General features: G+C 39.4%; 3 protein-coding genes across 4 annotated transcripts in view; 2 read left to right on the top strand and 1 right to left on the bottom strand.

Moving 5' to 3' along the window:
- Positions 1 to 25,221: 25,221 nt before the first annotated feature.
- On the top strand, positions 25,222 to 218,837 carry LOC114656292 (ninjurin-2). Its single transcript, XM_028807834.2, has 4 exons — positions 25,222 to 25,381; positions 209,872 to 210,106; positions 210,928 to 211,090; positions 218,441 to 218,837. Exons 1-3 carry the CDS (start codon positions 25,310 to 25,312, stop codon positions 211,077 to 211,079), a joined length of 459 nt encoding a protein of 152 aa, XP_028663667.1. The 5' UTR covers positions 25,222 to 25,309; the 3' UTR covers positions 211,080 to 211,090; positions 218,441 to 218,837.
- Positions 218,838 to 230,024: 11,187 nt separating this feature from the next.
- atp6v1e1b (ATPase H+ transporting V1 subunit E1b) lies at positions 230,025 to 276,368 on the bottom strand. Its single transcript, XM_028807818.2, has 9 exons — positions 276,110 to 276,368; positions 270,354 to 270,419; positions 267,831 to 267,940; positions 258,993 to 259,059; positions 255,304 to 255,393; positions 252,718 to 252,786; positions 248,516 to 248,610; positions 239,018 to 239,105; positions 230,025 to 230,772 (listed from the first exon to the last, which is right to left on the bottom strand). Exons 1-9 carry the CDS (start codon positions 276,140 to 276,142, stop codon positions 230,710 to 230,712), a joined length of 681 nt encoding a protein of 226 aa, XP_028663651.1. The 5' UTR covers positions 276,143 to 276,368; the 3' UTR covers positions 230,025 to 230,709.
- Positions 276,369 to 285,148: 8,780 nt separating this feature from the next.
- The window catches only part of bcl2l13 (BCL2 like 13), an 87,153-nt gene continuing 83,943 nt past the window's right edge, over positions 285,149 to 288,358 (top strand). Inside the window, exon 1 of one of the 2 annotated variants that reach the window (XM_028807855.2) lies at positions 285,149 to 285,256. The gene's annotated coding sequence lies outside the window, so the exon portion shown is untranslated. Of the gene's footprint in view, positions 285,257 to 287,313; positions 287,483 to 288,358 lie in introns of those variants that run through there. The other variant, XM_028807846.2, reaches the window with a different exon arrangement.

Below are 288,358 nucleotides of genomic sequence, written 5' to 3' on the forward strand. Positions count from 1 at the left end.
TTCTGACATTTTGTGTGCTGATGTCATGGTTGCCTCCAACCTATATCATCACATGGCCCTTATTAAAGATGGTAGTGTGCACAGTCTAGTACCCAAACTTTTGTTCTGTGACAACAAATAAGTTAGTACCAGTTAGGAAAAGGATATCAGTGTAAGGAATTTTATTTTTTTAACTTCAAACCTTGACACCCTCTTTTTCAGATTTCTTTCATGCTTCTGACCTCTAGTCTGTCTACTGTCTATTCTACTGTTTTCCCCTACTGTATATAAAGTCATTAATCTGGTTTTGTTTTGCTGTAGCCAAATAACATGATAACAGCAGGCTGGGTAGGAAAGCCCTCAACTTACAAAGGCAACCAAAACCAAACAGATATGTAAGCAAATGGTATTCTGCCCACTCCAAGCTTAAACGACTCGGCACATCCACATAAGAATGAAAAGGGTGAGCTTTCTTGAAAGATTTTACTGACCATACCTCATTGTAAACTGAAATATATACAAAGGAAACATACAGGTGTTTGCAAGTGTACAACCAAAGACAATAAACAAGAAATAATGATTTACAAAGCAGTACATAGCAGACAGTAAACATCAAGGTTGTAGCCAGGAATAGATTTGAGTGTGGGTCAGAGTAAAAATGGCTGTTCTAGTTTTAAATAAGATATATATATGGGCACTTTTCCAAAAAATACATCTATTCTTACTGTGGTACATTCATATAACTGAATTATTAGTACCATGCAAAAGTTGAGCAAAAATTATCAAGGCAATCAAATGTTGCTCCTTTGCAGAACACTGCATCTTTCAATATGCTATATTCGACCCATTCGAACTGTTCATACCATTTTGCAGAGAAACATTGAGCCCATTATTGTTGTTTTTGGAAATGATTGCAAATTAAGTTGAGTGACTGGTTTGTGTGACTGACAAATCATTTAGTGGTTCTGTCACAGCATATCTTATGGGGCTGCTAAAGCCAAAGTCTCCTCAGATTAAGATATGATTGAAATGTCTGCTCCAGTCGTTTTCTCAGCTGCACACTGTTGCATACTGTGTGTCTCATTTGTGCTCAGGCATTCCTCTTCATCTAAATGAGGCTTTTTGGAAAAACCTTGATATTTCTGTTTGCTTTGCCATGTCAGAAATAATCCCTCAAAATAAGAAACTATCTCTTGGTGTACTCAATTAAGTACTGTTACTATCAGTAACAGTAGCTATCAGTAACTATTAGTACTGAAAGTATCTCTTGGTGTTTGTTGAAAATGCTCAATTAAGGTTCTGTTAACATATCTAATGACTACTACCAATCACATTACACATACACCGTAACACCTCCCCATTTATTTATTTATTTGTTTATTTATTGAAAATTCAGTAAACCAATCGGATTTGACATACCACTTTGAAACCAAAGAAAGGATAAAATGACAAATTCCTAATCAATTACAAAATGTAACAGAAAATTTCATATACAATGAACAGAATTGGCTGGGCCTCCAGCCCTACGGCACTAATATACATTGAACAATAAAGCTTTAAGATATAAAACCCTTAGAAGGTGAGTGATTTTCATGGATGGATCATGACAAGAGATGCACATAGACAGAGATTCAGATCTCTGTGCTGCGCACCACAAATAACCAGAGCCAGGGGTTTATATACCTTAAACTTACGTTTTGGACGTGACTGAAACAAGAGATAAAGCGGGTGCCTATGTGAGACACAGGGGGTACATTGCATTTAAATGGTCATTATGGGACCTACGTGCTTTATGTGAGCTTCGTGGACATTTATGACACCACTGTGATTGTGGGACGTGACTAACAGGTATGTTAATAAATGTCAAAGCAAAGTGAGGGTACAGTTCATCAAATAACAGTAGCAGCTAATAACATGTGGGTCAGAACAAATGAGATTGCTCAAGAAACTAGTGTTTTTAGAACAATCAGTCTTTTTTTTAATGAAAACAGTACAGAGTACAGATTCTAGACAATCCATAATCCTGTACACATTCATGTGCAGCACACACAACTAACAGCACAAAAGAAAACTAAAAAAGCACAAAATGTTGGCCTACATGTTCCACCTCATAGAGTTTTCATGATGCGGTTCTACAGGATGGCCCTGTGTATCATAAGTGGTTAAGCAATACTTGATGTTCTTGTTGAAACACAAGTCCTTTGTAAAAAAGACAATATAAATTATCAAGTGTGAGCATATGAGAAATTTTGCCTCTGGAAAATGAAGATGTCCTTGGCTTCTCCTTTTACCTAAGATAACACATTGGCAGGACTGCAGATTTTACCAGCTGTCAGGCTAAATAAGTATTGCATGTGTTCAGTTTTAAGACCATGTCAGACGGGGCCTGTCTGACGTGTGCTGCTTGGTTTTAATGTGCTCTGGGTCTCTTTCTGTAAAATGACCTATCAGGCATTTTAAATGTCTCAGATATTTTAAAATAAGCAGCATGGTGTGACTTAAGTAAGTGAAAAAAAGGATTGTTATTACATTTTTAGCATGCTTCAGTAAAAGAATATCCAGTGTTAGAATCAATTTGAAGCTGAGAAAGAATTCCTCTGGCGAAGCTTTTTAATTAGGTGGCCAAGCACTAACAAGCACTCTTCTAGATAAAGTCAAAGTCCCTTTTGAATCTCCTCCAAAAGTATCCAGTCTAATCCATAAGCTTCTAAACTCAGTACTGCACTACAAAGATGGGTTTCATTCAAATCAATTTCTTATTCAGGGATCACTTTTTACTGTAATTAATGTATTTCCTTTATCAGTATGTGTTTCTGTTCTTATTGGGCAGAACATATAGTCGTATCAGATTGTGATCACAATTGTTGAATACAGGGACTTCCTATGCACTGTCCCTATCCTCTTTAATGTATTACAGTAGTCAGAGGTTGCCGGGCCATTTTAGCAATGATTGGAGAGCAGGGGTGCAGGAACACCTGGAGCCACCATAAGGAGCTCTTGGCATATGGTTCCAGGGTTTCTACATGACATCCAGGACCCCAGAGGTAATTCCGCAGAGAGACATCTGGAAGCAGTTCACGACTTGGGCCTAAAAGTTCACTATAGCAACAGGATTTTCAAACTTCAATTTGGGAGCTTTTGACAAAATGGAGGGGGGCACACTGGAACGTAGGATGACTGTGAGCATTTAGTACTGTTCCTGAACTGAGAAATTACTAGTGCTCACTGTCTTACCGTGATCTGTAATTCTGATTTCTTTCTGTCAACTGTATTTGGTTTACATACATATTGTTGTGATTTTTAGGCCCACAAAGTCAAAAAAGGCTTGAAAGTCCAAACTAGTTCTAAAACTTAATATGCTCAGGAGAATGGAGCTGCTGCGTGAGCTGTTCGCGGGCACCTGCCCTCTCTGGCATCTGACTTACTTAAATTGAGCATCCAAGCGGCTCTCAGGTGAATAAAAGAGGAGAATATACAAAATATACAAGTTCAAGCAAGCACTTTCAAAGTAAAATTAAAACAGTAATCCATTTCTCCATTTTGAGAGAGATGAGTTTCCAAATTTGCCAGTACTTTTTAATGTGAGAATTTGAAATTTCCAAACTTTATACAACACATTCTGTTACAGATTTCTTTAATGAAAACTGAAATGTCTCAACAAATTTACACAAAGAATAAGTGTTCCACATTTCAGCAAAATTAGCCCATGGGGGACCAAGTTGCTCCATGCAAACAGTTAGACAGATAGATATGGCTTTTGCAATAGAACATTACAACATTAGAACAATCTAGATGACAACAGTCCGTTCAGCCCAACAAAGCTCACCGGTCCTATCCACTTAATTCTTCCAAAATAACATGAAGTTGAGTTTTGAAAGTCCCCAAAGTATAGCCAGACTACTTATGGTTTTCTGTGCAAATAAAAATTTCCTAATGTTTGTGCGAAATTTACCCTTAACAAGTTTCCAACTGTGTCCCCGTGTTCTTGTTGAACTCATTTTAAAGTAACAGTTGTGATTCACTGTACTACTTCCCTTCATAATTTTAAACACTTCAAACATGTCACCTCTTAATCTTCTTTTGCTTAAACTGAAAGGGCTCAGCTCTTTTAATCTTTCTTCATAATTCATCCTCTGTAACCCTAGAAAGAGCCTTGTCGCTCTTCTCTGGATCTTTTCTAGTACTGCTATGTCCTTTTTGTAGTCTGGAGACTAAAACTGCACAAATGTACTCTAGATGAGGCCTCTCCAGTGTGTTATAAAGCTTCAGCATAACCTCTTTAGACTTGTATCCTACACATTGTGCTATATAACCTAACATTCTGTTAGCCTTCTTAATGGCTTCTGAACACTGGCAGGAAGATAATGTTGTAGAGTCCACTATGATTACTAAATTCTTCTCATAAGATGCACTTCCAATTTTCAGACCTAACACTGTGTATTCAAATCTCACATTTTTACTTTCTACTTATAATACTTTACATTTACTTACATTAAATTCCAACTTCCAAAAATCTGCCCAAGCCTGTATGCTGTCCAAATTCCTCTGTAATGATTCAACAGATTCTAGATTATCTGCCAATCCACCTACCTTGGTATCATCTACACACTTAACCAACTTGTTATTTATACTGCTAAAAAAAAAAATTAAAAGAACACTTTGAAAACACATCAGATCTCAATGGGAAAAAGAAAATCCTGCTGGATATCTATACTGATATGGACTGGGTAATGTGTTAGAAATGAAAGGATGCCACATCATTTGATGGAAATGAAAATTATCAACCTACAGAAGGCTGAACTCAAAGACATCCCAAAAATCAAAGTGAAAAAATGATGCAGCAGGCTAGTCCATTTTGCCGACATTTCATTGCAGCAACTCAAAATCGTACTCAGTAGTTTGTATGGCCCCCACACGCTTGTATATATGCCTGACAGCGTCGGGGCATGCTCCTAATGAGATGACAGGTGGTGTCCTGGGGGATCTCCTCCTAGATCTGGACCAGGATATCACTGAGCTCCTGGACAGTCTGAGGTACAACCTGGCGGCATCGGATGGACTGAAACATAATGTCCCAGAGGTGTTCTATTAGATTTAGGTCAGGCGAGCGTGGGGGCCAGTCAGTGGTATCAATTCCATCATCCTCCAGGAAGTGCCTGCATACTCTTGCCACATGAGGCCGGGCATTGTCGTGCACCAGGAGGAACCCAGGACCTACTGCACCAGCATAGGGTCTAACAATGGGTCCAAGGATTTCATCCCGATACCTAATGGCAGTCAAGGTGCCGTTGTGTAGCCTGTAAAGAGGTCTGTGCGTCCCTCCATGAATATGCCTCCCCAGACCATCACTGAACCACCACCAACCCAGTCATGCTGAACGATATTACAGGCAGCATAATGTTCTCCACGGCTTCTCCAGACCCTTTCATGTCTGTCGCATCTGCTCAGGGTGAACCTGCTGTCATTTGGAAAAACACAGGGCACCAGTGGTGGACCTGCCAATTCTGGTATTCTATGGCAAATGCCAATCGAGCTCCATGGTGCCGGGCAGTGAGCACAGGGCCCACTTGAGTACGTTGGGCCCTTAGGCCACCCTCATGAAGTCTGTTACTGATTGTTTGTTTAGAGACATTCACACCAGTGGCCTGCTGGAGGTCATCTTATAGGGCTCTGGCAGTGCTCATCCTGTTCCTCCTTGCCCAAAGGACCAGTTACCAGTCCTGCTGATGGGTTAAGGACCTTCTATGGCCGTGTCTAGCTCTCCTAGAGTAACTGCCTGTCTCCTGGAATCTCCTCCATGCCTTGAGACTGTGCTGGGAGACACAGCAAACCTTCTGGCAATGGCAAGTATTGATGTGCCATCATGGAGAAGTTGGACTACCTTTACAACCTCTGTAGGCTCCAGGTATCGCCTCATGCTACCAGTAGTGACACTGACTGTGGCCAAATACAAAACTAGTGAAAAAACTGTCAGAAAAGATGAGGAGGGAAAAATGTCAGCGGCCTCCACCTGTTAAACCATTCCTGTTTTGGGGGTCGTCTCATTGTTGCCCCTCTAGTGCACCTGTTGTTAATTTCATTAACACCAAAGCAGCTGAAACTGATTAATAGCCCCCTCTGCTACTTAACTGACCAGATCAATATCCCAGAAGTTTAGACTGACTTGATGCTATACTCTGATTAAAAAGTGTTCATTTAATTTTTTGAACAGTTCCTATTCAATCATTTTTATATATTATATATATATATATATATATATATATATATATATATATATATATATATATATATATATATATATATGTATATATATAAAATAGCAGCATGCCAAGCCCTACAGTAGCCCTAGCACTACTGTATATGCAAATTAATCAAAAATGCTAAATTCTATAAAGTTTGTTTTTTCCATATTGAACCACATTTAAGTTTAGCTCATCCACTCTTAACATTAGTAAATACATTAATAAATAGATTAATAGATGTACAGTGTACTTATATTTTGAAATACAGTGGATTTCTATTAGAATATGAGTAAATGTCATATTATGATCCCAATTGACACTGTCTAATGTCAAAGAAAAATTATAGAAAGAAAACAGACAATACAGATGACCCTGGAACTTATCCCAGAGCAGCGCATATTGAACACATGTTAAAGCTGTGACAACAGTGAAAGGTAAAAAGGTCATTTTCATAAATGTTGTGGTTTTCATCATTAGACTACAATTATATGACTGAAAAAAGTTGTAAGAGTTTAAAATCAGTCTGAAATTGCTAAGAACATTCAGAAGACTTAAATAAATTTCTTTAATAACAATATCCATTTTATAAGATGCTGGAACTAATCTGGCCATTTCACTATACATTAAATGTAAAGGCTGTGGCATCTAATCAGGGGTTGGTTATTGCCTCAAACATGATGCTGCCAGAATACATCTGACTTCATCTATTCTAAATTTGGTTTGAAGGGCTCGGAAACGGAATGCAGGTATGGCATAAAGGCTGTGTCATGGAGTTGTTTGAACTCCACCCCTGGGCCCAACTTTTTTTTCCTCTTTTGTTTGTTTTATCCTTTTGACTGTATTATGTAATTTTCACTTGCTAATAATTTTCTTCCCTTCCAATTAAGATTAGTGCTAAAGTGTCTTCATTTCTCACACATTTTAGATGCTACTGCAAATTTAGTACAATCAACTGAGGGCAAACAAATGAGAAGTTTTGCCTTGTCCCCCTGCCTTTTCGGTGTAGATCTTTGATTTTGCTATTGTGGTATGGTTTTGGTTAATTAATTTTTTTCAGTTTTTAAATTTAGAGTTTAGGATTTGAATAGTGCTCTTTATCTTCTAATCCAACTTTGTTCTGCATTTTTCTGTTTTTGGCTTTTGCTTTTCTTTCCTTGTTTTTGCAGTTTTAGTTATATTTCAGAGTTAGTCCGGGAATGCCTAGGAATTCCCAAGAAAGAGCTAGGGACTGCATATGAAATAGTCAAAAAAACAAGCCAAAATTCTAAACCAGAGATCCATCCTGTCTTTCAGCGAAACCCAAAAAGAAATTAGAAAATTATTGTCCACATTCAAAGCCCAAGACCAGTACTCTAAAAGTCAAATGAAGAAACACACTCGCTTACTCTCAGGTTTTATCTGAAATCTTAGTTGGCCAAGAAGTGCATTGAGCCAACTTTTATACCATCACACTAGTGAGACACAGGTCATGACCTCTAAGACTATGCCCCTTGACACCCTTGAAAAAGCAAAATACAATTAGAGAAAATGCAAAAATAATTTAACAACCTTGAAATGAAATCAAAACAAAAAAAAATGTTGGATTTGAATTGATTGGGTATCAAAACTGTATACTGTATTTGATATACAAAGTTTACATGCTGTATAAACTCAAGTAGACACAGGAAAAATGAAATACAATATGAATGATAACAGGAGTTACAATTAGATTCTTAGGACTGATGTTGATACTTCTATGTAATGCATGAGTTAAGCTTGTAACAATTTGGAAAATCTTACAGACTCAATAAGGGAATCAGTATCTCTATTTACATGGCTATGCATAAAAGATTGTGAAATGTGTATAAGAATGGGGAATATGGTTATACAACCAAATGTACTACTGCAAAGTAAAAAGAAGGGAAGGATGCTTAGCCAAGGAAAGAACTGCATCCAATTTTCTCATTTATAAATTTTCTAAACTGAGATTTATGCAGGCAATTTTGATGTCATCTTTTATGAGAATTGTGCAGACTCCTACCTCTGAAGTGGACTATGTAGAGACACTTGACTGTGACTTGCTGTACAACACAGAATTTAAACATTAAGTGTGCCTAAAGACTCAACATTACATAAGGAAACCCGTTTTGCTTGTCTGTTGATTTAACTGCCCAGCTCTTTCCTACCAGCTTTTGCCAAATGTCATAACATCTATCCATCCATCCATTTTCCAACCCGCTGAATCCGAACACAGGGTCACGGGGGTCTGCTGGAGTCAATCCCAGCCAACAGAGGGCACAAGGCAGGAACCAGTTCCGGGCAGGGCGCCAACCCACCGTCATAACATAATAAAGCAAAATGTCTTACTTCAATGCAGGATCATGAGTGCCCATTCCAGAAGCACACACTTGCTCACACACTCACTCTCATGAAGTGCCAGTTTAAAACTGTCCATTGCCATTATTAGCATGCAAACTGGAGTACCTGAGAGGCAACCCATGTGGCCTCCACACAGACATTGGTTAGTGTTGGACTTAATCCCTTCAGGTTGGATCCATGAGGCATCACAAGAACATATTATACAGTGTACACAATTGTTAGGTAAATTGTATTCTTCAGGATTCATTTCATTGTTGAGCAAATATAAGCTCCCAGATGAGCTGAATAATTTTCTATGCCCACTTCAAGCCCCTTAAACATCAACCAACAGAGTATGTTTTTGGCCACAGAGGGTATATTGAACACAACATACTCTGTGTCTTTGGCAGAGGTGCGTGCAGCTTTGAGAAGAACAAACCCATGCACTGCAAAAAATGAAATCTTAACAAGCCAGACAATCTTGAAAAGAAATAATAGATCTTGTTTTTTTATTTTAAGAATAACTGACTTGAGTAGATTTGTATGTGTAAGATATATAATCTCATTTTTAGAAAATTTAACAAATTAACAAGTTAAACTTTCTCACTATATTGGCAGATAATTTTGCTTGATTCTAATACCTTTTTCTTGTTTTTTATTTATTTTTTCTCATTTTTTCACACTGATTTTTTGCAGTGTGGGAGGCAGCTGGCCCTGACAACATCCCCAGCTGTGAATGTAGGGTATATTCATTGGAGCTGGCTGATGTGTTCACGGACACTTTTAAACTGTCCCTTGCCAGGCTATGGTACCCATCTGTTTCAAGTGCCCCTCCCAAAGAGAAGTACTGTGACCTGTTGGAATGACTATCGTCCCATTGCACTTACCCCAATTGTGATGAAGTGTTTAGAAAGGTTAGTTATGACCCACATAAAAAAAACCCTTACAATTCGCATATCAACAGAATCGGTCTGCTGATGATGCTGTCAATGCTGCCATCCACACAGCCCCTCACACACTTGGAGGGTAAGGACACATACAGTATGCGAGAATGCTATTTAATGATTACAGCTCAGCATTCAACACAGTTATTCCACAGAGACTTTGTGAAAAGCTCCTCACCCTTGGACTGACACCCTCCATCTGTAACTGGGTGTTGAACTTCCTGTTAGACAGACCACAGACAGTCAGAGTTGGAAACTGGACCTCAGATATCAGAACTGTGAGTGCAGGGACCCCTCCGGGTTGTGTGTTGAGTCCCTTGTTGTATACTCTCTTTACTTATGACTGTGTGGCTTTCCAGACTAATACCAGCATCATAAAGTTTGCAGATGACACCACAATTACTGGACTAATCACTGGAGTTAAGGAGACCACATACAGAAGAGAGGTGGCAGGACTGGTGGCCTGGTGTCATGAAAATAATCTCTCTTTAAATGCAGGTAAGACCAAAGAGATGATTATTAATCCTAGGAGGAGGAGGAAGGAACAGCATACCCCAATATACATCAGTGAGACAGAGGTGGAGAGGGTGAAAACCTTTAAATTCCTTGGAACTTATGCCAGTGAAGGTCTCACCTGGTCCCACAACACTCACCAGTTTCTAAAGAAATCACAGCAGAGACTGTACTTTTTGAGAAGACTGAGGAAATTTGGCATGTCAACCAAAATCCTCAGCAACGTTTACAGATGTACAGTGGAGAGTGTTATTACTAGTTTAATCACAGTGTGGTATGGAAGCTGCTCCACACAGGACAGGAAGGATCTCCAGCGTGTGATAAAAACTGCACAGTTCGTCTCTAGAACAGTCTTCCCATCTCTCCAGGACACTTATACTATCAGTGTCATCAGGAGGCCCCACAACATTATTAAGGACAATAACCACAACATAGTATCTTCACACTTCTGCCATCAAGGAGAAGCTACAGGAGTGTGAAATCAAGGACAACAAGACTCACAAATAGCTTCTACCTACAGGCCATTAGACTTATAAATAATACACCACTGCTTCCTCCACTTTCATTCAGTTTCATTGATTGTTACCCTGTCTGTAGCACGAGGCAGAGAGTACTTTACTTCTTGTATATATTTTTTTCTGATTATTTTCAGATTTTTGCCTAATTATTACTTTTAGGATAACTTCTATCTAATTTATTGTTTGGTGTAAGGGAGACTGGCAAAGAAAAATATTTTATGGCATGGTTTGAACCACTGTGTTTTTTACAGTGCATATAACAATAAACTCTGTGAATCTTGAATCTCTAATAATGCTCTCAGTCATCCATCCATCCATCCATTTTCCAACCCGTTGAATCCGAACACAGAGTCACGGGGGTCTGCTGGAGCCAATCCCAGCCAACAGAGGGCGCAAGGCAGGGAACCAATCCCGGGCAGGGCGCCAACCCACCGCAGGACACACACACACACCCACACACCAAGCACACACTAGGGCCAATTTAGAATCACCAAACCACCTAACCTGCATGTCTTTGGACTGTGGAAGTAAACCGGAGCGCCCGGAGGAAACCCACACAGACATGGGGAGAACATACAAACTCCATGCAGGGAGGACCCAGGAAGCGAACCCGAGTCTCCTAACTGCGAGGCAGCAGTGCTACCACTGCGCCACCATGCCGCCCAGGAGAAAATATAAATGTGCGCAATTATTACGCAAGTAAATTACAAATAATTTTTTCCCACTTACTTGTTTATTCACAAGTTTTACAGTAAGTGTAATAAATAAGTAACATAAAATGACATATAACAATTAATAGGTAACATGTTTAGCCTTTCAAAAATATTTGAAAGTGACCAATATAGCCACTATTCTTTTAAATGCTTGCCATAAGCCTCCCATCCATAGAGACTGCTGGTTTCAGGATGAACTTTCACTAAAGCAGCAACTACAGCCTCCCCAATGCTGTTTAAAGAGGTGTATTGTCTTCCCTCATTGAAGGGCCCACAAGTTGAGGATTTAAGCTAGGTGAGGAAGGAGACCAGGTCATCATTAGGCCATTTGTAAAGCCTTTGTTGTATAGCCATGACATCCAAGGAGTGCTTGGATGTATGCGATTGTCCTGAATAAAGATCATGGCCTTCTTGAATGTTGCTAATTTCTTCCTGTACCACTACTTGAAGGGAGTTTCTTCCAGAAACTGGCAGTAGGTTTGAGAGCTGATTTTCAGTCGATCTAATGATAGCAATGACTTGAAGTGGTCCCCTGTGTCAATTAATGATCCAGCCACAGGCCCACCTGTCTGGTCCATAAAGAGACATTCTCATTTCATTGATCCATGAAAAATCAGTGTTTAGGTATTTCTTGGCTGAAATCTGATGCCTTACCAGGTGAATCTTATTCAGTGGTGGTCGTGTTTCAGTTTTCTTTGTCTTAGCCATATCTCTGAGCACTTGACACCTTGTACATCTGGAGACTGGAGACGAATGGGCTTTTAGGAGCTTCATGATTAATTCTTCTTTAGTCTTTTGCAGGTAATTTGTGACTTTTCTTCTTCTTGCCTCTTTTTGTGATCTAGTTAACTGTTAGCAAAAAAAATGTTTGATCCGGTGGTCACGCCTCAATAGCAATTTCCAGAGTGTTGCATCTTTCTGAAAGGCATTTTGAAATTTTGGACTTTTCAGTGTCAATTAAAACTCTTTTTTGGCATTTTTTTACCTGAGTTAATGAAGCTGCCAAATAATTAGGCATAAACCTTATTATAAGGCATTAATCACTTTAAGCCACACCCTCCTTCATTAAACAATTACATATCACCTGAAAATAAGTACATCCAACAAGCATTCCAGTTGATATAGTTTAGAGTTGGAAAATATGCAGAGAAATAATGATAACGTCAGAATACTGACTTACCTAATAATTTTGCATGCAATGTGCATCTCCTTTAAGACACTATAAAAGAAACATGTTTTAATTGTTAGATGGTATGCTACGTCATGGTCTCTGCTGCAGGAGTTCAGGTGATATATAGAGCTAAGTAAGTTAGCCTGAAGAAATCTGACATAACTAAATAAAACAAACTTAAGCTTTTGTCCCCAAGAGAGTTTTTAATACTGAGATGAATTTCCCAAGCTGCATTTTAGTCTTTGATCAAAATGCTTTTCAAAAAGTCTGATGTCAGTGATTTCTCATCACTACAGAGAATGAGTAAGCATCAGAAAGAGCTCACAGACATTCTAAAGACTACTGCAAAATCACACAAAACAGGACTTGTCTGCATTTGGATAATGTGTTTAACAACAGCTTATTTTTATGTATCACATTTCCCAGACATCTCTCACAACTGTACCACACAGACCACCAAAATGAAAACCAATCAACCAGTATACTGTAGTATCACATTATTACCCAAAATGGGCCATCACTTCCTATTCAGCTTTCACAGTTAACACCACATGGAACTAGCAGCTGTTTGTGATCATGGGGACCTCAGGCAAAAGAGGGATGACTAGAGCAGCTGGTAGACATATTAACCGATGAGTTGTTATTTATGACAGCTGGAGGATTAGGAAACTTGGGCAAAGCCAAAAAAAAGTCAGCCGCCAGACGGTAAAATATAAATTCAAAGGAGCAGGTGAAGACATGGTCAAAATATAGCCTAACAGGTCATAATCCAAGGGGGCAAACATGGGCAAAATGTCTGACTGAATGGTTAAAAATTACAGACAAAGGACAGTAATGAAGGAATCCAAAGAGGACAAATGATATATACATGTGTCTGTTCAAATATTCCATCAGTTCAGCTAACTGTTAGGTAAATGCAGGTAGCAACCACTGCTAGTGAGAGAACTGCCTTAGGAATAAACAAGTACATGAAAGGCCTGGTGAAGAATGAGTTAAAACATGAGCAATGGCAGACATAAAGACAATCAAACACAAAACTAATAGATTAAAAAAAATATATATAGCTCATTCTGAACATAGTAAGGAAATAAACATGCACATACAGGAGGATGGAATTATTATGTTCAAAAATTCTAGCAGGAATTGTATACTTTAGTGCCTATCTGGCTATTTTTTTCATTTGTAGCTACCTCAATGCTCCCAATGTGTGGTTGCTGCTATTACCACAAAAAATATTATTCTGCAAGGGACACCCAAAAGTTCCCAGAACTGTTTTAAAAACTTTTATTATACAAATTTCAGAAATTCCCTTTTCATCAACTTCAACATACTTGCCTTGAGATGTGATAAACTTGTCCCAGCACTTCTCCCACTCCTGTTAACATTGCCTGTTTTGCTACTGTGCCTAAAGCCTTCCTTTATTTATTTCTTCATTCTCAATTTTAATTTAAGAAAGAAAAAAAGGGTAGCAGGACCAACATCGAGCAAATACAAGGGGTGTGAAGCAAAAAACTCTTTGACTGACAATGTGTGCATTTGCGCTGTCAGAGTGCAATATGCAGTTTTGCATGTGTCACTGCTCCAGACGTTTTTTTTTTCCTGATACTTTCCCATAACCAGTAAACACTTTAGTGTAATGTTAGTGATTAACATTTGATTCATGGGGAGCAAACTCTTTACAAGCAAGTCTGTTAATTTCAAAAAAATATGATCATAATTATCTCTTAAAAATCCATCCAGTGGCTCGGAAAAATTAAAATCACTGAAGTCACCTGTGCAACTGTACAATAAATGCCAGAAATTCACACTCAATCTCATCTCAGCATGCTGCCACTCAGCGAACTGATAAACCACCCGATACCTAGCTGCATATTCGATAACTACACCCAACTGCAATGCTATTGGCTGACTCTAGGTATTTTAGGGTCCCCCCTCATGTGTAAGCTGATTTGTGTCCATCAGGCAGCTACAATAAAGGGAGCAGTTTTGCTGACATTCACAGAAAAGAACTTTCAGTTTAGCACTCTGACTGAATTATCAAGAAATTTAAGCATTTGAAGATGTCATATATGAATAACGATTCATGAAAGAAAGTGAGAGTGCGTCAAGACTGAGAAACTTACTGTATATACTTGTGTATAAGTTGGGTCTTGAAACCCGAAAAATCGATCATAAAATCAGATCTTGGATTATACGACACTTAGATTTTTTTTTCCATCTTCTTGCCTCCTCCAATCCCGAACCAATTTCTCAGACACATCAAATTTTGTTGTAGCAGTGCAGTTACCAATTTCTTTCGACACTTCAACGGCTTTTAATTTAAAACCAGCTTCATATTTTCTCCTGATCGAACGCACCATCGTAGATAAGGGATGCTCTTACGATAAAGGTGTATGAGGGTGTGAGATACAAAAAACACAAAACAGTGCAAACATTGCTTCAGAATTGTTTGGGTATTACCGTGTGGTCACGTAGGCACAATATATAGAAAAAAAGGCAGTGTGCTCCTTGGTTACTCTCTCAGGTAGGGGTTAGCATATCATAATCTCTTGGATCAATAGTGTTAGTTTTCCACATTTGACTTATACGACTGACATATAAAATACTGGAAGTTGTACGGTAAAATCAAGCCCCGACTTATCTGTGGGAGAACTTAAACGCAAGTATATACGGTAATTATTTAAACTAACAAAGGCAAGATTTGAAAGAAAAGCTACAACAAACCAAAGGAGGAGAACACATGTAACCTGTGAAGAAGTACACACTGAACATGAATGTGAAACAACAGCATGTAAATTGTGATGTACAAATAATGATTAGGTCTTGATCCTCAAGACTGATTTGTTGCCTTCTGCTACTGATTTTCCTTTTAGATTGCAATATGACAGTTTTCTGTGAAATCTGTATTTTTATGACTATTAATAAATGTCAAGGGCAAATATTAGATAAGGTTAGCATTTTTCACTTGCTCTAGTGTTTGGACATGGACAATTCTATGTGGCTTTCTCTCAAGTCAGAAGGGCATCTGACATGAAAATTAAAATTATAGATACTCCTGTGCAAGAAAAAACTGTTATTATGAATAAAGCACCCAAGATGGGGTAAAAAAAGAGAATACAAAACACTAATAAACACAAAAAAATGAAAACCTTTCTGCCAGTATTAGTCTACCTATATAGGTCATGAATTGCTATTTACATGATGTGGTTTCTTATTATTTTCTCCACTTCCAAAGCACCAGAAACCCTTCTATTCAAATCGAATCAATTCGGTTCCCTCTTTCTCTTGCTTGCTTTTTATAATGAACTATTCTGCTGCCAGTGAGCCTTTGCCTAAAATCTCCTTTATATTCACACAGTTCTGTCTCAGGTGAACCTGTGGTGGTTTTTGAGGTAGTTCAGATTCATATTGTGTTGTTTTTAATGACATCTCTTATTTTGAAATGTCTTTGGCTACAACTACATATTGTTTAAAAAGGTTCTGTGTGTGACGTCAGTTCCATGAGTCTACTTCACATATAGTTGTGTGTCTTTTAGTTATCCTGGCAGATTTGTTCTGTGAGTGATAGAATAAGCCTGGAGCTCTTTTTGCATTCTCTGTTGTTCAACTGCATTATTTAATTAAGACTCTACAATTGTATCATCCATCCATCCATTCATCCTTCAAACCCATTTATGCAGAGAATTGTCACTGGATCCTATTCCAGCAATCATCAGGTGCAAGACAGGAACAACATACTGTATGGACAGGTTTTCAACTCATCACAGGGTGAAAACACAAACACACATACATGTGCACACACACGCACACACATGCCCACACACTAGGTCCAGTTTAGCAATGCTAATTCCCCTAACATGCATGTCTTTGGACTGTGGGAAGAAACAAGAACATCTGGAAGAAACCCATGTGGACATGGGGAGAACATGCACAATCCACCTGTGAGGTTATAATCTGGAGACCATCTGCACTGTTCAACTCCACCAGCTATCACTAACAGTAAACCTCAATAACAATGTGAAGGACTTAAGATCTAACTTTTTTAATTCATCATGATATAAATGAACTTATTTTAACATTTTATTTACAGAACATGCCAGCCAGTTTCCATACTAGATCTTGGCAATAATATTGTAACTTATTTTGGAAATTATTGAGGTAAACATATACAGGTGAAAACTCACAAATTGTTAATCAGGCTTTATGTGCTACAGGCACAAAATGCTGTTTGGGTTTATGATTCCATCAGAGGACATAGTTTTTTGACAAGGGTGTTAGCTAATTATTTGAAAGTTGTCCCACTTTCCTAAACATGTTTCATTTGGTGTGTAGCATCCATTAATGGCCTTGTAGAACAAATAGTTTAAATGTATTACTGGAACCAGAGTAACTTTGTAGTAACTAAGTTTGAAATAGGGTGACTTGAATGTTTCAGAACCAATACAGGGCTGGGGTTTATTGGTGCTCATTTGGATACTGGGATGGAGTGTCGCTTGGTTGTTTGGATTATAAAGATCCATACATGCAAATCCATTTTTTCATAAGTTATTATTCTCTGTTACAGTGCTAGTTTTAAAATGTGCACCCACATTTTCACCCACATTAACAGTGTTGGTACATACAACTTCACAGGACTAGACCCATGTCCTACACGGCCTTTCAAATCATGTAGTAGCAACTCATACTCAGTATTCACATATCAAAGCAACAGCTGCATCAAGAAAGGGAACAGCAAACCACTAACCTGTAAGGTAACTGACAGTGTCAATTTATATTATCTATAAATCTAAAGAATATAAAAAGTGTTTTTAATTAAATGGAGATGCTGGATCCTCGTTGTCAGTTTAGTGTCAGGATCATTCACCTGAAGCTGCCTTTCACAGATGCCAGTAAAATAAAATACATGACCAGAGGACATGTCAACATTGAGCTTTAAAGGTACTGGACATCTGATTGGTCAGATCTGGTGCCTGTTTTGAATCGAACTGCTGTGATTGGTGCAGTGATGCACAGCTAGCAACAATCAGAGTACAACATACAATGTTTGCAAAATAAACTAGTAATTAGTCACACCAAAAAATGGAACAAATAAAGATTTTTTTTAAGAATAAGTCAGGACACTTAAATTGGGGCAGATACACAAGAACGTAGTGGCAATATAGAATGTCACTCTATCTGTAACCTCTTTGTCTCAAAATCAGTTCAGCACCAGGTTACTTCCTGAGCACCAGCACTTCTCTTGGAGCTTAGATAATGAGAGCTGCTAGTGGAGTTACTTAATGTGAAAGTGATGACAAAATTCAGGGAACATTGAATCAAGAAAATATTTTGTTGTAAAGCAGCCCAGTTTATTTTAGGCAAGATAAAAATAAGAACCCAAGAGCTAGGTGAAATATGAAGTGAAAAGACAAGCATGGGAAGACCAGTGATAACGAAAAGTCAGGTTGACTTGGAAGAGAACTTGGTGAACTTGCCCAGGTGAGTAAACAGACTTTATTGAAGTATTGGGTTTCATTAATAAAACTGAGTAACAGTGATAGATGACAGGCATGGCCCACAGAGAACTGGCACAGCATCTCGCCTACTATAAATTTCAGAGAAGCTTAACCATTTACAACTTTATATATTGGAAGGAGGAATTCTTTTTTTGAATGTAATTAAAAGAAGATTTTGAGCTATTGAGGGGTAACTGAGTGAAATAAGGCAATCAGTAGTACGTTGTATAACTTTATATCAGATATTACAAAGCACATTATAACTATATGATTTCTTCATCTAAAAATCCTGGCAAAAATATTCAAGAGAAGCAGCTATATAATATATAATATTTTTATGGGAGAATTGGTTATAGTGCTACCTCCAAGGCTTATGAAGATACAACTTTAATGGATACAATTGCCTGAATTAAGTTTAGGTAAAAAAAAGCATTTTCCATGAAAATTCTGCAACTATGTGAAAGAAATTAAATAATTATTTATGAAAAATATTAATAAAAGGGGACATGTTTGCAGTGAAACAGTATGTCAAAATCTTCTTACTTATTACAAGGTAAAGCACAGATGAGATGCAAACTGAATGGTGCAGCTGCATCTCATGTTTGCCGCTCAAGTCACACTTATGAAACAAATTCCATTTTTAACTGTGGCAAAGTTTGCCCTGCATATGTGAAAAGTGTTGTTTATACTGAATGTGCTTCCAAGTCTGGGCCCACTCTCTGAAATGCATAACACACTGGTGCTGATAAATATCCTGAAAAAACATTTTGGCTGCCAAGGAACAGAGTTTGTACATCACTGCTGCTGCAATTACTGTTTTGCTGCATTATACAGCACTACAGTATACTTCCTTCTTATTTAGAACACCTCAGGAATACCTAGAGCCCAAAAATGATCTGGGCTTATTGTCTTGTATGTGTCACTTGTTTGCCATCAATGAAATTCTTACTTTGAAGTTAATTTATTTAAATAATTGTTAGCTTTATCAAAAGTAATGAAGGAATAACGTTTATTTCATGTTTAGTTCCTAACTTGGGTAATTTCAGGGTATTAATTATGGGATGTTAAATTTAGTAGTTCTAGTAAGATTCACAAAAACAGATGTTTTGTCATAGAAATTTATCTGGACTTTGGGTGGGTGGGATCGAATCCCATCTTCATTGTCAAGTGAATTGCTATGGATTCACACCACAAAGCATCTCAGTTTGACGACTTGCACTCCTGGTGGCCAGCTGTGAAACCACAATGTCCAGCTCAAAAGTGATCTCCTTGTAGCATGAGCTAAACCGGTTTCCTCCCACAGTCCAAAGACATGCAGGTTAGGTGGATTGGCGATTCTAAATTGGCCCTAGTGTGTGCTTGGTGTGTGGGTGTGTTTGTGTGTGTCCTGTGGTGGGTTGGCACCCTGCCCAGGATTGGTTCCCTGCCTTGTGCCCTGTGTTGGCTGGGATTGGCTCCAGCAGACCCCCGTGACCCTGTGTTCGGATTCAGCGGGTTGGAAAATGGATGGATGGATGGAGTGGAATGTAGTGGTGATGCTGCACAGAAAAGGTGGGGGCCAAGAGAGAAGCGAGAAAGAGAAACAGCGAGAGAGAGAGAGAAAGAGAGAGAGTGAAAGAGAGGGAGAAAGAGAGAGAGAGAGCAGAGAGAGAGAGAGAGAGAGAGAGAGAGAGAGAGACATCGGCTGATGTAACCAGGAAGCGCCTCGCTTGCAGTAATCAGAGACCGTGTGACTAATAGAGCTGCTCCTTTAACTCATGCTGCAAGGAGATTGATTCTGATTTAGGTGTCATGGGTTGCTGCCGGCCACTGGCAGTTACCATAGTGCAAATCTTCAAAATGAAATGCTTCGTAGTTTGAGTCCACAGCAATTCAACAGGATTTTAATTTTAGATATACAGTTAGGATCAAAGCATTTAATAACGATCATCAAACGGAAACACTTATGTGAGCTTCCTTCACTGGGTGTGGGACCAGTAAAAACCATCCGTAAAGGTTCATTGTGTTTTGTTAAGGAGTATCTGAAACTATAATAATAATAATAATAATAATAATAATACATTTTATTTATATAATGCCTTTCCCATGCTCAAGGCACTTACAGAATATAATAAAGAACGGCAGAATATACAGTATATAGCATTGTACAAACCAGATAAATAAATAAAGAAGATTAAGACAGTAAATTCTGAAAAAACAGACAACATAATTGATGGTCTAGCACACACATACAGGTTACTATGCTGGAAGGAGGTAGGAACTCACCAAATTCCATAGTTTAGTGATGCAGTGGGATATACCATAAGTATTTCCTGTACAATGTAGTGATGCTGATAATTCATTCATGGCCTGAAACCACTGAACTCTTGCTTGGAAAGCTTCAATTAAAATCAGGGTAAAAATACTTCACAATAGATATGATCCACCAGAAATGTTTTCTTATTTTAGGTATTTACCTTTCCCAATAAGTAAATCAATGAACCTAAACCATGAAAGGAATTTGTGCATCATGCCATGACAGAACTACAAGAATGGTGGGAAACAAGCATTTGGCCTTGTCCATATTTACTAGTGTGTAGTGTACAAGCTGAAGGTTGACTCATCTGTGTTTTTTGCTACTGCTCAGCAGACATCTGCTTGTGTGCTTTGTACCTGCAGGACATCTTTAGCTGTTAATGGGTGGTGCATGCACTACCTTAGTATGTGTGACCTTCTGAATGGGCTGTTCTGCAGGAAACTTCATGCTTCCTTTTGTAGACCAACATTCTATAGATGCTTATCTGTTTTGTGTTTCATCATGAATCAATACACCAACATTGCAGTCAAGCAATTCAGGACATACTCAACACTTGCTGCTTTGGAAAGACAAACAGTAGAATTACAGATCACAGCCATCTTGGACTGTTGTTTGTTACACTCCTAACTTCTGGCAAATGGTGCAGGACCACAGGCATTCGCATCAGTATATTCAAGGGCAGTTTCCTTCCACAGGTCATAAGGTCAGACATAAGAACAAATTTTACAGAAATAAAAAATATGCTTAAGTATTATTTATAATTTAACATGTAGTATTTTTCTAAATTGTTATACTGATTATATTTTTGGTATAATTGTGTTTTACTTATTGTAGTGAGACTTTAAGATTAATAAAATTCAATAATAAAAAGTAACTATAGGACATTTAATGTAAAAGGCTATTGAACTAGTCTAATAAATCAAAATATAATTATATAAAGTAGACAGAAGTAAGTAAAGTACTTTAAATGTACCAAGAGCCTAATTAAAATAGATTTCTTTACACATTGTGTTGCACATCATTAGTGCAGATGATGCTCAAGTGTGTGCTACCATTAACATGTAATGGTGTCGCACAAGTACTTGATGTTGGCTGCATGACCTTCATAAAACATTTTTCTGTGTCTCTTCATCTTCAGGAATATTGCTTCTACTAAAGCTGACAGCATCCTGATTTCATAAATCAATGACAAAACATCTGGAGTCCAGCAATAATGCCCAGATAACATTTATATGCTTGATATAAACATGTCAATGTAAAAATATTACTTTGAAAAATGTAAAATAATTAACAAAAAGGAAAAAAATCCAAAAGGAAAATTGGAAGTTCAAACTGAACACAGCGGTGCAGCTGTGGTGACACTCGGAGAGGCACTCTCAAAAGGAGCACAAAGGAGAATAGACGTTAGTGTCCAGTGCACACTCCCGTCATAATCACATGAACTTCAGTTCTTCCTCATATTGTGTAATGTGAGGGCCTGCCTCCATGGATTGGCTCAGGACCAGTTTGTTTTTCAATGAAGCTATAGCAGCATGGAACACATTCAAATTATTTCTTTGAATTCTATTTGAATTCTGTTAATTTACTCGATTTTGCTTTATCACCAAAAACATAAACTTCTTTTACTATTACTAGGTTGCAGATTACTTTGCATATCCCAGCAGCACCGGATGTGAAGCAGAAATCCACTCTGGATGGAGTGTTAGGCTATCACTAGACACAATCCACCACTCTCCTTGGGCCAATTCAGAGGTGCAAATCAGCCTAATGTGTATATTTTATGGTGTGTGCCATGCTTGAAGTGGAAAGTACTCCCCTTGATGGCTGATATTTGAAAATCCTATCAAATTTTGAATTTTAGCTCTGACTAAAACACTACTAAATGCTGCCAATGTTCACAATAGATATTCTTCCGATGGAGATACAAATTTCTCGAGAAATAATATTTAGCTTCGGTATATAAGTAAGAGGCCTGCAATGAAGACCACAATGAATGTCACAAGAATGAGTCAAAGACATGATGAAGGTTTGGGGCAGCCACCCGTATATTGTTCCAAGGCTGCAAAATTGGGTTAAATTGAACAGAGATGTTCACAGATCTGAGTACAAAACAGAACTGAATGATTGTGTTAAGATTGCGTCTTTATATGCCGAGCAAAGGAAGTGTCGTCATCAATGGTGACTGGAACCGGAAGTGACATCATCAGTGGCACCAGGACTGGAAGTGACATCATCAGTGGCAAAGGGACCGGAAGTGACATCCTCAGTGGTGCCAAAACCTGCAGGATTTCCCATGGATAGTCTGCAACAGATTGAGAGAGACAGTCAGCGCACCCTGCCGCCCCCTGGTCTGGTGTGGAATTACAATCATTTAAACCCTTTAGCTGTCTCCCAAGCACACATGTGTGACAAGGTCCTTGGGTGCCACCAGGGGGTGCTGTAGAGATAGGGACTCTCTGCTTCAGGAGGCTTCCCTCTGACCCGAAGTGCTTCCGTATGGATATGTACCAGCAAGCCGTCCAGCCTCATGCGGTGAGTCAGAGTCGGGAGACAGAAGCCAAAGTTCACTTGGAGGAGGAAGAGTAGGATTGTTTAATGAAAGGCTGTGGATTGGATGAAAAAACGTACATTTTGAGCTCACATTTATTGGGTATTTGATTTTTGACTCTTCTTTTGGGATGTGTAAGTTCAATTTAGATTCTCTAGTTTATGAATGTTTGCCCTGTAATGATTTTTGTTTTTCAGATTAGTTCTTATTTGTTTTGGACTGCTTCTTGAAGGCTATATTTTGCAAACCCTTTTTAAATATTTTTATTTCACCCTTGCTTTGTTTTTGAACATCATTTTTGAATAAATTTCATTGTTCTAGGGATCATTGTTTCTGTTCTTTTGCGCTAGGGGTTTGTACAGTTCCCCAATCCCTTTTGAAATGTAAGCACAGGGTGCTTTTGGGTGTGCGGGTTGCAATGGGTTGTCTACTTTGATTTTGTATAGCCTAGCTAGGATTTTCAGGCTTAAAGATCTAGTTTTTCATGGTAAGGAATCTTTGCAGTTTTGTGAGCCTTGCACTATTTATAACAGTCTGATGAGATCAAGAGGATCATGCCATCAAAAAAAAAAACAAGTTCTAGACTTGTTTAGAACTCTTAGCTTCTCAGACTGTATATCCTGAGCTGCATCTTGATTCACTGCTTACAGAAAATCACAAACTGTAGAACAGAAAAGACAGACCCTTAACCAAGTTCAACACCCATGTTGGATGGTCTCATCCTAAAACCAAGTATGTGAATATAAGTCCGGCTCCACAAACATAGGGACCAAATGGCACAGAGTAGCAACTCTAACTAACTCATGCACAGATTTCCACATAGGTATTTGATAATAGGCTTTATCAAATCATTTGCAGGACTGGTAAATTTCCAAGACACATTGACATTTGGGCAAGAGTAAATTGTTGATCCACTGATTCATGGCCGGCACTGGATCCACACAGTGGTCACCATCAATGTCTACCAGTTTTAATGCGTTGTCCCCCTTTTCAATGTAATACTGAAGAAACTCAGTTGTCAAAATACCCATACAATATCGAGAGCTTTCAAAAGTTCTGGGTGGTACTTATCCACCATTTTGGCCTTGCCACTATGGTGGTCTCTTACCGACAGAGCAAAATTAGCCACAGTGCTGGACCCAACCCCATCCAAACCGCCTGGCACTGCCTGTTCCAATGAGCTCCTTCCGCCTCTGAATGATATTCCCAATTGTTGTCAATTTTTACCCACTATTGCCAAGAGCAGTCTGAGTGACACCCCAACCCTTCCTGATTTGCAGAATGGTGTACCAGATCATCTTTAAGACCATCTGAAAGTGATTGTATATGTCTTCTTCAAACTCCACTCACACACACACGCACACACACACACACATGGGCATACATTTAAGCCACTGTATACTACAGCTGCCACCCCTTTGTCCTATTGGTATTCCCAAAGGAAATGTTTAATTCCTTTTGCTAAGATTACACAAAAAAATCTCTTTCTTCAGCTTTTCTTGACAGATTCCATTTCTTCTAATGGTTCACAAATGGATCCTAAGATTGCTGAAATGAAAGGCACCAACAACCTTCTGGTCACAGCTCCTTTAAACAGCCCATACTATTGAGGTCGTGAACAAGGTCTGTTCAGACTCCATATTACGCACCTCTCCCAGGATGTTGGAGAAGAGCTTCTGGAAAGTTGACCTCATTCTGAACGAAAGCATCTGCTAGCCATTCCCAGCACATCCACAGCACCTGTTTATGCCTTCCAGGTCTTTGCCATTTCATTGACCTCACAGCCAAATGGACCATTTGACCCCTCTCTTTAGCTAAGTATCCAAATCCTGCAGTCTCAAACCATATTGTTAATTCTCTTATGTGTTATTTATACATATTATATTTATGTGTGATATCTTCTAGCATCTGCAAACTTAAACCGAATTAAGCAGCTTAGAAAATGTATGAATGGATGAAATACTTATGTTTGAGACACATTTTGTATTGCTGCTTCCCATAGCTCCACGAGACTGGGCTCAAATTCAGGTTAATCACTGACTCTGGGGAGTCTACAGCTGTCTGGGGGGTTGACATGTCAGGTTTTTGACTCTAAGGTGTGTGTGTGTGTGTGTGTGATCATGGGTAATCTCAGGAGTGGGCAAGTACCATGTCTGAGGCTCATGGGATAGGCTCTGGCTTTTTGTAGATGGGTGAATATATACAATATATTTATATTATCATTTATACTATGACATTCATTTATAGTTGCCTGTAACCTTCAAATTACAGGGTTTAGTTTCAATTGTAATATAATTTACTGCTCTGTGTTCATTTCCCTGCAATGCATACTTAGTTTTCCTACACTCTACTATTGTAAATGACTGGCCTGTTTTCTGTTGAAAATACACACTTTAGCTTTTGTGTTTGGTCACACCACTCTGCCCCCACAGCTGAGGGGGCATCTCAGTAAAATAATGAATGCTGTGCTTGTTTGTCTGCTAGTCTGCTCCATGACCTCAGTTGTTGTTTTTTTTAACCTCTTTCTACACTTCATTTTCTAACCTTTTCTTTATGGTGTTCAGTTTTTGTAAAAAAAAGGAAAGTAAAGCAATGAGTTCTACAAGAGGACGCATGGAAATTCAGGTCAGTAACAAAAAGCTGCCTTCAAATTATACAATTTCATGTTTTTTATTTGCTTTTTACCATTCATGAGAAATTTTCCAGGGAGGTGAAAAACTCCACTGTAACTTATATAGGCTTTGCCTGTCAAAAATCAATTACCACTGTGCTGTGAAGGAAAAGTATTTCAAAAAAGAGACGAGCATTGAAAGTACAACCTAAATGGTTGCCCTGCATCTTTATACACAATCCATAAGTACAGCTAAAGTGAAAAAAATAAACAGTCATTTGTCTTTACTTCAGATCAAGAATTAGAAGAACACACACACTAGCCACTGTCAATTACTAAATTTGGGGAATATTTTGATATTTATTAAAAGTTATTATTAGGCCAGCTGCTGGCTCCTTCTCTTAAAACTGCACAAATTACGAGTAATTTTGATACTTAACAATTTTGTGTACATCAAAGATTAGTAAGAAAAAACATAACTTTAATGTGCATTACATTCATAATTAGCAAACTAATAAATTGTCCCCATTATAAACTTCTACCTTTCAAGACTTGCATTTTTATGTAATATTAAAGTCAATATAAAATGGGGTCAGATTATAAGAGCACACTAGTACTGAGTGACATATTTTTAAATGCTTTATACTGTAATTTATATATTTATATCAAGATTATTTATACGTAAAGTACTATTTGTACTTAGTGTAAAATGTTTTGCATTGTTTACATGATATATGAGTTTATGGATATTTACTTCATACATGACAATCTACAGTATGTCTGTGCCTTTTGCACTTTTTGTCTGTTCTTGCTGGTTGTTTCCTGATGACAGTTTTTCAGAAAGATACTTTTAAAATGAGAGTCATTGTGAATAAGCTAACCCAGTATGAGAATCTGAGAGTTTTCTGCCAAATGATGCATGCATCTTACTGTCTCCTGATTACAAATCAGCATTTGCTTAAACTATACTACTCATTTGAGACTTTGTATAATGCCCTAAATTGTCAATGAAATACCAGAAATGTTAACAATTGTCTTCTTTCTCTATGGTTCTTTCCCTACCTTCTGTGGGTGGACTGACCAAATAACTTGTTATTTTGCACCCACTAATATTCATTCTTTGTTGGACAAAATTTTAATTAAATGGTAGAAAATATTTACAGAGGATTTGCAGATAAATTTTACATATATATATATATATATATATATATATATATATATATATATATATATATATATATATATATATATATACAGTATATGCATATATATATATATATATATATATATATACATATATATATATACTGTATATATATATATATATATATATATATATATATATATATATATATATATATATATATATATATATATGGTGACGGATGCCATGGAAGGACTGGCACCCTGCAGAGTTGTATTGGGGACTTTACTTGGCTGGGACACTTTAAGACGTAGAAAGGCAGGGGGAGACAATTAGCATCGTCTCCCCCAAACTGCTTGGTGGCAGCCATCCTGGGTTGCGGTATCACCATAGATTCCCACAGGGCACATTGTAAATTGGAGTTCATCAGCTCAGCCATGTTAAGGTTTGTGTGTGCCTCCAGGGGGCACAGAAAGGATCAGTGAGCCCTACTTTGTAAGGCTCCAGCCTCACCCGAAAGTGCTGCTGGGCCACAATTTGGGGACATCAAAAGTACACTCAGGTTTTATATAAAAGGAGCTGCCTGACTCAATTCCGGCGCCCAGAGTTGGGAGAAGGTGGACAAAGCTTATGGAACTGCAAAGGAGGCAAGGAAAAGAGAAGACAGAGTGTCTGTGTGTGGAAATAGTATTTGTGGCTGTGGTGTGGGAAATGCTTATATTAGGAAGTGTTTCCCACAATAAATAACTCTTTGTTCAGTACAACTTGTGTCTGAGCCTATTTGCTGGGAAGTGATTCCACTCCTTTGGGCCTGTGAGCAAGGCCCTTAACTTGCAATTGCTCTGTCCGAGTTATGACGTTAACCCACATCCAGCCCTGCAAGCAAGTCCTCCAACTTACAAGGGAAAATTCAGGGGTTGATGGCAGGAGTGACACTCCAGCCACTATAAAAAACCTCACACTGTTCTATATCATTCTAACTAGTGTGGTGCTGAGGTGTCAACCATTGCACAGCTTAATTCGGGTTCTAATTTTGGATCCTGAGTTGGTTTGTCGTGGGGTAGGAGCGGCAACACGCTGTATCAGTACATGCTCCCAAACTCACTCTCAAGGGTTTTCTGTCTGCAACACAAAAACTGGTCTTTAAAGCTCGATCTTGGTCTCAGTCAAGAGCTTATGCTGTGATTTGTGCAATATCATTCCTGAATTGGTCAGGTGGGCCAACTCACCCACGGAATTCAATTTTGGATCCTTCTCACAACAAGCTGCAGCGTGACGGCACTCCATTGCTGCCAGGAAACCAAACGCTGTTCAGTCATGATTAACACTTGTGCAGGCATGTGGTGTTGCTGACAGGACACAACATATATTGATCTGTGTTTCATGAGAGCCCTTCTTCAAGGACTTTAAGTCTGAATGTTTCTAGTAAACATATAATTAAATGATACATAATGTTAAATGCACAAGGTTGTGCCTTCAAAGTTAAATTTTCTCTTAATGTTACGAACTTAAAAACGACTGGCTAGACTAAAGTAGAAAGGCACTGCATATTTGCTTAGTATATTTTATGTGCTCAAATGCTTTTTGATTGGTCTAACTTTGTTTTTCCTTTTAAAGCAAGTTCTGAAATAGTAGAACATATGGTTTCTAAATCAAATTTAATCATCTTCAAAGATCATATATTTAAAGAACATTTCCGTGAACAGTGGGATTGTTTATTTTTCATAAAATCAGAAAACATTGTCAAAATACTTTGAATCTTCGAAGGAGAAGTGGTACAAAATAGTACATGAATCTCATTGTAAGATATTTCTAAAATTATGATATATTAGCGGGTGGCATGGTGGTGCAGTGGTAGCGCTGCTGCCTTGCAGTTAGGAGACCCGGGTTCACTTCCCGGGTCCTCCCTGTGTGGAGTTTGCATGTTCTCCCAGTGTCTGCATGGGTTTCCTCCCACAGTCCAAAGACATTCAGGTTAGGTGCATTGGTGATCCTAAATTGTCCCTAGTGTGTGTGTGTGTGTGCCCTGTGGTGGGCTGGCGCCCTGCCCGGGGTTTGTTTCCTGCCTTGCACCCTGTGTTGGCTGGGATTGGCTCCAGCAGACTCTTTGACCCTGTAGTTAGGATATAGCGGGATGGATGATATATTAGCATTGCGAGAGTATTGATTTTGAGTATTTAAAAAACAAAAACAGAAAGGGGGACAAGACTGAGAATATTGTGCACAATCTTTTGATAGTCACAATTCAGAGTATCTGTTGACAGTCATTAGAACACTCTAGACGAGAACAGGCCATTCAGCCCAACAAAGCCCGCCAGTCCTATCCACTTACTTCTTCCAAACAAACATCAAGTCGAGTTTTAAAAGTCCCCAGCGTCTTACTGTCTACCACACTACTTGGTAGCTTATTCCAAGTGTCTATCGTTCTTTGTGTAAAGAAAAACTTCCTAATGTTTGTGTGAAATTTACCCTTAACAAGTTTCTAACTGTGTCCCCGTGTTCTTGATGAACTAATTTTAAAATAACAGTCTCGATCCACTGTAATAATTCCCTTCATAATTTTAAACACTTCAATCATGTCACCTCTTAATCTTCTTTTGCTTAAACTGTATAGACTCAGCTCTTTTACTCTTTCCTCATAATTCAACCACTGTAGAACTGGAATCAGCCTAGTCGCTCTTCTCTGGACCTTTTCTAGCGCTGCTAAAGGCTGAGCATAACCTCCTTGGACTTTTACTTCACACATCGTGCTATATATCCTAACATTCTGTTAGCCTTCTTAATGGCTTCTGAACACTGTCAGGAAGTCGATAGCTTAGAGTCCACTATGACTCCTAAAATCCTTCTCATAAGGTGTACTCTCGATTTTCTGACCGCCCATTGTGTATTCAAACCTAACATTTTTACTTCCTATGTGTAATACTTTACATTTACTAACATTAAATTTCATCTTCCACAAATCTGCCCAAGCCTGTATGCTATCCAAGTCCTTCTGTAATGATATAACGGATTCCCAATTATCTGCTAATCCACCTATCTTGGTATCATCTGCAAACTTAACCAGCTTGTTACTTATATTCCTATCTAAATCATTTATATGTATTAAAAATAGCAGCGGCCCTAGCACTGACCCCTGTGGAACACCACTCTTAACATCGGCCAGTTTTGAAGAGGTTCCTCGCACCATCACCCTCTGCTTCCTGTGTCTGAGCCAATTCTGCACCCATCTAAAAACATCACCCTGAACTCCCACTTCTTTTAATTTCATGCCCAACCTCTCGTGTGGCACCTTATCAAATGCTTTCTGAAAGTCAAGATAATGCTACACTTTGATCGTATTCTTTTGTTGCCTCCTCATAGAATTCCAGCATGTTAGTATAACATGACCTCCCTCTTCTGAACCCATGCTGACTGTTCAGAATAACTCCTGTCCTTGCCAGGTGTTGCTCAATCTTATCCTTAATAATTCCTTCCATTAATTTTCCTGTAATGCATGTTAAGCTTACTGGCCTATAGTTGCTTGTACCTGCCCTGTCACCTTTTTTTATATAATGGGATGATATTCGCCATTTTCCATCCTTCGGAATCTCTCCAGTGCACAGTGAGTTCCTAAAAATTTGTGTCAAGCGTCATGACCAACATTCTTATAAAAACAAAAATTAAATGTACAAAGCCTCTCAGTGTTTTGCCAAGAATTTTTAAAAGCAACAGGAAGATTAAAAAAAAAAAAAACACATTACAGACTTTCTCAGGCCTTACTGATAGCCTCATAAATGGAGCTCAGTTTCAAAGGTCTTATAGCTTTATGTAAAGTTTTGCTTCAACTGCCTATTCTCACCTTGAGCTCATGCCTAAACATAAACTCCTAAGGAGCAAAGGAAACCAAATATTACAGACCTGAAACAAATAAACAAAAAGGAGTATAGAAAATGTGCCCAAGTATCAAGAAGTAAAATTCAAAAGCACAATGAAAATGTGTATCAAAATTTAAAAAAAATGACTGTTAACAGAGATTACCCTTTTTAATGTAACATAAGTCTCTTATACAAATGTTCAAGGGTGTTTCTTTGGTTTTTATAGGCCTCTTTCAACACTGTTCCCCAGTTAACAAGATAAGGTCCCATAATCAAAGGCCCTGTCACACATGCACATCACAGGGTTACTTCCAGGCTTGTCCGAGGTAAGTTATACCACCCTCGGACAAGAGAGGGTGTTGTCGCTAGTGGTATCATCTCTTTCTTTACCCACAGCTCTGATGAGACACCCAATGAAGACAACTGACTCCGGCCCTTCTGGGCAGAGGACTATAAACTGAAGGCACTCCCTGAAAGTGGTATCTCATTTGGTCATAGATTGAGGGCAAGATGGGAGCTCTACCCCAGACGTGACCGCCTAAGAGATCCCCTGAAGTGTAGTGCTTTTGTTTGCTATTTCTGTTGTTGCTGGCACCATTATTAAATGGGGCAACCCGGTTGCCATCCCAACCTTTATTTTTGAACTCATGTTGTACCTTGTGCCAACCACAGCCCCATCCATACTACTATGTTTTTGTTTAAAAACATACTTTAGTCTCCTATTGTGCCTTTTGTCCACATTACCCTGGCATTTTCAACTCCCAATAAACCAATACTTATGAAAACGCTCTCCAGAGTTGTATCGTTTTGAAAATTCAGCCTCAGCCTTGTAACGTGGACATTCAAAAATGCATTTTGTCTAAAAGCCAGACTCTAATCGCACTATGATTTGATTGTGCTTATTATGTGACCATGCCCAAATTGGATGCTGCCCTTTACAACATCTTATTCCCTGATTTGTCACCTTCACTGAACAAAACCATATTCCAACATAGCGGACACAGAAGAGTTGTTTTCCATTGCTCTTGTTGTGTTGCTTAGGCATCAAAATTACGTTTTGTACAGTTTGAATACTGCATACATGAAAAAAAGGCAAAAATTTTACCAGTTGCTTCGGTTATTGTGAAATATCTCTTTGCCAGTGGCATGATCACTTCTGATATGTGCATGTCCAGTGTAGGTGAACGTCTATGTTATATGCATCTTTGGTTGTTTTAGTCTGGAATGAAATATTTTCATTAACAATGTAAAAATGATAGTATGGATGGAGATCATTTTGGCTTAAAATTACGTTTTTAAATGAAAACATAGTATGGATGTAGTCAAAGATCAAACTTGCACCTTCATCCAGCTTTAGGCAGAATTCCATCTTTTTTTCCTGCCAGGAAGTGAACTGACATTCCTGGTTCCAGTCTCCTTTAAAAGCTTTACACTAGTGACATGACCTCTGGTTCTTTTATTTGACCTCACTAGGTCATGTAGGCTCCAATGAATTTCGGGGGTCTTCTGGGGCATTTTCTTCATTAAACACATCTGGTCTATTCCTGAAATGAGATAAGAGTACTCTCTTAGGCATCTTGGGGTCCTCCAACTTTCCCCTTATGGCTTTACTCATGCTGTCAGCTCCAGCCTAACAGGGAAGTGAGGTGAATTGTGCCAATATTTAGATATTAGCTGTTTACAAGCATATACTGTAGGCATATGTACTTATATTGTTTCCTATAGGGTCTTCAAGACATTACATTGTGAAGATATCATTCCATTCTAAAGATCTCATTCAAATGATTTGTGGACTGAAGCACATTAGCATTTCTCAGCACTTCACTTTTTACTCTTCCATTTCTTTCCAAATATTTTAATAAAACAGAAAAGTCATGAAACCTGAGTAAAATGGTTAAAGGGTGAGCTGCTGGCTCCTTTGTCATTTGCATCTCATTGTCAATTGGCAGCTGGTTACGAAAACATGAAGCAATTCAAACATTGAATGTGGCTGTTAGAGACAAAATGAAGCAATTATGACACTCAACAAACGCCAACTGCGGTGGGCTGGCACCCTGCCAGGGGATTTGTTCCTGCCTTGTGCCCTGTGTTGGCTGGGATTGGCTCCAGCAGACCCCCGTGACCCTGTGTTTGAATATAGCGGGTTGGAAAATGACTGAATGACTGACAAAAGCCACTAAATACACACTAAATACATCAATAGTTGTATCCATGATTAATTTATCCAGAATTGTAATCAATAAGCTTTTTTCAGAATGTTTTTTTTGATGCGATGTATGTCTTATTTTGTTTAGAACTTCATCCAACCATGTATGCAGTGCTATGGCCCCAAATTGCAAGTGACTAAAACTAAAAAGCACAGTAATGAGGCCGAGGTGGGGGGACAGCATTAAAAAAACAGCACATGCAAAATACACACAGGAACAAGAAGCAACAATTGTGAACTAAACAGTGAACAGCTCAAGAAACATAATGCTTCTGAGTATGCAGCTCTCAACCAATCATTACTGAGCTGATTCCCTGGGCTACCCATTTCAACGAGTCACATGGTTTCATTTATGCAGAGCTAAAAGAGTTATTTTTTTATCCTTTTAAACAACATAAAGTACCTTCTTTGACTGAAATTTACACATGTCTAATGATTTTGCATGATTTTTCTCTTGAGACTTTGGTTTCCTCTTTTCATATTTAGCAACTCTAAATTGGTTCAAAGCACATGGGCATGTAGGGTATGGTGCTTTATTCAGTGCTGTTGCCTGCTCTGTTAATTTCCTCCTTACTGCTAGAAAATATAAGTGTGAATACAGATATATTCTTCCTGTTTTATTAACAATTTTTTGACTATTCAGTGATAGGTTTGTGACTGTATTAATGGGTAAAAAGAGCTCTAATTTTCAAGTGGTGTTTCTTCTTTTATTAACTACAATAACAACATTGGACAGGAACCTCATCTGGGCTGGAGACTCCTTAGTGGTGTGTTGTGTTGTGCTGTGCTGTGGTGAAAGTAATTTGCTGTGGAAACACCAGACCATGTGCTTAGATTTTCATATCATGTTTGATAGAGAAATGTTAAAATATACTAACATCTCTTTATTATAATAAAAAAATCCTGGGATGAGACGAGACTTTTTAGCCTGAAACAAGACGTGACTTTTTCAGAGATACTTTCATGTCCCACGAGATGAGACATTGTGCCAAGAGATTTAACCACGCCCAAGACAAAGAAATAAAAGACAAAGAGTAGAAGACAAAGTAGAACGTCGTAAAGAGGTTCAAAAACATTGGCATGATACATGTGCATAGCAGGTTAGAGATAATGAATATACTCAAATTCGAAAGTCTGAAAAAAATGAGAGTAAAGATCACATTAGCAGAAACAAACAGAAATTATTACTCAATGAAATAATGGAACAGTGAAAAGCGATCGGATATATTGTTCAGATTTAAACTTTAAGTCAGAGACTTGTAGATCGTCTAATTTGTGTTGCCATCATGGAAAAGTAGTGTCTCTACACAATGAGGAGGCATATCCGCAAGAATTAAAAGATTTGTTGTTTGGTGAAAGTGAAATCCACATACACGAGCAGCAGAGATGTGAAGTGGCTAACGTGTAGTGCAGGCCGGGGGGTTGGTGAGCAAAGCGAGTAGGGGGGCAAAACCCCCTAGTATATTAAAAAAAGCTTTTAAACGTGTACCCGTACAGTTAAACTAATTTTTGGCCAACCATTATTTTTCTTTATTTTACTTTTTACTTAACTTTTCAGCACAGAATGATTTGCTGAAGCACTTATTATGCCTCCTTAACATTATTAATGTTAAGATACAAAATAATCAATATTTAAATAAACTCAAAAATTTTCCATTAAATGTTTTGAAGCTATGACATGTTTTGGAGTCAAAGAAATGACACAACGCTATCAATTCCAGCAATTACCTGGGTTTGTTTTTGGGAACTGCTCTTAAAATGTGTAGCTTAAAAATAAAATGGAACAGGCCCTTTCTTCAAAGTCTTCCCTAAAATGTAGTAACTTGGCCAGTCTCCACAATTCCATAACAAAAATGTCCTATTTGGTATATTCAAATCAATTGCTAATTGAAGTAGGGACTCTATTTATTACTAGCTCGGGTCTTTGCCACAGGAATGTGGGGCCTTACGGAGCCCTAGAACAAATATTTATTGACAATGGGGACTGCATCTTAAAATGCTAGGACTCTCCAAGGCTGAGTGTGGAACCCCATCATGCTACAGTTGGGCTTCTATCTGGAGTTCCTTATTTCCAGAAATGCAGCTTTGGCAGAAATGGCAGGGCTTAAAGAAACAAGGCAAGGACCAAGAAGTTAATTTTAAAAATCCTAGTCTAAACACTTCAAAAGCCAAAGATCACGTCAAACCAAAATACAAGAATAAAACTGATAATCGAAACTGGTAGGTTAATAAGCAAGAAAAGTTTCAAGTACACTAAAGAAGTAGAATTGCCAACAAAATGGATTTCAAAAATCTTTTATCCTGAATTTAGGATGATGTTAACATCATACTGCCATCTGCCAATAGTCTCCAGAGTGAGATGACACACGTAATTGACCTGGCAATCACGTCTCTTCAATGTGACAATAAAACAGCTGCTGCCATTGGAAAAAATACAAAAAAGGCAGCCTCTGTGATCAAAAACAATAATATGTTGGAAATGTCATAAATGGCGATAAAGCATTTTCACAATAATAAAATGAAAATCAGATTTATAAAAATATACAGACGATTATCCTACAGACTTCACAACACTCAATTTAGGTGAGCAAGCACCAGTAGAAGGAACTCTTCACCCTAACTCAAGGACTTTTATATGGTGTCCTGAACTCCACAAGTGACTCATGGATGGGGCTTCACTGAAAGTAATTCTGAGACCCATTCTGCCAGTATTGAGTCTGGAGTTGACAACAGTGTCAGATGAAGGCTCCAATAGTACGAAAGGGTGGGATAGAAAGTATTGTGTAAGGTGAGACGAGAGCATGTTTGGTTATCAGAGTCAGCAATAAAAGCTCTGATCCTATGTGATACTTTGGACCTACAGGGGATTCAGGAGCTATTCAGACCCCTTCACTTTTTTCACATTTTGCTATGTTGCAGCCTTGTGCAAAAAAATAATTTAAATTATTATTACCATAGTGCTGCTGCCTCGCAGTAAGGAGACCTGGGTTCGCTTCCCAGGTCCTCCCTGTGTGGAGTTTGCATGTTCTCCCTGTGTCTGTGTGGGTTTCCTCCCACAGTCCAAAGACATGAAGGTTAGGTGGATTGGCGATTCTAAATTGGCCCTAGTGTGTGCTTGGTGTGTGTGTGTGTCTTGCGGTGGGTTGGCGCCCTTCCATAATTGGTTCCTGCCTTGTGCACTGTGTTGGCTGGGATTGGCTCCAGCAGACCCCCGTGACCCTGTATTCAGATTCAGCAGGTTAGAAAATGGATGGATAGATTATTACATGCAACACTCAATACCTCAGAATGGCAAAGTAAAAGCAGATGTTTTGAATTTTTTGCTAATTACTAAAAATAAAAAAACTGAAATTGACATTGACGCAAGTATATTGCTATGACACATGAAATCTGGCTCAGGTGCATCCTATTGATGATCACTGAGATAAATTCTACATCTTGCTTGAGGTCTACCTATTTTTAATGCAATTGATTGCACAGGATTAGAAAACGTTCCACAGATGACAATGTGTATCAGCACACAAGGTCAAACAAATTGCCTGCAGAGCTTAGAGACCGAATTGTATGGAGGCAGAGATCTGAAGAAGGCTACAAAAAGTTGAAGGTTCCCAAGAAAAGAGCCTGGCACCCGGCCAAACTGAGCAATCATGGGAGAAAGGTCTTGGTAAGAGAGGTGACAAAGCCCCTGATGGTCACTCTGGATGAGCTCCGGAGAACCTGTGTGTAGATGAGAGAAATTTACAGAAGAGAACTATCACTGCAAAACTCCACCGGTCAGGGCTTTAAGACAGTTAAAAACACATGGAAAGCTGCAAAAAGGCTTATAAAGGACTCTCAGACTGTGAGAAACAAGATATTCTCTGGTTTGATTAAATTAAGATTAGTGTTATGATTAGCGTCAAGGCATTAATAAAGTGGATCCATCAGAATTCTTTCAATTTAACAGTGAATCACGAACTCAGGTACACAGTGCAAATTATGGACTAAAGCCAGAAAGCATTTCTTTAAGCGAAGAGTTGTAGGAATTTGGAACTAACTACCAAGACATGTTGTTGAATCAGAAACATTGACAACCTTTAAGAAGAATCTGGATGCAATATTAGGATACCTCAATTATTAGCTAAACAAACAGACTTGATGGACTGAATGGTCTTATGTTCTTATGTCTGGAGGGAACCAGGCACAGCTCATCACTTGTGCAATATCATTCCAGCAGTGAAACATTGTGGATTGTGGAAATCTGACAGCATCATGTTGTGGGGTTGTTTTTCAGTGGCAGGGACGGAGAGACTAGTCAGGGTTGAGGAAAAGCTGAATAGACCGTGGTACAGAGATATTCATAATGAAAACTTGCTTTACATTTCTTTGGGCCTTAGACTAGGCCTTCACCATAAGCAAAAAACAAAAACAACACAGAAGTGGCTTAGGGACAGCTCTGAGAATGTCCTTGAGTTGCCAAGCCAGAGCCCTGTTTCGTGAACCCAAATTAAACATCTCTTGGAGAGACCTGAAAATAGCTGTCCACCAATGGTCTCCACCAACCTAGAAGAGCCTGAGGGAATCTGCTGAGAAGAATGACAGAAAATCCCCAAATCCAGTTGTGTGAAGCTTATTGCATCATACCAAAGAAGACTCAAGGCTGTAATCGCTGCCAAAGATACTTCAACCAAGTACTGAGTAAAGGGTCTTAAAACTCGTGTCACTCTGATATTTCAGTTTTTTATTCTTAATAAATTTTCAAAAATTTCTGAAATCTTGATTTCGCATTGTCTTTCTGGGGTACTTAGTGTTGCTTGACATGGGAAAAAATTTATATAAATGATTTAATGGCAACATAACAAAATTTGAAAAAAAGTGTAGGGGGTCTGAATACTTTTTGAATGCACTGTATATTTGGATAGTGTCACAAAATTGTCAAAAAGCCACAGAAAGGTTTGGGGCAGCCACCGTATATATTTCCCGGCTGCAAATGGAGTAAATAATAGCAATTTGAAGTGTATAGTTCAGAGTCCTGAACAGAACTGACTTGCTGGCACCAAAATGGAGGTTTTAAGGCAGAGCAGAGGAAGTGAAGTCATCTCTGGGGCCAGAACCGGAAATGATGTCATTATGCCCAGGACCGGAATTAAAGTAATTTCTGGGGCCGGAAACGGAATTGGCGTAATTGAGGCCAGACAGAATTTCCTGTAACTGGTCTGCAGAGGAGTGAGAGAAAGAGTTATGGTACTCTGCCAACCCCTGGTCTGGCATGGAATTACTCTCATTCAGGCCCTTTAGCTGCCTCCCATGCACACATGTGTGACAATAGGTGCACCCTAAGGCTGTGGCTCTCATATGGTCTGTACAACTTCAAGTCCTTCTAATCATTTTTGCTGAAGACTCCTATTGCTTTACTCTTTATCATTAGTATGTAACTTCCTTTGCAGAATATGATCCAAAATGGCCTACAAATGGTGCTGTTCAGGTCTAGAGGACAAAAAGTAAGGGGGAAGTTCAAAAAGTTTGACGCCTCACATTACTAGACATCAAACAGTGTATCATGTGTGGGAGTTTTCTTATCCTGCTAAAGCATTCCAAAGTAATTCTTATGAACACAAAAAAAACTCAAACTTTATCCAAATGTAAAATATAAAAATGCTTGCCACATTCTAATAAATTATCAAACTTAGTTTTGTAATTTCTACCTTGAGCCCAGAATGTACAAACCAGGTATTAACAGCTTGCTTAATGGAGTCCAACAAAAAAAAGAGTTATTTAGAACAAAAGCCTGCAGTCATGGCGTGCCCAGGACTGAGTTTTAGAATTACTGCTCAAGGGATGTAAGTTGTTTGATATTTAACATTTTTCCTGCTGTATTTTTGTCACCTCTTATGTGTTTAACCTTCCTGTAATGAAATTCCCCATTGTTTTTGATTTCTGTTCTGAGCAGCCCAACTTACTCTTCTATGATCCTCTTTTTGTTTGGACAGGCTCAGATTGCTGCACACATCTGTAAGTATAACACACAAAATGTAATCTGGTATACACACCAATAAGCATAAAATCTGTGCATTCAGACATTCGTGTTCATGAGGCTCTTACATTCTTTCCTAATTCTGGTAATGCAAGGTAAAGCACAGCAAAGAATGATAATCTGAGCTAAGGCCATTTGACAAGAGAACAGAGAAAAAAAAACAAAAAAACAAAACTTCACTTGTGACAGATCCAGGATAAAATTAACAGTGAGGGGCCCCCATTTCTTGGGAAAGGACAAAGTCACAGTCTGCTGACCTAGTTGTCCAGCTGATCAAAGCCTATGTGACCTATTTCTTCAGTATTAAACAACAAGAAAAATGTGTTTGTCTGGAAGAAAGCAAGAAGCCTGCCATTTATAATCTGTCCAAGTTGTGACATTTTTGCTGCACACATAAGATGTGGAGAAAGAAAAAACTGGACAGTAAGCAGTGCACAGATTGCTGATGGAGGAGTACTGTTTTATTATTAATATTTTTTGATTAAGGCCACCTTGGAAATGTGCTGAGTGTCATTTCAAATGTACAAGATGTAAAAGACCCACTTAAATATGAACTGAGGTGGTGGTCACTTAAAATCAATTGTTGTTAATACATTCAGTTTTTGAATTGCCAAGAGAAAAGAGAGAGAAGAGAGCAGCTGTCTAAAAAGAAAAAAAAATAAAATCTATACAGCCACATTTAAAAGTCAAATGATTTTTTTTTATGTTGGAAGGCTGAATACATGCAATAATTTTAGGTGATCGAGTCATTTCTACTCCAGGAGAAGTTATAGCTCTGAGTAGGCGGTAATCACACACTCTGCTAAACCACGGTAAAGTGAGCTGTAAAAGCTGCTTTCAAATTTTGATTCCTTGTCGCTTTTTCTGGGCTCAGGAAACTAAAGACAGTATATCATTTTGCAGTTCAAAGGTCTGAAATTTAAAATCCAGACACAGTGTGGGAAGCGCATGATGCTGGTGCTTTCGTAAGGCTTGTCCATCTTTCTATGCAAAAATTCAGCAGGAGGTGGAGGCCAAAGTCTCTGCTTTTCTTGCTTTCTCCTTTCTTTGTTCCAAGATTTGACATGTCCACTTATTAGGTAGAAGTGGCTGAGCCAGAGGGGGGCTTTCCAGCTCACATGACAGGCAGGGTGAACTTGCCCAGACCCCGGCTTGCTAACAGTCTCATTGCGATGTATTTAAATGTTTTGGACAACTGAATTGGGCAGAATGTCTGAGTGGCCGCAGACATCTTCACAGTTTAAGGATTTGTTTCAGACCTATAATGGGCCATTATCATAATTGTTGAGAGTCCATTAGAAAAAATGGCTTGGGATTGTAGGCTGCCAATAAAACACTCATCAACTGCCCATAGCCATTAATTATAAATGTAACCCAAAAATACAGCGCCTTTAAATAGCAAATGCATCCTTAAAGAATGTAACAATTTAGTACAATAAGGTCGTTATCAAGCCCATTTTATCAAGTTCAGTGTTATGGGTCCAGAGCCTATTCTTGCAGAATAGGTGCACGGCAGGAACCAAATCTGGATGAGGTGCCTGTCCAAAACAAAATTTAGCACAAATGCTTATTCACATTATTTTTTTTTTATTTACACTTTTAGAACAAACGGATTAAGTATCTTGCACAGGGTCACCCATTGAATCAGAGGTGAAGAATGAACTGGCAGCATTGTAGTTTCTGGTCCACTGTCTGAGCCAAGGTCCCTGCTCTCATTTCTTGTTCTCTCTTTAGCCATATGAGACGGCATGCCAGTGCTGCCACTCATGCATGCCATATATGTACAGAATGTTCTGGCAGGCTTCACACTCAGAGCTGCAAAGCCCTCAATTCAGATAAGTTAAGACAAAGTACAGACGCAAGCAGGTGGAAGCCAAGTCATTGAAAGCAAATTCTGTAAGGCAGAAATAAGTGGATAATTACTGATGGAAAAAGGAAAGGCAGAATTCTCTGGCATGTGAAAACTTCAGTTCTAGCATGTGCACGTTTATTAAAAAGGTTTCAATTTGTTTTAGCCATCTGACCGACAATGCAGCTGGTCCAATAAGGCATTGCAGGTTGCCAGACTCATGAAAGCTGATTAGTTGCACTTTTACCCAACAGGTTCTAGTTTGAACAATTCTTTAATCAGGTCACCTTTAAAAAGACCTTGGCTCTAAACTTAGGTCTCAGCAAGACAAAGGCCACACTGTACCTTCCTTAAAGCCTTGCATATCACCAGAAGCAGAGGAAAATGGTATGGTGGAAAAAAGAAATGTCATGCGGAAACACAGTAAGTAAGGATTCAGCAGACTGGCAGCACAGATGAGCGTTCAATTTCTGGTCACCCTCAAGTGAACACATCAGAGTCTGACCAACACATCAGCCTTGTTATCTAAGAGATCATTTCAATTCTACCACCCATACTGCTCATGAAACTGCCACTGTACACAATGCACTCGTCAGGGAAAGGACAGTGAGTGACAGGGTCCATGCCACTGCTGCAGTCGTAATCTTAACTCCACACAGCACCATACCATCTGTTGATGTAAACCTCTGTCTGCCAATGGCCAGTAAATTCATCAGGACTTTTTGCAGGAAAAGAATGAAATCATACAACTGCACATTTAGAGACTCTGTGTCCCAGAGTGTGAGGTGTCCAGCAGACATGACTGCAATAGGTGGTCACACAAGATAACGCAGACACAAGATGACTGCTATTAAAGTTATAGTTGTTTTCTATTGTTTTTGTTGTTGTATTCTTTTGTTTCCTTATTATTTTCATTTTGTTATTTGAGCAGTGATGGTTGATACTTTAGTCCAACAATAAGTGTTGTCTTTCTTTTCTAAATCAGTATACTCATATTTGTACATTAATGGCTGTAAATATTTTATAAGTGGTACAGATGATGAGCAAAGCTGATAAAAAGGAATTGTGTGCTTGTGACCTCCTTGTCAGCATACATGTTTAAATGTAATGGTTTGGCTACTTTTAATAGCACTGCCAGTATGCAAACATTGACGAGCATCTTTTACTTTGAAAGCAATAATTGAGTTTTACTACAGTACAGTGGAACCTCGGTTCACGACCATAATTCGCTCCAAAACTCTGATTGTAAACCGATTTGGTCGTGAACCGAAGCAATTTCCCCCATAGGATTGCATGTAAATACAATTAATCCGTTCCAGACCATACGAACTGTATGTAAATATATATATTTTTTAAGTTTTTAAGCACAAATATAGTTAATTAAACCATAGAATGCACAGCGTAATAGTAAACTAAATGTAAAAACATTGAATAACACTGAGAAAACCTTGAACAACAGAGAAAACTAACACTGCAATAGTTCACGCTATAGCGCTACCAACCGCTGGCTAATAACACTTTTTTTTTAATGAGTTTTAAGCACAGGGAAAAAATGAACATTTGAAAAAATCCGTAATTTAATAAACCACCAAGAAAAGTAACATTGCAACAATGCACGCTACGAACCAATTGCTGTAAACAGAAGTGTAAACAAAATCAAGCCCAGTACATTGTTTAACTGCCTTCCTACCTTATGAGTCCAGCACCCTCTCTCTCTCTCTCTCGCTGCCTGTGTGTGTGCGTCTGTCTCTCTTGCTGCCTGTGTGTGTGTCGTGCTCTCTCGCTTTCTCTCTCTTGCTTGCTGCACAGGAAATGCACAGGGAGAGACTGAACACGTACAAACCGAAAGGGAAACTGGCTTGTTTGTATACCGAGTGTGTGGTCGTGAACCGAGGCAAAAGTTTTGCGAAATTGTTTGGTCATAAATAGATTTGTACGTGTAGTGAGACGTTCGTGAACCCTGTATAAGGGAAGCAAAAATATTTAAAACTATCTTAGGTTGACTAAGTTTCACCGGAAACTTAACTAGGAAAGTGTGCAAGTAAAATTCAAGACCAATACTAAGAGTGCCAGAGAGCAGGATGAATCGTGTCTCTCTTATGAAAACGCCTTTAACAGACACTGGGACTTGAACCCAGCATATGCAGGCTTAAAAAGAAGAACATCTAAATAATAAAAAAGACTTTATGACCAATACCTTCTGATCCCCACCTTATTAATTCACTGCCCCCCCTTACAACCTCCCCCTCCATCCACACCATTCACCCGCTATATGCCTAACTGTTTTCCTTTGATGATGACCCCATTCTCCCTTTGTGAATCTCTAGCTACAAATAAGACATCTGTGTCACAGACCTGTATATGAGCCCAGAATTAGGGCGAAACACGTGTTGCGTACTCTTTGCATTATTTGACAGTAAACTATTTCAACCATATATATATATATATATATATACACACACACACATTTACAGTGATCCCTCGCTATATCGCGCTTCGCCTTTCGCGGCTTCACTCTATCGCGGATTTTATATGTAAGCATATTTAAATATATATCGCGGATTTTTTGCTGGTTCGCGGATTTCTGAGGACAATGGGTCTTTTAATTTCTGGTACATGCTTCCTCAGTTGGTTTGCCCAGTTGATTTCATACAAGGGACGCTATTGGCAGATGGCTGAGAAGCTACCCAACTTACTTTTCTCTCTCTCTCTCTTACGCTGACTTTCTCTGATCCTGACGTAGGGAGTGTGAGCAGGGGGGCTGTTCGCACACCTAGACGATATGGACGCTCGTCTAAAAATGCTGAAAGATTATCTTCACGTTGCTATCTTCTGTGCAGCTGCTTTGTGAAGCGACATGCTGCACAGTGCTTCGCATACTTAAAAGCTCGAAGGGCACGTATTGATTTTTGACTGTTTGTTTTTCTCTGTCTCTCTCTCTCTCTCTCTCTCTCTCTCCCTGCTCCTGACGGAGGGGGTGTGAGCTGCCACCTTCAACAGCTTTGTACCGGCGGTGCTTCGCATACTTAAAAGCCAAACAGCCCTATTGATTTGTTTGCTTTCCTCTGTCTTTCTGAAAGTCTGTGCTCCTGACGCGCACTCCTTTGAAGAGGAAGATATGTTTACATTCTTTTAATTGTGAGACAGAACTGTCATCTCTGTCTTGTCATGGAGCACAGTTTAAACTTTTGAAAAAGAGACAAATGTTTGTTTGCAGTGTTTGAATAACGTTCCTGTCTCTCTACAACCTCCTGTGTTTCTGCGCAAATCTGTGACCCAAGCATGACAATATAAAAATAACCATATAAACATATGGTTTCTACTTCGCGGATTTTCTTATTTCGCAGGTGGCTCTGGAACGCAACCCCCGCGATGGAGGAGGGATTACTGTATATAAATATAAATTAGGCTGAAGTTGTCCTTATGCAGAATTGTCCTGACTCACCAGGCATAGATGACTGGATTTTTAATTTTTTTTTTTGACATAGTGTGCAAAGACAATGTCAGACAGAAGATCAACTTACAACCAAGTACATAAAGTTCTCACTTGTTCCTGTTCAATGGCCCTGCTGCCTCCTTTTGAATCTTCTACAGTTATGATTAGCAAGAAAGTTGGATTGGTACATTGCATGGTGGTACATTTAGATCTGTTCTTCAGATCTCGAATTTTGGGAAGCAGCCAGGCTGTTATTGATAAATACCTATATAACAGACAGACATGTCTGAGCCATTTAAAAATCATTCTGCTCTAATACGAGGAACAGCACTTGTCTTCCACCTGTGGCTCACAGCTAGTCCATGCACGACCCTTTGAGAACTCATGATAAAAGCTTTCAACCTGGTTTGCTTGTGTAATCTGATCCATTTGTAAACCATCATCAGTGATATTATGCATCACTCGCCTTATGCAGACACATCATAGTTGGGTGATTGGTGTCACTTATTTTTTTATGTTTTTGCTACCCTTGACAAAATCAGCAGCGGCAGTAGGGCTACTGTGAAGAAGAAATTGTAAGCCCTGCGATACATTTGAGATATTTTATTAATATGCATTTTGTATTTCAAGTCATTGTACCCTCCATGTTTCAGTATTTGGTAGATTGGCCTGTTTAATATGTTGTGAGTGTTGTGCCACTGGCAGTGTTACTGTTCTTCGTTCTTTCAGCACATTTCTCAACAGCAAGCTGTACAAAGAAGCAGTTCATTTTGTGTAATATGGCATTACAAAGGCAGAAGAGGGACAAGCAGTAAAGAAAAGAAAAGATGGATTTGGTGTGTCAAAGCCAAGTCTGAGTATGATGAAGACAGTAATACATGTTATATTATTACTAGAATTAAAGATAATTTTGAGAGCATTTTTTGCCCCTGCCTTTGTCTTTTAAGGGACAAAATTATTCAATTTGTGGACTTTATTCCCTTTGTCCCCAACTAATTCTGATGCTGATACTTCAACGCCCCAGTAGAGTTCCTCAAACCGTTCAGCATGTGTGGTGTGGCATTTTGAGTTTGGCTGAACTCATAAAATGTATAACTTCACTACCGAGCACTGAAATTGTGAAATTCTGTTTAGATTAGTTGTGAACATGGAGTCAGTAGGCATCAGGAGTCTGCATAGTAGATGTATTGTCACATGTGCATAGTAGTTATAGAGAATATTATAGCGAGAAAACTCTGACAATAATCTGGCACACGACAAGTGGAGGCTCTCCATGGACTTGACAGACAAAGCACAACCCCCACTGGAGGTTATTCATTCAGAAGACATTGACTGTCTCAGATTTTACTTTTGATGTTCCTGTTTCGTTGTTGTTTTTTGTTCGCCAGTGTGTGTTTCGACGACAGTATGTCTCCTGCTCCCTGTATTTTGTTGTTAAATAAAAAGCATAACATCACGTGTCTTGCTTTTAATCCTTGCAGTCTTTCTTTCTGCCTGCTGACACTAGTCCTCTGTGCCCACCAAGGGCTCAAATGGAGGGAGATGGCGGCCATATTAATTGGTGACATGCAGTTGAACTAAGCATGATGCAGCAGTACATGTTCAAAAATCTCATCAATGCATGTTATTATTTGACAGCTAATGAAAATAGTCTGTTTAGTATTACAGTAAAAATTAAAGAGGCTTATAGACTGTGAATACCTTCATGCTGACCTAATAATGGAAATATTAAAAGAACACTAAAATACATTAATTGTAGTTACAGGTGCAGTTTTTGCATTAGAGCTGTATGGTGACAGGCTGGTTGATGCCATTGTCTGATTTTTCTCTGAAATTTGGCCTGGTTTCCCTTCCCAGTTGCTGTCTGTGGAAAATCTACATGTTCTTCTCATGTCTGTGTGGATTTTCTCTGGATAGTCCCAAATATCTCAAGGATATGTAAGATAACATGACATAATATTCTCAAACTTGTTTCCAATTCAGGCTCATAGAGCCTTGAAGCCTATGCCAGCTGCATGGAGGACAAGGCAGGAGAGAGCCCTGGGCAGGGGGTCAGTCAATCACATGGCCGTCTCACACACATACCGCATATCTACACTAAATCAGACTGGACACAGTGGCCAGCTAACCTAACATGGGATGTGAGAGAAAAATACTTTCAGACATGAAAATTTACAAAGTCCACAGAGAACACAACCAGACATGGCTTCCACATGGCTGCAGTGCTAACCTTTGCACCACCCTGATGATACAGTATTTACAGTTAGGTCCATAAATATTTGGACAGAGACAACTTTTTTCTAATTTTGGTTCTGTACATTACCACAATGAATTTTAAATGAAACAACTCAGATGCAGTTGAAGTGCAGACTTTCAGCTTTAATTCAGTGGGGTGAACAAAATGATTGCATAAAAATGTGAGGCAACTAAAGCATTTTTTTAACACAATCCCTTCATTTCAGGGGCTCAAAAGTAATTGGACAATTGACTCAAAGGCTATTTCATGGGCAGGTGTGGGCAAGTCCGTCGTTATGTCATTATCAATTAAGCAGATAAAAGGCCTGGAGTTGATTTGAGGTGTGGTGCTTGCATGAGGAAGATTTTGCTGTGAACAGACAACATGCGGTCAAAGGAGCTCTCCATGCAGGTGACAGAAGCCATCCTTAAGCTGCGAAAACAGAAAAAACCCATCCGAGAAATTGCTACAATGTTACGAGTGGCAAAATCTACAGTTTGGTACATCCTGAGAAAGAAAGCAAGCACTGGTGAACTCAGCAACGCAAAAAGACCTGGACGTCCACAGAAGACAACAGTGGTGGATGATCACAGAATCATTTCCATGGTGAAAAGAAACCCCTTCACAACAGCCAACCAAGTGAACAACACTCTCCAGGGGGTAGGCGTATCGATATCCACATCTACCATAAAGAGAAGACTGCATGAAAGTAAATACAGAGGGTGCACTGCATGGTGCAAGCCACTCATAAGCCTCAAGAATAGAAAGGCTAGATTGGACTTTGCTAAAGAACATCTAAAAAAGCCAGCACAGTTCTGGAAAAACATTCTTTGGACAGATGAAACCAAGATCAACCTCTACCAGAATGATGGCAAGAAACAAGTATGGACAAGGCGTGGAACAGCTCATTATCCAAAGCATACCACATCATCTGTAAAACACGGTGGAGGCAGTGTGATGGTTTGGGCGTGCATGGCTGCCAGTGGCACTGGGACACTAGTGTTTATTGATGATGTGACACAGGACAGAAGCAGCCGATTGAATTCTGAGGCGTTCAGAGACATACTGTCTTCTCAAGTCCAGTTAAATGCAGTCAAATTGATTGGGCGGCGTTTCGAGATACAGATGGACAATGACCCAAAACATACAGCCAAAGCAACCCAGGAGTTTATTAAAGCAAAGAAGTGGAAAATTCTTGAATGGCCAAGTCAGTCACCTGATCTTAACCCAATTGAGCATGCATTTCACTTGTTGAAGACTAAACTTCAGACAGAAATTTTTTTTTTAATTAATTATAATTAATTAATTTTTTTGCATTTATATAGCGCTTTTCTCACTATTCAAAGCACTTAGCAATTACAGGTTAAGGGCCTAACAGAGCAGAGTCCCTTTTTGGCATTTACGGGATTCGAACCGGCAACCTTCTGATTGCCAGTGTAGATCCCTAGCCTCAGAGCCACCACTCCGCAAACAAACAGCAACTGAAAGCCGCTGCAGTAAAGGCCTGGCAGAGCATTAAAAAGGAGGAAACCCAGCATCTGGTCCATGAGTTCAAGACTTCAGGCTGTCATTGCCAGCAAAGGGTTTTCAACCAAGTATTAGAAATGAACATTTTATTTCCAGTTATTTAATTTGTCCAATTACTTTTGAGCCCCTGAAATGAAGGGATTGTGTTAAAAAATGATTTAGTTGCCTCACATTTTTATGCAATCGTTTTCTTCACTCCACTGAATTAAAGCTGAAAGTCTGCACTTCAACTGCATCTGAGTTGTTTCATTTAAAATTCATTGTGGTAATGTACAGGACCAAAATTAGAAAAAAAGTTGTCTCTGTCCAAATATTTATGGACTTAACTGTATGTGGTTAAACGTATGATTATTGATTCAGTGCATGAGTGTGCTCTGTCATGGACCGACACCTCGTGCACAGTTGTTTCCTGCCTTGATTCTAATGCTGCCAGAACAGGCACTGACCTCTCATGAGCCATAATTGAATGAACAAATTTGAAAATAGATGTGTGCGCCTCTTCTATTAACAAATGCTGGGAGGTGTAGGACGCCAGGATTTATACTTTCTTATCCTGCCAGTATGTTCACTTTGTTTCACCACAGAAAAGAAAAACAGAAGATGTCAGCTTAGAATCAACTCCCACAAACACTATGCACAGTAGCTTGTCAGATTTTGCTCTCATCTTGGCAGGAGACGTAATAAGTGATTCCTGGCATACAAATAACTTTTTTTTTTGACATAACTTTTTCTTCTTTTGCCTAAAACTAAAGGTCTTCTTAAAGCTCAGAAGGAACTTCATTTTACCTTTCCATGCATCTTTGGATTATTTGTGTGTCTGCTAATATGCCTTTGTACTACAAGAAAAAGCAAGTGTATTCTTTCTTGATCAGACAGTCAGGTGACCCTTTAAAACTCGGGAGTATTGTTTTCCCAGAGCCTCTTATCTAAGCCTGTGCCATTCCGAGGTGTTTTTGTTCAAAAGCTGATTGCAATACAACAGGGCAACCGTGGCTGATTTGAAGATGGAAGCTCTTCATAGGTGGAATCTGATCCCACCCAGTCTACTAACTTCTTTCTTGCTCTGTTTTTATCAGTGAACTGTTTGAGTTGAGCAAGCTTTCTACTTAATAATTGGGCATGCAGCTTATGGCACAAATTCAATATAATAAAAAAATGAAAAAGGTGGACTGAGATTTCCTAAAAAGGACTTCTTCCTTAAAATGAAAAGTACACGTTTTTATACCCACAGGCGTAACTAAACACTTTCCATAATCCCAATTAAAATATATTCACCAGCAATAAACCCATGAAATAAAGAATGAGCCATGTGTAAATTACAGAAGAAATCTTTCTTAACTCTATGAATCAACATCAAGCAATAACACTGATGGCTTCATCCTTCAGCCAAATGTAACTCGTCTGTGGTCAGTTTAGATGGCTCCCAAGTCGATCTGTCCGTATACAGGCTGAGGCTAACAGTTCTACACCTTTTGTTGGCATGGAGAGATTGTCTTAAAGCATAGCAGTAAAGAGCAAGTGGTAGAAGATGCAATAAATAGAGTGTTGTTTTTAAAGTGGTTCACTTTGTATTATTTGTACATGACTTTCTCTGTAAAAAAATGTTTAAAAATAATGTCTTGTGATGACTAGTACCCCATATGAAGGGAGTTCTTATATGGATAACTTATATGGATAAGTTCAGTCATGGAAGGCTAAACAGTCTACCACTCTTATTTTCCTGTAGCAGGCCTGATTTATACTTATGTGGGAGAATAGAATAATCCAGACGAAGCACAAGGCCACCATGGGTGATGATGGTGCACGAACACCTCCTTGAGAAAATGTTAACAAATGTGTGGTCAATTCTAAACTTCCAATACTACTAAAACAATCTTCCCACCCCACTGATCTGAGATCTTTGATGCAGATAATAAGTTGATAAGGTAAAACAAACCACCTCTTTCTCTTCATGTGTTAACTCCTTCTTACTTTCACTACCCTCATTAATAGACAGATAGTGTGAAGGTTAGGTGGCATTGTTACCCCTTTATTTCCAACAGACAGACACTCTGGACACCAGGTAAAAGCACCAAGAAGATATTTTAATTATTTTCTTCTTTAAACAGTGCCTCCCAACGCCACAGCCATAATAAACAGGCAAGTAATAATCACCAAGCACAATAATAATCAAAGTATTCTCTCTCTCTATATATATACGAGGGGGGACCCAAAAATAACCGGAATTTTGTTGGTGTTAGGTTGGTACTTGTAGTACGTGGTTGGGCCGCTAGGGCGATCTAGTTACACTCCTCACAAGTCAGTCTGCCAAGTGCCATCAGTCTGGAAGGTTGTGCTTGTGTTCAGTGAATTTTTTTTGTAAAAGTAGTTTTGTGCAAGCGTCGTTTTTTTACGATGGACGATTATCATGAGCAACGCGCAGCAGTGAAATTTTGTTTTCTTCTTGAAAAAAGTGTTGCAGAAACTATTGTTATTGAAACAGTATGACAACCCTGAATCACCCACCCTACTCACCGGATTTAGCTCCGTGTGATTTCTTTTTGTTCCCTCGGATGAAAAAAGACTTGAAAGGAAGGCGTTTTGTTGACGTCGAAGAGGTAAAACAAGAAACGACCAGAGCATTAATGGGCATTACTTCAGACGAATTTAAAAAATGTTTCGAACAATGGAACAAACGGTTAGATAAGTGTATTTCCGCCAATGGAGAGTACTTTGAAGGAGACTAATTGTAGTTTGTACAGGAAATTAAATTAAACACGTTTTAAAAATATTTCCGGTTATTTTTGGGTCCTGTATATATACTGTATATATCTCCTCCACACCTCCTAGCAACCTTTGTCCACCTCCACCTGACTATGGCTCGCCTGCTGGGTGTTCCGCAGTCCTTTATATAGTTCTTGACCCATAAGCACTTCTGCTCTTCCATCCATTGTGACCTGCCAGCACTTCTGGGTCAGGCGGAGAATTCAGTTCTATAGATAGATAGATAGATAGATAGATAGATAGATAGATAGATAGATAGATAGATAGATAGATAGATAGATAGATAGATAGATAGATAGATAGATAGATAGATAGATAGATAGATAGATAGACTCTGGATTTAGTTTGGCTTTTTTCACACTGATGAAAACAGATCTCTGCAAAGTGATGTAAATTAGAAATGTAAGCACAGAATAATTGATCTCATAATTGTTCAAATTAGTATTTACTAAATGCACTTTTGGCAGCCATGATAGTCTTGAATTTGTGCACACAGGTCTCTCTCAATCAGCTTTGCACATCTGGACACTGCAATTTTTCCCCTTTCTTCTTTGCAAAACTGCTCAAGCTTTGTCTGATTGCATGAAGATCAAGATTAAGCAGCCTTTCTCAAGTCCAGCCTCAAATTCTGAATTGAATTGAGATTTGGAGTGTTACTCAGCCACTCCAGGACATTCACATTGTTGTTTATAAGCCATTCCTGTGTAGCTTTGACTTTGTTCTTGGTGTAAATGTCTTTCTGAAAAACAAAATTTCTCCAAAGTTACAAGTTTCTTGCAGACTGCATCAGGTTTTTCTCGAGGATTTCCATGCATTTTTCTGCAGTCATTTTACCCTCACAAGCCTTCCAGGGCGTGCTGCAGAGAAGCATCCACACAGCATGATGCTGTCAATTCCATGCATCACAGATGGGATGATGTGTTTTTGATGATTTGGCATTTAGTACATTAGCCAAAAAGCACCAATTTAGTCTCACCAAACCACAGAACCTTTTTCCAGTAGAACAGAGTCTCCCACATTAGCTGAGATATCATGTGCATTTTTTCTGTAATGGCTTTCTCTTTGCTATTCTCCCATAAATTGACTGGTAAAGAACCCAGGCAACAGTTGTGTTTTGTACAGTCTCTCTAATCTCAGTAACTGTTGCTTGTCACCTCTTCAGCGTTATCACAGGTCTCTTGTTGGCCACGGTTGCAGTCTTCTTCTTTCACGTTTTCTCAGTTTTTGTGGATGGCAGTCATCAGGCAGATTTACAGCTCTGTTTTTCTTTCTTTATTTCTTAACACTAGAATTACCAAAGCCTGCGAAAAAACTCGTAAATCCATCCCACCTTAAATCCCTTCGCACCTCTCCTTCAGCGTCTTTTGTCTTTTAAATGTGTCGATAAGCAGCAAGCAGCCTACTCTCACATCCCCTCACCGCCACACAAAGTTTTCTCAGCTAAAGTCTGTTTACCTGCGTGTCAGTTGCTTAGAGTTGTATAGACTAGAGTAAATACTATATCATTATTTGGAACACATGCATTTCATGTGTGTTCTGTGTCTACAACAATCTATGTAAACACATCGTTTAAACAGAAACGTATTTCTTGTTTTAGTAATAATTGTCAAAATGTAGACATGAAGCGTATAATGTGTGAAAGGTACAAGTAAAACAAAACAAGTGCACTTTTATTCAAGAATATAACTGCAGAAAAAGAACCCGCGTTAGGGTGCAACATTGACACGTCTTTAACCTGACTGCTTTGGTGGCGTAACGGTAAGAACCGTGCAACGTGCATTCTTTCTCCGATACAGAATCCTCGTCATCATCTGAGTTCACCTCTGTTATAGCATGTCTTTATATGAAAACAGCAGTGTCAGATCGGGAGGAGCATGAACGTGACTGGGAGAATAAAATTGAATAAAAAAAAAAACATTAACCTTTACAAGTATCATAAATTTACACTGGCTGTTACAGACTCAAATCAAATGTATGTTTTTATTCTAAAATAGTAAGAATAAGAGCAGTTCACTTCTCAAAATGGAATCGTCTGGAGTCAAACTCGTGACACTTTAATTACCAGTTGGCAGTTCTTACCATTACACCACCAAAGCAGTTGTAGTGAGGATGTGTCAATTTCGCACCATGACACGGATTCTTTATCTGCAGTTATATTCTTGAATAAAAGTGCACTTGTTCAATAGTATATTTGTACCATTTGTGAAAGTATTTATTTGATATTTTGACTTCAGGCTTTACACATTAAACATGTCATGTCTACATTTTGTCAATTATTACTAAAACATTAAATATGTTTCTGTTTTAATGATGTGTTTACATAGATTGTTGTAGACACTGAACACACATGAAATGCATGTGTTCCAAATAATGATATTGTATTGATAAAAGGTGTCATTTTGCTTGACTTCTCACTCTATGCAACTCTAAGCAAGTGACACGCAGGTAAACAGACTTCAGCTGAGAAAGCTTTGTGCGGCGGTGGGGGGATGTGATAGCAGGCTGCTTGCTGCTTATCGACACATTTAAAAGACAAAAGACACTGATGGTGAAGTGCGAAGAGATTTGAGGTAGGACGGATTTACGAGTTTTTTCGGAGGCTTTGGTAATTCTAGATAGATAATGTATAATATTGTATAATGTTAAATGTTAACGTTTACCCCCCCGGGTGGAATTGAAGAGTCGCATAGTTTGAGGGAGGAACGATCTCCTCAATCTGTCAGTGGCGCAGGACAGTGACAGCAGTCTGTCGCTGAAGCTGCTCCTCTGTCTAGAGATGACACTGTTTAGTGGATGCAGTGGATTTTCCATAATTGATAGGAGCCTGCTGAGCGCCCGTCGCTCTGCCACAGATGTTAAACTGTCCAGCTCCATGCCAACAATAGAGCCTGCCTTCCTCACCAGTTTGTCCAGGCGTGAGGCGTCTTTCTTCTTAATGCTGCCTCCCCAGCACACCACCGCGTAGAAGAGGGCGCTCGCCACAACTGTCTGATAGAACATCTGCAGCATCTTATTGCAGATGTTGAAGGACGCCAGCCTTCTAAGGAAGTATAGTCGGCTCTGTCCTTTCTTGCACAGAGCATCAGTATTGGCGGTCCAGTCTAATTTATCATCCAGCTGCACTCCCAGATATTTATAGGTCTGCACCATCTGCACACAGTCACCTTTGATGATCACGGGGTCCATGAGGAGTCTGGGCCTCCTAAAATCCACCACCAGCTCCTTGGTTTTGCTGGTGTTCAGTTGTAGGTGGTTTGAGTCGCACCATTTAACAAAGTCATTGATTAGGTCCCTATACTCCTCCTCCAGCCCATTCCTGATGCAGCCCACGATAGCAGTGTCATCAGCGAACTTTTGCACGTGGCAGGACTCCGAGTTGTATTGGAAGTCCGATGTATATAGGCTGAACAGGACCGGAGAAAGTACAGTCCCCTGTGGCGCTCCTGTGTTGCTGACCACAATGTTAGACATGCAGTTCCCAAGATGCACATACTGAGGTCTGTCTTTAAGATAGTCCACGATCCATGCCACTAGGTATGAATCTACTCCCATCTCTGTCAGCTCGTCCCTAAGGAGCAGAGGTTGGATTGTGTTGAAGGCGCTAGAGAAGTCTAGAAACATAATTCTTACAGCACCACTGCCTCTGTCTAAGTGGGAGAAGGATCGGTGTAGCATATAGATGATGGCATCCTCTGCTCCTACCTTCTCCTGATATGCAAACTGCAGAGAGTCAAGGGCGTGTTGAACCTGTGGCCTAAGGTGGTGAAGCAGCAGCCTCTCCATGGTCTTCATCACATGTGATGTCAGAGCAACAAGCCGGAAGTCATTCAGCTCACTAGGACGTGATACCTTTGGGACTGGGGTGATGCAAGATGTTTTCCAAAGCCTTGGGACTCTCCCCTGTTCCAGGCTCAGGTTGAAGATGCACTGTAGAGGACCCCCCAGCTCCGATGCACAGACCTTCAGCAGTCGTGGCGATACTCCATCTGGATCCACTGCTTTGCTGGCATGAAGTCTCCTCAGCTCTCTGCTCACCTGCTCTGTTGTAATTATGGGTGGGGATGTCTCTCCTATGCTGGTATCAGCAGAAGGATGTGTGGAGGGTGCAGTACTCCGAGGTGAGAGTGAGAGTGGGTTAGGGTGGTCAAACCTGTTGAAGAAGTTGTTCATTTGGTTTGCTCTCTTCACGTCTCTCTCGATGGTGGCACCCTGCTTCGAGCTGCAGCCAGTGATGATCTTCATCCTATCCCACACGTCCTTCATGCTGTTATTCTGCAACTTCTGCTCCAGCTTTCTCCTGTACTGCTCCTTCGCCACCCTGAGCTGGACTCTGAGTTCCTTCTGCACGCGCTTGAGCTCATGCTGATCACCGCTTTTAAAAGCCCTTTTCTTCTGGTTCAAAATGCCCTTGATGTCACTTGTAATCCATGGCTTGTTGTTAGCATAGCAGCGTACAGTTCTTACTGGAACTACAATGTCCATACAGAAGTTGATGTAGTCAGTATTACAGAACAACCTCCTCAATGTTCTCACTATGTGATCCCTGCAGGATATCCCAGTCTGTAGTTCCAAAGCATTCTCTAAGAGAGTGCTAATGATTAATTTTACTGGACTCCAAGGACTATTCAGTGTCTTATGTTCTTATCTTATCTCCATCTCCTGCATTGAGCTTTTCAATCACCTTTTCACAAAGTTGCTTGGAATGTTCTTTTGTTTTCATTGTTGAGGTTAGGCCACCATACTGACTCACCACAAGTTAGGCCTTTCAGATCACAAGCAGTGAGAAGTCAAGCAAAATGACACCTTTTATTGTCTAACTAGAAAGATTACAATATGGCAACTCAGGCCCCTTCTTCAGTCAAATCAATATGAATCAATACAAATACCACCTGTTTTAATCTGGAAATTGCTCTGTGGTGTCACAAACTCAAGATCTTCTCTCATCTCATTGACCAATAAAGGAAGACTCTCCCCTGCTCTGCTGATGGGACACCTTTCTAAGCTACAGCAGTGTACTTTCTTCAAGCTAGATCTCACCCAGCCCTTGTCACAAATTCTTAGAAATACCTGGTCTACTACAGCACTTAATACATTTCAGGGTCATGAAGAGCCTGGACATATGTGAGTAGCACTGGATGCAAGGTGAGGACTAACATTATCCAGTCCCTGGGTGGTGACTTCCTTTGATTTCTTTTACTCCTTCACTTTTCCATCACATGGCTCTGTAGCATTGGAGTTGCTTAGCAACTTAACAAAGATAATTAGAGTCACAGGAAGACAGCATGGGAAAAGGAGAGTGTGTAGAGCTAAGTAATATACCTGACACATGTCCATTTAAAATGTGATAATACTAAAGAAGGACCGACTGCCTGTGTCTTGCATACATTTCCGACTCCAAACACCCATTTGGCGATAAAGAAAAGGAAGAAGCAGTTGGGCTGGAGGCCTATAATAATAATAATACATTTTATTTATATAGCGCCTTTCCCATGCTCAAGGCACTTACAGAATATAATAAAGAACGGCAGCGTATACAGTATATAGCATTGTACAAACCAGATAAATAAATAAAGAAGATTAGGACAGTGAATTCTGAAAAAGAAGAAACAGACAACATAATTGATGGTCTAGCACACACACACAGGTTACATTAGCATCTTGACAGAGAAGTAAACTGAGAGAAGGGTAATAAAGTCAAATAGAGCTAAAAGCCTTCCTGAGTTTTGAGTTGTTTTTTAAAAGAATTCATGGAGTCAGCTGACCTGATTAATTTTGGTAGGTCATTCCAGAGTCTGGGCGCTATACAGCTGAAGGCCCTGTCACTCATGGAGTGTAGATTAGTGAGGGGCACAACAAGATTGCCAGAATCAGAGGACCTTAGTGGGCGGGCAGGCACATAGTGATGGAGAAGGTCACTGATGTAGTTTGGAGTGAGGTTATTTAAGGCTTTGTAAGTTATTAGTAGGATTTTATATTCGATTCTGTAAGACACAGGGAGCCAGTGGAGACGGAGCAGGATGGGTGTGATGTGCTTGCTGCTGCTGGTTCAAGTAAGGACTCTTGCAGCTGAGTTTTGAATAAGCTGGAGCTTTGATATAAGATTAGAAGGGGCACCTGCCAGTAGGGAATTACAATAATCGATGCGGGATGTGATAAAAGCATGGACAAGTTTCTCAGTGTTAGAAAAGGAGAGGAAGGAGCGAACACGGGATATGTTACGGAGGTGAAAGTAAGAAAGTTTCTTAATGTGATTTATGTGGGCGGAATAAGAGAGGGAGGAATCAAAAATGACACCAAGATTTTTTACAGTAGAGGCAGGTCTGATGAGATCACTGCCAAGATAGACTGGGAAGGAGCTCATTTTATTAAGTTGCATTTTAGTCCCAATTTGCAGGAGTTCAGTTTTATTGCAATTTAATTTTAAAGAGTTCTGCTCCATCCAGGTTTTAATTTCGCTAAGGCAGGTTGTGAGCTGAGAAAGCTCTGATGAAGTTCCACTTTTAACATTGAAATAGAGATGAGTATCATCTGCATAAAAATGATGACCCACTCCATAGCTACGGATAATATGGCCAAGGGGAAGCATGTAAATACAGAAAAGCAGAGGACCGAGGACAGAGCCTTGAGGGACTCCTTGTGTGACTGGCGCTGAGCTGGATCTGCTCTTGCCAAGACTAACAAACTCTTGCCTATCAGTCAGATAGGACTTGAACCACTGGAGGGCAGTGCCAGAGATACCCAGCATGTTCTCCATTCTGGACAGTAGGATGTCATGTCTGACAGTGTCAAATGCTGCACTGAGGTCTAACAGAATTAATATGCTGGTTTGTCCAGAGTCTGCTGCCATAAGCAAATCATTGGTTACCCATAGCAGAGCAGTTTCACAGCTGTGCCGTGCCCTGAAACCAGACTGAAAGGGTTCCATACAATTATTAGAGGTTAGGTAATTGGTGAGTTGGGAAGCTACAACACGCTCAAGAACTTTTGACAGGAAAGGTAAGTGGGAAATAGGCCGGAAATTGTTAAGATTGTCAGCATCAAGACCAGACTTTTTTAACATTGGGGTTACAGAAGCAATTTTAAAAGTGAGCGGCACAGAGCCAGTGTCAAGGGATGAGTTTATTATTGTTGTAACAGTCGGGATTATGGCATGAAGGCAGGATTTAAGTAGTGTGGTGGGGATGGGGTCCAGTATACAAGTAGTCGGCCTCATCTTACAAAGCAGGTCATTAACAGACGCAGATGTGACTGGTGAGAACTTAGAGAAGGAGCTGGATGGAGTGGGAAAACAGAGAGAGATATAAACAGATGATGTATTTATGTTAGTTGAATTATTTAGATCATTAATTTTGTTACAGAAAAAGTGGAGGAATTCCTCACAGACTTCAGTAGAAGAGGTAGTTGGGCCAGATGCGGGTTCGAGTAGTTTATTAACTACAGAGAACAAAACCCTTGCGTTATCATGGCCACTTTCTATTATTCTGCCGTAATGGGTGTTCTTGGCAGAAGTTAGTGCTTCTCTGTAAGCTCTTTGGTGGTCAGAGAAAGCCTGGATGTGCACGGTGAGGCCAGTCTTACGTGACATTCTCTCAAGGCGTCGGCCAGCTGCTTTCATAGATCGCAATTCTGAGTTATACCAAGGAGCTGAACGCTTAAAGGAAACCTCCTTATGGTTTAAAGGAGCTGTTTTATCTAATGCTGAAAGAAGGGCTGAGTTATAGTGGTCAACAAGACAATCTAGTGTTGGTGGAATAGGTGAAGACAGTAAAAGATCAGAAATGGATCCAGAAAGGACAGAGGGACAGATATTTTTAAGGTTTCTGTAAGAAATTTGTCGTTTACAGGTAAGAGGAGGGAAAGGCAGTGAAACAGTGAAAAATACTGCTTTATGGTCAGAGAGTCCCAAATCAGTGCTGTAAATGTTGGCAACAGATAGTCCAGAGGTGCAGATCAGATCCAATATATGACCGCCAGAGTGGGTTGGAAAATCAACATATTGTGTCAAGTCAAAGCAGTCCAGTAAGGATAGGAATTCATTCCTCAGTTTAGATGTGGGGATGTCAATATGGATGTTGAAATCACCAAGAAGGATAATTCTCTGAGAGTAAGAGCTTAGGTGGGTCAAAAGTTCAATCAGATCGGATAAGAAGGATGCATTGTATTTTGGGGGACGATAAAGAACAATGAGTGAGACAGGACCTGATTTCGTTATTAGTTTAAGAGCCAGGCACTCAAAAGACAATGGACAGTCAATCGGGATTCGTTTAATATTTAAGTCAGCTCTGACACAACTGCTTATAAGGCTATAATTAAAAGCTCACGTCCAGACATGTTAGGTATACAGTGAATGTTGAGATCTCTTGAATAAATGATTAAAGAAAATAATTAGGCACTGTTCCATATAGCATTTTGAAATCTCAATAGTTCTTTGTCCCTGATGCTGCAGTTTTAAATTCCCTGATGACTCATCTATGCACACCATATTAACCTAATAATTTCAACCCACTTATTCTAGCACAGGGTAGGGTTGGGGGGGTGGGGGGGGGTTATTAGTTGGTCGTAGCCAGTCCTACCAGTAACAATGACTCTGTGCCAATTAGGAATTACTCACTAATCATTTAACTGTAAGTGCAATATAAGCAGTATATCACACCTATAATTGTTTATACTATTTTATTGAATATATATGACACTCTCTAATGTCTTGGCTATATATTCGACATTCTAATATCACACTTCCTCATCGTGCATTTCTATCCACTAGCATCACTTACACAGTACTGTATTGAATGTTCAAAATTAAATATATATTTACATAATTGTATGGTTATACAAGCAACATACACTAAAAATACTATAATGTATATACAATAAACACTAACATATCAACTTCTTAATTTCATTCACTGTATTCATACTATATATGTCTAATATTGTGAATACACAAGATAGATAGATAGATAGATAGATAGATAGATAGATAGATAGATAGATAGATAGATAGATAGATAGATAGATAGATAGATAGATTATGCTTGATTTATCCATATGGGGAAATTCAAATTTTATAGAAGCTCAATAAACAACAATATCTTCCCTTCAATAAACAGAAATAAGAGATGTTACTGTCAATACAGGCTTGGAGGTGGCAGTAAGATGAGGTCAGATCTGCTCAGGTTGTGCCTCAGGAAAAACATTAATATTTGAATTGAGCTGTGTGCACTATGTATTGTGAATGGAACCCTGGGGACAACACCAGGGAGGAAGATGTCCAGGCATATTTAGAGCCATCACAGGGCTCTGAACTATCTAATGGAGGTAGTAGGGAAACTCCTGCACTGTGAGATCTCACACTGTGACAATGTGAGATCTCATTACAGTGTGCACAGGCTCTTTTTTGATAGAGGGGAGGACAACCTATCTAGTGCTCACCAGTCCTCTTTCTAAGGTGGTTATGACACTGACATACAAGAACACGTGGGGCCACTAGGAGGAGCTCTGTGGTACAACCCAAGGGCTTCTCAATAGCATCCAAGAAACTGGATGCACTTGTGAATGGCACCCGGCCACAGCTTGAGAGTTCAAACCACTCAGTTCACTGTTGAGTTTGGAGTTTGGAAAGGACTCTTAGAGTGAAAAGAGTGATCATCCCCTGTGTGGGGTAATCAATAATGACTGCGTGCCCTACTTGACTGTGACCTGTGGCCACAATGACTGTGTGACTCTTTCTCACCTATGGACTCATTAGCTCTTTGTCATTTTTCAATTTAGTTGTACTTTATGTCCTCCCTGTTCTGTTAATCTTCTCTTACAACACAACTTCTCTGTGTTCTTATTTGGGTTCAGTTTCAACTTGTGAGTTTTCTCCCACTATCCTCAAAGTTAATTTCATAAGTACTACTACTAAAGTAAATACATTACATCCTTATTCACAGCATTTTATATTTGTCTATCTGTTAATCTATTGACTTTTCACTGTCCTCTTTTGGGTGGTGGGCAGATAAAGTCTTTCCCAGCAGCACTGGGTAGAAAGTATGAACCCACCCTGGAAAGGATTTTGATTTTGATATAATTTATTAATCCCCTAAGGCAAATGGTCTTTTCACATGATCTTTGGTGATCAGAGCACAGGGTCATCTATTGTACAGGGCTCCTGGAGAACTTTGTAGGTTAAGGGCCTAGCTCAAAGGCCCAACAGAGATGGTTCCCTTCTGGAAATAATGGTTTAGGTTTATTGCCACATTACTCGTCGAAGACAGGTAATAGAGTAAAATATTGAAATATTGAATATCTCTTCCCCTATGTGCACCTTCAGCACCTATCCTCGGTATCCCTGTGTGTCTCAGCCTATCCAGATCGGCGTGTCTTTTCCTCAGTGCTTTCCCTTAAAGCCTGCTCCTCAGATACTGTCATTTTGAAGCACCTTGCTTACCTCTTCTCTGATGCGATATTTTGAAGGTTGACTTTCAGCGTGCATCCCATGCTTTTAACTCCTCCTCGTGTGTCTCTCACTCACACTTTCTCTTCTGTTAGCATCACCAAAGCCAAAGTGGGCAATCAGATTGCTGTGACACACACACAGACCTTTGTGTTTTATTATAAAGTAGATTGTAAGTATTTTACTTCCTAATCACAATTCTGCATTTATTATGAATTGAATGCTTTGTGATGAGGCACGGCAGTTAGTATTGTTTCTTCCAGGTTATTGTGGTTTCTCCATCTTCTTGCCGTGCTTGTGTTGTTTCTCTCTCGCCGACATGCTCATACATTGCCTCTGTTATGTGCTTGTTTATAGACCCGATAATAGGTTTGTGACCACTGTGAGGCTTTGCCCTGCACCCCTTGCTGGTGGTCTAGGTGCTCTAGTATTTCACATTTTACTTCATCCTTCCCTTTTTTCATATCTGTGCTGTCACCCAGGCAACAAGCTGCTTTAAGGGATGAGGAAATAGCAAAAGAATTTGTAAAGCAAAGTAAAGCTTCAGTGACAAGGTTATCTTTAAAAAATGTTAGTGAGTCACATACTTATGCTAGCTTTCAGCACTTCCACCAACGCATGTTTTCATAAGGAATGTATGAGTTTAAACTAAATTATCAGATTGCTTATCTTCAGGGAAAATTCAAGTGAAGCATTCTTCCTCAGCTTGATGGGCCAAGTGATAAGTGTCAGATTTATCCCTCTGATGCAAGTCTCTGTCTTGGGTAATGTCGCTGCATTCCTAGCACAACTGTAATTAAAAAAAAAAAAAAACAAGCAGCAACTCAACTGGATTGTGGGGCCCAACATAACCAATATCTCAAATTAAAATAAAAAAAGAAACAAAGAGAGCAGGCCATTTTACTCACATAACTGCACTTTAGCAAGTGCTCAGTGATTTGAAGGTCACTGTCACTAAATAGTCTGCTGCAGCTGACTTACAGTAAATGTGACATGGAAGAAGATAAAGCAGACCCAAGCACATGGGGGTCAACAGAAAGGCCAGCAAATTCACAGAAGACCCCTTTATTTGGAGGTCTGATCCAAGCGTGGAAGCTCTAAGGCACTCACACCATCTATTTATAGTCTGCTAATGAAAAGGGTGATGGGAACTCTGCTCCAGAAGACATGTTAAGAAATACCGTAGCTGCTTTCAGACATACTGTCCCACATTTAGAGGCAACCTGAAATGTCTAATTACATCACAAAACACTTTGTATGTACATTACAGGGACAGAAGATGGATGGATGAATGGAAGTGTGTCGACCTCCTTTTATCTGAAAAGTCTAATATCAAAGGAAATGTTGCAAGAGAAATTAGCAATGCCATTTCCCCCAAGGGCTCACTTATATAGAGACACACAAAGTGCACATTTAGTTATAAAGTGCCAAAACGTCACTAATTTAACATGTCCAGTCAAGGCTGTGAGTTCAAAAGGTTGGGTTCTTTTTCTTTCCCTGTCTTTTTCTAGCTGTTGATTATGCAGCATAGTTAGAGAATTTCCTTAACTTTGGGGGGGGGGGCAAAGATAACAGGCAAGCTCCACCAAGCAGCTAAAGACTGATAACATTAATCAATAGCATTTCAACTGTCTGCAAGACACAAAAGCCTAGACTGATAACAGCCATGAAGCAAATTGTTTAACCTGGCCAGTCAGGCTGTGACAAACATTGGTTATTAAAGGAATCTATTAGTAGCAAATCTGTATTAGTAGGTTGTTGTACCGTGTAAGCCATTATGACTGCAATGAGAAGTCAAGAAAAATGACACATTTTATTGGCTAACTGAACCGATTATAATATGCAAGCTTTCAAGTCAACTGAGGCCCCTTCTTCAGGCAGGTTAGAAGAGGCCCAGTTGCCTCAAAAGCCTGCATATTTTAGTACTAAGTCAAAAGCAGGAATGCACAGCAAGTCCACTTGCTTTTGATTTACTTCTAAAGGACACACCATGACCTGAGCGACTGAAAACATTCACAGACATTGCTTTCAATAACAAGCATGTTGGCACAATAGTAAGAGTCAGTTCGTTGGAGTTATAGGTTCCAGAGTATGTTCTCCTTGTGCCCATGTGGTTTTTCTGTGGGTAATTTGGCTTTCCTAATTCTTTTTTGGCAGATTATACTCTGAGGTGCACTCCTTCCAGGTGTCCTTGTATTGGAAACAAAACGGTTTTGAAATTAAATGGGGTAAAGGTTTCAATAAATGATCAAAGAGCCTGAGAATGGTGACATGTTGCATGTGGATTGGCATATGCAAGGAAGAATTTCACTGTACTCTGTACACAAGACAGTACTGACCCTATTAACCTATAAAGACTTGATCCACCCGTTGTATCCAAATGTGCTTCTCAAGTGAGTTGGCACCAGCACATCACAGGATACACTTAAATTGGACACAGAGAGAATATGGATGGGATTTGAAACCAAAACTCTGGAGATTTATGGTTTGAACTGCTAATCTCTTCTATGTTACTCTTGTTAATTTGTTTGTTTTTTTATAAAAAAAAAGGAGTGATTGTTAATAATAATATCAAATTCAATTCCTTAGTACATTCTTGTCACCGGGCGGCACGGTGGCCCAGTGTGTAGCGTTGCTGCCTCGCAGTTAGGATCACTTCCCAGGTCCTCTCTGCATGGAGTTTGCATGTTCTCCCCATTTCTGCGTGGGTTTCCTCCCACAGTCCAAAGACATGCAGGTTTAGGTAATCCTAAATTGTGCTGTGTGTGTCTGTCCTGTGGTGGGTTGGCACCCTGCCTGGGGTTTGTTTCTTGCCTTGCGCCCTGTGTTGGCTGGGATTGGCTCCAGCAGACCCCCGTGACCCTGTGTTAGGATATAGCGGGTTGGATAATGGTTGGATGGATGGATTCTTGTCACCCACACAGGAGAGATAAGATAATTAATAAAACTGTTAACTCAAAATCTTATACAAAGACATAATATATTTAAAAATTAGAACATTAGAGCAATCTAGACAAGAACAGACCAGTCATCCCAATGAGGCTCAGCAGTCCTATCCACTTAATTCTTCTAAAGAAACATCAAGTCTAGTTTTGAAAGTCCCTAAGGTCTTACTATCTACCACGTTACTCGGTAGCCTATTCCAAGTGTCTATGCTTCTCTGTAAGAAGAAAAACTTCTTAATGTTTGTGTGAAATTTACCCTTAACAAGAATATGTTTGCATACAATGTATCATATAAGAATACTTTATTTTAAGACAGCAGTCCCTACTTTGTGACATTACTAGGACCCCGTGCCACCTGTCTGAAGTAGTTGTCATTCTACTTAGTCCCTAAAACCTTTCTAAAGAATCAAGCACCTAATGTGAAAATGTATATGTGTGTGTGTGCACGGTGGTAGACTGTGGTGGACTGGCACCCTGCATTGGTTCCAGATGACATAGTTTGCAACTTCCAATGCCTCTGAAAATGGATTAAGCATATAAACTAAATTTATGAAATGATTAATGGAAATAACACCTCGAGAGTAAGAACAGGTATTTCTTCCAAAATAGGTTCAGCAAAACATCTATGATCAACACCATAGACATACAAAACAGAACTAAGAATAAAGAGCACTGTATGATGTGGGCAAGCTGACATTGCAGATTACTCCAAGGCTTCATTGCAATGCCCTCCGAATTCCAGCCTATATATATCCACCAGTGAAGATCCTGGGATTTGAAGAAGTGTGGCTATTGGTGTGTTACAGCCAGCACACAAGGGGAAAACAAGAAAAATGTATTTGAGCAATGGTGGTACTTAACCATTTTCAGGATAGAAGAGAAAAGAATGAAGCAGAACAGAGATTAATGGAAAGTGTGTTTGTCTAATTTAAATAGGACATTTAAATCCTTTACCAAGCACTTGCACAGAGCCATACCTATTTTTAAACTTCATCATTTATCTTAAGCATACTATTTTGTTTATGGCAAATCTATTGTCAGAAGAGACGAATAATAATTCAAGCTTTTTATAGCACCTTTTAAAGCAGTTTACACTTTTTTTATAAGGGTTTACAGTGACACAAACTGTATCTGTAAGTCAGAGGTGCACCTGAACCGGCGCTCTCATACAGAACTTTACTCTCCAACTGATCCTCCCTGATTCAACAAGGCAAATGACACAGGCACACAAAAAATTGCCAGAAACAGCATCATTTCATATAAAACAAGTGAATCAGTAGCTCTTTGTCTATTAGGTGACAGAGATTTGAAAACAGAAATTATGGTTTTGGAAAAAGAGAGAGTCAAGCAGTTAACTAAACTTTAAATTAAAGGGATGAACCAGAAAGCCTAATCATGAATGTTTAGTTGTAGACCTGTAATAATTAAGCAAAAGACCTTTCTATTTAATTCTTCTTCTGAAGAGAGCCCTTCATTTACTTCTTTAGACTCAGGATAGAGAGAATCTGAACTGTCACCTCAGATCTTGTCATTATTGTCACATGGACAGAGAACAATGAAATTGCTTACTTGCACATTCTAATTAACATGCAACATGACACTACTCTCCAGCGACCATGATTACTGAGTACAACGACCTTACCTTCAAACTTTTGTCATCCATCCATCCATTTTCCAACCCGCTGAATCCGAACACAGGGTCACGGGGGTCTGCTGGAGCCAATCCCAGCCAACACAGGGCACATGGCAGGAACCAATCCTGGGCAGGGTGCCAACCCACCGCAGGACAACTTTTGTCATTTTTACCTTAAATAGCTATGTGTTGGGGGGGTGTCAGGCTCCTTCAAAGTTTATTTTTTATCTGCAGCCAAATGTGCAGGTCGATCTTCGAGTTCCACATCAATATAAGAGAAGGAGGCGCGTGCCCAATGCATGACATAATAATTAGTCATGTGGCACAGCGAGAGTGGAAACAAACCTTGAAGGAGCCCCTCCCAACAGAGGAAAATCTATGAATTAATAATAATAACAACAGATTTATTACTACTATTTACAAGACGTTTCTATCTTTTTGATAGGATAAAAAATGCAAAGGATCAGCACAGATAGCACATCGCGACTTCAAAAAAACAAAACAAGCCAGCAGTTTCAATCAAGACACGCCAGTTTGAATTTTCTGTCTTTAAAAAACATATAGATTTTTTCTGACTTTTGACTACGATTTTTGCATTTCCACTTTCTTTTGATGAAATCCTATATATGACTGCAACTCTCTGACTGCATTCTTTCTTCTTTGATCTCCCAGTGGATTGGCACTGCTGCTGCGCACCTCAGGTCACCTTTTTGGCCCCAATACTGAAACATATACAGTATAAATAACAGGTTATCCTTGATGTGAAGTGGTATTATAATGTATTAGAATAAACAGTTGTGATTTTAAAATGTTAATTATGTCAATTGCAAGTATCCAATGTCTTTGGTAGAGACCGCTGCAAAGAGTTGGCCTACCTACTGTTTTAGTTGTAGCTGACGTCTTTGAATTGCCAGCCATGAACAGGGTTTGTGAGCAACCGTGAAGATGATTTTAAATGGGCCCATCATTACCAAATACTAGACAGTAAAACTGATCTGACTGAGGTATGTTAAAAGCCATTAAGCAAATTCAAGTTGTTACCAGAACCAAGATGTAAAACCATAACTCAGGTCGATAAATGGAATGCTATGAGCAATTAACCAAAAAGTTTGTTTAAGGTTTTTCATGAGATAACTCATCTCATAGATGATCAGCATTATATACCAGCGTGCAGTCCCATTAATGTTGACTGTTACAACTCTGGAGGACGTGGCACTGGCCATACAAAGCATTATGGGGAGCTGGTATTAAAAAAAAATTCTCCTAAACAAGCCGAATTATTTTCTTATACAATACACTACTGTAGCTGTCCGTTTGTCTGTCCTGGATTTTAAATCACCTGTAGCTCGCAAACCGTTTGACCGATTGACCTGAAACTTGGTACACATATACTACGTGATGTCTACTATCCACTTTCGCGGTGATGATTGACCTCCAAGGTTATTGCTCTTTTTATTTTTATTTTATTTTATTGTAGAATCAACTCTCGGCAGCGGTCAGTAGGACAGCCATGCAGTGTATGCGAACAGGCGCCGTTCTAATCCTTACCTCTTCATATCTTAAATCATTCTTATGACAGAGTGAAGATTTAAGTGCCAGCTTAAGTGAAAAATTAAAGAAAATGTACTAAGTAATTGCAACACAAACACTAACTTCATCAGTTTTAACGTGATAAGATGCTGACGAAAGAAGTAAAGGAGCGTGCCACTATGGTGGAGAAAAGAAGAGCTGCTCAGGAAGCAGCAAGCGCATCAACCTCTGAGGAAATGAATGGTAAACGTACAGAGAAAGAAAGAGGATGAAAACTAGGAATGCTCAAGGCAAGGTATTCACTGCACGATATGGTCAGTAAATAATTCGACGAACAAGAGTGAACATGAACGTAGCAAATTCACTCTGAATAACATTTTGGCAAAATTCGTTAATCAGCACTAGTTAGGACTACTATGAATTTATTGCTCAGAATCAAATAAACATAAACAGGCTCTTTGCCTAAATGTTAATTCCTGAAATGAAACATCACCACAGCCAACATTCAATCCAAAGAGAACACCAAGCTAATGAATCTGAAATATGAGAAATTTATGAAGTATTTCATAACTGGAGATGAAAGTTGGATGCATCCTTATGACCTAGAGTTCAAACAAACAAAGCAACAGAAGCATGCATATTCTCCAACTCGAAAGAAATATAAGGTTCAAGCCATTGTGATTGCCGGGCAAGATGACATGCTCAGTTTCTTATGATGTAGAGGGTATATTCTATATTAATTAAATGCCTCAAAAGTGCCACACTACTGGTCATTATAGCACTGGTTTGCTTTAGCATTTGCAGCAGTAAATCAGGGAAAAGTGGTTGATGAAGAAAGCTATTGACAAGCCCCCTTCTTGGCAGTAACCCTGTTCACACTGCATGGGCTGCCAGCTGCGGATCAGAAGAGATGCTGCACCCCACTTTATTAATCCTGGTCCCATGTGGCTACCATCTGCAGGGCCACTGCCATATAATGTACAATACTAAGTGATGAAGATAGCAAGTCATCTACAAAAGCATGATAAAATGTTTTATTCAAGTGGCATTAAAAAGCCTTATGAATCTTATAAGAAGTGTGTTAGTGTTAATGGGACCATGTTAAAAAAACATGTATGGCTTTACAGCTATTTCTCTTAATGTGTCAGACTCAAAACTATTGGATCACTCATTTTAGGTGGATCGATAGAATTTTGTAAAGAATCATAAACAGTTTCATATTTCCCATTTATAATAGTAATTGCATTATGTTAGCTAATAATATATTGTATGAATGTTATTCAGGGGTAGTGAGTTAAGCCACAATCTCTGCCTCTTCTTTTTTTCCTTTTTTCATTCTGTCATGCTATGACAAGCATGAGATCGGCAGAAAGGCCTGCCTTCTGTTTGCGTGGACAAAACATCTGTTTTTCTTCATTCCTTTTAGCTGCATTGTATGTACTGCACTTCCTGCTGAGCACTCATTGCTTGTCATAACCCTGATGCCCACAAATCCCTACAGCTAAAGACAAAACCCTGACACCCAATCTGACTGAGTCATTGAGGATGTCAAACTACATGTCTGCTGGTCACAGGAACGCACTTCGACTGCCCCCTGACTCATTATAGATTATGTCAATGAAGTCTACTAATGAAAAGTTCTGCAAAAGTCATGCAGTGTGGAAGGGGCATAAGTGTAATGACTGCATAGAGAGAAAGTCATAAAAGATTTTAGGTTAAGGCTCAGGAGGTGAACTCTGAGAAGCAAGGGATGAAGCCAATGAGTAAGAAAGTTAGTATTTTAAACAGAGTCCAAAACATGAAACAGGAATTAGGAGCAAAGAGGACGTAACAAGAGTGTTGGGAGTCGATTCATATTTATTAGCCAATACAAAGTCAGGAAACAAAAATGAGTCCAAAGCTAGAGTTTAAACTAATATAAAGAGCCTGTCACCAAGTTCTTAGTAATCTTAATACTCAGGCAATTTAGAAATGGGTGATGACGACTTTTACCCCATTATGATGATTATGTCAGGTGACATGCACCTCCAATCATTAAACCAAGCGACTGCACAACAAAGCTGGCAGCATTTATAAAAAGAGAATATAGAGAAAATGAATTCAAAAAGAAAAGTTAATAAAAATGCATAACAAAGAAAAAAAAATATGAAATTGCCGAATTCCTTCACATCAGAAACCCCAAAACAACAGCCCAATATTTTTTTGAAGGTCATGAAAGGACTACCAAAAATGAAGGCTATATCTATAAGGCTGTACATATTGAAACTACTATATTTGCAGTTGTTAATAGGCCCCATTATTTTAGTTAACCCGATCTTGTTTGGCAAATTCCTGTCTAAGTGATATTACCTGTTACATTTTTGGAACCTTGCAATTATAACTCGCTTGTATTTTAATCTAAGTACTTCACTTCTGGTGATCAGTTTTGGTGCCCTTGTTCTGTAACAGTCATTCCCAAACAGTCCTCCAGACTAATGTTTATGATGAGCTCCTTGTAAGTTGCTTTGGATAAAAGCATCTGCTGAACAAATAAGTGTAAATATACTGTTTACTGCTTATCATAATTTTATTTTTATTAACACAATAATAAATTAAAATGACATGGTCATTCAATCAGAATTCTAATTATTGAATAGCAGAAGTGAATTCTCCCAAATTCTGGCCACATCCTAGATTTCCTTAAAAAAATTACGTCCGGTATGCACTTCTAAAACAGAATATCAAAACAAGCAGAGAATTCGGCTTCATAAACTAAGGAATGTGAAGATCAAAAACAGACTCTTAATGTTTCTAAATTTTTCTATATACTCTCTCAGAACATTCTCAAAGTTAGGATTAAATTCCACACTTCTTTTCACTGGCATTAAAGTTTCTTGTTGCTCTAGGCATTTTACTTTGTTTTCTGTCTTTACACAGAACCTCTCATTTCAAATTACTAAGCTTCTCTTGACTTGCTTCTCCTCACACTAGTTGTCTCTCTTTGTTCTGCCTTAATCTTTGCATTTGCTGCCCTTCTGTCTTTTCCACAAGCCCCCTAAATTGTCACAAATTGACTGAGTCTAATAAGGAGTATAGAGGACCTTCTGCTCCCCGCCTGTTCATGTTAGAAATTGCACCTGTCACAGCTGATGGTGGCGAGCATGTGTGTGTGTACAGGTCATGAAATATGTGGCATAGAAATGACAGGCAAAAAGTTCAGTTCATTTTTTTTCTTATAAAGCACAATTCCACTTATCAGCAAATACAGTATAAACAAATGGTTCAATAAGATGTTTTAATCAGCTAAAAAAAGGCAGTTGTGCTTCTCCTTTGAGAACATTGAAATGAGATAAAAAAAGTGATGTAAAAATTTTGAAACAGCAGACACATCTAAAGAAGTGTGTGCTTTTGTCGAAACAAACAGAAACAACAATAGGTGTTAAGTCAGAAAGAAGCACTGTCCAGTCTTCTTTTGTGCTACAGACCAGTTACCCTCAGAACATTTCTCCATCATATCAATGTGTTTCCAGTGTAACCAGTAGTGGCATTGCAGCACCCCAAACTCCAACCACAACCACCACAACACAAGTCCCAGTTTAAATGCAAAGTTTATTTGCAAAAAGGTTTCAAAAGTGGCATAAACACAAATAGTCTTTTCCTTTCTTTTCCCTCTCCCTCTACTCCTCCAGGCAAGCCTTGTCCCTCTTTCCTCTTCCGGCCGAATCCAACTCCCCTGGATGAGGTCAAGCAGCTTCTTTTATGTGTGACCCAGGAGTACTCCCGGCGACATGTCACTGATTGGCTGTAGCACTCCTGGGTCACACAGAAGACCCACGAAAAAGGGAGTTCTTCTCCCTGCAGCGACCTCTGGTGGCACCCAAGACCCCAACAGGGTTGTCCCTCAGAACTATGAATCCCAAGGATCCCTGAGGGTATCCATACTGGGCCATGCCAGAGGAGTTCCGGGGAAGGAAATTCTTTTGATGGACAACCTCTCCAGTCCATTAATCTTCCACCTCGACTTGACTAAAAATCAAGCACCATGCCTCCATATGTAGTGTCCATCCATTAAATCTACCCATCCGGTACCAGGAATCGTCCTTCATTCCAGTCAGTGTGCCGGTCTTACTCACACCAGCCATATGCCATTTTCCTTTAAACAGGCAAAAATCACAGAAAACGTTTCTTCTGTTTTCCTAACAGCTGATTTAAACTTAAATGTTGAACTATTTCCTTTACTTTTGCAATGAAGTGACTCCCCCCAATTTAAGCCAGCCTTCACAAAAACTGTAAGAAGACCCTTTTAGCAAACATAGTTTAATAGCTTCCTGTCTTCTTGTATTCAATATTTTTGTTAATGGCAAAAATGGGGGTCTCAACATCACACTATTTTTTTCTCATGTCTGTATTCAATGCCAAATATCTCAAGTTATTAAAACTACAAACAAAGATGTGAAAGGCCAGAGTGTTATTTTGAATGAAAAGTACCTAAAATATGCAAAAATGAAATGCATGTCTAAAAACAGGTGCAATTAAAGTGAAGAGGAGTGAAAATGAAAGTAAAAAAATTGGTAGTGGTCTCCCCTAGACTTTTTTCATATACTCAGATATGGGGATGGATATTTGAGGAGTAAACCACAAGACAATGATTATATTTTTATATTATGTACATTAAAGAACCTGCGGTGGGTTGGCACCCTGCCCGGGATTGGTTCCTGCCTTGTGCCCTGTGTTGGCTGGGATTGGCTCCAGCAGACCCCCGTGACCCTGTGTTCGGATTCAGCGGGTTGGAAAATGGATGGATGGATGAACAATTATTATAAAAGTAAATAGCCCAAAAGTTAATAGAAATCTACGTTTTGTACCTAATACTTGTATGCAAAATTTGGTTGACCTAAGTGAAAGTGTTCTCAAGTTATCATATTTACATACACACACAGACATGATTCCAAAAATGGTATTTTCGGACTCAGGGAGGTCTAAAACTTTAAGATTCATCAAAATCTCAACATCAAATTTTTGGACGATTACAATTCTTTCCCTTGTGATAATAATACAACATAGACATCATAAAGATTTGGGGCAGCCACCCATATATTGTTTTCCCAGCTGCAAAAGTTTAAGTTTTTAAGCACAATGTGCATAGAACAGAGTCTACAACTGAACTGACTACAACAGACAAAGATGGAGGCTTTAAAGGCCCGTAGAGGAAATGATGTCATCAAAAGGGCCGGCACCAGAAATGACGTCAGTAAAGGGAGTGGCTTCAGAAGTGATGTCAGCAAATAGGCTGGCTTTGGAAGTGACGTCAGCAAAGGGGCCGGCTTCGGAAGTGATGTCAGCAAAGGGGCCGGCTTCGGAAGTGACGTCAGCAAAGGAGCCAGCTCCGGAAGTGATGTCTTCTGAGGTGCTGGAACCTTGCAAGATGGTCTGTAAATAACTGAGAAAGATAGTCAGTGCACTCTGCCGCCCCCTGGTTGGATGTTTTATTACCATTACTCAGACCCTTTGGCTGCCTCCTACTTGCACGTGTGTGACACCCTATAATTCTTATACGAGAAAGTAAAAAGGAAAACATGTGCTGTGTTGAGAAATAATAGAAAGGGTTCTAAAACAACACCACATGCTGAACAAGAAAATAGTCCATCCATCCATCTTTTCTACCATTGTCAAGACTATTTAATCTAGTTCATGGCTCTGAGGCTGAGTCCACTGCAAGGCACATTGTGAATTCTCCTAACCTGCACATTTTTGGGACATGACAGTTAAACAAAAGAATTAGGACAAATACAGTTCTATCTATCTATCTATCTATCTATCTATCTATCTATCTATCTATCTATCTATCTATCTATCTATCTATCTATCTATCTATCTATCTATCTACAGTGCATCCAGAAAGTATTCACAGCGCATTACTTTTTCCACATTTTGTTGTGTTACAGCCTTATTCCAAAATGGATTAAATTCATTTTTTTCCTCAGAATTCTACACACAACACCCCATAATGACAACGTGAAAAAAGTTTACTTGAGGTTTTTGCAAATTAATTAAAAATAAAAAAATTGAGAAAGCACATGTACATAAGTATTCACAGCCTTTGCCGTGAAGCTTGAAACTGAGCTCAGGTGCATCCTGTTTCCCCTGATCATCCTTGAGATGTTTCTGCAGCTTAATTGGAGTCCACCTGTGGTAAATTCAGTTGACTTGACATGATTTGGAAAGGCACACACCTGTCTATATAAGGTCCCACAGTTGACAGTTCATGTCAGAGCACAAACCAAGCATGAAGTCAAAGGAATTGTCTGTAGACCTCTGAGACAGGATTGTCTCGAGGCACATATCTGGGGAAGGTTACAGAAAAATTTCTGCTGCTTTGAAGGTCCCATTGAGCACAGTGACCTCCATCATCCGTAAGTGGAAGAAGTTTGAAACCACCAGGACCCTTCCTAGAGTTGGCCGGCCATCTAAACTGAGCAATCGGGGGAGAAGGGCCTTAGTCAGGGAGGTGACAAATGGTCACTCTGTCAGAGCTCCAGAGGCCCTCTGTGGAGAGAGGAGAACCTTCCAGAAGGACAACCATCTCTGCATCAATCCACCAATCAGGCCTGTATGGTAGAGTGGCCAGACGGAAGCCACTACTTAGTAAAAAGCACATGGCAGCCCACCTGGAGTTTGCCAAAAGGCACCTGAAGGACTCTCAGACCATGAGAAAGAAAATTCTCTGGTCTAATGAGACAAAGATCGAACTCTTTGGTGTGAATGCCAGGCGTCACATTTGGAGGAAACCTGGCACCATCCCTACAGTAAAGCATGGTGGTGGCAGCACCATGCTGTGGGGATGTTTTTCAGTGGCAGGAACTGGGAGACTAGTCAGGATAAAGGGAAAGATGACTGCAGCAATGTACAGAGACATCCTGGATGAAAACCTGTTCCAAAGCGCTCTTGACGTCAGACTGGGGCGACGGTTCATCTTTCAGCAGGACAACGACCCTAAGCACACAGCCAAGATATCAAAGGAGTGGCTTCAGGACAACTCTGTGAATGTCCTTGAATGGCCCAGCCAGAGCCCAGACTTGAATCCGATTGAACATCTCTGGAGAGATCTTAAAATGGCTATGCACCGACGCTTCCCATCCAACCTGATGGAGCTTAAGAGGTGCTGCAAAGAGGAATGGGCGAAACTGGTCAAGGATAGGTGTGCCAAGCTTGTGGCATCATATTCAACAAGACTTGAGGCTGTAATTGCTGCCAAAGGTGCATCGACAAAGTATTGAGCAAAGGCTGTGAATACTTATGTACATGTGATTTCTCAGTTTTTTTTATTTTTAATAAATTTGCAAAAACCTCAAGTAAACTTTTTTCACGTTGTCATTATGGGGTGTTGTGTGCAGAATTCTGAGGAAAGAAATGAATTTAATCCATTTTGGAATAAGGCTGTAACATAACAAAAGGTGGAAAAAGTGATGTGCTGTGAATACTTTCTGCATGCACTCTATCTATCTATCTATCTATCTATCTATCTATCTATCTATCTATCTATCTATCTATCTATCTATCTATCTATCTATCTATCTATCTATCTATCTATCTATCAAAACAAAACACATTGCAGACATGGAGAGAGAAACTCCACACAGGCCAGGATTCATCTACAGTGCTCTCCATGAAGCGGCAGCACTAAGCACTTTCAAGGGCCATTGACATTGATATCAACCGAGCTGAAAGACCAGGGGACAGCATGTAGTCCTTTAAAAGCAGACCGAACATTAAAGTGATTTTAGATTCTGACAAGCATGTCGAGGAGAAGACATTACTACAGGTAAGAATGAAAGGAAATGTTTTATTTGAGTCAGCATAATGTCAACAATCAGGAAAAGTGCAGGCACAAGTAACAAAGAGCACTACACAGCTGTCAAATCCAAAAGGGAGGCTAAATGGTCAAAACACCAGACAAAGGGCACAAAGAAAAGACAGCCCTAGATCTCTACTAAATGGCTTTTGTCAGGATAGATGAGACACAATGTGTTACGATCTATGGAGTATAAAGAGGATGACCAAAACCATAACATTCTTCACTAAAGCACAAACCACCAATAAATTCTTAAATGTACAGTATTAGGTGTCAGTTCAATAAACTATGATTACCAGAATTTGTAAACAATATTTAAGAAAGAAAAGCAAAATAAATTAAAGGACCTTAAGAAACCAGGGATAACCTCAAACAAAACTTTAAATGAACAATGCCCAAATAGAATCCTAAAAGTGAAATGTTAAAGGCTAAAGGACTGGTTAAAACCAGAAATGTCCTTTTTCTAAATCATTACAGCCTTAAAGGCCATGTCACACTAGATGACTTTTCCAGCGATTTTCATTTCAAACCTTCAATTTCATAATCTTTGCAGTTGGAGTATGTTAGGATTGTGCGCCCGTGAAGTCAGCGACTCTTTCCAACTAGTCCACAACTCACTCTGATGAAATCAAACAGATGTGATTCTGTCTTTAGTCATAGGGGTGGGCTGTGTCTGTATGAGAACTGACAACCAATGAATGCTCACCTGGAAGTACAATGTGTGGCAGCAGGAGGCGCCATGCCACTTTAAGAACACAATTCACACGCATCTGTCATGTGGAAAGGAGTAAGGCGATGATATCAAAATGTGGGACTGCTGATTATTAAGTGTTGTGTTGAATAAAGTGTTTTAGTTTTCCTGCTTTGCAAAAACCTTGCTTACTGTGCTGTTTTCATTTGTGAAGCTCTACAGTCATGACACTGACGATTCCAGAGTTATCCTAGAGAGTATACCTATGCAGTTGTGTTAAATTTGGCAGAGTTTTGAAAACAACAAGGTGTACTGTAGTTAGCTCAAGCAGTGGCACAATTCTCATTGTAGGACATAAAATATGACTACGTCATCGCAGCACTCAGTGGCTCTACAGCATCCAGAGTGGCAAGTCTGATTAGAAATCCCCCCGATACCATCAAGTATGTGGTTTAACAGCATACCTTTTAGTGACGTACGGCGTCATGGAGTCAGAGCAGGTATAGCTACTGATATCATTGCTCAGCCTTGGAGATGCAAAAACTACTGCACTGATGAGCCATATGTTATCTTTTCCAGGCAGCCACAAACCCTGCTTTATATTCAGAGGACTTTTTCTGCAACAGACGCCAAAAAAATTGCGTAGTGCCCTGCACAACGTGCCAGGTACTAGCTACAATGAATTGGCAAAAACTGCCGATAGCCTGTACTCTGCTTCACAAATCTGCCTGTCTCCTGAAACCTACATCAATCTTTTCAGCAAGCCCACTGTTCTCCTTGTCCTTCCCCCACTGGCCTTTAACCTGACAACTGGGTTAAGTTTTTACCACATCAGATTTAGTAAGAAAGGGAAGAAATGCCACCCACCACATAAATACAGCCCGTATGGGACAGTGAACACTATCTCACCTAACCCTGCAGGCCAACTGCTCTTCATTACAGATGCCCAGTCTGGCCGCCATGTTTTGGGTGATACTGGCTCACAGATGAGCATACAGATGTGGGTTAGGAAAGAGAGTGACACATGCTGGAGACCTGGTAATGGCAAAGATCAGGTTGTTTGAATCCCGGAGCATGGATTCCATCCTAATCGATTTGGATTTCCTTTTTATCTACCTGGTTGATATTTAGATTTCCAGCTCTTCCAGGATTGAAAATCTTGCTCATCTCTGAGCTTTGTTCAAATGTCTCAGCCTGCATGGGCTGATCTTAAGTCCAGATAATTTCAAAGTATCTGGCACATGGTATTCCAGAGAAGGATGCAATTACCTTGCCTTCCAAAGTTGCTGCTCTCACTGACTTTTCACAACCTTGTACTATTCGTGCCCTCCAGGCATTCTTGGGAATGGTCAATTTGCACCCCCACTTCACTCCTCGAGCAGAAATTCTTATGCAATCTTTATATGAGGCACTGCAGGACCAAACTCCAAAACAACCTTTCATGTGGTCCCAAAAGCTAGATGAGACATTCCTGGATACCAAACGTGACAAAGCAGAAGCAACCATACTCACAAACTTGCTATCCAATGCTCTACATGCCCTTACAGTTGACCCTTCTGATTATGAAGTGGGAGCAGTATTCAAACAATGGGCTGATGGCACTTGGCAACCGCTGGTGTTTTTCAGGATACAGTTCCAACCTAACGAGCACAAGAACAGCACCTTTAACTGTCAACCACTCAGTTTATGAATGGCCAGTTCCATTTCTTGCTTGAAGGTCAGCTATTTACTGAATTTGTTCACCACAATCCCCTGGTTCTCGTCAAGTCCAATGTAACAGATCCTTAGTCCACCCAGCAGCAGTGACACCTAGCCTACACATCACTGTTCATAATGGATATCCTACATGTTGGGTAAGAACAATATGGTAGTATGACTGCCTTTCCCAGCCTGCATTTGCCGCTGTTCACTTTGGAATTCATTGAATTTATGACCAGTTCCAGCTCCAGTACACAGATTACTATAGCAGTGGGTCAAACAATGCACAGTCAAAGAAATTATTTGATCACACTGATAAAAAGCTCATTACCTAGTTGTGTGACACATTGCCCCAAGGGCAAGGTGAGGCTGTTTCCCAGAAAATGCCTGATGGGAGTGACAGACCACAAACCTTTGTTGTTATTTAAAAAGATGAAAGGAGTACCACAGATGGCACCTCCAAGAACTCAGAGATATATGAGTAAGAAATCATGAAAAGGAAAGTACAGTGATAAAAGAGATGCCCTTAGCCATCCCCCATTGCCAGAGAAAAAGCAACACACCTACAGATTTGCCAGATGAGTCCTGATCAGATGATAAGTGGCACACAATCATAAAGAATGGGTGTGCATCAGGCTAACTCAGGTCTGATTATTTTTTCTACATGTTTTAACCAACAGGCTTGACCTGACCTCTGAGTTTAAAGGCTGCCTAGGAAGAAAATGTCACTTTACATGTGGCACCAGCACTGCAGTGCTTTAGCAAAAAGTACACTGTAATTTGTCAAAAAAAAATGGAGAATATACTCCAAATAATCTGGATAGAATTCTGTTTAGCTCCAGAATGTCTCTGAAGTCCACAACAATGGTACCATAAGCTGGAATGTAAACTCAGAGATACATTTTCTTTGACATTTAGAGATATAACGTCAAAACAAACTGAACTGAAGTCGGACCTTGTTGAAACAGAGGCTGGAACAGACAATCAGTCCTGTGAGGCCATTTGAATTAAAACAAGCTTGTCAGAAGCTGTGAATGTGGTATGGGAAATAAAAGATAAATGCTGAAGATAACACTAGACAAGAAAGGTCAAAAACAGCAACAGCTAACAAAGAGCCAGTGCTAAGCTCTCAGACAAAATTGTGATGAACACCACACAAAGGTGGGCATCCCAGGCAAGATGGGGCAAGGTTCCTTACCTGGATAGGAGGCCAGCCAATTGGAGGCACAAGAAGGAAGGCTAGGATCATTCTGCATCAGCCAGGAAACAGGGAGGAGATGCCAGTGTGGAAGTGGGTACACTGGCATTCCAGCTGGTTTGGACCAAGGATCAATATCCAGCCAGGAGGCCAGTGTGATAGAAGGACAGGGGGGGACAACCTGTCAGGGATACATGCTCCTCTGACATGTCAGGTGGCAGCACCCCTAGATAGGGCTACCACTACAAGCACCCACAGGCATGTTGGGAACTGTAGTCCAATGGTTCTGTGGGTGCCGCCATGGGTTGCTGCAGGGATCTGTGATCCATACTTTTTGTGGCTTCCACATGACCCAGAGGCACCCTGGCACTGGAAGTACTCCTGGGTCTCTGATAAAAGGAGCCACTCTCTCGCATCCAGGCAAGTTGGAGTTGGGTAGAATACGGACAAAGGTTACTTGGGAGAAGAGGGGGAAAAGAAATAAAAATGAGAAGATGGTTTTGTATGGTGCTTGCACAAACCATACAAAACCATATAAAGGTAAATATATGAAAAAAACAACTTTTACTTCAAACTTGGACTTGTGTCTGGGGTTAATAAAAGCAAATGGATGCACCTAAACGAGAGTTTTCAGTGCCACGGCAAAGAGTCTGAATACTTACCTGCAAATGAATGACAGCTTTTTGAAAACATGGTTTTACTTTGTCATTATACAGTGTAGAGTGTAGGTGTACAGGGTTATAGAATGCAGACTGATGGCAAAAATGGTAAATGTATCCATTTAAAGTTAAGTCCAAAACAAAATAAAGTGGCAGAAATTCAAGTGGTCTGAACATTTTGCAAATCCCCTGTGTGTTCAAAAAGGCACTTGTGTCAAATATTGTGTTCCAGTATCTAAAATGTGCTGTAATGCCCCCAGTGGTCACAAAATCTCAGCTGCAAAGTTACAGCACAGTAATCCCTCCTCGATCGCGGGGGTTGTGTTCCAGAACCCCCCGCGAAAGGTGAAAATCTGTGAAGTAGAAACCATATGTTTATATGGTTATTTTTATATTGTCATGCTTGGGTCACAGATTTGCACAGAAACACAGGAGGTTTTAGAGAGACAGGAACTTTATTCAAACACTGCAAACAAACATTTGTCTCTTTTTTAAAAGTTTAAACTGTGCTCCATAACAAGACAGAGATGACAGTTCCGTCTCACAGTTAAAAGAATGCAAACATATCTTCCTCTTCAAAGGAGTGCGCATCAGGAGCAGAGAATGGCAGAGAGAGAGAGAAAAAAGCAAACAAAAATCAATAGGGCTGTTTGGCTTTTAAGTATGCGAAGCACCGCCGTATAAAGCAGCTGCAAGGAAGAGAGCAATGTGAAGGTAGTCTTTCAGCATTTTTTAGAGGAGTGTCCGTATCCTCTAGGCCAGTGTGCGAACAGCCCCTCTGCTCACACCCCCTCTGTCAGGAGCAGAGAATGTCAGAGAGAGTGAGAGAGACAGAGAAAAACAAACAATCAAAAATCAATACGTGCCGCTCAAGCTTTGAAGTATGCGAAGCACCGTGCAGGAAGCATGTCGCTTGACAAAGACGGGAGGGAGCAATGTGAAGATAATCTTTCAGCATTTTTAGACGAGCGTCCGTATCGTCTAGGGGTGCGAACAGCCCCCCTGCTCACACCCCCTCCATCAGGAGCAGAGAATGTCAGAGCAAGAGAGAGAGAAAAGTAAACAATCAAAAATCAATACGTGCTGTTTGATCTTTTAAGAATGTGAAGCACCGTGCAGGAAGCATATCGCTTGACAAAGCAGCCACGTGTAAGCCCAGGAAGGATGGCAGCAATATGAAGGTAATCTTTCAGCGTTTTTTGAGGAGCAGCCGTATCCTCTAGGGGTGCGAACAGCCCCTGTGCTCACAATATATTTGAGGAGTTTTATTTAATACGTAATACGCGCTCTGGTTGGGTAGCTTCTCAGCCATCTGCCAATAGCGTCCCTTGTATGAAATCAACTGGGCAAACCAACTGAGGAAGTATGTACCAGAAATTAAAAGACCCATTGTCAGCAGAAATCCGAGAACCAGCAAAAAAATCCACGATATATATTTAGATATGCTTACAAATAAAATCCGCGATAGAGTGAAGCCACGAAAGTCGAAGCGCGATATAGCGAGGGATTACTGTAATACAAAAATGTCATTTTAATAGGTGAAAAATCAAAAGTAAAAATAGGGTAGCATGTTTCAAATTTAACTTCTTTGGAGGAAGCGAATAAAGTTAAGATTACTACCAGACAGAGTAAAGTTATAAACTTAGAAGCATATATTGCATAGGTTTAAGTGTATCATAGTGCAGTATAGGCAACTAGTCAATACTTTAAGCTACAAAGATGCTGCTTCATTCCCCACTTACAAGTCACTATGTTTATATTGTAAAAAATAAATGGGCAATTGACCTCTGGTTCGCTCTCTTTGTGATGTGCATTGTAAATGAAAAATCCAGCAAGTGACGGAACATTATAGTATTGTGACAGGGTGCCAAACTAGCAGAGAGCCTGGTGATTGTCAGGACTTGGAGTGAGTCTGGTTTGTATTTTATTTGGCAGATCCCATTACCCTGCATTGGCCAACTGAATTTGGTAATAGGGGTAAAATATGTATTACTCTCAGGCTCCATTAAATTGAATGGGAAGCATCTATAAACTACCATCTTCAGGTCTGTCCACTGTCCAAAGTCTGAGCTTTTGCTGGGCTGTCCAAGGGCAGTCAGAGATTTGTCCTGAAGCCTCTCCAGCTTTGTCTTGGCTGTATACTTTGGGTCAATGTTATAGTGACTGGTAATTCGTCAACCCAGTCTGAGGACACAATAACTCTGGAATAGGTTTTCTTCAAGGACATCTTTGTTTTTGGCTGCATTCATTCTTCCCTTAAGTCTGACCAGTATCTGTTTCCCTGCCGCTGAGAAACATGATAAGGATGGTATTAGCCAGCTGATGAGCAGTTTCTTGTCTTCGCCAGGCATAGTGCTTGGAGTTCTGCCCAAAGAGTTCAATTTTTGTCTCATCATACCAGAGAAGCTTTTTCCTCTGGCTCAAATGCCTTTTAGTCAAGAATGGCTTCTGCCTAGCCATTGTACCATAAACAACTGATTGATGGAGTGCAGCTGAGATGATTGCTCTTCTGATGGATTCTTCCATCTCAGCAAAGAACCTTCAAAGCTCTGTTAAAGTGACCACTTGGTTCGTGATCACCTCCTTGACCAAGGCCCCTCTTGCCGGTTGGTTACTCTGTTTGGTAGATGGCCAACTCTAGGAAGAGTCCTGGTGGTCCCAAACCTCTTCCATTTTACTATAGTTGTGGCCACCATTCTCCTGGAAATTTGTTAGAAATGGATTCATCTCCTTGCCCTTCTCTGTGTCTCATCACTATTTCATTGCAGAGAGTTCCTTGAAGTTCATAGCTTGTGTCCTGACATGCACTGTGAATTGTGGGACCTTGTATGTATAGTACATAGGGGTGTGTCTTTCTGAAGCATGCCCAGCCATATTTGGATTTCAATCAAGTTCAGGACACATCTCAAGGATAATTAAAGCGAATGGATGCACCTAATCGAGAATTTGCAGTGCCACAGGAAAGAGTCTGAATACTTAACTGTAAATGAATGAGAGATTTCCATTTTTAATTTTAATTAATATGCAAAGCTTTTTGAAAACATGGTTTCACTTTGTTATTATGGAGGTTGTAGAGTGTAGGCGTACAGGCTTATAGAATGCAGACTGATGGCAAAAATGGCAAATGTATCCATTTAAAATTAAGTCCACAACAAAATAAAGTGACCGAAATATCTTTTATTGGCAGACGAGAACTGCACAGAATTTATATCCAAACAAATCAGCTTCTTCCTAGAGACAAACACGTCTACAGAGGTTTCTGCAGGAACACTCTGGGAAACTCTAAAGGCCTTCCTCAGGAGGCCAGATTATTTCATATCTTTCCCATAGAAATAAATTAGAAACCAAGAAAGTGTCAGAGCTAAGAAATGAAATTACTAGAATAGATGAAGAACAAGCCAGGCGTCCAAGAGAAGCTCTTCACAGGAAAAGGCAGGCCCTGCATACAGAACTTAACATCTTAACAACTAAAGAAACTGAACAACTTATTTATAAGTCTAGACAGCATTACTATGAACACGGAGAAAAAGCTAATAAGCTTTTAGCTCAACAAATTCATAAACAAGAAGTTCACAATGCAATACCAGTAATCACCAACAAGAATGGAGAAGAAATCATCGACCATAATAAAATAATGCACACATTTAGAGATTACTATAAGTCTTTATATTCCACTGAGCCCAAAGAAGACAACACGCAATCTAATGCATTTCTGGATAATTCACAAATACCACAAATAGATGCTTTAAGTGCTGAGGAACTAGATACACCTCTAACGCTAACAGAATTACTAGACGCTATAAAGTCACTACAAAGCGGGAAATCATCAGGCCCTGATGGTTACCCCCGTAGAGTTTTATAAGAAATTCTCCACTCAGCTAGCTCCACTCTTATTGGTAACATTTACAGAAGCTAAAGCCCACCAAATACTACCTCAAACATGTCGACAAGCATTAATCACCGTCTTTCCTAAACAAATAAGGACTTGTTACAATGTGCATCATATAGACCAATTTCACTCCTGAATAATGATGTTAAGATACTCTCAAAAATCCTAGCTAGAAGGATGGAGAAAGTGCTGCCCTCGGTAATATCACAAGATCAAACTGGATTTATTCAAGGCCGACATCTATCTTCAAATCTCCGACGCTTGTTTAATGTTATATATTCACCAGCAAAATCAAACACCCCAGAGATATTACTATCATTAGACGCAGAAAAGGCATTTGACATGATCGAATGGAATTACCTTTTCACTGCATTGGAGAAATTTGGGTTTGGCCCGAATATTTGTGCTTGGATTAAACTACTGTATACCAGTCCAGAAGCTTCAGTTTGTATTAATAAAATTTGCTCAGACTACTTTAAACTAGAACGTGGTACCAGACAAGGATGTCCCTTGTCGCCACTGTTGTTTGCAATCGCTATTGAACCACTGGCGGTTCACTGCCGAAATTCTCATCAGATAAAGGGGATTGTCAGAGAAGGACTGGAACAGAAAATTTCTCTATATGCAGATGATATGGTCTTATATATATCGGATCCAGAAAACACTGTCCCTGCTGTTTTAACAGCACTAACAGAATTTCAAAAGATATCTGGTCTTAGAATTAATCTGAATAAAAGTATACTCTTTCCAGTGAACTCACAAGCATATAATATTAAATTAGACACCCTACCTTTTACCATAGCAGATCAGTTTAAATACCTAGGGGTAAATATCACAAGTAAACATAAAGCTCTTTATCAACAAAATTTTGGCGTCTGTATGGAAAAAATTAAGCAAGACTTGCATAGATGGTCAACCCCTTCATCTCACTCTAGCCGGAAGAATTAACATTGTTAAGATGAATATCCTTCCTAAACTTCTCTTTTTATTTCAAAACATTTCAATATATATCAATAAATCGTTTTTTTAAAACAGTTAGATTCAATAATAACCTCATTCATTTGGAACTCAAAACACCCACGTATCCGAAGAGCGACCCTACAAAGACCTCAGGCAGAAGGTGGCATGGCTTTACCTAATTTTCAATTTTATTACTGGGCAGCAAACATACAAGCCATAAAAACCTGGACACAAATAAATGCACATACACAGGCTTGGTCTGCAATAGAAGTAAAATCCTGTAGTACTTCTTTATATTCCCTGCTCTGCTCTCCAATAAATGAAAGTTATCGCAAATATACTAATAACCCAATTGTGCTTTACTCACTCAGAATATGGAACCAAATTAGGAAGCATTTTAAGATGGAAAATCTTTTATCAGTGGCACCTCTGCAAGGGAACCACCTCTTTCAACCTTCGCAAGTATATCCAGTTTTTAATACCTGGAAAAGTTTTGGGATTAAAATGCTCAGAGATCTTTATATAGACAACATATTTACATCTTTTGAACAATTACGTTCAAAATTTAACCTCCCAGCTACACATTTCTTTTACTATCTTCAAATTAGAAATTTTGTTAAACAGAAATTGCCCGATTTCCCCCACCTTGCACCCTCCACAATGCTGGAAAAAATACTGCTCAATTCCGAGGAAACAAACACTATTTCCGCAATATATATAATCTTATTAGAGTCCCTACCTTTCAAAGATCCAAGAGGACATTGGGAAGAAGATCTCTTAATCAATATATCAGAAAAGGAGTGGAAGGTAGCAAAGCAGAGAATTCACTCGAGTTCTATATGCGCAAAGCATAGAATTATTCAACTAAAAATTATATATCGAGCTCATCTGTCTCGCTTAAAACTGTCCAAAATGTTTCCAGGCCAGGATCCAACCTGCGAGCGCTGCAACCAAGCTCCTGCCTCACTGGGTCACATGTTCTGGGCCTGCACCAAACTAACATCATTTTGGACAAAAATTTTTAAGTGCCTCTCAGACAGCCTTAGTATCACAATCCCTCCTAACCCACTAACAGCTGTGTTTGGTGTCCTTCCAGATGGACTTGAATTGGAGAAGGACAAACAAACGGTTATTGCATTCACTACACTCTTGGCACGCAGACTCATTTTGTTAAATTGGAAGAATCCTAATTCTCCTCTTATAAGTCAGTGGGAAACTGATGTTTTATATTATTTGAAATTGGAAAAAATCAAATTTTCAGTTAGAGGATCTGTACAAAATTTTTTCAAAACTTGGCAGGATTTAATCAATATTATTTTAGAATAAGAGAATTAACTATTATTGCATTTAACTCCCTTCTCCATCTCTTATTTATATAGATATTTACTTCTCCCCTTCTTTTGTCTAATGTTGCCTTATTAAAAAGTTTAAAGAAATTTTCCTTTAGCTAAGCTCTCCTTCTCAGGGGTGGGGTTTGATTTGTTTTCAAATTTGTTGGGTTATAAATTGATCTGTTTGTATGGAATGATTACAATGAAAATTAATAAAATAAAAATATTAAAAAAAAAAACAAAATAAAGTGACCGAAATTCAAGTGGTCTGAACACTTTGCAAATCCCCTGTGTGTTCAAAAAGGCACTTGTGTCAAATATTGTGTTCCAGTATCTAAAATAATCCAGCACAGCAACAAAGCACAACTGCCAAAATAAATCTGCCCTGTGCTCTTCTGCAAAAGTGGCACAGATCTTTAAAATGGCAGGGTCACGGTCATGTTCGTTTTTTCTCTAAAAGCTTAATGCATTGGTGATGTCTTGTCAGGAAGAAAAAGTGTCAAACAGGGGGCCTTTGTTGCTGCTTCCGTTCACATTTGATCTCAAGAGTTACTGTAGCAGGGAAAATAACATGTGAGGATTATTTTGATACCGGTGAAAAGTCAAGCAAAATGACACCTTTTATTGGCAAACTTAAAAGATTACAATATGCAAGCTTTCGAGGCAACTCAGGCCCCTTCTTCAGGCAAGATCTTACAGACTTAGCTCTACAATACAATTGAGAAGGCAGGTCTGGATAATAGCTGGGTGGACAGATGGATGCAGTCCATGTTAGAGCAGGAGCGAGGGTGTCTTGTGATGGTCTGACGTCTCATTTTGGGTTCATTCTTACCTTGAATCTTTGTCTATAATGAGCAAAGTGGGTTCATAAAGTGAACAAATAATCTATTATTAGAATTATTTTAACTCCTCTTCGTACTTTGTGACCGGGACAGCCATGCCAGAATAACCACAGAATATACTTTTGAAAAGTTACAAAACAAGAAACCTAAGAACAAACACAGAATAAAATGTCTGCCTGCCAAAGTGGCCAGATTGCTGAGAGAAAAATAAGCCCGAAGCTCCCTCAGAAACTCCAGCACTCAGAAAAGTGCCTTTCCGGACTTTAACAATATTGTGTTTCCATTAGCCTGTTGAGGCATTCGTTGTGTAATTTTGGGCTATATACTAATAAATTGTTGTTGTTGAATATTTAGCAATGATACAGCTTCTATCCTGTTTAAATGAATATTCTAGTTTAAATACATTTGAATTAGTCTGAGCTAATTGTGTATTATTAATCTCCCTGGTGATTCAGTAATTGCCACTCACCGTGGGGGCAGATTGGCTGTCTCCACAATGCCTTTTTTACCTCTCGTACTCTTTCCATTGACTCTTGTCTTCCTTCTTTTGGTCTCAAAATCTGTTTCCTCCTATAAAGTGTGACATAGTTACATCCCAGATGATATGAATGATATTTCAAACCCAATCTCCAGCCACACTGAAATTTCCAGCCAACCATGCAGTAAGTGCAGTACCTCTAGATGCCAAAAGGCTGGATCATAGCATAACATTTAGTGGAATATGTTCAAACCACCATACTTCTCTTCTGTGGCAATGTGAGAAGAGGCAAGGTCTATTGAAACTCCTGGAGATTCATCTAACAATACATTTTTGAATCTACTTAATTGAAGTAAGGGCGCCATCAAGTGCAAGGCAGGAACAAACCCTGGGCAGGGTGTAAGACAGCAGTAGGACATACTCGATTCCCCACATACAGATTCTCATGCTCTGCCCTCCCAAAAAGATTCTCATCTGCATCTAAGTACTTAGTAAGTGCATGAGGGGATAATGGGAGATTGACAGAACTGATCAATGTCAGCACCACTCAGGGGTCCTCACTTACTGTGCCTATTCTTGGGCTTCCTAGCTTAATGGCTTTCATAATAGCATTGCAATACACCACCACCCCGCCCCCCCAACAACCCTAACTCAGGTTCATTATATCATGGTACTGGATACCAGATTTTTTTATGTTTGATTTTGATGTACTTTGTTAATCTCTAATGGAAAATTGTTTTTTGCATGACCTTTGGGGATTAGGATGCAAAGTCAGTCATTGTATAGCACAATATTTAGTTTAAGGGGTTTACTCAAGGGCCCAATAGAGTAGGATCCTTCTGGCAATAATGGGATTTGAAAGATAGCTGCTTCCCTGATATGAAACGCACATCACTTCATTCTTGAGTTTGAGACCCGTTATATGTTCCCCTAAAATAGAAGGCCAGTCACCTATTTACAACCTCAGATAAGTAGTAGAGGTTGAACCTTAGATGATCTTCGACGCATACTGATCATGTAGCTAATTGAGAATTGTCATTGGAGGCCTTTTCTTTAAGCCAGTCTTGGGAAGAAGGGTCACCAGGGGGTTCTGAGCATTGTAGATGTATTGGAGGGTTTTGGAAGGAAATTCTGTAGGGACACAAAGATAAAAGAAGGCATCCAGTTGGACTGGGGGAATGCCAGGAGGAGGGCTCCAGGCAGGTGTATGAGTCCTGCTAGCAGCTGAAGAGGGCAGGCAGTCTGAAAGCTTCCATTAGTCCCAGACTCTTTAAGTAGCACATTTCAGAATGTTATATATATAAAACAAGTTATTGCTAAAGGGTAATTGGCAAAACAAGACTCAAGATCATATACTAATGTTTGGAATCGAGACATGCTTGTCTGTGTGACATAACTTGTTCGGACAAATGGCAGAACCGCTGGCTAGCTGAACCAGTCAGTCAAGCAGAGCTCAATCAGTATCCAATAATGTGACAAACTGCTTTCTCTCTGGTGTCTTTAATATCTTCTGGGATTCACATGATGAGAAGGTTTTCTCTTTGTTAACCCTCTTGGGCTGTGTTATTACCCTTATGTATCATAAGGCTTCCATTTTGGGATGCGTGGTGATGCAGGACAATGCATTAAGATATGGTCTGATAATACCATTGCTGACCTTTTTATATTAAGAAGATCTTTAGTAGGCAATACAGTGGATTGTCAGCAAAATGGACATCAAGTATATGACAGGGGAGAAGTTAATTAAAAGGTTGTAGTCAGAAAATGTGGAAAAGAAAATAAGAATTAAAAGAAACCAAAATGAGAGATGTTGAGCGGATGTCATAGTCAAAAAAGTCAAAGAAAGACAACCAAACATTAATATCTTGCTATTAATGTTCTTCATTTTCCACTAGCACTAAAGTAGAAGGTTTTGTAAGAAAGAAAGCCAATACAAAGACATGAGAAGCAGCATCCCAGGGGCCACCAGAGGGTGCTGAACATTTTGCAGAGGGAGTCCTGGAAAGCAATTCCACCAAGCACCACCATCTTACATAGGCAGACCATAAAGACACAATACATCACATATGGTGATGGATATAGCGACTATAAAGAACATGGACACAGCCATGCAAAGATTGTCCCAAAATGGTAGTGATAATCCAAAAAAATACACAAAAATTTAATTGACAGACAAGGCACGTAAATGAGTACCAGAGGTTCCAGAAACAGATTACAACATTCTGGGCTGTGACAAACTCTCCAGGATTTTGTTTTCCGGCTTACAATTCTGCTGCCTTCTTATAATGAGGAGGGACCAGTCCCTGAGGCATCCAGAATTCTCAACCCCTTCTTCAAGAGTTTCTCCCATATAGGCAGGAGAGTTAGTGCAAGGAGCAGAAGTGAGCTGTGCCTCTTCTGTGTCTCCTACATATTCCTTATATATTTATATATATAGTATACATGAAGAGTGCATGGGTGACTCACAGATCTACAGTGCCATCCTATGATTCATATCTTACACCCACTCACATTTTCTCTGTGTAGTTTGTGGATTCTCCCAGTGTTTTTGTGGGTTTTCCTCTGGGAACCCCAGTTTTCCTCCCACATTAAAGAGTGTGTATTAGGTTAGTTAGTGATTTATTGCTGCATGTCTAGAGTACAGTAAAGTTCTTACTAGCATGTCAGACCAACATGCAGTATGCCATAATCCCTAAGTTAATATGAGTGTATGTGTAGGCATGTGCTGATTTCGAATCTAAACCCAGGGTGATTCTTGCCTTTGAACCATCATTGCCAAGATAAGCTCCAGCCCCTGGGACACTGAATTAGATTTCAGAGTTTTGTTTCCTTGTAATTTTACATATGAACAATTTTAATGAAACCTGATTCTGTGAGTTGCCCTGGGTTAAGGCGTCTGTCAAATACATCCCAACACTAACTCTCTGGGGTGTAGCCAGGAGCCTCACGCGTGAAAGACACTTTTTCATTTGTGTGTATGTCTGCAGAAGGGAAAAATAAACACTGTTTTCATAAAATGGTTGCATCTCCATTCTTCTTTGAAATCTTTTTTAGCTGTATTATTACCGTGTCAAAAACAAAACTTGTTAAATGTAATTAACATTAGGATAAATTGCATAGGTCTAAAAAAAACAGAACATAATCTCTTATTAATAACTTCACTTTTGGTGACTAATTGGTAGTTTGAAAACCTGGGATGGCATGTGAATAATCAGCTGAGCTTCCTGTCTATAACACATTCACCAGGCCCTCCCTCCCAAACTCAAGTTTTGTAGATATACTGAACCTTGGCACTAAAGACCTCCATGAACTCTTCACACGAGATTTGCTGGGGACTATTCACACTCATGTTGTTTTGCTGCTGGGTTTGCAATTTCATCCTTATGTGATTTGGAAGCATGAGACTTCAAAGGGATTCTTTACATTCTGCAGATGATATAGTGTACACGTGAAAGCAGATTTCTGTATTTTTCTTCTTTTGCTAAAATCCGTCCAAAAGAGCAAAAAAAAAATGGACTTTGCTGCAGGCTTAGAGAAGAAGTATTATACAATGAGTCACATTACAGGATTACTGTTATCATTAAGTTTTTTGTGACGCTCTAAGAAATTGTTAAAAGCTGGAAACCTCCTACAGCATATGAAAACCTGAACCAGCAGGACCATTTGATGAGCTCTCAACCTTAAAGCACATTTATAAGGAGCCTTCCACCTTCTACTGGAAATATGGAGCTCTTCAATTTAGAAGATTAGTTTTGTACACAGGGTTCAAATATATAGCAGCAAAATATATTTATAAAAGAATACCTAGTGTAATAAGTAACAAAAAGTCTGATAAACAAGCTGCAAAATGAGTTAGGGTCAACTTTGGTGTAAGTTAAAACTTTAATGTTAGATCATGCATTCGCTTTTAAAAAGAGTGCGGTGTTACTAAAAATGGATGGTGGCATGGAAATGGACACGAGGCAAAGTTGGGAGCATGCGCTGATACAGCATTTTGTCGCATCCACCACACGACGAACCACCCAGATTGGGACCCAAGTGCAGCTGTGCAACGTGTGATACCTCACTACCACACTGAAACAGTGTGAGTTTTTTTACGGTGGCAAGCATAATTTGAAAACAAAATGAGGAGGGACAAGAAATGAATAACAGCAGACAAAGAAACAGTAACCCTAGTGCATGTCCTGATCCAGCTTTTGTTATGAATTTTTTTCAGCTTTTTGTTGGTCTTAAAATATACTGAAGTGTGTGCCACTTTAAAGGTTTTAGGGGGTCAAAGCTTATTGTTTATTTATTGTTTTCTTGTGTTTTTAATGAAGTTAAAAGTGAATTATGCACTCCCATGGAATATTCTGAGCCATATTTTGCCTATTGTTACTAAGCTGTTTCTAGATAAGATCAAGTTGAAGTGTGTGTTGCATGACATCACTGAGTCAAAGGTATAAAGGTAAGTATTGTCCAAGTTTATAGATTCTATAAAAAAGAGATCTCAGTTAAGTCTCATGATTTGACTCTGGTTGCTTAAAATTCTGGTTATTGACCCTCTCTCTCCATTTCTTACAATATTTCTTATCTCACATCCTGGGCTTTATTCATTCACTCCTTTATCTCTCAGTTATGACCTTGATTAGTTGAGCCCCAACTATGATCTGTTTCCTGATTCCAGTTTATTGTAACTGCTGCCATCCAGTGCAGTTCAGTACAATACAGAAGTAATGCAGTGACATCAACACACCATGGCTTAAAAGAGAGATGATCACTGAGCTGTTATTTAGCTAAACTTCTGAAGACCTTGTAATAGACGACCAGGAGCCCTGCCCCGCCGGGATGCTGGGAGAAAGGAGGAACCGGGAGAGTGGCGCCTCTTTTCCCTGGGTACCTGGCCGATCCTTGATCCCTGGAGGATAGCACTTCTGGGACACCAGGAAGTGCTGACAAACCAGGGATGGTTTATGCCTGGAGTGCTTCTGGGTGCAAGGGCAGCACTTCCACCCACTGAGGAGTGCTTTCCGGAAGTCATCAGGCATCTGGAGCATAACAGGGAGTGTATAAAAGGGGCCGCCATCCTCCATTCAATGGCTGCAGTCAGGAGGAAGAGGACAGAGCTCCATGGAGAGGAGTGGAGGTGGTGAAGGACCTTGTAAAGGACTTTGTAAAGGACAGAGAAGGGTGATTAGTTCAGGGGCACTGTGTGCTGTGGACTTTCACTATAAATAAACGTGTGCTTTTCTAGACATGGAGGTGTCTGTCTGTCTGTGTCCGGGGCTGGCTTCCACAACCTATATATAATTACTACACTGAGCTTGAGTACAGGCCACTACGCAAAGTGCAGGTGCTGCCAATGACCAAAACGTACTTAAAGTTGTAGTGGCCCATTCGATCTACGCATCTATATTCTATTATATTCTATAATCAGTAGGTGGCAGTGTATGGTCAATGGGGTATACCTAATGATTTAACAGCAGGGGCAGTGAATTGTTCACATGATTGTTTAGCGAAAGTGCCTACTCTCAATGAGACTCTGCTGAGGAATGCCTCTTATTACAGGCTTTAATCGGAAAAAAAAGGAGAGGGTGGAGTGTCCATGTTGTCCATGTTTTTTACATATTGCTTAATTTTGTCCAGTGCTATTTTCAATTCCCTTCCATCGATTTGTTATCATCAGAGCATCTTTGTGGTCTCGGAAAGAGGAATCATACAGGTGTCTGTATTGCCTTAGTTCTTGAAAATCACCATTTTGGATACATGGTGCCATTGTGCATCCTGGCTTCTGCCCCCGAAGGGCTGGTCTCCCATCCAGGTAAGGAACCTTGCATTATCCCAGCAAGGATGCCCACCCATGCACTCCGTCCTTTACAATGTTTATATTAAATGTATTCCAGTAATTGGAATTTTGTACAGTTAATTTTGATGAGGCTTCTACATATAAACTGAATAGTAAATGTGAATTCATTTTATGTTCCTTTGTACGTTTAACAAATTAACCTGCAGTCACACAGACCTGAACCTTAACAAAAAGTATTATTCCAATTTCTAGTAATTGTTTGTGGTTCATTCGCACCTAGATACAAACTTTTTCTGGCTCAATGACTGCACTGATGTTTTAGAATTTGAACCAAATCGTTACCTACAAACAGGTCTCATGACTCGCATTCACTCGATTCACAAACTGACTCATTACCCATAAATGAGTTCCATGCTTTTCTCATTCACTGATTCTTTCAAATTTAAACTGAATGTGCATCATGGTACGCTCTCACTTCATTCTCTCAAAGATGAGAAGATGCAGAGGTGGGTCTGTTTTGTTGGGGTTGTTGGAGTGGGCCACCCTCTTATTACACATATATACAGTGGTGGCTCGGAAGCTAAGGATCTGTGCTGGAAGGTTGACTGTTCAAATCTCATTACCGTCAGAAGGCATCCTAGTCCTTGAGCCCTTAAGCAATGCCCTTAACCTGAAAATTGCTCCAGGAGCTCTGTACAATAGCTGACCCTGCACTCTGATCTCCAAAGGTCATGCAAAAAGACAATTCCCCCTTGGGGATTAATAAAAGTATATCAAATCAAATAAAAAATGACAACAATATGTTGTTACAATTCTTACAAAGGGACCTTCAAATCTCCCCCACATACCATAATGAATCAAATTAATCCAATGACTCAAACAAATGGATAGACAGAAAAAATTGAATCAGTAAAGTGAATCATAATGGTCATCACTAAGGAAGTAAGTATGGCAGAGTTAAAAAGCGTACATTAGAAGAGTGGTGAATTGATGTCATTACAGTGCAGAGATGAGGAGCAGTCTGTGCTCAAGGGACTGCTGCAAATTTTTAGCTGGAAATTGTGGTATTGTAAGATTAAATGTGGAAGGTGAAATAATCAGAAACTCTTAATCAAAATTAATTGTATGACATTAATTGTATGACTTGTACATTACTGTTTCATCTTTTAAAGAACTGACAGTATCATAGTGCAGTGGTTGCTGCTGCCTTACTACTGTAGGTTCCCATGTTCAGATCTCAATCCCATCGCCATCTTGTTTTGCACATACAGTATAAGAGTTCTCTGGGTACTTCCCGTAAGTTTCCTTCCTCAGCACAAAAACATTAAAATTGCCCCAGTATGAACAATGTTTTCCCATCCTACAGAACAGTAACATGCAAAATAAAACACATGTGGAAACTCATTTGATTCTAACTGACTGGTTCATGTCAGTTAAATAACAGTTTTTGGAATAATGAGGATTAAAAATAATGAATGACACCAGTTAATCAGCTAATCAAACCAAGTGAGGAGCTATTATAAAGTCTGCAGTATACCGTTACGCAGGGCTGTCTTACCAGCATCATAGGCTCCCGGGCAAAATAGTGTGCTGGTACCCCATAGACATCAGAAACTTCATGGGCCCCTTTGCTCCTGGGGACCCCGTCCATTGCCTGTTATCCCCATACATTAAGACAGCTCTGCTGATGATGCACTGTATTTTCAATGAATGGATCAAATTAATCAGTATAAACAAAATGTAACTGCAAACCTGATTTTCTTTCATTTTCACTGAGGTAATAGTCAAATGCATCACAGTCCTCTCTATGTCTGGATGTTGCTTGTTTTACTGTTTTATTTACACTACCTTTGATTTTATGGGGAAATTAGAAGAGTGAATAAAATCCATTGATGAGTTGTTACTGCTGCTGATCTTTGGGGTTTTGGCCCAGATGGCCTTTGTGTAAATTATTTTATTGCTCAATTTTCATGCAGTCAATTGCAAGCTTTCGTTTAAAATATTTAAACAATAAGTTAAGGAGGGTCAGAAAGTAGCAATGTGTAGCTTTAATATTTCTTCATAGTTCTGCTCCTTAGGTAGTCCCTCATCATGTCAGGTTCTCTGGTGTTGTGTGGATTTTCTTTTTCTGTCACGTTCTCCAGTACTGGAGATTAAAGAAGACACCATGAAGTACACACATCCAAATCTAAACAAACACCTTTTTTACAGGTGCTTATGTTTGATTTCTTGGTTATGAATTCTCTGATCAGTACTTTGAATTTTGTTATATTGTTTTGGCTTAGACACATTAGTTGACAGATGAGATTAGACAGGAGTCCCCATGGACTATGATGTTTGCTGATGACATTGTGATCTGAGCGATAGTAGGGAGCAGGTTGAGGAGACCCTGGAGATATGGAGATATGCTCTAGAGATGAGAGGAATGAAGGTCAGTAGGAACAAGACAGAATACATGTGTATAAATGAGAGGGAGGTCAGTGGAATGGTGAGGATGCAGGGAGTAGAGTTGGCAAAGGTGGATGAGTTTAAATACTTGGGATCAACAATACAGAGTAATGGGGATTTTGTAAGAGAGGTGAAAAAGAGAGTGCAGGCAGGGTGGAAATGGTGGAGAAGAGTGTCAGGAGTGATTTGTGACAGACGGATATCAGCAAGAGTGAAAGGGAAGGTCTACAGGACGGTAGAAAGACCAGCTATTTTATATGTGTTGGAGACGGTGACACTGACCAGAAAGCAGGAGACAGAGCTGGAGGTAGCAGAGTTAAAGATGCTAAGATTTGCATTGGGTATGATGAGGATGGACAGGATTAAAAATGAGTACATTAGAGGGTCAGCTCAAGTTGGACGGTTTGAAGAGAAAGTCAGAGAGGCGAGATTGAGTTGGTTTGGAAATGTGCAGAGGAGAGCTGCTGGATATATTGGGAAAAGGATGTTAAGGATAGAGCTGCCAGGGAAGAGGAAAAGAGGAAGGCCTAAGAGAAGGTTTATGGATGTGGTGAGAGAGGACATGTATATATATATATATATGGTGTGAGAGAGCAAGATGCAGAGGACAGGAAGATACGGAACAAGATGATCCGCTGTGGCAACCCGTAATGGGAGCAGCCGAAAGAAGTTGAAGAAGAAGAAGTTTTGGCTTAGACATACATTTAATTGTCTTTTTGGTGTCAACCCTCCTTTGTTTTTTTGACGGTTTCACCTTCTAGTGCCCTTTTTGTCTGTGGCAGATTGTCTGCCATGTGTGATTTATTGGAAGAAAATCTTCAGGGGTATCAGGATGAGAAAAAGAATAATAGACAGGGTATTGAAGCAGAGGATGTTATTGCAGGATACTAAAGGACAAGCTGGTGGAATGCCCTTCTATAAGGGACAGATAGAGGTCAACATGAGCAATCCACACCAGCAGGAGGCACTATAGATATCCTACCTGGTCAGAGGGTATTTTGTCATGGAAGGGTCCATTGGTGACCCTATCCTTGCCTTAGGACTTTCTATGTAGACCTGATTATCTGCACCGCTTTGATCCCTGTTGGAATCAGGATGAACTAGGGTTGTCTGCATCTGTGGTTAAAATACTTCCACCCTTCTGTTATCACTAGACACCAGGTGGCTTATTAGAAAGAGAAGTGAGTTCAAAAGTTTATTCACTCAAAATAGAATATTTTTTAAAAAATTATGGTTCTTAAAGTGCCAAAAGCAGAAGCAACACAAATGGATGTGACAGTTCATAACTTTACAACTTGGATAGATAGCATCTTTTCTTGTTAGAAGTCTGGATACCCAAAGTTCTCCGGTATCAAGTGGCTCTTTCAGTGTTGCATTGTGCTTCTGAGATGACAGGTCTTTGATTCGGCATGGCCTTTGGATGGACTCAATACAAGGAGAGAAAGAGAGATGACCTGCTGCTGTACGTACTCTATATTTTTTTGCTGAACTTGTTTTTCCTTACTCTACACCTTGAACCAATGGGATGTTGTAGTTTGCAGGCCAACTCTGTACCAATTTTTTGGCCTCAGGCCCTGGCCAGGCACAATCTCTTGAACTTTTCACCAAATGACATTCCACCCGCGGCTGTGGGCTTGGGACAAATGTTTCTTTTTGACTTGCAACTTTCAATGTGTGGTTAATGTTGTCAATTTAGATAACTCCAAATAACTGGTTCTGATCTGGGGGGTATTTTTCGTACATGGATTACTCGTTTAGCCGGATGTAATTGTTGACGATTTGGCATGATCCTGGATCTGTTGGTTTTTCGAAACTCTTGCTGGAAGTGTTGTCATAGCAACACATCCAACTCCTCAAACCTGCTCGGAGCAGGTTTGTTCTATGTAAACAAGGATTAGCTCACACACTTAATCAGTGTCCATGCGTGGAATTCATTCAGTCATGGCTTCGCCGTTCATGAATGAGCGACCAATTGATATCGGTGCGCAAATTATAAGAAGAGAATTTCATATAGAGAGGGTTTTGCGCGATCGGCAAGATCCTTTATTGCTCCTGGAGGAAATTCTTTTCAAAAGATAACACTTTAGCCAAGGGGGAATATTGTACCTCAAAAATTTATTAGGACCTTATATTCAAAGTCAAACTCGGTGAAGTCGGGCTCTCACAACCACACAGACAGTAGGCATTGCTTTGAGGTTTGTTGCAAGCGGCACTTTTTTTATATACTGTAGGCGATGCGGAAAATCTATCTAAAAGTGCAGTTTGCCAGGCAATTCGTAAAGTCTGTTTGGCTCTGAAAGATTTTTTTCGGGTTTTCATTGTGTTTCCTGGACACCTGCGTGTGCAGACAATAAAAGGGGCGTTTCATGCCATTGCAGGTAGGTAATACACAGGTAAAAACACCCACAGTTCCATAAAGAATCTCACAATCAGCCTAACATTTTCATTACCCAGGATTTCCAAACGTGATTGGGGCACATGGGACTGATCAGAGTGGAGTTTGATCAAACATTATTTGGAAAATGTACCTCACCTCCTGATGAATAATCAGACACAGTGTCTTCATCAAATATTTGACCTTTTAAATAATAATTAATCTGACACATAGGAAATGAAACACTGCTTTCAGTAAGTACAATGCACACACATTTCATTTGTCGGCCACTTTTTGCCAGCCATCTCTTCTGGTTTGGGCTGCTTTGCAGTGTTACCCCTTGTGCATATTAAATCTTGAAATTCTTTATTTCTTCAAATGAAAGGTCCTGCTCTGCTTCTGTAAAAAAAAAGATGCGCCCGTTCTTTCGTCATTTTGTTACAGCCTATCAAAGACTTGCTGATCATGTTTTCTAGACTCAATATATAAGGGCTTTTCAATCAGCGTGGGCACGCGCATTCATCTCAGATGATTAGATCCAGCTCGACTAATCTAATACACCTCTGCGTTTGAAAAACCAACTTATCCCGGATGAGTTTCACCGGCATTAACTCATCTAAGATGAGGCATCTGATCTCGGATGATTTAAGCGATTTATGGAAAATACCCCTCTGTTCTGCGTTGAGCAGAGCAGTCAAGCAAGTTGTTTCTATATGTTTTTATCGTCCTCTGTGATAACAGGATAAATGTCTCTGTGTCCTTCCTGTTGCTATGTCTCTGTCATTTCAAAAGATGGCACGTCACAAACATTTTTATTAATAAAATGCTTTGCATTTATCATTTTAGTAGATGACACATGATAAACATTAAAATTGAATTAACGAATCCCATAGCAAATGGCATATAGCAGACATTTGTATTGCATGGTTCACTAAGGTCTACGTTGATTACTTTGATTTCAAGCAGTCTTAGATGGGTACCACAGCTGGTATTGACTAAAAAGTTACTGTGATACGTTTTCTTTTACGCCTTAATGTTATTCTTTAGTAAATACTTAATAAAGATACCAGCAAAATAACCTGTTATAATATGAAAGCAGATACACCAAACAACTGTTCAAACTTTTCCCCATCTCAGGAGGAAATGCTGTCACCCAGAGAGCTGACTGCTTTGGAGACCAGATTTGTTTAAGGCCTAATGAGGATTCAGGACTGAATGGAGCTCTCACTTGTAGTCTCTGTGCCTGTCACCCAGGAACCAAAGACAACACCTTTAATTGAATCCAGTGTCAGCATGAAAGTTGGCACAAAGGCTCACTGGTGGGAGGAAGAAGCCAGTGTCATATGTGAGAATGAAAGAAATGGGAGGCAAGAGGGGAGCACTTTGGTGTGATTCTCAGTGGATGTATAGGAAGGCACAGAAAGGTTTTTCCCTGTTATAGCCTATGGGTGTGTTTTGGTTGCTAAAATAATCACATCAGCCTCCTTTGCCTCCCAGGAGGATGCTTTCCATTTATTATATATACACTCCATCTATAAAACAAACTGAGAGGTCAAAATATGAATCATAACTTTATGAATCATAAAGTTAGCAATGCTAAGTTCAAGATAATTTAGGAACTACAAGTGGAAATGGAAAAATTCCCAAAATAGTACCAAAGTTAATCTGACAGCTGTGGAGACTTTGAAGTTACTAATGAGCTTCAAGGCTAATGACAAGCCTGTAGCCAAAGTTCTAGCACTATGGTGGCATTAAATGACAAAGCATCAGCCCTTCAAAATAAGCAACTGAACCGCCTAAGCTAGTACATCGAAATAATTAGAGGCACTTATTTCATTCTTTGCTTTGCCAATGTTTCCATTTAGATATTTTCCAAACATTTCTAAATTAGACTGGATACTATTTGTTGTGTGACCTGAAGAACTATGTAACGGTTCCTAACAAGATTCATAATGCTTCAGTGCTATGATTTTGAAGTTATGAACTGGGTTCCACTGTTTTATTAGAATTAGTAGAAAAGCCACAGTTTGGCTTCATGGTACATTACTTTTTGTACACTGCGAGATGAGCGCATTTTTCCACCTGGAAAATTTTGTCGTTTAAATACTAATGTCTTTTAAAAGAGAAAAGATTAAATTTAATCAGTATACTGGATTAATCTATTTAAAAAATCAGCCATGTTTTAATCTTTGTAGGAGGTCAATGAGAAGCTAAGTTTAAAAAAGTCATTTGAAAAGCAGCCCTTCTGACAGAACTTGTGATTAGATTAACTTTCTTTATCCAAATACTTACAGGACTTAAATTCTCTTATACACTGAAAATAAGTTAGATCAAGTTTCCTGGTGGCACAACAGCAGGCATGAAAGGGTTTCTGGTATTTATATCTCTAATTTATCAGAAAGAAAAAATTAGAGTCCATTACTGTTATTTATGTGCTCCTCACTCTTTAAAAAGACTTTATATGTTAAAATCCTGGTCATCTCATCACACAATATAGTTATAATAAAGCAATAGAAACAGTACAAGTGCACTGAAATTAGTTTACTCCAAGCTTAGTGGAAAAAGTATTTTTAGAGCCAGGACCACGTATGCAGTATTGTCAAGTGGAGGAGTAATAGTACGAGACTTGTGAGTTTATATTTTCTGGTAAATAATTAATTGATAGGATGGCATTGTGGCACCATGGTTGGCACTCCAGTCTCCCACTGACCCAAGTTCTGGTCATTCACTGTGGACTGTTTGCATGTTCTCCCAATGTCTGAATTGTTTTTGTTTTTGGTTTTTTTTTTGATGTGGGGGATACTAAATTTTCACCTTATGTCCTAAATACATACAGGTTAGGTTAAATGGCAACTTTAATTTTTTTTCTACTGAGGAAGAATTCTCCTTGTTAGACTCTGTGGATACAAAAGAGGTCACATGACCCTAGTTGCCACCCTCCCATCCATCTCTCTATCTATCTATCTATCTATCTATCTATCTATCTATCTATCTATCTATCTATCTATCTATCTATCTATCTATCTATCTATCTATCTATCTATCTATTATTGGCTTCATGTTGATCAAAGGCAAATTAGTGATGCTTAAAATCTCAGGTATGCAACTTACTTACAGTATTTCTTTTTTCATCCATCAAACTAAATCAGAGTTTTTAATCAAAAATGCATTGAGATTAACAAGCTAGTTTTAGATTCTGTTCAGATTCTAAACTCTATTCTATCCTTCTGCTTCTAATTTTAATTACTTTCTAGAAGGAGACCTTACATAGATACTGAGATATCTCCCTGACAGGACCCTGTCAATGATTAAACTTAAGAAGGCCTTGGACACAGCCGATAGGGAGAGGTCCACTGGCTGTAGTGGACTCCCTTCTAATCTGAAATCAGTTATCTCCACTGCTCTTCCAGAAGTTAAACATTAATATCTCTCTATTATAATAAAAAAATCTTGGTTCCAGACGTGATTTTCTCGGAGACAAGGCAGTGAGACAAAAGGACAGCTGCTGTACAGGCTTTTAACTGTTCAATGCGCTGCGTGACATGCAGATCATGCAGCACGGCACAAGCAGCAGCAGCAGCAAGCCAGCTGATTGAGCATAGAGGAGGTAAAAAAAACTGTATTTGTTTCCCATTGTATCACCGTTTAAGAGGGTGTTTTGGAGGAGCAACTGCATCTCCTTAGTGTGCATTCAGCCCCCCTCTTCACAACGCAAGTGGCAGAGACGTGAAGTGGCTGGCGCGTAGTGCGCCCGGGGAGGGGGAAGGGGGTGGGCGAGCGAACCGAGCGAAACCTCTAGTTTCTCTTATGAACATGAGTCTTACAATTAATTTAGCTATGGCCACATCCCTTCTAAAACAAGGTTAAGGCTACTGTTGGATATCCATGACGAACTTTGATGCCATGGCCTGCATGGTGGTACAGTGGTAGTACTGCTGCCTCGCAATAAGGAGACCAGGGTTTGTGAACCCATTTTCTCCTGGTATGGACATTCTCCCGGTGTTTGTGTGGGTTTCCTTCGGGTGTTCTTGTTTCCTCCCACTGTCCAAAGACATGAAGTTTAGGTGAATTGGCGACATTATGTTTGCCCTATTGTGTGTTTCGTATGTATGTGTGTTCACCCTACGATGGACTGTTGCCCTGTCCAGGGTTTGTTCCTGCCTCCTGCCCTATGCTAGCTGAGATAGGGTTCAATCTTCCTCGACAAGCAGCGTAGTATGGATTAAGCAGGTTAGAAAACGAAATGACTCTGATGCTATGTTGTTGGCGAAGCTCCTTGTTTGATACTTACAATCATTCTGCCATTTTGTTTTGATACAGGATGAGACCATTTTTTCCCATTGGTAGGATGCTGCTTCCGATTGGCAGTGGCATGGTCTTTAAGGTCGCATTTTCTGACGTTATTGACAAGCCAACCTTCCCCAATCCAAGACAGCAGATAACAACTCTTTGCTACAAAATTATTTCTGAAAGTTTTTTCTTAATCTTTTTGATCTGAATTTTAACCTTGATTTTTGTTTAATATTTAGCTTTGGCAAAAATTATTTTGATGAACCGGTCTTTTGACCCTAGCTTTGTACATTTTTTCTTCAGGTCTTTTTCCTTTAATTTTGTTTAATTTTCATCTCTAGCATAACACATTTAGCCTCAAAATAAAACACCCTAATTAGACCCATTTTATTCAAATCTGCCACTCTACAGACAACATCTGCTACCTTGATGCAGCCCCAACTTTGCCCCACCCTGCTCCCTTTCTCTCAGGAATTTGATCACATACATTTTTTTAGGTATTCCAAAGTTTAGTATTAAGCTTACAATATAGTTCCATCATTCCTCCTTTGTAATTTTTACCCTGAACCTCTTTATTGCCATATGTAAACTGAAACTGATCACCACTATTAATATGCATTTGTCCACCATGAAATTTGCTTTTTATCATGAAATAACTTTTAGATCTCCCCTACATCTTTAAATCTGTCCATTTCTTATGAAGCGATGCCTGGCTACAAAATCTGTGGGTCCAGATCTATCTGTCCTTCACGCCTTAAACCAACTTTGTCAGCAGTCTGTGCTTCTTTCATTAACTTTAGCATACTTTAGCATAGATATTTCTAGACCTTAGTGCAGACACTGCTGTACCCAAACTACCTTCTAAAGGATGTAAAGGAATCTTTCTCTCTTTTCTTGTTTCTCTCTTCATTTTCTTTTCATTTTTGAATGTCTATTATAAAAGTATATTGATATCCATTTTAATTCTTTCAGAACCATATTTCATATTTCCAGATCTCCACTCCCAATAAATAATAATATAAACTCAAATCCATTTTCCCTTTTTTCTGTGTAATGAAAGCAGACTCTGTATTAAGTACTCAGGCTTCGTCTGTGACAGGTCAGACCTAGGGGTCTACTAATCAGATTTTGAATGACAAAATTGCATGTGCACCCTCCATTCAATATGGAGTTAGATTGACTCTTACTTTGACCCAACATCTTGGTAACCCATGAAGAGAAATTAGGTACCCATCACTTTCTCTGTGTACTTTCTTTTACCTCCCAGAAGTTAAAGTCACATCTACCCAACATTTGTATTTTTGCTTCTTATGCATCAGGGTGAGCAGCAGCTGGATTCCTGTCTAAGCTGGATTTAATCTTTTATTACAAGACTTTGCAGGTATTGTTGGCTTGTTGGCTGAATCTTCTTTTTGTTCTGAGGTTTTTAGGGTATCAACACACTTCAGGAAATTCACGACAAGTCAGGGCTCATAGTTCAGAATATTCTTCTCACTGTAGACATAATTCTACACCACCTCCTTTTCTCTTCTGTCTCCTCTTAAGGTTAACCTTTAAGACATATGGATCCTCTTCTTTGTCACCCTTATTTTGATATTTCCTTCTGCCATACCCATATAAAGCATGTATCACTGCTCTGTATTCTACATTGTGCAAAGCAGACTACAGGCTTAACCATTACATTTGCAAAAGACACTCCCATCTTTTATTTTAGAATAAAACATAGTCTTGAATCATCATTAAAAATGAAATTCAAAATGGACATCCTTTTATTACACACACATTACATTTACATACAATAGCTAGAAAGTTACACCAATCAGCACACAGATAAATGGTATATTCTAGAAACACCCCTCTGCCACTAAATATCATCTAACATCCCAAAATAGTGCTGGGTAAATATCTGGATTATATAATGAGACTTCTATTTATTTAACTGCAATAGTACAAATTAAGTCAGGATGCCCTACTTTAACAGGTGAGCAATTTCAAGCACATTTTCTCTTACAAACACATTAAAAAAATTATTTTAGTCCAAAAATGCAAATCACTGATATCTTCTTGCATTTGTGTGATTGTTACTCTATTGAAGTGGCTACTTATCCCAGTTGCCAACTTCGTTATTTAAATGCCCTTTGTAATTTCCTCCATGTTTCAGAACTATTCTCTGTCTACTATCTTTGTCTTCTGTCTCTGACTTTCTTTCCTCAGTCCCCTCTATTAATATGTCACCCTCAGTCCATACCTGCTTCCTCCTAGACATCTCTACACTTCCTTTCACTTCCATCCAGTGAAGGATTCTACTTGATTGTCACTTCTCCTACATCTCAATGGCTTCTCAATGGAAATCCCCTGACCCTGCTCTCTTTTTATAATCCAGTCCTTGTTGAAATTTCTTTATTAAAGAATGACTGGTGGTAAATAGAGTAGGGATCTCTTATGGTTTTATTATGTGCCCCAGGTGTTGAGCTTCTGTCTTCCCTTTAAGCTCTTCTTGCACTATTTGTTTTTTAACTTGAGCTCTTCTAACAGGGTTGAGTGGAGGGCACATGGATGGAGAGAACTTGCTTGTGTTAGGGCTTTGTCTTTATGTTTATATTTTCCAATCTTTTTTCTGTATTTTTGTGATTCATAAAAAGGTAAAAAAGCTACAGTATATTCACTGTCTAGTCACTACTTTGGATTTTGATCTTATATGTGTTCTTGCTACTGACTTATAATCATCTTCTACTGTCTTTTCATAAGCACTTCCCTATTAGATTCAAGTCACTTTATTTATGTGCAGCCCTCTTCACTAAATGCAGACTAAAGTTCACAGCTAAAGTTCCCTTTGTGGGTTTTTTGCTATCAATTTACTAATTACATAAAGCTCACATATAATATAGAGCATAGTACATGATACAGATATAGAGCATAGTAATAAAAAAACATTAAAACAAAGCAATTTCAGACTACAGGAAACAAAAGGATCCTAACAATATAAGTTCATGATTAAGCGGGTAGTGCCTTTCTGTGTGGGTGGCTTTCGTTTTCCATGAGTATTTTGTGTTCTGTTGCCTGTTGTTATGAAGTTCAGGGGAACATGAAATGAAAAAATGAGGCCTTAATTTTAAAAGCAGGCCTGTATTCCTAGAGAGGCCTAAAAAAGGCAAGGTATGCAAACCCAGAAAAACACTAAAGTATAAAAAGTACTAAACCCAAACAACAAAATAGTTCTTGTTATAGCAATAATAACATTTAATTAAAATTTATACAGGAAAAGTAATTAAAAAATGAGCAATACCAAAAAGGTTATGTTAAAGAAACAACTCAATGAAGAACAAAATCCAATAACAAAACAGTTGAACCTCTAACAAGCATAGATTACAAAAACCAAGCAAATCTAAAGTAAGAATTTATGTAATCCAAACCCAATAGAGAGAGAGAGAGAGAGGTGAACAACACAAGGTGGGACACTAATGTCTCTTGTGTCAGCAAGATGGCAAGAGATTGAGAAAAAATTAAATTAAATTAAATAAATTGAGGAAAGAAGGGGTTTCTATGTGCAACTCAGATCATGAAATGCACCCGCAGCCAAACTCTTTTAATTACTATCAGGTCATGACCTGTGTGGACACGCCTCTAATATTGTGGGCAGTTGTCCTAATGAAGGGACTCAAACATAGCAGTCACCGCTATGAAAGCAAAAAGGCAATCAAAAAGGCACAAAAAATTAAAAACTAATAAAGTTTGCAGAAAAATAAACATCTGAATTGAATTCTGAACCTCAACAAAAAAAAAACACAAAAGAATTGCTTGATCATTAAAAATGCTTGAGAAAAATGCATACAAAAATACTTAAGTCTTTCAGATCATAACAATACCTCAGCAACAGTGCTGAGGTCTCAGGCCTAACGTAGGCTGAAGACAGCACCTGAAGGCCTTTACCTCAACATACAAAAGACTGAGAAGTTAATTGACAGACTTGACAAAAGAAGACAAAACAAATGTTCTTTCTCAACAAGAGACAGTGAAAAAGATTTTAATTAAACAAACATGAGATGAAACATGGTCGAAAAATTACGAGCAGGAAGCCAAAAAAGTCATACCGATCTTTCACCAAGCCAGAAACATAAGATAAAAATCAGAAACTGTCGAAAGAGAAGAAAGTCAGAATACTGAGATAAAAAAGACATAGAATAATGTATATAAATTATTTTTATCTAAACACAAATGAATGAGAATTGCTGGAACTTATAGGTTGCGCTGACATGTGTTGTACTCTTCCACAGAACTCTGGGAGTGTTACCTGGGACAGGTAATGGCTGACGATACTACCACACAAAAGCAGTGCCTGTAAGCAATATAAAATGGCGTAACAGGTAGATGATAAAATGACTGCATTTTAAAGGAAATCAGATAGAGAAAATGAATATTGAAATAGGATTCTCTGGGTACAAAAACCCCAGTTTAGCCAGTTTTTTCACAAAAAAATACAAAGGGAAAGACACAAAAATTAATAAAATATAGTGATAATAACAGTAAAATGAATAACCAAAAACAGTTATACTACAATACAATATAAAAGTAAAGAAAGCAGAAGCATATTCAATAACCACAAATGCAAAATAGCTATGAGCATATCATGTGTTTTTATTTGTGTTCATTTTTTTTCATTTTGCTTCGGCACTTTGATGAGTCTCTGTGATTGTATTTGGGATGGAAGTTTATCCCAGTTTCTAATGATTTCTTCTCTCTTACAGTTTTGTTGCTGTTTCTGTTCTGCCAAGATTAAAATTGGAGAGGAGTGAGTAAGGATAGTCTGGAACAAAACAGGGGTCAAAACCCAAAAGAAAAAGTCAAAATACCAAAACTCCACATGCAAACTAGAGATGGTAGTCAAAAAAGGTCATGACTCCCTAGAATAGTTTTGAGCTGGTGAAACTCCTTGAATATACAGTATGTCTCACACAAATCCAAAATCTGAGCATACCACCACATTAAGTAGCATTGGCATAATCATGCTACACATCATGCTAGCAGTAGTCATATGACAGCAACAGGATGCCATTACTAGCTATATGGCTATTGGAAAAATATATAAAAATGTTGTGTAACCACAAGTGGGTGCCACTTAGCCCCAAACCACAGACACAATAATGCCCAAACACACTTCTTTTTCAAGTAAAAGATATGTATTTGCCTCCAAAACCTTCCTTACAAAAATACCAGCCCTAATGTACCTCCCATAAAGTGTTACCCACTGTCTCCCAACTCTTACTCAATCAAGTGAGGCTGCAGACATCCTTTTGACGCCATCCTAGGGGACTGCTTCCGATGTCATGTCCAGGTCATCCGGAGCACTTCCAGGTCATGTGGAAACCAGAGGTAACACTCTCTAGCATTACCCAAGGCTGCATTTCCATATTCCAACTCTCACACCACCCTTTAGCTGTCCTAATGTCCCTGAGGAACACCACCACATGTTGTGTTGGGAAATGAACTATTCACGGTATGCCCGTTTGCCTAGTCCTTCAAATAATGTCTCATGCCCAGGCAAGAATTCACCCTTCATCCTGTCCAGGGTGCCTGTTCTTCCTTCATGGTACCTAAAAGTGACACCTGTGATAAAAATACAGTACAAAATACAAAATGAAGGCATAGCACCAAAATAATGATAAAAAATAAAAACATATTCATGGTTAAAATGGAATCTAAGCAGTTCAAATGATGACATGTTCATATTTGGCTTGGAGTTTTAACCTCCTACATTCTTCTAAACATCCCCCTTGTCTGGGCCCCTTACTGTATTTATGTTATGGCTACTTCTGGCTACTGACATCTCCTAAGTTTTACCACCATGACGTATCATGTTATTATATTAGGAATCACAAACTCTATTTCCATTTTGCAGTTTTACCATCTGCTCCATTCAATACCTCAACAGCTAGACATCAGAAATTAAGAGAAAACCATAATGTTTGATAATTTTATTTTTATTTTTTATTTGAAGCACACCTTTATGACGTCACTCATAGTTGCCTGTGGTTGCTTCAACCCTGGTTGTTAGTTGCATGGGCACTTTATGCAGACTGCATGTGACATCATATTTGCCATTGTATTTAAGGTTGAACTGTGTGGAATTTAGTATATGCGCTTTTTGAAATTAAAGGAAAGACTCGTCTGTAATAAGAATACTGCCTTTTGCCCATCATGGTGAGTTTTACATTGTATGCTGTTTTTTTTCCTTGCCGGTGTTTAGTCCTTTGGTGTTACCCTTGCTTCATTTATACCTGTGTCAGCCATATGCCTCCTGCTACTGACCACCAAACCAAAGCAGTGCTTTAATCACTTCTTTGCTTGCTGTTGATCAAAATGGCCCTGATACTGTACTTCTCACAATGTTTCATTCTCAAATTGAACTCAATATAAGAGTAGAAGAGGAAAAGAAACCGGGATTAAGAAATCACAGTTCTGCTAGTGATGAACTGGCATTGGGGTCTGTTATAATCACCATGGTTTGCAAATAAGCAAAGTACCAGTTTTCAGTATGGTAAATAAGGCTCTTATGCAATTGAAATGCTTCTGATCTATCTATATCAAAAGGGCACATCTTTATTAATAAACGCCTAGGAAAAAAGACTCCCTGCTCTCAGCTACAGACAATAGAACAACTTACATTACATGGCAGGAAGAATGGGACGGGACATTCCTGTCATGAGCTTAAAGCCTACAGCAGAGGAGAAACTAAATATATTCTCCTGGTCTGGAAGCCTTGGACTGACATTAACCTGCATGTCGTCATTGGTTCTCTAAACCAAAGGCTTGTCAATAATCCACTTCCTGCATTCTGATTTTTATTTAGAGGAGATTAGCCAAGATAAAACCTTTGTGTGGTTTGAGTAATAATAATAATAATAATAATAATAATAATAATAATAATAATAATAATAATAATAATACACTTTGTCTACTGTCCCCTCTGTGGGGTTTGTACTGTTAAATATTTCTTTGGACTCAGATTGAAGTCTTTAATATTATGAAGATAAATCGTTCAGTGGATTCCAGACGTTACTTTAAAATGAATTCTACAACAAGACCACTGGGACACAGATGGAAAATGGTCTTCAAACAAACTTTAGAAAGGTTTTGCATATATAAAGAATAATAGACATCAGGAACTGTGGTGGGGAGTTGGACTTTAGGGACCTTCAGATCTCATCTTGATTTTATTTTGGGCAATCTAGGCGAGTAGGACTGACAGGCTTTGTTGGGCTGAACGGACTGTTCTCATCACAACTGTTCTAATATTGTAATATTTGTGGTGTGTGAGTTTGACTTTTCTACATTTTTGGTTTCAAATGAATTTATTAATTTTTTAAGTTGTTTTACTTGGCAAGTCAGACTAGCACAAGTACATGCTGTAACAATCATTCTATCAAACTATTTTCTGAGCCTACCCCTGCAGTTGTAGGCACAAGACTAAAAGCAGGCATTGGCAGCCGTCCATCACAGAGGGCACGGTTATACACACCTACACTCATCACCTCAGGACAAACTAACAAACACAACGTGTTGTACTTTAGAAGTTCTCAAAGCAACATAGCAAGAATACGTAAAGTCTGCACCAAAACCATCCAGTGATGTCAACTGAGCCACTGCACCACCTCTGCAAAGGACAGTCAGTATTTAATTTACTTTACCCTGCAGCTGATAATGAATGCCATAAAAATAGATTATTGTATTACAGTACAAATAACTTCAGCATATCGATCAGCCAGGGTGTTCAGACAGATGTTCTAAATTGGATTAGATTAGACTAGGGGGCTCCGCCCCCTGCTCACTTCGCTCGCCAACCCCTGGTGTTGGGAATGACAAAGAGCGTGATGTATGAATGAGATATAGAATAGTGTGAAGGTGTAGATGATGCAAATAGAAAGCAAACAATAAAGTGTGTGGCATAGTGTAAAGGTTTATTGGAAAATTTCTTTGTACACGCCGTTTAAGTGTAAAAGGTAATTCTAGGTCAGAACTTGTAAGGTCAATGAAGATGGTCATTGTCGTGATCAGAGTCAAGCTTGTCAGAGCTTAGAAAGAGTTGTGTCTCTCCAGGAAGTAATGCAATGACTTGGGAATTTATGTTTTCCATATTAATATTTTTTGGACATAATATAGTGCGTTGTGTTAAAAGGGGCATTTGGTCTAATGAGATTGCTTCTCTGTAACTAAGTCGTCGCAGATAAAGGCTTGAGGAATTGTAATAATATCTGGGTGAAGTCTGTCTGTATTGGTGAGTGTACCATCTCCCAGTTGTAATAACCAATTGTTATGATCTGGATCTGGACATCGCATGTTTTGTACTAACTGTATCTGTTGAAAGCAATGCCAATTGTCTGCGTATTTTAAGGTGCACTGAAAAATAGCTGCGCGCATGGCATGTGGAACAACAGCTAAGCACTGTCTAAAATCTCCTCCTAATAAAAGTACCTTTCCTCCAAAGGGAATATTATTATTCATCAACGTTTGTAGAAGTTTATGAATGGTGTTGAGTAAGTGACTGGATGACATTGTACATTCATCAATAATTAACAGTTTTGCAAGACGGATGTCACGTGTAGTGCTACTGTTTATGTTCATAGTGGATAGCGATTTGTAGGATCTAATGCAGTTCATAAAGTTTTTACTTTCAGGTACATCGTTAGTTAGAAGGTTCTGTGGATATTCAGAATATGAATGTAAAGGAGGCAGTCTAATTTGACCCATTTGAGAACAACGTGTAAATTCATTACTTGTATTGCTAGTTGTTTATTCAGGGAAGTTAAGTGAATGACAATGATTGCAAATAACATTCATTAATCCCAATGAATTTTCCCGAATAGTGGACTCATTATTGAACGCGTTGTCAGCTAACGCAAGCGTTTAGCAGGTGTCTGTCGTTGATGTCCGTGACGTGTATGTTTTGCTTGTGCCATTTGAGAGGCACGTCGTTGTATGTCCAGTATTTGGGACGTGTTGTTTTAGAGGTGTAATCGATTTGACTGTGCTGTGTGAGAAGCCCGTTGTAGTTTACGGCGTGCATTGTTTGTATTGAGCCTTGCCCGTTTTTGTATGTCGGTCAGTTGAGCTTTCTCTTTTTGGAGCCTTGCCTGCTTGTTTTCCGGCATTTGAGATGCGCGGTGTACACGTCTGCGTTTATTTATTTTGTCCCCTCGCTGCCGTTTCTGTATGTCTGAGACGGGAGGTGTTTCATTTTGAAGCCGTGCCTGTTTTGATGCAGCACTGTGAGACGCGCCCTGCATGCGTCTACGTTCAGTGTGTCTGTCCATTTGGGTTCGTTTCTGTAACTGTGTTAGTTGAGCTTTGCGTTTTTGGAGCCGAGACATTTTTTCTTCTAGAAATATGGATAAGTAATAAGGAGGATCGCACTCACTGTTAATATGGAGCCTTTTCTGCGGTTGAACGGTTAATAGTGCCTCATTGTAATGAGATCCACCTATGCTGCATAGTGTGAATTGTGTTTGGTCCCGTTATCCGAGCGGTATCGTTTTGTACCTGTGATCATGAATTCATGACTTGTTTGTTCTTGAGCGTGAGAAATATGGATAAGTAATAAGGAGGATCGCACTCACTGTTAATATGGAGCCTTTTCTGCGGTTGAACGGTTAATAGTGCCTTATTGTAATGAGATCTACCTATGCTGCATAGTGTGAACGTGTTGAGATGACGTATGTTTAATACGGACGGTTCATTTAGAAATGGGGCTTTGTGTGTCATTTGTTATTTATGTTACTGTGGTCGTGGGTCTGAATCGTCGTTTTAGTGTACGTTTCGTGTGCTATGTCCGTAGTCTGTCCCGTTTCGTGTCCAATGGGCTTTGTGTGGTGCTTGCGCCTTCTTTTTTTTTGTGTGCTAGGGGCTTGTTGAATCCTCCTCTTTGTGTGTGTCCCGTTTCGTGTGCAATGGGTTTCGTGCTCCTTTTTTCTGTGGTCTGACTCCTTTTTTCTGTCATTTTACGTTGCATTCCATCCGGTTCCCGTTGCTTGCATGGGGGGGGATTTGTGGGGCACCTGCGCAGTACGTCTTTTGCGGCCACGGCCCATTGCCGGATGTCCCTGCGTCCATCCGGTTTAGCATTCTCGGTTAGTAATGTGGATATTTTTGTTTGTACTCAAGGGGAAATTAAAGCTTTATAAGCTCAAGAAAAGAGAAAAAATATGTATATATTACAGTATAATAAACAAACAACAATTAAAACATCCACCCTCAAACACACAAAAAAAAAATCTTCTGGCTTGGAAGATGAAGAGCTGCTGCTGTCAGTAACAGGCTTGTAGGTGGCAGTAAGGTGGTCAGACCTGTCCAGATGTACCACAGATTTACATTTAAAGGCATTAACATTTGAATGCAGCATGCCCTGCTTGCTGTGTCCGCAAAAGGAACATGCCATTAGATCCAAATTTTCTTTGTTTAAGGCTGCAGCATTCAGAATGACTCACCTTTAGAATTTTAACAATGGAGTGAATCATTTCTGCTGCCATGTTTAAAAATAAGCATCAAGAAGATGGTGCAACACCTTCATAGTCTGTAATGTGGACAAATTCAGACTGCATTTCAAAGTCTGAATCACAAACTTGAGCTTTAATTGTAATTGTAATGTCTCTCCAGACCCCTCTTGCTTTTTCCACTCTGTTTTATCATATCAGATGTAACCTGTCCAGCATCTGAAATAGAAGGTTTAAGCCTTAGGCAGTTCTCCACAACACCCAGAATGCCATAATACTTTAACTCCCACAACTTGCCTTGACATGTGACAGTTCTTTCAAATTAAAGGTATTCAAGGCTGGCCAGTTTTAAATCATTTCCACCTTACATTTATCTTTGCTTCAGATATTTTCACTTGTCATCCTCAAATGAGTTGTTCTTCCTGTACAGTGTCAGATAGCTCTTTGGTGGCAGTGATGTAGTGCTGAGAACAAGGTGAGAACAGGAACATTTAATGCATGAAATATACAACATATATTAAATATATCCTACATTATGTTCCTCAGATGTTGTGGATGTTAGGAAGCCTGCATATCCTCTGGGCTCAGTATGTGACATTTTTCAAGATCACCGCTCATCTGAAAGGCAATTGAGATGAGCCAAAGCTCAGGTCAGCAATGAAAATAGCATATCTTAAATCTAAAAATTCTTTAAGCAAAAAATATCTATCTATCTATCTATCTATCTATCTATCTATCTATCTATCTATCTATCTATCTATCTATCTATCTATCTATCTATCTATCTATCTATCTATCTATCTATCTATCTATCTAAGGGCATGGAGGAGATTCCAGGAGACAGGCAGTTACTCTAGGAGAGCTGGACAAGGCCATGGAAGGTCCTTAACCCATCAACAGGACCGGTATCTGCTCCTTTGGGCAAGGAAGAACAGAATGTGCACGGCCAGAGCCCTACAAAATGACCTCCAGCAGGCCACTGGTGAGAATGTCTCTGACCAAACAATCAGAAACAGACTTCATGATGGTGGCCTAAGGGCCCAACGTCATCACTGTTGAGCTTGATTGCCATTTTCCATAGAATACCAGAATTGGCAGGTCCACCACTGGTGCCCTGAGCTCTTCACAGATGAGAGCAGGTTCACCCTGAGCACATGTGACAGACGTGAAAGGATCTGGAGAAGCCGTGGAGAATGTTATGTTGCCTGTAACATCGTTCAGCATGACCGGTTTGGTGGTGGGTCAGTGATGGTTTGGGGAGACATATCCATGGAAGGACGCACAGAACTCTACAGGCTAGACAATGGCACCTTGACTGATATTAGGTATTGAGATGAAATCCTTGGACCCATTGTCAGACCTTATGCTGGTGCAGTGGGTCCTGGTTCCTCCTGGTGCACGACAATGCCCAGCCTCATGTGATGAGAGTATGCAGGCAGTTTCTGGAGGATGAAGGAAATGATACCATTGACTGGCCCCCACACTCACCTGACCTAAATCCAATAGAAAACCTCTGGGACATTGTGTTTCGATCCATCCGATGCCACCAGGTTGCACCTCAGACTGTCCAGGAGCTCAGTGATGACCTGGTCCAGACCTGGGAGGAGATCCCCCAGGACACCATCCGTTGTCTCAGGAACATGCCCTGACGTTGTCAGGCATGCATGCACGATTTGGAGTTGCTGCAATGAAATTTTGTCAAAATGGACTAGCCTGCCGCATCATTTTTTCACTTTGATTTTTAGGGTGTCTTTGAATTCAGCCCTCTGTAGGTTGATAATTTTCACTTCCATCAAACAATGTGGCATCTTTTCATTCCTAAAACATTACCCAGTCCATATCAGTATAGATATCCATGATGATTTTTTTCCCATTGAGATCTGATGTGTATATATAAAAAGAAGAGAAGAGAAAGAAAACAAAAGAAGAGAAGAGAAAAGAAAAGAGAGAGCTTCTGTAAAATGGCTGCCACTGTATATCACATTCAGAACATGCAATTACATAATTAAATATATCAATTATTTAGTTATATTCATTACAACTTTGCCAGTGTTATTGGTTTAGAGGTAGAAGCCATTCTTTACATAATGTTCTGAGTGCATATCAATGTGTCAATTGTTATACTCAGATAAAGGACAAGTGATTCATGTTTTGGCAAAGTGCCAGATTGTCTGATTGGCTGATCATGGTGTAGTTTATCTTCAGGAATCTCAACGGTGAGTTCTGCAAAGGGAAAAAATAGCTTTCATATTGTTAAAATCTGGAAAGAGGGCAACATAAAGCAGCTTTAAACAGATTTGTTTTATGTTAATGGGAGCTTAAACAAAGAGACAGGGGGATACAGAGACAGAGGGGGAACTAAACTGCAGAGAAGCATAAAAGCAGAATAAAGAAGACACTCTTTTCTCATGTTCTTATGTTTTTATCTAAGGAGAATTTATTTATGATTTTTAAAATGTAATTTATTTGCACTGCACTTAATGAAGTTTGTGGTTTGGACAGAGAGATACCATCTATGTCCCTTTACTCACCACTGCTATATCTCAGTCATGACTATCTAATGCCCTGACAGCAAAGGCTACAGGCACCAGAGGGATCATATCATCTATGCTGGTTTCTCATTACAAAATCTTAAAACATGGTGCATTGGTTGGACGGTGATAAGGCATTCTTTACATACATTGTTGAGGATACAGAAAACAGGAGACATTGGTAAATGTTGAGAGATAAACATTATAGTTTCATTAAAGTTTGTAATAATACTAGGCTGTTCAGTTTATTTCATAGTATTAAATTTAATCTGTATGTTTATTGATTATAAGGCTGCATGGTGCTTTCACCATCACCAAAACTAACTGCTTGGCTGGTGGCTTAAACAGAGCTTACCTTTTTCACTCATGTGCTACATATTCAAGCTTTTTAGAGAAATATGAGATGAAAAAATAGCCTGCTAACAAGTCTGAATTACTAAGTGTTTTCTGAAATTTCAGGCCTCAAGCAGCCATTTTGCCAAGACAGTCTTGCAGATAAATGTTACCATATGTAATCAAAAGTCCCTCTTGACATTCTAAAATTGTCAATCTGTTCTTTTGCATCAAATCCCACCACATCTTGTCCTCACTAGTCCTGGCTCCTCTCCTTTGTTCCACAGATTTCTACATATGCATCTGGCAGTGATGATTCCACTCAAAGAATCTTTGTGCACCTGCTATTGTGAGCTGACAAATTTGCAATACAATCTGCTCTGTAAACAACGTGAAGTCAGAATGTCAGCAGTGAGCTTGTAGCTGGGATTCATCATTGTCTATTAGGTCGGATAAATTAAGTTTTATTCATTTTGTAAATTTAAAATAGATATTGGCACACAGTCATATCCAATTTTAATAATTTGCTAAATGAATTTGGACACTCAAAAAACTTAGATATGAACAATAAGTCAGAACTGGGTCACTTTTAACTGCAGTTTGAATGTAGCACTAGAGGCCTGTAGTGAAATACTGTGTAGCAGATATGGGCCTGTCAATTCATTTTCTACTATCTCAGCATTTCTCCAACATTGCTCAGGGATATGGTGGCATTTTCCCCTACTCCCCACTCAGAAATGGTACCTGTGTCTACCTAGCTGGGAGCTTTGGCTAATATTTGGTGAAAGCAGAGTTTCCCATTGTATGTTTGCAAAACTGTCCATAAAACAGATTTTTCATGCGATTTTTTGCGATTGCAAAACTCACTAAAATTAGGTTGTTGTTTTTTTTGGTGGAAACCAAGAACTATTACTCCTTGATGGGTATTCCACTATATCTTTCCTCAGTCACCTTCCAATGCTTCATCTTACTTCCTCAGCTCTTACCATGGAGTGCCACACCTCATCTGCCTCATTCACTACCTACCTGCACATTCACACTACTGGTTCCACCTCGCAGTGTTCATTTCAGGTCAGAGGTAACACCACCTCTGCTCACTTTCCCAAACTCTATTAACAGACCCAAGACACGATCCTTACAGAGGCCTTCCACTGATCACATACCCAGGCCAGTGGATTTTAACATTTTTGCAGATTGAGTGTTCTTAGGCTGCACCCCTTCTTCCTCACCCCGTTTCAGGGTAAATTATGCCATGCTTTTCCATATGGAGGATAAAGGTTACAGAAAAGATGAAAATATACTGTATGTGCCAGCAGCACAAATTTCCCTCATGGCAAAGCACACATTGTTTTACAATTTTTTTTTTTTTTTGCAAAGCAAAACTCTAAATTTCACTGTGAATTACATTTTGTGTGAACCATTTCACTCATCACTACTCAAATGCTTGAGGGGTATGTGCTGTGTGAAAAATAGCAATATCCATCCATCTTCCAACCCGCTGAATCCAAACACAGGGTCACGGGGGTCTGCTGGAGCCAATCCCAGCCAACACAGGGCACAAGGCAGGGAACCAATCCGGGGTAGGGCGCCAACCCACCGCAGGACACACACACACACACACCAAGCCCAATTTAGAATCGCCAATCCACCTAACCTGCATGTCTTAGGACTGTGGGAGGAAACCGAAGTACCCGGAGGAAACCCACGCAGACATGGGGAGAACCCGGGTCTCCTAACTGCGAGGCAGCAGCGCTACCACTGCGCCACCGTGCCGCCAAAATAGCAATATTCATTCTTGTAACTGTTCAGATAGGACTTCCTTTAAAATTCTTTATGGTTGCTTTGGGTTCTTTTTATGTTTTTTTTTTTTTTTGGAGAACCTAAATTTCACATTTACTTTGAGATTCAAAGTGTTTTTCACAACAATGAACATAACCCTGAAGGACACAATGCCATTATTTTCCTATGTACACGGCCATCTTGAGACATCGCTTGCTTATCATTGTCAGGGTATTGCAATGAAACGATGGCTAGGAATGTGTTGTATAACATCAGTAATGCAACAGTATAAAGATCAGTATTGTGAATTTCCTGCTGGTCCGTGATTATAGAAAAAACAAAATGTATTTATTATATTGGTGTGTGCTTTTGTTTGTTATTCTCAACTTTCCATTAAAGAATCGTTTTTAGGACTGTGATGTCGATTGGTGGTTGGGCTTTGATGAAAGACGGGATAGACTTTGGGTATGCAACTCATTTTTGTGATAGCTTCTCATCTTTTGGTCCCATTCATGTAATATTTTGTCTCTTTCTTCTGAGGCCTAACGCTAACTTCCCGACTTGCATAATTTAATGTAGGGTTAGATGAGTGCAATGTGGCAATCAGCCCTGAACTCAAGAAAAATGTAATGCAGTGCTATCAGTGCTTATCAGTGTTTTACCATTCAGATAACTGTCATTTGCCCAACCATTCACTACATCGGAATATTTGAGGGTCATGGTGGACAGTGTAGATAGATAGATAGATAGATAGATAGATAGATAGATAGATAGATAGATAGATAGATAGATAGATAGATAGATAGATAGATAGATAGATAGATAGATAGATAGATAGATAGATAGATAGATAGATAGATAGATAGATAGATACTTTATTAATCCCAAGGGGAAATTCACATACTCCAGCAGCACCTTACTGATACAAAAAACAATATTAAATTAAAGATTGATAATAATGCAGGTAAAAAAACAGACGATAACTTTGTATAATGTTAATGTTTACCCCCCCCCGGGTGGAACTGAAGAGTCGCATAGTTGTCAAACTGTCCAGCTCCATGCCAAGAATAGAGCCTGCCTTCCTCACCAGTTTAGGCGTAAGGCGTCTTTCTTCTTAATGCTGCCTCCCCAGCATACCACTGCATAGAAGAGGGCGCTCGCCACAACCATCTGATAGAACATCTGCAGCATCTTATTGCAGATGTTGAAGGACGCCAGCCTTCTAAGGAAGTATAACTGGCTCTGTCCTTTCTTACACAGAGCATCAGTATTGGCAGTCCAGTCTAATTTATCATCCAGCTGCACTCCCAGGTATTTATAGGTCTGCACCATCTGCACACAGTCACCTCTGATGATCACGGGGTCCATGAGGGGTCTGGGCCTCCTAAAATCCATCACCAGCTCCTTGGTTTTGCTGGTGTTCAGGTGTAGGTGGTTTGAGTCGCACCATTTAACAAAGTCATTGATTAGGTCCCTATACTCCTCCTCCTGCCCACTCCTGATGCAGCCCACGATAGCAGTGCTGAATGCTTTTAACACAAAGTAGAAATTCACCAAATAAAGGGACACTAGTGTATTACAGAAAAAACAAAAAAAATTAGAGTCACCATTCATCCTGCATGTGTTTGAGTCATGGGAGGAAAACATATTACCCTACAAAAACCCAGTCAAGCACATATGTGCAAACTTAAAGCAGTGTGACAAGAATTGAAACTGAATCGGTGATTCTAGAGCTGGGTGTAGTGTTATTATAGTTAAAATCTCACAATGTTCTTTTGGAAACTGGTCTGAAGTCATGGAAGCAATCCTGTGAGATAGAAGACATACAGTATGTGTGGAAAATGGCTCCAAGCAGTGCGGACATAGATTTTATGATGGGTGAAAGAATTTTCTTGAAGTAATGTCAAAGATGTTTTGTGTCACTGTTAGTCCAAAGGTCACCATAATGTGCCTTTTTTAATGCAAGCACAATTCAATGCACTCTAGTGTTAGTCATGATTGTAACAGTAATGTAAATCAAATCATTCTTCAACTCCTCCAATTCTTATCTCCTTAGAAACAGGGTCAACAAATATTGAAAGAAATATTGTAACTTATATATATATATACGAACAATGCCCAAGTATTCACCCCCTTGGAAGTTTTCACATTTTATTTTGACACTGATCAACAGAAGGAAACTCTTTAATGTCAAAGTGAAAACAGATATCTGCACAGTGATCTGAAACAATTACAAATATTGAAACAAAATAATCTCATACGTATTCACCCCCTTCAGGTCTGTATTTAATAGATGCAACTTTGGCAGCCATGACAGCTTTGAGTATGTGTGCACAGATCTCGCTCTTTCTGTCAACTTTGGATATCTGGACACTACAATTTTCCTCCATTCTTCATTGCAAAATTGCTCAAACTCTGTCAGGTTCCATGGAGATTGTGAGTGAACAGACTTTTTCAAGTCCTGCCACAAATTCTGAATTAGATGGAGATCTGCACTCTGACTTGGCCACTCCAGGACATTAACATTGTTGTTTTTAAGCCAATCCTGTGTAATTTCGGCTTTATGCTTGAGGTTGTCATCTTGCTGGAAAACAAACTTTCTCCCAGAGTGCAGGTTTCTTGCAGACTGCATCAAGTTTTCCTTGAGGATTTCCCCATATTATGCTGCATTTATTTTATTCTCTACCCTCACAAACTATCCACAGCTTACAGCAGAGTGGCATTCCCACAACTTGATAACGCCACCACCATGTTTCATGGTAGTGATGGTGTGTTTTTATAATGTGCAGTTATAGGCTTATACCAAACAATTAATTCAGCATGATGGTCAAAAGGCTCAATTTTAGTCTGATCAAACCACAGAACCCTCTTCTAGCCTCCTGGCAAACTCTTGCCGCGATGCCACGTGCATTTTTTTTTGGTTCTAGTGATTTTCTCTTTGACATTCTCCCCTTAAGCTGTGACTGGGAAAGCAACTGGGCAGCAGTTTTTGTAAGCACTGTCTCTCTAATGTTATCCACTTTAGCTTGTAACTGCTTCAGAGTTCTCTGAGGTCTCTTGGTGGCCTCCCTCACTAGTCATCTTCTTGCATGACAACTCAGTTTTTGTGGTATAAGGGATGGCCAGCAGTTTATTCCTGCCAGGACGCCCCAGTAATGGAAGGATGGGGGAAAGCAGCTTATCAAGGACACTGCCTCCCCCAAGACGATAAATGGCAGCTTCCCTGGACTGCAGCGGCGCCCCTGATGCACGCAGGGCACTATGGGACTTGGAGTTCGGCAGCACAGCCCTGCTGGGTTCCATGGGTGCCGCCAAGAGACGCTGTGGGAGGTTGGTAGGAAAATAAATTCTCGCCTAGCCCGGAAGTACTAATGGACTATGACAACGGAAGCCCCGAAGTACTTCCGGGCTGATTGAAAACCTGAATTCTCCAGCTGACCCAGAAGTGCTGGCAAGTCACATGGGAGGAAGAACAGAAGCACTTCCGGGTCCAGGACTATATAAAGGACTGATGGGAACCCAGCAAGTGAGCCGGAGCTGGGAGGGAGTGTAACAGAGCTAGCTGGGAGGAGAGGAGGAAAATTATTGTATTGATTTGGTGTTTATTGTGTGCTTGGTGGATGTGTTGCTTTGGAGGCACTGTTTCAAGAAGAAAAAGAATAAAAAGAATACTTGGTGCTTTAACCCTGTGTCAGCGTCTGTCTGTTGGGTCTAATGGGGCAATAGCGACCCTTGGTGTTCACAGTGGACAGTCAGCTCTAAGCAGATTTACGGCTGTGCCATACTCTCTATTTCTTAGTGATTGATTTAGCTGGACTCCAAGGGATATTCATTCTCTTGCTTATTTTCTTGTTTCCAACCCTTGACTTGTACTTTTCAGTCACTTTTTCACAGAGTTGCTTGGAGTGTTCTTTTGTCTTTATTGTGTAGGTTAGCCCACCCTGCTGACTCAGCACAAGTTGGTTCTTCTAGATCAGGAGCATTTAGGCTCCAATCAATTGCAACAATCTGACTACAGACAGGTGGTCTCCACTGAACTAATTCTGTGATTTCTAAACCAAATGGCTGCACCAGTGAGGATTTAGGGGTGTCCTATTAAAAGGGGTGATTACTTATGTGATCAGTTATTTTATGTTTTACATTTGTAATTAATTTAGATCACAATGTCAATGTCAATGTCAATTTATTTATATAGCACATTTAAAACAACATAGTAATGCTATGGCCAAAGTGCTTTACAATAATAGAATAAAAGAAAAACAAAATAATTAACATAAAAGATAAATAGAAATAAAATATATGAACATAAAATAAAATACATAATAAATAGAAGTAATGTTATATACATAAAATATAGAAGTAATGTTATATAATCACAAAGAGGAAACCATCAGTATTACTGAAGGTAACGGAAGGCAAGTGGATAGAAATGAGTCTTTAGTCTTGTTTTAAACAGTTCAATTGTAGACGACTCCTTTATGTGATGAGGTTAGGAGTTCCATAGGCGAGGAGCAGTAGCTGCAAAAGCCTTGTCCCCTTTGGTTATACACTTGGTACGAGGGACAACCAGAGACAGCTGAACAGAAGATCTAAGCACTCTGGATGGCTGGTGTTAAACACACAGTTCAGATAAATAGGCAGGAGCAAGCCCATGTAAAGATTTAAAAACTAGCAGCAAGATTTTAAACTTTGCAGAGTTCTGTTTTCACTTTGATATTATAGAGCTTTTTTTCTGCTGATTGGTGCCAAAAAAAGGCAAATTTAATTTATTGGGATTCAGTGTCATATACATATATATATATATATAATTGAGAATTGGCTGCTGATTGCAAGAAAAAGGTTGATACAAAGGTCTTTACAGACAAGAGTCCACAACAGAACTGAACAGGTTAGGAAATATGGCGGATATATAGTTGAGAACCAGGAAGAGGAGGGATTTTGGGACTGGAGCCAGAAATGAGGTAATCAGGCTGCAGCGTCTTTGGGATGTGGAAATTCCGTCATTAGGACGTGGGCTCTTCTGTTGATCTGAAAGTGACATCTTCTGGGGCAGAACCAGAAGTGACATTGTCCTTAGATCCAGGTAGACTTTCATGCATTTGGTCTGCAGGGAGATAAGAGAAAGATTAGTGCACTCTGCCATCCACTAATCTGCCCAGGAATTACCTTCTTCTGAGCCCTTTAGCTGCCTCCCATGCGCATGTGTGTGACCACATATACAGTATATCCATATATTGTAAGAGATCAGACAGACCACAATAATGAGCTGGGGCACCATCCTGGTGACCCTGTATAACTGGAATGCAGCAAAAACAAGAAAATGAGCAATAATTGCAAAAATGCCTTTTCAAACACAAGTTCCAAAGTGAACTGTCTTCAAAATGGCTGAACTTCCAGTCATATGTCCTTCCAGCAGGAAGAGGTGGGTCAAGTCAGACAGACACTGGAAGCATTGCCAGATAGGTTACAACTGTCAGTCATCTGGACTGCAGAGAGAGGAAGAGAAAAGGCACTAGAACAACGACACCAACCCATGGAGCAGCAGGTAATTACAATCACCAGAGCCCTTAAGCTATCTCCTATGTGCATGCACATGACATTGTACATTTACATTGTCACACACGTGTGCATGGGAGGCAGCTAAAGGGCTTGAGTAAGGGCAGTGCCGAGTTTTTCTTTTTCTTTTTCTCCCTTTCCTGCAGACCAGTCACGGGAGATTCCACCTGGTCCTCTTGTCGTCACTTCCGGGACTGAGCCTATGGAAGAAGACCTTGCCGGCTCTGGCCCCTGTGATGTCACATCCGGGCTCGAACCTATGGCTGAAGACCTTCATGAGCCCGACCCCTTTGATCTCACTTCCTGTCTTCCCCTTTAAAAGCCTCCGCCTTTATCCTATTTCCTCAGCTCTGTTTTGGACGCAGTTTTGTGCACATCAGTGCTATGTAACTTACTCACGACTTTGCAGCCAGGATACCAATTATACGGGTGGCTGCCCGAAACCTTGCTATTGCTCTTTGTGGCTTTTGTGACAAAATATATACTTATACATATGAGGGAGGATCAAAAAAGTAAAGGCAACTTACCCATTAATACTGGCAATTGTGAGCCAACGACGATAACAGTTATATCACTTCTCCATATAGTCTCCCTACAGGTTGATACACTCCTTGTATGTTCCACTAATTTCTCCATTCCTTGGGAGAAGAAGCTTTTCAGATGCTCCTGATTCCAGGTCTGCACCACTTCCTTCACCTCATCATCAGAGTTAATCCTGCAACCATGTAGACTCTCTTTATTAAGTGGACAGAACATGTGATTGTCTCATGGTGCTAGATCAAGGCCGTAAAGGAGATGTGGAAGACATTCCCTCTTTTGAACAGAGTTATCATCCTCCATTTCAACAGGTTTCACTCCCTATGCCTAAAGAAATCTCCCTATGGTGTGTTGTTCAACAAAGGTGCAATCCCTGAGCCAAACATCCATATTCATTTGACCTGGTCTTCAACCAGATGGCAGAGCACTGTGTTGTGTGTGTCTGAATTACTCACAAGCCATCATGAATGTGTTGTATTGCATCAGCTTCTACATGTTGTGGTTACCGCAAAATTTTCAAATCGCCTTTACTTTTTGATTTACCCTCATATACATGTGTGTGTTTGTAGCGTGCCATTCATACTTTTTTATTGTATTATGTACACGAGACAAAAAATTTCAGCTTGAACATGAACAAGATAAGTTAAATGATCTCCATAACTGTAAAAGTAAAAAAATGCAAACAATGAAAACAAAAAGTCTCTTAACTTAACTAGAAATGAATGAAAGAAGAAAGCAGCTCTCCGTATGGGGCTTTATAAACTTATATGCATCCAGCTCATAATAATTCAGTATTTCTCTGACAGTAAAATTTATAAGAAAAGCACCACAACATTGAAACTTCAACAGAGATTTTAAGTCTCTATTGGGTACTTCTTTCAAAAATGCTTTGTTTAAAAATTTTAACTACAGTCAGTCACAGACCCTCCACTGCCAACAACTAAGAATAGCACACCAGTCGATTAGACCACTTGAGTTGCCGTCATCTATTAAAGCTGTTTCAGCCCAGTCTATTTAGGCTCAATTTTTAATTGCTGTATTGTAAAATGCTATTAAAATATGATTTTTTTGTACTTTGCTAATACATGTAATTGCATTCTATAATCACTGCTTTATTTGGATATGCATTACTGCTATACAAAATTTTTAATATAAGAAAGTAATATCTGTCTCTTTGATGAAAAAAGTAAACACAAATTAAAAATGCCTTCTTCTTCTTCTTCTTTTTCTTCTTCTTCTTCATCTTCTTCTTCTTCTTCTTCTTCTTCTTTCGGCTGCTCCCATTAGTGGTTGCCACAGCGGATCATCTTCTTCCATATCTTTCTGTCCTCTGCACTTTGTTCTGTTACACCCATCACCTTCATGTCCTCTCTCACCACATCCATAAACCTTCTTTTAGGCCTTCCTCTTTTTCTCTTGCCTGGCAGCTCTATCCTTAGCATCCTTCTCCCAATATACTCAGCATCTCTCCTCTGCGCATGTCCAAACCAACGCAATCTCACCTCTCTGACTTTGTCTCCCAATTTGAGCTGACCCTCTAATGTACTCATTTCTAATCCTATCTATCCTCGTCACACCCAGTGCAAATCTTAGCATCTTTAACTCTGCTACCTCCAGCTCTGTCTCCTGCTTTCTGGTCAGTGCCACTGTCTCCAACCCATATAACATAGCTGGTCTCACTACCATCCTGTGTACCTTCCCTTTCACTCTTGCTAATATCCGTCTGTCACAAATCACTCCTGACACTCTTCTCCACCCATTCCACCCTGCCTGCACTCTCTTTTACACCTTTCTTCCACAATCCCCATTACTCTGTACCATTGATCCCAAGTATTTAAACTCATCCACCTTCACCAACTCTACTCCCTGCATCCTTACCATTCCACTGACTTCCCTCTCATTTACACACATGTATTCTGTCTTGTTCCTACTGACCTTCATTCCTCTCCTCTCTAGAGCATATCTCCACATCTCCAGAGTCTTCTCAACCTGCTCCCTACTATCGCTACAGATCACAATGTCATCAGAAAAACAACACAGTCCACAGGGACTCCTGTCTAATCTCGTCTGTCAACCTGTCCATCACCATTGCAAATAAGAAAGGGCTCAGAGCTGATCCCTGATGTAATCCCACCTCTACGTTGAATGCATCCGTCACTCCTACCGCAGACCTCACCACAGTCACACTTCCCTCGTACATATCCTGTACAACTCTTACATACTTCTCTTTCTCATACAATACCACAACTCCTCTCGAGGCACCCTGTAATATGCTTTCTCGAGGTCTACAAAGACGCAATGCAACTCCTTCTGACCTTCTCTATACTTCTCCATCAACACCCTCAGAGCAAACATTGCATCTGTGGTGCTCTTTCTTGGCATGAAACCATACTGCTGCTCACTAATCATTACCCCACTTCTTAACCTAGCTTCCACTACTCTTTCTCATAACTTCATACTGTGGATCATCAATTTTATTCACCTGTAGTCACTGCAGTCCTGCACATCCCCCTTATTCTTAAATATCAGCACCAGTACACTTCTTCCCCACTCCTCAGGCATCCTCTCACTTTCTAAGAATCCATTAACACTAGAATTACCAGAGTCTACGAAAAAACCTGTAGATCCGGCTCACCTTAAAACCGTTCTCACCTCTCCGTCAGCGTCTTTTGTCTTGTAAATGTGCCGATTAAGACGAGCAGCAAGCTATTCCATCCCCCACCGTCGCAAAACGTTCACTATGTTTTCCCAGCTCATGCCTTGTTTGATTATCTGGGAGTGACTGAACTGCTGGAGTTTTACAGTGGAAATAATAGATCGTTATTTGGAACACACGCATTTCATGTGTGTTCCGTTTCTACAGTAATCTGTGTAAACACATTGTTAAAACAGAAACTTTTTCATATTTTAGCAATAAATGTTACAAAATGTAGGCATAAACTATAGAATGTATGAAGCCTGATGCCCAAACATCATATAAACACTTTCACAAAAGGTTCAAGGATGACACAACACTTTCCGTGGCGTAATGCTAAGATTTGCAGACTCAGAGTACAGCAGCCCTATCGTGCCTTAGATACCCGAGTTCGATTGTCCAGTGGGGAGGAAGTGTTTTTTTTTTCTTTGTAACCTCAAACGAACATAAAATTTATCAATTGGTATGCACTGAAAATCGTTAAGTTTAAAATGTCAGTCGCGGTTATTTCTGTTGATTAATTCTTGCTTTTTTACTTAGAGTCAGAACAGGAGCTTATTCAGCTTATTCAGCTTCTGATCTGACTCTAACAGCGGCAGTATAAATTCACATCTGATCTGACGCTGTTCGTTTTCAAATAATATTGCATTAGTTCGACGATGTTTTCTTATTGGTACTATTCGCGTCATAAAATGATTTCTTCAAAACGTCACATATATTTGTCTCTTTCTTTTTTTAAAATGTGCGTTGATCATTGCCAGCATGTTGTAGCACACAGCAACTGGCCACCTACATGTTCTTGCATGCACTGAATAAGCGCACTGAATAAGACAGTGCTATATGCAGATTCAAATGTTAACAGTTAACAGTTCACACACACACAAGGGTCGTCTTTCATCCATTTACAACGCGTGTACCTGTTACAATGTACACACTTCTGTCTATGCTGTGGTTTCTATTACACACCTGAAAGTAAGAGACAATATATGTGAAAATATCAGCGCACTAATGCAATATTATTTGAAAACAAACAGCGTCAGATCAGGTGTGAATTTATGCTGGAACTGGAAATTCTCTGATGTGGAATCTGTTCTGTATGGTTGTGGCCATGGGTGTGAGTGGTGGACATAACTGGGAATTACTGTGAATGTGAGTATTGTTTTGAGATAATGAATAGAGCTGCAAATTACAGGGAATTCTCAGATGTGAAATTCTCTGATGTGGCGAGATAAAACCTGACACACAAACATAGGTGAATCAGTTGTGCTTGATTATTATTTTGAGCAAACAGACACCGCAATGGCCACAGCTCTGTCACGAAATTGGAGGTTGTCCCCTTCGCAGGCTTTGGCTCTGCTGCAAGAAATGGATGATTGCGACTCAGACGGTGGCAAGGAACTTATTTTTGATATCGAGGAAGACCACAAGACAGGCACAGATGAGAGCCCAGATGAGGATTCTATATCAGAGAAAGAGAACAGAAGCCTCCCCACAAGAAACGTCCAGTCAAACATAAGAACAGCGTAGCTGCACCAGGGATAAAGGCAAAAGATGGCACCATTTGGATAAAAAAAATAAATGTGTAATGCCACGAAAAGTGCACGCAGACACTTCAGTTCGCAAGCATTGGTACGAGAATGCAGTCACAAGTACACTGCAGAGCTATAGCGCGTCTTTATGTGAAAGCAGCAGTGTCAGATGGGGAGTGTCTGATGATTGCATATAGCGCTGAAGTTACTGCTCTTTACTATGCTTTCCTCTGCATGTCCTGGAGTACAAAAGAAACAGCATACAGCAACATGTGGGGACTGGTAAGATCGGGGAAAAACATGGTCACTGATTACAAACCGCAAGATGTTATGCGAATGAATATGAATAATATGAATAATATTGCATCCATGCCACAAACTTTTCCAAAATGTACTATACAGGTCATAAAACGAATAATTCCAAATATCATACATACCTATGTCTCTGTTTTTTTTTTGACATCATGGCCCATAAGGTGCATACTAATTCAGCGTGAGTAGCAACACTCAATGAAACTGAATAAAAAGAAAATCAAGTGACGGTGAGATACGAAGAAGACAGATTCGCCAACGTTTGTGTGTCAAATCCCTGGGTGGGGGGGGCGATAGTATGTATCGTGATACACTGCAGAGCTATAGCGCGTCTTTATGTGAAAACAGCAGTTTCAAATGGGGAGGATGGGGGGGAAAGATCCTGAACGTGACTGAGAGAATGAAAAGTGAATAAAAAAAAAAACAAAGCTAACCTTTACAAGTATCATAAATTACACTGGCTGTTACAGACTGAAATCAAATGTATGTTTTTATTCTAAAATAGTAAGAATAAGAGCAGCTCACTTCTCAAAAGGGAGTCGTGCAGGATCGAACTCGTGACCTTACGATTTCCAGTCAGCAACTGTTGCGCTACGGCGGCTGTCATAGTGGAGGTGTGTCAATGTCGCACACTAAGGCGGCTTTTTTTTTCTGCGGTTATATTTTTGAATAAAAGCACACTTGTTCTGTTATATTTGTACCTTTTGTGAAAGTGTTTCTTTTATATTTGGACTTCAGACTTCATACATTATATAGTTTATGCCTACATTTTGTCATTTACTACTAGAATATGAAAAACGTTTCTGTTTTAAAAATGTGTTTACACAGATTACTGTAGAAACGGAACACACATGAAATGCGTGTGTTCCAAATAACGATCTATTATTTCCACTCTAAAACTCCACTTCACTCCCAGATAATCAATCAAGGCATGAGCTGGGAGAAGTTCATGCACGTTCTAAGTCAGTGGGGGGATGGAATAACCAGCTGCTTACAGCTTATCTTTATCTGCATATTTAGAAGACAAAAGACGCTGGCGGAGAGGTGCGAACGGATTTAAGAAGTGATTTAAGGTGGGACGGATCTACAAGTTTTTTCATAGGCTCTGGTAATTCTAGTGTTAAACAATCTGGTTAAAAACTCCATTGCCATCTCTCCTAAACACCTCCATGCTTCCACAGGTATGTCATCTGGATCAATGGCTTTTCCATTCTTCATCCTCTTCTTAAATGTCCTTACTTCCTCCTTGCTAATCCGTTGCACTTCCTGATTCACTATCTCCACATCATCCAACCTCTTCTCTCTCACGTTCTCTTCATTCATCAGCCTCTCAAAGTACTCTTTCCATCTGCTCAACACACTCTCCTCGCTTGTGAGTACGTTTCCATCTTTATCCTTTATTACCCTAACCTGCTGCACATCTTTCCCAGCTCAGTCCCTCTGTCTAGCCAATCGGTACAGGTCCTTTTCTCCCTCCTTAGTGTCCAACCTCTCATACAACTCATCATAAGCCTTTTCTTTAGCCTTCGCCACCTTTCTCTTCACCTTCTGCCTTATCTCCTTGTACTCTTGTCTACTTTCTGCATCTCTCTGACTATCCTACTTCTTCTTTGCCATCCTCTTCCTCTGTATACTCTCCTGTATTTCATCATTCTACCACCAGGTTTCCTTTTCCTCCTTCCTCTTTCCAGATGTCACGCCAAGCACCCTTCTTGCTGTCACCCTTACTACATCTGCTGTAGTTTCCCAGCTGTCTGGTAACTCTTCACTGCCACCCAGTGCCTGACTCACCCCACCCCTAAACTCAACCTTGCAGTCTTCCTTTTTCAGCTTCCACCATTTGATCCTTGGCTCTGCCCTCACTCTCTTCCTCTTCTTGATCTCCAACGTCGTCCTACAGACCACCATCCTATGTTGCTTAACTACACTTTCCCCTGCCACCACTTTGCAGTCTTCAATCTCCTTCAGATAAACTCTTCTGCATAGGACGTAATCTACCTGTGTGCATCTTCCTCCACTCTTGTACGTAACCCTATGTTCCTCCCTCTTCTTAAAATACGTATTCCACACAGCCATGTCCATCCTTTTGGCAAAATCCACTATCCTCTGATCTTCTTCATTCCTCTCCTTGACACCATACCTACCCATCACCTCCTCGTCTCCTCTGTTCCCTTCACCAACATGTCCATTGATATCTGCTCCAATCAGCACTTTCTGTTCCTTGGGTACACTGTTCATCACTTCATCTATCTCACTCCAAAAATGTTCTTTCTTATCCATTGCACACCCAGGGCATATGTACTAACAACATTCATCATCACACCTCCAATTTCCAGCTTCATAACCATTACTCTGTCTGACACTCTTTTCTCCTCCAGAACACTCTTGACATACTGTTCCTTCAGAATAACCTCTACTCCATTTCTCCTCCTATCCACACCGTGATAGAACAATTTGAATCCACCTCCGATCCACCTGGTCTTACTCCCCTTCCATTTAGTCTCTTGCATGTACAATATATCAACCTTCCTTCTCTCCATCATATCGGCTAACTCTCTCCCCTTACCAGTCATACTGCCAACATTCAAACTTCCTACCCTCAGTTCCACTCTCTTTACTTTCTTCCTCTCCTCCTGCCTCCGAACACGTCTCCCCCCTCTTCTTCTCCTTCTTCTTCTTCTTCTTTGGCCAACAGTAGCCCAATTTCCACCAGCACCCTGTTGACTAACAGCACTGGTGGCGGTCGTTGTTAACCTGGGGCTCGACCGATCCGGTATGGAAATTTGTATTGTTTGGCAAAATTTTGCACCGGATGCCCTTCCTGATGTAACCCTCCCCATTTATCTGGGCTTGGGATCGGCACAAAGAAACACACTGGTTTGTGCATCCCCTGTGGCTGGGTTACAAATTCCATCCATCCATTATCTAATCCACTATATCCTAACTACAGGGTTAAGGGGGTCTGCTGGAGCCAATCCCAGCCAACACAGGGCACAAGGCAGGAACACACACCAAGCACACAATAGGGACAATTTAGAATCGCCAATGCACCTAACCTGCATGTCTTTGGACTGTGGGAGGAAACCAGAGCACCCAGAGGAAACCCACGCAGACACAGGGAGAACATGCAAACTCAACGCACGGAGGACCCAGGAAGCAAACCCGGGTCTCCTAACTGCGAGGCAGCAGCGCTACCACTGCAGCACCGTGCCACCCCGGGTTACAAATTAAATTAAAAATTACAAATTAAAAATGCCTAAACTTTCAAAACAGTTCACTCATTACTCCTCAGTCGCTCCTGAATGGTATGCCTTGTTTACATTTTTTTACGTGTTAAGCATTGTTTTGCATGCTATGAAACGTAATATCTAAAGTTAAAAATGACTAGTTAGATCTGAGAATCTCTCACATTCAGTGTTATTTGCTTTTGTCTAATTTCATTAAATAAATATCCCAAAATCCTAAACTCTGCCGTAAACACTACAGGAAAAAGTTACCGTATGGAGGACACGGATACTATGCTGGCAGCCGGCTCTGACGGAATTGCACCATCTGGTTTTGGTATTTGGCAGCATAATATTGATGCTGACAGATTTACAAGGTGAAGAATCTAGGGGAGTGTGGGTGTCACAGTTTAGAGACTGCATGACTTCATCACTGAAGCGCCTCTCTGATGTCAAGAAGAATGCAGACATTTCCTCTTTTGTTATTGCACTGTGATCTCTCCCCTTAAGAGATCCAAGATAGGCCACGTTGTTTTAACAAGACTGACAGTCAAAAGAAAGTGAACAAAGACCGGTGTTCTCCCAACGACCTGTTGGCAATCGAGACTGGAAGCTGAAGCCATGACTGGAACTGGAACTTCCCTTCTTCTAACTCAGGCCACCAGCACAAAGGCTTTGATCTGAAAGCTGTATAAGAAAAGGGGCAGTCAGGAGAAAAGTATGGTGGAAAGTTTTTAGTCAGCGATAAAGTTAAAACAGAATGGACCCCGTGGCCAGGATGAGAACATGATGATGCAACATTAGAGATTACTAATCACAACAAACAAAGAGGTCCATCATGCTTTCGGTAATACACTGGCAGCATCCCTAAGCACACACAAAGGCAGCACAAGACCCACTGATATCACTTAATTTGTTTATCTGTTCCATTGACTGTGCGACTTCCAGTGCACCAGGCTGCCCTGCCTCCCAGAATTATTAATTATCATTTGGCATTCCATTCAGTTGTGGTTATTGTTTTGCCTCCAGTGATGTCATGAAAGTTTGCAACACTAAAAAAGGAGGTTAAGAAGATAATCTGCAGTAAGGGGGTGTCAAAAACAGTCAAAGTAGGGCATCAATAGGTTGGCACAAGTCATGTCTAGTGCCCAGGGTAAAGAGAGAGGTACAATGTAAACAGGAAAGGTCTGCTGTAAAAGCAGGAGGGTGTAAGCTCTGTGTGTGATTAGGCAACATTCAGGGACACAGAGAGAAACATTCTGTAGAGAAGCAAGCAATGTTTCCCCCAAAATGGTAGACTGAATGCAACCAGGAAACGTTTGGAACAGTGCTGTCCTTGGATAGGGTAGGTAGCTAGAGAACAGGTCTTTAGGACCAATGATTGGCTCGTGGGTGTAGGGGTACCATGATCTGCTGGAGGTGTTGGTAGAGCAAATATATGAACTACACTAACTGTAGAAGTCACTCAGTCAGTCAGTCATTTTCCAACCCGCTACATCCTAACACAGGGTCATGGAGGTCTGCCGGAGCCAATCCCAGCCAACACAGGGCACAAAGCAGAAACAAATCCTTGGGCAGGGCACCAACCCACCACAGGGCGCGCACACACACACACACACCAAGCACACACTAGGGACAATTTAGGATCACCAATGCACCTAACCTTTAGACTGTGGGAGGAAACCGGAGTACCCAGAGGAAACCCACGCAGACACGGTAGTAAACTCAGGTCTCCTTACTGCAAGGCAGCGGCGCTACCACTGCGCCACCGTGCCACCAACTGTAGAAATGAATCCGAATATGCTAATCCTGACAAAGATTTAATATTTCCTAGTTTGGGGACATTTTTATAATACAAAATTGAGAATCTGCCTTTTTGCTGAGAAACTGTCTGCTTTCAGGTTTAGGTGAGGTGTTTGGCCATAACATGTGATCTTGTCAATGCAGTAGTCCAGCTAATTTGAATTACTAGTCAGATGTCATCATTAAACAAATATTAACTGTAGGTGTTAATTTTGTCTAATATCTTTTTTGTTTGAACATTATTTTTAAGCAAGTAGTACAGTATGGTTAGAAAACCTATGTTCACTATACAGGATAGCCATTAGCTGCTTACTTTACTAAAAAAAAGCAAAAAGTTAAGGTAAAATGTTTTAGAATCGTCATTAAGTTATATTTGTGTAAAGCTTTTGGTTTAAAGATAGCAAATGCAATTCAGTCATTAATGCAATCATTTATCTTTGCATGACGATTTATTGTTATTTTTTCTGTAATATGTTTGTAACTTTATGATATCTGTTGTAAAGAGGACACACAACAAAGTGAAAGAGTTGGGGCACCACCTTGGTGGCCCTGTATAATTTGAAGTAATGTACAATAACGCAGTGCACAATAATTTGCAGAGACGTCTTTCCAGATGTGAGTTTAGAACAGAACTGAGAACAAGATGGCCAGTTCCTGGTTATATAGTCACTCAGGAGAAAGGGGAGTATCCAGGAGTGTGGACAATGGAAGTGGCGTCAGCAATGGCTTAGATCAGCGGTTCTTAAACTGTGGGGCGCGCCTGAAGTAACAAAATAGGGGGCGCGAATGTTGCCATATGTGGTGTAACTTTGCTATTTGTAGGAAAATTTTAAACTTGTAGTGGTGTATCGGCAGCAAAAAATATAGGAATAAATTTTATTAGGGTTTCAAAAAAACGTTAGGGGGGCGCGATTAAAACTGTTATAAAAACTCGGGTCGCAAATACTTAAACGCTGGCTTAGCTGTCAGTTTGTCATTCTGTAGATGGAGGAAGAGGGAAGACATTAGACCCCAGCACCAGCCCCTGATTTGCTGAGTAATTACATATAACCAGAGGCCTTACGCTGCCTCCCATGTACACGTGTGTGACACTATATTGAGTTATACAGTATTTATGTATTTCGTCCCATTTCATCAGCTGTGTGACAGTTTTCACTTCCCATGAATGTTCTTGCTGTTTTCTCACATTAGAGGGATTTAAATTTCAGCTATGTGGAACACATTCCCGTAATTTGTTTATTAATTCAGCGTAATTTTCAAGTACCTAAAAATAATTTCCACCTTAGCACACAACCGTTTTTGTTTTTTTTACAGGTGCCGTTATTTCAGGCAATGTTTGTATAAGAATTCTATGTATGCTACTATCATGTGACAACTGAGAGCTGTGTTATGTAACATTTCTGGATACAAACAACAAAAAGACATTTGTGGTGCAGTGGTAGTCATGTGCGTATTTACAGTAAGCTTAGATTAAGCTTCCCTTGTATGTTATTTCCATTTTGGGCTCAGTTGGTGTATATTAGTTGGTATAATATTGACTTTGGTAATGACCCCTCCTTGAAATTCTGACTTAGATTGTTGTCTCCTCCATCTCCTAGTTCTGTTATTCTGTTTCTCCTGCTCCTTTTCCATCCAGGCAGAAAAATGAATAAATGCTGTCTACAAAACAGCTAGTTAGATTTCACACACTTATTTGCATGGGTGTTTACCAATGTATAAACATCAAGGCCAGCACCCCAGGAGGAGGTGTAAAGCTACCACAATAGCCACCACTTTAAAAAAATTGTATCGATGTACTATAGTTATATTAAAAAAAAGACGATAAAATGATCAAACAATATACCGATAAATGCTTAGAAAGAAAGGGGTTATATTGATAATTATATAAACGAATAAAGAAACAATCATATCAGGCAGCAGTTCAAAGTATTTAGATTTCAGACCACAACTCCAACTCCTTGTATTTGTCTCCAGGAACAGGAAATCCAAACCAGAGAGGTTCAGTTGGTGTCTAAGAGATGCTCGTCCTTGAGCTAATGGAACTTGTAGGAATGGCAGCCACTACAGCCAAACAGCCAGAAGATGCCTTTGAAGACTTAGTTGTAGAACTTGTAGTGAAGGCAACCACTGTAGTGAAACAACACGATTTAGGATCTTCTTCAAGGCAAGAAGTGTGGTTCTACAAATTAGTAAACAATTAGAAAAATTGGAAAAAGGAAAATAAACAATAAATAAAAGCAATTTACATACTATATCTATAAAAACTGGATCAATATTTTAACATAAATATCTCACAATGTATCATATCTTTTTTTTGTACAGAATATGTGAATAGATTAAACGCCTACAAATAAGGAAATAGCTTTAGGCCAATAGTCTGTCACAGTAGAAGAGGGTGATTTAAAGTAATGGTAGGATATCAGAGCAGTAGGACACCAACACAGAGAAGATGTGCAGACTATACACAGACAGTGGTGGAGCCCAGATCAAACTCAATATACCACTCTGCCAACTGAAATAAATAGGAACACAAAAATACAAATTCCCTTCCTTGGCATCTTCAGAAGGATATTAGAATTAACAATAACTACTCATAATTGATCCATGAATACTGTTTTTTTAATAATTAACAACAATATTAACTGTTAGACTTCTTTATTAACTGGGACCTGAAGGCTTTCCCAGAGGCATCAAGTGCAAAGCCAGAGATGAGCCACCAGTTCAGCACAGGCTGCAATAGTAGACTCAATTCTGGTAATTTTGTTCTGAAGTTATATGTTTATTGAGCCTGGTTTATTTGCATTGATAAATTCTACTCTGTTACTCGTCTTCTTTGCTTGTATCTATAACAGTGTATGGTTTATTGCATTGGATGAGCAAACCAGTTACACTGAGGGATGTGATGACTTCTAAGGGACAGTCCTTTCATTCAGCAGGCTATCTTAACTCATTTGCATACCTTACACATTTCATTAGTCTAGCACAGGGGTCGCCAACACTGTGGCTGCAGGTTTTCATTCTAACCCTTTTTTTAATGAGTGCCCTGTTTGTCTTGCTAATTAACTTCTTGTGAATTCATTTTAATTGCTTTTTTAAGAAGTATCCCCCTGAATTTCCTTCCTTAAATGGCACCCAAACAGAAATGAAATGTAAAGTGAGGAAGCCAACAAAAAAACACCTAAGTCAGGGCCTCAAACTCCAACCAATGTCACTCCAAGCAATTGCTTAATGAGGTGCCGATTCTTGTAGTTTATCAAACCCGTTCTTTAATTCCATGGCTTGTTGCTGCTTTCATTGTGCATTAGCAGACATTTCCGAAATGTTTGATTTTCTCTTTTCTAAGAGCAGATCAGCATTCCTGAGACCTTTATATTTCTTTATTTTCAGATATTGTATGATGGACATCAGTTGTTTTGGCTCATTTTGTATCGCATTGTTGTTTGGAAGCTAATTAAAGAAAAATAAATAATTAAGAGATCTGAGTCTTCAAAACCAAGTCAATTAAAATTAGTTCAAAAGAAGTTAATTAGCAGTGAAAACTGCTCACTGATTAGGAAAAGGGTTAGAATGAAAACCTGTAGCCACAGTAGTCATCCAGGACCGGAGCTGGCAACCCCTGGTTCTAGCGGAAGATCAATGTGCTTTTTAGAATTGAAGAGAAAGAGATTGTCTTGACTCCACCAGTTCTCCTCAGAGTGTCCGTTATCGAAGAGTATACCTCACCCTGAGACACACCAAATTAAGTCATCCAATTACACTTCACAACTTCCTGATGAGCTTGCCTTCCACTTCACTTTCACTTCTGTGTTCATAAATGGTAGCATTCCCACAAGGAGCTGTGTGCTAGAGCTCAAATACATCATTTTCAAGCACCATTGATGTTGCGGAAACAATGCATGTTGTTTTTACTGATATTACAATAATGTGCAATAGACTTAAAATTCCTAAGTTCATCCCTTTTAACAATCTATCTTAGCGTCATGGGGAAGTAGAACCAATCTTAGCACCGTTAATGAACACTTTTGATGAGAACAAGCCATTCAGCCCAATCATGCTTGCCAATCTAATTCACCTAATTTCCCCAAAAAAACACTGAGTTGAGTTTTGGAGATTCCCAAAGTAGTACAATCAACAAACAGTGGTTGTTCTGTGTGTCTTTGGCGTTCTATGTGAAGAAAAACTTTCTAACATTTGTGTGAAATTCACTTTTTAACTAATTTAATCTTACCTTTAGCTTCCATATGCTGTATGTTCTTGTGTTACTGTTGAATAGCTTATTTTAAAGTAATAGCCGAGATGCATAGTTCTAAGTGCCATTGTAATTCTGACCACTTCAATCATGTCACTTGTTAATCTGTGTATTTAAACTCCTTCAGTCTCTTCTCCTAGCTCATACCTGTCACATTCTGGGATCATTCTAGTTGCTCTTCCTGGATTTTCTCCAGTGCAGCCATTTCTTCTTTTTTAATATGTAGACCAAAACTACACACAGTACTCCAAGTGAGGCCTCCCTAGTGTGTTCAATAGCTTAAGCATAACCTCCCTTGACTTGTCTCGATGCATGCTCAATAATCCAGGTAAGGAATTCCTAGAAATTTGATTCTGTTCATCTGGACAAAGTTTTTAAGTGGGAGAAATATTTCGAGACTTATCCAAGTCTCTTCCTCAGTCTCAATTGACTGCAGGTTTCCCCAACCTTATAAACAGTACCTTTGCTTAATCACAGAGACTAGCACCATTGACAAAGGGCCAGTTGATCAGTGATATGCAAATTGTCCACTGATTAGTAGACGTGTGAACCATTCATAGAGGGTTGAGGAATGGCTGCAATCACAGCATTGTAAGATGGCGACAGACTTTCTTCACTTCTAGATGAGAAAACACTTCAACAGGTGCTTGAGTTCACCGAGAAGGCTCGTCTAGCACAGCATGAAAAGTCTAAAACCAGGCAAAAGAGGAAGTTTGATCTACTTGCTGTGCGCCACAAACACCAGCACACTATGGGGAGTGTCCTCCACAACCAGCAGAGAGAAGGATGCCAGACAGAAACTAAAGATGTGGACAAATGGGTGAAGAACTTGTCTGACAAACAACTCACCCAAGCAGAGAAAAACGTCCTTTCTAAAGGGTTAAATTTTGCGGTCACACCGAAACAAATCCCGCTAGTGGAACTGATTACAGCCACAGAATCTGCTATCAGAAACAACAACATTGCTGATTTGGAAGCAGAACAACTGCGGATAAAAGTTTCGGCATGTCTCAGCAATGCAAAACCCCCTGCATCCAATATCAGCATTGAGGAGAGGAAGGCCCTCACGGCACTCAGCAAGGACAACAATATCATCATCCTTCCAGCGGACAAGGGGAGATGCACAGTTGTGCTAAACCAGACAGACTACCATGAGAAAATTTTGTCTCTGCTCAGTGACAAAAATACTTATGAGCCCTTAAAGCGAGATCCAGGTAGTGGTTACAAGAAAAAGGTGATAGATTGTCTTAAGCAGTTAGTTCAGGACAATGCTATTGACCGGACCACATACCACAGATTATACCCAGGGGAATCTACACCAAGTCTGTATGGTTTGCCAAAAATACACAAACAGGGTGCTCCTTTAAGACCCATTGTCTGCATGATCAATTCAGTCACGTATAACATCTCCAAGTTCCTGGCCGCTGTTCTTAACCCGGTGGTAGGCAGCTCAAAACACCACATTCAGAACACATTGGATTTCGTGGAGAAAGTGAGAGAGGTCATTATGGAGGCAGAAGAAACCTTGGTCTCATTTGATGTTACATCTCTATTCACTTGTGTCCCAGTGACTGAAGCAGTGGAGGTAGTACGTAAGAGATTACAGAATGACCCCACTCTCAGTAAAAGAACCTCTCTCAACGCAGACCAACTGTGCCTGCTTTTGGAACTGTGTCTTCAATCAACATATTTCATATACAAAAGCCAGTACTACAGGCAGAAGCACGGGTGTGCCATGGGTTCCCCTGTTTCACCTATAGTAGCCAATCTATATATGGAAGAAGTGGAAAAGAGGGCTCTATCATCCTATCCTGGAACACCACCGAGCCATTGGTTCAGATATGTGGATGACACCTGGGTGAAAATCAGATCTCAGGAGGTACCACAGTTCACAGACCACATCAACGGGGTGGACAAACACATCAAGTTCACCAGAGAGGATATGAAAAATAACAAGCTAGCCTTCTTAGACTGTGAAATTTCCATCGTCAACGGGGGACATTTGAAAGTGGATGTGTACCGTAAACCCACACATACGGACCAGTATCTAAGGTTTGACTCTCACCATCCACTAGAGCACAAACTAGGTGTCATTAGGACTCTACAACACATAGCTAATACCATTCCCACAGACTCAGAGGCCAGGGAAGCAGAAGAACACCACGTCAAAAAGGCCCTGAGTAAATGTGGATATCCCAGCTGGTCCTTTGTCAAAGCAGGGAGGACACCTAAAGAACACTCCAAGCGATTCATGAGAGAGGAAGGACATCCACTGCCTAAGCGAAAACCCTTAGTGATCCCGTATGTGTCAGGAGTATCGGAACAGCTGAGGCGCATTTTCTCGAAACACCGGGTCTCAGTGGCTTTCAAACCCCAAAACATGCTACGCCAAAGATTGGTCCATCCCAAGGATCGGGTCCCACGGCACAAACAGAGTAACACAGTTTACGCAGTTAAGTGCCAGGAGGAGTGCCGTGAATTGTACATCAGGGAAAACAAGCAGCCACTGGCTAAGCGCATGTCACAAAACAGAAGAGCTTCCTCGTCAGGCCAGGACTCCGCAGTCTATTTACATCTACAGGATAGTGGTCACTCCTTTAAAGATGAAGAGGTGCACATCCTGGACAGGGAGGAGCGCTGGTTTGAGAGAGGAATCAAGGAGGCCATTTACGTGAAAAAGGAACGACCATCTCTGAACAGAGGAGGGGGGCCTAAGGGTACATCTGTCGCCATCTTACAATGCTGTGATTGCAGCCATTCCTCAACCCTCTATGAATGGTTCACACGTCTACTAATCAGTGGACAATTTGCATATCACTGATCAACTGGCCCTTTGTCAATGGTGCTAGTCTCTGTGATTAAGCAAAGGTACTGTTTATAAGGTTGGGGAAACCTGCAGTCAATTGAGACTGAGGAAGAGACTTGGATAAGTCTCGAAATATTTCTCCCACTTAAAAACTTTGTCCAGATGAACAGAATCAAATTTCTAGGACTCCCTTGACTTGCACTCCCCATATCGTGATAAATAACCTAACATCCTATTAGCCTTCTTAATAGCTTCTGTACAACAGTCTAAATAGATAGTCCTTCTCATAGGCTGTAATTTAAAGTTTTAAACTTCCTATTATGCACTGAAATCTAATATTTTTTCTCCCTCTGTGTAATGCTTTACATTTTTTTACACATAAGTTCATTTGTCACAATTTTACCAAGTCTTAATTCTGTCAAAGTTCATCTGTAATCATTCAGCCTAGTGCCCACTTGCTTTGGAAAATATCTACTAACTTGCCCAGCTGTTAATGATATTCTTATCTGGATTGTTTATGTATATTAAAAACACAGCTGCCCTGGCACTGATCCCTGAGAGACAACACTTATAGATAAGAGATAATACTTTATTTGTCCCCAAGGGGTAATTCAAATTTTACAGATGTCTAAAAAATACATATTATAATAAAAACAAATAACAACCCCTCCCCAAACACACAAATGCAAGATGAGGCTGTTGGATGACATTAGACAAATCTCCAGGAAGATGGTCAATTCCTGCAGTCTGTTGTGCACAACAGAGTAATTGGGCATACTGGTTCGATGAATTAGAAAACGCCCCTGCTAAGAGTATGCTGTTTATCACTGCAGGTGGCTGGTTTGCATTTCCCTTGACACTAAAGACAGTTGCTTCTCTAATTTAATTATCTTGTTTTTCTGAAGAAAATAATTCAAGCAATTTCATTACTGGACCATTAATGCTTGACCCAAACTGACATGGAGGTACACTAACATCACTTCCCCACACTTTGATGAAATCCTGCTGCTAGTCCAATTCATTTTCTCTACTGTTCGTCACACTGCCAGTCGGGGTGGGCATCTATATGCCTTCCTCATGACGCACTGCAGCAAAAAGGTAAAGCACATTGTATGGAGGGCTTGCATTTAAACTCTGTTTTCAGATCATAACACAGTTTTAATTTCAATAGCAAATAATAACGCTTACTGCAGAGTGACAGGAGATAATAGTCCTACTTGCACTTGCAGCTCAATAGAATTCAGCTCATCAATAAACTATTCAGATAGGAGCTCTGCTCATGTAGTCTTGACCCTGAATCATCATATACGATTCTGAACAAATTTTCTAACTCTTCTTCCACATACCTGAGCAAACATTCCCCCCCGCCCCCCTTCTCATCCAAACCTGCTATCATGCAATGGCTCCTTTTTTTAAACTCCATATTATTGCTCCTGATACAAATGCTGAAGTGGCACTAACCAAGGCACACATGCTCCCTCACCAAGGAAGCCTCCTTCTCATTCATTGCCCAGTTATTGATTTATCCCACAATTTCAAACTTAACAAGAAACAATTCCTAGCTTGATTTACCATCAATAGCAAGTTGCTTGGTTTGATTCAGGCTCGTGAGCAAAGGCACTAGTCTAGTATTTATCATACAGAATGTGCTGGGCAAGTTATCAAAACCTCGCTCCACCTTCATGACATCCAGTTGAAAAATCTCAGAAGAATGGATTTGAGCATCCTTTGCTTCTTACACCATTTATAAGGTCCACAGATTTACCAATGACTGACCACAATACATGTTTTCAGGTAAAATTATTCTTTCTTAATTTTGTGAAACAATTACAAAATTACAGAACATACAACTCCCGCCAGAACTGACTCTTCACCTCCTTCCCCATCTAAGCTCTTCCTTCTTCCCAGTAACTGAGGAATATTAAGTGGTTTGTAGTGAGTACTGTACTCACTACAGTATCAAAGGAGTTGAGCATATTAGTTAAGCACAATCTAAACCCATGCTGACTGCTCAGTAATACTCCCTTAGCTAGTTAATTATTTCCATTAATTTATATGTGATGTATATTATGCTTACTGTCCTATAGATAGATAGATAGATAGATAGATAGATAGATAGATAGATAGATAGATAGATAGATAGATAGATAGATAGATAGATAGATAGATAGTTTATTTGCCACCAAAGGGGAATTAAAATTTTACAGAAGCTCCAACAAAATACATACAACGAATAACAAATAAACACACAGAAATACCCGGGTCAGTCCAATCACATTTTTATATAATGGGATAACATTATCAGCCTTGAAATCCACAAGAATTTCCCTCAATGTACAGTAATTTTAAAGAAATACATGTTAAGGGTTTATACAGTATTTCAACTCAGTAAACTCCTTAAGTGCTCTAGGATACACCCTACCCAATCCTCGCAATTTTTAGGCTTTTTTTAATCTAAGCAGCCCTTCACTCTCTAATTTCCTAATCACTAAGCACCCCTTTAATAGTCCTCTGAAAGTGCCGTGAGGTTAATGAATTTTTCATACATTGATTCTTCAGAAAAATGCAGACTTGGTGTATTTACCCTTTCACTGTCAGCAAGATGAGCTGTCATCTAATCAATGAAATACATGATAGTGCAGTAGATAATGTGCTCCTGCTGTATCACTTTCTACTCCGAATGTGGCTGTTAAGTGGCTGAGAGTAAGTTTTACAGCTAAGTCAAACTGAAAACTTTCCATCCATCCATTATCCAACCCGCTTTATCCTAACTACAGGGTCACAGGGGTCTGCTGGAGCCAATCCCAGCCAACACAGGGCACAAGGCAGGAAACAAACCCTGGGCAGGGTGCCAGCCCACTGCAGACTGAAAACTTTGCACTCTCAAAACTTATGATTTTGTGACACTATTTAACATTTAAATCTTTCTTTTGAACTTTTAGCTGAATATATTTTGCCATCCATTGTAGAAAGCACCTTGGCAGCTCCTTGTGCTCATGCAGGCACAAGATGTATACCAGGGGTCCTCAATCATGGTCCTGGAGGGCCGCAGTGGATGCGGGTTTTCATTCCATCCAGTGTCCTAATTAGAACTCAGTCCTTGCTGATAATGAAAGTTGGTGTTTAACTTTATGCCTTGTTAGTGCCTTTATTCATCAAAGACAAATTTTAATTATTTTGTAGATCAGAGCTCCGTAATTACAGTCCTGGAGATTTGCCATGGCTGCAAGTTTTCACTTTAACCAATTTCTTAATTAGAACCCATTTATTTACTACTGAATGTTTTTTGTGCTTAGTTTTAGTTCTCTTGCCTGGTATGATTCAGAACCCTTAATTGCCTATTTTAGATTTCAGCAGCTGCATTTCTGAGATGCAAATAACCAATAAACCAGCAGTTCTCCAGTTCACATGCTTACCATGAAGTATCTGTGATAAAAATGTTTAGAAATGAATGAGAAGGGAATTGGAAGGACCATTATGTTTAAATCTATTCTGGTCCACAAAACATATGGATAATGTTATCACTGAAGCAAACTCTACAGTGCAATTACAATTGCTCTTGGCTGAATGCAATCATTAACAAGCTAAACAGTTCAATGCCAAGTTTCATTATCAGCTTGGACTGCTTTCTAATGAGGAAACTAGTTGGAATAAAAACCTGCAGCCAATGTGGCCCTCCAGGACCGTGATTAAGGACCCCTTATGTATACTGTAAATCCATTTTTGTGAATATCAGTGTGGCACAATAGTTAAAAATGTCCAGATACTGTGGGTGTCGAAAGTATGCACTGATGGTTACATCATACTTATTTTTTTTTTATCATTTACAAAGCATTTTTAACATTCTGATGGGAGATTATCATTTCTGTTATTAAAGCAAAGTAAATAAAAACTAAAAAAGTAAAAAATCCAGCTTTGAAAAGTGTTCACCAGTCTAGCGTTTACTAGCACAGCCTTGACTTGTCGCCATCAGAAGCACATAAATGGAGCTCTCCTGCCTTTGCTAAACACTCCTGTCTGGGTGAGGTTACCTGTTGGTGGTCACTGCATACAAAACAACGTAAAGACAAAAGGCCTTTTAGTGAGATGGGAAATGCAGAACTGTTGACAGACAAAAGTGAGGTGAAGAATTTAAAAACAAAAAAAGATTGTAAGAATTCCAAGCAGCCATCTTAGGTCAATATCGGGAAATCATAAACTTACTGAACAATCTTCATTAAAAAAGAAAAAAGAAATCATCCGTTCATAAAGAAAACTGATCAGAAAAACAGTTGAGAGGCTAAAAATAAAAGAATGAGACTTTGTGCCCTGCCAACAAAATTCCATCCTGTTTCCGCCCGCTCTCACCTACTCCTGCCTGCATTCCCCTCTAAAGGCCACAGGAATTGATCAACAGAATGAACAAATGGACTAAAACATGTGTTACACATGTGAGCAGATCTGCTTATGACTGTTTATACTTTTTTACATTACGATCAGAGTAGACATTTTCATATAATTTTCAGAAAATTAATGGATAGGTAGATACAGAGTGACCAGATTGTCCTTTTTTTACCAGAATGGCTGGCATTTATAAAACCTCTAAAATTGTCTGTCTTGATTGTTACTCAGGCTGTGCAAAGCAAACAATAGACCTAAATATTCCATCAGTTCCTTGTACGACAGGTATCTTTTTTGAATCTGTACATAATGTTGTTAATGTGTGTGCTTTGTGCTTTGCTGAGTGAACATGAGGTTTAAGTCTCACATACCTACAGACCATGCATTTAGCTTTCAATTCATTATGTCCTAGTTCAAAACATGCTATTTGTTATTATTTTAACTCTTCCATATATGTACATTTCATTTGGGCACATTTTGTACTCATACGTTAGCACTGAATATTAAGACAGCTCTGCCCGGTCCTCCTAGCTGCCTATTGAGTCAAATTGTTATGTATAATTTCTTTGAACAAACCCTTCGCCAGGAGACTAACAACATGGCAAGACTTGTTTCAATATGTTTAAAAAATTTTCAATTAAAACTAATTGCTTTTACAATAATAGGGACTTCTTTAAATGAATATAGCTGTCTTCATTTTTAAGTCAAATGTTAAGTCTTGTTGTGCTTAAAAAAATGATATTAAAATAGGGCTATATTATTGTGGGGTTCCTTTTTTGCCATTATGGAAACAAAATAGCAGCCCTGCAATTGTTTAAAAAGTTTACTAAGACAGTGAATATAAACTAAGACATTTAAACTGATCAAACAACATGAAGTAATGTGTTGAGTGTCAATTAAAAATGTCCCAGTCCTATTCTTTGAAAAAAAAAAATCTGCTCATCCCAACAGATAGAAAGATGAAATCCAAGCGCACACCAAGCAAGATGTCAGCTGGCTCCAGCACAGAAAAAGACCATGCTGACCCAGTGTTAAGACAGGCTGTGGTAAAGCGCGGTAAGCAGCATATTGGCAGTTTAAATAAATAATCACCACACTCGTTTCTTTATGGTGAAGGGTTGTGGTAGCATGGCAAGAGCAGTTCCCATGCGTGATATGCATGGTGTGTAGGTGTAGGATTGCCTGTGACCCAATTGATGCTGATTGCCGGGGCTGTGCCATGTCCCCATTTAAAAAGGGAGTCGTGAGTGGGAGGGGGGGACAGAAAGGAATAGAAACAGAGAGAGAAAGGGCAGAACAAAGGAGGATCGCAGGTTTAAGGACGGAGAGAAAAGCAGGAGCAGTGGTGAGCCTTTGCTTAGAAGAGAAGCAGGCAGACGGGAATGGTGCCTCAGGAGTAGCGTACAGCTAGCGCTAAAGGGGGGGGGGGGTCACGAGAATCACGCCTGCTGAGCATCAAAGATGAAATTTGCAGGCAGGATTTAGTGTTGGCCATGAAATTTCTCCTGGGTGTTACATTAAACTGCATCCGGCCCTGTACACGGCTGATCACATGATGAAGGGGATGGGGGAAAGCCCTTGGGAGCCTTATCCCCAGAAGAGTTCAAACGGGATTACCAATGGGATCAGGCTTGTTGGGGATCAGAACTGATGTGGTGCTGAAGCGTGCTATGCAGTACTTGGGTCCCAATTTGAGGTGGCCCATCCGGGTAGGCATATGGAACATCTTGTCTCTCTGGCATGATGATCTTCTTTCTCTACTGTTGGAGGAGCTTTGTAAACACTGCATTGCAGTGGCGGCACTCTGAGGTACGCAGACCTGGGAACGGCCAGATTTCTGTAGGTGGGTACACCTTTTATTGCTCTGGTTGCTCTGATGGTTGTCATACTCAGAGAGTAGTTGTTGCTGTGGAGGATTGGCTCCTTCTGATGGTGTCCGATGTCACTCCTTTCAACAAGCATATTATGAGACTCAGATTACGGCACTCTCTGGGCGTCTTGTCTTTTGTCTCAGTGTATGCTCCAACCGTGGTGAGTGATGTCTTGGTGAGGGAGACATTTTATTCAAAACTTTGCTTGGGGGTTGATGGGTGCCCATGAAGTGACACTCATCTGATCATGGGTGACTTCAATACGACCACTGGCACTGACACAGCTGGCTATGAAGATTTTGTCTGTCCCCATTGGGTCTGGCGACCATGGTGAAAGTGGCTCCATGTTCCTTGACTTGCAAAAGGTCAGGGGCTGCGAATTGCTGGATCCTGGACTTCCATCTATCCATCCATCCATTTTCCAACCCGCTGAATCCGAACACAGGGTCACGGGGGTCTGCTGGAGCCAATCCCAGCCAACACAGGGCACAAGGCAGGAACCAATCCTGGGCAGGGTGCCAACCCACCACAGGACACACACAAACACACCCACACACCAAGCACACACTAAGGCCTCCTGGACTTGGTACTCCAATACTGGTGGTGCAGTGAAGGAGATCAATCACATCCTCATGGGCAGATGCTGGAGGCTCTTAGAAAACTGCATGGTCTACAGAAATGCCCAGTTTGTGAATGCTGACTACAGACTTGTTGTTTCTGCTCTGAAGATCTAGCTTAGGTCCAGTAGACTACCACCTACTAGGAGAATGAAGCTGAACTTGGCCATACTCCTAGATCAGGCTGTTTCTAAGGGCAGATAAGGAGGTGTTTGTTAGAAAACTTTGTGACCCACATTCTGCTTACAGAGGAATCAAAGCATTACACATATCCAAATCTCTTCTTTGGAGAGTCGCAATCAGGGTGGCTGACACACTGGGCTGGCTACTTTGAGCATCTGTTTAAAGCTAATCCTATGGCTAGAATGTTAGACATTTCTGGGTCCACATTTCTTGAGGCTGATCTTCCAGTTAGCTGTGAACCACCCAGTCTCACTGAGATTGCACAGGTGGTGGATCAGATGAAGGTAGGGAAGGCTGCAGAGATCTATGGACTGGTGGTACAGCTGTCCTCCTTGCATTGCAAGCAATCTTTGCTTCCATTTGGGAAACTGGAAAATGGGACTTGTCCTCCCTATTTGGAAAGGGAAAGGTGACTGCTTGGATTGTGGCAACTACAAGGGATAACACTGCTCTCTGTGTTGGGTAAAGTCCTTGCTATGGTCATCCTCAATAGGATTCATGACCACTTGCTCATCTACCAGCGACCGGAGCAGCCAGGTTTTATACCTAAGAAGTCTACCATTAACTGCATCCTGGCACTGAGGGTTCCCATGGAGCGCAAACGCAAATATTGGCAGAGTTTGTTTGCAACCTTTTTTGATTTTCAGAAAGAATTCGACTCAGTTGATCCTGTGGGACATCCTGAGACCTTGCAAGATCCCCTCAGAGAGGCTGGATATCATGGCTGGCCTGTACACTGGTACTGTGAATGCTGTGCAGAGTGGAGGCACAACCTCTGTGTTTTTCTGAGTTGATTATGGGGTTCGTCAGGGGTGTGTTCTTGCTCCTACTCTGTTCAATGCTTACATGGACTGGGTGTTGGGCAGGGTCATGGGATCCAGCAGCTGTGACGTATCTGTTGGTGAAGAAAGATTCACTGATCTTGACTTTGCCAACAATGTTGTGATGTTCACGGAGTCAATGGAGGTTCTGATCAGGGCTCTGAAGAAACTGAGCGAGGAGTCTGAGTGTCTGGGATTGCGAGTGTCCTGTATAAAAACCAAGATCCAGGCCTTTAATGACCTCTTGGGCACAGCCATCAGCAGTGTGTCATTCTACTGTGTCGACCTTGTCTAGAGGTTTACTTACCTCAGCTGTGACATTCATATCTCTGGTGACTCTTCCTATGAAGTCAGTAGACAGATTGGGAGAGCATGGGGGGTCATGAGGTCACTTGAAAGGGGTGTGTGGTGCTTCCTATATCTCTGCAAAAGGACAAAGGTCCAAGAGTTTAGAGTCCTGGTGCTTCCTGTTTTACTATATGGATGGTAGACATGAGACAAAAACTGGACTCCTTCAGTACTGTGCCTATTTGGAGCATCCATGGGTACCGCTGGTTTGACTTTGTGTCGAATGAGCAGTTGCTTTATGGAGTCCCAAATGAGGCACATTACCTGCATGGTGAGGGAGCATCAGTTACAGAACTACGGCCATGTGGCGCAATTCCCCGAAGGTGAATTGGCAGGATCCTCATTGTTGACGACCCAAGCGACTGGACCAGGCCAAGGGGACGCCCACGTAACACCTGGCTGAGGCAGATAGATGGTCTTTCCGGAGTGTGGGATTGGACCATGTGTCTTCTGGGGGTTTGCTTGGATTATGAGCCATTTCATCATATGGTGGATGCAGCAACGTGTTGTACCAGTGCATGCTCCCAACCTGACCTGAGCTGACCTGACCATGCAGTTAAACATAACGTGAAGTACTGAGTTATGCAACAAGAATACTTACCAATAAAATCATAGGATTAATTAATCTCAGCAGCCATTTTTCTCTGTCTGCAATAACTGCTGAAATGATATCTTAGTATCCACATGCTTATCATGCTTATTGTTTTTGTTTTCAAACAAGCAGAAAGATTAATAAGTTGAGACAACTATTTGTAGGCCATGAACCAGAAGTCTAATATTAAATATTCAGTTTATATAAACAACACTTTAATGGTGTATGCAGACCTCTCATGGCACCATACTTACAGATCAGAGCACATGAGAAACGTTTATTCCATTTCTGCTCTGGTGGTAAAATATTTACACCCATTTAGCATTCTGAAAGCAGAAGTAGAGAAGTTGGTTCCTGGGCCTTAGTGAGTTAAACATGTTTTCTTACAGAAACAGTGAAGTATAATGAAATAAAAAATGTTTTTCAATGTTCACTACAATCCACAATACAGTTGTGCATATAAGTTTACATATCCTGTCAGAATTATTAAATTATTGGCCATTGTTTGGAAAATATAAGTAAGCATGCATAAAGCTTTCCTTTTAATTAGGTGGTGTGCTCAGGCAAAGCAATTTATTATCACATAATTGTGTGTGCCCTCTTTAAATCAGAATGATATCTGAAATTACCCAAATGGACCTGATCAAAAGTGTTCATACCCTTGAATGCTGGGGCTGATAATATACACACAGGTTCAGATTAAGGGAGAGTGTCCACACCAATAACCTCTTGGATTCTAATCAGTGTCTGTGTATAAACAGTCAATTTAAATTCATGCAGAGCTGCACTGACTTTGCTAGATACCAAGCCATGGGGAAAGCATAAAACTGTCAAAGGACTTGCGAGAAAATATTGTTGATTTGTATGAAATCAGTAAAAGGATATAAAAAGATATCAGGAGATCTGAAAATGCCTGTCAGTACTGTGTACACACTCTGATAAAAAAAGTGGAAAGTTAGGGGTTCTGCTGTTACCAGGTACCAAGATTTCAGCCACAACTGCCAGGATTATTTGTCGAGATGCAAAGAAAAACCCACAATCCACTTCAGCTGAGATACAAGCTTCTCTGCAAAGAATTGGTGTTGCTATTTCAAGATTCACAATAAGGAGGTAATTGAACAAAAATGGGCTGCACAGTCGCATTGCAAGAAAAAAGCCTTTACTGTGCCAACACCACAAAACAGCCCATTTACAATATGCCAAACAGCATCTAGACAAGTCTCAAAATTTCTGGAACAAAGTCCTTTGGAATGATGAGACCAAACTTGATCTTTGTTTTCACAACCATAAATGCAAGGTCCATGACTAAAAGTACACCACCCCTACCATGAAACATGGAGGTGGATCTCTAATGTTCTGGGTACGTGTGAGCTACAGCAGCAAATATAACTTAATGAAAATTGATGGCAAGATGAATGCAGCATGTTACTATGAAAATATTGGAGGACAAATTGAATTCATCAGTCCAAAAGCTGCACATGGGACACACTTAGATCTTCCAGCATGACAGTGATCCAAAACATAAAGCCAAGTCAAACCTTCAGTGACTACAACAGAAAAAAGGAAATGTACTAGAGTGGCCATCACAGTGTCCTGCCCTCAATTTAATTGAGCCACTTTGGGGAGATCTCCAACATGCCATTCATGTAAAGACAACTCAAGAATGTGCAGGACCTGGAGGCTTTTTGCCAAGAAGAATGGGCAGCTCTACCCCCTGAGAAAATCAAGGTCCTCACTCACAACTATCACAAAAGACTGCATCTCATCATTGATTTTAAAGGGGGAAATAAACAGTAGTAAGAACTAAGGGCATGCAAACTTTTGAACAGGGACCGTCTCATAATTTTCCTTATTACTATGTTTTGTTTAATGGTTATGCTATTCTGTGATGCCTTACAGTTTAAAAGTAAAGGAAATTTGTTTTGCCTGATCATTCATCTTTTCTTTTAAGTGTGGTACACATCTTAAGAAATTCAGCCAGGGTATATAAACTTATGAGCACAACTGTAAATCTTCATTATATCCCAACCACACTTGAAATGACTACAAAGCCCATCAGGATTCTAAAGCAGTGGCACACCACCTGTTCTAACCTTTTTTTGGGCTCTTTAGCTATACAGCAGTTTTGAAAGAGCAAACAATTGTCAGCTAGGAGGATGAAGTCTGCCTGTGCTCCCTCATTTCACATGCTGTTTGTATCTAACCCTGCTCATCTAGATGATACTAATCAGACAGTAGCCATGTGATAGATAGGTTAGGGGAAATATAAATTGGACCACTGCCTGTTTTTTGACATTGGCTTTGGATTATGAAATAAAAAATAATGAATCAATATATGGTGTTTCTTCAAGATGACTTTCTCCTTTACTGCAAGTCTTTCTCTGCATTGTCAGTTTGACTTGTAAAGGTTTGACAGGATGCCTTCCTGGTAATTGTAGTTAGGGTACACCTACTCCATTATGTACTTGTAGCCCAACTTCAAAGGGTCACAGTCAGGGAACAGCTCTGCCTAAGTAAGCTGTCGGACAAGGAGAACCTGATAACAAAGTACTGTAGATAAACAAGAGTGAAGGGACATAAACAGCAACACCTATTAGTTTGACATGGAAATGCAGCAGGGCTATGAGAAAATAAAACACAAACCTCCAATTCCACAATGTGCTTAGTTTTAGTACTTTGTTCTATATGTGGCTGGAATTGAGAACTGCTTTCATTTTCTGGTGAATTTCAAGGTCATAGTTTAATTGCATTGCATTAAGACTTTTGAAAGTGGTGAAAGTAAAAGAGCAATTATCATCAGTCAGCCAGTTCAGTGATGTTTATGGTCCTAAAAACACAACTGTGCATGACAGGTGGAGTGACTTTGTTTTATTTTATGAAAATGTTTACCCCAAAAATAATGTGGAAGAAGTATGAATGGGTAGTGCAGAACTTAAACTGACTGTGAGAGAGTGACAGAGACAGCAAGAGACAGCATGTCTTCCTTAAAGGACTAGACACCAAAATGGGTTCTGGAAGAAGAAAAGCAGAAAAAGGAGTGACAAGAGAGAAGGTGTTAGGGAAATGACGACAAAGGCCTGTCTATTGTGAACACTGGACCCTGAGATTCATGGAGACACAGTTTCCTTACAGATACCAGATAGGCTGCCTGATTGTTTGTAAATTGACTTAGTTTTCTCATTTTTTTACATACATATATGAGCTCCATATTCATAAGACACAGCAATAATTTGTAATAACATATAGACTACTGCTTGTCACAATGGGACAATCATTACTGGTTCTGTCTCAAGGATTCCACATCCTAAATATGAGTTTTTTGTCTAGTCGTTGTTTTTGTAGAGTTTGCATCTCTTCCAAGTGTGTTGGTTTTCCTCTCACATCCCACAGATTTAATTGTAGCTTAATTTGTAGTTTCAAATTTTTGAAACGTTTTTATCCCTTAAATATGCAGGTATATCCTGCTTAATGTACACAATACCTTATGTGAAAAAGGATGTTATACAATTTGGATGTTACGCGAACGCCATATTATACTGTATATACAGCATTTAGCAAAGCTATATAGGATACTGTAGGGTTCCTGTTTTAACTAAATACAGAGAGATAATGCTACAATGCTCCAGAGACATGCAATAAGTGAGATTGGATGCTTCTGCCTAAGAGTTGAAGCATACACTGTGTAACAAGTAGGGGGTGCCACAGAGCCTCAAACTCCCAGAAACAATCACACCCTACATAGTCATGGGTTTAAATATTGTACCTTTTATTGACTACAGTACCATAACAAACAGGTAAGCACAATCAAAGTATCTCAAACACAGAAGTTTAGTTCCTCCTCTCTCTTTCCACTCCTCAAAAGAGTTTTGTCTTCTGCCTCCCAATGCTGACTCCCTGGGTAAGCTCATTTTAAACCGCACCTGGGAGTACTTCCCAATGCCTGAGCGTAGCCTGTTGGAATCACTTCCAGCTTAAGCAGAATTCTACAAATGAGGGGAGCATGAATCCCTGTAGCATCCCCTGGAGGTACCCCCGGAACTCAATAAGGCTGCTCCAAGCCACTACAGTGCCCAGCATGCTCTGTGAGTACAAATATGGGTGCTGAAACCCAGAGATGTTGCCATCTAACATATTGGGGGAGCAGATTTTCCAAGCCGATTGCCTTCCACTGTCTCTCAATTATATTGGCCTCTTGGCCATCTCAACTGGGACGCCAGTGAGCCCACTTTTGCAAGGACATCTCCTGCCTGACAATCATCACCTTTCTTCTTGTGCCCTCTGATGGGCTGCCTTCCTATCCAGATAAGGAACCTTTCCCCATGTGCACTGTCCATCACAACTGTAATATATTCATTTTTTTATTTGTAAGGGAGAATTCACATTATTTTATTTGTTTGGAAAAGTTCACATTAAAATGTACAATACAGGCAGTGCAATCACTGTGTATACATGAGACATAAGATACACGTGTTGTGTGCAGGAAGCTGTTGCGTTCACTTAGCTCAATTCAGTGGCATAGCTAGAGTTTTTGTCACCCAGGGCAGTCTTTGAGTTTGCACCCCCCACTTATAAAATAAAACATAAGGCGTATCAAGCAAAAATGAAAACAACAAAAATTTGAACTACAGTACATTTTTAATTATTAATTACGATTGAGCTATTTCGATAATGCCCCTTCAATCTTTTATAATACTTTTTCCCTCGCCTTTTTCTATTTTATGAAAACAGCACAGCTCTCTTTTATTCACTTCATCTTGAGATTGAGAGAATCCTCTTTAATAAAATCCCTTTGTGCGTCCAGGTGTCCGTGTGTGTGTGTGTCTTCTGATGAAGTGTGCATGCGCGGGGCTTCTGGTGAAGTGCACATGTACGGGGCACGGTGCGATGCGCGATATTACTGTCAGCGAAAGTTAGAGGCGTTTTACGGAAATATAAACCAGTATTACTGCGTGAGGAAATTAAAGGTGCACAATACAGTGACGCATATTACAGCCACATACAAGCCAGTATTACTGTCAGAGGAGATTAAAGGCATATTACCATATTACCATATTACCAACGCGCACGCCTGTTTTACCGCCAGAGAAAATTAAAGGTATATTACGGACATACAAGCCAGCGGACATACAAGACAGTATTACTGTCACAGAAAATTAAAGACACACAATACATGGCGGCAGCCCACAAAGAACGGTCAGCTTAGCAAGTAAACATCAACAAAAGAAAGGCTGAAAGAAAGACCAACAAACAGAATGAGGTCAAAGACCCTTGCCATTTAATATAGACTGTTCCTACTAATGTTTATGCACTACTGTTCTAGCACCCGTTATTGTAACGGGCTAAATGACTAGTAATGAAATATTAATAATGAGATTGAAGGGTTCATCCCTTTGGGCTGGAAAAAGTTGACGGAGAGAATCTTTGGTTGGAGTAAGTCGACAAACTAGTCAAATTCACATTTGTAAAATATAACTGCACTGCATCACGTTCTGTGACATATATGTGGTCGGACGTTGCTCAGATGGATGTTTGTGGTGCATATCTGTATTTAGTTCTACTCTTTTATGTTTTTTCAATGGCTCAGCTACCTTAATGAAATTGTCTTTATTCTTACCTTTATCTGCCATCCTGTATACATCGATAAAATTACTGTAATGTAAAGAAGTTTAGCATTTGTAATATAAAACTGACATTTTTGGCTATGCTTACTTTAAGCATTGTGTGTACTTTTTCCTAGAACTTTCTAATTATTGCATTTTATAAAAGTAGAATTTTTCTTTTTTCTGTTATTATTAATGGGTTTTGCAATCATGAAAGGGCAGCACAGTAGTTGATGTTATTGCCACAAAGCTCCAGGGACCCAGCATGGTCACCGTCTGTGCAGCAAGGTCACATTTTTATTTTATCCTCGTGGAAATAGGATTTGGGTTAGCTTAATTAGGCTTCAATCGGCCATATAACAAGGGTAGGAGGGTTTTATTTAAGCACCCTTTTACATGAAAGTATCTTGCGCACTTCACATGCATAATAATTAAACCCAAAATAAAAAATAATAACTACAGTGAAAAAAAACAAATAAAAATACAGAGGTAGCGAAGAACAAGCTCTATGTGTCATAACCTAGAACAAGACCATAACAGATGTAAGATAAAAGTGTAAATAGCCCATAATGATTAAAATACTTGATAAAATGAATGCCTTTAATTTAGAGTTAAACAGACCATCTACCTTTTATTGTGGTTTGTGATCGACTGGCATCCTGTCCAGGGTACTTTCTCCCCGGTGTCATAAGAATGAGTCTCAGACATCACGAAGGTTTGGGGCAGCTACCCATATATTGTTTAAAGGCTGCAAAAATTAGGTTTTAAATAGAACAGAGATGTTCACAGATGCTAGTCCAAAACAGAACTGAAGTTATTTCAGACAAGATGGCGGCTTTAAAGGCCTGTCAAGGAAATGACATTATCATCGGCCTGGGACTGGAAGTGACGTCATCATCATCACTAACAAAACCGGAAGTGATGTTATCAGTGGCGCCGGTACGCTGTGGGATTTCCCATGGACAGTCTCCAAGAGATTGAGAGAGACAGTCAGTGCACCTCACTACCCCCTGGTCTGGTGTGGAATTGCTGTCATTTAGGCCCTTCAGCTGTCTCCCAATCGCACATGCGTGACACCGGTTTAACTTCATCATAATGGTGGCCTACCAAGCTTAATTTCAAAGCATGGTAATAGGCCACCGTCAAAATGTGGCTGCCCATTGACAGACAGAAGACAACTTTAGGAAATGTCAAACAGTAAGGAGACTATAGCCTGTAAAAGACTATAAAATAGACTATAAAAGTGCTATATGAATGTAATGAATTATTATTATTATTATAAATATGGCTTTGTTAAGAAGAGTTAAGCAAGAAAAATCAAACCATTATGTAAAAATCTAGAGGACGGATAACCAACACATAAAATTTACATGAGATTCTGGCTTTTATTTACAGGGTATTTGACCTGGTTGAACCTGCAATTTTTTTCAGGCAATTACAAAATTTCCATGTATCCAAAACTTTCCAGGAAAGGATTGCAAGGAGCCCGTGCTTATCCCAGCAGCAAGGCAGAAACAAACTCTGGACTGAATGACAGTCCAGCACAATTTGCTGCAGATCGATTTAATGGCCCTAGGTCTGTCCTGGTTATTTTTAGGAGAAGAAGGCAGCTTGATTGTAACTGCACAGTTGCAACTGAGAGTCATCTGAAATAATTAGAAATGATTTAAAGTCACATTATTAAATATTAATTAGTTACTTTATTATTCATTTGTTTTCCAACTCACTTTTTTCCTGGCAGCATCAGGTATAAGTTGGGAAATGAACCAGGAGAGAACAGATGTTCCATGAACTGACTTCACAAGTATGGTACCTATAGTATTAGTTTTGAATTTTGCAAATAAGTGGCGCAAAAGGCATCTTTCTATGTTGTTTCCTTTACAAGGACCACACTGTGCTTGCCCTTCTTGAGACGCTGTACTGGTCTGCCCAGAATTAATATGTCATCTGTTTCACATTCTTTGCGATCACATCTCTCATTTCATCAACTGACAAATTAGATCAAGGCATTCATTCCCTGAATGAAGGGAATTAATTTTCAGTGGTCGGGTGCTCAGTTCTATGCAACATGACAAACAAAGGAGGCCCAGAAAACGAGCTGGAAGTCATGTGCACAGTCCCTTACTGTTGTCCTGAGATGAATTTTAGAAGAGCCACTTGGCTGACCTTCAGATAGCTTGATTGGGTTTTTGAGCAAGTAGACGGATTCTGTCAGGGCTATCATTGGCTGCTTCACCTTAAAAAACATTCAACTGCCGAGGCAGCTGTTACTTGGAAATTAATACTTAGCAGTTGGCATAAATGCCCGCAGCATTGCTCAAGCACAAAGCATCACACACGTCTAAATGTATTTCTGATGAGCCTTTTTTATATATTGTAAGACTTGGTGTCTGAATGGCGTTCTTATTAAAGACTTTTTTTGAGTTTTTGAAATGTATTCATTACAGAGAGTCTACCTGGCGTGTAAGTAGAAGGAGTCAATTTGCTATGTATACATAGTGCTCTAAATCAAATCATATGAAATCATATTTTATTACACACAGAACAATTTGTATTGAAATGCTTAGTTGCTAAACTCCGAGAATATAAAAAGACAATAAACAATGATACACAACTTTGTAAACAGCAATAAAAATCATTATTTTAAATGACAGGATGACAACAATATTATGCATTACAGTATATTAAAGTTATTAAAATATGTGATAAATCATTTAATAACTTAAATTACTTAATATAAGAGAGTTAGCAATACAACATCCCATAGCTCTTGATACTGTTTGAATTTAGAGTACAGATGGACTGTTGGCAAATATTTCCCCCTCAGTCTCTCTGAATTGACTTTCCACCAGCAGTGGCCTTTCTCTGACCACAACGCAGAAGAGAGGCATTGTTGGGATGACTGGTATCTCTGATAATTTTGTTTGCCGTGGTCCAAAATCCCTTAGTGTAGATGTCCTGAAAGTTGAAGCATGAACACACATTGAAATGCTCAGCTGACCACATCACACTCTTCAGCATCTCATGGTCCTGCTGTATGTTGTTTATAAACTTGGAAATATTACTTCCTATAAGGACACTTTCTGTGGTGGATATAGTGAGTGCTATAAGTGATGGACTGGTGTCCTGTCCCTGGTGGAGGATAGTTCATTGCCAAGAAGGTAGGCCATAAAAGAAGTACAGGGAAGGACTGGTGTACAATCCAGATTGGGGGCTAGTACTTTTCAAAGTGGGGAGGTTTGTTCAGAGAGACAGAAGGTGTCTGCTGATCGGGGTTATGTGTTGCCCTGGTACACATGGGGGCAGCATCCCACTGGTGGATCTCTGATTTGAATACCTGCAGGACATGCTGGGAATTCAGTCCCATGGGACAGCCCTGTCAGGGTTCCTGGGTGCCGCCAGGGAGAGCTGCAGGGGAGCATTTCACTTTCTTTGAGGAGCATCTGCATGACCCAGAAGAGTTTCTCCTGAATTGGTAGTCAGAGCCAGGAGGAGGTGGATGAGACTGCATGTGAGGTGTGGAGGAGGAAAGGATGCCTGTAATTGTATTATATTATGTTTGGAATAATATTTGTATGTCTGTGGAGGTGTTCAAACCCAGGACTGTGCAGTCTAGTTGTGTCTTGTGGTTTGGGGTCCTGCTACTCTCTCTGGTGGTTTCAATATTTAGCAGTTGTTTAGAAACTGGGAGGGCACCCTAAAATCCTTGAGGTATCTGAAGTTGTAAAGACGCTGTTGTGCCTTCTTCAAAAAGGTACAGATGAGCTTGGACCAGGTCAAGTCCTCTATGATGTGGACAGTAACTCCACCTGAGTGCTACTATTTCTGAGGAGATAGCAATGCCTCTGCTGTATTCTCCCAAAGTCTACAAGCAGCTCTTTTGCCTTGCTGACATTCAGGAGTAGACTGGTGTTCTGAGACCAGTGTGACAGACTCCCCACTTCATCAAGGTAAGCCTGCTCATTGTTGTTAGATATCAGGCCTACCACAGCTGTGGCATCAGCAAACGTCACAATGAGGTTAGTGTCATCACTTCTATTTCAAAAAATAGCTTCTCGATATACTTACAGAGAAATTGCTCACTCAAGAAGAAGGAAAAATTGTTTCTATCCATTTGTGTTTTTTAACTCTAAGTACATGTCATGAACCAGAACATCATGTGACACTAATGAATATGTTAGTGTCTTGGGGTGCAAGCCAGTACATCGCAGGACTCACTTATAGGCACACCAGACCAGTTTTCTGAAGTGTTGTGTCCTGAAATCTTGACTGAGAATCAGCAAGTATGTTATTTCATACTGTATCTGTCACCTTCTCATACTGCAGGATAGCATTCCAAATACACAGGGTTATGTCAATATGCCTTTACTGTTTACCTTTAATGCTGATTTTCTGGAAGCAAGAATTAATATTTTAACAAAAAATTCATTTATTTTGCACATTCTGAGATTACAAATGGACAATGGACTTCAATCATGCAACACAAGAATTTTTTTCTTTTTTCCATGGACGTTTTCACATCATTTGCCATTGTCCAGATTTGATTGCCTTTAGGTCCCATTTAATCTGAATCTTCGTTATGTCTTTTCTCCACAAAATCATGAGAAGCATTTTTTTTCTCACCCAACACTACAAACAACTTGGAATACATAAAAAATTAATATATAACAAAAATACCATTTTTGGGTGGAATATTCCTTTAAGGCCCAAACCATAATGAGCAAGTTCAAGAGTGCCCTCTATCTTCAATTTACTTAGCCAGCTTAATCCAATATTAGAATCACATTTCAATAAAGCTGATTTAATGTATTCTGATTATATATAAAGTAAGCAATATTACAAAATGGTAATCATTAAGCAATGAAATTGATTTCAACTGGAAAACAGCCAGACTTCAGATAAGAGAAAAACAGTTTAGCACTGAAGAGAATGCTTTCTGCTAGTACATTACATGTTAATTTTCCTTATTTACTGTTATATAGGTATGCATGTCCACAAAAACAGGATGATTTTTTTTATTTAATAATATATTTTATCACCAAGAATCTTTTTATGCAAGTATACAGATGGAACATAATGAAACACAGCAGGAATGCTTAAAATTAGCCTAGCTGAAACATTTTCATTGATGTGTGTTTGCAAACATATTGTTTTTAACTAAGTAGTGCTTACCGATACATGTAGCAGCACTCACTAACTAAATGTAAATATGGAAAATAGCTTTTTTAAATGTATTTCTAATTACATGTGTAAATGAATTTTAAATATATACAGAATCAAGAGGATGCAAGCTAAAAAATCCATCAGTATGTTTCACTGAATGTTATGTAATTCTAATCTTAAGCCAGGCATTAATACTGTGAGGCTTTTATTAGATTGCATGGCCCACACGCCAAACTGCTTACAGTTTATTTTAATCTTCCAGAAGGTAGCTGAGCCACAGTTATAAGTACACAATGAAACCAAAGCCAGATGAGCCTCTACAGGCCAAGCAGGGAGCCTGTTGTGTTTGATCTTCTTGAGAGCCTCAACTGATTTTCTTCCAGGCAGGACTCCTTCTGGCTGGTGGCTCGATCCTCACAGCTGCACAGATACAATGTCAAGTCAATCTTTTAATATAAGCACAGACCCATGGCCCAGAACAAATGTCTTCAGTTCATCTAGGCAAACAGCTACATAAATTCTAAGGCATCTGTTCCTTATTTTTCATCTGACCTCTGAACTACATACACTCACTGTCAACTGATATTTCGAAACACATGGTGTCCCTTTAGGTCATCTTTTCCCGTGGAAGCATGACAAAATGACAGGAGTGTTGATCTCATTCTGGCAAGAGGAACAAAGCAGCATTTTATTTGAATCACATTACTATATTTAATGGGAAGCATGCCACATTGTCGATGGAGAAATCTGCTGCCGCTTGGTCTCATGTTACAGACACTAAAATCATTCGGCCAATGTATTGCATCAACTAGTTATGTGCCTGAAATGAAAGGCTGAATGATCTAAATCTTATGTACACTAAGTGGCCAATTAGAATGCACAATAATTTTATAAACCCAGTTGCAAAGTCAACAATTCCTTCTAATCTTATATCACAGCTTCAGCTTATGTAAAACTCAGCTGCAAGAGTCCTTACTCGATCCAGCAGCAGCGAGCACATCACACCCATCCTGCTCTGCCTTCACTGGTAATATAAAATTCTACTAATAACCTACAAAGCCTTAAATAACCTCGCGCCAAACTACATCAGTGACCTTCTCCATCACTATGTACCTGTCTGCCCACTAAGGTCCTCTGATTCTGGCAATCTTGTTGTACCCCACACTAACCTACACTCCATGGGTGACAGGGCCTACAGCTGTATAGCGCCCAGACTCTGGAATGACCTTCCGAAATTAATCAGGTCAGCTGACTCCATGAATTCTTTTAAAAAAACAACTCAAAACTCATCTGTTCACGAAGGCTTTTAGCTCTACTTGACTTTACTTCCCTTCTCTCAGTTTACCTCTCTGTCAAGATGCTCATGTAACCTGTATGTGTGTGTGCTAGACCATCAATTAAGTTGTCTGTTAGGCTTTTTTCTCTGAATTCGCTGTCATAATATTCTTTATTTATTTATCTGGTTTGTACAATGCTATATACTGTATACTCTGCCGTTCTTTCTTATATTCTGTAAGAGCCTTGAGCATGGGAATGGCTCTATATAAATAAAATGTATTATTTATTATTATTATTATTATTATTATTTGATATTCAATAGCTGCTTATGCAGTAACAGGTCCCTGGTGACAAAAAGATGTCCCAGTAGAGCAAGGACTTATAACTAATAACTAATTTTTATAGACTAATAAACACAGTATATTATCAACAAGTACTTGGAAAGCTAATGCAGCCTTCTACTAAACTTACTGATTCTCATCTTCAGAAAGATCTGAAAAAGACTCATTTCATAAATTTCAAGCCTCATCAGCTTCATCTGAGCAGTAGGCAGGGCTGGCCCATCCATTGATTTCCTAAGTTGGAACTTAAGCAAGGGCAGTCAAATACACTATTTTAAAGTATTTTGGGTATATCAAAAAGTAAAGACAATCTGAAAATTATTGGTAATCACAATGGGTAGAAGCTGACACAATACAATGCATTTGCAATAGCTTATGGGTAGTTCAAACACACACTGTGCAGCGCTCTGCCATTACTCTAGGTGAAGCCAAGATCAAATGAACATAGACACTTCACTTCAGGATGGCAACAGTGTAGAAAAATGTGCCTTAGTGAGATTTATTTGTGCAGAGTGAGTGAAACCTGCAGAAAATCACTGAAGGTTGCTGGTGTGTGCAGATCAGTGAGCTGTTTGGTTACTCGTTTTATGTAAACTTTACAATACCCCAAGTCATTATGCACCATGGCATGTGCAGGTCTATAGCTGATATCCAAATGTGCAGCAACAGTGGACAAGTCATTTGTTGGTCTTTTCAGATGAAGGTATTCGCCATTTCGATGTGGGTTTGAGTGTGCAATGCTTATGGTCGACCAGATCGAGTTTCATCAGTTACACTTTAGATCTTTAAACCCATTTATAAACTTTCTGTTGCGTCATGCTGTTTTCACTTCCATACTGATCCAAAATCCTTTGGTGAATTTCAGCCCATTTCAGTCAGGTGCATTGTTCAGCAATCCTACAGAGGTGTGTCCATGTTCATTTAACCTTGGCTTCAACTAGACAACAGCATAGTGCTGCGTCGTGTATGTTCATACTACCCATAAGCCATCATGATCATGTTGTACTGCTTCAGCTTCTATCTGTGGCAGTCACTGCATATTTTTCAAATTGCCTTTAATTTTTGATTTATGTGATCTGTTAGGAGCGTAATGGCAGAGCACGTCAGCCTACAAAGCTCTAGCTAATTATATCAAATGACAGGATTGTGTCAGTCCCAACTCTGGCTGCCAACCTGTATGGCACTGACGGCAATTCTGATCAGCGGATAGATAGATCATTGTGAAGTGAAGTGCAGCATGTTAAAATATACAAGACTGTCTGAATGAGAACACCAAAAGTGGAGACTGAAATATAAGGGTGTTAGAGTTCAAATAATTACAACACTGCAGCACATCAAGAAGCTAAAGGTTGCAAAAGCTGCAATGATTTTGTTTTGCTGAATAGAGCATTGACTGAAATGCTGTGTGTGCCTCAGGGGAGTTGTTTTGAGAAGCAGTTCTCACGTACCCCTTCAAATCCAAAATCGGTTATTGAGTTCTGAATAGAGACCTGTGGATAAAGTATACAAATGAGCTGACGGCTGACCATTATGTACTGTACATCATATTATCAGGTTTAAGATAGGCAGTACAGTGGGACTCGCCAGGTTAAGCCTACATTATGAACTGCTAGAATGGAAGTATAGAGACGTTCATCCAAGAAAATCAAGAATCAAATCAAGTAAAAAATTATTAAAAGAATAAAAAAATGCTACTTAATAAGCTTTGTGCTGATTCAGCAAAACATTCAGGCTCAGTAGGCTAAAAATGAATAGCATATTTTTCTGTAGGGAAAATTTCCAATTAACAAAATGTATGCTTTTCCTGTATTTAGAAACACATGAATCACCTAATGTTTAAACCCATTAATGCAATGGGTTTTTGTTCATTTACTTGTATGGTTGGTACTATTTTGTGTTTCTGGATTTAATGGGTTGCACTATGGTCACCATGATGAAGTATAGTTTCTAACCATGTTATACAAGATTACTGTCATTGACATGCATATTATTTGTGATGCAAAATAAAGGAACAGCTTTGTGATGAATGAAGGAGAAGACATTGTCTTACTTCATTATTACTGCTGTTATTTGTATTTTTATGAGTCAAAGTCTGTTTTGACTGTCTCAAAATTCAGTTTTGCTGGAACTATTGATGTTCTACTTATTTTTGCTTTTTTACTTATTTACATACTCGCTGTGTAAGCCTGTGCTGTAAAAAGCCCAGGCTCCTAGAAATTATTGAAATTGTCAGTCAGCGGTTTCGTTTTGCGGACTTACTTGCCTCACTTGTGTATTAGCGGCTAAGCATGTTTGTAATTTGTTGGCGGTTTCTCTTTGGTGACAGAGTCGCTTTCTTTCAGCTTCATGCTGTGGCCTCGTACTTCATTCTTCTTCTGACTCGTTAACTTGGGGCCACCTTGCCGGCTCTTTGAGCTTCATGCTGTAGCCTTGCACTTCCAGGACGGACAGACAGACATACTTCCACACGTAGATGTTTATATATAAGATTTGCTGACACCTAGATCCAAGATGACTTACAACATTTATGATACAATTGGTTACATTTCTTTTGGTTTTCCAGTCGGAGGAAAAGCAGTTGAAGTGACTTGCTCAGGGTCACACAGTGTTAGTAGCAGGATTTGAACCCACAACCCCAGAGTTTGAAGTCCAAAGCCTTAACCACTACACCACATTGCCTGCCTTGGACACCATTGTGTCATGTGTTGTTTATCATGGGCACCATTGGTGGCAATGTCCGTCATCAGATTGTGGCAAACCCTTTATTAAAAGAAGGACATGATCTTGCAATTGTAAAAGGCTTGAGAAACACAAGAAAAAAAATGCTTGGTTGCTATGTCTGATTTTAATTTTTGCATTTTAGTTTTGTTTATAATGTATGTTTTATCTATTTTTCTGTATCCTACAGTGTTTAGAAAGGCGCCTACAAATAAATAAAATGCATCATTATTATTATTATTAAAATGTTTAAACAGCATATTTTGACTAGTGATTTGATTTTTATTTTAATTCCTGCTAAAACTACCTAAGGTGGTTTTCTGAATCTCTCCTGTACCCGAAGACATTTCTCTGTTGCTATTGTTAAACCAAGTCTCTTTGGACGAACTTTCAAATTCTCAACATACACTCCAGAATGAATGAATAATCTGAAAGCAGGCCATATGGCTAACTTTCTTAGACTTTCTAATGTTGTCTGTCCGTGCCTTTTGGTTAACCTGCCATTTTCTTTAGCTTGCAGCGTTCTAATTTAAGAGCATGAAGCCTATCATTAAGCCTATCATTATCATTTTCTTTGTGGTCTAAATAGTTTTGTTTTGAGAAGAGCCACTAAATCTTTTTTCAGAGACAAGTTATAATAATTTTTCAGCTTTTCCTCATTCCTGTCTATAATAACATAGTTTCCCACAATATCTACAAAATGTGATGAAGACTTGAAATGTACATATAATGGTCATATTTAGAAAAAAATGAAATTGATGGCATGAATGAAGTCCTTGCCCTACAAATCATTTGCCCAGTCTGTAGCATAACCCAGAAAGAACACCTCACCTCCGTAGAGAGAGGAAAGTGTTGACATTACAGTAGGTGCTACAATAGACTATGAAATAATCTATCAGCGCTCCAATGGTGATGTACTCTTCAGCTTCCTTCCATCTTTGTTGTGAATAATCTGAATCGCACAAAATACCAAAGGATTGAGCCCTCCAAAATAACCCACAAATCAAATCTCACCCCCAAGGCAAACTGAATCCGTGCAAATGGTCAGCGAACTAGACCTCAAAAGAGAGAAGAGGCCTTTAAATGAAAAACAATAGCAAAACATTCCAAAAGAACCGTCAGGATATCTTACCACAGGTAGAACCGTGAAACTCCGGCTGGAGAAGAGTCCACAAATAAACTTTATAAAGCAGGATGTTTATTATGAAAATAGCAAAAATAAAATCGATGTTATATTGCGCAATGTCTAGTTGTTGGTTATGTTGGACTTGCTGACTGCTGTTGCTGATCTCGTCACCAGGCCATGTCAATTTATATGACTGAAAATCACTCGCCATGTCTCATTTACCAGCTGTGTGCCAACTTGCCGGCACAGTGATGCTTGTGCCTTTCTTCTGACAGCCAATAATGTGCTGCCTGATGGAGCTGACAATGTATGAATATATGACAGGTACAGTAAGTTCAGTAATAATCTCATCCTCTTTTTCTTTTTTCCATTCTTTTGTGGTGCGTAAAACAAGAGACATCAGACAGATGAACTTCTCATCTGTTTGCAAGGTCTGAACCATACTAAACAATCCTTCTTCTTTGTACTTCAGCTCATTGGTTGTTAGTTCTCATGCCTGCTGCAGCTAAACAGGTTCGATTTTGTCATAGTGAGGAGTGGACTGGTTGGTGTGAGTCACAGGATATGTCATATTACATTACTGGATTCATGGGAGCACACCTGCCCCAAACTTGTGGAAATTATGTAGACTGAAGACTACATGTAATGGAAAAATCATGTAATGTGACATGGTCTTAAGAAAATACACAAAAGATATTAAAAAAGGATTTGCAACCACATCTGAAAACAAATCCCAAAATTAAAAATCAAAAACAGTAGGAAAGACTTTAAAAAATCCAGCAAGACAAAGGAGCACAATACTTACAGCACCACCAAGCACCAGAGTGCATTCGAATGAACCGCAGGGACTTGCTGTTCCAGCTTGAATATAAAGGCCAGAGGCAGTCTTCTAGCAATGAGTTCAGGGTGGTCCCACTACTTAGGGGTCCAACCACAAAGTGCAAGGAACATGGCAGAACAGAATTTGCACGCAGAAAGTAAATAAGCATAAAATAATGTAATATTGATATACTACATAACAAGACAAACAATAAAAATACATAACAATATTTGCATAAGAATCATCCTGACTTAAACATGACATTATAAATTCAATATGCATGGATGAAATGTGCAGCGATACCTTGGTCTGACCATAGGTGTAGCCAGGGGGAGATATTTTGTGTATATTTTATGACAGCTCCACTTGATTGATCATAGAGGGAAATGTTATTCTTGTATTTTCTCATCCACGCCTGGAATTAATTCTTAGCTACACCTCTGGGTCTGACCACCAGTCCTCACTAAACTTGTTGAATTGTTTGCAGTTCAATATGCACTAATAAAATCTTTTTTTTTTCTGGACTGTACAACCATCTGATTATGATCTTTTCACGATGAGTTTGGTGCATGTAGTAAATATATTTCTGTTTTCTTCTTCTCTGTTGTCAGCTCACCATATGGCAATTGTTATTGGACTTACTTTGTCACGATTGGTTTATGTTAGTTAAATTGAAATTGCTCTGTGTTATGGTGTGTTGTAAATGTATATGTATAACATAAGTCTGAGACACCTCTAGTGTTTTGTCAGCACAGGCAAAGCTGTAAATGTGACATCCAAGCCAGATATTCCTCCTTATATACTATAATATAGAGCTGCCAGGGAAGAGGAAAAGAGGAAGGCCTAATCAAAGGTTTATGGATGTGGCGAGAGAGGACATGCAGGTGATGGGTGTGAGAGAGCAAGATGCTGAGGACAGAAAGATATGGAAGAAGATGATCCACTGTGGAGACCCCTAAAGGGAGCAGCCAAAAGAAGAAGAAGATATACTGTAATATACAAACTGTATATAGGGCCTTAGAGTTCTGCTTGCATCATTATACATATATATATTAGATCAAAGAGCTAGGAAGGAAGGCCATGTTGGCATTGTAATAAGTCTGTGCTTGTAAGTTGAACTCTAGTCGAGTTTAAAAAATGCTGGCCATCCCCAGATTTTGCCACTCTGAATGACTGCACATTAATGTTAAAGCTGCTAGTAATGGAGATACCAGCCCTCTCTTAACTGCTGTATATGTAAGGTCATTCTTATTAGACTCCACTACATATTTTTGGCTTGTTCATAGTACTTGTTGAAATCAGGGGCAAAGCTATGTGGGAGACAGGGAGGGGGTGGGCTCAGGCCCCCCATTCATAAGCCATGCCCCCCAAAATATTTCTAGGTGATGTATGAAAGTCCAAAGTCCCATCCCAGATCGTTGGTCAGTCGTCAATGAATCAAATCATTCTCATCTACAAGGGATCAAATGTGCATAGTGCCCCCAGTCTACAAAAAGTTTCTGATTTTAAAGACGTCTTATGACTTACCCATCCGATTGTTTCCAGTCCCCAACCAACCCATCCCCACTGTGTAATTTCTGGTTATTTAAATCCTTATTTTATTTACTTTTTCTAAATGACTTGTGTAGTTTTCAGCACAACAGGGCCTTTTGTTTCTATCTCCTTCTTGTTCTTTTCTTTTTGCAGTACCACTGGGCTCTCGTTTTGATTGACCATCCATTTTCTCTTTTGTGGTTCGGTAACGCTTCAAATGTATGATCTCATAAGAGAGGCCAATGTGGCACCTTGTCTGATCATGTGTCATTCATAATTGTCTTTTATCAATGCTTTTTATTCATGTCTGATTGGACAGATGTATAGTTTCGAGTATCCAAGAGGGTCAGGGGTGTGTGCTGGATGGCAGATTACTGTGGGGAGCCTGCACTGCTGTTGAAAGTGTGGACTTTTCCCGTTTTTTCGTTTCTTCAGGCAAGAAGAAGGGATCTGAGTTGCCTCGAAACCTTGCATATTGTAATCTTTTTGGTTAGCCAATAAAAGGTGTCATTTTGCTTGACTTCTCACTACATTCATAATGGCTAACACGGTACAACACCCTAGTACTACCTGTTATTTCGCATATTTGTTGTGCGGGGCCACAGGGTGAACACCCAAGTCCCTCTGATGGCATGCACATTATAGTTTTCAATTATACAACCTCACAATATTAGATTTTATCTGTTTCTTTTAATATAGTAGCTAAATTGCTTATTGTAAAAATGCCTTTTAATATCAAGATGCCATTTGGGCATATTTTATAATATTTCAGCTTATGTTTACCTCTCTTTCTTATTAAATATATTGGTCTCTGAACATTTATTAATTTTGTGGTTCACAGAAATTTTCTGTGGACGCCCATGCTCCAATGTGTAATTATGTATTTGAAAATAAATATTGAATATTTGACTTAATTCCTGAAGGTATGGCCAGGCTTAAGAAAAAACAGTTTACTACATAGTTAAAAGTCAACACATTTCTTAAACTAAACTGATCAACTTCCAAAAAGCAAACTCTTTGTTTTTTCCCACGGTAATCTTAGTTATGCACAAGGCCATGACTGTTCAAGCACCTGTCACTTTGACAAAATGAACACCTATGGCTTTAGCTTTATCAGCCAGCAGATGAACCCTCACCTACTTTGCGGCTCCAGGCTCAGGTTACACTGTGATTGAACTCTGTTACTTAGCTTTTATAAGCTTGATTGGTGGTCATAAAGGTCACTTCTTGACAAATCTGTATGGGTGGGTTTTTTTGGAGAAGTTCCTCCTTCTTTGTTATCAATTTTTGGAGTTTGGCTCTGTTGCAACCTCTCGGATATCATTAAAGAAGGATAAATAAGTTGGGACCTGCCCGTAGTCTAGAGGACTGCTTGGGTTTCAGGTTGTTTAGTTAAACAAACTAACTTGAGCTGTAGAAACATTTGTTTATCTTCTCTGTTATCTGGGGCTGCTTTTTCTCTGGCTGAAAGCCACAAGCCATTTTCTTCTTTTCTGTGTACTGGATAATTATCTGTGCTGCATGAGATATAAGTAAAACTGAAGGCTGATTTAGATCTTAGGAGTAGAAAAATGCAACCGTGATAAGAATTACAAAAAAAAAAGAAAGATACCAAGGTTGAATAAAGCATGCTGCTCCTACTTTTGGATATCTGTATAAGCTATCTACATACAAAGGTGCCATTAAAAACTGCAATTTTGTGCTGATTTTTTCAGAACAGTAAAGGCTCATCCTAGAAGATTCAGGATAATTTGCCTTTTTAAATTGATCCTGAATGAGGGTGGAGTGGTGGATCTGAAGCAACAGATCTGCATTGGCAGTCGTAAAGTTGCCAGGTTGAATCCTGTAAATGCCAGGATTGACTCTACTCCGTTGGGCACTTGAGCAAGGCACCTAACCTGCAATTGCTTTGTCCTGGGTATGACGTTAATCTACAAAGAGGTCCTCCAACTTTTTTGAAATCATGGGGGCTGGTGGCAGAATTGGCACTCCAGCCACTGTAAAAAAAAAACTCCCACTGTTCAAGTGTGGTGCTGAGGTGTCACCCATTGTATGGCTGCACTCAAGTCCCAATCCAAGTGGTTTGTTGTGTGGTGGGTGAGGCAACGCACTGCAATCAGCACATGTTCTCAACCTCCTCCTTGTGAATAAATGAGTGTGTCCTGTAAAGGACTGGCACCCTGTCCATCTCAGGCTCATGGCTTGCACTGAATACTGTCAGGTTAGAAGGCAGCTATCCACGACTAAGACTGGACTAAGTGGGCAAGACAAGGGATGTATTTATTGATAAATACTGTAGACTGATGCTGTAGCTAGGGTGATGTGACCCCGAGGTGGCACTACTGAGCCCAAAATCCCAGACACAATCAGGCCTGACACAGTTCCAACTTCAAATAAAAACTATTTTATTAATACACTACCTTTTACAACAGGGACAGCCACAAAACATAAATACAAGTAATGCTTGGTTCTTCTATTTCTGCTCCTCCAGGTGAGTGTAGTCCACCTTCTTCCGACTCTGATTCACTGATCAAGGTGAGGCTGCTTCTTTTATGTTGAACCAGGGAGTACTTGTGGTGCCATAGTATGGCACAACAGAAGCATTTCCAGGTCATGTGTAAGCACTCCAAAACAGGGAGGTGTTCTACTAGCAGTGTCCTCTGGCACCATCCAGGGACCCCAACAGGGCTGATTTTTAGAATAGCAGCTCCCATGTAGCCCTGCTAATGTCCAGTCTGGGACAGAGCCAGAGAAGTACTGCCACCCGTGGTACTGGGGAATGAATTGTCTTCGGTAGACGAGCCCTCCCAGTCCATCCATTTGTCTTTTTCTTTGACTGGGACAAGAATTAGACATCATTCCATTTGGAAACCTCCATCCATACTGTCCTTTTCTTATGGCCTCCTAGCCAGGTAAGATATTGTTCTCCACTCCAGTCAAGATTTTTCCCCATCCATTATGGCATCTACAGTGGTTACCTGATGTAATAGATGGTAGGGCAGTCCTTTCCAGGATGGTTATCTGCTTGGAGGACCAAGGGGGCAAATGGGCAGAAAGAGTGGTAGGATGCTCCCTGCTTTAGCCAGGAGGGTAGCAGAAGATGCCAGTGCAGAAGTGAGTACGTTGGCATCCGAAAGAGTTGAACTGAAGGCCAGTGTGACTGGAGAACAGGGTGGAGATAACCCATTAGGACTACAGGCTTCCCCAATATACTAGACGGCAGCATCCCTGGGTCAGGATCCCCACATAGGCACCCGCAGGGCATGATGGGACCTGTAGTCCTGTGGGGCAGCCCTGTTGGGTTCTGTGAGAGTTGCCACGGGGAGCTACCAGGATTAATGATCCCTACTTTGTGGAACTTTCGATTGACCTGGAAGTACTTGCAACAGCCTATGCTTCAGCACTATAAGTGCTCTATGATCCAAGATAAAAGAACTCACTCGACATCATCCAGGCGAGTCGAAGTTGGATAGAAGAGGGACAAACCTCAGCCGGAGGAGTGGAAGGAGGAAGAAAGAAAGAAAGAAAGAAAGAAAGAAAGAAAGAAAGAAAGAAAGAAAGAAAGAAAGAAAGAAAGAAAGAAAGAAAGAAAGAAAGAAAGAAAGAAAGAAAGAAAGAAAGAAAGAAAGAAAGAATTGTGTTATTTGTGGCTTATCAGAATCACTTTTATTCGCCAGTACTTAATGTACAGGAATTTGACTTAGCAGATTTGGAGCTGCTTATAACAAAACAAAACATTCATACAAATAACATAAATAGCTTAAGTTAAAAAAAACTTCAAGCAAAAGTTGCATAATAGTACAATTCTAAAGGAGATGTGCAAATGATGATGTACAAGTGAAAGTGTGAGTGTATAGTGTGCATGCATGAATATACACAGAATATAGGCTAAATTATTTGTCTGAGAGGGCTATGGCCCTGGGAAAGAAACTGTTGTGTTCTTTACAAGGTTTTTATACAAATAAACTTTTCTATTGTACCAAAACTTGTGTCTTGGTGGTTGTGTCTTGGGTTTGGGGTGCTGCAATGCCCCCTTGTGGTCACATTGCTTTTAGCTCAGTGTAGCCCAGGTGGCTTGTCACCCCTATGACCGTGACTTGGACGAAATGGATGCTGAAACCAATGCATGGAAAACAAAAGGTCTGCTTAATCTTGTGCTATGAAACAAGGTTTAGCCATAGAAGGACTTAGGACTTAAAGCAGAAAATTGTAGGTGTCCTATAGCAGATCTGGTCTAACCTGCTCAGCTTGCTCCCATCATAACAATCACACTCACTTCCTGGCAAATATGACAGAAATCAGAAAACACTGAAGGTCGTGACTCTTGCACCTTAATGTTGCAATTGCATGACTGTAAATTAACAAACAAGCAAGCTTTACAACACAAACATGTCTGATTTAGAAAGCAAGCACATAGAAAGAGAGAAAAACATGACTGCCACATGTTCTCAGAGAATAAAATGATTCAAAACAATCTTCATGTTTGTGTTCAATCAAATATATTTTAAATTATATGCATCATCTCTGCTGTCCAAATTGGAATCAAAGAAATAAATAATAAAGATGGGTGGAAGGATGGATGCATGATGGAATAAAAACAGCAAACAAAATGACACAACACCTGGAGCAAACCACCAACAACACTGAAGCTCATATGATTGTCATATATAAGTTAGATGACTGTCTGAGGCATTTTGAAATTTAAAAACCTAATTTTCTTATCCGTATCATCTAAAATACCATTGAGCTTTAATGAGTATTAGCCACATCATTTTCAAGACTCATTCCTGCACTGAAGGTGGCATAGTGGCACAGAGGGTAGCACTGCCACTAAATGGATCTTGTGTTCTGAGCTTGATGTTTGCACATTCTCTCTGTGTCTGGGTACACTGGTTTTCTCCTAAACCTCCAAAGATGTGCTTGATGGTTTGATGTGTAATTCCAAACTGGACCTTTAGGTATGATCTTGAATGAGCCCCGTGATGGACTGGCACCTTTTCAAGGGCTGCTGCCTGCTTGGATTGGATTTAGTGGGTCATGTTCCATTATGATATATTATGTTCTCCACTAAATGCTACAATTTGGCACTTCATCAAGGCTTCCATCCCTTTTTTCCATTAAAGTGTTTTAGAGGGATGGGGCTATTTTTAACACTATCAGGCACATGCCAGAAACCAACCCTGGCCATGTGATCTGTACATCAGAGGACCCCCTAGCACATAGGCCTACCCTCTATCACACTGGGCCAGATTAGAGATGCCTCATCAGACTACATACAATACAATACAATACAGTTTATTTTTGTATAGCCCAAAATCACACAGGAAGTGCCGCAATGGGCTTTAACAGGCCCTGCCTCTTGACAGCCCCCCAGCCTTGACTTTCTAAGAAGACAAGGAAAAACTCCCAAAAAAGCCTTGTAGGGAAAAAAATGGAAGAAACCTTGGGAAAGGCAGTTCAAAGAGAGACCACTTTCCAGGTAGGTTGGGCGTGCAGTGGGTGCCAAAAGAAGGGGGTCAATACAATACAATGCAGTACACAGAACAGAACAATTCCTCAATATAGTAAGAAATAAAAAAATATATAAATTTTAGAAGTACAGAGCAGAATTTAACAGTAGATGATATATCCCATAATAAGATTTGGATTTGTGTAGAGTCCTGGAGACCTCATCCTTCAAGCTGCCTCCCCCATTTGGCCATTCCACGGCTGAAACAGTGCTGGGCCAGCCAATCCAATGAAAGGACCCCTCTTTCCCACGATTCCTGCGATCCTCCATCTGGGATGACTTTTCCTTAGGCAGGCAAAACAACTTGGTATGTGGGCCATGGCACCAAGTGCCACATTTGAGTACCGAGAAGAAAAACAGAATAAGTGAGGGTTAGTATACAATTATAACTGTCATGTTACTTATGTTTAAGTGCTAATGACTAACAACAGAGATGCAGTCTGTACAGTTAATCAGCAGCTCTAGTCAGGATATGCTAAACGGGATTTAAAAGCTGAGACCGAAGGGGCATCTCTTATAGTAGCAGGCAGACCATTCCACAGTTTAGGGGCCCTGTTACTAAAAGCTCAACCTCCCACTGTTATTTTATTAATCCTTGGAATCATAAGCAGACCGGCATCTTGAGATCTTAATGTGCGCTCAGGTTTGTAAGTCATGATAAGTTCAGACAAGTAAGCCGGACCTCGACCATTTAATGCTTTATATGTTAAAAGAAGGATTTTGAAATCTGCCCTAAACTTAACCGGGAGCCAGTGTAAGGATTTAAGAACTGGAGTTATGTGTTCATATTTTCTTGTTCTTGTAATAATTCTTGCAGCCGCATTTTGGATTAACTGGAGGCTGTATAAAGAACAGTTTGAACATCCAGTGAACACCACATTGCAGTAGTCAATCCTACTAGAGTTAAATGCATGAATTAGTTTCTCAGAATCCTGTTTATTTAAAAAGCGCCTTAATTTCCTAACATTTTTAAGATGGAAGAAACATGTTTTGGACAACTTTGTAATATGCGCTTTAAATGACATGCTAGAGTCAAAGATAACTCCTAGATAGCGGGCTGATTCAGTAAACTTGACTGGGATTCCAACTGAGTTAAATGATGACAAAATTTTGTTGTGATCAGCATCATTCCCTCCAACAATTAACATCTCTGTTTTATCTGTATTTAAAGACAAGTAGTTCTCATTCATCCACTGCTTTAATTCGCTAACACAACTAATTAAAGACAACATTGGAGAAACTTCATTGGATTTAAATGAAAGGTATAACTGGGTGTCATCTGCATATGAGTGAAAATTAACATTATGTTTCCTAATGAGAGATCCCAGTGGAAGCATGTACAGTGAAAACAGTAAAGGTCCCAGTACTGAGCCCTGCGGGACACCATATTGAACTTCTGTGTATAATGATGGAGTACTGTCAGCACATTTCTGTACATATTGGAATCGATTTGATAAGTAAGAACTAAACCAAGCGAGCACGGTGCCTGTAAGCCCAACATCACTTTCTAGCCTGTGCAGTAAAATAGAATGGTTGATGGTGTCAAACACTGCACTTAAGTCCACCAGCATAACTATAGTGGAGTTTCCTTCATCAGAGGATATCAGAATGTTGTTTACAACCCGTGTTAGTGCCGTTTCTGTACTATGACCACTGCGAAAACCAGACTGGAATTTCTCAAATAAATTGTAATGCGTAAGGTGTGTCTGAAGCTGACTGGCGACTACTTTTTCTAGTATTTTAGAAAGAAATGGTAAATTTGAAATAGGCCTATAATTATTTAGTATATGTGGGTCAAGGTCTGACTTTTTAAGTAATGGTTTAATGACTGACACTTTTAGTGTATCATTTACTGTGCCATGCAATAATGAACTATTGATAATGTTTAGGATAGGCGCTGCAAGAACATCCATTGCACTTTTTACTAGTTTTGTTGGCACTGGATCTAGGGAACAAGTAGTGGGCTTCATTTTAGAAATTAAACTTAAGACTTCCTGCTCAGTTACAGGATTAAAATTACTAAAGTGCTGAGTGCAATGTGAGACAGGGTCTGCTAAGCTAGTATTTGGTTTGTACTGTGATGCAGAGATCTGGGATCTTATATTTTTAATTTTCTCATTTAAGAAGTTCATAAAGTCTATACTGCTAATATCTGTTGATCTGAATTTCCATTTGTTAATTTAGCCACTGTTCTAAACAGTACCCGAGGATTTTTATTATTGCTATCTATTAATGTAGAATAATATTCTGACTGAGCTTTAAAGAGGGCTTTTTTATATTTATTAACACTTGTACATGTACTTGGGGTACCACAGAGAACCCTTGTGTACACAGTGTTGAACATGCAAACTCAATAAACAATATATTAGATCAGATTAGATTAGATTAGATAAACTTTGTTAACACCAAGAGGAAATTCACCAGCATACAGCAGCAGAAACATAAAAACAAAGACACACACTCACAGGACAAATAATACAGTCAATCAACCAATCAATCGATATGTAAATAAAATAAATAAACACATATAAATGAATAAATAAATGTATATTTCTCTCTACTGCGGTGGGTTGGCACCCTGCCCTGGATTGGTTCCTGCCTTGTGCCCTGTGTTGGCTGGGATTGGCTCCAGCAGACCCCCGTGACCCTGTGTTCGGATTCAGCGGGTTGGAAAATGGATGGATGGATGGATATTTCTCTCTATTACAATAAAAAAAATCCTGGGACGAGATGAGACTTTTTAGCCTGCGACGAGACATGACTTTTTCAGAGAGATACTTTTATGTGCCTTTTCATGCCCAGGGCCAGAAATAAAAGACACAGAGTAGATGACAAAGTAGAACGTCATAAAGAATTCAAAAACATTGGTGCTATTCACATGCAGAGCAGTTTAGAGATAATGAAAGTACTAAAATAATAGTAGTAAAGATCGCATTAGCACAAACAAAAGTAAATTTTACTCGGTGAAATAATGGAACAGCAAAAAGAGATTGAATATATTGTTCGAATTTAAAGTTTAAGTCGGAGACTTGTAGATCGTCTAATTCGTGTTGCCGTCAGGGAAAAGTAGTGTTTCTTCCCAATGAAGAGATGTATCCACTAGAATTAAAAGATTTGTTGTTTGGTGAAAGTGAAATCCACATACGCGAGTGGCAGAGGGTTGATGAGCGAAGTGAGCAGCGGGGAAAGCCCCCTAGTTTCGGATATTTCAAAATGGTATTTCAAAATAAACTTAACAGGCACCCTGGGAGGCCAGATAGCAGTAGGCAGAAAGGACCACGAGAGGCACTTCTTAGCACACCATGGTGGAATGAGCCTGCAGGCTAAAAATACTCCTAGAGAGCGCCTCCTTAATGGCGTGGAGGGTATTTTTCATGATGGCATCCAATTTTACCACCATCTGCTTTTCTATAAAGCTTCCAGTGTGTCCAAGGTTTACCCTGTGATGGTGGTTCTGACAGGATTAGAAGTTTTACCATCTTCTCAATTCAGTTTCATTAAATTTGTAAGTATATTTATTTTTTATTTGCTTCTGTCATATTTGGTTTTGCAGAAAAATAAAGAATTCTCAAGTTATGTGCAGAGTTGACTTCTCCTGTTTGATTTTCACAAAGGCTGTCTTAGCAGTAGTGTATCGTTTTATGTGCTCCTTTACATCCACATTCAAGTGCTGTCCATAGGTCAATTTTAACGTTGAATTTATGAACAAAGCACAACATCTCTGGAGTAATTTGACCCAAACCCATAAAGAAATTGCAAAATCCACACCAAAGGGAAGAAAAAAAAACTAACCAGGGTCCAAGTGCTTTGAGGTGGCCACTGTACCACACACCCTTCAGGTAACTGAATTATTTGAGAAGTATGTGGTGGGATGCTGATACAGAATGGCGTTAGGGCCGCGTAGCCTTGGCATTGATTCCCTCGTTCTAAACACATCCAGCCTGCTGTACAATATGATGGAAATATCTGTATACTATGTCATCAGTCAGCTTTCTCATGTCACTCATGCTGAATGGATGGTACAAACAGAGCATGGTAACATGCATATACTTTGTTTAAAGAATCTGCATTTCAACTACAGAGCAAAATGATAGGATCAGCTATTAGCCTCCGAACTTGACACAACAAGAATCTCTTTTCCTATGATCGGTTACATTAAAGTGAATCCACCAAGGTGACAATCTTTCTTTTTATCAGCTGAATGAAACTGTGGCTGCCTGTTCTGGGACACATGCATTGTGTTTGGCATATTTCAAATGCCCCACAGTGAGAATGACGATAAAATACATAGCAGAAATCCAATCTGCTGGTGGAAAAAGATAAGTACAATAGTAAAAAAAAAAGAATAAGGTGTGAATCCACGTTAGAAGTGATAGCCAGCTTCTCCATAACAAATAACTTTTCAGATAGTGTTTAGTGTTTAGAATCACAGAGTAAAAAATTCTCATGTTATTCTTACCTTCTCTCTGACAAAGCTTGTATAGTGAAGGCCGTTTGTGACCCAGCAGTGTGCCAGCCAGACAGATGTGTGTGTGTTTGTGGAGAGCTCTGGGAATACAGAATTAGAGCCACTGGATGCCATACACATTTTTTTAGAGACAGCTGCAGACTGGAGAAAGATTCAGGGCCTTGGGCCACATATGCGTTTTATTTGTTGGGAGGTGGAAGCACTTAGCAACCCAGTAACAAGTGTAAGCCTGTGTTGTGCTTGCCTCTTAAAATAAAATAGATATTCTACAAGGGCTGAGTGAAGGTACACAGTCATCCCTCAGGCTGGACTCTAGAATTAGGAACTGACATGCTAATGTAATAACAAACAACCCTAACTAGGACATAAACATTATAACAATGCTAGAAATGTTTATACAGAACAAGCACACAAATTACTCTACTGCCTCACAGCTCCTGGTTCAATTTAGGCCAGCCATTCATCTTTGTGTAATGGTGGCTCTTTATGAGTGAGTGTGAATGTGTAAGTGAGTGTGCAGGCTGCCGTTAAACTGAATGATTTAATTTTTAAAATGAGGTATATGGTAAATGGGGGATCATGAGACAATCAAAAACCCAGAACATACCCAGTGTGATAAACCCGGGCCATTAGCGAGCCCCAAACCCCAACATGAACACACGTGTACAGTCCTATGCTCAAATAATCAAAGGTTTTTATTTTAAATTCCTCCAAATGTGACACAAGCACAAACACAGGTCTCCCTCTCACAATACCTCCTTTCTCCCTACCACACTACCCTCCTCCACTCAAATGTTGCTCCACTACGTCCCAGCTCCGACTCGCCTGAATAAGGGAGTACAGACTCTTTTATTAGGAGTACTTCCAGTGCCAGGGTGAAAGCCCGATGGAAGCATTTCTGTGTCGCATGGAAGTCCATAATAGGGAGCTCATCTCCCTACAGTGCCCTCTCGCGGCATCCAGTGCCCTGCTGGTTTCCTACTGTGCACCGACCTCCGGGGCTGCTGCCATCTAGCGTGCTGGGGGAATAAAAAACCTCCCTCAATGTCTTCTGTTTTTAATGGGCTCTCCATCCACCCTTTTCAGTCCTTCCTTCCAGGTCTGCTCCCTCTCCTGGCCAGGGCGCCTGTCCAGCCTATGTGGCATATACACCAGTTAAAAATAAAGAGTAATTTATTAACAAAAATAAACATACAAGGGTAGCTAACAGTGCATGAGTAACAGAAAATAAACAATAATAACAAACTTTTAACTCTTTGAACCTACCTGAGAGAATAACAGGATCATGTCTATTATTATTATTAAAATCCCTTTCTTCCCACAAAAACCTAGAGCCATGACATGAGGGCACTTTTTGTCATGAAATTGAGTTTTCTCCAAGGCAAAAACAGGTGTGAGGCCTCCAAGAGCTGCTACTCCAGCAGGACAGGATCTTCACTGGTGTGTCTAGCATTAGCTCACTTTAGTTCAGACAGGTCTCAAAATACACCTATTGGCTTCAGCTGGGGCAGGACAAAAAATGGGGAACTGGCAGAACAACTATTAACATTACCAAAAATATAACAAAAGTCTGACAAGAGGGGGTGACTGCAGATACTCGGTTTGTAGAAAATGGGCAAACAAAAATTATTAACAAAAACTGCAAAATACAAAGAAAAGTTTAAAAGAGCAGAAAGAGGCAAAATGGAGTCTCCTTAAAGGCAATCCACGGCAAACAAGTCTTGACGAAAATCTAAAAACTCTAACAAGAAATAGCAATGCTTGCAGAAATCTCCCACAAATAAATGATCCCCAACTCCTGAGCCTTCTCAGCCAATTTAAACACCCTGAGGGAGGGTACACGAGACTTCATTGGGAAGAAACACTACTTATCCCTGATGGCAACACGAATTAGATGATCTACAAGTCTCTGACATAAGGTTTAAATCCAAACAATATATTAGATCTCTTTTCACTGTTCCGTTATTTCACCGAGTAATAATTTCTGTTTGTTTGCACTAATGCAATCTTTACTGTTATTTTTTTGAGAGTTTTGAATTTTAGTACTTTCATTATCTCTAACTTGCTCTGCATGTGTATGGTGCCAACATTTTTTAATTCTTTACGACGTTCTACTTTTTCATCTACTCTTTGTTGTTTATGGTGGTTAAATCTCTTGGCACAAAGTCTTGTCTCGCGGGATGTGAAAGTATCTCTCTGAAATAGTCGTGTCTCATCCCAGGCTAAAAAGTCTTGTCTCGTCCCAGGATCTTTTTATTATAATAGAGAGATTTTCCATCCTGACCATCAAAATTATTGTATTAAAGTTCTACTTTCAAACAAATAATTAAGAAAACATCCATTGTCTTTGGCATGTCACAGTTACTACAATGGGAATCTGCCAGTTTCAGTAGGTTCCACTGCTCTCCCAACAACCTGTGTTCTAGCTAGCAGAGTAATGGTTCTTTTACCTCCAATAAAAAGGCCATCTGCCACCTGTTTCTTGGCATGCTCCAGAAGTGAACTGCTTCTCTCTAGTGCTTCTTTCAAAGCAGTACTGGGTCATGTGACCAGAAAGGATAGTCCTGATTTGAATGGTGCCCTGACCAGGCAGGACATCCTCCCATGGACTTATGAAGTGGCTGTGTTGCAAAAATTAAAACAACGGAACACTCTACTGATGTGTAAACAAAGTCATTGAAATGCTATCAAAGGATATCAAAGAGTTTGAATGTCCCGTTTAAGCACTGTTGTATCCATCATCGGAAAGTGGAAGGTTCATCACAGCACCAAAACTCTCACTAGAACAGGTAGTCCCTTCAAAACTAAATATCAGAGCAAGATGTCATCTGGTGGGAGAGGCTACTAATAATCCAACCGTCACTGATAGATGTCTGCAGTGATCTTTGGCTAAAACTAGAGTGAAGGTACCTGGGTCCACAATTTCAAGAGCTCTCCATAAAACAGGCCTCTATGGGAAGGGTAGCAAAAAAGAAGCATTCCTTAAGAAGGTTCACATAAAAGCATGTATGGCATTTGCAACAAAACATTAGAAAGACTCAGTTAAGATACAGGAGAAGGTTTTATGGTCAGATGAGACCAAAACAGAACTTTTTGGCCAGACTGCAAAGAGTTATGTGTAGCGTAAAACTAACACTGCCCATCCCTCAAGAAACACAATACCTACAGTGAAGTATGGTGGAGGCAGCATCATGCTATGGGGACGCTTTCATGTGTTGGGACTGGGAATCTTGTCAGAGTTGAAGAGACAATGGATAGACACAAATATCACACAATATTGCAATATATGAACCTATGGCTTGGGAGAAGGTCCATCTTTCATCATGACAATGACCTTAAGATTAAGGCCAAAGCAACACTGGAATGGCTCAAAAATAGAAAGGTGAATGTTTTGGAATAACCAAGTCAAAGCCCTGATCTTAACCCTATTGAGAGTTGGTGGCACTATTTAAAAATTGCAGCCTAGAGGCGCCATCCCACCAACCTAGAGATCTCTATAAATTCTGCCAAGAAGGTCGGAGAAGAATCACTCCTGAAAACTCTACAAAACTGGTACATAAGTAGCCTAAAAGAATTAAGGCCATTATTGCAGCAAATGGTTCTTGACAAAGTACTAATGTACACGGCCTAAATACTTACGTAAGCACTAACTTTTGAGTTTTTCTTCTTCAGTTAAATATCCATATATAATGGTTTATTTTAACTTTGGAAATGCATTGCTACAGCATAAGAATTTACAATAAAATACTGAATGGATAAATATGTGTACAAACCTTTTGTTCTGCAAAATATTATGATGGCTTTTGGGGGATTTAATACTTTTGCATGACACTATAACAATCACCAAAAGTCCAAAACTCAAAAATAAGCAAGAAGGCCAAAAGATCATAGAAACGTTCCAAGCCCTAAAGTTTTCTTCGAACCATCTAATACTACAGAGAATGAGAGAGTAGCAAAAGTAAAGAAATTCAACACACAGCTGCCAGAAGCTGTGCACTGACATTTTTTATAAGAGGAACATAATCAGAGGCAGAATGGGACTGTCTTTCATCCCAGGTGTTACGTGATACAGGGCAGCCCACCTCTACAACGTCTAGATCAACTGTCTCTTGGTCATTTCAATGCATTCAAGCAGATTGAATGTTGAAGAGTGTTGTCTTGCAGGGTATGGTTAGCTTCAGCTTTGTACCCTTGATACTTAAGGCTATGCTTTTCAACTATTTTTACTACATCAACAACGCACTCTGTCTTGGGCATTCCTGGAAGTGAGAGCAGAAATACAGGTTAAGATCGTTGAACTGGAAATGTTCAAAGTAATCAAAGCTTGAAGTAGACTTCTCCACAACCCCTCCATCTGACTGTCTATCTCTTTCTTTATCCTCCTCACCTACTGCTACCTTTGTCATGTACCTGGAATTAAAACTCTCTCTTGTCTAACTAATCTCATCCCTTACCACAGAGCCAACATCATCTTTAATAAAAAATAAATTTAGTAATTAATAGGACTAATATTACTGTATTTAATGTACTACTTGGTACCATGGGTAATTATTACCTTGCAATACAAAATACATGATGCCTATATAGCTAAAATATATTATTTCATATCCTTCCATTGATACTTTCTTCCTATTCTGTAGTCATAATAATGCTTCTCACTGGTCATATAATTTTCTGTAATATTAAAAACCTTCATGCTATTATCACACCCCAGTACCACAATGTTGTACGTACCTGTAGCTGTTCTTTCTTTACTGCCTCCAGGCCCTCATCAGCATCACTGGACTGACTATATGTAGCTGCTAGTTAGAGCAGAACTGTGATGCACAGACAGCATTTTTTTCAACATGGGCATTCACATGTGGTAGCCTTGTAGCAGTCCGGTGCTGCTAAGATTCACACCATCGAAGAGACAGTGATTTATTTATTTTTTTGGTGGAGATTCCAGGGACACACGCAGCCTTGGCCCGACCCTCACACACTCACAAGCAGAGTCAAAAAAGCCACCAGTAATAAAGCAACAAATAAAGAATGTATTAGACAATAACAAATGTAAACAACGATCCCACCCTAGTTCCCCTTGAGGTGATGTACAATAAACACAAAAGCAAACCACAACAATAAACACTCACTATAAAGTCCATGGAAAACGGCAACGGATGAAATGCAATGATGGGGGTAGCACATGAAGATGAAGATAGATGAATGGGATCAGGAACACTATTTTCTTCCCAGGATGGCAACAACCCAAAACAAGAGACGATCCAGGACAAAACAAGAATCCACAGGTATCAGAGCGGAAAGTAGACAGATAGTAACTTCAGACACGAAATACAAAATACTTCTCTTTTTTGGTATCACTGGCCCCCTTTTAAATGTCACGCTGGCCTCCTTGTACCCAACAGCCCCTGCACCCTAAGTAGATAACCAATAAGAGCCACTGCAGAGACTGCTGGGAGTTGAAGTTTCAATCCCCAGTAGCACTGCTACAGCCTTTTGGTTGCTTAATACCTGCATCGTACCATCACTAAACATTTTCCCTTTCTTAATGGGCTACATATAGCCTAAATACTAAACCCTAAAGCTACATTCAAAAGCTAAGCACTGGCACTAAGTTACAGCTACGCTTGGCCGCTAAGTTATTTAGTGAGCTGACCTAACTGTGTTGTCATATGAAGAACATTAATATCAGCTGGACACAATGTGTCAATAACACTAGGTAATATGACAAACTGTAAGGCCAATCACATTAACTACTGTAGCTAGCTAGCTACATTACTGTCACCTAGTGTCGCTGAAGTCGTGTGCCAATGCAAGGTTATAAAGTTAACGAGTGACCATTTTTCTTATGTGTTCTAATTAAAATTGATATTTTAGTATATTTTGCTGCATCCTCCTTTTCCCTTAATCCTTGCTCTCTCAGCACAGCCTTTCTTTATTCTTTTACTTTTAGTGTCCATTGTAAAATGTTTAATTTACAATGACCGGGTTATGAAAACGCATGTGGGGTTGTACCATTTGGGCAGGGGTTGTCTCCTGTTCGTGGATACCTGCTTGCGAACAGGGTTTACAGCACTTAGATAGGGGCCATTTTTTATGAATTTATTAAATGCATGTTCATTTATTTATGAAGATTTGAAAGGGTGTGCACAGCAGCTTAACCAGACCATAAATGTCACTGGCCCACCTGTAAAACCTCCCATTGTTCCTAATGACCACTCTGCCCCTGGACATAATAATCTTGATTGTTCATTTAGAAGTTCAGAGTTACTGGGATGGAAGCAGAAAAGATATGTGCCTTTAGTTACTGTGATTTTCAATAAAATTTAGCAGTTAGAACATTAGAACAATCCTGACAAAAACAGGACATTCAGCCCAACAAAGCTTGCTGTTTCTTTATACTTAATTCTTCAAAAATAACATCAAGTCTAGTTTTGAAAGTCCCTAAAGTCCTAATGTCTACTACATTACTTGGTAGCTTATTCCATGTGTCTATGGTTCTCTGTGTAAAGAAAGACTTCCTCATGTTTGTGTGAAATTTACCATTGACATGTTTCCATCTGTGTCCCCGTGTTTCTTGATGAACTCATTTTAAAATAACAGTCTCGATCCACTGGACTAATTCCTTTCATGATTTTAAACATTTCAATCATGTCACCTCTTAATCTTCTTCTGCTTAAACTGAAAAGGCTCAGCTCTTTTACTCTTTCCTCATAATTCAACCCCTGTAGCCCTGGAATCAGCCTAGTCGCTCTTCTCTGGACATTTCTAGTGCTGCTATGTCTTATTTTGTAGCCTGGAGACCAACACTGCACACAGTACTCCAGATGAGGCCTCACTAGTGTGTTATAAAGCTTGTAATACTTTACATTTACTGTCGCAAATCTGCCCAAGCCTGTATGCTATCTAAGTCCTTCTGTAATGATTCAACGAATTGTAGATTATCTTCAAATCCACCTGTCTTGGTATTATGTGTAATCTTAACCATTTTCTTATTTATATATATATCCAAATCATTTATTTATATTAAAAATAACCTTCCTACTGGCCCATCTCTAACTCAGTATAGGATCATAAGGGCCCTAAGATCTTTCTGGTAGTCTTGGTCACAATATATATAATATATAATAACCAATTATAACATTTAAGGGCTTCAGTTGTTATGTCTGCAATGACATGATCTCATCATTTAACCACACCATTGGTTTTGTCTGCTCTCATACACAGTATTCTATTAATATTTATGCACTTCATTTTCTGAGATATTTGTGAGTTTGTTCAGCTAAGAATGTCTTAATGTCTGTGAGCAAGAAGCTTGTTGGCATGTTGTTTTTCTGCCCACTTAATTCCTGCCAAATTCAATAAAACAATTACTTATGATTCGGACAAAACGTTCTTTCTGTAGCTGCAATGAACATGTTCATTCATTCATTTTGAGACAATGGTTAATATTATTCATCTAAAAAACATTTCTAGAGAAATCCAAGTTTGTTTTATTCTTCAGAGAAGTTGAAATGATAAGTAAATGAACACTGAAATGTGGAGATGTGTAGCCATGTTAGTACTTGTAGTTTAAGTCTATACAATTTCACACACATAATGTAGTTCACATATCTTAAAAATACACTACTCAAGGAAGAAATACATATTTACTAACTTACTCTAATACCCCACATGGAGAAGATTCAGCTGACTTGAAAACTTCAGTATCAGTCGGCTTACTAATCACAAGCATGTCAGTCTTACTTCATATTTATAAAACCTTTTACAAAAACAGCCAAAATGTACTTACCATAAGATCTGAAGATATAATCCATTGGATAAATAGGAAAAGATAGGATAAACCATCTTTCAACATCTAACTAATGTCCATTTTGCTGATCTGACTCCAGGCTTCTACACTACAAGCAAAATCTCTAAATGAGACAGAACTTAAACATTAATTAAAGCAGACACAAGTGCACTGAAGTACATAGCACATAATCGAAGAAGTTATTGAAGTGTTGGTTTTTATTGCTTTTTATTGTACTTTTTGCACAGCTTTAGAGTTCAAATGGTCCCCTCTAACTTCCATATTCTTTGATATACACTAGCACACTAGCCAAAGTACCCAGAGTTACATGGATATATTTGAACAATGGGTTAAGGCAAGAAAGCAAAAGTTTTTGTCTTTTAAATGGTGACCTAGTTGTTACTGCTACCTGTCTCATCCGTCAACCACACTGCCTCTCCATCAATGTCTCAGCTCTCGTGAGTCGAGAATTTGTTCTTTTTGGGTGTGATTTGGATTCCAGAATTGCGGTAACTTTACTGTCATAGAGGACTTTTCAGTGGAGAAGTCCAGGAATGTAAAACTGTAAACAGAAGAGCTGTCATTGTCATGTCAGTTCTTAAACTTTGTTAACTGTCAGTTTTGAAAGCTCTGCAATTATTAGGTTAGTTTGAGTGATATAATGTATGATGTACAGTACATAGGAAGGCTGCTCACATTATGAATGGGATGGGGGAAAGCCCACGCCAGCCCCATCCCCAGAAGAGTCAAAGCCATTGGAGAGCCAATAGGGTTAGGCCTCTTAGAGATCAGAACTGCACGGCAGCACTCAGGTCCCAATTTGAGACGGCCAATCCAGATAAGTGCGTGGAACGTCTCATCTCTCTGGCATGATGATTGTCTTTCTCTGAGATGCGCAGACCTCTATCTGGCCAGATTTCTGTAGGTGGGTACACCTTTTATTGGTCTGTCACTCTGATGACTGTCATACTCAGGGAGTAGCTGTTGCTGTAGTGGATCGGCTACTTCCGATGGTGTCTGATGTCACTCCTTTCAACGAGTGTATTTTGAGACTCAGATTACGGCATTCTCTGGGTGCCTTGTCTGTTGTCTCAGTGTATGCTCCGAGTGCGGTGAGTGATGTCTCGGTGAGGGAGTCATTTTATTTGCAACTTTGTTCGGTGCTTGATGAGGTCACCATGAGGTGACACTCCTCTGGTCATGGGTAACTTCAGTACAGCCACTGGCACTGACAGGGCTGTCTATGAGGATTGTCTCTGTCCCTATGGGTCTAGTGACTGTAGTGAAAGTAGCTCCATGTTCCTTGACTTTACAAAGGGTCAGGGCCTGCGAATTGCTGGATCCTGGTTCCAGCACCCTGAGCTATATCATTGGACTTGGTACTCCAGTTTTGTTGGTACGGTGAAGGAGATTGATCACATCCTGGTGGGCATATGCTGGAGACTCTTACAAAACTGCAGGGTCTACAGAAGTGCCCATTTTGTGAATTCTGACCACAGACTTGTTGTTGCTACTCTGAAGATCCTGCTTAGGTCCAGTAGGCTGCCACCTACTAGGAGAATGAGGTTGGACCTGGCCAGACTCCAAGATCAGGCTGTTTCTGACAAGTCTGCACGGATTTGGGTGTGACTGACAATCCTAATGGGATGTGGGAGACATTCCATGACAAGACCCTGAAGGCTGCTGAGGGTTGTGTTGGTGTTATCTGTGTTCCCAGAAGGAGGTGTTTCATCTTGGAGAGCACCCTGGATATCATAAAGAGGAGTCGCAGAGCACGGCTTTATGACAGCTCCTGTCTGTATCAGGAACTGAGAAGGACAGCTCTGAGGGCAGATAAGGAGGCGTTTGTTTGAGGAACTGACACACCATCTATAGTCTAGTGATCCTGCTTACAGAGTAATCGAAGCATTACACACATTCGAATCTGTTCCTTGGACAGTCACAGTCAGAAAAGTGATGGAATGATCCTTATGGATGACACTGCAGTTGTGACCCACTGGGCTGGCTACTTTGAGTAGCTGTTTAAAGCTGATCCTCCACCTAGGATGTTGGATATCTCTGGGTCCATGATTCTTGAGGCTGATACTCCAATTAGCTATGAATAATCCAATCTCACTGAGATTGCACAGGTAGTGAACCAGCTGAGGGTAGGGAAGGCTACAGGGATCTGTGGTATCCAGGGTTAGCTTCTACAGGCTGGTGGTAAGGCTGTCCTCCTGGCATTGCAAGCAATCTTTACTTCCATTTGGGAGACTGGCATCATCCCAACTGACTGGAAAACATGACTTGTTGTCCTTGTCTGGAAAGGGAAGGGTGATCACCTGGATTGCGACAAATATAGGGGGATAACACTGCTCTCGGTGCTGGGTAAGTTCCTTGCTAGGGTCGTCCTCAATAGGATCCTTGATTGCTTGCTCACCTACCAGCAACCGGAGCAGTCTGATTTTACGCCTAAGAAATCTACCATTAACCTCATCCTGAGGGTTCTTATGGAGTGTAAAAGCGATTATCAACAGAGATTCTTTGCAGCCTTTCTTGATTTTCCTAAAGTGTTTGACTCAGTTGATCGAGCTGCCCTGTGGGACAACCTGAGACTTTGCGGGATTCCCTCAAGGTTGCTGGATATCATGGCCGGCCTGTACACTGGTTCTGTGAATGCTGTGCAGAGTGGAGGCAGAACTTTTGCATTTTTCCCACTTGATTCCAGGGTTTGTCAGGGGTGTGTTCTTGCTCCTACTCTGTTCATTGCTTGCATGGACAGGATGCTGGGCAAGGTCGTGGGGTCCAGTGGATGTGATCTTTGCTGAGTCAATGGAGGTTCTGATCGGGGCTCTCGAGAGACTGAGCAGGGATTCTGAGTGTCTGGGCTTGCAAGTGTCCTTGATAAAAACCAAGATCCAGGCCTTTAATGACCTCTTGGGCACAGCCATCAGCAGTGTGTCTGTTTGCGGAGAGAGTGTCGACCTTGTCAAGAAGTTTACTTACCTTGACAGTGACATTCATGTCTCTGATGACTCTTCCTATGAAGTCAGTTGACGTTTTGGCAGAGCATGGGGGGGGTCATGAGGTCGCTGGAAAGGGGTGTGTGGCGTTCCCGATATCTATGCAAAAGGACGAAGGTCCAAGTCTTTAGAGTCCTGGTTCTTCCTGTTTTTTTTATAAATTTGTGATACAGGGACACTATCCAGTGAACTGAGATGAAGACTGGACTCCTTTGGTACTGTGTCTCTTCGGAGCATCCTAGGGTACCGTTGGTTTGACTTTGTGTCGAATAAGTAGTTGTTCATTGAGTCCAGAATGAGGCACATTACTTTCTATGTGGTGCAGCTTGCAGGATCCTCATTGTTGAGGACCCGAGTGGCTGGACCAGGCAAAGATGCCCATGTAACATGTCATTTCCGGAAGGCTGGAACTAGACATGACCTGACCTGACCTACAGTACAGTACATAGTTCCAGAGATAATATGTTCTTTATTTTTGCATTCATCCATCCATCCATCCATTTTCTAACCCGCTGAATCCAAACACAGGGTCACGGGGGTCTGCTGGAGCCAATCCCAGCCAACACAGGGCACAAGGCAGGAAACAATCCTGGGCAGGGTGCCAACCCACCGCAGGACACACACAAACACACCCACACACCAAGCACACACTAGGGCCAATTTAGAATCGCCAATCCACCTAACCTGCATGTCTTTGGACTGTGGGAGGAAACCGGAGCGCCCGGAGGAAACCCACGCAGACACGGGGAGAACATGCAAACTCCACGCAGGGAGGACCCGGGAATTAACCCGGGTCTCCTAACTGCGAGGCAGCAGCGCTACCACTGCGCCACCGTGCCGCCCCATTTTTGCATTCATATATTTTTAATTATGAATTTGCTTCAAAGCACCTCTATATTATTATTATTATTATTATTATTATTATTATTATTATTATTATTATTATTATTATTAATAATTTTTGTTTCTTCTCACCTTTGGCTGTAAGTCCAGATCTCAAAAAGAGATCAAAGTGATTTACCTAAGAACCTTATGAAGGATGTGTGCTGTGCCCACAAGTGTGATCTTGTATACTTTATTAGCTGATCAGTGACCCAGGAGCATATTTAGGTTCTGATCAAATCCTTTTTTCAAACTACCAAATGCTCCTATTTGGACCTCCTCTTCAAGTATCATGGATCAATCTATGACTCATGAGGTACTTAAGCTGAACCTCTTGGGAATGTTGACCTACAGTCAGAGAAAACTATTAATTTATAGGGCTTATAGATTTATAGAGTCATTACTATGACATGAACAGATTACAGTGAGATTCTCACTTGCATGTAACATGTTGCCACTTTCTGTCGCTTTAATGAGTAAGTACTTCTACCTTATCTGAAAGTTCTCAGAACACAGCTGGTAAAATTACCTATAGTTATATACAAATGGAGCATAAGTAAACAGTACAATTAAATTGTCTCTTAACGTACATTATATATGGCAGCTTTCTGTTTCTAAATCCGTGTTTTCCATTTCTACTTCTAGCAGAGGATTATGGTCTCGGAGGTAGAGATGACAGTTCGATGACCAGAGAAGATGTTTATGTGCACAGAGCAGAGACATAAACGTCCAGTCTGCTAAGTACTACAGATACATTCTCAGTCACGCCTTTAGTATTTTATCAATAACAGTCATGCACAGGATTGGGAACCAGGCTGGCCTTTTGAGCTTCAATGGATTCAGAGAATATATAGCACAGTACAACTGCACCTTTTATGAAGTACACGGGAGTTCATGATAATAACAATTCTCCAGAATGACAAAATGCATTTAAATGTCTGATGTCTGCTTAAACAAATGTTTTTATTTAGTTTTGATGCAAAATATTCCGTGTGGCACATAGCCAATGCTGCTCATCACAAAGAACATACGGGTTTGTGACAGCATTTGTGTTATGGTGGTGATTTTCATTGGCAGGTGTTAAGTAGCTTGCCACAGCAGAGCACACTGTGGAAGAGGGGCATAAAGTCTATGCATTGTAATTATTAAAACAAATGCTTTGTGCTGATGTCACATTACATGACTCCTAGTTGAAGGGGATGTCAGCTTTGACTGATCTTATTGCTGTCATGTTTCTGCCAGCATGTCTCCCCTTATCCGAGATAAAGTGTCATTTCTTGTTGGTTTTTCTTTATTTAATGCAAAATATTTGTGTTCATTTTTATTTAATTTATTCTGCACATCCTTATAATTGTTTGTTATAAAAGGGGAAGGGCCTTGTGCTTTGTGGGTAGTCCCACAAGGGGCAGGGCCCTCTGCCCATCACCACCACGAACAGCCCTCTACCCTATTTAAGAAAGGGCCTCCCCATGATTCCTCATGGCTCACTGAATGCGCTGGAGTTGGAGAGTGTTCTGGTGAGTTACTGTGCTATTGCTTTGCCTTGTGCTTTCCAGATTTTTGACCCTGTGCTCTGTTTTTGACTTTGCCTCTTGGATTCTGTTTTGGTACTGTACTTTCTGGTTTTCTGTTTCGACCACCGCCTTTTGGATTCTGTATTGGGTCTTTGTTTGCTGTGTTTGCCTTGCCTCTTCAGGCATCTCCTTATGCTGTTTGGAGCTTTGTGCCTGTACCGCCATTTTTGTGAAAATAAACCTTTTATTTTATCAAGCTTTGTCTTGGCCCTTTGGATTTCTAGATGGGATATTTTGACAATGTTTTCCCCCTCTAGTGGGCAATTTTGGAAGTGCTTTTGGGAACTGTGCTTTTGAACAAAACAATTTCATGACAGTCGCCAGAGCATGTCAGTTTACATGGCTAGAAATCACTGGGCATGTCAAATTACATGACTGCTGCTTTCCAGCAGTTTCACACTTCTGAAGTATCACATGCTCGCCCGTTTTCTGACCGACAATAACATGCTGCCTCATGGAGCCAGTGCTGTATGAAGTATTTACAGGTATCTTGAATTGAGCTACAGTCTTGTCCCTATATTTATTTTTTCTATTTTATCATTGTACATAAAACATGAGACATCAGAGAGACAAGACTCTCTTCTGTTTGTGGGTCCAAAACATCCATGTTCCTTATTCCTCTTTGCTGCATTATATGAATTGTACTTCTGGATGAGCATTCACTGATTGTCAGCTCTCATGCACACAGAACAACTTAAGACAAAATAAAATCTGTTTGATTTTGTTGGGACGAGCCATGGACTAGTTGGAGTGACTCATGGTGTATGTCAAACTGAGGGACTGAAGGTCAACGGAGTGCATTGCAACTGCACCTGATTCGCTTAAATTAAATGAAGTCTGTGACTGAAATTCACGGGAAAAATCACTTAATGTGACATTTTCTTTAGACCTATTACTAATGCAGAGGCTCTATTTTCATTTTTATATAATTTACTCAAACAAGCTCAGAAGATGTGCATACTTACAAATAATGTAAATAATATAGATAGTACAAATGCAAATAATATAAAAAAGTAATGTTTAGTTAAATCCAAAATATCATACAGTACATGCATGCATACATATATGAGGAGACATCAAAATGCTTTGAGTAAGAACTTGAAAAGGCCTCTTCTACAGTGCTTATTCTGTAAGTGGCCAAAGATTATATACCATTTCTTAAAACATATAAATAACAAGTTTCTAGTACTTACTGTAAGATAAGGAATCATGCTATCAGTGAATTTCTACCACTAAAGAACAGTATGCACTTTGAAATTCATTGTTGTCAAGCCAATGTGCACCAGGAGCAGTCCAACTACTATGCCACAGACAAGGAATGGCGGGATGCTTCCCAAAGCCGACTCAAGGTCTAGCCAGCCATTGATATCATAAACAGAATGTTGCCACCATGGAACAAATTACAACGGAAAATGCCTCCTAAGACAGCTAGAGGTTATTTATGGGTCATTTGAATCCATTGAACAAAGTCAGAGCACATTGGGTGTCAAATTATTTGAAATGAAAATTCACCAAAGCCAATGTTCCAAGAAGAATAACAAATTAATTAATTTGACCTGAGAGAAATAGATAGATAGATAGATAGATAGATAGATAGATAGATAGATAGATAGATAGATAGATAGATAGATAGATAGATAGATAGATAGATAGATAGATAGATAGATAGATAGATAGATAGATAGATAGATAGATAGATAGATAGATAGATAGATAGATAGATAGATAGATAGATACTTTATTAATCCCAATGGGAAATTTGAAAGTACTTCCTACAGTAATAGGGGGAAACCACATGGCTTTATCACAATGATACAGAGTCCAAACAACAACTGAAACAAAGAAAATAAGGGGATTCTTTTGCTTCAAAGAAATTCAAGTCTATGCTAGTGCCTGCTATATCATGTGCATAAACTTTTACAATGTACGTACTAATTGAGTGAATCAAAAGGCACACATAACTTGTCAGATTTATACTGACTTACTTTGGCATTTGCAGCATTCAATAAGGCAAAAGCAACAAGGAAATCTGTCAACGATTGACCTTGTCTTCCAAGACATGAAGACAACGGCCCTGCTCACACCGCATGGGTTGCAAGGATTGTTCTGCAAAACTGTGAATTCAAAAAGAAGCCATGAAACCCTCAACCCACCCCTGTTCTCCATCCTGGGCTCATGTGGCTGACATATGTTCCCCAATCTGAAGGACTACCCCCTTGTATTACACTACTATTCCAATGCTAACAACGTGAATTCAGCTACAAAAGACTGGTTGCCCAAGGAAGACAAAGTAGTTAATTTGAGTGGCACAGAAAGGTTTAACTAAAATTAATGAAATTGACTTCATAGGAAATATTTTGAAACATAAAACTTGCTTAGTTTTACTAGTAGTAGCAGTATTGTCAGAATACATTGAAATTCTTACTTGGATGACCAACCATGCCACTTTCATTTTACTAAATAGAGAACACAAATCAGCTCACATGATGTTCCTTCCTCATGTTCAGTTGTGCTCCCATTTCCTACATTATGTGGAAAAAAACTTTTGCAGAAATCTCCAATATAGTTTGCAATAACAAGCAAAATGGTTTTACTGATGCTTCTCTAAAAGAACAGGCTCAATATCATTTGGTAAACTCTGCATACTGTATATACAAGCATTTGTATATTTGTTAAGATATAGTAAATGACACAAATTCTAGGCAAGAGGCATTTGAATATGCTGTAGCTGTTAGGTGGAGTCTTATATTCCTAAAAATGTTTGTTATCCAGTATATACCATATACATAAAAAACAAAGTTAGAAGGTCATAAATAAAAAAAAAACTCCCAGGAAAAATAAACCCCTAGGGCTCTAATAAAAGACAGATTTAGACAAACTAACCACTCAGCCCTGCAATAAGTCATTCTACAGTATCATTTTAAGTTTTTTGTGAAAAATAAAAAAATAGAAAACTTTATCTGTCATTAATATTGATAATCTCTACAAGGACCCATTCCAAAGCCAGGAGGAATAACTTGGTGTAGGCAGCAGGGTCACCAAGTATCTCTGTGGGACTCGGAGAGGATAAAGAGAATGTCAAAGCTTTGTATGAGCACATCACTTTCAAAATTCCTGTATACTACAATGCTTGTCATGATTGATAACCATATAATAAATTCAATATTATCTAAGGCCAGTCACTAACTCAGTGCACTGTTCCTCATATGTACAGTGTGACAGACAGATCTAATAGAAGTGTGTTATGCTGAAATATGGTTATACTTGATTTAAATGCTGAGGCCAATGGGGAATCCTGTTTTGTGTTGTAAGCAGTGTGTAGATGCGAAGATGTAAGTCTTCATACCCTAAGGTTGTCTACTCAATTTGTTTCCATCTCACTGCGTGATTCTGAGCACTCTCCTATCTGCATCTGCTCCAAATGTAAAAATATATATTTGAACAGTTCTACTGTATTCTGAAATTGTAGGTCGCCTTGAATAAAAGCCTCAGCCATATATAAATAAATATATTGTGGTCATGCTAGGAATTACACTGGACTCCCCAGATAAATGTTGGGGCACCCAGGGGGTCTCCAGGTCAATCAACAAAACAGAAATAAACTCAAACACCTCCTGATAGTGCACATAACCCAAATAACAAGCTGTTTAGCAGTCTCATAACAACTTTTGGGTCTGGATTGGATCTCTGTCTCTGTTGAGCATCAGTCCACAATGAGAATCCACCTTCTGTGAGCACCTCGAATATATACAGTGCAGTAGTTCAATGACAGGATGGAGTCAGTTGCCCTCATTTGAAGTCTTCTCTGTGCTGTGGAAACAGAAAGAGACAATACCGTTAGTGACAGGGTCTCCTGAGGGTAATCCTCAAATGGAGAATCATCCTGCTGCAGAGACACAGAGCTGCAGAGCCATATGTCACCATAGTTTGGATACGTCACCACAATTTTCTTTTTGAAAGTGACGTTACCTCACATTTATACTACACGCTAACCACACAAACACACAAACAATTATGTTCAAGCCCAGTCAGGATGCCTGGAAGATGGAAGGACCGGAAAAGGAGCAGTACCTCCTCTGGAACACGAGAAGGCAGTCACCCTTGTGAGTGTTGGGGCCATGGGAACAGAGTTTGGAAGCTCAACCTTGGGGTGCTTGGATGGCTCAGACGCCACAGTATGTAGCACTTCCACCACACCAGGAAGTGCTGCTGGACCAGGAAGCAGGTACACCTGGAGCACATCCTGGTGAACTATAAAAGGGGCCACCTCACTCCATTCAGAGAGTCAGAGTCAGGTAGAAGATGACCAAGTTTGCGAGGAATGGGGTAGAGGCAGCAATAGAGAGAAGAAGAGAAAGGACCGTGAGTTATATTTGTGGTGATTTGTGCACAGTGTGTGAAGTGCAAAGGACTGTAAAGAAGAGAACTGAAAATAAAAAGCGCGAACTTGTGTAAGTTTGCCTCTTGTATCTGTCTGTGCCGGGTTAAAAGCTGGTATAGTGCCATCTACTGTCACTATATATATATATATATATATATATATATATATATATATATATATATATATATATATATATTGTGAAGGATTGCTGGCTTTCTACTCCAGCCCTCACCCCCAGGCCGCCAGGAGGAGCTCTCCCAGCAGCGCGGACGTGCCCCGAATTCCAGCAGGGCATCATGGACTCTGTAGTTTATATGCACAGCCCTGCTGGATACCATGGGGGCCTCCAGGAGTCGCTGTAGGGAGGTTGTCGGACTCTTATGTGCCCTATAACCCGAAGGTGCGTCATGATCACATGACAGGAAGAAACGACGTGCCTCCGGGGTGAAGAAGAGTTTTTATATGACCCGGAAGTGTTCCTAGTCACGTGGGCAGAGAGGGCAAAACACTTCCGGATCAGGGTGTATAAAAGGACGATGGGAAATCCCAGACGTAGAGCTGAGCTGGGTGGAAGGGTGGCAACGTGTCTGGGAGTGTGGAGGATTATTGTTTATTGTTATTATTATTATTATTATTATTATTATTATTATTATTGAGTATTGTGGAGAGGAGGGTGCTTTGTGCACAATTATTATAATAATTATTATTAATAAACCATTATTTGGACTTTTACCTGGTGTCTGACTTCTAGTGAGAGGGTTCAAGGGGTCACGGAGACCCAAATCTATCACAGTTGGCGTAGTCGGCAGGATTCTCTGGCCGTCGGATTTGGCAGAGGAACTGAATTTAAATAATTTTTACTGTGGACAGAACCCTGAGAAGACAACTTTCTGACACACTGCAACGTCGCAAAAACCTTACGTTTCCAAGAACGTCATGGGGAAGAAAAAACTTAAGCAGAGCGGCAGCCAAAGTGGAGGTCCTATGTTTAATATGGCCTATGCTCAAGACGAGCCATGGAGCGGTTATGCGTCTCGGGAGAGACATCCGGAGGAGGACGACTTCAAAGAGGTATGTGCCGGGGAAGCATTTGAAAACCTTTTTAAAATAACCCATTTTGTCCCGTGCACATACCGCCCAGGTGTCCATCCGGAGACTCTGCGGAGGGCAGGAAAACCTCCTGAAGATGATGGTGTACGCTCATCACGGCCTGAAAATAAAACGAAGGACTTCTGCATGTCGGGTGCTGGTGAAGGGCACGTGACCACCCCGGAAAGAGTGGGGGAAACAGACGGTACGCGTCCTGATGTTTTCGTCTTCACCCCGGAAAAGACGGACTTGGTTTTTCTGAAAAGGAAAGGGGAGGCGAGCGAAGCACCGCTCTCCCTACAAAAAGGTAAGGAGGTCCGGGAAATGACTGAGCGATCTGTCAATAAATTGAGACAGACGGACCGCAGTCAGCCAAAAGCGGCACCGCAGACCTCCAAAAACTCCAAATCCCAGGCTCCCTTGCGGAACCCATCAGAGCACGTGCCAGGAGCGGGCGTGCTCATTGGCTCCCAGCCGGAGGGTAAGGCTAGTGATCTCTTGAGCATGCCTCCGGCTGAATTAAATAACTTTTTTGATGTGCGCGAGCTGGAGAAGTTGCTTCAGCCCGTGCATAGTTTCTTACAGATTGTGGCAACAATACAGAAGATTGTTGGAGAGTTGGGAGCAGCAGCTGAAGCGCAGTTAAAAAAGCTGGATGAATACCTATGGCGGTTTGGTCGAGAGCGTCCCGTGTTATATGATTTGGCGGTACAGGTGGGAAATGCCGGTACCGTATATAATGAAATAGGGACGCAGTGTGAAATGGGCCCGTGTTTGATAAGTAGCGGGTGCCAAAGCACTGCGAGCCCTACACGAGAGTGTGGGATAATGACAGAAGGGGCGGGGGAAGCGCCACTCAAACCGGAGCAGTTGGAAGGTACTGTCTCTCGGGGCGATAAGGTGCTGAAGACGCCGCCTCCTTCTAATAAAAAATCAAAGGGTGTTCAGACAGAAAAAGGGCTCTCTTTTACTAATAGAGAGACCCAAACTGTGGATATACCCCAGATTAAAAGGGCGGTTCAGGGAAATAAAATCTGTGCCGTACAGCATAAAGGGACACAGTGTGATCCGGCACCGCGTTTAATTAGTAGCGGGTGTCAAAGCACTGTGAACCCGATAATAGATTGTGGAATGGTGACTGAGTGGTCGGGTGAAGGTCCGATCGAACCGGGACAGCGGTATGAGACAGCTTCCCGGAGCGATACGGACCTCGAGACCCCGACCCGCGTGATGAGGGAGTTGTCGCTCGTTACTGGAGGGGCGGAGGAAGTGCCGATCAAACCGGGGCAGCTGAAAAGTGCTGTTACCCGGGGCGAGGTGGTACTAATGACGCCGCCTCCTATAATGCGTAGAACAACGGGCGTCCAAACAGCAAAGAGGCTCTCTCTTCTCCATAGAGAGCCTCACGCTGTGCACAAGCCCCAGAATAAGCAGGAGATCCACAAACTGAAACACAGGTCTCCTGACAAGACAGAGAGAAGGGCTGAGAGCAGCAAAGTGGCCGTAAAACCCTCCTTGGCGAAGGAAAGGGCGGAGCAAACATTGACGGAGTTCCCGAGATGTTTCTGGTCTCGCAGAGGGGGACAACCAGGAGGACATCGTCGGTGTTACAACTGTCATCGGACAGGCCACGTGTGGAGAAGTTGTCCCCAGAGGACAGGGGAGCGGTGGGACAGAAGATACACCGTTCCCCCAAGGTTCGCTGGGGAGCCTAGACAACATAGCCAAGGTCCGGATAATGCGTCCTCATGGAGGAGGACGTCCCTTGCGGGGCTGGTCGCTTTGCCCCAGTTGGCTTCGCTAAGGGGGGGTTATTGTGAAGGATTACCGGCTTTCTACTCCGGCCCTCACCCCCAGGCCACCAGGAGGAGCTCTCCCAGCAGCGTGGACATGCCCCGAATTCCAGCAGGGCATCATGGACTCTGTAGTTTATATGCACAGCCCTGCTGGATACCATGGGGGCCTCCAGGTGTCGCTGTAGGGAGGTTGTCGGACTCTTATGTGCCCTATAACCCGGAGGTGCGTCATGATCACATGACAGGAAGAAACGACGTGCCTCCGGGGTGAAGAAGAGTTTTTATATGACCCGGAAGTGTTCCTAGTCACGTGGACAGAGAGGGCGAAACACTTCCGGATCAGGGTGTATAAAAGGACGATGGGAAATCCCAGACGTAGAGCTGAGCTGGGTGGAAGGGTGGCAACGTGTCTGGGAGTGTGGAGGATTATTGTTTATTGTTATTGTTATTATTATTATTATTATTATTATTATTATTATTGAGTATTGTGGAGAGGAGGGTGCTTTGTGCACAATTATTATAATAATTATTATTAATAAACCATTATTTGGACTTTTACCTGGTGTCTGACGTCTAGTCAGAGGGTTCAAGGGGTCACGGAGACCCAAATCTATCAGAATATATATATATATATATATATATATATATATATATATATATATATATACGTATATGTAAATTATAATACTATTCCAGCACCTAATGCCTTTACATTTTATTTATTTGTCATATTTTAACAATATCTGAATCTAATGATGCGGTCACTGTTGATCCAACTGATTATTTAAGAAGGTATAACTGAATGATATGGTCGATTGTGTCAAAATCTGCACTTAAAAGAAAATGCATTTGCTGCATCAGTAGAGACAATAATATGAGATTAGATTAGATTAGATTTGCAGAAGCTCCCAAAAATAAACAACTAAATAAACACAACAACCACCACCAAACACACGTAAAAACACGTCTTAGATGACACAGTGCTGCTGCTGTTAGTAACAGCCATTAGCAACAAATGTGACTGGGAGAAAAGCCATAGTATAATTATTTAACAGGGTAGAGGGATATTTTGGGCAGGTTTTGTGGGGCTCATGCTGTCTGCTGTGTTCTTTCTTGACTAACCTACAGTTCTGTTGCTGATAACCCGTGCTGTCAACTGCCTCATTCACTGCCTTGACATTCACACCACCAGTTGTTATCTTGCACCTCATACCACACTTGTGTTTAGAGGCAACCCAACTGCTTCACTTTCCTCAACTCTGTGAAACAATCCAAGCTAACATCCTTAAAGAGACTTGTTTGGGGGGCATGCACCCAGACTATTGCACTTTAGCAGAAAAGACAGGTAACTGCTCTCTGTCCATGCCTTCTCTTCCATGTTCTGCACTGGCTCCTTTCATGGTGCAGAGTTAATCCCAATGTGCTATGTGAAATTTCTTTTCTCCAGCATCTATCGTTCTTATAATCTGCATTTTAGTTTCTAAAGATCTTGCTTTACATTTTTATAACATACTGGGCAAATTAAATGAATTACTTTGTAATAAATAATATAACTACTTGTACACATGAAATAACTAAGCACTCATTTATAGTAACCTTGTGTTTTATAGTACACAAAATATCAATGACAGACAATGACAATTATATACATGCTAAAGGAATTTTCACACTAACATCACTCTAGCAGACTAGTACTTGAATTTGTGCATGGAGTCAGCATCAACTCACCAGTCAGGATGAACCACACATCATTCTGAGTAATGTTCATAGTTCACATCCAAGTCCATACACAAAGACATTACCTTTAAGACAATAATACACATTTCCTGTTTCCTTTGGCAGCCACAGATTTTCAGGTTTTGTGATAGAACATGTTTTATGTTTAAATGTGTTTGCAAGTTTTCTATTAATTTTTAGCAAACCAGTAAAAGTTGTTTTTTTTTTCAAAATCCATTCCACAAGAAGAATTTCATCTAGAATACCAGATCAACCAGTTTATTGCCTACTCCTTTATATTGTTATGGATTGTGCCCCAATATTGTTTTGAAACAGGGTGCATCTAAATCTGGGTACTTCTGTTTTCCTCCCAAACTTTACAGATGTATTAGAGTAAGTGGCAATTCTAGATAGGCTCCTTGTAACAATGGGGGGTGGTAGTAGTAGTAGCAGTAGTAATATTGTGTTAGTGGGGGCTGTGATGGACTGACATGTTTTCCAGGGCTGGCTCCTGCCTTACTTGTATAGACTCCTGCTCTCTGCAACACTATATAATGGGAATAAGTAGATTGGTGAGTGTTATGTCGTGTTATGCCAATTTATGTCATACTTTACCTAAGGGGTGACAGGTATCAACTTGGTGCAATGAGTGTGTTTGAATCTTAGCCTGGGAATTTTTTTCTTTTAATTCAATTTTGTTTATTGTTGTATAGCGCTTTTCACTGAGTGCAGACACAGAGCTCTGTGGCAAGTTTTCAGATAAAATGCAAGTATAAACCTAGGAAAGAAAGTTGTTTGAAAGTGATTAACATAGCAGTATGTTTCCATTTATTATTTGCTGACCTTGGGCCAGTTGACATCAGAGGAGAGGAGAACAAAAACTCCAGTCAGCAGCATCTTGGAAAAAGTATATCTGGCCAACCAACCCCACCTGGACATTCTATAGCAAAGACTGTGCTGTGCCATAGTCTGAAGAGAGAATCTTTCCATTTGAAGATTCCAGGGCTTTCAGTATCTCAGATTACTTTTCCATGGGCAGGGAAACAGCTTGGCAGAAAAGCAATGGCACCATATCAACATACTGAGAGGTGAAACAGAACACAAGAGGATTAGTAACTGCACAGTTACAGTAATCCCTTGCTATATCGCGCTTCAACTTTCGCAGCTTCACTCTATCGCGGATTTTATATGGAAGCATATTTAAATATATATCGCAGATTTTTTGCTGGTTCGCGGATTTCTGCGGACAATGGGTCTTTTAATTTCTGGTACATGCTTCCTCAGCAGGTTTGCCCAGTTGATTTCATACAAGGGACGCTATTGGCAGATGGCTGAGAAGCTACCCAACTTACTTTTCTCTCTCTTTCTCTCTTGCTCTGACATTCTCTGCTCCTGACGGAGGGGGTGTGAGCAGGGGGGCTGTTCGCACCCCTAGACGATACGGACGCTCGTCTAAAAATGCTGAAAGATTATCTTCACGTTGCTCCCTTCTGTGCAGCTGCTTCATGAAGCGACATGCTGCACGGTGCTTCGCATACTTAAAAGCTCAAAGGGCACGTATTGATATTTGATTGTTTGTTTTTATCTGTCTCTCTCTGACATTCTCTGCTCCTGACGGAGGGGGTGTGAGCTGCTGCCTTTCTTGCAACTGCTTTGTGCGGCAGTGCTTTGCATACATAAAAGCCAAACAGCCCTATTGATTTGTTTGCTTTTCTCTTTCTCTCTGACATTCTCTGCTCTTGACGCGCACTCCTTTGAAGAGGAAGATATGTTTGCATTCTTTCAATTGTGAGATGGAACTGTCATCTCTGTCTTGTCATGGAGCACAGTTTAAACTTTTGAAAAAGAGACAAATGTTTGTTTGCAGTGTTTGAATAAAGTTCCTGTCTCTCTACAACCTCCTGTGTTTCTGTGCAAATCTGTGACCCAAGCATGACAATATAAAAATAACCATATAAACATATGGTTTCTACTTCGCGGATTTTCACCTTTCGCGGGGGGATCTGGAACGCAACCCCCGTGATGGAGGAGGGATTATTGTATTGTATTATTTACAACTAGCCAACCCATAATTATTTATTGATGGGTGAACACCTCCTTGAAGACACAGTTGTCCAAATAGGGTGGGTTTTAGGATACGACTGTGAGTGAATGAAAAGACGGAACTCTGGAGAGAGCAACATACAATTGTCCGTGACTGAAAACTGGTTTTGGCAGATACAGGCATATCTTTTTGAAAGTGTGGCCCTGTGCCTTATTAATTGTCATTGCAAAGGCTAATCTAACAGGAAATTGTCTGCATGTAAAAGTAAAAGGCAAATTTGAATCTGATGGGGTCAGGGATATCTCGGAAGTGAATGGTGATAGTAGCTGGAAGCATTTGGGACATTGCCACAATTTCTGCCTCGCCACCATAGTAAAAGTAAAGTAAAAGGCAAATTTGAATCTGATGGAGTCAGGGAAATCCAGGGAATAAGGGCAGTTTGTGAGGTAGCAGCTGTGATAGTTTTACACTCCAGTACATTGCGGTGAATACTGGTAACAGTCAGGCAGGCAGGCAAGCCAACAAAAACACTATGCTCTTAGTATGGTATGAATCAGTTTTGTAGACAAAGGTTTTCCCTGTTCCTGCAGGACCATCTAAGAAGAAGCATGTTTGTCGCAGATGGGAATCGCTATATGCAGCATGTAAAACAGTTTGTGAGGGTGGACGCGGTCATACATATCCCATGACGCAGGAGAAGGGTTAGAGTTGGCGGGCGGGGCTCTGTCGTGCGTATCCCATGGTCTTAGAGTTGGTGGGCGGGGCTCTGTGAGTTGGTGGGTGTGGCTCTGTCGTGCATATCCCATGGTCTCTGTCTTGCGTGCAATGGTCGGCTGCTTAGTGAATTGTTGGTAGGCGGAGCTCTGTGAGTTGGTGGGCATGGCTCTGTTGTGCGTATCCCATGGTCTCTGTCTTGCATGCGTCTTGCGTGCCATGGTCGGCTGCTTAGTGAATTATATACAGTATATAGATTTTGTACAATTGACTAACAAACAGATGTAGCATGTATAACTAATCAGCAGCTCTAGGTAGGGTATACTGGACTAAAGTAGGTCTGTATGCTCCAGCTTTCTTAGCACTGTTAAGTTCACACAAGTAATGCTTATTTTATTATTTATTTATTACTGTATCCATTATTTTGGTGATGCCATTATTTGTACATGTAGTGACCATGACTACCATGTGGCATGTTTAATTTTCCCACGAGTCCCATCTCTTGTTTATTTTGTTAGCTTTTCATGGGCACCTCCAGTTTGCGTATCTGGCTGCTATGATGCTATGATGAGGTGCTTATAGAAAAGGCCATGTTATGTAAGCAGCTAGGGCAGTTTATGTAATGTTCAAACACTAATGCAATATAAATTATATCTTTGAAAAAATGTTTTTGAACACTCTTCTTATTAAGAAATTTCTGTTTTTGAATTTTACATGACTATCAATGTCATTTCTAAATTTCTCTTAACCTTTGCCATGCCTGCTTTCTGAATAACTCTCAAATTAAACCAAAGTTGTCCATCTGGACATACAAAACATGTGTGTGCGTGTGCATGTGCATATGTGTGTGTGCGTAATTTAAGTAAGCCTTGTAACAGTATGACACTTCAAGATTTGGTTCTTGCCTTGTGCTTCAGACTTCAGTACCCTGTGCCTTTAAACTGAATTAGGCAAACACAGTAATGAATTAAATTGTGCATCCTCTCAAATTTATTATTTGTAAGATAAATTACATTAGTGTCATTTACTAATTTAGAATACATCCAACTTTGAAGTATTGCTGACTCGCAAATTAATCAGGCAAGGCAGGAACAGTTAAAAAGTAATCAATTAACAATCTGAAATGGCTTTATTAATAGATATGAATTCCTTTTAAATTGTGATAGGAAGGCAACTTATGACTGTCTACACACCGAGAAACACAGTAAGGAGGCACAAGTGAGCTGAAAATATTCAATGAACATCAGAAACAGGTAAAACAGCAGAATGGGCTGCCCTTCAGGACCTACTCCTGTCTATCAGGCAAAATGGCTTGTCCACCACAGTACCACACCAAACACTCTCTTTCTCATCTTCTCTCTGTTTCTCACACTGACCCTAGTTGAGTGTTTGACCTTTTCTCCTCCTTTTACACCTCATCATTTGCCCTGAGTCTTCACTTGGCCAGTATCAGAATCAGCTGTGTAATATTAGTCAGATGGCAGTCACGCACTGGGAGAAACAAGGGGAAATGAAACAAGCGGGCTGGGCAGAAGCACTTGACTGAGCAAAGTGCCAACCTTCAACATTTATTCCCTATGTCCCTTCCATCAGGTGACTATCATTTGATTAATGCTGAATAGCAGCAGACACTGATTAGAGTGGCTAAGGGCAACTTTCAGACAAAAGGAGAGGCTAGGCCAGGGACAGAGCCAGGTCTCTCAAGACTGCTGGCTGGTTGCCTGCACTATCTGATGGACGGTACATTCCCATATACTCTCTTTAGGACTGTGTGCCCTCAAGCAGCCAGTTCCTTGGCCTCGTTCTTTCCACAAAGAGAATATCCTCTAGCATCCTGGGGAGCACAATATACTTCCCTCCAGGCAGCATGTCCCTCACACTGTCTGTCATATGCAGGTTTTCCAGGTTGTTATCCTTTCAGGGCACTCATTCATTACACATGCAGGGTTAAGAGTTCCCTAGCAGACCAGGCATTCCCACATTTTTCATATGCAGGGTCTCTCCTACTGCCAGCTCAGAAACAAGAAAAGAAAGAAAAATAATCTAATCTGCAGAATTTGTAGGAAAAGTTGAAAATGAATGTACATCAACAACCTGTAATCACTTTGACAGAGAAACAAATGACAAGGTCCAGCTGAGCAGACAGTTTTCCGCCTGTAATGGGCTGTAAAAGGAATTTAGATTTCTCCAATTCATTAAATAAGAAATTTAATTTAATGTTTTCTGTAAGACAGAAAAAAAGGAGTAGGCCACCACTGAAAATGACTCTTTCAAACCCCCCCATGCACAGATTTAGAAAATGTTCCCATTATTTTTATAAGCTACCACTGTAAAAATGCATGTATTAGTCTGCATCATATCTTTCTACTCTAACATGTTTTCCTTTTACAGCACAGCATTTTCAGACACATATGCCTATATATGGAAGCCAGGCAGGTTATGTGATGTGCCCAGGTCTCTTTAAACTGTGTGATTCAATCTGAAGTGGAGACTGCACTTCATTCCTTAACAATGCGATCATAATAATTTTCTGGAGCATAAAATTCAAACTCTCATTTGATCATAGCCAACTGAGGCTGAACCTGGTGTCTCTGTGCTTAAAAAATGATAATAGAGTGATAAACATCATAGAATTGTTCATACATCCATAAGTGGAATAATAAATCACACTGATTACGCCCAGCTTTAACATTTTTTTTTAACTTTTTACCCCCGTTACATTAAAGAACACTCCATGCAACTATTCACTAAGTGTTCCCCAAAGGGCACAAAGAGAAAAAGAAAATGAAGCCCACTTCATAGAGACTACATATTTCACTTTATATCAATTATTGGTAGACCTGCCATCCTGGTATCTTATTTTTACTACTGTAAAGCACCATCCATTCATTGTATTAACCTGATTTTTCCACTACTGGTTTGTGGAGAATGACAGCACATTATCTTACACAAAACTGGAATATTTACCAGCTGAATAGAAAATAAAACCCTGCACACACATACAATAACACGCACATAGGTGCAGCCAGTTGCAAAGCAGACATATTCCTTTGACTTTGGTGTCACCTAGAGGCAAAAGTTTAAAAGGCACATTTGGACCTGTAAAGTGAAACCATGAAAAAGGGTTTACAAGACATGGAACACCCAGATAGGTTATTCATTACAAGCAGATGATTGTATTTAATTGTTGGTTTCAAGAGGCTGTGATTAATCGACTTGTACAATTTCAATTTTTAACTCCATCCATCGATCTCCAAAACCTCAAAACTTACATTAAAGAGACAAGGAAAATCAGAAAGCCCAGGATGAGTCCCCAGTCCATCTCCATGCATCAAATGTTTTATAGTGCTGGAAATATGTGATAAAGTACACCCAACACATTTTCATTTTATATTATTTATATTTGACTAATTCACACCCCAGATTAGAATCCTGTACCTAGTTCTATGTTTTTCTCATGTTTTGAGTTTGTTATTCTAGGCCAGTGCTTTCCAGGTTTTTTTTGGCAAATCTACAGAGTCTTTCAAATTTCTGCTTGGCACCCCAACATAACTGACCTGTGTATTTACATATGTAGCTAAATCAATGAAAGGGAGTAGTACAATAATATTTTTGAATACTTTTATACAGTCCCATAATTCTAATTGCAACAGTTTTATAATCCCCATTTGAAGATGTCTTTTCAAGGCCAGTAATGCTCACTTTGCTGCCTTAGCCAACACACTTCTTAAGTGACTGCTGGCCTGACACAAAATGTCTTAAAAAATTTTTAAAAATTACGCTTACAAGTCTTACATTTTTTACAGGTGAGAAGTATCAAGCTGAGATGAGTCAGGACCCATAGGTCTAATCTTTTGTCCAGTGGCTGTTCTTTTTGTTTTTATATTTTAAATGACAGACCCAGGTACTTTGCAGACTTCTTTCAACATCCTGCATTCTGCTCTCAGGCTGAACTTGCTGGGATGGCCTGGCCTGAACAAGATGACAGTTGTTTGAAATCTTTTCCACTTGTACATAAACTTTCAGACAGAGGAATGTTTGATTTCCAGTTGTTTACAGATCTTTTAAATCATTCTCAGACTCATAGGCATCTACAACCTTCTTTTTGAAAGCCTCGGAGTGTTCTTTCAATCTTCTCACAGTGTTAACACACACTTCAACAACACAGAGAAAGTTAATTATTAAATAAAATGTCTGAGGTTTAAATAAGACAGACTCCTCCTTGATCCTCTCTAATGATGATGATATTCATTTGCACCTAATTCTAATTTTAGCTGTTTGAGTCAAATGTAAGGGTTATGACAGATGCCTCCTTAAAGGAAGGATATGCACAGGGCACTGCCTCCCCTGGAGCACTAGATGGCAGCCCCCCTGGGTTGCAGCAGTGCCTCAGATTCCCACAGGGCTCCATGGGAGTTGGAGTTTGGCACAGCCCTGTTGGGTTTCGTGGGGGCCGCCAGAGGGAGCTGTAGAGCCCTTCTTTGTCATGCTTACGCCACAGCTGGGAATGCTTCCAGACCTCACTAACGTGCCACATGGGGTACTCCCAGGTGCAGCATAAAAGGAGCCGATTGCCTTCATGTTGGGAGGAAAAGGTATGAAGCTTGCCAGGAGGAGTGGAGGTGGAAAGACAGACAGACAGACAGACAGACAGACAGACAGACAGACAGGCAGGCAGGCAGACAGACAGACAGGCAGGCAGGCAGACAGACAGACAGAGTGAGTGAGTGAGTGAGTGAGTGAGTGAGTGAGTGAGTGAGTGAGTGAGTGAGTGAAAGAAAGAAAGAAAGAAAGAAAGAAAGAAAGAAAGAAAGAAAGAAAGAAAGAAAGAAAGAAAGAAAGAAAGAAAGAAAGAAAGAAAGAAAGAAAGAAAATGCTGTGTTGTGCTTTGTACTGTGCTGTGCAGGTGGGAGACTTGGGAAACATTTTCCACACCCAAAATAAAAATGTGTGTTGTGCTGGACTTGTGCGTCTGTATGTGTTGAGCTTGGGGAGCTGGTGTGCCCCCTGGTGGCCCCAGGCAGTACTTTCTTTTTCCCAAATGCAAAATCCGAATATATGTTTATTTAAATTATATAGTGGGCTACAAAATGTAAATGTGGCATGATGTTTGTTATATTACTTTTATCTATAGATACTGTTTAAACAAAGATCAAATCTTCATATGTCTACATATTTTGAAATATATTTTTAAAAACATGAAATAAAGTTTTAGAAGTAGAAAAACTCCATCCACTTTTTTAAACATGAATAGTTCGTTTCATCCCCCCACAGCATCTTGATGGGATTCAGATCCTGGCTTTGACTTGGCCATTCCAGAACCCTCCATTTCTTTCTTTTCAGTCATTAATTTATGCATTTACTGGTATGTTTAGGGTCATTGTCATGTTGTAAGGCCCACATTCAGTTGAAATGCAATCTTCTGAAAGATGGTCTTGCATGACCCTCAGGCATCCTCAAGTACAATGAAGAATTCATATTGGATTCTACAATGGTGAGCCACCAGGATCCTGATGCAGCAAAGCAAGCTGAAACCATAACATTTCCAATACCATGCTTTGCAGTTGGCCTCAGGTTCTTCTGGTCAGATGCTGTTTTTGGATTTCACCAAACATGTCTTCTGGTACTGCAGCCAAGTAGCTTTATCTTTACCTTCATCTGGCCAGAGCCCCTTGTTCCTGAAGTTCTGTTCTATACTTAGATGTTCATGGTCCTAATGTTCTTTCTGGACCGTGAAAGTTTCCACCCATGCAGTTCAAATTTGTGTAGCCTCTTTCTAATGGTAGATTCCTACACTTCGACATCATCTGTGACAAGAACTATCTGTAGGTCCTGTAGGTATCAAATTCTAAGGTTCTTAAAGAATTCTTTCAGAACTTTATGTTGTAGCAGGATGAATGAAAAGGCAGGGCAAAATCGAAATGCCAAGCAAAACCCTGTTTAATTTGAACAAAAATAAAGAAAAACAATGAAAAGGATGCACTTGAGTGCGCTCTTTGTGAGGAACAATTTCCCTTCTGGAATCGCTTGATAGCAAGCACTGGTCTCAATCTGCACATTAGTAAGGTCATCTTCTGAGAGCGTTCTGTTTTATACTAGGCAGACCAGAAGAGTCGGGGCTTCCTTGTCTTCGTTGCCCTCAATGGGCAGTTTCTCAAGTCTGTGAGGGAAAAAAAGACACAAGACTATTAGTGACAGAGCTCGCTCTCATCCCAGGGTGGTACTACTGACTTTAGGCAAACCTGGAAAGTGACCCTCTGCTGTGTATGCATGACAATGTTTTGCTCATGAGCTAATCTTTTTGGGATGACCTGGCCTGGACAAATTAGCAGTTGTTTGAAATCTTCTGCACTTGCAGATGATCTACCAGACAGCATCACAATTGATTTCTAATTGCTTAGAGATCTTTTTAAATCTCTTCCTAAACTCATTGGCATCTATAGCCTTTTTTTCTGTAGGCCTCAAAGAGTTCTTTCAATCTGGACATGGCGATAACACACACTTCAACAACAAAGAGCAATCCAAGCTAAATGCCTGAAGTTTAAATAAGGACAGGTTCCTCTTTGATCCTTTGTAATTGTGTTCTTCTATTCATTTGCATCTGATTCTAATTTTACTTATTTGAGATAGCGATAAATGAATGGGTGCACTTACTTTTTTCCACATGTGAAATCTAAATGTATTTTTATTAAAATTATACATTATACAGAGGACTACAAAATGTAAATGTGGCATTATGTTTGTTATATTATGTCACTTTTATCTATTATTACTGTTTAAATGAAGATCAAATCATAATATGTACACATATTATAAAAAAGAAAAATACATTTTAAGGGATGTTTTTACTTTTACACATGACTGTACAAAGAGCACAGCATGCTCATCTCCTCTCAGCTATGCACACTGAGTAGTGGCTTGGACTCACAATGATGATGTCTCATAGCCATGGCACTAAGGGTAATGAGAACAGAACAGGACAACACATGATACCTCAGCAATGAATATGGATTCAGTGAAGTCACATAAGGTAAATATTACTTTATTCTACTTTTATATATGCTGTGACGTGTGAGTCACTGTCTTGCATCCCAAAAATGAGGCTGAGTCTCAATACTTTAGCAAAACCAGCTTTATTCCACTTGAAACAGGAACAGCAGGGTTATTTATTGTAGCAGGAGGTACCATTCTCCTATACACAGACACAGCAAATAGGCAAAGTCAGGGCTAAGTCAGTGGCCAAGTTATAGTGTTCCTTGCATCATCCATCGGCGACAGGCGCTTATAGCGCAGCAGCGATCAGCACATAGGTGATCGGTTCATAGTTGTTTCTGTGAGGTTGTGCTTTCGCACTGAGAACTTGCGGTTGTCTCGGCAGTGGACAAGCAGTCCTCCACAGATGTGGCAATCACGCTTCAGCATGTCGCCCTGTTGGTGGGGGTCCCAAAAGAGTTCAGAAACCTCACAATGCATATTGGTAAAAATTTCCAACAAACTTAAAGGCTTTACAGCCTTACTCTATACAACCGCCTCTATCTTTCTGCTCCATCAAAGCCTCCTTTATCTCCTAATATATATTTTTATTGTTTAGTGGCACCCTGTGACCCTTAACTGAATAAATGGGTTAGAAAAGGGATGGATTTTGGGTGATAGTCTAGTAGGGCAGTATGAGTTTGGAGACAGAGTCAGAACTAAGGTCCCACAAAATTTGTGACCAAGATTTAATGACATATTTAATTAAATATGTCAATTAATTGTTCAGTATGTTTATCTGAATTTTAGTTTGACTCATTTAACAACAACCCACATTGAATAAGTCACCTTTGAGTTACCTGATTCAACAACGCTCAAGCTGGTACTGTCCCACAACAGCACAAATGCTTCTGATACTGACTATGGTTACTTACGTATGTAGGGAGGATGGTGCAGTAGTTAGCAGTGCTACTTCACGGATTCACCGTCCTGGGTTCAAGTGTCATGAGTGGTCTCTGTCTGTCTGTGAGGAGTTTGCACCTTCTTCCCTTATCGAGGTGGGTCTTCCTTCAGGAACTCTGGTTTTCCACCCACATCCTAAAGTTTTAACTGTTAGGCAAATCACAAGTGACCCCAGGATAGGCACCTCATCACAAATTGGATTAAGCAGGTTTGAGAATGTTATATTACTTGACCATCTTGTTTTAAAATCCTCTGGATGGCGCACCCCATAACACAGCGTATTTTATACATTTCTATTTTTTCTTTCCCCTTTTTGTTACTCTAGGCTGAGAGACCAGGCCATGGACGGCAGACAAGCTCCATTAACCTGAACCACTATGCCACCAAGAAAAGTGTGGCAGAGAGCATGTTAGACGTGGCACTCCTCATGGCCAATGCCTCTCAGCTGAAAGCTGTGCTGGAGCAAGGTCCCGACTTCAAATATTATGTCACCCTTCTGACGCTCATCAGTGTCTCCCTGCTCTTCCAAATAGTCGTTGGGGGTCTCTTCATTGCTATGGGTAAGTTGTACTGCTTATTAAATGCAGGGATGAATAAAGGAGCTAAAAAATAAAAAAACAATAATAAAACAGGGCATCTTATTTAACAATTTAAGCATGGTGTGAATATACTGCAGGTCTTAGAACAAGACAGGTGGACTCCATGTGTCAGATGTTCAGATATCAGTTTATCGGAGAGAGGATAAGAAGAACAAACAAAGCGTATTCTGCCTGTGACTATTGTGAACACAACACACCTGGGTTTTTGTTTGTTCTCCTAACTGCACAGCCTAACACCCTCAGGCTAAAGAAATGTTCTGTCCACAACATACAGTATTTATAAATTGTACTCCAGCTCTCATGACCCCCAAACCGGTTCAATAACAGATGAATGGGGAAAAACTGTGTATGAAATATTCAAAGATTAAAATGTGCACAAACACAGAGAAAGGCAAACTAAATTAAATGTGTATTTTGAATAAAAATGTAAAATGTATTAAAGAAACTTTTAGCAACATGGCATGACAGTATCATGGATGTATCACACTGAATAACTCACCCAATGTGTCTAGGTCTCAGTGCTAAAAAAGAAAGGATTATAAAGTATTCTTATCTTAATGAGTGCCAAATATGGAAAACGTCTGTAAAACCAAATTGAAGAGCTCTAGAACAGTGACATATTACTTTATACATTATTTTGTGTTTTATTATTTATTTGTGATAACCTGAATGTTGCTTTCAATTTTAGTCTAAGCAGACATCCGCCTATTGAGATGATCAATATAAGTGAAATCCACATAGCATATGAAGATGTGCTCCCAATGCCTTTCTATGTTTTACAGCTCGAAAAGATCTGAACGAGGTGAGTAATCAGAAGAAGCTTGATCTCCTGAATAACGTGGCCACTGGACTAGTGTTTGTCACTGCAATTGTCAATGTCTTCATCACTGCCTTTGGTGTCCAGAAGACAGGACTTTTTCCCAAACCTAACTGACATTGTGTATGGTAAGGAAATCTGTCCACTTTCTTGCTTCCTTTGATCAGATTTTAAAAATGGCACTTAAACAAGTTAAGAACAGAAGACCGTTTTCTAAACGGCTTGTCCAGTTTATAATCTTTAGGAGTTGTTACCTATTCATTGTGAATGCGGTGTTGGACCCTTTCCTGGCCAGGATGCCATAATGGAAGAACAGTATGGAAGGGGGCATCACACAGCCAGGATGGGGCTGAATCAACATCCCATGCAAAGGGATAAATTAGTGCACAGTAGGAAGGAGCAATTCTTCCCCCACTATAATAGATAGGAGTGGTCAACTAGCGTGGACCCAGTAAGGCTGCCCACAGGAGTTTATGAGAATCATAATCCTGAGGGACAACTCTGTCAGGGTGCCACCAGAGGTCACTACAGGGAGAAGGACTCCCCATTTCTGGAGGCTTCTATCTGACCCAGAAGTGCTTCCGTCAGGTTACACCCCACTACCAGAAGTACTCCCAGGTTGTAATATAAAAGCAAGCCATCCAGCCTCCTCCAGTGAGTCAGAGTCGGGAGGCTCAAGGTTCCTTTTATGCAATATAGTAATTTGGAAGCTGCATTTGCATCACGGTGCTTTTTAGGATGCTAGTTTGTGAAATTTGCTTGTATTAGGAATTCATAAAGTTTTCATTAGTGTTTGAAGTGGGCATAAATAGTTGGAAATACTAAAATTTTATTTCAAGTGTTCCCTCTCTTCTCAGACCATCCCCTTTGCTTTCTGACTCCCCAGGCACTGTCAGGTGCAGGCCATGCAGCTTGTGGTTTTAAGATTAGCAGCTCCTTTTTTGTGTGTGACAAAGCCATGGAGGATCCATAATATAAGCAAAAAGTACCACATTAATTCACAGAATGGCAGATTTTGATACCATGGAAGTCAGAGGAGTTTAAATTCTTCAATTAAATCTATGGGGAGGTTAACTGCTTGCTATATAGAGCTGTTTAGCATGTAGGTGGCAGTGTATTGTGAGCTTCTGCACATTGGAATACACTTTCATGGTTGAAAAATGTAAATAGAGTAGAAGAAGCAGAGCCAAGCTGCAATATCACCAAAATCAACTCTTATCACCTCTTCTCTCCGTTCATCACTGTATGGACACGGAAAATTCTGACAGCCACAATGAACTCCACATTACATCTGAGCAGTGAAATCAACATGAATGCTTAACAAAAAAGCTGTCTGATTATTTTAAAAAAAGTTATGACTCCCTACTGGTTTATACCAGACAAAAACAGAATAAATCAAATTGTAAAATGAAGCGGTAAACAATAATCAACTGTCCAGTCTGTCAGACCTGTTTAACAAGTAAGTATTATGAAAAGCAGTATTCTTTTAAATGGGACTCACCCACTACAATCTCATGTCACAGGTTCAAGGTTCCAAGGATACAAAGCAACCGGTTCCAATATTCTTACATTTCATCCAACTGCTATTAAACCTCTAAATTCAACTTTAATAAACATCCACAGGCTTAAATCATGGGATGAACAGTTAGCATTAGCATCGGTCACTTAAGTCTAACTGTTGGTTTAATTTTTATATATATTATAATATATTATACCTATTTATACTGCATTTATGCTTGAAGGCTGTGTTCTTTGTGTTGGGTATTTAATGTTAAGTCATGGCCTTTCTGTAAAACCTCCAGACAAACCTGATTTCCCCTTGAGAAAATGAAATTGAAAACTGAATTGAAATTGAAAGCTTTCCTTATCATTATCTCGGCCTCCTCCAAAAACCCCAATTGTCAGCATACACAATTTAAATTTGGGCATCATTTATACCTTACCCCTTGTAAACTTTATGCTATGCACTTCTCTGCTGATTCCATCTGTCATCTATGTCCTTTAAATGTCCCTGGCACTTTTCTCCATGTGTTTTGAGACTGCCCTCCAGTTTCTGCTTTTCAAATAAAAGTTTCCAATTGCATATCTATTTTTTTTCTGTTAATATTTCCATTTTGCCTCATACGGTTCTTCTCTTTGCCCTATCTCCCTTTACCCTGACATCTATGCAGCGCAGGTTATACTGTCTGGGTATCATCTCTGCTAAATTAATCTCCTGACTCACTCTCTGTTAGCTTCTGGAAATCCTCTTTCTTTAATCTAAACCTACTTGAACTTTCAGCGATGCACATCAATGGATCATCTTGCTCTAATATAAAGAAGTTGCAAGCTGCTGTGCACTTAGTGGTTCAAAGCTAGTTGGTGGTGAGTTCCGTGCTGTACCACTAATCTTAATCCTTCATTTTCTCCTTTTTTTATTCCTCTCTCTGTTCTGGGGGCTCGCTCAATCTCTCTAGCCTCTCTTAGTAGTCTACACTGACATCGGTAAACTTAATCCTTTATGACTCCTTTTTGCAGGGCAGTTTTTTATTTGGGTGCCATAGGGTGGGTTGTTGTTGCCTTCTTTGGTTAACATTTGCTTTTCTGTGATTCCCAAATGTTTTTTTCTTCTTATTGAGCTTAAAATACAAAAAAATTGGATCACAAAAAGAGCCAAATTTAAAAAGTGTTCAGCAATTCTACCTTGATGTATCTCTGTTGGTAAATTATTCCAGAGGTTTTGTCCATAAAAGGCTGCATTATCAGTTCTTTAATGCTTCACGTTTAGAACAGTGAGTAATTCAGTATTATCTATTGACATAAAATCATCTTGAATAAAAGCAGGAGTTCAAAAACATTTAAGATAAAAAGTTGCAGTGAAACCATGTGGTGTTACAAAAAAACACGAAGACTGCAGCAGATGTTTTTTTTAGAGGACTGGGGGGGTTTGCCCCCTGCTCGTTTCGCTCACCAACCCCCCTGCCTGCGCTATGCACCAGCAACTTTGCGTCTCTGCCGCTCGCGTATGTGGATTTCACTTTCACCAAACAACAAAACTTTTAATTCTTGCAGATAGGCCTCTTCATTGGGAAGAAACACTGCTTTTCCCTGATGGCAACACAAATTAGACGATCTACAAGTCTCCGACTTAAAGTTTAAATCTGAACAATATCTACATACTTCTGTCATATCACCTATGTCCATATATTATTGGCTTTTACCTTTTTGTCAATATCGCATTGAATTTTGATTCCGTGTTTGGAATTACATCATGACAACACAACGTATTACTGCCCGTGAGTGAATATCGTTTCATTCTCTCTACACAAACTGTGTCTGACAATAGCATTCACACAAATGAGAAATGATTGAACCGTGTGCGTGGTTGTATATGTTTTAGATGTGGGCAGGACTTTTCCAAATCTCTTTGCATAAAGTCTTGTCTTGTGGGGCTTGAAATTTTCTCTCGCGGGATTTCACTTTCACCAAAGAACAAATCTTTTAATTCTCGTGGATATGCCTCTTCATTGGGAAGAAACACTACTTTTCCCTGGTGGCAACACGAATTAGGCAATCTACAAGTCTCCAACTTAAAGTTTAAATCCGAACAATACATTCAATCTTTTTTTGCTGTTCCGTTATTTCACAGAGTAATAATTTCCATTTGTTTGTGCTAATGCGATCTTTACTATCATTTTTTTGAGACTTTCGAATTTTCGTACTTCAATTATCTCTAATGTGCCCTGCATGTGTATTGTGCCGTTTTTGAATTCTTTTTTTTTTTTTTTTAATTTTATTGATTTTATTGTAATCATTCCATACAAATAGATCAATTTTTACAAAAAAATAGGATTGAAAACAAATCAACCCCCACCCCTAAGAAAGAGAGCAAGGCCAACGGACTAAAACTTAAAAATAGTAAAAATAATTAAATTGATGAGTTTAATAGACTGATAAAGATAAATGGAGAAGAAAAAGAAATGGGAAGATAATCTACTTCCTCAGTGCTTTAAGAGCTTATTCTAAAATTTTATTGATTAGTTCCTGCCAGGTTTTGAAAAAGTTCTGCAAAGATCCTCTAAGTGAGAATTTGATTTTTTCCAATTTCAAATAATATAAAACATCAGTTACCCACTGACATAAAAGAGGTGAGTTAGGATTCTTCCAGTTTAGCAAAATAAGTCTGTGTGCCAATAGTGTAGTAAAGGAATCACAGTTTGTTTGTCCTTCTCCACTTTAAGCCCATCTAGAAGTAGACCAAACACAGCTGTTAATGGGTTAGAAGGGATTGTGACACCAAGGCTGTCTGAAAGGCACTTAAAAATTTTGGTCCAGAATGATGTTAATTTGTGACCCAGTGAGGCTGGAACTTGATTGCAGCGTTCGCAGGTTGGATCTTGCCCTGGAAACATTTTGGACAATTTCAGGTGAGACAGATGTGCTCGATATATAATTTTGAGTTGAATAATTGTATGCTCTGTGCGTATGGCGCTCGAGTGAATTCTCTGCATTGCTACCTTCCACTCCTTTTCTGATATGTTGAATGAGAGATCCTTTTCCCATTGTCCATTCGGATCTTTGAAAGGGAGGGACTGTGAAATGGTTTTATATACAGTATTGCAGAAATGCTGTCTGAGTCCTCGAAACTGAGCAATGTTTTTTCCAGCATAGAGGAAGGTGGGAGATGGGGAAAATCGGGCAGGTTCTGTTTGACAAAGTTTCTAATTTGAAGATAGTGAAAGAAATGTGTTGCTGGAAAGTTACATTTGGAATGTAATTGTTCATAGGATGCAAAGATGTTGTCTATATAAAGATCTCTAAGCAATTTAATCCCAAATGTTTTCCAGATATTAAAAACTGCATATGTTTGTGGGGGTTGAAAAAAGGTGGTTTTCATGCAGAGGTGCCACAGATAAAAGATTCTCTATCTTAAAATGCTTCCTGCATTGGTTCCATATTCTGAGTGAGTGAAGCACAATTGGGTTATTAGTATATTGGCGATAACTTGCATTTATTGGGGCACAAAGCAGGGAATATAGAGAAGTACTGCAGGATTTTATTTCTATTGCGGACCAGGCCTGTGTATGTTTATCTATTTGTGTCCAGGTTATTATAGCTTGTATGTTTGCTGCCCAGTAATAAAACTGAAAGTTAGGTAGAGCCATGCCACCTTCTGTCTTATGTGGAGTTGCTCTTTGGATACGTGGATGTTTTAGGTTCCAAATAAATGAGGTTATGGTTGAATCTAATTGCTTAAAGAATGATTACGTTTTTGAATTCTTTATGATGTTCTACTTTGTCATCTACTGTTTGTCTTTTATTTCCAGCCCCAGGCGTGGTTAAATCTCTTGGTACAAAGTCTTGTCTCGCGGGACGTGAAAGTGTCTTTCTGAGAAACTCATGTCCGATCTCTCTTCCCAAGATTTTTATTATTATAATAGAGAAATGAGATTGCAATGCTAGAGCACAATGGCGGAGGACCTCCTGTCTAACTCCACACCACACCTCTCCTATCATCCATGTCTGGTGTTGCTCTAAAATGCGCCAAGACTGACAGAGTCAGAAACACATAACACACAAAAGTGTTGCTGGTGGATTCCAGCACAATATGAGAAAACTTCACAGAAAACTGAGAGTTGTTTTTGAGTATCACCATGAAGATCTCATTAACATATTGTTCTGCATTGTGCTGTGTGCTTTTTTTTAAATTAAAATAACTGTTTCTAGCATTGTTGATTATTTTCATTTCTATCTATTGTACCCCCTGCTTAATTTTTGATAGGCAGCATCATACTGTAGATTTCATGTCTTTTGTGCATTATCGATTATATTCTACTCTTGACTTGTGTTCTTAAGTCCATTTTGATTGTGATATTTTTTTTTACGTTTACTGATTTTTTACGTTGTCATTGTATTTGTCATTTTTCATCATGACTGCCTCCATTTTAGGTGTTGTTAGCAAAGGAGGTTAGTAGTAAATTGTGTTGAGTGAACCATCACTTACATTGTATTTAAAATGGCACCACATGGCTCTTGTCATTGAAGTTTCTACATATTGTGGAGGAATTCCTGCATGCATTTAGCTAGTAAAATCAATTTAGGGAGTCAGGACTTTGTATGGATAAATGACTTTGACTTTTTTTGTTAACATTTAATATTTTCATTTAACAAACATTTTGACTTTTGGCCTTCTCTTATCCCAAACTACATTTCTGTGTTACATCCCTCGGTTCTTGTGGAAATTATTTTTGTGTTGGCCCTTGTCTTCACCAATGTGGTAGAACACATAGTGTTGATAGCAGTGACACCTGTTGTTAGTCACACAGATTACTGTCTGAATTTTGCATTAAATTAAAGACTTTACAAAAGCAAATAATTATTAGGTTGTGTTAATATCAATTTTAGGAAGAAAGTTTGACTGAATAATGGCTAATATTGTGGCTATTAGTCCTATTGATCTTGGTGTAAAAACCCAAGCAGACCACTCCATCTGACATCCTTAAAACACTTTATTTCTTTGTCACTAAAAGTCTTTTTAAAATTTTTTTAGACTTGCTATCCTTTGTAAAAATTATCACAATACTCAGAAATGGCTGTCATAGCTAATGGATATTGTGTTCAATGTTTTGCACACCTCCTGTGCTTTGACCTTTACACTTACCATAGCTCTTCCTTTACTTATATACAGGGTGGTCCAGATCTAATTATGCAACTCTTTGACTGACAACCGTCTCCCCGCCATTTTGGAATGCAGGGCAGGTGCTGCCATCTATCGGACAACAGAAAAGAATTTTAAGTGAAATCTCTATATGCAGGGCAGGTGCTGTGAATTCTCTATGTAATAAACTTAATAAGTTATAGCGTAATGAAAATTGCATAATTAGATCTGGAACACCCTATATAAATGTCTATGCATGGAAGTGTGTGTGTCTATCTGTCCAGCCTGGAAGTGCGAGGTGCAGTTGGGGTAAGAGCTCCACCTCTGAGGATACACAAGTGAGGCCAGTATGTGGACAAAATGAAACCTCCAAAGAGAGTCACTCAATTAGCCGCTAATACGGAAGCGAGGCAAGCACATCGGCAAAACAAAACCTCCTAGGAGTGAGATGACCAGAGTAGTTCCTTTCAATTACCTGACATCTCTACATTTCAATTTTTTTTCTGACGATTTCAATAGTTTCTAGGACCTCACGCTTTTTACAGCACAGGCTTACACAGCTAGTATACTATAAACTCACTCAGTATATCAAGTTTCACCTTTATGATAACATCTCTGCTTTCTCCCATTACTTCTCTCCAATCTCAGGTCAAGTATGAACTCACTCTGCCAATTTTGTAAAAGGCTCAGTCAGCAATCTGACCATCGCTTTAGACAGGCCAAAGTATGTTGAGAGAAAAAGAACAGATTAGACAATGGACTCATGCTTGGTGTAAAGCTGAAGAAGAACTGGAAATAGAAATAGATAAAACGTGATCTGATCATTTGCTTTCTTTTACAGAATTCTTCCACTGAGGTGACATTGGCATTTCAAACTGAATGAAGATTGAGGAAGATGGCATGCTTTTAAATAGTTCATGAATTAACTTTTCCATGTTTCTCTTCACCTATAGCTACTTTTTCTTATATGCTGTACAATTCTTTAACATTACTTATATTGTACATTACTTAAATTTCAATTTATGTTTAAAACTTAATTCAGATTATTGTATTCATGTATTATTGTACTGTCCTTCTTGATATGTTTGTGAAGGACCTTGTAATTCTACTTACGGTGAAAGGCACCACAATGCAAACAGTAAATGTTTCTTGTTTTTATTATACACATGCACTGCCAGTATTTTACATGTCTTACATCTCTGTGCTTGTTATTACTTAAATAAACCTTTTTAGACATACCTGCCACAGTGTGGTTAAACTAAATAACATTCTGTTCACATCCGTATCTTTATAGCAGTTCCTAAAGTGGTTGCTGTTTCTGAAAAGCTGCTTCAGCATATTGTTGTTGTTGAAAAGGTACACAGTGACTCACCAATATGTGGAGATTCCTTCGAGTTGACAGAGTTGAACTAACTGTTTTGAAAATCAGAAATAGGACACTATGAATTTAACGATAGATAGATAGATAGATAGCACTCTTGGCCGTGGAGCACTAATCTATATAGCTAAGCACACTGACACACAGCCCACTAAAAATTACCAGTCAACATAACATCACTGAGGATGTGAGATTAAATCAGAAGTAACCTGAGGAGGATGTGCAGATTCCTTCCAAACTTCTGCTAGATTTGGGATTCAAACACTAGACCAATGATGCAGCAGTGCTAACCACTGTGGTACCCTTAGTAATACAACATTCTGAAACCTGCTTAATCCAATTTGGCTCTTCAAAAATACGATCACCAGCGTGTGACAAAAATATATCTGTCATAAATCAGTATTTTTTCTGAAATCTTGTCTATCGAAATTGTGTGATATACAGTACATTCACAGAGTATTCAGACCCCTTTAATTTTCTCACATATGTTGAAGCCAAATGCTAAATTATTTAAATTCATTTTTTCCATCATCAAGCAACACTCAATACCCCAGAATGACAAAGCAAATACAGGATTTTAGAATTTTGCAAATTTTGCAAATTTATTAAAAACAAAAAAACCCCCTGAAATATCACATTGATCGAAGTATTCAGACTCTTTCGTCAGCAACAAGCTTCTCATAGAGGATTTGGGGATTTTCTGCCATTTTTCTCTGCAGATCCTCTCAAGATCTGTCAGGCTGAATGTAAACTGCTGGCGGGCAGCTAATTTCAGGTCTCTCCAGAGATTTTCTATTCAGTTCAAGTACAAGCTCTGGCTGGGCCACTCAAGAGAATTGACAGAGTTGTTCCTAAGCCACTCCTGCGATGTTTTTGCTTTGTGCTACAGGGTTATTGTCCTGTTGGAAGGTGAACCTTCGCCCAGAGCACTCTGGAGCTACGTCTCAATAAGGGTACTTTGACGGATTCAGCTTTCCCTCAACTTTCCCTCATCGCTGTCACTGAAAAACAGTCTCACAAATGATACTCCCACCGCCATGCTTCACAACTGAAATAATATGAGTGGTGCCTGGTTTCCTCCAGATCTGCTGCTAATTTTATTTCTCATAGTCCAATAGTCCTTTAGGTGCCTTTTTGCAAACTCCAAACCAGCTTTTTATGTGTCTTCTGGCCACTCTGCTGTAAAGTCCTTCTGGAGGTTTCTCCCATCTCCACACAAGCTCCATGAAACTTAGCCAGAGTGACTATTGGGTTTTTGGTCACCTCTCTTACCATGACCCTCCGCCTCATTATTGCTTGGTTTGGCCAGGCAGCCATCCCTAAGAAGAGTCAGGTCATTCTAAACCAATTCTGTTTAAGAATTATGGAGGCCATGGTGCTCTTGGGAACTTTGAATGATGTAGCAAGTTTTTTATAGCCTTCCTCATATCTGTACCTCAACACAATTCTGTCTCTAAGCTCTGCAGACAATTCCTTTGACCTCATGGCTTGGTCTTTGGCCTGATATACAATGTCAACTTTGGAACCTTCTACAGACGTATGTGTGCCTTTCCTAATTATGTCCACCTAAATGAATTGACCACAGGTGGACTTAAAACAAAGTGTAGAAACGTCTCAACAATGATCAATAGAGTGAGATGCACCGGAGCGAAATACTGTATCAAGTGTCAATGAAAGAGCCTGAAAACCTGTGTTAATGTGATAGCTCAGTTTTTAATTGTTAATTAATTTGCAAAGGTTCCTCAAATCCTATTTTTGCTTTGTCATTTTTGGGTTCTGAGCATTGCTTGATGTGGCAAAAAATAATTTCAATGATTTTAGCGGAAGGCTGCAACATAACCAAATGTGAAAAAAATTAACGGGTCCAAAAACTTTTATGTCACTGTACTAACTGTTCATTTCTGAAGTAAATGAGTACAGTACAAGGGTTCGTTTTTTTCTTTGGAGAACCCGCTGGATTTCTGTCTAACCAATCATTTAATAAGTTGCTATTTCTATCTTCTGACTGAAAAGGCATCTTAAGGCAAATGCTCACATTGTCATGGACAGCTTGCAGGGACTGGCACCCTGGCCAGGGTTGAACAGGGACCCTTAACCAGGCAGGGATGCCATTGCAGTGGAAGGAGCAGGGGAGGTGAGCATTGTTGATTATTCTCTCCCCCAAAGGGTATGCTGGAACCTGCAGTCCCTTAGGGCAGCCCTGTTGGGTTCTCTGGGGTCAGCCAGGGAGAACTGAATGGATTCACATTCCCACTTTTTGGGACTTCTAATTGACCTGGAAGTACATCCATCGGGCTATGCCCTAACACCAGAAGTACTCCCGGGTCCAAGATAAAAGAGACACGGCCTCATCCAGGTGAGTTGGAGTCGGATATGGAGGACAGAAAAAGATGATCTGGATGGTGTGGAGGTGAAGAAAAGAAAAGAGGAGAAGAATGGCATTGTACTGTATGGGTTTTTGAGAACCTTTTTGTAAGGTATTATTATATTGAAGTCCTCCAACTTGCAGGGAAAAACTCAGGGGTTGGTGGCAGGATTGGCACTCCAGCCACTTTAAACAACCTCACTCACACTACTCCATTCCATTCAAACCAGTGTGGTGCCGAGGTGTCACCCATTACACAGTTTCACTCGGATCCTAATTTGCGATCCTGAGGTGGTTCATCATGTGGTGGGTGCAACAACATGTTGTTTCAGTACATACTCCCAACCGCTCTCTCTATTATTATTAATAAACGTTTTATTTATAGTGGGACTTATATCTGTGGTTTGGAGTGCTGCAGCACCCCCTACTGGTCACAACACTTATTTTACACAATTACAACTTTTCTGTCCAAAAGACTTACCTTTAAAATAGTTTCTTGTAAAAATATTACGTATAGGAACAAAAAACTCATCAGTTATTCAAATCTATTAGTAACAAAGCAAACAAACCAATTCATATGGATGTTGTCCTCTCCTCCTTAGTTGTCACTCACGTCAAGGTTATACTGTAAGAGTGACTTCTAAGTTATAGAGAATAAACAAAATCTCATGATATGAAAATTATGTTACTGTATGCACCTGAAGTTCAAGTCAGAACAAGCTTTCACAGTTTAAAATAAAAGCCAGAATAAATAAAGCCTCTAATTAAAAAGAACTATATATCTGTTCATCTTGCCTTGATTTTAATTTTGTTTTAAAAGCACTACTAGAAAATTAGATTTTGCAATCCTCTTAATGACACCAAGTAAGTTCGCTTCCCGGGTCCTCCCTGCATGGAGTTTGCATGTTTTTCCCCGTGTCTGCGTGGGTTTTCTCTCACAGTCCAAAGACATGCAGGTTAGGTGCATTGGCGATCCTAAATTGTTCCTAGTGTGTGCTTGGTGTATGTGTGTGTGTGCCCTGCGGTGGGCTGGCGCCCTGCCCAGGGTTTGTTTCCTGCCTTGCGCCCTGTGTTGGTTGGGATTGGCTTCAGCAGACCCCTGTGACCCTGTGTTAAGATATAGCGGGTTGGATGATGATGACTGACTGACTGAGTTTGCTTTAAACGTGTTACCCTCTTGAGATTGTGCTGCGGAGTTTAGCATTGTATGTTTAGCTCATCAACATAAATTTAGTAATTGCTGAAATATTGAGACAGATTATTTCAGCCACAAGAAAAAATATAATATGATCACCCAAACATGTACCTCTGGAAGTGTGTTTTGTGGACACTTCTAGCCGTGACTGCTGAAAGCATATGCAAAGCAAATACATGCACAGACTACAAAACACTCAACAGTAACCCAGTTATGGGTTTACATGGCCACATAATGGATTTTTCATGGAGAATTCAAAATGGTCTTAATCAGGTTTTTCAAAGGCCAATAACCTGATTTCTCTACCTGGAATAAGCATTTTAGAAATCAGGTTTCTATGAATATTATTATTGAAGCACATGTAAACGTGCTGAATGTTTGGCAAAACTATTTGCTAAAAGTGCTGCCTTCTATGGTACTTTTATCATTTCTTAGAACTTTAACAACAACAACAACATTTATTTATATAGCACATTTTCATACAAAAAGTAGCTCAAAGTGCTTTACATAATGAAGAAAAGAAGAATAAAAGACAAATAAGAAATTAAAATAAGACAACCTTAGTTAACATAAGAAGGAGTAAGGTCCGATGGCCAGAGTGGACAGAAAAAACAAAAAAAAACTCCAGAAGGCTGGAGAAAAAAATAAAATCTGTAGGGGTTCCAGGCCACGAGACCGCCCAGTCCCCTTTGGGCATTCTACCTAACATAAATGAAATAGTCCTCTTTGTAGTTAGGGTTAAGTGTGTGCCTGTCTGCTGTGAATGCAAGGTAACTTCAAGAGTGTTGCCATTAATGTATTATGTAAGGCAAAAAGTGCTGAGGCATGTATGTCTAATGTCAAAATGTATTTCAATTAACTATAGGAGAGTCCTTCAACCTCCTTGGTGTCTCTTGGGCTCAGAATTCGTTGTAAATAGGGTTAAACCTTAATGTCTCTTTTAGGTTAAGCTGTACTGTTCACATGTGAAGTGTTAAGCCTGAAAAGCATTCCGAACAATATTCTGCTTCCATCTACTAGATAAAATAACATCATCCTGCAAAAAAAAAGAAAAAAAAAAGTCACAAGTATTTCTATGCATTTTGCCACTCAGTGGTAACTTATCGATATTCATGAGTGGGGCAGAGCCTTCAACAAAGACACACAACGGTTGGTAAATGAAAAAATGTAAAGCCAGTTTTAGAACAAACTGAAAGTGAACTATTTGCTGAAGCAAGCACTAGCAGTGACAATGTGAATTGTTCACCAGACACAGATGGTGAAACTGATGCATACAGCACTTTATGATTGAACCACCATGATATACCTGGTGAATTTGATTACTTAAAGCTTTAGCTTGGCAAAAAGGTAAAATAACTGCAAACAAGTGGAAGGACTAGAAAGACATTAGCTCCCTAAGAACTGTTCAAAAAGTAACAACTGTCAATGTTCGTGACAGGAGAAATGTGGAATGTGGAAGCCACCGAGCCTTGCGCTATGGTAGCCTACAATAACACATCATCTAGATCAGTCACTGACGTTCTACACTCACATGCACAAGCAACAGAAAAATATTCTAAGTATGCAAAGAAACATAATTCTGCTGTTCCAATTGTGATGGCGGGTTGTGCATTAGTGAATGTTTCAAAACATGTCACATGAAGGATGTGTACTAAATCTGCACACTCCACAGTGGGCATTAGACATACCTTTCCTTATGTATTTAAAGTGCCATCCACAATGTTTGGGACAAAGACTAATTTTTCCTTCATTTACCCCTCTGTTCCACAGTTTAAAACTACAAATCAAACAGTTCTGACGTGATTAATGTGCACATTGCAAACTTTCACTTAAGGGTATTTGCATACATTTTGGAGACACCATGTAGAAATGACAACACTTTTTCTATGTGGTCCACCCATTTTAGGGCAGCAGAATTTTTGTGACAATTGGAGCTACAGGTGTTTGCAGTTACTCAGATGTGTTTCATTGCTTCAGTAGTGCAGCCATAAGATAACCTAAGCTTGCTTCTACCCTTTGGAGTCTGTAGTTGCCATTGTTGAAGATGAGGACAAGAGCTGTGTGAATTAAAGTCAAAGAAGCCATTATGAAACTTAAAACAAGGATAAACCATTAGAGTCATCATTTAATCCTTAGGATTACATAAATCAACTGTCTGGAATGTCATTAAGATGAAAGAATGCACTGTTGAGCTCAGTAATCGCAGATGGACTCATAGGCCAAGGAAAACCTCCACGGCTGATGACAGAACAATCCTTACTCTGGTAAAGAAAAAGCCCCAAACGCCTGTCCGACAGATCAGAAATAGTCTTCAAGAGGCAGATGTGGATGTGTCAGGGACTACTATCAGCAGAAGACTTCATGAACAGTAATACAGAGGCCATACTGCAAGATATAAACCATTAGGTAGCCAAAAAAGCAGGATGGCCTAATTACAATTTGCAAAAAACTACTTAGATGAGCCTGCAGAATTCTGTATAAAAGGTCTTATGGACAAACGAGACAAAGATGAACCTTTATCAGAATGATGGCAAGAGCAAAGTGTGGAGGCAAAAAGGAACTGCCCAACATCCAAAGTATACCATCTCATCTATTAAACTTGATGGTGAGTGTGTTACAGTTGTCACAGGTACTGGCACACTTCTCTTAATTGATGATGTAGCTGCTGACGGCAGTGGCACAATGAATTCTGAGGTGTATAGAAACATCTTATGTGCTCAAGTTACAGTAAATGCCTCCAAAATCATTGGACAGCATGATCCCAAACATTCATTCTGGAGTTCATTAAAGTTAAAAACTGCAAAATTCTCAAATGGCCAAGCCAGTCATCCGATTTAAATCACACTGAGCATGCTAAAAAAAAAGATAGGGGGACACTACACAAAATGAAATCTAAGCAAGTGAAAAGTAATTATATCATGAAATTAAATATTGTTTTTGTTATTGTAAGAATTATTGACTTATCAAAAATGTATATTTATGATTATTTAGCTTACTTTAAGAAATCTTGTCAAGTAAATTTTGCTTACCCCATTGGCAGATTGTTTTGCCAAATAAAAGCAAAACAGCTCCCATTTAAAATTTTTATTTCATCTAGTTTTTGCATATGCATTTCTTGCAATGTGAAACAAACAGGAGCTGAAGTTGGCTACATTAGAGACTTGGCAGAGCATCATCAGAGAAGATCAAGACCTGGTGATGTCCATGAATCACCGACTTCAGAAAGTCATTACATGCAAGAGATATACAACAAAGTACTAAATATGGCTGCTTTAATATACCTGCCATTGCTACGTCCCACACATTATTGGGTCCTGAAATCGGGGGCACAGTGTAGAAAAAGTGTTGTAATTTCTACATGGTGTGACCAAAATGTATGCAAGTACCCTTAAACTGCACTATAATCAATCTGAATTTAATCTAATTTTAAACTGTGGAGCGCAGGGGGAAAATCAAGGAAAGATGAGCCTTTGTCCCACATCATGAAGGGCCCTACATATTGACGTTTTGGCATTTACACTTAAATGTTTCTGTTACACAACATTTTTTCTTGTTGAAAAAGCATTCAACTTTATTGGCTTATTTTTTTTTCCCCCAGTGGTAAATATAATGCTAAGGAGGTTAAGATGAAAAGCCAGAATGATAAAACATTGCAATAATCATAATGATTGAACTAGCTATTCTGTATTTTCCAGACAAAGTCAGAGAGGCAAGATTGAGTTGGTTTGGACATGTGCAGAGTATATTGAGAGAAGGATGCTAAGGATAGAGCTGCCAGGGAAGAGGAAAAGAGGAAGGCCTAATAGAAGGTTTTTGGATGTGGTGAGAGAGAACATGCAGGTGATGGGTGTAACAGAACAAGATACAGAGGACAGAAAGATATGGAAGAAGATGATCCGCTGTGGCAACCCCTAACGGTAGCAGCCAAAAGAAGAAGAAGAAAACCAATTTTATCAAAATTTGCAAAACTTAACTTTGAAATATGAACAGCTATAAGTACTTGAAGTGGAACTAAAAACCAATATAAAGTAATTCTATACTGTCCAAAACAAAGGACAAGTAATTTAGTCACAGTTTTACCTTACTGAAACATTTGGGTAATACAATAATTGAAGAGTTTTTATTCGCTTTACTGATAAATACAGGAGACATGAAAATTTGCATCATGCTTCTTTATCATTTCCTAATGGAAACACACAGAAAGAGCAAGATTTGGGACATTGTATTATACCTGGTAACAGATGGAAAAGGAATCATAATTTGATCAGACTTCAAAACATACAAAATAACTAAATGTATAAAGTAAACCAAACAAGAACATTCTTAAGCTTGTGTAGCACAATACAGGGTTTAAGTTTATCAGTCTGCGTTTACTTTAAGAGTAAAATAATCATAAGATTTACTGTATTAGTGGACATTAGAGTATCGCCAACAAAGCGAGTTATAACTTCTGCTGTGTCCTTAGCGAGTGGGGGGAGCCAGGCTGAAATATTATAAAGACTTTATTTAAAATAGAAAGATTGGAATTGACTTTTTCCTGAAGCTTTGCTAACAGAGGTACATTTCACAGCACCATGTTGTTGTGAAAAACATTAACATTTAAATCTGATCTAAAACATCTCAATTTCTTATTTGTCATATTAGGTTGTAACAGTAGGGGGCGCTAGAGCTCCCTTGAACCCTCAGGTACCACGCCAAACACCAGGTAAATGTACAATTATTATTCTTTTTATTACAATAATGTGCACTAAGCACCCTCCACTCCACACTACTCATAAACACTATACAATAATCAATTACTAATACAATTCTCCTCTCCCAGACACTTAGCCACCCTTCCTTCCAGCTCAGCTCACTCGTCTGGGGTTTCCCAGAGTCCTTTATAGTCCCTGACCCGGAAGTAGTTCCATCCCAACAATCCATAAGTCCTCATCACTTACGGGACAGATTAAAAGTCCTTTTCTTCAACCCGGCAGCACGTCGTTCCTTCCGGTCATGTGATCATGACGCACTTCCAGGTTATAGGGCACATAGCACTCTGTAAGCCTCCCTACAGCAGCTTCTGGTGTTCCCCATGGTATCCAGCAGGGTTGTTTATAAAAACTACAATGCCCTGCTGGAATTTGGGGACCTTCCATGCTGCTGGGAGGGCTCCATCTGGTGGCCTGGACCGGAATATTTGGCCGGCCATCCCTCACAAGGTTTAATTACATACTTTTTATAAATAAAAGTAAACTTGTAACTTGGTATGTACCAAATGAATGGGATGAAAAACAAATTTCCAGCATTTTTATTTAAAAGTGATTTTAAAGATACAGCCTTTTATTTTGCTTTATTTTCAACATTAATAGTTTTGGTGCTAAAAGAGTCACCATACGTCTCACTTTAAACTTGCAGTCCTTAGGCCATGGAGTGGTGGGCCCCAGTAACTGATTAAGCCAGGTAAGAGTAGCTTAGGGGTTGTAATAAGCAAAAGCCACAAATGAAAGAGTGTCATTAGGGATCTCCACAATAACGGTAGTAAATGTCCTGGACAACTTGAACTTTAAGGAAATATCAAAGCTCAGAAGTGCAGAAACATCTTAGGATATCAGAAGGGGCACGGCTGTCCAATACTCCTTGAATGACATTTAAATTCAGCCCTTTGCCGAGGTTAAAAATGATCACAACTGGAAGAAAGAAAACTACTGTGCCTTAACAGGAAGAAGTAGGAGCCAAACTTTGAAAAAGAGAACTAAAGCTATCACTAACAGCTTAGTAGTTTGCAGGGTGTGCGATGCAGAAGGGAAACCAAGGTTAGACTTTTGTTTTCACTCACTGTGCTACCTTGCCTTGTTGGGGTCAGACATGTACCATAAAAGCACTCATTATCGGGGGGGGGGGGGGCCTAATTTGTAGATCAAGGGACTTTTTTTTACCCCCAAGAATGGTTTTGAAAATGCAAGATTTGTAACTAGTAAGTAACAATAAGATGGATTTATGGTATGAAGGATTGTGAAGGTGAACATTTCCCATTAAAAGGAAAAGTCTCCTTGTGCCACTGTACTGGCTTTGGCACAGGAGCAGTTGAGTGTAAAGGAACTGGTGAATGAATAAATGAAAATAAATTTAATGAAAGTATGAATTAGAGTAAGCCATCCTAATTGGGGGTGTTCAGAACTAATGGAATGTTTTAGTTCATGAGTGAGAAGTACATAACAAAACCAGAACAATTGCATCCTATATTTGAAATACAGTTAGGTCCATAAATATTTGGAGACAACTTTTTTCTAATTTTGGTTCTGTACATTACCACAATGAATTATAAATGAAACAACTCAGATGCAGTTGAAGTGCAGACTTTCAGCTTTAATTCAGTGGGGTGAACAAAACGATTGCATAAAAGTGTGAGGCAACTAAAGCATTTTTTTTAACACAATCCCTTCATTTCAGGGGCTCAAAAGTAATTGGATAAATTAAATAACTGGAAATAAAATGTTCATTTCTAAAATGTTCTGGTGATGTTCATTTGGTTGAAAACCCTTGTTGGCAATAACAGTCTGAAGTCTTGAACTCATGGACATCACCAGATGCTGGGTTTTTGATTGACAAAAACATTCCTGTCCTCTACCATCCTCCCTATTCACCCGATTTTCCCCGTAATTTTTACTTGTTCCCGAAAATCAAAAGTGACCTGAAGGGAACTCATTTTTCTTCAATGAATGAAGTGAAGACAAAAAACGGCAAGCCTATTCAAGAGCCTCAAGCAAGAAGACTTCCAGCACTGTTTCAATCAATGGAGTGGTGTACAGATCGGGAGGGGGAGTATATAAAAGGTGACAATGTTTAGAATGCTGTAATTCAAAGGAGCTGCGCGGGTATCCCGAAGGTTGCTGGTTCGAATCCCCGTCACTGCCAAAAAGGCTACTGCTCTGCAGGGCCCTTGAGCAAGGCCCTTAACCTGTAATTGCTCCAGGGGCGCTGTACAATGGCTGACCCTGCGCTCTGACCCCAAGGGTATATATATTATTATTTATATATTATTTAAATATATATATATATAAATATTTTTTTTTTAACCAATATCCGGTTATTTCTCACTAATGTAAATTTGATCCATGAGAAAAAGTGACAGTGTTTTAGAATATTACAGTATATACTTGGTATAATTAGCTGTGCAAGTATACGGTGAAGCACAAAATAGTCTATTGGTCTGATTCTTAGAAATAAAACAAATATTTTGATAATAGTTCTAGTTAATCAGCGATTATTTAAAAAAATAAATTGGAAACTCTCAGAAAGATGCAACCATGGATTTTAAAAGCCTGTGAAAGACCACTGCTTACAGACAGGGATTTAACTTTCTTGTTTTTCTAATTCTCACAGCTTCACTTTTTTTGGTTATCGATTATTTTCTAATGATATTGAACAATATTTTACATCTGAAGGATTTTTTTAATACATTTCAAAAGGCTACAGAACAAAACATAGTTAAAGACAATACTGCGGTGACAGAACATGTATTTATTTAAAACCACATATACAATACATTTGACAGATGTTTTTCTTGAGATGAACAGACCATTAATCCTTGAAAAAAGTTAATCTTTTGCTTTTTCCTCTTATTAGGGTCCAAATATTTTACCTTCCCCTTTTTAATGCTAATAAAATGTACAGCATAAATAGGTGGCCCAGTTACACTTCAAAATAAATACTATAAGACTTGAACTGCAGTTGGTAAGTTAGGTTACTGGTTTATGCCTTACTGTCAAAAAGAAGACATTGTAAATCATATTCAAGAATATGCGGTGCATTTTCACAAATATGTATATACAGTACAGATTTCCATATGATCTGCTGCAGCACTATACTGTTTAGTAACAAAACTGCAACATCATAGAAGATGCTGCACACACAGTTATATGGAGTAAAAACATAATTTCGGCAAAAAAAAAAAAAAAAAAATTAACAACAACTTCTTTAATCATTGTAATACACAAATAGCCACTTTCTCAGGATATGGTAGGAAGCAAATTACAGTATGGTCAAACTTTAAACTTCCCTGCTATTTGACAAGATAACAAAACTGTACAATACAAACACACAATTAAGTTTTTAAATATTTTATATGATCACCATTTTAATGAAACACTTCTTCCTTGTTCTGTTACAAACAAACAGTTGTGGGATGTATTAATCCATGAACTTTCTATTCTGGTTTGCACCAAAAAGAGCTACTCTGATTTCAGGCATCATCTGTAAAATAAACAGAAGAAATATAATATTAATAATAACTTTTTGTAAAAACTATGAGATTCTTAAAAATTAAGAGTACTAATTGAAGGACATGAATTTTTTAATTTGACAATGTGCCCTTCCATTAGGTGGCACAGTAATACAATTCACAATCTCTCATTTATAGAGTTTCCCATTTTGTATGGTATAATAAAAAGATTCAAACACCACAGATCAACAACCTTATTGAACATTAGCAATATGCCTCAAATCCCTGGAGTAATTTAGGGCTAAGATTTTCAGAAACTCCAATGTAAGGAAGAGCAATTGGTCCGAACAAAACTATTCTTCCTCTTGATATTTTCCCTCTTTGGGGCTGATATGCTCGATCAGCCTTCTCCATACAGGTCCTGTACCTCCATCCTGGTCAAACACTTTTTCTCTATATCTTCTTTTATCACATCAATCCACCTCCCCTCTGCCCTCCCTTGCTTTCTCTTCCCCTGTACTTCCATTCCCATCACTCTTTTGCCCACATATTCATCGTCTCTCATCAGCACATGCTACCTTAAGTACCTTACTGTACTTTCTTAGATCTGTCTCCCACTGAATACTCTTATTTCTGACATGTCTAGCTTCTCCTACTCTGCCTTTACTGCCCAGGTCTCAGTTCCCATCATCATTGCTGGATTTATCGCTATCTTAAAATCGTTAACATACATCTTAATTTTTCAATCACACAATACTCCTGATACCTTCTTCCAACTGTTCCATCCGCACTGCATTCTATTGTTATTTATGTATCTAATTTTCCATTTTGTGCTACCACTGATCCTAGATATTTAAATTGATCTACTCTTTCTTAATAGCTCTCCCTGCAGGGCAACTTCAGAATCCTGATCATCATTAAGCCTCAAATAGGAAGAAGACAGAATATATATCCTCAGTCCCCGATTTTCCAAAGCCCTTCTCCATTAGTCCAACTACCTCTCCACTTTCTCATTTCTGGTGCTACACAATAAAATGTCATCAGCAAAAAGCATGCACCAGGGGACTGGTCTTTAATCCCATGACTCACACTAGTAATCAGATCAAAGATCCTTGGTGCAGACCTACTCTAACTGGGATCTTGTCCGTTACTCTAACACTGCTTTTAAACAGAATCCTCATTCCCTCATACATATCCTGGACAATCCTCACATACTTCTCTGGTAGTCCTTTCTCTCCAATGCACCTCCAGACCTCCTGATTTGGCACTTTATCATAAGCCTTCTCCAAATTAATAAACAAGTTTGCAAATGGGGTTTGTTTAATACATGTCAAAAAATTAATTCCATAATGGTAACTGAACAATATTGAATTTAGCTAAACCACTGTAGTGATGAAATGTATAAGAAAAAGTGGGCAGTGAAAGTGGATCAATAAACAAGGCTGACTGGAGAATAATGATGCGAACAGGGCAGCGGATCTTTGACTGAGAGGAAGACAAGTATCAAGAACAGAGAAGGGCCAACCACCGTGTTCATATGCTATGGGACATATGGGAAATACAAGTATCCCAGTGAGAAAATTCACATGAACATCTCTAAATGGTGGCTTCTTGTGAGACAATTCAAATAAATACCACCTGTATTAGCTGGATTGTTGTGTAATATTATTATTATATGAAGTCAGAATTCAATTGAAAGAAAAAAATATATATATTTGCTTGTTTTTTTGGTTTCATTTTATCTGAAATAATGTGATACACAATGTTAAAAGCCAATTTAAAATTTATATGAAAACAACAAATTGGAAACACAGTATAATGATGAAACCAACAGGCTGAGAAGGTCGCAGGACAGTGGAACAAAAGAGGAGAATGTGTGCATGAAAAGGAGTGCCGTGAGGTGGAGAGGAGGCAGTTGGAAAAGAGAGGGCAGTGATAAGCTAAAATGCATTTCACCCCAAGGATACTTAAGTGCAGGAATAGAATTTAGACACCACAAATTGGTCAACCATTAACAATTACATATATTTTTTATAACTTTATAAACTCAATTCAGTTCGGGTAGGTAGTGTAGCAGATTACCATAGTTATTAATACATTCCTAAAAATGGTCCCAAAAAGCTGCTTTCTTCATCTATTTACAACTGAATTTGTATGCAAATCTGAAGATATATTCACAGCACTCGAGTCTGTGAACCACTTAATCTCAAAGATTGCACAATCTTTGCTTCCACTTCGTAAACGGGCATCATTCCAACTGTATGGAAAACGGGACTTGTTATCCCAATCTAGAAAGGGAAAGGGACTGCCTGGATTGTTGCAACTACAGGAGGATAACACTGCTCTCGGTGCTGGTAAGGTCCCTGCTAGGGTAACCCTTAATAGGATCCGTGATCATTTGTTCACCAACCGACGACTGGAGCAGCCTGGTTTTACGCCTAAGAAGTCTACCACCGACTGCATTCTGGCACAGTGGGTTCTCATAGAACGTAGACGCGAATATCGGCAGAGTTTCTTTGCAGCCTTTGTTTATTTTTGTAAAGTGTTTGACTCTTCCCTGGGGAACATCCGGAGACGTTGTGTGATCCCGTCAAAGTTGCTGGATATCATGGTTGGCCTGTACAATGGTACTGTGAGTGCTGTGCAGAGTGGAGGCAAAACCTCTGCGTTTTTCCCCAGTTGATTCTGGGGTTCATCAGGAGTGTGTTCTTGCTTCTACTCTGTTCAATGCTTGCAAGGACTGGGGGTTGGCCAGGTCATAGGGTCCAGCTGTTGTGGGGCATCTGTTGGTGAAGAGAAATCCATTGATCTTGACTTTGGCGACGATGCTGTGATGTTCGCAAAGTCAATGGAGGGTTTGATCAGGGTTCTGAAGAGACTGAGCGAGGAGTCTGAGTGTCTAGGCTTGCGAGTATCCTGGATAAAAACTAAGATCCAGGCCTCTAATGACCTCTTGGGCAGAGCCATCAACAGTGTGTGTCTGTGGAGAGAGTGACAACCTGTCTAGAGGTTTACTTACCTTGACAGCAACATTCATGTCTCTGGTGAGGAGGTCGCTGGAAAGGGGTGTGTGGCACTCCTGATATCTTTGCAAAAGGACAAAGGTCCAAGTCTTTACTATCTTGGTGCTTCCTGTTTTGCTATATGGTTGTGAGACATGGATGCTATCCAGTGACTGGAGATGAAGACTGGACTCCTTTGGTACTGTTTCTCTTTGGAAAATACTTGGGTACTGCTGGTTTGACTTTGTGTCGAATGAGCAGTTGTTCATGGAGTCCCGAATAGGGCACATTACCTGCATTGTAAGGGAGTGTCAGTTACGGCACCACCACCATGTGGCGCGATTTTCCCAGGGTGATCCGCCTTGCAGGATCCTCACTGTTGAGGATCCCAGTGGCTGGAACAGGCCAAGGATACATCCACGTAAAACCTGCCTGCTGCAGATAGATGGTTATTTCCGGAGGGTGGGACCTATCAGGTCTGCCTGGGGGGGTTGTTAACCAGGACCACAAGCTGTTTCATCATGTGGTGGTTGTAGCAACCAGTGCATGCTCTCCAACCTGACCTGACTGGAGTCTTTGTTTCCAACTAAAACAATGAAACATTCTTGTCCATCCCCAAAGTAAAGAAGACAACCACAAACAGAAAAAATCCACAAGGCAAAATATCCAACTTTATGGAAGCTAACGTTATATAGAGGTTTTTATGCAACACATTTAAGATATATACAAAGTCTTAAACAAAAGACTTTTATTATAAACTGAAAGTTCCTACCTTTGTTGTTCTTTGGAAAAGGCTAGACTCGGATTTAACCAACATGTAAGTTGATCCTAAAAAGTTTGCTTTCATATATTAGAAAACAAACTAAAATTATTGTGCAATTTTTTAAAATCTTTGCCACAATTACATTAATAAAATGGTTTAGCTATACTTAGAAATGTGATAATAGTTATACTATAGGTCATTTTCTGTCATATAAACTGTGGCACACTAAATTAATCTAAATGCCCATCTGTAGAAAGGAAGAGAGATACAGTTATGATGATTATTAATATTCAAAATCATGTGAATACAGCAATTCAAAAATCACCGTCTTTCTTTACTACTGGGTGTAAGGTTGGGGTTTATCAAAGAAATAAACTTAAAATTTTGCTGTCTTTACATTAGAAAATGTATTTCAACTCAATTACTTAATTATACAAAAAAGCTATCTAAAAGCTAAAGTTGTGACTGTGCTAATTTATCTTTATGTGGAGTTATGCCTAAGTTGGATTTACATAGCTATAGCAATTCCAGTGCCAGAAAGATTTAATCATAAACTACATGTGCAATACAGTTTATATGTATATTTAATTACTAAGCATCTTTCAGTAGTGTTATGTACGGCAGTCTATTTAAACCCATTTCAAACATCAGACACCTTGGACTTGGGCAGCCACCCAGTAGTTGACAATTACATGTTGCTCCTGTGGAAATGAAACCAGAACCATAAACAAAACCAACCATTAAATGTACAATGAAATTGGGTGCTTCACCCAAAGGTGAAAATCCCTTGTAGGAATTACTTGCACATAGAGTCAATTAAGAGCCGAGTCCTCAGAATATGGTCAATGTCACAAAACTGACCAAACAAATCTTGATAATACAGTACACATACATTGCATAAATACAATAAGAGAAATATTTTAAAAATTACATCAATGTATGATGATTTACTTACATTGAACCTCATCAGGTGGTACTTTAAATAAAAGGGTACACCTTAATGAGGAAATACTAAAGAGGTTTGCCCTTTTAAAAATGACATCAATGTATGATGATTTACTTACATTGAACCTCATCAGGTGGTACTTTAAATAAAAGGGTACACCTTAATGAGGAAATACTAAAGAGGTTTGCCCTTGTACCACTGACATACTGTAACACATTCACATTCTCTGTATTTTATATGTGCAGTATGCAGAAAAGATTTTAGCATTTTATAAATAGATAATGAGAATTAAAATCTCAACACCAATTTAGGCCAAACACATGGCAAGTTATATAATCAGATATTGGTAATCCTAAATAGAAATAACGAAACCCAGAATATCAGCCTGTTTTCTGTAAATCTATCACTCTTAAAACAATGAAAGAGCAAATCTTCACATTTTCTATTATGCCACGAAGAGCTTTAAAGTCCCTTTCAAATATGCAGGCTATCCAAGAAATGTATCAAACAAATTACCAGCTCATCATCATGAGTAAATGTCAGTATCTTGTGAAATCAATCAATTTTAAAGATCAAGGTCTTTCATTAATCCTAAAAAATCCTCATGAAAAAGGTAGCAACAGTCTAACTTAAGTTGTCAGAGATAAAGGAGAAGCAATCTTAAGCAAATCAAACAATAACATAAATAGGTCTGTGACCTGCTTGTGTAATTAAACAGAGAATTTAAAAATCACCATAGTAAACTCAACCTAATTCAATACATTAAAAGGATTTACTGTCAAGTGAATATATAAAATAAGTAATTTCTACTCTGTTTCCATTTGTTTTACAGAGGACAGTAACAAAATTGGAAACAGCAATAAGCATAATAAACATGTTCAACAGTTGTTCTAATGCACTTCCCTGTTGTGTGTAACTTAACTTTAAATGCAAAAATGTGCCCTTTTCCCTCTGTAATGCTGGTAACATTTCATTCATACTAGAATTCCAAAGCAATACTAAATGTCAAGTTTGGCAGTATTATTGTTAAATTCCAAACAAAATTCTTCAATTTCTGACTCAATAAATCTTGCACATGTTTTTCTCCTGTGGAAAGGCAGACCATTTTCTTAATATTCCAGTAATATTAAAAGAGTGTGTTATTTATAAGATGCACAATATATATGAACGTTCTGTGGTGCACATTTTCAGTTCAGCAAGAAATGCAGTTATTTGGTAGACAACTTTAGAAGAGAAGATTATGGTCATGGGTGACTAGAATTCAAATATATAAACAGGGGAAATTAAAGTAACAGTTATACACAAATATTTATAAAAATGATAAGTAGTAAATAGAAGGCTAAGGTACCAACATGAGGAGAAAGCTGTGTTGATAATTTGCAAGACATAATCATAAAATAATGCAAAGTTTTACTGTATTTGCCAATGTAATGCACAAAGGCAAAACTACATGTAATTGCACTTAATTTCAACAAAAGCAAATTTGGAACCAGGAAAATGTAAACAGTGAAGGGAAAATTTTACACTAAAATTTAATTTGAAAGGATTTCCACTGTAGGAGAGAAATTTTTTTGAAATACAGTGCATCCGGAAAGTATTCACAGCACATCATTTTTTCCACATTGTTATGTTACAGCCTTATTCCAAAATGGATTAAATTCATTTTTTTCCTCAGAATTCTACACACAACACCCCATAATGACAACGTGAAAAAAGTTTACTTGGTTTTTGCAAATTTATTAAAAATAAAAAAAACTGAGAAATCAGAGGTACATACTGTAAGTATTCACAGCCTTTGCTCAATACTTTGTCGATGCACCTTTGGCAGCAATTACAGCCTCAAGTCTTTTTGAATATGATGCCACAAGCTTGGCACACCTATCTTTGGCCAGTTTTGCCCATTCCTCTTTGCAGCACCTCTCAAGCTCCATCAAGTTGGATGGGAAGCGTCGGTGCACAGCCATCCACAAGCTTGGCACACCTATCCTTGGCCAGTTTTGCCCATTCCTCTTTGCAGCACCTCTCAAGCTCCATCAGGTTGGATGGGAAGCGTCGGTGCACAGCCATTTTAAGATCTCTCCAGAGATGTTCAACCTGATTCAAGTCTGGGCTCTGGCTGGGCTACTCAAGGACATTCACAGAGTTGTCCTGAAGCCATTCCTTTGATATCTTGGTTGTGTGCTTAGGGTCGTTGTCCTGCTGAAAGATGAACCGTCGCCCCAGTCTGAGGTCAAGAGTGCTCTGGAACAGGTTTTCATCCAGGACGTCTCTGTACATTGCTGCAGTCATCTTTCCCTTTATCCTGACTAGTTTCCCAGTCCCTGCCGCTGAAAAACATCCCCACAGCATGATGCTGCCACCACCATGCTTCACTGTAGGGATGGTATTGGCCTGGTGATAAGCGGTGCCTGGTTTCCTCCAAACGTGACGCCTGGCATTCACACCAAAGAGTTCAATCTTGGTCTCATCAGGCCACAGAATTTTCTTTCTCATGGTCCGAGAGTCCTTCAGGTGCCTTTTGGCAAACTCCAGGCGGGCTGCCATGTGCCTTTTACTAAGGAGTGGCTTCCATCTGGCCACTCTACCATACAGGCCTGATTGGTGGATTGCTGCAGAGATGGTTGTCCTTCTGGAAGGTTCTCCTCTCTCCACAGAGGACCTCTGGAGCTCTGACAGAGTGACCATCAGGCTCTTGGTCACCTCCCTGACTAAGGCCCTTCTCCCCCGATCGCTCAGTTTAGATGGCTGGCCAGCTCTAGGAAGAGTCCTGGTGGTTTTGAACTTCTTCCACTTACGGATGATGGAGGCCACTGTGCTCATTGGGACCTTCAAAGCAGCAGAAATTTTTCTGTAACCTTCCCCAGATTTGTGCCTCGAGACAATCCTGTCTTGGAGGTCTACAGACAATTCCTTTGACTTCATGCTTGGTTTGTACTCTGACATGAACTGTCAACTGTGGGACCTTATATAGACAGGTGTGTGCCTTTCCAAATCATGTCCAATCAACTGAATTTACCACAGGTGGACTCCAATTAAGCTGCAGAAACATCTCAAGGATGATCAGGGGAAACAGGATGCACCTGAGCTCAATTTTGAGCTTCATGGCAAAGGCTGTGAATACTTATGTACATGTGCTTTCTCAATTTTTTTATTTTTAATAAATTTGTAAAAATCTCAAGTAAACCTTTTTCACATTGTCATTATGGGGTGTTGTGTGTAGAATTCTGAGGGAAAAAATGAATTTAATCCATTTTGGAATAAGGCTGTAACATAACAAAATGTGGAAAAAGTGATGCGCTGGAAATACTTTCCGGATGCACTGTATATGTGAAAACACTTATTATGCAAAATAAAGTTTCACTCTTCAGTGCAATCACATTTTCTTTAGTTTTTGTATCTGAATTTACACACCTATAAATAGTTAAGTGCAGGACTGGTGGAAATCTATTTACTGCAAGAGTTTAATTTAATTTTCAAATAGAAGAATAGTTCTTCACAAGTTTAAAAAAAAAAAAAAAAAAAACTCCAGTCTTAACATACACGTCAGACACTTTGTGGTCTCATACCTGTTGGGCCAATAGATCCAATCTGCTCTCCAAAGTGTTGGATACTTTAATTTTCTGATCTGCATTATAGATCTCCACTCCACCAGAGCTGGAAAAATGGAAATTGGAAACCTATTTTAATAATATACTAAAAAAAACACAAAAAAAATTTTAAAAGAGAGATCTTCATTTGTAAACTTTTCAAAAATTTGATTTTAAAATATTTTCTCTGTTATATTAAAAATTGTGTCATGTCCGCGTTATTCAGCCTTGACAACTCCCCAACACACCGCTCACCCAATCATCACTCCTACTACATACAGTCTCTCTCCATACCACCCTGTGACACTCTCAGTGACAACTTAAACACAGTCTGTTATAATGGCAAAGCAGAATAGCAAATTATCTATTCAAGAAAATGTTGAATTTTAGATTGCGACAGGGGAGAAAAAAAAAAAAAAGGTAATACAGTGGAACCTCGAGATACGATCACCTCTGTATACGAGAAATTCAAAATACGAGGAAAGTATGAGCGAAAAATTCAGATCTAAATGCGAGCATTGGCTCGCGTAACGAGCCACGAGCCAGGCTGTGGGTATAGCTCGCGGCTTAGCGAGGGGGCGTGGTAGCAGTTGCGAGCCGCGATCTGCGGTGTCTGCGTTTCTCACTTAAGTGCACAGGTGGGAAACTGCCACATCCATGATTGTTCCTGTGGCTGATGGGCTGCAGCTGCCATGTCCTCCCCGCATATATAGAGAAGCGCGAGCCGGTTAAGGGGGAGAAGAAGTAAAAGAAAAGAGAGAGAGAGAGAGAGAGAGAGAGAGAGCTAGCGCGCGCGCAGGCAGTGCGGGAGAGCGAGCGAGCGAGTGCAGGCTCGCGTGTAGCTGAACAGGCGAGCCAAACAGCTGAAGCAGGACGGTGTAGAGAAGGTCAGCTGCATTAAGAGTGTCTCGCCTGTTGCAGAACCCGCAGGTGAGACGCTAACAGAGAAGAAGCACCGGGGATTGTCATCTGTTTTTTAAAGACTGCATCCTTTTGACGTTTTAACCTCGTGTTAAAGGATTGTTATTCTTGTGTATTTTAAACCTCCACTTCACAACTGTTTTAAGGATTATTTATTTAAAGATTTATTGAATGCTCTACTGCACTTTGGACACCTGTTTTGATTCTTTTAATAATCAGTTATATTATTTACCAGTGTTATTTATTAAAGGTAGACTACAGTATATATAATTTATCAGTGTTATTTGTTAGGAAAATTGATTTTTATGTTAATATATTTGGGATGCGGAACGGATTAACTGGATTTCCATTTTTTTCAATGGGGAAGTTTGTTCTAGATACGAGAAATTCGCTATACAAGCTCAGTGCTGGAACGAATTAAACTCGTATCTAGAGGTTCCACTGTACCTGATAAGGAACATTAAAAAAAGAAAATGAACAAAAAACAGCTGCATATAATAAAAAGAGAGTCATCCAATATATGAAAGAAAAAAATATCCCAAATAATATGAGAACAGAAATGCAAAAAAGCAACATTTATAGAATGCAAGTTTGAGGATCAAGTAATTCATAATATACAATTTAAGCTTAACCTCCTTGACATGTGCTCATATCAAGATATATAAACCTAACATCCTATATTAGCCTTCTGTACACTGTCTGGGTCTAGATAGCGACAAGTCCACTATAACTACTAGGTCCTTCTCATAAGAAGTACCTTCAAGTTTTCAGCCTCCATTGTGTATTCAGATCTAACATTTCTACTTCCTATGTGCAATAACTTACTATATTATATATATATAATATATATAATATATATTATATATAATATATATATTATAATGCAAGTAAGTGTAACAAGACACTATATAAGCGCCCGACCCGACACAGATTCACACCGGAGGCACGTATAAAATAAAAAGACTTCTTCACCTGTGGGGCACATCTTCCCTGTAATCCCCAAAGGCACAACACAGACCCAAGTATAAAATCAGCACTACCATAAACACCACACACTTTCTTCTTTCTCTTCCACCACCACTCCTCCAAGCTTTGTCCTCCTCCTCCTCCCGACTCTGGCCAATGAGTGGTGGTTGAGAGCCAGAAATCTTGCTTGTTTGTAGGTGACCAAATACTTTTTTTCCACCATAATTTGCAAATAAATTCTTCAAAAATCAGACAATGTGATTTTCTGGATTTTTTTTTCTCATTTTGTTTCTCAGTTGAGGTATACCTATGATGAAAATTACAGGCCTCTCTCGTCTTTTTAAGTGGGAGAACTTGCACAATTGGTGGCTGACTAAATACTTTTTTGCCCCACTGTGTATAATGGGTTGAGATGTGATCTGCTCGGGAGACATTTTTGATGTCCCGCGAGACAAAAGGACAGCTGCTGTACAGGCTTTTAAATGATCGACGTGCAGCGTGACTAGCAGAACACGCGGCTCAGCAGCAGCAAGCCAGCAGCTAATCCGTCCGCATCTCCTTAGTGTGCGTTCAGCAGAAACCATTGTTCTCCCCATCACCCAACCCCCCCCCCCCCCCCCAAATGCGAGCAGCAGAAATGCAAAGTGGTTGGCGCAAAGCACACCCCTGGGGGGAGATAGGGGGTGGGCAAGCAAAGCAAGCAGGGGCTTTGCCCCCTAATATTGCAACCCCAAATCAGAAAAAGTTGGGACAGTGTGGAAAATGTGAATAAAAAAAAGAAAAAAGCAAGTTATAAATTCTCCTCAAATTTTATTTCATTGCAGACAGTATGAACACAAAATAATTCATGTTTTTTTTGTCAATATCATTTGATTTGTAAATAAATATCCATTCTTGCCATTCAGGCTTGCAACACATTTCAAAAAAAGTTGGGACAGTACAGCATTTACCACTTTGTACAGTTCCCCTGTCTTTTAACAACACTTAAAAGACGTTTAGGCATTGAAGAAATCAAGTGACTAAGTGTTGCAGGTGTTAGTTTGTCCCATTCTTCCTGCAAACAACGTTTTAGGTGCGTAACAGTACGGGGTCTTCGTTGACGCATTTTTTGTTTCAAAATGCGCCAAACATTCTCTATAGGAGACAAATCAGGGCTGCAGGCAGGCCAGTCAAGCATCCGCACCCTCTTCTTACGCAGCCATGCCTTTGTTATGAGCGCAGTATGTGGTTTGGCATTGTCTTGCTGAAATAAGCATGGGCGTCCCTGGAAAAGACGTTGTCTTGAAGGCAGCATTTGTTCCTCCAAAACTGAGATATACTTCTCAGCATTGATGGTGCCATCGCAGAAGTGCAAGTTACCTTTGCCGAAGGCACTGACACAACCCCATACCATGACAGACCCTGGCTTTTGGACTTGTATCTGGTAACAGTCTGGATGGTCCTTTTCCTCTTTGGTCCACAGCACACGGCGTCCATTTCTTCCAAAAAAGATGTGAAAAACCGATTTGTCTGACCACAATACACGTTTCCACTGCACAATGGACAATCCCAGATGCCTCCAAGCCCAGAGAAGTTGACGGCGCTTCTGGACACTATTTATGTAGGGCTTCCGTTTGGCACAGTACAGTTTTAGCTGGCATTTCCTAATGTAACTACGTACTGTAGTGCTTGAGAGTGACTTCCTGAAGTAGTCCTGAGCCCACGCAGTTATATCATTTATTGATGAATGACGGTTTTTAATGCAGTGCCGTCTAAGGGCTCGGAGATCACGGCCATTCAGTTTAGGCTTGCGCCCTTGGCCTTTGCGCACGGTAATTTCTCCAGATTCCCTGATTCTTTTCACTATGTTATGCACTGTAGAGGGAGAAATGCCCAAATCTCTTCCTATCTGTCTTTGAGAAACGTTTTTCTTCATCATTTCAAAGATTTTTGCCCGCACTTGGTGGCAAACTGGCGATCCTCTGCCCATCTTTGCTCCTAAAGGAGTAGGCCTTTCCTCGATGCTGCTTTTGTACCGAATCATGATTGCAATCACCTGTTAACATCACCAGTTTCAAATCACATCATTATTTAGTTATTATACCTCATTACTACCCCTTAATTGCCCCCATCCCAACTTTTTTTTGAAATGTGTTGCAAGCCTGAATGGCAAGAATGGATATTTATTTACAAATCAAATGATGTTGACAAAAAAAAAAAAAACATGAATTATTTTGTGTTCATACTGTCTGCAATGAAATAAAATTTGAGGAGAATTTATAAGTTGCTTTTTTCTTTTTTTATTCACATTTTCCACACTGTCCCAACTTTTTCTGATTTGGGGTTATTATATATATATATATATATATATATATATATATATACACACACACACACACACACACACACACACACACACACACAGTTAGGTCTGTAAATATTTGGACAGAGACAACTTTTTTCTAATTTTGGTTCTGTACATTACTACAATGAATTTTAAATGAAACAACTCTCTATGGAGAAGACGTGGAACAGCTCATTATCCAAAGCATACCACATCATCTGTAAAACACGGTAGAGGCAGTGTGATGGCTTGGGCGTGCATGGCTGCCAGTGGCACTGGGACACTAGTGTTTATTGATGATGTGACACAGGACAGAAGCAGCCGAATGAATTCTGAGGTGTTCAGAGACATACTGTCTGCTCAAATCCAGCTAAATGCAGTCAAATTGATTGGGCGGCGTTTTATGATACAGATGGACAATGACCCAAAACATACAGCCAAAGCAACCCACGAGTTTATTAAAGCAAAGAAGTGGAAAATTCTTGAATGGCCAAGTCAGTCACCTGATCTTAACCCAATTGAGCATGCATTTCACTTGTTGAAGACTAAACTTCAGACAGAAAGGCCCACAAACAAACAGCAACTGAAAGCCGCTGCAGTAAAGGCCTGGCAGAGCATTAAAAAGGAGGAAACCCAGCATCTGGTGATGTCCATGAGTTCAAGACTTCAGGCTGTCATTGCCAGCAAAGGGTTTTCAACCAAGTATTAGAAATGAACATTTTATTTCCACTTATTTAATGTGTCCAATTACTTTTGAGCCCCTGAAATGAAGGGATTGTGTTAAAAAATGATTTAGTTGCCTCACATTTTTATGCAATCGTTTTGTTCACCCCACTGAATTAAAGCTGAAAGTCTGCACTTCAACTGCATCTGAGCTGTTTCATGTAAAATTCATTGTGGTAATGTACAGAACCAAAATTAGAAAAAAGCTGTCTCTGTCCAAATATTTATGGACCTAACTGTAATTATATATATTAAAAATAGTAGAAGACTCAGCACTGTAACTTTTTTACAAATGTAGCAGCCTAGCCAAGGATTGCTGCTTCACTCATAAAATAATTATTTACTTTTTACTGCATTTTATTACATTTTACATCTACTTTTACTTTTTGCTATATTTTATTATTCATTAGTATTTAAAATAGACAGTTATAGTGAAATACTCAAGTAACTGATTTACTATCTGTAATAACTAAGGACCAAACTGCCTTCCTCCCAGGTCCTGCATATTCTTCTATATACAATATAAATAGAATTGCATTCTCTAACAGAGGAGCTCCCCAACGCCCTTCGAGCGACTGAGCTGCAAGATAGCGGCACACAACACCCGCCCCTGGAGGTTGGTTAGCGAAGCGAGCAGGGGACGGAGTCTCCAAGTCTTTGGAAATAAATCTTTCAGGTTAATGCCACTAAATAAACAGCAAAGCCTGAATTTTTTTTTAAAGTGTTAGAATCTGGCTTAGATACACAGAAATGCTCCTCTTAATACAGGCCTTGAGGCAGTTTTAATTTTCTCAACCCATTCCACATTTTAGAATATTAAATTTGACTTGGAGTATTGTTCAGGAATGAGCTTTAAAACTAGAATCCCTGAAGCCTATGAAAAAAGTTGTAATACCGGGCCACCTTAAATTCCTTCGCACCTCTTCATCTGTGTCTTTGTTATGCAAATGTGTCAATCAGCACAAGCAGCAAGCAGCCTGCAATCCCATCCCCCACCAACGCAGCTGAAGTCAGACACAAAATTCTCAGAGCTCAAGTCTGTTTATCTAGGTGTGAGGTGTCAGGAACAGTATGCGAGGCAAGAAATGTTTAACATGAAAAAAGTTTGTTTTAGTTATGTGTTCTAGTAATAATAACATAATGCTGATGTGAAGTGTATAACGTGTGAAGTCCATATATCAAATAAACACTTTCACAAAAGATATAACAAAAGAAGTGCGCTTTTACTCAAGAATATAACCAAAGAAAAAGAAATAATTTAAATTTACATGTTGCCGTCAATGATTAAAACACTAAGCCCAAATATCAATCGACACAAAGTTGACATGTCTGCTTGGCTGGTGCAGAGGTAAGACCTGCTGCCTCCTAATCAAAAGGTTGCGGGATCGAGCCCGATTTCTCCCCGTTTTGAGTAGTGAGTTTCTATTATTATTACTATCATACAATAAAAACATACATTTGATTTGAGTGTGTAACACCTGGTGTAAACATATTATATGTGACCATATGTCATATGTGACCTACATCTATGAGGTGTGAATGCTTGATGTTAATCATATACTTTGTTTGGATTTAAATTCAGGAGCATATATAATGCACTATGTTCCTCATTCTTAAGCAGAGGATGGCAAAATACGCCTTTGACCTTTTCAGAAATTAAAACTGCAGAGTCACAATTTATTGCATATGCAAAAGCACAAGACATTTAAATGTAATTGTAATCCATTTGTTCATGCTGATAAATGCAGAGAAAAAAATGGGACAATTCATTATCAAAATATTAATGACACTTCATATAGAGAATTTATATGTAAAATATGCTTTAGATAAATTAGCTACACTTAAAACAAAAGCATTTAATGTTAAGAAGTATTCACCATAGTTTCACACAGTCCTCTTATACTACTGACTATAGCACATAAGGATAGCAATAAAATTGCAAACAAGCACAACGTTAATGGTTACAGGTTGATACTGGCAAACAGGTTCAGGCAATTGGCAACCATTTCACGGCATTTGGTTGCCATAAATGACAACCACTTTGGTGAAGCAAACTTCTTATTAGCAGTGGATCAGAACTGCCAGATTTTTGCTCATTATGCAAAATCAGAAGATCAGCATATAATTTTCCAAATGCTAGACGGTTTTATGTTTCATATAAAATATAAGCTGCGCACATGCATAATGCGTTCTCTCACTTTCTTTTATGACGGTAAAGCAAGTTAAACAATAGTATAATGACTGGCCACTGTGCAAGGAAGTGTGAGCCTCCTCGCTAAAGGTGCCTTTTAGCTCCGTGGTAAAATCTGTCTTCTAATCAGAGCAAACGGACTACAAATGCAGCTGAGAAAAGGTAGCAATATGTAAGCTATATGGAAATCCTTTAAAGCAGCAGTTCTCAACAGGAGTAAACTTTCAAGGACATGGCAAGATGACTGAAAATAATGAAAAAAATAGTAGCAAAATAAACAGCAAGGGCGTCAGACTTAACCATGAACTTCACCAATATTAGAAAACATATTAAATACGGTGCACAGTGATTATTAGTTTTGTCAAAGACTCCCTTTAAAGTCTACTTCACATATCAATTGTACCCATATATTGGTTGGCCGGATTCCATTTATACCTGGCATTAAAATGTCCATTGTCTGCATCATGTCCAGACAGATTAGATGGAACCTTCCCCCTACACCCCGCACTAAACAAACACACAAACAGCAGTTTGGAGGCTTAGTTGATGCTGGCACATTTCAGCTACTGAAGTGTAGCTAGTATGGGAACAGAGTTGCTCTTAATGACCCAACAGAAACAAGTGAAAAGGTGACATACTGTACCACACAGCCATAAAGACCTTTAGTGTTTTAACAAGAGGGCAAAGATTTGACAGCTTCACACATGCTGCTAATGGTTTGGGCTCACTTTTTAAATTTGTGCAGGTGACAAAGCTGGCCTCCATTCTATGGCCAACCTAGCTGCTGACACCACCTTACATTACTCTTTCGGTTTTTTTTGCTGACTTGATTGTTGATTGTGGAGGGAAAAGCATTGCAGTTTCACTAGTGTTAAGTGTAATTATCACTAATGGAACTGATCTACTGCTGAATTCAGAAGAAGCTTCTGTAATTGAGTTATGAAAAAATATCTGCTGCGACTAATTCTGCATTTAGAATGTACTTAAGTATTTCTGAAAATAAAAAATACAAATCATTTTGTGCTTAATTTAAAAGTAATACATAAGCCCAGTGATTAGGGAGTAGCTTTGGTTTTTACTAAAAATATATGTAGTGAAAAATTCTGTATTTTGTTAATTACTGGTTATTATGTACTCTTAAAAAAAGGGAACTCATTGTAAGTTATGATTAAGAAGTTAAGCACAAGTAGAAATAACTTATTTAATAAAACCACATAGCCTATTATTTCAAAAACAGCCTATTACAGTGATCCCTCGCTATATTGCGCTTCGCCTTTCGCGGCTTCACTCTATCGTGGATTTTATATGTAAGCATATTTAAATATATATCGCGGATTTTTTGCTGGTTCGCGGATTTCTGCGGACAATGGGTCTTTTAATTTCTGGTACATGCTTCCTCAGTTGGTTTGCCCAGTTGATTTCATACAAGGGACGCTATTGGCAGATGGCTGAGAAGCTACCCAACTTTCTCTCTCTCTCTCTCTCTCGCCGCCTTCAACAACTTTGTGCCGCACTGCTTCGCATACTTAAAAGCCAAACAGCCCTATTGATTTGTTTGCTTTCCTCTCTATTTCCTTTGAAGAGGAACATATGTTTGCATTCTTTTAATTGTGAGAGAGAACTGTCATCTCTGTCTTGTCATGGAGCACAGTTTAAACTTTTGAAAAAGAGACAAATGTTTGTTTGCAGTGTTTGCATAACGTTCCGGTCTCTCTACAACCTCCTGTGTTTCTGCACAAATCTGTGACTCAAGCATGACAATATAAAAATAACCATATAAACATATGGTTTCTACTTCGCGGATTTTCTTATTTCGCGGGTGGCTCTGGTACGCAACCCCCGCGATGGAGGAGGGATTAATGTATATAGGTTTTAACTACCATATTCTGTAAACAAAAAAAAAAAAAATCTAAGGGTTGAATAAATCTGTCAGTACTCGCCCCATGTCCAACACAACAAACTAAACACTAGATATATAAAAAAGGTTCAAAATTCATTATTGGCTATTAAGAGAGCAACAGATATTAATGACACAAAGTAAATATATTAATACAAAAAAACAGTAGAGAGGTAAACCAGAATTATAACATAGGGTTCCTACATATGGTCAAATGAACATCGCCACCTCATTACCAGTCAGTAATCAGTACACTAATTTTACTTTAACCTCACAGACTTGCACAATTCTGGAGTTTGTTTCCCTTTTCTCAGCTAATGGGTAACATTTTTTTGAGCTAAATTTATATAGTCTACATAATTCTATAAGCCACACCTTCCTAAAAATTGGTACATGAAAATAATAAAATTTCTTTTTTCATAATTTTAATATGATAACAGTTATTTAAATACTCACATTTCTGCCGGCAAAAAGTTTTCTTGGTCAATGCGAACATCAAGGTCTTTTTTTACAGAAGCTTTATAAATTGGAATGTTTTTTTGAACCGCAGCCTTAAAAAAGAGAAAGAAAGAGAGGGTGTTCATTTATGTTGTACTGTCTCCTCACCAGTAAAACATGTCGAGTACATATCAGGTAATGGTAAGTAAGTAACATGCAGGTGGTGCAGTAGTAGCGCTGCTGCTTCATAGTAAGGAGATCATGGGTTCATGCCCTGGATGGAGAGGACTTTTGAGTTGTGAGAAAAGCACAATATAAATGTAAATATTATTAAGGTCTGTTTGTAATGATTTCCAAAGATTAATAGCTATTTCCCAAGGCTGAATGTTTTAGGTAATTTACTACGGTTACCTGCTACATCAGTGCACATTTGTGTTTCCATGTTATACATTTCATGAAATAACTCAGCACTGCATCAACATTTGTTACACTTTTACAGAATCAATATTGTTGTAAACATAAACAGTTCAATGTTACTATGGTTTTTTTACCTTTCACTGCTTTAAAGGGCATCTAAAGAAAATTTTGCCAGGGTTGCATTTTCTGTGAACCGCAAAATTAAGGACCATTCATAGAGACCAACTGAACTAATACAAAAGACATTTAAACCATATATTCTGTTGCTATTACACAGCAATATTAACAAATAACACCAAATGATGTAAAACTGCCTTATGAAATCAAGAAATTAGATAATAATTCCACTAACTGAAATGCTTATTTTCCAAAAAACAGCTAAAGTCTAAGATTGTGAGGTTAGAAAGTTGAAGACTTTAATATGCATGGCTGGATCCACCATCAGGGTGACTTGGGTGCTCACCCTGTATCCCTGTTCCGAAAGGAGCCTTAGAAGATGCAAGAGAAAAAATAAATGCCTAATAACAGGACAAGTCCAAGCTTTCACCAGCAGTAGAGGAACTCACAGCAACCGCTATCCAGCACACACCCCTGCCGTACTTCAGTCCTTGTGATTATAAACTTATCCAATCAGACATGAATAAAATTGACATAAGTAGGGCATGACCAGAGCAGGTGTCTCATAGGTCATTCTTAGGAGAAGATGCATTTGATTGTTTACAGTGATCACAAAAAAAGGAAAACGTCTATATGAATGGTCATTCAAAACCCAGTGGTGCAAGGAAAAGTAAAAAAAAAAAAAGACATAGAAACAAAAGGCCTTACTATGCCTAAAACCATACAAGACATTTAAAAAAAATTAAATAATGATTTGAACAAATACTTTGAACAAGCTGCAGAAACTACAGTTGTAACTAATAAGAATGGCCTTACAGATGGTCAGGAGCAGGCTGCCATTACCACTTGTAGCAGGTTTAACATCAATGTGTGGTCCAAATCTGAATATTTGCCTACAAGGATGTGAATAACCAACAATGTGGCAGACAAGGAGGGAAATGCAAGACAAACCCGAAGAAATGTCTGCTTTCTAGTTTTCTACTTTATTTGGCCCCAAAACATTTAGTTACATGTCATCTTTTTATATGAAGTGACATAGACCTTTTAAAAAAGTTTAATTAATGTTTGTTAAATGGGAGATCAGAACAAAAAACTTGAATTCTAGCAAATATAACTTTGCATTCAGTTTGTTACATTCACTGCGGGTCAGATCAGGTCAGGTTGGGGAGCATGCACTGGTATAGCACATTGCCGTACCAAGCACAAGACGAAACAGCTGGGGATCCCGGTTGGCAACCCCAATGGAAGACACACAGTCCAGTTCCAAACTCCTGAAATCTATCTGCTGCAGCCAGGTGTTACGTGGGCATTACCTTGGCCTGGTTCAGTTGCTCTGTGATCCGAATCACCCTCAGGGAATCGCGCCGCAAGGCCATAATGTCGTAACTGATACACCCCCACAATTCAGGTAATGTGCTTCATTTTGAACTCAAACCAGTAGTACCCAAGGGTTCTCCGGAGAGATAGTACTGATGGAGTTCTGTCATTGTCTCAGGTCACTGCATAGTGCCAATGTCTTGCAGCCATATAGCAAATCAGGAAGCACCAGGACTCTAAAGACTTAGACATTCATCCTTTTGCACAAATATCTGGAGAGCCACACACCCCTTTCCAGAAACTTCAGGACCCCACTACCCATGCTCAACCTATTCATCTACTGACTTCAGAGGCATAAATGTTGCTGCAGTGATAAGTAAACCTCTCTAAAAGGCTGATACTCTATCTGCAGACAGGGGTCATTAAAGGCCTGGATCTTGATTTTTACCCCCCACACGACCCTGCCTAACACCCAGTCCATGCGGACACTGAAAAGAGCAGGAGAAAGAACACATCCCTGAACATCCCCAGAATCAACTGGGAAAAAGCAGAGGGGTTCTGCCTCCAGACTGAACAACACTCACAGCACCAGTTTACAGACCGGCTATGATATCCAGCAACTGTGAGGGGATCCTGCAAAGTCTGAGGATGTTCCACAGAGCTGCTTGATCAACTGAGTCAAATGATTTACGAAAATCGACAAGGACTGCAAAGAAATTTTGACATTATTCGTGTTTCTGCTCGATGAGAACTCTCAGTGCTAGGATGCCATCGATGGTAGACTTCTTAGGCATAAAACCAGACTGCTCCGGTCGCTGGTAGGTAAGCAAGTGATCACGGATCCTATTGAGGATGACCCAAGCAAAGAACTTACCCAGCACTGAGAGAAAGTGTTATCTCCCTGTAGTTGTGGCAATGAAGGCAATTATCCTTCCCTTTCCAGAAAGGGACATCAAGTCCCACTTTCCAGTTAGTTGGGATGATGCCCGTCTCCTAAATGTGATGTTCATAATTTATAAGTTTATGCATATGCCTATTGGGGGTGTATCCTTTAGAGCTAGAGAGGTTGCAGTCTTAACTCAGGATTGATCATATCATAGTTAAATCACTGTCACTTACACTATTACTAACTTTAATAGTTCATTCTTATGGTCAAGAAAATTAGCTAGGTGAACACATCCTACACACCCAGAAAAATCTGTATGTAACATACTTGTCCTAAGCCAGGTTTTCATATTTTTATGACTTTTCCCACTTAGCATTACATGTAATGTTACAATACGAATGGCTTGTCAAATACCAAGGAAAATAAAAATAAAAAAAATAAAATTTTATATATATATATTATAGTAAGTGCCACAAGGGTTAGACGGGCATCCCGACCAGGAGAGGGGATGGTTCCTTACCCAGACAGGAGGCTGCTAGCAGGCAGAAAGGAAGAGAAAAGGCCAGACCTGAAACTGCCCAATTGTTCTCTCCTTCAAAATCCCTAACAAAGTATGTATGAATTATTACCTTATTTATATTGTGTTAAAAAACTAGAGGATACAATCAACTTTTGGCATTCTTGCCATCACTGCCCTAGTTGCTTTACAGCTAACACTTTGTTTCTCTTGCCTGCTTTACAGACTTTATGCTCAACTTTGCTTTATTGCTCACTAGAGGGTACGTGCATGCATTAGACTGGGGTTACAGTATAATGGATAACCAAAGAGAAAAAGTGTGAGAGATAGCAGAAACTATACAGATTAGTTTTAAGCCAGAGGAATCCATTTTTCATGGACAACTGAAACATGAGCAAGGTCGAAGTATGTTGGGCACCCAGAACCAAAACTTCAGCTTACCTAATTTTTCAAAAAGAACTGAAGACAGATAGCATACATTGTAGAGCTTAGTTATGGGTTAGTGGAAACAATTCTTCATTAACAATAAAACATGAGCAAGGTCTATGCATGTTGAGTGCCTAGAATATTGACACCTGAAATGAAGCTTCACTGCATTCAAGGTTTGAAGAAGAATATTAAAAGGTAATGAATTCAAACTTTGATAAATTTAAGAAGAACCCATAACCTGGTATAAAACTTTGATACATCTACAAGATACAAGTCTACGCTAGTGCTAACACAGTCATGTGGAGAAGGCAGAAGTGTTTGATTGTTATTATCAATACGCATTTAATGACAGACTCAAAAAAAAGCAACCTGCCTTGCTACTACTACTTTGTGTAGATTTTAACCATTTAAACTGGCAGCATATTCGTTAATCATGTTTATATGAAAAATTAAAAAAAATATTTAACATTTTGTCCTGTACGCATTTCTCTCTTTGGACTGACACAAGTTTTTTTAAATAGATAAAAGGCACCTTACCTTCACCACAACAAGATCCTGTTTACGACAGCGAACAGTAACATTGTTCTCCAACAGTTGATAAAATCCCTGTCAATAAATAAAGACAGATAAAGTATTACACTTCCATAATTTATAACAACAAGTGACAGACACAATAAATATTTCATTCATTTTAGTAAAATAAATTGCATTAGTTTATAGTCTTATATAAACTGACTTTTTACCTAAATGGCATGATTAATCTATTAAAACAGTTGAATCTAATCAGGTGTAAGGTTTCTTCGTGCATTGTTAACAGGGTTTTTATGTATGGTATTAAATTCACCATAACATGGACATCTTTCAAAATAACAATTACAAAATGTAAAGTGTGCAAATGTTAATTTGTCACACCAAACAAAGTAGTACAAAACGTGGCTTCAAGTATATTAAAAGAAAACTACTTTGTCTATCCAAATATTACGACATAGCACAAGATAAATACTAAAATGTTTGTATTGCTTGCTCATGGCTAATTATCCCTGTAAACAAATTTTTTGATTAGGTTAGATAAACTTTATTAAATCATGGAGAAATTCATTAGGATTCTCAGAACATGGTATAACATGCAGCAATTCTAATAAGAAAAGGGATAAGTGTTTTGTCCACCAGTGTTTTGTCCAGCAAAAAGTGATACATTTTTTTCCCTTGCTTCTTTGGGTCTTGTGCCAGCTTTATTTCATCTATCACTCCTTCCCATTTAAAAATATTACAATCCAATGAATCAATATCCGCTTACTGGTTGATAAAAAGATACCACTCTCAAAAAGAGATGAAATTATGGGAGAACGGTAAGGAAGTGCAGAGGCTATATTGTCAGTTTTAATGTACCAGGTTTACTGTCGTCTCCCAGAGTTGCATATTAAGTTGGCTGGTGATCCCTTAAGTAAATTAGTATAAGATAGATGGTAGTAGTGTGTTGTGTGTGTGTGAGATGAACCGGCATCCCATCAACGGCTCCTTAGCACCGGATACTGCCAGGATACTCAGCCAGCACCCCACACCCTTAAAAATAAAAATCAGAAAGACCAGAAAATAGATGCATAAATAGATTAAAGAATGGTAATTATTGCATACAATTTTCTTTCATTGATTTTAGTTACAAAAATGAAAATAAAATATACCTTTGATTAGGCTAAGTACAGTCAACATTGTTAATAACACAACAAGCAAGGCTGAAACTTTCAACACTTTAGGTAAGGAAGACATTTTTTTTCTTTGTAATTCCACAACAGTCAAAATATTGTAAACAGATATATGTACCATTATTATTACAAAGTTAAAATGTAACATTCAAGTGCCAAATTTCCTATTTAGATTTAGGCAAGACTGTACTGAGCCTAGAATGGAAACTTTCTAGTGTATTTAGTAAGCACCTTTCTACATGCATAAACCAGAAGTGTGGATACACAAGAAATCAGGATGCACAAAAGCATCAAATCAACAACAATTGGTTCATTCAGAGAACTGCAGTCTCACTAAAATAGGTTTACTATTGAAACCACCCATCTTGCATGTTGACCTAGGTTGCTGTTTTGCTCTTCAAGGATTTTATCAAATAAGGACCAAGGCTGATTTTTTTCCTTAAGTTACTAATGCACAGTTCATTAACTATGATTTTTTTTCTCAACCAAGTAATCAATAGATGATCTGTGTCAAGTAGAATCTTATTAGATATCACAGAGCAGGAGATAGCTACTGTACATACTGGATTAGATAGGTGAAGCCTCTATACTTTCTAACAGCACTGGATATTTTAAGTCCCAAAACACAATTCTGGGGGGAAAAAAAAAAACACTACTGTGTTTTTTTTTTCTGAAATGCTGTGAAAATATTAATATAGCATAATCACAGAATACAGCATATATTCTATACAATACAGAATACACAGAAGCATATTAAGGCTTCTGAGGGGAAAAACAATTAAGGACACAGTGAAGGGAGAAAAACACAAAAAAACTCATCTAATTCATGATTAAAGTCAAAATTCCTACTTTAACCTCGTAGTTTATTTTGGGATTACAGTTATAAAATAAAATGTGATCATTTGACTTGTAACTTTGTGAACTGTGGAAACAGAAGAAAAAACCTTGTACATATGAATTGTGACAGCACTTACAAGCCTGTCCAGAGACGAGTTTAAATGATGAACGGGTTTATGCATGTGATAAATAGAAGCAATCTACTTTGTAGCCCTACTATACTAAACTGTTTTCCTAAAGCATTTTAACACTATGAATTTGGTAAACTCCATTTTAAGATTGAGGTTTAATTTAGACATAGATTACAAAATACTTCACGTAATACATTTATTTATTAGTGTTTCTCAAAAGCCCATTGTAACTAAACATGGAATATAATCATGAAATAGACATGTTTTTTCCTTCTCTGTGTCTAACTTTCTGTTCCTAGTACACTTCTGTACACATGGCTAGACACCAAGGCAAGGATAAATAGGTGGCTTTATTACGGATAACACTAGGAAATTATGGAATTAAGGTTTTTTTTTAGATGTGCATTAGCAATATAAAAATTAAAAAGGCTGAAAGAAGCAAGATTACTTACCTGCAAAACTAATCCTTCCAGCAAGCTTGCATACTTGGCTGGGTCTTTGGCAATTTTCCCAAGCCTTTGTCTAGATTCATTCAAGAGATCCTGAAAAGACAGGAATGCAAAGGCTCTAAAAGTCAGATCTGTTTTTTTCTTTAAACATTCCCTATCCCCATTTCCACCTCAACCGCCACTCTTTCTTGCTATGAATACTTCAGTAAGAAACATTTAAAGAAAGTTAAAAAGTGACAGAGAAGTGGTCGAATGTGGTTGTGCAGCATTGCTACATACAAAACTAAATAAAAGATGTGGCACTAAGATTGGAGTTGAATTGGACAGGATAGCTTTATCAATCACCAATGAGGTTCCAATCCATAGTGTAAACAAAGATATTCTCAAAGATTTAAGGCATATCAAGGTTTGTTATAGCTACAACATTCACAACTCATGGAATAAAGTCTCTAGGGCTTGACATACAACTGTCAAATTTCAAATAAAACAAGAATTAGGGTTACTTTTTCCTTCATTCATGAAAATAGTGAGCAAAAAACTTGGTACAATTGAAGCCAGGGTATATTACTTTATTATGCGTACAGTGAGAAAAGAGTAGTGGAAGCTAGGTTAACATTGTTCTGGACAAAATTTTTTTAAATGCCTATGAGACAGCCTTGGTTTCACAACCCCTCCTAATCCATTAACAGCTGTGTTTGGTGTACTCCTAGATGGACTTGAACTGGAAAAGGACAAACAACTTGTAATTGCCTTTAATTCAGTATTATCATGAAGACATATCTTGCTCAACTAGAAAAAACTCCTAACCCACCTCGGTGAAGTCAGTGGGTAAATGATGTTATGTACTATTTGAAATTGGGAAAAAAAATCAAATTCTCTCAGAGGATCTATTCAAAACCTGGCATGATCTAATCAATAATATTTTAGTATAAGCACTATATATTGGGGAGAAAGACTTCTTTCCCTCTATACTACTCTCCAAAGTTATACTCTGGCTGTTAACCTTTCTTTCTCATGGGTGGAGAATGAATTGAATTTAGTTTTGTTAATTTTGACTTGATTGTATGGAATGTTACATGCTTTAAATAAATTCAACAAAAACTTTAAAAAAGGGAGGTGATGATTAACAAGCAGCAGTTCAGTGTCATGCCGGGAAATAGCACTACTGATGCGCTGTTTGCTCTAATGGAGAAGTATAGAGAAGGCCAGAAGGAGTTGCATTGTGTCTTTGCAGACTTGGGAGAAAGAATATGACAGGGTGCCTGGAGAGGAGTTGTACTGTATGAGGAATTCAGGAGGGGCAGAGAAGTATGCAAGAATGGTACATGATATGTATAGCAGACAGTGGTGAGGTTTGCAGTAGGAGTGACAGATGCATTCAAGGTGGAGGTGAGATTACATCAGGGATCAGATCCGAGACTCTTTCTTATTTCCACTTGTAATGGACAGGTTGACAGATGAGATTCGACAGGAATGCCTGTGGACTATGATGCTTGTGGATGACATTGTGATCTGTAATGAGAGTAGGGAGCAGGTTGAAGAGACCCTGGAGAGGTGGAGATATGCCGTAGAGAGGAGTAGAATGAAGGTCAGTAGGACAAAGACTGAATACATATGTGTGTGAATGAGAAGTAGGTCATAGAAGTAGTGAGGGTGCAGGTAACATGTGGCAACTCACCTATCCAAAAGGGGAGGAAAAATAAAAATCATAAAATTCTTAGATCTTCTCCTTTCTTTTTGATTTTCTTCTTTTGTTCACAAATCTTTTAACAATTAGATTAGACTTGTACTTTACCCAGACCAAACAAATTTCACCTCTGTGTGAAGTCCAACATTAACAAGAAGTACTGTAACTGAATTTTGCATAGTATCTCTTGAAAAACATGTTCAAATATCATTTTGTTAACACTGTTGCAAAAATGCAATGAGAAATAAAATGGACAAACTACCCTGAATTGTTTTGTTTGTCAAATGCATAAAACACACAGAACCATTTTTTATAAGCAAAATTTGCACTGACATTACATATTCTAGCCTTTTGCAGAAGACAGAGAAGCACAGAGTTTATATATTTAAAAAAGGAAAGGGGGTGTGTATTATTTTTGACAAACTGAAAATGTTGTATATGAGATTTTCACCCTCCAAATAAGTTTTGAACAACCAAAAGCAACATCGCATACGCTTACCCTTGTGTGCACCATTAGTAACAGTACACTCTCTCTAAGGGGAAAGAATGATATTACAAACCCACATGCCCAACAATGTTGGAGGGCTCTTCTAATTAATGTGGAGAGAAATTCCCACAACAAAGGGTGGGGGATTTAGGGCGTTGGAAGCCTGTTAGATTGTTAGTTTAAAAATTAGTCCAGCAAGTAAACAGTGTACATTAAAGATATATCTTGTCCAATTATTAAATATTTCTTTATAAGGGAAATAACCAATATACTGAATAAGATACAAAACCCATGTAGTTAATAGTATTTTGAGAACCTTCAAATTTGAAGATGATTGTATCTTGTAAAGGTTAAGTTAAAGCGTTCTTAATTATCTATATATATAATTCACTAAGTCCATGGCAAGCAAGACGCACGCAAGACAGAGCCCCGCCCACCAACAATTCACTAAGCAGCTGACCATGGCACGTAACCAGACCACGGCAAGCAAGACGCACGCGAGTCCATGGCAAGCAAGACGTACGCAAGACAGAGCCATGCCCGCCAACTCAGTTAACTAAGCAGCCGACCATGGCACATAAGACAGAGACCAGACCATGGCAAGCAAGACGCACACAAGTTCATGGCAAGCAAGACGCACGCAAGACAGAGCCCCGCCCACCAACTCTAAGACCATAGGATACACACGACAGAGCCCCGTCCGCCAACTCTAACCCTCCTCACAAGTCCACCCTCGCTCTCGAGGCATGTAGCACCTTACCAAACACCGCCTCAGTCGCTTTCGTCTCTGCTACAGTCCACATACACCTCTGAGCCACGTTGAATTTTCATTGTTCTTTTCGGTTCCGGCTGCTTTTCTATATATAATCCACCAAGTTGCCCGACCATGGGATACGCACGCACGCAAGACAGAGCCCTGCCCGCCAACTCTAACCCTCCTCCCCGAGACATGCGCACTTCCTGCTCATGTGCCCGCCCCCAACTCCTCACCTGACTCGCTTTCATCTGTGTAGGCGCGCGCGCGAGAGAGAGACACACACACACACACACACACGCGCGTGCGAGAGAGAGAGCCCCACACACACAGGCGCGTGCGAGAGAGAGCCCCACACACACACACAGGCGCACGAGAGAGAGAGCCACACACACATTGCCTGTATCTGCCAAAACCAGTTTTCAGTCACGGACAATTGTATGTTGCTCTCTCCAGAGTTCCATCTTTTCATTCACTCACAGTCGTATCCTCAAACTCACCCCATTTGGACAACTGTGTTGTTCAGGAAGTGTTCACCCATCAATAAATAATTATGCGGCGTATGCTATGCCGTGTGTTGGCTAGTCATACATATTAATTTAAAGCTTTACAAATTATTGCATTGACTATAGATAGCATAGAGGGTTATGGAAAACTCATTTCATCTTTGTATTTTTAATAGATTGGAGAAGCAGCATTTGACATGTCCAAAAGATAACAAAATTGCAATTAAACATTAACAAAAAAAATAACAAGACACTGACCGCAATCAAGTCGTCTCTGGCCTTCAGAACCTTCAGCCTGGCCTGATTCATCAAATTGGACATTTGACTGTGAAAGAAAGAAAGGTATGGGAAAAATCAAAACAACCTTAAAAACAAAACATACACACACAGTGCCCTCCATAATGTTTGGGACAGCTCTTTACCGCATGTTGAACAATGCCAACTATGGGCTAAAAAGTTAATCTGTAGGTAGAAGCAAGCCAAGGTATATTATGCATACACTAATGAAGCAATGAAACACATACGAGTAATCACCAGCATACACGCACACACACATATACATTTTGTATAAATACACACACACACACACACACACACACACACACACTGCTCAAAAAATTTAAGGGAACATTTAGACTGTGATGATTTAACACCAAGATGATTAAGCTTCATGGATATCAATCTGTCCAGTTAGCAGGCATTAAGCAATTGTGAAGCAACTTCACCTGCTCTGGTGCAAATGAAAGTGACAACAGGTGCACAGGAGAGGCAACAGCAAGACAACCCCCAAAAAGGGAATGGTTTCACAGGTCGTGGCCACAGACATTTGCTCTGTCCTTATCCTTCTTGACCGATTTTTCTCTAGTTTTGCATTTTGCTAGTGTCCTTCTTACTACTGGTAGCATGAGAGAAAGTACCTGCAGTGAATTCAGGTTGCACAGGTAGTCCATCTCCTCCAGGATTGCACATCAATACATGACATCACAAGGTGGTTTGTGGCGTTTCCCAACACAGTCTTAAGAGCATGGAGGAGATACAAGGAGATGGGTCGTTAGACAAGGAGAACTGGACAGGGCCGTAGAAGGCCATCAACCCAGCAGCAGGCCCAGCATTTGCTCCTTTATTCTAGGACAGGGTTGTCCAAACTACGGCCCACTGGCCAACTGCGGCCCATGGTCCTTTTTTAATTGGCCCACAGCAAATTCTAAAAATATAATGAAATATGGCCCACACACGAAACTTATTGTTAACTGTATTGTACTTCTTAGGTTTAACACAAGGCGGAGCTACTGTCTTGATCAAGGCAGCATCTTCACAAACAAGTGCAACCAAAGAACAATTTTGCTACGGGTGACCAAAAATGGCAGAACCAAAGAAACGCATAATAGCAAAGAGAGTGCAGAAAATTTCAGACACAGTGGGAAAATGAATATTTCTTCTTAGAAGTCAAGGGCAAGTGTATCTATTTGATTTGCAGTGATGAAATAGTATAATGTGTGGTGACACAACAAAACCAAACATCCAACCTACACGTCCTACACTGGCGCCGAGCAAGAACAGAAAGTTAAGCCAATGGCAGCTAGTCTGCTAGCTCAACAACAGTATTTTTTCTGTGCTAACACAGCACAAGAAAATGGCACATTAGCCAGTTACGAGGTAGCGCAACTCACTGCCCGTCACGGGAAACCTTTCTCAGATGGTGACTTCACAAAACAGTGCCTCACTAAAGTTGCAGGAATAATGTGCCCGGAGAAAATGCAGGAATTCAACAATGTTTGCTTGTCCAGAAACGCAGTTGTGTGGTGAATTGAAGCTTTATCAGCTAACTTAAAACATCAAGTGTCAGATAAAGCTTGTGCTTTTGATTTTTACTCGATTGCATGTGATGAGAGCACTTTATAATACAATAAATGAAAACCCATTAATGGAGAGCTGTGATGCTGTTTTTTCTTTAAGCATGTTCAATTATGAAGCATAATTTACCGATATTTGATTGATTTTGCTAGCTTAATAAACAGGAGGTCAGGCAATATACAGTACCTCACCTCTAGTGGGTGGCCCAGCCCTTTGTATATGGCCCCCAGTGAAAAAAGTTTGGACACCCCTGTTCTAGGAGGAACAGGAGGAGCACTGCCAGTGTCCCACAAAATTACCTCCAGTTTGCTAATGGTGTGCATGTTTTTGACCAAACTGTCAGAAACAGACTCCATGAGCATAGCATAAAGGCCCGAAGTTCTCCAGTTAGACTTGTGCTCACAGCCCATCACCATGCCGCTCAATTGGCATTCACCAGAGAAAACCACAATTGGCAGCTCCGCCATTGGCGCCCCATTCTCTTCACAGATGACAGCAGGTTCATAATGAGGATAATTTGACAGACGTGAAAAAGAGTCTGGAGGCACCGTGGCGAATGTTATACAGCCTGCAGCATCATCCAGTACGTCCAGCTTCGCTGTGGGTCAGGGATGGTCTGGGAAAACATATCCTTGGAGGATCACACAGACCTCCATGTGCTAGGCAACATTACCTTGTCTGTTGTTAGGTTTCAGGATGAAATCCTCAGTGCCATTGTCAGACCTTACACTGGGGCAGTGGGCCTGTAGGCAGTTCTTCCTGGATGATTATGGCATTGATGCCATCGACTGTCCCGCATGATCCCCAAAATCTGAATCTAACTGAGAACCTCTGGAATATTATGCATCGATGCATTTGAGCCCACCAGGTTGTGCCACAGAGAGTGTCCAAAAGCTCACTGATGCACTGATCCAGATCTGGGAGGCAATCCCCCAGGACACCATCCACAATCTCATCAGGAGCATGCTCAAACGTTGTCGGGACTGCATACAAGCATGTGGTAGCCATACACACGACTGAGTCACATTATTTGTTGCTGTGATGAAATTCACACAAGTTGGACCATCCTGTGATTTCAATTTTTGACTTGGATTTTTGGTGTGATGTTGAATCCAGCACTCAAGGGGTTGAAAATTTTGGTTATCATTGGCCGTTGTTACATCACGTTGCTTAACATACACAGCACCACTCAATAAAGATTTTCCACATTAATATTTTGTTCACCAAGATCTGATGTGTGATTTAAGTGTTCCCTTAAATTTTTGGAGCAGTGCATATTATACACACACACACACACCTGACACTTTATTAGGTACACCTGTCTAACTGCTTGTTAACGCAAAAATTTAATCAGCCTATCACATGGCAGCAACTCAATGCATTTAGGCATGTAGACATTGTCAAGATGACCTGCTGAAGTTCAAACTGAGTATCAGCATGGGTAGTAAAGGTGATTTAAGTAACTTTGAATGTGGCAAGTTTGTTCGTGCCAGACAGGCTGGTTTCAGTATTTCAGAAACTGCTAATCTACTGGGAATTTCACACACAAAAAAAAAACATCTCTAGGGTTTATAGATAATGGCCCAAAAAAGGGAAAATATCCAGTGAGCAACAGTTATCTGGGCAAAAATGCCTTTTTGATACCATAATTCAGAGGAGAATGGCCACAGAGGTCCAAGCTGATAGAAACGCAACAGTAACTTGAATAACCACTCATTACAACAGAGGTATGCAGAAGAATTTCACAAGAAATTCGGCATTGACAATGTCGCAGGTATCCAGTGTGTCAATGTTTCGGGCATTTTGTCTTATTTCTGGGCTGGTGAGCGCTGCTGCTATAGCAGCCTGCTGCTCCAGGTAAACGAACCAGCATATCCAATGATGAATTCCATCGCGTGGTGACATCCATTATTAATTTGTGCGGTGGCAGTTGTAGCAGCTTCTGCTTAGACGTCAGTACCGCGGCAGCTGTTGAACTCCGGTGAAAAAAAGCAGTTTCACGTCTCACCCGCCCGAGCAAACGAGCGACACGCGCAACACCGAGGTCAGCCTGTGTAGCGAGATTTATTGTGTGCGGCTCAAATCCTGCCTCACGCACAGCCACATCCATATTACGCGCATTGTCTGTTACAATAGCGATGCAATGGTTTGGCTTTTTAAGACCCCACTGTGTGACAGCTTCTTGTAAAACTTCAGCGACGTTTGCCCCTGTGTGTGATTCAAAAAGTGGGCGCGTCTGCAGTAGAAAATGTACCATTTCCCAATTACTGTTGATAATGTGGGCTGTAATTGTGATATAGCTCTGTGTACACCTAGAAGTCCAACCGTCAGTAGTTATGGCGATGGTTTGTGCCTCTTTCAGAGCCTGTACAACGTTTACCTTGCACTCCCTGTAGAGGGTCGGGACCACTGTGCGAGTAAAATGTGCGCGTGACGGGATGGCATACTTTGGTTCCAGTGTGTGGATGAGTTGCCGAAATCCCAGATTTTCCACCACAGAAAATGGTCTCATATCGGCTGCAATGAAAACGCCGATGTCTCTTGTTATTGCCGTGGCTCTTGCATTGGATGGTGGAAGTTTAGCTGCAAAGGCATTTGTTATGGTTGTTTGCCCTTTCATGCGAACTGAATTGCTTTCCGTTTTCTTCACAGGCGCAGCTTTTAGTAACGAGCTGTGGTTGTTTTCTAAATGCTTTTGCATAGTGCTTGTGTTAGCAGAGGTGTACGGTATTAATTTCTTACAGTGTTTGCAAATTGTCTTTGTCTTGTCTGTCATTTTTTCGCCGTTTCTTATTTCCACAAGGAATCCAAAATGTTGCCACACCAACGATTTAAATGTCGCGGGCGCATCTTCTATCCTTACTTCTCCCTCACACTCCATCATGCCAATAACGCAAGGATATCGTCACGTTCTCGCGAGACCAGACGCATCTCACAAGACAAATCTGATCTCGCGAGATCTCGTACCACGAGATCTCGTCACACTACTAGCAGCAAGTGATCACACTGGGTGCCATTCCTGTTAGGGAAGAACAGGCAACAGAGGCTACAATTACCACGGGCTCACCAAAATTGGACAACAGAAGATTGGAAAAACATTGCCCGATCTGTTGAGTGTCGATTTCTGCTGTGACCTTCGGATGGTAGGGTCAGAATTTGGTGTCAACAAAATTAAAGAATGGATCCATCCTGCCTTGCATCAAATGTTCAGGCTGGTGATTGTGTAGGGGACAATTTGGGCCCCTTAGTACCACTTGAGCATTGTTAAATGCCATAGCCTACCTAAGTATTGTTGATGACCATGTCCATCCCTTTATGAATGCAATGTACCCATATTCTGATCACTACTTCCAGCAGGATAAGCTATGTCACAAAGCTTAAATCATCTCAAACTGGTTTCTTGAACATGACAATGAGTTCACTGTACTCAAATGGCCTCCATGGTCACCAGATCTCAATCTAATAGATCACGTTAGGGATGTGGTGGAAAATCAAGGATGTGCAGCCGACAAACCTGTAGCAACTGCGTGATGCTATCATGTCAACATGGACCAAAATCTCTGAGCAATGTTTCCAGCATCTTGTTGAATCTATGCCACGAAGAGTTATGGCAGTTCTGAAGGCAAAAGGTGGTCCAACCCAGTAATACCAAGGTGTACCTAATAAAGTTGCCAGTGAGTGAATGTGTCACTCTAAGTATCTATAAATACATACACACACACACACATCTATCTACACACACACACACACACATATTCAAATATGGCATTTTTTTTTTATTTTAATTTTACTAATTTTACTATTTATATACATTTTGCTGAATGCAGTTCTGAACATATTTCAGGCACAGATATTTTTTCAGTGGCATATGTTAGTATTGTTTCCAATTAAAAACGACATTTGGGAATGTAATGAAACAATTCTGCTCCCTGTCCACAAAGAATTATGGTGTTTAAAATCTGTTCTATTTAGTGCAATTGTTAAAAGGAATGGATGAATAGATTGCGTTTGCATTCTACAATGTATTATGACAGTGTCTGCGAGTATTTTAGGAGTCACAGTAACACAGAAGAATCTGCTCAGAGTAACAATTGCAGGCACCAGGAGAACTGGCTTCAAAAAAAATGTGTTTTGTGGCACTGATCTGAACGTACCATCGTCCAGTTGTTTGTTGCCAGAATATATCTGGGCCAGAAGAAATCAACCTGAATATGAACAAAGCATACGGGCTTCAAAGTCAAAAAATACATGAAGTTTAAGCTAAAACCCAGAGAAATGTAGCACAGTGGGCTTGTAGGATTATCTTAACTGCCTACATACCTTTCTTTGGACACTGACAAATTATAATGAAAAGTCGGCTTAAACAATTTGCTATATTGCTAAATGTTAATACCAACAATCAGCACATGGCAGTGCTACCAATGGTACAGATTTTAGATAGGATCAAAATTATAGCCATGACTTTTTCACCTCATACAGCCTGTAAAACTGTCTTGTTGGGCAGGAAGGCTACAAGTGAAAGTCCTTCAGTGCAGCAGGTGACAGTATTACACATTAGTCAAGTGGATAGTTGCAAAATTCAAGTCTGCAAAGCAACGTTCTTGGCAACTACTCTCTTAGATCTTTCAAAATATGCAAAAGACTCAGGGGAGTAGGTGCCACTATGAGCAGCCTCAGATCTCAAGTATAAGATTTTGCTTATGGTAGAAAGGCAAAAACAGTGTGACTAAATAAATAAAAATCAGATTTATAAAAATATGTACACTAAGTGTCATGCCAAGCTCCTTAATGAATTTCAAATCACAAGGTTTAGCCACTTCCTTCCACCTCCCACCAGTAACCATGTAGGGCTTAACAAATGCCTCTTTAGAATACTCATGATCTAGTTATCATATACATTTGGCCATGTACCCAAGTAACAGCTTTACTTTGAAACCAGGGGAGAACACAGAAAACAAAACTTTAACGGTATCACTGACAATTGGTGGAGTTTAAGGAGTGACCACCAATTGGTCACTGCTTAAAAAAAAAATCTGCATATTTTTTCTCTCAGTTTTTAAGCCCACAGATAATTGATACATATGTTAATCAATGAATTAGGCAGAGGCATATAGCGGTAGCACTGCTGCCTAGTAGTAAGGAATCTGAGGGTCACACCCCAGGTACTCCCTGCATGAAGTTTGCAAATTGGTCCCCATGGGTTTGGTCTTATTTCCTCCTACAGTGCGAAGACATGGTAGGTTAGGTGAAATGGTGATGCTAAATCGTGCCCCGATATTTTCTTCTTTTGTACAACCAGTAGATGCTCCTGTCAGCAAAACAGATCCTCGGTAGTCAACACAAGCAATTAAAATGGTAGTGAACAAAACTGCCAGTACAAACACTGCCAGTTTGGCCAAATGCAATCACAATGCACTCATACGCCTTTTGCAAAATATATCAAAAACAAACATTTTCTAACTTGTTAACATAAAGTGCTTATTTTGCTACAAGTAAAATATGCTGACAAACTTAAAAGAACAAACTTTTCGGGTCATTTAAATATCGTTAACGGTATTTGTGTACTTTTTTTGTGATGAAGACTGGCTTAGAAGCGGATTTACATGTCCTAGAGCCATCTTCTTGGAGTTATGTGCTGAAATGGAAAATACATTTCAGAGAAACAAATCACATAGAAATAACGCAACTGTTTTGTTAAACAGGTTTTAACAATGGGGTTTAGAAAATGGATGGATGGACGGATGAGCATCAGAATGAGACGGACATGTCATTGAAACGCACAATGAAAGTAGATTTTCTGTTCACTTCATTTTACTACACCCTGGAGTCATTAAAATGCCAACACCAAAAATGTCTGCACAAGAATTACAGATGACCGAAACTTTCCTTAACTTTAAGCCATTTTCCATGCCAAGTTTGGGCTTTATAAATCCCAACTTTTATGTAAGAAATTAAATGGCTTATCCATGTTTCCAAGCATAAACAAATTTTATATACAAGGCCCCCTGACTTTCATATTCATGACCTGAATCCTAGGATGAATTTCAAAAGGTCAACATCAAACAAGGGAGCAAAACGTTTATATTTAGGAATTCTGGTGGACAAAGACTTTGCCAAGGTTTTACTATGGAGGGACAAAAAGGGAAAAAAAGAAAGAGGGAGTGCAGTTAAATGATAGGGTGAAGAGTGAAAATCCTACCAAGGTAAACCCTTGGAGGCTGAAGAACTTTTTGCTTATTGATTATTTAATATTTAGGAAATCCTCTGTGTCACTTTTACTCTGGTCTGGGTTAATAGCTAGATGGTGATGCACATAAAACATAGTAAAATGCATTACAGACTATTCAGAGGGCAATGTGCAATTGTATTGTTATTAACATTCACTAATTTTGTATAGTGCTCTTCACTGAGTGTAGGCTCAGAGAGCTGTATAAAGTTCACAAGTATATTATCATTTTACACATAACCAATTATACAATTCATACACACAAAAGATACAGATTTATTTAAACATACAGTAAAGTAAAGCAGTTCCTATCTTAGGAAACATAAATGGAACCTAACAATATCTGTCCATGAACATTATGGAAAAAATCCATGTACAGGAAATGCATATTGCAAAACACACCTATACACTGTAACTATAATTCATATTTTACTCCACATGACAAAGTTTTCCATGGTTTATAAAACTTTATGCCAGCACTGCTCATTGACTTTCACTCAGTTTTTCCAATTAGTAAATCCTAAAATTAGTACTGTAACTAATTCTCAAAAGCCCCAGTTTGTCTCTAGTATATTACAGCTAAATTCACACAAATAATGAAAATACAGTGGTATAGTGGTTAGCTTTCCCGCTAACAGATCTAACACCTGAAACTGAAACCAAGATACATTCATTGCCTGTATAATTTTACAAATTATCTGCTGCTTTTTTATCTCCTGACAATCCAGATTTCCTCTCATATTATCAAATTTAAGGATTCCCAACATGCTTGACTATAGAAATAATTGAAAAATCAAATGAAATAAGATGTAAAAGTGTGGCATATCAACCATTTCTTGGTAAGCTGAACTGTTTTTTTAAGTTTCAAGCAGAATATTAGAATTTAAGGTTATAGTAAAGGAATGAATAAAAGTCATGAGATTTATTTCTAAAATTAACAGTCTTTAGGAACCCTCAGTCATGCATTTGCTTAATTTCAGGTCAGGAAAAAATGCAAACATATGAAAAATACTTACATTTTTTTTTGCTGCTCAATTTGCTTCTCCTTTTTCTCATAGTACTCCATAATCTTTAACCTCTGTGTTTGTACAAGACGTCCTTTCTCAATATTAAATTCTTCTTCTGCCTGTGGATTATCAAAACATAAAATACATATTCAAGGTATCCTTTAACACAATTAAAAGCAGACAAATATATGAATGGAATAAGAATCCAGATAAATTATACTAAGAAAGCGGAACTGTAAAAAGAAGGCAGAATAACAGCCATCAAGGTCATAAATAAATAAAAGAAAGAGCAAAACCAATAGTTAAGCATGTTCATGGAACATCTTAACCTTTTATGGTCACTAACAATTATTATTCAAGAATAGGTGCATAAATAAACACATGGTAATAAAAAAATACCCTTGCAAAAGAATTTTGATCAGCAATTCCAGGGACAATGGCTTTTTTTTGATAAAGTGACTTGCCTAAATATTTCTTTTCTAAATTATATACACTTATAAATTAAAAGTGGAAAGTCAAAGGAATTTTTAAATTCAATCAAACAAAACTAAACTCTAACATTCAAAATGCAGAGCTGTGAAAGGCAAATATTTTAGAGAGATTTAATTAACTAATTTGGCACTTACAGACCTTCAGATGGATACTGGAGTGATTGAATCATTCAAAAACAAATCATTAAAGGAATAGTACACCCAAAAATGGCAAAAAATTTTTAAAGTGTTACTTAACCCTATATTGTTTATTGGGATGGCCGAGAAAAACTAACACAACAGGATTAATCATATTTTTCTAATGGTTGTTTTGATATTGTTCTAGCTGGGTAACAATTGAAGCACACAATCAAAAATTTTGTGATCTTTGATCTCCATGATAATGTGAGATTTAATGTTTTTCTCTACCAACATTACAAAAGATGTAGGGTAACAAAGTAGCAGACCGAAAAATTATACATTTCAAGTTCAGCATTCCTTTAAAAGGGAAACCATTTAAAATGTTTGAATATGTTCACACACTGGACATAGATAAAAATAGCAAAATATAATCACAATTGGAAATTTGCCAAATTATGGAGAAAATCTAAATAGATTTTAGAGTAATGTGCAGGAAAAAAAAATGTGTTAACTGTATATTTGGAGCAGTATATGCATTTATGGTTTTTGCAACCATGGAAGAACGCTTGTAAAACACACACACACACACACACACACACACACACACACACACACACACACACACACACACACACACACACACATCAGTTCTGAATCTTCAGGACACTTCAGAATTGCATGGGCACTGTATTCCTGAATACCCTTGCCTATACAAAACTGTAAAATGCAGAGATCTGCCCTTATAATTAATTACTGCATAACATGCACTTAACATAAAAACCAACTGTTATGGCTGCAACTTTCTTTGCCAGGATCATGCAGGGAAATCTTCAACAATGCTTACTACCAACAAAGACAGAAAACAACTTCTTATGTAATTACAGTAGGATATACCTATAAAAACACAAAAACCATTAACAAAACTATCTCAATGTAACAAATAAGGCAGCCTTTTCTGTTAACCTACTTGATTAGCAACAAGTATGTGCTTGCTACCAAGATGCGCTGGGCTGCTGTGAAACTCTTTATTCCAATAATATGTTTCCCATTTTTACCGCTGCAGATCATAACATATAATGTAATATTCTAAAACCTGCTTAATGCAATTCAGAGTCACAGCAAGCATGACCCCATTTACTTCTTGTTTATGTAGTAGTAATAGTAGGAGGTATAACTTTAATATGTACTTTGAAGCACAGAGAAAGCCATTGTTTGTTATACATACTTGCACCTTCTTAATCCAGGGTAGACATTGAAAAATGATAAACTCAAGATATGCAGGTAGCTCCCCCATTTAAAATACTAATATAAATGATATTTTTCAGCTTACAGAAGCTTAACTTTAGCCTTTCAAATACAAATAAGTTTTGAAAAAGAATGAGACAAACGCAGCATTAACTTTGTTAAACTGTAATTTAAAACCTACTTCTCAGGAACAAATGTTAACTATCTTAATATAAAGATCAAGTGTCTGCCTGGTTGCTATGCCTCTGTAATTCCAACAGATGGCAAATCACAAATATTTTGCAGTTACGCATTATTATACAATGTTTGTCATGTACTGTCTGTTCGAAAAACAAATGCAATGCTTATTATAACATGCATTACAAAATATATTCCAATAGATGGTGCAAAGCAAATGTTATCACGGAGGTCTATATTGATTTCAATCTGTCTTAGACAGGTTAACACAGACAGATTGTAAAGGAAAGGTCACAGTATCCATATAAATACAAAGAACTGTTAGAAATAAAAGTCTGCCTCTTAGATAAAAGTGATTTGTCACTAAAAGTCTAGCATTTTATTACTATAGATTTTCAATTGCCTAATTACTTTGGTAAACACTTTCTGTACCTAAGTGTAATTTTAAAACAAATCATTCCACGAATGGACTTGGAAGTAATACTGCACCTCACCTTACCTTTGCATCAATTTCTTCTGCCTTCTCATTTGCCTCCTGCTCAATGAAGGCCATCATATGCTTGATCTACAAATACAGAGAAAGCAAGATGTTATTTGTGTAACAGGTATGTGAGATGAACAAAAACCAAACAAAAAATGTTTACATTAATTTTTGCAAAAACTGACCCACTTCCTTTGGATTCCACTTAAGTTTTATATATATATATATATATATATATATATATATATATATATATATATATATATATATATCTTATGATTTTCATTTAAAAGTTGCCATGTTCAAACTAGCTGCTTGCTCTTTATAGAAATGTGATTGGACAATCAAGCAAGCAGTACTACACAGCTATGCTTATTCGTACAGTAGTCAAATATGTGACATTTGGTGACAATATATAATAAAAGAGGTCAACCTATAAAGGATCATATTATGTAGTATCATTGCTGCAACTTAAAGTTGGTTAACATTATTAGTAGGAAAGCAAGAACACTCTATCGCCATAAAAACTTATAGCCAGGAATGGGAGATATGGCTAAAACTGTTATCATGACAAAATTTTTGATGATATACAAGTATTTTTTTGGCTATAGACTTTGTTAATTCCCGAAGGCAAATCATCTTTTTGCACGAACTTTGGTGTCAGCCATGGTACGGCAACCCTGGAGTAATTTTCAGGTTAAGGGCCTTGCTAATAGGCCCAAAGCAGTGTTGCCCTTCTGGCAATAATTTATATTATATTAGAAAAAATCCCCCCCCCCCCCCCAATGAAAATACAATGCAAGAGGAGGCACAGAAAATTAAAACATCACATCAGTACTTCAGTTTTATTTTAATGAGATGCATTATAAACATATGAACATGTTTATATTTCTATTTGAAATACACAGTTGACATGTTCTGTTGTGAAACCTACTTATAAGTTATTAATAAAAATGTGAACCTCAATTTAACTGGATTTAGAATTTATGTATATATGATTACATTATCTTGTTTCACTTTTTAAACACTCACCTTTTCTAGATGGTTCATTGCGATAGAATGTAAATATGCTTGCCTACTTATCATCTAGAATGCTAGAACACTTAGACTTCACCTTCACTTGTGGTTTGAGAGCAGCTGCTTAGCTCTTACTTAAATAAAAGGCTGTAACACATCTATGCCTAACTTTATCACTGTGACAAATGTATTAACCACCCAGAGAGGACAAGAAATTCTGCCAGTTGGTTCTACCTGTATGCAAATCTAAACTGAAGTACTGGTGTAAAACTGTCAATGGTAATCAAAAGAAAATGACACACCTACTTCTGGTCATCTTCAAATTTAAGAGAATAAAAGTCCCAGACTTTTGGCTCCTTTACAGCCAGAATGTTATATTTTCCTGTGCAAATTGTTGCTGGTTTCACACAGCAAAATGAATTTAACAAAATTTGACAACTAGAGGTGCAATTAAATGAGAGATTAAAATAATTAGAGTCTTTAAATTTTATTTTGAGTTGCTGCCTAAATCTGAAGCATTATTTCTAAGGTACATATCACTGTTTGTAGTGGCATTTGGAGCACTGCAGCCAGTGTTAATGAAAACCCCAGAAAATTCCAGAAGCACTCCAAATTCCAGATTTAAACAAAACAAAAAACATAAAACAACAATGCAAAGGCACTAAAAAAGTGTTTTTAATCTATTAAAAGAAAATGAGGTAATCAAGTTATACAACAGTTTTTTCCCCATTATCACTTAGGAAACATGCTGGCATTTACTTCCACTCCCATGTAGCCTCTACACTGAAGATCATTAAAAAATTTAACAAGGTCGACCATTGCATCATTGTTATTGAAGTATTTTATTATGTTACACAATTGTCTATTATAGTCCAGTGGCCCTTAGAATCATGAAGATCTTTGGCATTCTGGTCCTGAACTATATGATTCCTCTTGTGGTAGACCACCTGGACCCACGGCAGTCTGCCTAAAACAGAGAGGATAGTGAAGGATACAATTATCTATCTGCTCCACAAGGCTTATTCGTGTCTGGACAATGTTGGCAGCACTGTGAAAATTAGGATTTGATTTCGACATTGCTTTCAGGGCCATCCAGCCATCCCTGTTAAGGGGCAAGTTCAGAGATATGCAGGTGGAGGAGGCTATGGTGTCCTGAATAATGGACTATACGTCAGGTAGACCACAATTTGAAACTGTGTTCCTAATATGGATGTGAATAACACTGGAGCACTGCAAAGAACAGTAGTGTCTCCTTTTCGCTTCACCTCAGACTATAAATATAATTTCAGGTCATGTTGCATAAATTCCTCTGGAGTGTATAGATGTAGGGGTTGAAACAAAGTATAGGAGTTAGGTGAAGAACTTTGTTTCTTTGTGCTGAAAAAAAAAAAACAAACACTATCTGCAACTTAAAAATTAGCAAAACCAAGGAAATGGTGATAGAGGCTATTTGGTGCAATGAAAGTCAATGTCCAGTCCCTATTCAGGGATAATGGTAATACACTCCTAGAAATACTTAAGCATCCACATCAATGACTGATTTGACTGATCTCATAACACAGAGGAACTGTAAAAGAAAGGGCACAGCAGGCTCTTTTTTTTGTCTGCTTTAATATGGGTACTGACACCCATCACATCTCTGAAGGCCTGAGCGATTTTATAATCTTTAGTGTGTTCTTCTGGTAACATCACTTCAAGAGAAGCCCACTGAATCAAACTAATTAAAAGGGCAGACTCAATTATGGAATGTGTTCAGGACGTTGTGGGAATAGCAGGAAAGGAGAGAATGAAAACAAAACCAAGTGCCATTATGAACATTGATGGACATCCTCTCTCTGACACACTAACATGGAGTATGTTCAGCCAATTGATTAATTAATCAGCAGAAATATGTCACGAAATGCTATTGGGGCTCATTTACACCATTCAAAATGACTGCATAATGCCTCACTGTGACTGCTATGTCAGAAGTTTTCTTTCTTATTAATTTTCCTCCTTTTTCATCATTCTGGAGAAATACATATTAAAAATAGTGCTTCTGCAAAAAGTCAAATTTCACCCTGGGGACAAATAAAGTTCTATCTATCCATTCCCAAGCTCTGGCTTTTGAATTTTTATTTTACTTATTTAACTAGCTCTACTGGCTGGAAAAACTGATTCATAATTCTTCAAACAGCAGAATATATTTTCACAATAAAACTTTACAGTAATCTCATATGCAAATATTAAAAAAAAAACTGAACACAAGAATACATTTGTCACAAATTAAGGGTCTAAATTCAGTTGTTTTGTTTTCAAGTGAAGTTGTGGTTGATTGTCTACAAAGTGATCCATGTCAGAATTCAGCTGACCTTGGACAACTACAGTCTGGGGTTTCTTTAATTTAAATAAAAAAATAAATAACTGTATATATTGCATGATGTTTCCCTGTTTATGATTCAACACTATGCACTGTGTTTATGTTACATATCTTTCAGTAATTGAACTGAACTATATACTTTTACCCTTTCATGTAACCTTTACCAGAGCATTTGGTGCAATAAATACTAGCCTTTGCAAAGATTAATTTACTTTTACATTTTCCTGTGTTGTTGAAACATAAAATAACACTGTTTATATATAAATACTGCACACTGAGTTTCATCTTTGTTTAAACAGACAATAACTGCATTCCCAGCCCCTCAGCAACTAGAACATTCCTGCTTCTTCTGGGCAGCGACTCTGGTTTCTCTGACTCAAACCCCCTATATCCAGTGCACAAACTGGAAAATGTTTACAGTGAAACTACAGAAACTAAACATGCAATGAAGTTACTGTCAGAGGAATAAATATGTGGCATTTTGGAAATCTTCATCATGTGTATCACCATCCACCAACCTAAATTTCTTATAAAAGAAATATATACACACACACACAGACATATAATCACATACTGTAGAATAATATAAAATGTTTATTCACAGTCTGTATGCACAGTAACATAATTGAACACTTTATGATGAAGTGAAATAATTACAATTATACAAAAATTGAATGGCTTGGAAGCATAGGAAAGGTGCTATATAAATAAAATTCATTAAAATAATAATAATAATAATATAAGATCGCTCAATCACCAGCTATTCAGTTTTTAAATATCCAAGAATAAAGACTTGGGAAGAGAGCATCCAAGGCCAATTTAGTAACGAAAGTGCTCAAAGTGAAAATCTTTTGCTACAATGAGGTGAGAAGAACAGCTGAGAAGTCCAGGAGAAATGTATGGGACAAGAAAGGAGTATCAATAGAGCGGGACGAGTAGAGCGAGTCAGTAGCAAAGAACCTGAATAAAGAGATGGGGGACAGTAGCAAAACATATTGAGAAAAGTAATACTAATAGTAACACTATAGATCAGCAGGCTTTTTCGATTGCCATCTATAAATTAGCCAGGTGGAGTATGAATGTGTGCCCACGTTCTCTGCAGAATGCTGACAACTTATCCATAGTTGTTAACAGAAGCATTTAGAACAAAAATGGCAACATAGGCATTGGTAGCCAAAGCCACAGCATAATGGTTTGGAATGTAAAATACAGACAAATGTATGAACTTTAAATGGAGTATGCTTGTGATTAGGGTTTTGTGGGAGAAACGGTGGTATTTGTATAAACTGTGCAGCAGGACAAAAGAGAGGATGGGAGGTCAAACTAAGATGGTAATGGCATCTAGGTAAAATTATGCAAAACACAACACCGTGTAGAGACAGGCTTTGAATGAGGAAGACAAGGTCATTACTTTATTTTCTCATTTGGAAATGCTTTTAAAGTCCTGTCTATAAAATACCCTTATATATTTACCACATTTAGCCATACAACCCAAATTAAAAACAAGCAGACAATAATGAGTACAATTATACATAAACAACACATGTATTCATTTATTTAATTACGTTCACGCATAATGTGCACATATAGCGTGTCACAGCTCCAAAGTCTGGAGTTCAAAACGCAGGCCCAGTACTGCCTGTATGGAGTTTCCATGTTCGCTCCATTTTTGTCTGCTTTTCATACTTTTTTTTCTTTTTCTTCTTAAACTCACCCCGAAATATATTCAATATAGGAACGACAGTCGCCTCTTTCCTCAATATAAAACTAGTCATGCAGCTACACAGAAAAGAAAGGGCAAAAAGGACATTCACCCAGAAAAGGTAGGGCTGCTTCATGGGCTGAAAAAACTCTCAAACGAAGCAACCATCGTTGTTACATTCGAGTGTTTGTATTGCTTTTTTTCTGTTATTTATTCCCATAGTGATGCAACAATACATTCATTTATTAAACTTTAGAATACAGTACTATTTATAGGTGGCGATCGATTAAATTCACATACTGCAAGATACAGGAAATCATAGCGTACATGTTCCCGTTTCCACTGCAGTTGCTAAACCCTTTTGAGGAACTAACGATAAGAGGGACGTTTGGGAGTCTGTCCGTCCCGATCCGTTACTCGCTGGGAATTCGATTACTGAGGGCATTCGAATGTATCTAGACATTAGCTTACAATCATAACACCACGGCCAAAACAGACAGGGGCAACAGACTAAAAGGCATCACGGTTTCCCAAAAGGCTATTACATCAAGCCGATACTGAGGCTGAATTTTCAAGCAATTTTCGAATGCAGAATCGATTGCATTAGGTCAGCAATGGCAAGTCGAATATAAAGGGGCTGCACAAAACACATTACTATGTTGAAGAGAAAAAAAAAAAGAATAAATTGTACTGTACCTGTTTCTGCACATCTGCATCGCTGAGAGCCATGGCTTCGGCACAAGAGACAACAAAACCCTGCGGTTTAAAAGGCAAAACGAAATTTAGAGTGCTTTAAAGGTGTTGGGCTATTAGAGTGAAAACTCTGCCTCTCCAGCAACAGACTCGAAGATTATACGTTTTCCGCAGTACCAAGTGCTAGTTAAAATGCCTCAGACTTAATCAGCTGACTGTCACTGCTGCAAACCGGATCCGACCCCCTCACCAAGATCAATGACGTCAAGTAATGGCCGCAGATATAACTTCCGGAGCGTAACGGTGGGCTGGTTTGATCAGTCCGCCCGACTGTGTGTTGTTCGCAACATTAGGTGTTTGAGTACATGGTTAGTTTATTTTACTAATACCTCCGTAAGGATTAGTGCATGAATAGTTACGTTTTCAATTATGTTCCTTGAACAGCTACATTTTGGTTTTATCTTGCGCTTGTATTTCTTTTAAAATTTGCACAATTTTGGTTGAACGTGTGTAACGATTTTATTGTGAACTGGTTTCTCGATGGATTTCCGTGAGCAGAACTTAATTCCTTCAGTGAGACTTAGTGTGAGGATTCTTGTGTTCAGTTCTGCGAGGACAGAATTCAATGAGAAACGGGTTAGTTTTGAGAAATCCGATGTTGAATCAATCCAGTTTGAAAACGAACGAATTAACTTGTGAAATTAACCAACAATTTGCTGGGACTGTTTTTTCATTGTTGTATTAATTCCTTACATAACCTATTACGTATTTCAGGTCCTCTACTATATTCCCTGTACACCCATGGCTGAATAGCTAGGAAGAGGTTTAACATATCATTGTGAAATTTGCAGATGATACACTGGTGGGTCTTATTTCCAGTGGCGGTGAGACTAAATATAGAGTCGGGAATTGGAGTCGTGGCCTGTCCATCTATTTAGTCAAGACCAAAGATATAATAGTGGACTTCAGAAAGTAAGAAGGCATACACTCACCTTTTACCCTCAATGAGGGAAGTGCACTGCCCTCATTTGCAAAGCCTTGTAGAAGATACTGTGTTATACTCAACAAATCACTGGGGCTGATGTTCCTAACCTAGAAGACATGCAGTATTTGTTAGGCAGTGTCTAAGGAAAGCCAGGAAAATCATCAGTGGAGTCATGAACTGTCATGAACAGTATTCATGAGTGGAGTAGAGCCTTCAACTAAAAACAATGGCAAATGAAAAGCCCTAAAGCCAATTTTAGAATAAAGTGAAACTGAACCATTGCTTGAATTGAGCGATAGGGTCGATGACGTGAATTGTTTATTAGACGTTGACATGGACAGTGAAACTGACACCTGTTTGGTAGATTTCAGTCTACCAAGTTTCAGTGATGTTCATTTTTGGTGTGGTCTTCTATTACTGTTGACAATCCTATACCTCCTTGTTGTCTATTTACAAGCAGTCCCTATCTAAAGATGTCTGTTGATAATGATTATCTGGACTATTTATGATCTGTCTATGATAGTCTGGTAGAGAAAATAGTTGTTGAAACAAATCACTATGCTGATTTCTTTTGGACAAATCACAGTAGACCATTTACTTGTTGCAGTTGTTGGTAGCCTGTTGCTGCAGATGACATGTGGGCGTTTTTCAGTCTCATGATACTGCAGGGCTTTGTGGATGAACGAGTCCAGAGATGGTACTGGTCTACAAACTGTTGTTGCCCACACCCATTTTCAGTGAAGTTATGAATAAGTGTAATTTTTCACTCATTATGAAATACCTACATTTTACTAATAATGATAACTACGATGAAGCCAGTCACCCAGCACCTAAAATGTACAAACTATGGAATGTGTATCCAGATAAGATATTTATACAATTTAGCTAAGCAAGCAAGCTTGATGGACTTGAATTATCTCCTGTCATTTGTCAAATTTCTCATGTTCATGGTCGTACAGTACCAAAAAGCAGGATTTGTACCCACAACCTCAGGGTTTGAAGTCCAATGCCTTAACCATTGCATCACACTGCCTGGTCTGCTGCTGTAGACCTTGTACACAAGTTTTTCACTTACCTGTACATTCATGTGATGTGACAATAAAGTGACAGACCTGACATTCCCATGCCTGCTTAATCCACTTAAGGGTCGTGCTAACCAGAGCACATCCTGGAACACCTACACCTGAGCACTATTTAAAGTTCTCTAATTCACATGTCCTGAAGTGTTTTGCATTAATTGATAACACTAAACTATATTATCAATTAATTATCATTTATCCAGCAATGGGTGGACATCAAACTCCAGGGTTGTTTCCCACTTGAATGTGAGGTAGCCAGTGTTGGTTGTAGCTCCCTGCTACACTTATATATAGTGTATTCAGAAAATGTTCAGACCCCCCTCACTTTCTGCACACTTTATTATGTTGTAGGTTTAATTTTAAATGGATAAAATTGCCATTTTTGCCTAACAATATATACTCAATAACTCAATAATGTCAATAATGACAACGTGAAAACATATTTGCAGAAAGCTATAATATAAAGTTCAGATGATGGATGTTAACCTGTTGCCTAATTTGATACATCTGTCTAGTTTTTGTACCTACTTATACAAATAATTAAGAGCCAAGGAGCATCAGGCACAAGACACAAGCCAATCCTAGATGTGTTGCCAACTCATCACAGGGCACACTTACACACATTTTCACACTCGCTGACAACTGGACACTTTACAATCACCATTTAGATTAACCCGTACATCTATGGGATGTGGAACAAATACAAGAAGAACATGAAAAATCCACTAAGACAGTAACTGATTTAGACAACAATGCTAACAACTATATTGCTGTTGTGCCATGTATTACAGAACAAACAAAACAAATACTATAAGAGTGGACCATTTAAGACCAGTAAGTCTTCTACAAGATAAGGAAGACAGCCATGGACCTATTGTCAATGTGTTTGTACAATAGTGTGATCACTCTAATTTATGACTTAATATTTCTAAGACAAAAGATATGGTTGTAGATTTCCGGTGTTCTCCACCATCCACTGCCTCAACTTAAGTTAAAAAGGAATAGATAATGGAGATGGTAGAGCAATACGAATATCTGGGAACAATCATTGATAACAAATTAAACTTTGATCTTAACAATGCGCAAATCTGTAAAAATGGGCAGTCATGACTTTTCTTTCTTAGGAAACTCAACTGTTTTAAAGTGGACAAAACCATAATGACACATTTTTTATAAGTCCTTTATTGAATCCATTGTTACATTTGCTTTTATCTGTTGATTTTGAAACCTCGGCAGTAAGAATATAAAACATCTTAAAAGCATTATAAAAAATTGCAGTAAAATTATTGGTTCACAGCAGACCTCTGCCACTGAAATGTATTGCAAACAGGTTAGAAAGAAAGCCAACTCAGTTCTGTCAGACAGTAGCCATGGTCTTTGCTCTAAATTCCAGCTGTTGCCATCAGGCTGCAGATTTGGGATTCCAAAGGTAAAGAGCAACAGATTTAAGGACTCTTTTATTCCTAGATCTATAAGAATTTTAAATTCTGTTACTTGTATGGATGCTGCTAAATGTTAAATTCTGCATTATTTTGTGTACTGTTGAAAGTAATTATACTTATTTGTATTGATCTTGAGTGTGTGTTTATGCAATAAAATTGGTTGTCAAATGTTGTGTTTTTGTTTATGTATTGGATCTCTGTAGCAATGTCTTCTGTTTTTGTACTTTCCTGCTGCAAACAAATTTCCCTCAGGCATAATAAAGTCTACCTAAACCTAAACCCTAATATATTGTTTATAATATATACTTAAAAGAAAGTTAGTCACAAAACTGACCAAATGTGGCTGAAAAATTATGATAGTTTTACAGATTTCAGTGAACCCACCAGAGAAAAATGAAACAGAAAAAAAAGTGCTTCTGAGTTTGGGTTCATAAAGTGAAGGGATACATTACAGATATAATATTAATTTTTCCCCATTATATTTTGTAGTTTTATTGGGGGGAAAGGAGTGGTTGGCAGGAGGAATTGATTCTCCAAATTTCCCTACTTTGAATTTCTCAACACACAAAATTCCCTGTATCTCATTATTCATTTTGACCAAATTTTGAAAGAGTGTCTTCCTTCAGAGCGTGTTATGTTATGGTGTCACAGTGGTTAGTACTGCTACTGTCCTAGATTTGATCCTATGCCTAGTCTGTATAGAGCATTCACCCCTGTATCAAAACTTTGACTATATGTCTTTTGCAACAGTCAGAACTAAAGTCAATCAAAATGAATGGAATAAAATAAAACATTTCTCTATATGCTGATGAAAAGGTTCTTTTCATCACTGATACAAACCTTTCACTGCAAATCATTTAAAATCTGCTGGATGAATGTATATGAATTCTGCTTCAACATTATTAAGGGTGAATAAGGGTGTACTATTCCTATCAATTCTTTTCCATGACATACTAAATTATATCCCTTTCTGTTAATTGATTCAGAAGAGTTCAGACATCTATGAGTTGTAGTTACAAGAAAATGTAATCAGTTATTCAGATTTCATTTCTACAATATGATGGAAAGTATTGCAGTTGATTATATGAGAGTTAAGAGTTTAATATCCCAGGGAAGTAACACTTTGGGAGTCTCTTGGTGAGACACTAAATGCCGGAGAGTTTGAGGATGGCATGTGTGGATTCTGTCATAATAACAAGTACTTTCATAAGACATTTGTTGTCATACATGTCTTGTATGGATGGAAGCTTGGCTGCAGTGATAAACTGGGCTACCTTAACCATCTGCTATTGAACCCTGCAGTCTGCCACATTGTGCAATACCAGACGGTAATGCAGCTGGCCAGTATGCTGTCAAATGTGCCCCTGTAGCATTTAATGAGTGTCCAGAGACACACAGACTGAGGGAACTAAAGATATTTTTGATCCTTCTAAACATGTTATGTTATGGGACAATGATAGATTATCAGTGATGAAGAGCCTTAGGAACTTAAACTTGCTCTTTCTAACATTTACAGGCAGATGACCCCTTAACTTATTTTTCTAAAACTGAGGGACAGATTATTATAATTATTATTATATAGTTGACTAATATAGTTATCCAAGGTGACTTACAAGATCAGAATAGTGTACGTTTGTTTTAACACATTATTTACAACTGGAGCAAAAGAAGGAAAAGTGACTGGCTTAGAGTCATAGAGTCTATTTTAACTGACGACTTTGTGGCTCAAGGTGCAATATTTTTATCTAGTACACTGCACTACATATCTTATCACACCACCAATTGGTAAGACTTTTAAGTTAATCCCTGCATACTGGACAGGGAACAGAGAAAACAGTAATGGGATGAGTACACAACCCAGTGTTCAAAGTGAGGCTGCTACATGTGCACTCCCTAAGCCTGAGAGCCTGAGGTATATCAGTAAGTTCTAGATTCAATTATGTAATATGGTGCTCAGCCAAGGACACTAAACTTCCAGTACTAGCTTTGGGTGAGACGATTAATTCATGGTATGAATGCCGAGCTAAATCAATAAAATAGCATTTTTGCATACTTTGTTCCTTTTCTCAATTAAGTTAATGTTACATTAATAGGTATGGAAACTATTTCTAGTGTTGATCTTTTTTTGTGATAACCAAACTGATGCAGGTCCAGTGTGTTTCATATACTAGGCTCAATGTTAGCCAAAATCATCCATTTAAAGCACTTCACACTAAGACTGATTGCCAAAAATGGCAGTCATTCAGCTATATGACTGTAGATTGCATTGGCACTAAAATACTGGTACTTTTCTTAAACGTATGTGGAGTCTGAAGCCAGATCTTGAGAGATTTTGAAGATGTTGCAAAAGGCAGCCTATCAGCTTATTAGCAAATACTATGAGTACACAGCAGGGGATGCTTTCTGGAACTGCAGCTTCATGTTAATTGTTAATTCTCATCCAAGATCTCCCCACTTTATCTATGAACTGCATTAAGAACCTGGTAACCTCTGAAGATGTGACTCTGATTGCTATATTGTTTGATTCAAAACAAGCACATAATGCATTAAGTATACTCAAGACCAATCAGTGGGTCTTGGCAGGCTTCTAATCAGGCAGTTGTTTTGCATCTTTGGTTTTTACAACATCATTGTAACACTTCCTTAGGTAACCAGTTACCTTAAGTTTCTTGTTTTAGCCTGTGTTCCCTTATTGGTTGTTACTATTGAGCATTCTGTACACCACTCTGTACAATTAAAGCAGTCCTAGGGCATTGATCCTGCTCCATCTTGCCACTTTTCACCATGTTTCCTGTTGATTTGACTTATGTTACCAGTTGTCTGTATGCAGTAAGCATACTGTATATAAAGGAAATATAGTGTGAGTATCCAAAGTGAGGGAGGACTAAGGCATGTGTTACAGATTATTTGTATAAATATGATCAAAATGTTCTCTCCTTTTGCTGGGCAAAACATATGCTGACAAAATCTAGGGATAAACAAAATGTAATTTATTAAATTCTCAACAAAAAAAGCCTTCTGGATGTGCAGACTCATGTTTTGGCCCAGAGAGCAGTCTAAGTACTTCCTTAGTGCTAGCATGTGAAGAAATTAAAAAACTGGCAACAAAATTACTATAAATTCTGTTGGCAGGAAGAACAGCCATCATTTTATCATTAAACGTTTTCAAATCCATTGAAAAACAGCTAGTTGAAATTACTGGATTTGCACACCATGGTTTTTTGAAAAAAAAAAACAAAAAAAAAACACACAGACCTCTACCTCTATCCATAACAGATGTCTTAACTGATGTCCTGTCTGAGCGAAAGGTAGATAAAGCTTATCCAGTTGTTTACCAGCTTGAATCTGTTGTTGCAAGAGTACTCTAAGATCTGTTTATTTACACAGTAAACATACAAGTAGGAGGGATGATTGCAGAGACAACAAAAAGTAGTCCTGTTCAGTTTCAAAGAGAGCAGGCCAATGCATCATCTGCCCCTCCTCCCCTCAGTCTTGTAGAGCTCTTAAAAAGCTAGACAATCAAATAAGTTTTTATGTTGTATCTCTTAATAGGGCAACACCTTCCCCTTTTTCCCTAATGGAAATTGTGCCTTCCCAAATCTCAGCATGATTTAAATCAGAAAAGCAACAGAAAACAATAAGGTAAAGAGGGGCTTCAAATACTTTATTTCACTGTGTATGTAAACAAATCGGAACCTTTATGTGTGTGCATTATGTAATTATCAAATTTTAAAATTTTAACTGCATTTTACCTGTGGGTTTGTTACAGTGTTCTGAGCCTGCACTCACTGAGGAGCACTAAACAAACTGAAATTTAAATTTATCAAAAAAGGGAATTGGAATTTTAGTAAATAACATAATGGGTGGGGAAACAAAGATACCGAAAAAAACACCTTTATTAGAAAAAGAAAACATTTATGTTGGTATTTATAGATTATAATAGAAGCTAATTAATTAATTAAGAGAGTTAATTTACAGGTCTTAGTGCAGAGTGGGTCAGGACATACTCAAAAACAGTATACCACCACTCTGTATTATAAACACCAACTTTCCTACCACAAAGATTGTTGGGATGTGAGACAAAACCTGTATCGACATGAGGTGATGTAAAACCCAACACAAAAACTGACTGGTTTCAAGAAACAAATCAAAATTGGAAAGTGACTGTCTATAAGAGAAGAAATACACTAAGCCAAGAAAGTAAGATGCACCACTTACTGACCAAAGTCACTGATTGTCAATAGTGCTCACATTCTGTTACAGGATATGACAGGCTAAATAAGGGTGGTGCCAAGTATCTGGCTTAAAATGGCTTCTTTAGGTGGATGATTCTGTGGAGTCACTGCATATCAACTATGACTCAAGGAAGCAATGACATAAAACACACATATTGTACAAAACATGACAAAGGCAAACTATTATAGAAGAGTGCAAGAGCCTGAATTCACAACTGACACAATAAATAGGGGCGGAGTGGTGGCTCTGAGGCTAAGGATCTGTGCTGGTATCCAGAAGGTTGCCGGTTCGAATCCCCGTCACTGTCAAAAGAGATCCTACACTGCTGGGCCCTTGAGCAAGACCCTTAACCTGTAATTGCTCCAGGGGTGCTGTACATTGGCTGACCCTGTGCTCTGACCCCAAAAATAAAGGCAAAATAAAGAACAAAAAAAAAACACAATATGATATAAAGATATATGTATGTATATCGCATAAAGATATATATATGTATGTATATTCGCATTAACCAGTTAGGCACCAGTATGTGCCTAACTGGTTAATGTGAACATGGGCACAATGAGAGGGGGCATCTATATGCAATCTGACAGCTGTGTGCAAAAAAGACCCCAGTAGCACGTCTTTGTGCCATTGCTGGCACGGTCTACTACCACATCAAGGAGACAAGCAGCCTCACTTTCAATTGCCTCTCACAGTGCCCATTAAATACCCATTAAATCACAGTAATTCTCATTCATTAGAAATGACAGTGTGGCAACGTTGCCAATCAATTTGATCATGAAACCGCATTAGGTCGAGCAAAACACAACTGTTATTTATCAAAAGTATCTGTCTTGCTGTAAACGTTTAATAGGTAACTGGTTTGTACAAGCGGTGTGAAAAAGTAGTTTGCTGAAGGTGAATAAATGGCCAAAGGAGTAAGGTGCTGCTAATAAGTAGCTAATTTCGGACTCGTTCATTTCACTGCATTCGTTTTGCCCAAGTCAATGTCGCAGGAACCGATTGCACTATTGCTTAGAAAGGGGATGTTACACAAAATGGTTTGTTTTCCATCAATCCTTTGTGAGAAAGATACAAAATTAAAATGCTTTAATGGCAGTTCGATTGTCATGCATAGGCATCTAAGGCCAAGTAAGCTTGCCACGGTTCACCTCCACTCTTGCATTTACTCAGACTAGACTCAAAAATCGATTTACCTAATGGCGTACGTGGTTCTTCAATTAGCGCCTCTAAACTGTCCCTTTCAAGTATGGTGGACTGGCACCCTGTGCCATCGGGCCAGGCTCTAGCTCCCTTCGAATTAAGCGGGTTTGCGCATGTTATGTAAAATCCTTGTTTTCCTGTATCCAGACCAGAGTGGGTGGAGTCCGATGCGATGAGATTTTCAGACGGTGTAAGAGAATTTCAGGTAAGCGGTAACAGATGGTTTTGCTTTATCTGCAAATCAGCACTAACCGCACGAATTAACGTTTTCCGACAGGGAAAGAGAATCTCCATCATTTGACGCTATAGTCACGAAAAGTACAATTTTGAGTTAATGTTTAGTTTTACTGCACTTCCAAAAAACAATGTTTTAATTGGTAAATGGCTGGAAGCGCGCAATATAAATATACTTGACATGCATGAGTACTTAATATGAACGCCATTTCGCAGGTAAGATATCGTAAATATTCTGAACAAGCTACTATATATGATGAAGCGTCACCCCTGGCTTGCATCCCTTGTTGCCTAGCTGGTCTGCAGCTCCCTAGCCCCCTCGCTGATGCTGCAAGACGTGGAATAATTTGAGAGACATGAGTGAAAAGTTACGCCCGCAAGCTTTATTTTGAAGACAACGCCTCTTCCTGTGTGTCCAAGGGCATTCTCTCACGTGACTGGACTATCACATGACCGCCGTCCTTGAAGTCACGTGTGTCCTATTTTCTGCCAGGTTCCATTTTTAAACAAACTGTCCTATATTGTGTACTGTGTTCATTTTATACTTTAGTTTATTAATTGGCACGTTTATATGTGCTATGGTATGTACGGTATGTTTCCCGAATGCTGTATTTATCTAGAAAAGATCTGATCAGTAAAAAAATAATTCCTCAATTAGAAAGATACAACTTTGTTTCCAGGGTCGGAAAATTGGCTTTACAGTATGCAATGGAAATTAGCAGCCATGTATATTAGACATTTTAAAAATTAGCTTAGAAAATATCGACAACGACACAACAAATGCAATTAATCGTAAGCGTTATTTTTTTAAGCATAGGGTATGTCTCTTTAACATAGTATTTGCATTGTAAATTTTATGTATCTTTCATTTTATCCCGGGAACCGAGATACAAAACGTACAGGAGCGTTTCTATAGGATTTGATGGTGTCATTATCTCAGCCTAACTCCCGCCATACATGTAAAGCCGAAGGACGGGATGGCGGACCCCCTTGAGTTTGACCACGTTCATATATGTTTTTAAAATTAAAGAGCGTGGGGGAAGGGGTCCATTTGTTTGATAAATAAATAAAAATACATAAAAACGGATGAAAACCTCAGGGGCGAGGCGCAATAGTGGGACTTAAGAACAAAGTTAACGTTACTTGACTGGTTTAGATAATTGCTAACCAGACAAGAGGCTAAACAAATGCAGTAAGTAGAAGACTAAACTGTATTGTGTCATATTCAAATCGCGAACCCTATCCATTCTGCTTAATCCAGCACGTATAACTGGCACAAGGCAGGAACTTAATCTGAACGGAGTGTCAGTCCATCACAAAATACACCTCATCCACTTGCAAAGTTCAAGAATGTTACGTTTCTGCCAACGTTTGCCCTTAACAGTCCTTTGTATATTTGTTTACATGGGCTTAAACTGAGGATTTTTTTGAGGAATGGTTAGACATTACTACTAGTCTGAGATAAAGTACGTTAGATAGGTAAATGATACTTTATTTGTCCCTGTGGTGAAATAACTTCACAGAAACTCAAGGTATTTATATAAATCTTACAATAAAAACAAACAACAACCCCCAAAACTGACATAAGAACTTATGTCTTGGATAACTGAGACCGGCTGCTGTCAATAATAGGTTTGTAGGGGAAAGTAAGATGATATCAGACTGTACCACAGGTTTATATTTATAGCTACTAACATGTCGTTAAAATAGCATTTAACTCATTATGCTATTAAGGAACATTTGAATCCAGCAAGAAACAAAACTGAGTTTCCAAGTTAAAAGCTCACATATTCCGATTTTTTTTTTCGGATTTGTTTTTAAAAGGCAAGTAAAGCAACAAGCGAACTACTGAAGAACGGCATGTCCAGTCGGACTCGTCTTTATGGCATCGGTGCCCCTTGACCCCGCCTCCTCCTCTCTGAAGCTGCACAGTCTGGCTGCGTGCGTGTGGAGGGAGAGAGAAAGTGAGCGGGAGTGTGTTTGTGTGCGTGTGCTTATGCATATGTATGCATGCGCGCGCGCGCGTGTGTGTATGTGTCTGAGCGAGCGAGCGAGAGAGAGAGAGAGAGAGGCTGTTTTATGATGGCTGCTGAGCCGCTAAATTAGGAACGAGAAACTGAGGGGGAGAGAGAGAGAGAGAGAGAGCGAGATCGCGGAGTTTCTGAGTCCCTGCGGCGTGTGGACAGCCACATTAAAGGTGAGAGCGGGAGCACCCGTTTTCAGGGTGCAGCTGTCATCGTGGGGCGGATTTTGAGGAGTCGAGCAGGGAAAAGTGATATAGTCGATTCAGTGGACACTTTGAAGTCAACGGGTTTCGCTCTGAACGACACCTTTGCGCCTGACCTCCAGGGTCTACAGCGAACGATTGTAAGTTCGTTTTCCAGGCGGCACCTTGCACGCGAGCAAGGAGGGCCAGACTTTCCCCAATTAAGCAGCTTGTCCGAGAGTTTGAAACCATAACAATCTGTTGATGCGTTTGATATTCATTCTGCAGTGTCACTCTGAAGTAGAAAGTCCGTTAGAAACCGTGAGGCCTGAAAAAAACTTTTGTCCTTTAACTGACTTTATCTGTGCTTGTTTGAAACTTGAGCAGTGTTATTTAGGTGAAGGTTATAAACTTTATTTTTATTCTGGCAAGCTTACAATTGCAGCAATAAAGACATATATTTGTGAATTTTAATTTTGATTGAGTTTAATCCCAGAAAGAGAAATAATTTCCATTGAAGTGTCATTTTTCCAGAATCATGAATTGCAGGTCAGAAGTAGTATAATTTAATACTACTTAGTTGCAGTTATAGAATTAAATCTAGTTGTTGAACTAATTCCAAATTGCCTTTTGTCCACGTTTCAAAGACATCCCAACCCAGCATCATTTTATTTTGTTCATAACACAACTTTTGTCTTATTGTTGTACCCCAGATCTTATGGTTCATTTATCTCTGACTCCACCACTTCAGGAGTTAAAAATGAGATTGTGTATTTACACTGTCCATTTTATTCACTCTACTTATTCCAGGATAAAAATAATTAATTTATATAGTGAACTGAGAAGGGGTTTCTCTCTCCTCAAACC

This window comes from Erpetoichthys calabaricus, chromosome 1, assembly GCF_900747795.2.
Source record: "Erpetoichthys calabaricus chromosome 1, fErpCal1.3, whole genome shotgun sequence".
Classification (NCBI taxonomy): domain Eukaryota; kingdom Metazoa; phylum Chordata; class Cladistia; order Polypteriformes; family Polypteridae; genus Erpetoichthys; species Erpetoichthys calabaricus.

Coding starts and splice junctions, on each gene's coding strand:
- LOC114656292 (XM_028807834.2), top strand. CDS start 25,310: ATGGTGTTCAGTTTTTGTAAAAAAAAGGAAAGTAAAGCAATGAGTTCT. Junction 25,382..209,871: donor GAGGACGCATGGAAATTCAG/GTCAGTAACAAA, acceptor TTGTTACTCTAG/GCTGAGAGACCAGGCCATGG. Junction 210,107..210,927: donor GGGTCTCTTCATTGCTATGG/GTAAGTTGTACT, acceptor TATGTTTTACAG/CTCGAAAAGATCTGAACGAG.
- atp6v1e1b (XM_028807818.2), bottom strand. CDS start 276,142: ATGGCTCTCAGCGATGCAGATGTGCAGAAACAG. Junction 255,394..258,992: donor CCAGAGACGACTTGATTGCG/GTCAGTGTCTTG, acceptor CTGTCTTTTCAG/GATCTCTTGAATGAATCTAG. Junction 239,106..248,515: donor AACTTTTTGCCGGCAGAAAT/GTGAGTATTTAA, acceptor CCATTTTTCCAG/CTCTGGTGGAGTGGAGATCT.